Source organism: Bacillus rossius (genome assembly GCF_032445375.1).
Source record: "Bacillus rossius redtenbacheri isolate Brsri chromosome 4 unlocalized genomic scaffold, Brsri_v3 Brsri_v3_scf4_1, whole genome shotgun sequence".
In the NCBI taxonomy this organism is placed as follows: domain Eukaryota; kingdom Metazoa; phylum Arthropoda; class Insecta; order Phasmatodea; family Bacillidae; genus Bacillus; species Bacillus rossius.
Genome location: NW_026962010.1, coordinates 19,610,780 through 19,845,896, shown reverse-complemented (window position 1 = coordinate 19,845,896; position 235,117 = coordinate 19,610,780). Strand labels below are relative to the sequence as shown.

Here is a 235,117-nt window from a genome sequence, read left to right as displayed (position 1 = left end):
TCGTCTCATAAAAAAAAATTAGCCAAAAGTTTTAATGTTTAAGAATTTTACAATAAATTATAGCGGATTTAATAGTATCTACTAAATGAGTACTAATATGTTAGGCCTTCAACCCTTGTTATTTCCACCCCTTGAATTAATAGTTGGTCGTAACAAAATTTATTTTAGACAAAATATTGAAATAATATTTAAAATGTTTAAAATAAACAAGAAAGTATTTGATTATGTATATGGTACGGAAGGATTGAATTTTTTTTTATCTCAACCTTGTTTTTTTTCCCTTTCAAACCCTTGCAGTGAAATATTTGTATTATCAGAAATTGCTTCATACAAAAGATTTAGAAAATATTTACAATAAATTGAAATTTTTTTCACTTAATCCCTGTTTTTCCCAGTGGTTGGTTGAATCAAAAATGTTTCAGACAAAAGTTTTAGATATTAGTTGAAAGGTTTAAAAAAAAATTTAACGGATTTGATTTTGTAGTTACAAAAAAAATTAATTTTTTCTCGTCTTTCGACCCTGTTTTATTTCACCCTTGCAATAATGTGTGGTCGTACTAAAAGTTGTTTCAAACAAAATTTGTAGATAATATTTAAAAGCTTAAAATTAAATAAAAACGGATTAGAAGTGTACATAGTACGGAGAATATGATTGTTTTGGATTAACCCCGGGTTTATCAAACCCTTGTAGCAATGTTTAGTTAATAAAAAAATTGTTTGAGGTAAATGTTTTAGATAATACAAACAATTTTAACGTACTTGATGTGTGCCTTCTAAGGTACAGTGAACAGTGTAATTTGACCTACGAGCTAACCTAAACATCTACTGAAAACTAACACTATCTTTACTACAACTACACCCAAACTAGCTACAGTTCCTAACACTAGCTCCCTGATAATGTCAAACTTTGCAAATGATGTGGTCTTATGTTGTTGAGTACTAGGATCATTTCTTTTAAAATACACATTCGTAATCTCAAGTATATGTGTGTACTACTGCAATGTAGAGTCCGAGTAAATAGCTAGCTCTTGACGAAACAAGAATTCAAACAGAACTTCAGCGGACTGTATTAATTAATTAGACACACGTATAATACTATTAGAATGAAAAAAAATACTTTAGTGTTCCCTAAAAAACAATGACCAATCCTGATTATAAACTCCGTACGTAAAGTCACTCGTTCGAGGGTTATGGGAAGATAAATACGTTTACACTTCCTCTAGGGATTCGTCTTATGCAACCGGCACACCATTAAGAAACTTTCATAGGCAGACACCCAGGGGCATTCATCTACGCTTGCTTCGTCTTCAGATACAGACCGCTTTAAACTAGTCTCTGCAATATCGGGCGTAGTATCTTTGCGTTTTACAGAGTCCGCGTTCACAGCAGGCTTCATTATCTTGTCAATCCATATAGTTGTTGAATTAGCTTGGCTTCTGGGTTGTAGCCGTGTCCTTGGCGAATAATTCACCGACGTTTCGGTCGAAATTGTAGTCGCCATCATCAGGGAGCAGTTACCTACTGAGGTTCTTACAAGTTATCCTGCCTTGTAGGAACCTCAGTAGGTAACTGCTCCCTGATGATGGCGACTGCAATGTCGACCGAAATGCCGTTGAATTATTCGCCAAGGACACGGCTACAAACCAGAAGCCAAGCTACTTCAGAGAATGCCCATGAAAGCCTGCGAACATTATTCATATACGTAGTTATTGGTTTAAAAATTGCTTCATTTATCGAGTCTCGCTCCAAACGCATTTTTTTCGTGGGCAGGTAGTTGGCACGTGCATTGCCTTTTTCCTGCTTCAACCTAGCCGCCTCGAGAGACACAACTATACAATCAACGGTATGATGCAACCTTTTATAACTAAGGCCCACACCACGAGGTCGGGTTCGCGTCTCGAGAGGAACCATATTTCGGGGCCGCGGGTTTCATGCTAGGTCTAGCGCTCAACACGTTGGCGGGAATTAGTTCATCAACACCATTCTTAATGTCATCGACCGAGCGAGTCAACTGGGTAAACTGTTGAGCGATGTCTTTGTGCGTAGAAGTCATTCGATGGAAAGTCTCAACCAAGCTCGCATTAACTGCCATCTGCAGTTTGGCATACAGTATATCCCTAAACGAAGTCAGTTGATCCTCCATCAAGCTGGAATACATGTCTTTGAGTTTTGTGTTGAGTACAGAGAGCCACTCATTCAATGGAGCAATTAATCATTGTTTCTTGACTTCCAAATTATGCCAAAACTTGAGTATACCGATTTGCATGTCTCTAGTCGCAGAAAGCACCATGTTCAGTTCTGTAAACATGCACGACACATCGGTCAACGAATGCAAATCATTTCTAACAACACCGCTCACCACATCGGCGTATTTTTTATTAGCTGCATCACCATCTTTTTTTAGGAGTGCCAACTCTCTTTAATATCTTCCAACTTAAATCGCAATTTCCTTCACGACTCCTGAGGCCACAGACTTTGGCTATTACAATGAAGCCATGTTCGTTGCTGTTGTTCCAACAGTGATCGAAATTAGACTTGAATTTTTCAGAACTCATATCCGTGCTGACATGGTTGGAATAAACACGGCGTAAATTAAGATAGTCCATTTTAAACAAAACAATGCGATTACAATTATTCGTAACTAGCTGCTTTCACGTTTGAGGGTAGGTTTGCACCAAATAGAAACAGTCCATTTTGCGGTGGTGACCCATAGAGGAGTATTTTTGCACTATAGCCTGTTTATTGCATGTAACATTGTCAAAAATTAAAACAGATTTGGGGAGGGATTGTCTGGGATCTAAAACTTCTTTATTATCTCGAAACTTAAAGAATTTTACACATTCCACATTTTGTAGCAATAGAGATAATCGTTGATACTTTGGCTGCTCCCGCGAATTGCTTTACAAACACAAGTTTTTCGAAGTGCACGCCGTTGGGATGTTCTAAAAGCGTGAGAATCAAACACGTTTTGCCAGAGTTGGAAGGTCCAGCCCCTATGCACCTAATCGTTAAAGGCTTCTGTTTTACATAGAACATCATCTTGAATCAGAGAAACCAGTAAGCCCAGCTCTTGCTGAATGAGCTCCATGTTTAACACTAAACCCCAACACTATAAAACAAGCTTACTTACCTAAACACAGAGCATTCAGTATGTTGTTGTGCCTCCCACTAGAAGGAAGAGAGGAGCAGGCCTAACTAACTCTGTTAGTAATAAGCTACATTCGAAGCACACCTTCAGGGATAAAAGTTCTGGGGACCAGGGACCAAGCTCACAAAGAGGCTAGATCGAAGTGAGAAGGGCATTAACGCTCTAGATATAGCGTGTAAAGCACTCGACATTTTGTACGCTAATAGCAATAACATTTTAGCGACAAAAACAAATCAGATAAAATACTAGCCGAGGTGGCAGAAATAAATCCAGAAACAAAATTCGGGCAGAAGGTGGCAGCATGGACTGTTAATAAGATCATGAAAGCCAGATGCAGGCTAGGTGCAGGTTTTAGATTTAAAGCAAGCAAGAAAAAAAGAGGCAAAAATCCCCGAGAAAATAAGGGTGGTTTATTTCCATTTATCTTCCCCGCTCCGGCCACACTGGGAAGTTTAATCAGGGGCACTGCAGGGGTTGTAAAAGCGGTCTCCAATTCACGAAACCAATCGAAGCATATGCCAGCATGCAGGGACTCCAGAGAGCGGCAAAAAACAAGGGAGGGCTGTACCTCTGCCCTATCGCCCATCAGAAGACAGAAGGTTAGGAAGGGGAAAGAGAAAGAGGCGTGCGAACAGGAAGCGGTACTAAATAATTACTCCTCCAAGCGCTTATGAACACCAACATAAGGAAAGCAGTATAACAATAGAAAATAATGTATTTCAGACACGTATGCATGGGTGACTCGCTACCTGCGAAACCATCGCAGAATGAGTGTGGCATCTTAAACAGAGGAACGGTTCACACTGTGTGGCCTATGCCAAATCAGGGCATACTGCCAAATACTACGATAGCTTTCGAGACTAAGCCCCTCCACTCGAACTGATATAACGTTTAAAAAAGTGTAAAATAAAATTTTAATTACGAATGACAACGAAAATTACATGACTGGAACTGTCACCTATGTCTAAATTTTCTAGTAAGTTATTAATTTTTAAATAATCGTTTTGGGAAGAACTGGGTTCGTATAGGGATAGCCCAATTTATTTTTAATCGCACAGTTTTATTGACTGCTAGTATTTACAACACTAATACATAATCTTACTTAAAATGCCTACTAATCAATGAATCGCACTCAGTATCTCCAGTCCTTACACACCGCACACCTCGCTGGGCCGCACCCCTCGCGTAACTCTCACCGCAGCACCCCTCGTGGTCCTCCGTCGCCAAACTCTCGTCGTATTCCGTCGCCGCCGTCGCACTTCCCTTCGCCGAGCCACTACTACTCTCTCGTGGAGGCCGGCGTCCAGGCTTATATAGACCCTGGTGCCCTTCTAGAAGTGACGAGCACGGCTGGGGCCAGTCGCGTCATCCAGCGCCGAACTCGACGCCCGAAGCTTTGAGAAGGGCATCGGCAGCTCGCGCGATGGCCCGCGGTATTTTTACAGGCTGTCCGGCGCCGGCCAGGGCGTCGCGTGGGGAGCGGAGAGGAGGGGGGTTAGCGACGACCCTTGTAATCCGAGCAGGCACGCGTGGCATGTCTTACGTCAATGGATGGTGCATGACGTCAATGACCGTGCGGGGCCGCCAGCCAGCACCGAACCTGGCATCGTGATCTGGTCTCTCGTGTTCGTAGAAATATGTAAGAAGCATGAGTGTTTGCACTAGCCTCACATGTGCTACAGTGTTTACAGAATGCGCAATGCAATGTCGATAACTTTAATTTTAAAGGGGAAAAAAGCTATCACATTACAACTCATTTTCTGCCTTTGCATCTAGATGGAGAATGGGTCATGGCTCTAGTCGATATGACCACTTATAATTCCATCCCAAAAGTCCACGAGAAGAATCAAGTTTTTTGTTCCATTTCAAAAGAAGACAAGCAGGAACACGGAATTCAATTTTCAAAGGGCTCATATGAAATAAGTGATATGAAAGCGTACATAAAACAGGATTTGCCAGAGGAATTCCACTTCATGCTAAGTGGTAACCTGAATACATTACAATCTGCAATTTTCTGTGATGATGTGAATATCGATTTCAGGGGAAAATACACATTTGACAAAATGCTAGGTTTCAGCCCTGCGGTATACAAATTGCGTGGCGCTGCTGAAGTCTCATATGCCCCTGTAGGTATTGTGTGTCGTGATGCCAGAAGCAGAGCTTCCACTAATCGCTGGGTGTTGATTACAATTACCCTGACACAGTTTTGGATCATTAAATGCGATGGCGCAGGGTGATGGTATAGGTGTGGTAATTTAGTAGCTAATGGGCTGTGTATGAGATGTTGGGTTTGTTATTCTTTTCAGAAGTTGTGTGTGTCGGCAGGGAGTGAAGCTCCCAAGGAACCAGACTGGCAGGTGTGATGTACGTGTTGTGTTGATGTGATTTGTAGGCTTGTTCTGTGTATTGATAGTGAACTAGTTGAGTTCGTTGAAAATGTGTAATGTAAAGCTGTGCGAACTGCTGCAGCGAGTACCAGCTGACACATGCAAGCATGCCACTGGCCCACTCCGAACTGTAGAACGCACAGGTATAACATCGTGTCGAGTGTGGTCCGATGTGGGAGAAAAGGCATTGACTATTATCATAATTTTTTGACGTGACAACGTCTAATTAATCGATGAACGCCGGCTGCACGCACGAAAAAGTGTCCCATTACGCACATTCTTCCGTTACGCTGTCGGCGAGTGCAGTAATAATAGGTTATGTTACAATTGACTAAAAAATTATGGTGATTCATATAATTGATGATAGATATTTGATTACAGTTTATTTATATGAAAACTTGTTCATAATTATATTTAAACTTTATAGCTAAACTTTTTAAAATTAATTACAAGTCATCTACACGTGAACTGTTTCGTCGACTGTTTATAAAGTGAAGTGAAAAGTTAATGTGGTTTTCATTGATTATTACAACAACAATTTCGTCAATAAAGGTTAATTATTCTTGCATTTTAAAAAATCTGATTACTAGAATAATTTCAAGTATTTATTCTTTTAGTATTAAAATAAAAATGATTCAATTTTATTCATAAAAGTATGCAATAATTTCATCAATGTTTTGTTATGACGTTGTCACGTTAAACTATCGTCCGTAAACCGACTTTACAGACAGCCATTTTTTTTTGCTTAACAGTGTTAGTTACATCAGATCGCAAACAGAACTTTATATTTTAACATTTTCAGAGAACCAAAAACTGTTAAAAATTTGGACTTCGTTAGTTTCAAAAATTACAAAATTACACAGAGCAAAATTATTGGGGCCCCAGCCATCAAAACTATCGATTACATATAGAATATTAATTAAACCGGAAATACAAATCTAAAATTTTTCTTTGGCCAACTAAGACATCACATAACCCAGTTTTCACAAAGAAAAAGTTTAAATTTTACTTGGATAGTTTATGGTTAAAATACTGCATTAAAATGTTAGTTAGTCCAACCAATGCAGGACTTTGGTTATTACACACTAGTAGTAAAAGTTTTCATGAAAAATGTTAGAGCAATGTTTTATTGGAAGTTCATTTTTATAATCGTAAATGCCACTTGAAAATACAGTATTTTACTTATTTCATGGAAAGTACAACTTCGTAATACGAGAACAGTCCCTGATTACAAAACCAAATTTCGGCTCTAACGGAACTTCATTTTTCTATTACACATTTCCAGGTGACAAATATTTTACTACAGTTGTACTTCGAGAGGCTTAGTTTCGTATCATCAGATAAAATTAAATATCAACATATTCTAATCAAGCCTGTTGTTGAGACGAACAACAGACGAGGCAGGACATGAATGAAGAGTAGGGGGTAGTCGCCTGCTTTGAGCTGATTGGTGGAACCAGAGAGCAGGCTACCAATGCTCTAGGCCTAGGGCTTAAGGGAGGGAGCTGGATATCCCTCTGAAAATTTTCGAATGTAAATCCTGTTAGTGGTGTTTTTCAATGACATATTTAATTTAGAATATTGAGATACTTAGTAAGATCTGTGACTTAAATTCTAGAAATGGCAAAAACGGCCAGTGAAGACAAATAGGATATGTAGAGTAAATGTGAAATGATTAATGACGAAATTAAACTTTGTATAACACAAGTCCGTAAGTTATACATTATATTATTTATACATAGATGCTACCTAAAAGGTTCGCACCACTTATTTTAAAGAAAAACATACCTTTTTTTTTCTACAGGATTCATTGTATTTTCGAACATACTGTCTTTCATTAATTTTCTGATCTGCGGTCTCACAAATATCCCGTCTTTCAGTTTCGCATAGTATATTTTCAAAAATTTTGTTACCAAATACTGGAAGCAGTCACCTTCTTTTGGAAGTTCTTTAGTACACTGCTTCATTAATCCGAGTTTAATGTGAAGAGGAGGTAATAGTAACTTGCTTTGTTGAACAAGTGGTACATTTATTATGTTCTGTGAACCGGGTTGTAGGGTTTTACTTTTGGGCCAGTCTGTCTGCTTCCAGTGTTTGTCTTTGGCTCTGCTGTTCCATTCACAAATATCTGTGTAGCCAGATTGTAGACCAAGTAGTATACTTTTAAATCACCGCAAATTGTACAAAATATTTTTTCATTGTTTTCGCATTTTAGCAGAACTTTGAGATTTTCATATGTTTCAATGAGATGCACTGAATGCGCAATGGGTAATGAACCCAAAAAATTTTCATTATGTAAAATTACACCTTTGAGACTACTTTTGGACGAGTCTATTAATAACCTCCACTCAATTGGATTGTAAGTGACGTTAAAGAAATTAATTGAAACCTCAATATCACAACAATAAACCAGAGAGTCTTCTGCTTTAAAGAATTTTATTAATTCCTTCCCTCTAGTCCTATACTAAGATAACGAATCTCCAGGTAGTAGGATATTTTTTGCTTTCAATCTTGATCCAAGCAATTGAGCAGCATCCTTTGTCAGATTTAAGTCACGAGTTGAATCGTTAAGTTAATTTTGAGTGAATAATTTTGGCGCAGAATTTTCTCCGGACTTGTAATCATCAGCAATATCACATTCATTTTCTGAACTGCTTTCCTGAAGCACATTTTCGAGAACGGGAGGTGGAACTGGGATAAGAAGAGATTCACAACGTATAACTGGTCGTATGGCCGAAGGAATGTTCGGATATTGTATGTCCTTCTTAGTTTTTGCGTTATGACCTTGAACGTTAAAAATACAGAAATAACAGTCATTAATATGATTTTGTGAGTCTCTCAAAACAATTGTAATTGCAAAGGGCATTGATTATTTTTGCACCTTTTTTCCACAGTCTCAGTCCCCCGACACATGTACGACATACCTTGTGCGGTGCCCAGTTTTTGTCTTGATCACCAAGCTTTATGCCGAAGTAAGCATAATAGACATTTATCACGAAACTACTGATGTCTTGTCTTTGCTTAGCAGTTACATAACTACCACAAATAAAACAGAACACGTTTTGGTTAGATAAAAAATAGGAGAACTCATTTCCCAAATATAACCTCACACTACAGCATGTAAACAATGAATTACTGTTTCCCTCCTAAAGCCAGCTGGGTGTAACAAGTGTTGCCAATTATTCCCTCTTACCAAAATAAAATTTCCCCTTCGCAATGAAAATTCCCTTTGTAAAATTTACGTTTAAATATAAAATGAGTTTCCTCAATTGGCAAAAAAAATCTGTATGTGATACGAAAGAAACGGATTGCAGATCTGGAATCAGCGGAAAAAAAAAAAAAACTCCAGGAACACCTAAGATCAGAGAATCATAGAACATCACGTTGCATAGTGTTAGGGAGTAGATTAAAATCTGAACGTATTCCATTCCTACGCATGCCATTCCCGGGGTTCAAATCCAGAACGTACTGACGCTTCAGTCAACTGATGCGACCTATGTTTCTTCACAGCCCGGCTTCGCCTCGTCCTCGTGTACGCCTGTCGCCTTCTCGATGCTGACGGCTCGGCATCAGTGCAGCGCGGGTGGCTGTCATTCAGGCGCAGTCTTCCCGAGAAGTGGACTCGATGTCGTCTTCAATTTTTAAACTACTTTTTACAACGAACCCTTGTGCATTCTTGATTTATTATACAATACAGTGTGTCTGTAAAATAATGTCCCAGTTCCAATGGTATATTATAATAGTTTAATTTACGCCATTTACAACAAATCATACATCAAATTGAAGGTGGCCTAACCCAGTTTTTATTACAAATGTTAAATATGTGCACCTTCAGTTGTACGGACACATCCAAACTAAAGTTCAATTCTTCCCACACTTTAGTTAACACGTCCGGAGTCATGAAAATAATAGCCTCTTAAATTCTGTGTCTCAACTCTAACATTACGACCAATCCAACGGTCAGGGACTTCGACGTTCATCCACTCTTGTACAACGAGATTCAAATGGGGAGGGGCTCCATCCTGTTGCTGAATAAAGTTCACAGGTTCACCCTCTACTAATTTGGGAAAGAGTCATTCTTTCAATCGAGAAAATAACAGAGCAGTACTCACGCATGCGCTTATCTAAAACTGTTTGAGTTACTCTTTAATTGTGACCTCGAACCAAAACTCTACAACCCTTACAGTTGATGCTATTAAAACGTAAACCTGGGACATTCTTTTATGTACATACTGTATAAGTATTAGTTTTTTTGGCCATAGTTACTAGCTACTTCTTTGTTTCTGATTGGAGGCCACTTCTGTATAAATCAATGGGTGACCCATATTTCAGTGAGCCTTAGTGCAGCCAATTTCAAAGGAAATTTTGATCAATTTTTGAAGATTGCTGCAACAAAGCACACCGAAGCGTTGGGCAAGCCATTTAATCACAAAGTGGTCTCAACTCAGAAGCCAATAAGTAGCTATCTTAAAATAATTGTAGCAAACGAGTGGGTCTGTAGAAAATCCAAACTGAAAAAATTCCCACGTTTCAGCACTTACATACTTAGAATCCAAAAAGCAGTCGTGAGAATAATTGTAGAACTTTTGAACTCAATCATCAAACAATATTCATGACTGTGTACCAATGAATTCAAAATGGTCTGCAATGAAGCAGGCCTCTGAGAGTGGAATGTTTGGAGTGCGGAGACAAAAAAAAATACATATCTGGGTCCTTCCCCTCTACTGCATATACGTGTATATACGTATAAGTTTATATGCGTATGTATGTGTATATGGTTATATTTGTGTGTATGTATACGTGTATATTGTAAAAATGTGTATATGTTTATATGGTTATTATGTGTTATTGTGTATTTATGTGTGTATGTGTTTATATGTGTATATATGTTAAATTTTTGTCAGTATATATATGTTATATAAGTATATATTTTAAATTTATGTGTGTGTATATGTATGCTAATTCCTTTCAATGGTGTGACGAGCTTCAAATTTAACACAATAATGGTCCATTCCAGCTCCACAGCATTGATTCACTTGGGAAAATAGCTCTTCAACCACAACCAATACGTTCTTTTAATGGTACTTGCGATGGTAAAAGTGATTTAAAACAATTTCATGGACATACGCCAATGTTGGGTTACACCGGGTGACATAGGAAACCATCAATAACGGACAGCAAAGATGAATACATAATTACACGAAGAAAAAGCCAGAAACCAGCTGATTTAAAATTTTAAAATGCCTAGACAACCCAAAGAATTGACTTGGTGGGAAAAAAAAATTTAGTCAAAATAATATTTGAATAAATAAATTACCGCACAGAAAAGACAGTTGGCTGACAGCAACGAACCAGTAGCTGCAAGTACAGTTAATAGAGATAAACAACAACAACCTCGGACAACTCAGCGACAACACAGCAACGCACGATAAAACCAAACTTATATATTGGGAACCGTTGCAGAATATTATTGACATTATTAGTAAACTTTTACAAGTTAAAAATTACATACTACAAGTGCTAGAATTTGGTTTCTCAATAAAAATATTTTAAAAATAATATTAGTAGATTTCTACACGTTAATATTCCAAAGTAATGATATTTCCAACCATTCAGATGTTGTATTAATGTTTTGCCAGTTTTATTTTGAGTTTTTTTTTGATAGTTGTGTGTGGTGTGTTGTATTTTAGTTAATTGAGGAAGGGAAAGCGCAATGAACAGTAAAACCCCTGGTTTCGTACTAGTTTTGAAATTTAATTATTTTGTCTAGTTACTTCAGTATATTTTTTTGCACTTGTGGTTGAATTCTTATTCTTATTTACTTAGATTAGTATTTATGTTAACTTCATAATTTAATTTTTGTGAAAGCCGAACTTTTTGGAAACAAGACTAAAGGAAATATTCCCATAATCAAACTATCACCATGGAATGCGAGACCAAGGTTGCATGGTCTGCGGGGTTACGACAAGAGGATGGTGTCACCATGCATCCTTGGGGACACTTTAGTTTAGAACCACAATCCACCAGTGCCGATGGGTTACATGGGTTACCTGTCACCACCATCACCTCGGCCGTTGCTGATGAGTCGCTGCTATTGTCGCTGTGCCTGCTCCCCCTCCAGGGGTGTTGATGTCGGGTCCACCTAAGCATCATGCCTGAGGAGAGTGACCTTTCTGGTAAGCGATTTTTTTGTGAGAGAGTGGCATTCTCCCCCAACCTTCACTTACATCTGAAGTGAAAACAGGGCTTCATTTTCTTGAGTTATATGTTGCGCTCTCCCTATCATGATGCCTGTGCATTTATGGATTGCCGAATATCCCGGGGATGAAGACAATAACAACCTCATGAAGATGAGGTTCTCCCGAGGGGTGGTAGGTAACCACCAGCACTCCTCGGTCCTACACCCTTGGCCAGGACATGCTTCTTGTACACATGCCTCAAGAGATAACAATTATTAATATATAGTATGTGTGATATTGAAAGAATAGACTTCTTGTAAATACTTCAAGACAGTGCATATTTGGTGTGTAATATAGCAGTTATATAGATGGTGTGATATGTGACTAGAAAAAAATAGCATGTAAAAGAGTATTTACTCCAGTTATTAGAAATTTTTATTTCATAAAAAAACCTTCATTTTCAGGTTAAGAAAACCCTCCTAGTTGAGAAGAAAGTGTTAAGATACATTAAACACACTTAGATACCACACGAAAACACACGCTTTAACATAAAAATAACAACAGTGTTCGACAGTTGCTCCAATATGTACATTGTCCATGAGATGGCAGTTCGACAGATGCTCCAAGAATTTTTCAGTTATACAGCAGTCAAAATGGCCACCCACACATGCCATGCAGACTTCAATATTGGCCATGATACTGGCCATGATGGTTCCATTACATTTCATATCACAAGACATCGGCCAAGATGCCTTCTTCATGCATCGTGTATGCCTTGAGAGCCATTACTGTCGTCGAAAAAATAGTTATTTTCAGTTTTAATCAATATATATATGAAGACTGCCATGCCAAAACGTTGTAAGTGCCCAACCGGGCGAAATGTGTATTCCTGTAAAAATAGGTTGTAAGTGCCATGCTTTTTCATGTGTTAAAAATTGGTGACGATTGTGGCGCTGCAAGTGGCAAAATATGTTATGTGAATCTCAAAACGTTGTAAGTGCCATAGTGCGAGTGATGTTCTCATAGCAACAAGTCACAGTGATATTGCTGTGTGGTCGGATCCTGTCAATGTCCTGAAGCCCGGTGTTACATCAACAGATTTTCTAAACTTCCCATTGGTTGCATCCAGGACTAGATTTGGGCTGCCTGACAACAAGAAAAAAGACATCAGGAACATGCTGGACTATGTTGCTGGCAATGCAAAGCAGTTCTTATTAGATGCCCTTAATGAATGCCCTGAAGTTGTGTCCGAAAACCAGTGATAGTGTGCAAGAAAACTGTGAACTGATGAAAAAAACTGAAAAAGTTTAGGACCATTTTCATTATTGTTGTTTTCCTAAGTTGTCTCATTACTAAAACATACTATAAAAGTATGTTGCTGAATCATCTTAATATTTTGCAGACTAGTGCTTCCCATCGATTTATGTATTTTGCATTGTGTATTAATCTATTTTTTCTTTTCCCTGATCATAGAATATTTTGCATATGTGGCACTTACAACATCTTGCTTGGCACAAGAAACAATACATTAGTATTATACTTGACTATGGTAATGGCCATGAAATACAGAATACTCTTTATAAATGCCCTGAATTTATGCCAGAAACCCAGTGACAGTGTGCGATTGAACAGTGGACATACAACGTTTTGGAACATTTTTCATATTTCCATTTTATTATTACACATAAGTTTGTCAGATAGTGTAAGTATACTACCAGGTATTATTGATGCATCATATAAACATGTATATGAGTGTATCCCATTGTGTTATTTATATTTAAATATATATTAATCACATTTTTCCTTCTCCTGAACATTTTAGTCAATGGCACTTACAACGTTTTGGCATTGCAGTCTTCATATATATATGTAAGATGGGTGAAGCGACCATTTTAGCTGCCAGCTAAAATGGTCGCTTCACCCATGTTACATACACGTCTTCGACGTTCGCCAAGATGTTGACCCAAGATGGCTACCATCACACCTCCTTCATTACTGTTGTTGTATGCCTTGAGAGACATTACAAACTTTCTTGGCTAAGACGTCTGTCAAGATGTTGACCCACACACATCATGTACAGGCACCTTGTTTCACCATACCATCCTCAACCAGGACTGTGGTATTGCGAACAGCACGTCTGCCTCATTACCAAGAGTTCATTCTGCTCTCGTGGTTCGAATCCCCTCACTGTAAACACTTCAGTAAAAATATAAATGCCAATACAGTGCTGCGATGGTGGCGCTCTCCAACTGCTACGAGGAACTAACTGTGACATCACCAGTGCTACTAGTGCTGCCTGCCTGCTGAGTTCAGAGCCAACATGGATGCCGAAAGGAGGGATCATCCCTCCAGTCAATAACCAAGACACAAGCTCTGCCAATCTTAAGAAAATAATCAATACTTGTCATTGGGGGAGGAAGTGGGGTAGGGGGATGCGTGATGGCGAGTCATAGTGGGAACTAGGGTGTTATTGGGGATTATTAACATTAATGAGACTGTTTAATTAATATTAAGTGACAGCAGTGGAGGGTGGGTAGGGGATAGTATGGCATGTATGTTGAGTCATAGGGGCTGGGGTGGACATGTGCACATGTGCACACTGAATTGGTTTTAATGGGTTTTTTAATTGACAAGTGACAGATGGGAGTTGGAGGATCACTCATTATTATAAATGGGTTTTAATTGGTCTATTGCGCTTCACAGAATGCTCATTATCTCCCTACTTATAGTCAATTTCGATTGATTTCCATGCAAAAAATATTTGTATAACGACAATATTTATAAGCAACACCAATTATTTATAAGAATAGCTTCCAGACCTCTGTCAATATTTTTAGCCATTGGCCAATTTTTTGTATAATTATATATTTAAATTACTTTTAATTTATATTATTGATAGTGGGCTACAATATAATTAAGTGGAATGAAGGAGAGCGTTAAATTACTTATCAAACTGGTTTTAAGTTGCTTTTTAAAAGTATTTTTTTAATGTTTCGTATTGTTTATTTTTTGTATAATTATTTAAATATTTTCATTCTGGTGCATGCTCGAATTAAGTAGAATGGATGAGTACAATAAGTTACTGATTAAATTCATTTACAAATTATTTTATTTTCGAAATAATAATATTTTTTTGTAATATTTGTAAAATATTCGATGCTGTTCAATATATTAAAAAAAATTGCTAGTATTTTTATGTGATGTAGGAGCACAAGAAGTAACTTTATACATGCGTGCAAGGTGGAAGCCTAACGACTAACAGAAAATGCATATATGGAAGTGATTATATAATGTTCAGTTAGGAGAGAATTATTGCATAAGTTAAACGTACACAAGTAGTTCACTCTCACAAGTGGAAGATCTGATTGCCAGTGAGTCTGAAAATGTGTAAATCGTTGCGCAGTACTACATATTCTGTTTGTAATTTCATTTTGAATCGATTCCAGTACTGTTCCTTATATGTCAGATAAGTTAAGAACAAATATATGCTTTACAATCATATAAAAATATTTTTTAATGAAATCATATTTTTTTTTTCTTTCAGTTTCCAAATAAAGTATTAAGAATTTATCTGTACATTTTGAATTAGTTGTTTTTGAAATCTTTCATAAACAATAAAAAATGTCTTTCAGTACTCGTTAACGAGCAAATTAATCTGTTCTCATGTTGTAAATACATTTATAATAATACGAAACTGAAACATTAAATTTCATGTAAATTCTTTATAGTTGTGCCAAGAATGATAAATAGGTATACGCAATGTGTGTTTTCAACTAAATTTCTGGACGCGAATCACATGTAATTTCTGCACCCGACACTAGAACTCGCTGCTGGAGCAGTTACGTCAAATATCGAATCATTCCATTTGCAGATAAAATTTTCAAACTATATAATTATATATATAATATAGTGAAAAATACTAAATAAAAAGAACTGGCTTTGGGCCTGATTTTAGACAAGGAATTTAGTTAAAATACTGCCCATATTATTATAATTCATTAAACTGTAAATACTATAACGTTTTCCTTTGTCTTTGGGACGGGAATCACACGTAGTTTCCGCACGCGTCACTAGAATTCTCTGCCGTAGCAACTACTCCGAATATCGAATCAGTTGATTTGCAGAGCGAAATTTTAAACTATGTAATGAAACGGCCCCGATAAAAACAAATAAAAAATTTAAAAAACCCTAACACTACTGTAAAACACAAAATACGTGCATAGTCGAGCTCCTCACTACAGTACAGGCTATAAATGGTCTTTATTATGGGGTGTTAAGTCCTTAAGCTTGAAGCTTACAATGATCGTATGAACAAAGAACGTAACACTGTCAGAGGAAACTTGAACCTGCTGAGGAGTTAAACAATGGCATGTTGAACTGAGTGTTATACATTATAAGGCCGGTACGTCGTTTCGCTCCTTATGATAGGAGCACCAGATAAGCAGTGAATGTTTCTACCTAGATAAAGAATGAATTTATGAAGCACAACAATATAAATTTATTACATAAAATTTTTAACAACTTGGAAACCCATCATTCACAAAGATGATTACAATAATTTATATTCCCAATATAAATTGAACGAGGCTCGGTTAGCGTGCAGGCTAGCTCTTAATGTACGCACCATCAGTAATTTACCGTTACAAGTTAAGTCAAATACAAACATGACATGTAATTAATCTGAACGTGGGGCTATCATAAAGTGTTGACAAGATTTTATTGGGAGTGCCGCAGGGAAACCAAACAGGAAGACGATCATGGACGGATTCTTGAAATACATACATGCAAAAAAATACTTAAATGAAGCAGAATTTGGAACGTGGCGAAAGAAAGAAAATTTAGAAAAAAAGGAGAACAAGAAGAAAAATTAATCTACATGCCACTTAAAGACAAATAATACGTAAACTCCCCAAGTTCTCACTTGTCCATGATCATCTCTACAGCACTTCGGGTAGCTTATGTACTGTCAGCCTCAAAAACTAAACGCACAAGAACGATTTTTTTTCCTAACCTAAATTAAAACTAAGTGTGTTTGGGAGGGGTCTGGATTAGGGACAGACTCTAAGTGCGTCTCAGGCCGAAGCCTATACGCTCTAATCATGCAGGGGTAGCCATGCGGGAGAGGGTGCATGCTTCGTGTGCTAGGAGGGGATTGGCCAGCCATGGCAGCGATTGGCGCCATGACTAACTCCCCTCACTGACTATTCTAGACTAAAACTAGATAAGTTGGGCCCAGGTAAAACCTGCATAGACAGGGAAAACCCTGGGCACTTACATGCGGGATGCAAAAATTCATGCATTAATTACATGCGGGTTGGCTACGGGAGTAGAAGGATGGTTCAGGAAGAAGAGTTGGAAGAGTAGAAAATATCTACTAAGCAAGGGCGGGCGCTTGGACATTTCTGTCCGCATTTTGGTTTGGGCATGACTGGTTTTTAGGGGGCGACTTTCGTCGTTTCCCGCCAGGCTGCCAGCCAGCCAGGTTAGCTGAAAGAGAGAAATGCAAATTACAACTATAATTATAATTATATGGCCGCAGCACCCAGGTTGCCCCAGCTACCACGGCCATGTATGCCCGACACATTGTGCTGCCAGCCTGGGCATGTCAATCATTGGCTAGTCCAATGTTGCTTATTTGCACCGCAGGACGTGGTCAGACACATGGTCCAACACCTATAAACCATTGGTGAGTCTGCTCACTTATAAAATTAAACAAATACGCATTTCTAAAAAATAATGGGTAAATTTTGTAGTCGAAGCTACGCGGATACGCACTCCAATGTACTCGGCACAAAGCTTGGCTTACCGTGTCGTGCGTCTGTCTGTCGGGCCTCGCTGCTGGGTTACAGCTCAGCTAGTGTATTGGGAGTGGTGGGATCCGACGAGACCGAGTTAAAAACAGAGTATATAAGGTGTAAAGAAGAAATACATCCGCAGAAGGAAAATAGTTCCTAAAGGTTGGGGGGAGGGGAGCACACGCACTACCTGACAGAATCAAGGGGAATTTTTGAGGCACAAAAGAGGAGGGGAGTGTGAAAGGAGGGGAAGGGAAGTGACACTCGCTACCTTAGAATCAACCCGACGAGAACGGAAATAAAAACGTAGCTCATGCAGTATACTGCAAGCTGATAAATATAAATACTATCACACATAGATGTTCTATGTAAAACAAGCAATGTTTTTATTACACTATTGCTCTACCTATACATAACTCGATCATATCCCCAAACACCACCAAAGCCTTTTAAGTGTCCTTATATTAAAATATATTTTAGGAAAAAACTGAGAATTTTTTCTTTTTAAACCCAAACTATATTTCTGTTTAACAGGATGGCACCAATGGTTGTTAAAATAAGTACTTTATATCACTTTTGTACTTGTGTAATTAATTAATTTGTTGGTAGTCTTGAATTTACCTATACCATTTTATCATCTGGGTACACTTTAGAGAAAAGTTATTTTAAAATCTTAAAATGACTGTAACTTATAAGTATTCATTTGAGGTTAAAATTTTTTCCAATTTTTAAAACCCATTTATAACTCTGTTTTAAAAGTTAGCAGTATTGATTTCTCAAAATAAAATTGAATGGCGCGCGCTTCATCTTACTTCCTGCTACACGTTTCCGTTCCTTAACTTTGGTCGAATTCACAGAAACTACTCCCACCAAATACCGTATACCCAGAGAGTAGTATGTTCTGGTATGTCCTGCGCCAGGCGCCAGGCGCTGGTGCCGGGTGCCGGGTCAATGACCGATTGCTCTGAAGTCACGGTGGCCATCTTAGATGACCGTGACCTTGACGTTTGACCTTGACCTTGAACCTTGACATTGACCCCGGTGGCCTATTAGATCCACCATCTTGGATCCGCCATCTTTAAATCGTGCGCCACACTCACTTATGATGAAATTTTTGTCATGGCCGCCATATTGATTTTTTTCTGTTCTGCTGGAGGCCTTATCTTGGATACCGCCAAATTTGTTTCAGCTGTTTGTTCCTAGAGAGCACCAGCATCACTAAATCTCATCACATAAGGTCGATGTTCCATTACCTACCAGAGCTATTATGGTCCTTATCGATATATTAACTTTAATTTTTTATGCAAAATACATTGGAAGCGCTGTGATTCAAACCATTGCCACTCTGACCTCTAGGTTGAAAAACGTATGCCTTTAACCTCGCGACCATCGAGACAGTTACCAGACTGAGAATTAAATAAGGTTCTATATATAAAAATAACATTCCTTATCGGACTTGTAATTATTTTTAAATTTGAAGTAATAATATCATCACCTGTTCGAGACAGAACCGCCATCTTATATTAAGACGTAACTGTTACAAATATTGTTACGGCCACCATCTTGGAAATCTGTAATTTGTATGCTAGTAAATCCGAAAAAATTCCAAAAAAATATTTTAAAAATTGCCTACTTCAAATTTAGTTATATAATCGTTTCGGTCCTGGCTTCGATTTCCGGCGAGAGTAAACCAGTAATTTTATAATATATTTTAAAAAAATAAATAAAAAGTAATAAAAACATGTAACACCACACCCGACATACTTAATTATGTCACCAATGAATCAATTATCGTTATGGACGCCATCTTGAAAATATTTATTATCCGATATTAATGAAAAAAGGTTTAAAATTCATCAAAAATAACTATTAGGATAATGATGGATTAGAATGATTAGATCGATTCCCGTCCTTGGTTCAAAACCGGTAAGAGAAAATAAAAATCAACAGATCCTTCCTCCACGGAAGCCACCTACAGACTGACCTCCCTCCACCAGTACCAAGTTAAATATAGTCAGCTGGTATGACGTCATGTCCGTCATCTAGTCTTCGTCCACTGGAGACCACCATCTTGTTTTCGTCTGCTTATATGTGCTGACACCATGTTAGCATAATTTTTTGTTCACCATACCTTTGACCTCGATTGTTGACATTGATCTTTGACCTTGACCTTGAAATATGACCTTGAACTTCAACTTTGACCTGGACTTTGAATTTTGACTTTTGCCTTGAACTTTTATCTTGACCTTGAAATTTGTCCTGGACTATGAATTTTGACCTGGACCTTTAACTTTTACCTTTACCTTGAAATTTGACCTTGACCTTGACGACCAACTGAGATCCACCATTTTGTGCTTAGTACTCGCTACCAGGATCGATAGTTAACATATATCACCTGCTAGAGGACATTGCCACCATCATGTTTTCATATGCTGGAGGTCGCTATCTTGTGTGTGTACTCGTCTGATAGAGTGCATTACCATGTATTTGTTTAATTCTTACCCGCTAGAGTGCAGTAATAATTTATTATTCCCGACGCGCCCGCCATCTTGAAATTTGGGTGCCATCTTAGAATTGTGGAATTATTCAGCTAGAAATTCTGGAAAAATTCCAAAATTCATTAAATAAAATTGTAATTAATTTACTCATTGATTCGATTCGATTCCTGTCCTTGGTTCAATACTTGATCGAAGCAAAAACGTTTAATTTTATATAAAAATAATTTAAATAAATCATGTTCAAAATCCTAAAAAAAGGCTTAAAATCCTCTACTACCATCATCCTATAAGCCATTATGACCAGTATCTTTTGAAGTTTGTATTTATTGACCTATAAATTTGGGAAAATTCCAAAAGTTACCGAAAAAATCACTCATTTATTAATTTACATATTGAATCGATATATTCCTGTCGTAGGTTTGCTTCTTGACCAGTGACAAGTGTAACTAAATATTAAATAAATGTTATATTTTGGTTTCCATTACCTTTCATGGAGTTTATCAATTATTCAAGCTACGAAAAACAACTCAAGACAATATACGACAATGTTCGACGAATTAAATAGGTAGCCGATAAGCCTAACATGAAAGTCTAGTTTTTCGATACTTAGAATAACCTCTAAACCGTTCATGTACAAAGCCATGCATACATTTAGACTAAACGTCTTTGGACCAGGAGACCGACTCATAAAAAATGTCAGACGTATAGACCATTCATATCCGAACCTCACGATCTTCTTCATCGACAGCTAATTATATTAAATTAAACCAACGTAACATATTTTATGCTTACAAGAGAACCAAGAATCCCATCAAAAAGGAAGCACATTTTGGAAGCACCATCAACAAAAAGGCAGCACATTTTGGAAGCACAATCAAAAAGGCAGCACATTTTGGAAGAACAATCAAAAAGGCAGCACATTTTAGAAGCACCATCAAAAAGGCAACACATTTTGGAAGCACAATAAAAAATGAAGCACATTTTGGAAGCACCATCAACAAAAAGGCAGCACATTTTGGAAGCACCATCAAAAAGGCAACACATTTTGGAAGCACAATCAAAAAGGAAGCACATTTTGGAAGCACCATCAACAAAAAGGCAGCACATTTTGGAAGCACCATCAACAAAAAGGTAGCACCTTTTGGAAGCACTATCAACAAAAAGGAAGCACATATTGGAAGCACCATCAACAAAAAGTCAGCACATCTTGGAAGTACAATCAAAAAGGCAGCACATTTTGGAAGCACCATCAACAAAAAAAATCACATTTTGAAGCACAATCAAAAACGCAGCACATTTTGGAAGCACCATCACCAAAAATGCAGCTTATTTTTGGAAGCACAATCAAAAAAGCAGCACATTTTGGAAGCACCATCAACAAAAAGGCAGCACATTTTGGAAGCACCATCAACATAAGTCAGCACATCTTGGAAGCACAATCAAAAATGGAGCACTTTTAGGAAGCACCATCAACAAAAAGGAAGCACAATCGGAAGCACATTCAACAAACAGGAAGCACATTCAACAAACAGGAAGTAAACCTAACGAATCGGGCGCACATTTTCACGAACATTCAACTCAGTAGGTCGCGTTCGTTAATTTTACGTTAGGATACAATGCCTCCGTTAGTCATTAGCTGTAACAGTCATTGGCTACAAAAATCAATTACGTCAAAAGTATTTGACTTCAAATAGTCTTAGGCCTAGCACTATTTGACTACAAACATATGAGGCTACGAATTACGAGACTACAGGACTACATGTCTACATGAGTACTTGACTACGAAGCTACAAGATTAATGGCTCCAATCGCTGCATCTGTCTTCGGCTGAATTTTCTCTTTGGCTCCAACTGCTCCAGCAGCATTATATTATAACATTGCAAGGCTACTTTGTTACGTAGATAAAAGTCTATGAGGCTCCAAGGCTTCAAGACTACGCGACTACGACTCATAAGGTTACGAGACTACGAGTCTACAAGGTTACGCGACTACGAGCCATGAGGTTAAGAACCTACGCGATCACGCGTCTACAAGGTTACGAGACTGCGAGGCTACATGACTACGAAGCTTCCAGAATACAAGGTTACGTGATTGCGTGGCTACAGGACTACGAGGCATCTGGGACACAAGGTTACGTGGCTACGAGACTATTTGGCTCTAACTGATTACAATAGCAGCATTCAGTTGTTAGAGTTAATTTATCTCATGCATAATAACCTGTTGTAAGTAGTCCCGATTCTTGTCAACAGATGGCGTCATGTGCTGCTTGCAGGTAAATAATAATTAGTTCTTTTATGTGGGGTGCGGGATACTCACTATCGATCGCAAAAGAAGGATGGCTTCGCACACACCAAGGAGAAGGAAGTTCGTTCTTCCTGTTATTTTGTTTCAATTCCATCTGATAAAAATATTGCAAGTGCTGATCAAGTATCAGAAATTCATTAATTAAATGGAAGCACTTGGAGAAACCACGGCAATAATCGGGAGCACACGGAGAAAACCATCATAATATTGACAAGAATAATCAGGAGCACACGGAGAAAACCGTCACACATTTTCTTTGATGTTTGAAAAATTACAGGGGAAAAAATTTATTAAAAATTATAAAAAATTAAAAAAAAATTAAAAAAATTACAAAAAATTCTGGCCTTTACTATAACTCTATCCTTGTTCCACAAATGAGAAGTTCACAAGCTGACAGAAGTGGTTTTTGTAATTTTTTTTTTTTAATTTTATTTTAAACTAGCTGCAGTACCCGGCTTTGCCCGGGCTGAACACCGGGTGATATATTGTCCGCGAGTTACAGCAAAATGGATAGCGATATGTCCAGTGTGTTGGACATTAAGAAATGACACATAATTACTGTTTGTGTATCTGTGACCTATGATTTTCTGTTTACCCATGGCGATCGGTTGAAAGGTTTAGAAGTTGATGCGCTACAGCGCCATCTAGCGGCGAGTTACAAAAAAAATGGATGATAAAAACACTTCGATGTGCCAACTTTCATGGCGATCGGTCAAACGGTGTAAGAGTTTATCGACGTCATACATACCAAAATCCAATTATATATATTCTTATATTTCGAAATTTTGGGGCTTTCACTTTTGCGAAAAGTGGATGTTCAGGACCTCGAATGGTTTGGAACACTCCATCTCTTAAGAAATATTTGAAATTCCTGAAACTGTCAAAATTTTGGGGCTTTGTCCCCAGAGGGGGACGGGTTATTTTGAGGACCCTGAATGGCTGGGAAACAATAAAAATCGAAAGAATGATATTTGAAATTTTTTAAATTTTGGTGTTTTGACCCCTGAGGGGGGGGGGGGGGTGATGTTGAGGACCCCGAATGGCTTGTAAACACTCCAAATCGAAAAAGAATAGGTTTTTGGAAATTTTGGGAATATTTTATTTATTGGGTCTTTGAATCCCTGTAGGGGGAGGGTAGTTTGAGGACCCCAAATGGCTCGGAAACACTCCGAATAGTAAAAAAAGTATTCTTAAATTTAAGAAATTTTTCGAAATTTTGGGGTTTTGCATTCCCCCAATCCCCTTACCACAAATATGTTGGAGAACACGTATTTGGGTAAACGTTCCGCCATCCCCCGGACACTTTAGTTAGTAATGACTTAATTTTAATACAATTTCCTCCAATTTTTCGAAATTTTGTGGCTTTCACTTTTGAGAAAATGGAGGGGGGGGGGGGGGGGGAGGTTCAGGACCTCGAATGGTTCGGAACACTCCATCTCGAAAAAAATGATATTTGAAATTCCTGAAATTTTCGAGATTTTTAGGCTTTGTCCCCAGAGGGGGAGGGGTTATTTTGAGGACCCTGAATGGCAGGGAAACACTAAAAATCGAAAGAGAATGTTTATTGAAATTTTCTAAATTTTGGGGCTTTGACCCCTGAGAAGGGGGGGGGGGGGGGTTGACGTTGAAGACCCCGAATGGCTCGTAAACACTCCAAACCGAAAGAGAATAGGTTTTCGAAAGTTTGGGAAATTTTTTTATTATTGGGTCTTTGACTCCTTGTGGGGGGAGGGTAGTTTAAGGACCCCGAATGGCTCGGAAACACTCCAAATAGTAAAAAAGTATACTTAAATTTAAGAAATTTTTGAAATTTTTCGTAATTTTGAAGTTTTGCACTTCCCCCCCCCCCCCCAAAAAAAAAAATTGGGTGCGAAGTCGACTTTGGGTAAAAGTTCCACTATGCCCCGTAATGACTTAATTTTAATACAATTTTCTCCCATTTTTCGAAATTTTGTGGCTTTCACTTTTGAGAAAAGGGAGGGGGGTGGGGGTTGAGGTTCAAGACATCGAATGTTTCGGAACACTCCATCTCGAAAGAATATATATTTGAAATTTCTAAAATTATCGAAATTTTGGAGCTTTTTTCCAGAGGGGGGTGGGGGGTTCTAGGACCCTGAATGGCTCGAAAACGCTTAAAATCGAAAGAGAAAGATTTTTTAAAAATTTTAAACTTTCGAAATTTTGGGGCTTTAACCACCGGGGGGGGGGGGGGGGGGAGGGGGTGATGTTGAGGACCCCGAATGGCTCGGAAACACTCCAAATCGAAAGAGATATAAAGGAAAACTTATTACCTACCTATGAATAATTTTCTAAATAAATTAATAAATAACTCTATGTTTAAGAATTTACGTACACACATAATATTAATCTTCAAACTATACACACCAAAAAAAACTAAGGATGTTTGTGAAACTATTTTTTATTTGTCATAATGTTTAAAACATTTTTAGGATTTGTTGATATGTAAAACTGTAGTGGCCATATTCCGCTTATCCAAAGGAGTATAGAAATTAATAGAAATATCACTCCCTGTACACACCACAAATCTTTGAATTAAGTAAAAAAAAAAAAAAACATAGTCCAAAATGAAACAAAAAGTATAAATAACAACTAATTTGTCAAAAAAAATTATTCTACTGGAATGAAAATGTTAACATCCACCTGAAATTTAATAGAAGTAGGTAGGTAAGAATATGTATATATATATATATATATTTATATATATATAGGTATATAAGAAAATAAATGAAATTAAAACATACATAAATAAAATTATATCACACTCAACCAAACATAATGTTTAATATGAAATAAAGGAAGATTGCAATTACACGTAACTATTCTAAATAATAAAAAAAATCGACCTACATGAAATAGTAAAATTAAAATTTTTTAACAATATATTACATAATTGATAAATATAATATCTTGACGCTCAGCAGATAAATTATAAATACTAAACCAAACTCCTTGCAAATAAGTTATAAGTAGGTACTGGAAAAAAATAATTTAAATTGTAATATACAAAAACGGTATTGAAAACTGAAACAAATATGGCGACACTACAAACTGTCAAGATATTATTTTTTTTTCTTACTCTCTACTTAGTTCCTTACAATAGCAAAACGTAACGTAATGGTTTGAAAGCTATTGCCCGGCAGACATAGAGGAATGACACTAACAATTTGTATATCTATGACACACGTTACATAAAATTAAGATATATTTTTTTAACCCGTTTAAATTTATTTTTTTTAGACAAAAGATAGCCTATGTCCATCCCCAGGATATAATCTATCACCTTGCCAAATTTCATTACGATCCGTTCAGCCGTTCAGCCGGGAAAAGGTAACAAACAGACAGACAGACAGACAGACAGACAGACAGAGTTACTTTCGCATTTATAATATTAGTAAGGAAGTAAGGATTAATGAATGCAAATAAAAGTAAATTTATTAATTAAATTTTACATTTGATTTCACTCCTTTGTATCCATACAAAATAGTGATAATTCAATAAAAATGATTCAATTTTATTCATAAAAGTATGCAGAGGTAGATTTTATCATACAAAAGATACAAAAATTAAAAAAAAATTCTTCCTCAAAGAATGTAATATTTTTAATGCCTAAATGGTTTGGTTGCAAAAACCTATTACGGCTCAGTCTCAGGCCGAATGATATTTCCTTTTCTTCCTGATCAATCATTTCATCAATGTTTTGGTATGACGTTGTCACGTTAAACTATCGTTCGTAAACCGACTTTACAGACAACCATTTTTTTTTAATGGTTCTTGCAATTGGGGAGATTGATTATATATATAACTAGCTGCAGTACCCGGCTTTGCCCGGGCTGAACACTGGGTGATATATATTGCCGCGAGTTACAGCACAATGGATAGCGATATGTCCAGTGTGGTGGACATTAAGAAATGACACATAATTACTGTTTGTGTATCTGTGACCTATGGTTTTCTGTTTACCCATGGCGATCGGTTGAAAGGTCTAGAAGTTGATGCGCTACAGCGCCATCTAGCGGCGAGTTACAAAAAAAATGGTTAGCATAAAAACCTTCTCCATGATAAAAACACTTCGATGTGCCAACTTTCATGGCGATCGGTCAAACGGTGTAAGAGTTTATCGACGTCATACATGCTAACATCCAATTATATATATTCTTATATTTCGAAATTTTAGGGCTTTCACTTTTGCGGAAAGTGGATGTTCAGGATCACGAATGGTTTGGAACACTACATCTCGAAAGAATAGATATTTGAAATTCCTGAAATTGTCGAAATTTTGGGGCTTTGTTCCCAGAGGGGGGCGGGGGGTTCGAGGACCCTGAATGGCTCGAAAACACTTAAAATCGAAAGAGATAGATATTTAAAATGTTTTAAACTTTCGAAATTTTGGGGCTTTAAGCACCTGGGGGGGGGGGGGGGGGAGGGGGGTGTTGAGGACCCCGAATGGCTCGGAAACACTCCAAATCGAAAAAGAGATATAAAGGAATTTAAGAATGTAGGCATTTACTGTATACTCCTATCTACCAAAATAACAATATTGACAAATAGAAAGCTTATTACCTACCTATGAATAATTATCTAAATAAATTAATAAATAACTGTATGTTTAAGAATTTACGTATATACATAATATTAAACTTCAAACTATACACACCAAAAAAAAACTAAGGATGTTTGTGAAACTATTTTTTTTTTGTCATAATGTTTAAAACATTTGTAGGATTTGTTTATATGTAAAACTGTGGTGGCAATATTCCGCTTATCCAAAGGAGTATAGAAATTAATAGAGATATCACTCCCTGTACACACCACAAATCTTTGAATTAAGTAAATAAAAAAAAAAACATAGTCCAAAATGAAACAAAAAGTATAAATAGCAACAAATTTGACAAAAAAATTTATACAACTGGAATGACAATGTTAACATCCGCCTGAAATTTAATAGAAGTAGGTAGGTAAGAATATATATAAGAAATTAAACGAAATTAAAACATACATAAATAAAATTATCTCACACTCAACCAAACATAATGTTTAATATGAAATAAAGGAAGATGGCAATTACACGTAACTATTCTAATCAATAAAAAATATCAACTTTCCTGAAATAGTAAAATTCAAATTTTTCAACAATATATTACATAATTGATAAATATTTCTGGTCTTCGGTCTCGGCAGCCCTAAGACTCTTGACGCTTAGCAGATTAATTATAAACACTAAACCAAACTCCTTGCAAATAAGTAGGTACTGTAAAAAAAAAAATAACAATATTGACAAATAGAAAATATTAGTAGGCCCTAGCAACCTATGAATAAATTTCGAAGAAATTTAAAAGTTTAAGAATTTATGTAGGGTACCTACATAATATTAAACTTTAAACTATCCACACAATAAAAACCTAAGAATGTTAGTGAAACTATTTTTTTATTTGTCATAATACCTAAAATACGTGTGTTTCCAAAATGAAACAAAGTATAAATAATGACCAATTTGACAAAAATAAATTGTACAACTCGAATGACATTGAAAACATTGAAATTTAAAAGAATTATGGGTGCCCTAGGTAGGGATAAAAAAAAATATATAGAAGAAATTAAATAAAAAAAATGGTTGCGTGTACTTAGGTACGCGCATGAGAAGTTATACTTCTTTGGCATCATTAAAAAATAGTTTTTAATTGCATGCAAAAATATTGCGTGGAGTCCCTCCGCGTGGAAGAAGTGAAACTTCGTAATGTGGAAATGAAAATAGGAAGGGGTAGAAATTGATTTTTAGTGAAATCATATTGTATCAAATCAAACTAAAAAAAATAAAGGAAATAAATTTGTATCGATTCATAGATTGATCTTCAGAGAGAGAGAGAGAGAGAGAGAGAGAGGACACCTATTCAATGTCTATAAAACTAACTTTTTTATGAGAGCAGATTTTCATGAAATATATCATGAAATCATTCAACGATAAAAGCTGTTTATTTAATTAAGCGGACGGGTTCGCCCCAAGGAGAAAATTGACGCGGCGAGACCTCGTGGACATAGAGAAATGACACACACTCACTATTTATGTGTCTATGAAACATGATTTTTTTCTGCAATTTAAAAAACGGTACTGAAAATTGAAACAAATATGGCGACACTACAAACTGTCAAGATCTTTATTTTTTTCTTACTCTCTACTTAGTTCCTTACAATAGCAAAACGCCTTGAAAGCTATTGCTCGGCAGACATAGAGGAATGACACTAACAGCTTGTATATCTATGACACACATTACATAAAATTAAGATATATTTTTTTAACACGTTTAAAATTTATTTTTTTAGAAAAAATATAGCCTATGTCCATCCCCAGGATATAATATATCTCCTTGCCAAATTTCATTACGATCCGTTCAGCCGTTCAGCCGGGAAAAGGTAACAAACAGAGACAGACAGAGTTACTTTCGCATTTATAATATTAGTAAGGATAGTAAGGATTAGTAAGGATAAGGATAAGGATAATTTATTCCCTGTAATTTTTCTGACATCAAAGAAAATGTGTGACGGTTTTTTCCGTGTGCTCCTGATTATTCTTGTCAATATTATGATGGTTTTCTCCGTGTGCTCCCGATTATTGCCGTGGTTTCTCCAAGTGCTTCCATTTAACCACGGGATGTGCACTCATTAAGAGATGCTTGAACAACGTTTTGTTTGTGTGCACGGCCGTAAGAGCACTAGTGTGCTCACTGCTGAATGTTTGTTTACGATTCGTTTACGGCTCATTTGTAATGGCGGCAATTTTTCTTTCGTATTTTTGTTTAGGACTTTAGGTTATTTGCGTGCTACTTGCTTATTGCTTCGTAGGTGGAAACTGGAAAATATCTGGCGTTTATTTATTCAATTATTTAGTGGTCATATTTTCATTGAGGTAAGATTGTTAAATTGAGTATAAAATTACGTATTAAGTAAAATACAATGCCGCCACGTGTACGAAAATGTTGTGTGCCTGGTTGCGATGATAAATTTGCTGTTAGACACCGCTTCCCAGTTTACGAAGAAACGGTATACAATGAATGGATACAGAGAATAAACGTCGAGAAGCTGAAAACTCTCAACCCTCTTAATGCTGTAGATGTGATTGCAAACTTCAATAGTAATGCTAGCTTGTGACATTTGTGGTTTTAGCATAAATAGCTACTAAGGTCATTCTTCCACCAATGTTTATACGGTTAGTACTGTGCACGGCCACAACAGCACTGCAAATAGTGTTCTAGCTGTTATTCAGAGAGTGGCCTTTCTATCCCTCCCTCTCTTTTCTATGTATTTAACTGAAACTAAATCAGCACTTGCAATATTTTTATGAGATGGAATTGAAAAAAATAACAGTAAGGACGAACTTCCTTCTCCTTGGTGTGTAGCGAAGCCATCCTTTAGCCCTATTATACAAAGAACTAACGCGTTTTACAAAATAACACTAATTTATACTGACCCGCAGATTTTATAAACCATAGGTTACAAAGAACGGTAACAAAAACAAATTGTTCTGAGCCTTTTACAGTTTTTTAGTTCGTGTTAGAATAATCCCTAACCGACCTAAATGTCCGCCACTGTTACTGACTATTTTGTCGTTCCCACCTCAATATTGCTGTTTTCCGGGCGCCCGCGACGATGGGTTCGTTGCGGCCGAGTTGCTTCTGTTTACGATGTTCCTCTTCGGCGGCACGGCTGTGGCGGTGTGTTCTCGGCAGGTCTCTCCTTCCAGTGCTGCCCTGGACGAAGCTCCTCACGTGGATATGCAACAAGAAAATGATGGGTCAACAACCAGGATACCCATATGCTTGTTCTCCCGACGACACGACCCGCCGTCCTGTGGAACTGTATGGTTCCCGGGTCCCCGGTGTATGCTACACGATGTCAGTCCTGGTCTGCACGAGCCATGTCACAGCCATCCCCTGATGACAGTCCGTACATGCCGACCTTTGACCAGCACTCGTCAGCCCCACACCGCTATTCTGCCGGTGACCTCCCGATGTCGTCCCAACACCACTACGTCCTTCCGCCGTCGCTCCGCAACACCTTCTCTCTCCCTTGCCGCTACAATATGGCCCGGCCTCCGCCAGACTGCGCATGCGCCGTAGCCACCCGCCTGCGCGCATCTCTACTGACGTCACTGATCCCATGTGACAGTCAAAACGGAAGGTATCCATTTTATCCTTCTTTTGCGATCGATAGTGAGCATCCCGCATCCCACATAAAATAACTAATTATTATTTACCTGCAAGAAGCACGTGACATCATCTGTTGACAATAATCTAGACTACTTACTTACAACAGGTTATTTTGCATTAGAAAAACTAACTTTCACAACTGAATGGTACTATTGTAGTCAGTTAGAGCCAAGTAGTCTCGTAGCCACGTAACCTTGTGTCCTAGATGTCTCGTAGTCCTGTAGCCTCGCAGTCTCGAAACCTTGTAGACGCGTAATGGCGTAGGTTCGTAACCGCATGGCTCGTAGTCGCGTAACCTTGTAGATTCGTAGTCTTGTAACCTTATGAGTCGTAGTCACGTAGTCTTGAAGTCTTGGAGCTTCGTAGACTCGTAGCTACGTAACAAAGTAGCCTTGTAATGTTATAACATAATGGAGCTGGAGCAGTTAGAGCCAAAGAGAAAATTCAGCCGAAGACAAATGCATCAATTAGAGCCATTTAGACTTGTAGCTTCGTAGTAAGTACTCATGTAGTTAGGTATGTAGTTATGTAGTCCTGTAGTCTCGTATCTTCGTAGCCTCATCGTCTTGTAGTCAAATAGTGCTAGGCCTAAAATTATTTGAAGTCAAATACTTTTGACATAATTGATTTTTGGAGCCAATGACTGTAATAGCTAATGACTAATTAAGGCATTGTATACTAACGTAAAATTAACGAACGCGACCTACTGAGTTGAATGTTCGTGAAAAAGTGCGCCCTTTTTATTAGGTGTGCTTCCTGTTTGTTGAATATGTTTCCTGTTTGTTAAATGTGCTTCCGATTGTGCTGCCTTTTTGTTGATGGTGCTTCCAAATTTTGCTATTTTTTATTGTGCTTCCAAAATGTGGTGCCTTTTTGATTGTGCTTCCATGAATGTGCTGCCTTTTTGATGATGGTGCTTCCAATATGTACTGCATTTTTCATTGTGCTTCCAAATTTGCTTTCAAATGTGCTTCCTTTTTGTTGATGGTCCTTCCAAAATGTGCTACCTTTTTGTTCATTGTTCTTCCAAAACTTGCTGCCTTTTTGATTGAGCTTTCAAAATGTGCTGCCTTTTTTTTGATGGTGTTTTCTAAAATGTGCTTTCTTTTTGATGAGATTCTTGGTTCTCTTGTAAGCATAAAACATGTTATGTTGGTTTAATTGAATATAATTAGCTGTCGATGAAGAAGGTCGTGAGGTAGGCCTACTGGTCTATGCGTCTGACATTGTTTATGAGGCGGTCTCGTGGTACAAAGACATTTAGTCTATATGTATGTATGGCTTTGTACATGAACGGTTTAGAGGTTATTCTAAGCATCGAAAAACTAGACTTTCAAGTTAGGCTTATCGGCAACGTATTTAATTCGTCGAACATTGTCGTATATTGTCTTGAGTTGTTTTTCGTAGAGTGAATGATTGATAAACTCCGCGAAAGGTAATGGAAACCAAAATATAAAATTATTTAATATTTAGTTACACTTGTCACTGGTCAAAAATTTAACCGTGTACAGTAATCCATCGATTCAATATGTAAATTAATGAGTGATTTTTTGGGTAACTTATGGAATTTTTCCCGAATTCATAGGTAAATAAATACAAACTTCTAAAGATACCAGTCATAATGTCTTATACGATGATGGTAGTAGAGGATTGTAAGCCTTTTTTAGGATTTTGAACATGATTTATTGGAATTATTAATTTTTACATACAATTAAACATTATTACTTTGTTCAATTATTGAACCGAGGACCGGAATCGATTCGAATCAATGAGTAAATTCATTACAATTTTATTTAATGAATTTTGGAATTTTTCCAGAATTTCTAGCTGAATAAATACACAATTCTAAGATGGCACCCAAATTTCAAGATGGCGGGCGCCTTAGTAATAATACATGATTACTGCACTCTAGCAGGTAAGAATTAAACAAATATGATGGTAATGCACTCTATCAGACGAGTACACACACAAGATGGCGACCTCCAGCAGATGAAAACATGGTGGTGGCAATGTCTTCTAGCAGGTGATATATGTTAACTATCGTTCCTGGTTGCGAGTACTAAACTCAAAATGGTTGATCTCAGATGATCGTCAATGTCAAAGTCAAATTTCAAGGTCAAAGTCAAATTTCAAGGTCTAGATCAAAGTTCAAGGTCAAAATTCAATATCCATGTCTAAGTTCAAGGTCAAAGTTCAATCTCAAAAATCGAGGTCAAAGGTATGGTGATCAAAACATTATACTAACATGGTGTCAGAACACTCTAGCAGACGAAAACAAGTTGGTGGTCTCCAGCAGACGAAGACAAGATGAAGGTCATGACGTCATATCAGCTGACGATATATACCTTTGTACTGGTGGAAGGAGGTCAGTCTGTAGGTGGCTTCTGTGGAGGAAGGATCTGTTAATTATTACTTTATGCTCTTACCAGTTTCGAACCAAGAACGGGAATCGATCTAATCAATCAGTATTCTAATAAGTTATTTTTGATGAATTTTATAACTTTTTTTCATTAAAGTCGGATAATAAATAAAATTTTCAAGATGGCGTCCGTAACGATAGTTGATACAGTGGTGACATAATTCAAAATGTCGGGTGTGGTGTAACACGTTTTTATTACCTTTTATTGAGAATTTTTTAAAATATATTAATAAATTACTGGTTTACTCTCGTCGGAAATCAAACTGGGTACCGTCATCGATTAAATAACTAAACATTTGAAGTAGGCAATTTTTTTAATATTTTTTGGAATTTTTTTGGAATTTCTATCATAAAAATTACAGATTTTCAAGATGGTGGCCGTAATGATAATTGCAACAGTTATGTCTTAATACAAGATGGCGGTTCTGTCTCGAACAGGTGATGATATTATTGTTTCAAATTTTAAATAAATTTCAAGTCCGAATATGCATGTTATTTTTATATATACCTTATTTAATTCTCAGTCTGGTAACTGTCTCGATGGTCGTGAGGTTAAAGGCGTATGTTATTCAACCTAGAGGTCAGAGCAGCAATGGTTCGAATCACAGCGCTTCCAATGTATTTTGCATAAAAAATTAAAGTTATGTCGATAAGGACCATAATAGCTCTGGTAGGTAATGAAACATCGACCTTATGTGATGATACAGTGTGATGCATGCGATCTCTAGGAAGAAACAGCAGAAACAAAGTCGGCGGTATCCAATATGGCGGCCTCCAGCGGAACAGAAAAAAATAAATATGGCGGCCATGACGAAAATTTCATCATGAGTGAGTGGGGCGCTCGATTTAAATATGGCGGATCCAATATGGTGGATCCAAAATGGCCACCGGGGTCAATGTCAAAGTCAAAGTTCAAGTTCAAGGCCACAATCATCTAAGATTGCCGCCGTGACGTCAGAGATATCGGTCATTGACCCGGCACCCGGCACCAGCGCCTGGCGCCTGGCGCAGGACATACCAGAACATACTACTTCAGAGCTAATTTGTTTCACATTAAAACATTTGATCATTAGCCACAATAGTGTAACAATAGAATGAAAAAATAACTAATACGTTTTGTTTATTTTTTTAACATTTTTAACTTTAAAATAATCTGTTTATAATATAAGTAAAGCTAAGTTATACGTAAAACATTGTGAATTTTTAACACGGTGGTACCAATTCTCGCATGGAGTCATATTTCCCATGTGCCCAAAGCTCAGTTCAACAGATTTTCTTGTATCTAGAATTAGTATCGAACCCTTGAATAACTTTTCTGCAATGGCCATGGAACTCAGTTGATACGTAGATAATAATCAATGTTTTGATTTTACGCAAAATGTTTTGCGTAAATTTTTACTTCTCTAATGTGTTGGTTTTCGTGGGACTTGACAAAAGTAAAAGGTTTATTTTCCTGTCGCTGGCAGATTCGTCGCCCACATTATTTTTAGATCAATTTTATTGCCTGTACGAGTCTCGCTTTGAGCTCTGCGAGTGTTAAGACGCATCCAGTGTGTTCAGTGAATCCAAAAATATTAAAATAAATACCTTCATACTCCCATGAAACGATTCAAACATATTTTTAAATTTTTTGTAAGGTTGTATGTGATGATAACGTTTTTGCTGGGCTTTAATAAACTAAAGTACATTTAAAAAAACCTTTAATGCTGTATCTAATTTTGATTTCAAATCAATATAAATTTGATAGGTATTAGTGTCACTGATTCTACATTTGGCTTCCATCCGTCCGGAAGATCATGGAAGTATTGTACACGGTGGATACTGCCCTGAATATCAAATATTAAAATAAATTAAGAACATTTTTTACATTATAAAAATTTAAAAAAATGTTTTCTCAGTATTTACAATGATCCCTCTCTCAACAAAATTCCAATCTAAATACCCACATTGGTTTTCGAAACAGCTTATTTATCTTTTGAAACGCAAAGAACACTTCTTTAGGCAGTACAAAAAAACAAATAATGAAATTCAATACCATAAATTTTCACATTTAAGACGACTAGTAAAAATAAAAATTAAATCAGATAAAAACAAATGGATTGGAAATATAAATAACAAAATAAAATCATTACCATCTAAATTTTGGAACTATGTTAGAATTATGAAGGAAGGTTACAAACAGTCTCCTGAAGTTATTGAAAATAATGTACTATTAAGTGATCCAGCTGCTGTTGCCATTTCCTTTGGTAAACATTTTGCTGATGTTTATGATCAGCCACGTGATGTGCAGTTCCAACCACAAACGCATAAGTATGAAACTAACTTAATGCCACCTATCATTACAATCAGCCGCGTTCTTTGGGCTATTAAATGTCTAAAATCAAAGAAATCTGCAGGAGTTAATGGTATTCCCAACTTTATTATTAAGGGCTGCAAGGAGAAATTAGCACCTATTTTAGCTCACATTTTCAATAAAAGTCTGACTTCTGGAATCTATCCAAAATTATGGAAACAAGCTATTGTTGTCCCAGTATTCAAAAAAGGTGATAGACAATTTGTTAATAATTGTAGACCAATATCACTATTATGTGGCTTTTCTAAAGTTTTTAAAAAAATTATACATAAACATATTTCTTTTCATACATCAGTAGTGTGTAATAGCCGGTCCGGGCGCAGGGTTCAGGGTGTGGATTGTGATTGTCTGTCCGCCATATTGGATTGTGACGTCACGACGGCCATCTTGTATGAGCTTAACGGCACACAGCGTAATGGGACAAGTAGTACCGCGACTTTGACCTTGACCTTGACCCCGGAGGTCATCTTGGATCCGCCATCTTTAAATCAAGCGCCCCACTCACTCTTGATGAAATTTTCGTCACGGGCGCCATATTGATTTTTTTTCTGTTCTGCTAGAGGCAGCCATCTTGGATACCGTCGACTTTGTTTCTGTTGTTTGTTCCTAGAGAGCGCCAGCGTCGCTCATGTTTTTTCTGTTCCACTGGAGGCCGCCATCTTGGATGCCGTCGACTTTGTTTATGTTGTTTGTTCCTAGAGAGCACTAGCGTCGCTCTGTCTCATCACATAAGGTCGATGTTCCATTACCTACCATAGCTATTATGGTCCTTATCGAAATTTTAAATTTAATTTTTTATGAAAAATATATTGGGAGCACTGTGATTCGAACCATCGCAGCTCTGATCTCTAGGTTGGAAAACATACGCCTTTAACCGCTCGGCCATCGAGACATTTACCAGACTGAAAATTAAATAAGGTATAAATATAAAAATAACATGAATATTCGGACTTGTAATTTTTTTAATTTATAGTAATAATATCATCACCTGTTCGAGACAGAACCACCATATTGTATTAATATGTAACTGTTGCAATTATCGTTACGGTCGCCATCTTGAAAATCTGTAATTTTTATGTTATATCATCGGGAAAAATTTTAAAAATCTTTAAAAAAAATCACTCATTAATTTACATATTGATTCGATCGATTCCTGTTCCTGGTTCGATACCCGATCGATGCAATAATGTTTAATTTTATGTAAAAAAATAATAATTTCAATGAACCATGTTTAACATTCTTAAAGAGACTTTAAATCCTCTACTACCATCATCCTATCAGACAGCAAGACCACCATATTGGAAAATTCATAATAATTAACCTAGAAATTCGGGAAAAAGTTCAAAATTCACTAAATAAATTTTATAATCTATATACTGATTGATTAGATCGACTTAGGTCCTTGGCTCGATCCCTGGCCGATACAAAACAACTTTAATTTAAAAAACTACCACAAAAGCGAGTGGTTTGAGAAGTTAAAAAAACACCACAAGTTCTTTTAAAAAATTTTATTACATAAATTCTACACTACTACAAGTACAAAAAAATACACACATACAAATTACTAAAGTTTTGTGGATTTCTCGAGTCAAACAGTCGTCTTGTTGTGCGGACTAAGTCCTTTACATGTCCATAAATGCCTATTCAGTTTATCAGGTCGACATATTGGTACACCACAATTTTCACACAAAGACGAATTATCGACTTCATTAAAAGGACAGTGATATATTTCATGTCGTTGTGCACTTTGAATATTTGCTAATGTTTTGTTACAAAATATACAGCATGTTTCTGACGAATGTACAGCCAGTCTATCACAATTCCTGAAGTGTCGTTTTAATCTTCCATAGAGTATAAACTTGCCTAAACACCTGTTGCACTGATATTTAATGCGTTCAGAGTTATTATTACAATTGTGTATTACATAATCCCGTAATTTCAAGTTTTTGATCTTCTCACAGTACGTGCAGTTGGGCGATGGATCAATGTTGGATGCACCTTCCTTCATCAATGGCACTGGCACTGTTGACAACCATTCTAACATTGCCGAAATTTTAACTTCTGAAGCCTTCGAGTTATGCTCTGCGGAAGATGTTGCACGAGTCGAAATCTCCTGTTGTGCTGAGAGAGTAGGTGTAGCTGTAGACGACGTTGCCATCGGGCTCTGCACTGTTGATGGTAGACATTCGATCGAGGTTGGTGTTGATATTGGCAATGATGCCATCGAGTTCTCAAAGAATAGTTAGATACTGGTCTATTATGTTATACAAGTCTAACTATCCGATCCGCACGACAATGTGGTCAGAGGCGGACTGAAGTTCATATCACCAGGGTCTCACTGATATATTCTCATTAGCTGGTACAATGCATGAGTCAAAACAATAACCATGTTCATTATACTTGCACTTAACTTTCTCGGAGCAATTTTTATAATGACGATGTAAGCTATCGAGACGTGAAATTAATTTACCGCACTTGTCACATTGAAACTCTGTTCTTTTCAGTAAATTGTTCGGACAACTGCTTCTTTCATGTCTGCGCGCATTTGTAGGTTTAGTAAAAGATGAGCCACAGTATTTGCACTGATGCGATGTACACTCCTCATTAATTTAAGTCTGGAATGCAGATGGTGAAACTTCAGCTGATGGTGGAACAGCACGTATCGTTGTCTCCTCTGCAGTCGGTATCAGGATCTCCACAGCTGTCGACACCGCAGCCATTGAGCTCTCTGCTGTCGTGGTCTAGTCTGCATCAGGTATCGGAATCTCCGACTCCATCATCGTTGCTATCATCGAGGTCCCTGCTGCTGACGGTAAACAGTCTATCCCGGTAGACATTGGAGCAGTAACTAAAGCTCACGAAACCTACTGAAGAGAGCCGGTCCGTACTGCACCGCGACCAGAGGTGGACTGAGGGTCCAGTCGTCTGAACCTCGCTTATATACCCGCGGTCTACTGGAATACTACATAAGTCAAAATATTGTCTGTATCTAAAATTATTTTTTTATTAGGTACCTAAAAATTATAGAAAAATAAAACACACAAGTTCAAGTTTTATAGATTTATTTATAAAAATTACACAAATACATATTAGGTTAAGGAATCTAGCATTTTCGCAAGCAAAGTCTTTAGGGCCGCACGAACTGCCTCGTCGACTCCGGTTCCAACTGGTTCGCAGATCACGGGATCAGGAACACAGGTTTCCAGCTGGTCATCTTCTGCAACGTCGACAACTCCGACAAGACATGGTCGATGGCGTCTGTGACCACGTCTGCGCCTGGGCTTTGGCTCAGTGCTAGTTGGGACAGATTCACTGCCTGAACTGCGACGACGAGACGTACGCCGTTTGGACGTCTGCGTAGAAGCATCACAGGTCGCAACATGTTGCAACACGCTCATGTTTAGTGTTGCACGTGCAGACGAGGGGACTACCTCAGCGATGCTAGCAGGAAGGGTTGTGTGTGGTCTCATGTGATAGAGGGCACAGTTTCCAGGTTCGCAACAATCTAATAGCTGCTGAGTCGGTTCGTAGGACACAGGAAAGTGCGCAAACCGCCAATGCTGAGCGCCTCCATCACAGGTTTCTGTATATGTACGTAGATACCCGGTATCCCAGTAGCTGTACTCGACACTGCTGAAGCAAGGTCTTACGCTCACATACACGTTAGCAGGATGAAACGTAAACATCTTCTTGCAGGTGAGGCCTTACTTAAGGCGCTCGAGTTTGAAGTCGGAGATCGCAGAAGGGAGTACCAACCAAGGAGCATGTAAGAAGATCTGGAGTGGACATGTGTAGGGCGAGAGCGAAGCCAGCCGGTTGCGAAGAAGGGTTGAAAAGAAAGAGGAGGAGAGCGTATTTCTACTGCAAACGCAGCCCCAGCCCACTTGTCCTTGAGGTTTGAGTGGCGCTGGTGTGCGGCTACAATGGTGATTTCCTGTAGCGCATATGGCTGTACAAATCTATGGAATTCCAAGCCGGATGGCGTTGCTTTTCACATGTATTAAAGATTTTTTTTTTCATTTGTTAACTAAATTAATTCCCAAAACTTTTGAAGCATCAGAAAAAAGTGGCAAATGTTTTAAACAGAAGTAACTAATCTTCGAACTTTTCGAAAAACCTAAGAAAACTATTTAACAAAGAGAAGTAGTTTCAGTTGTATAATTCTTTACTTTTTTCATAGATTTCCAAAACGTGACGATCAACGACAGATCTGGGAAAAAGCGACAAAGCGGAAAAATTGGACTGCGTCTCCGAACAATGCATTGTGTACAGTGCATTTTGAAGACAAATGGGTCTTAAGAAGCGAAAATCTAACTCGATTAAAGGATGATATGGTGTTCGGTATATTAAGGTTTCCCTCAAAGGAACGGTTTAACAATGCTTTTAAGATATTAGATAAATCCCAACATAAGTTTAAAACATTTCTCTTAAGAGTGTGCGTCGTAGCATTAAAAGACGTGCCTTAATTATTTTGCAAATTTATCATTGTTATGGTGACGATGTCAGGGGTTTTCGTATTTTTTTTAGAAATATAGTACAGTATGTATTAGCAACTACGTTAAGAACTGTTATTTTATTCACACAGAGAAAAGAAATACAAAATGTTAAATTTGGCGTCTGTCTTTTTATATCCTTTATAGGCTTGTTATTATATTGTGTTGTAACATGTATAAAAATGTTAAATATATTCAACAATATTTGGTAATTATATATATTTAAAAACTTTTATGTACGCTACTTGAAACTACGTGAAAGGTTTTCAGTCTATAAATGCCTATTCTATGATTTTTTAAAATTATTAATTCTTATGCAAACAATTAATAAAATTGAAAGTTTCTTACATTGTCAGTATATGCATAGCATTACAGTTATTACAAACAATTCTCTACCAGTGTTAAGCTAAGGTTTGCATGTTACGTTGGTTGAGTAAGTAGACTGGAACATGAACATGATATTGAAAAGACTTCTAACTTCTACTAATACACGTATATTACAAGAGATTTGTAATAGATTAAATGAAGTAAGTAAGAATTCGTTTTTTATAAACGTTGTGTATGAAATTATAAAATTTGAGAAGTATAATAACAAAAAGAAGTGCGTTACGAAGACATATGTCGGTAGTGTTACCCACTGAAACATTATTCCCACTTCAACTCTCTGTAAAAATAAAAGTATTGGGTTGAATGCGTCTAGAGTGGTATATAAATAAAATTTGAAGCTTCTTCCTAATTTCATACGCAGGTGTCCCCCACCTATAGTTGCAAACAAAAATTTTTCCTCGATGTTGAAATTTACTCTGCGTATTCACAAAAAAATTTGGCAGTAAATAGGTATTTAATTTTTAAAAATGAAAGTATTCATGTTTCGAAAAAAATATTAAAGCGGTGTGGGGAAGAATGTTTACAGATAATCCAGTAAAATTTTCAGTTTGATTGTTTTGATAGTTTCGGAGCTGTTGCGAGTTTAGTTTGGAGGATTTTTCGACCGCGCGAGACAAGTTTGGCTCGTTTTCGTTTTCTTCCAGCGTAGGAAGCAGGGAACAAACGCCGATACCCGGCTTCACCTCGCATCCTTTGCTGGCCTTCCCTTGTCCTCTCCAGATGTATTACTGTATATTAGCTCCATGGTACCAACTAAATGCAGTGAGAAGTACGGTCCCTAGGCAAAAAAGAATGACCTGGATAATAATTGAAAACATCACTGCCTGTTTACTATTTAATTTTCCCGCTTGGCATTGGCTTGGTACATTGAATACAGAACCATTTACACAAATCTGCAGATCTAGATCTCGCATTAAAGAAAAGGACATCTAATGTAATCACTCATAACAAGCACCATATTACGGGTAATTTTACAAACATTAAGAAAGCATTAGTTTTCCCTAACAGGTCCGTTGATTACAATCCTGGATGACGTAATTGTCTATAAATGTTGTTTAGGCACATTCCCAATATTTTGGTCAAACCGGTCTCTCGTTATGACGTAATTATGCGAGTCTAACATCCCGCACCACAGCAACGTGTTAAGTCTGGCTTGCAGTTTACGTAGTTTCTCACGTAGCGTAAAAAAAAAGAAGAAGTAGAGTTTAATTCGCCACATTACGATTCAAGATGCTAGCAAGAAATGAATTAGAGTTTATGATCACTCAAGTCTCTCTGCTTATTGTTTCCTTAAAAAAACCAACCCGGTCTCTGGTTGTTAATAACGGTTGCGTCGAGGCTTACTTGTAGTCTCGCAGCATGGTGGACGATAACCCGGGCTGGGCACTGGTCGATGCGTAGGTGAATGGAACAGCCTTTCCATTTTTGCAGCGGCGCAACACGCCTGCACCCGCGAGGCGAAGTCGACTCCACCAGCCGCCAGCACCGTCTCCCCGCTCGCCAGCCGCAGACCGTCGCAGGTTAACGCCTCACCATGACGTCATAAGGCTCAGCGCGCAGCGCGGTGTTGGCTCGCGGAAACACACACACGCGCAGCGCCGCAAATGTCCGTAATGCTTTTGTTTTAATCAAGCTTGAGGGCGAGAACGAAACAAGTGCCAAACAATCTATAATAACATGTGATATAATTAATACCAAATCAAAAGGACGTTAAAACAAACAAATAATAAAAGTGAAGTTAATGGAGGCGTGGCAAACGCCTCACAGGTAGAACGCCAACTGAAGGCACGTACGGATGTACACAATTTATATATGCAGGCTCCTACGAACACTTTGTGTGCCATTTCTGCATTAGCTGCGAGTTTGTACAGGCACAGACACGTTCAAACTTGTCGTGTGGCTGTACATCATACATTGAACAAAGTTTGCGCAGGGAAGGACAGCCGTAGTCGGTCTGTATATCTACAATTTCAACAGGTGCATCACACAACTTGCTCAGCCATTTCTTCTGTTCAGGTCCGGCAACGTAAATTATTTCGTTTTGAACCAGTAAATCTTCAATAGTGTTTTTGACTTGGTACGGAATTTTTCCTTCGTCCCACTCTAGGCCGTGATAATATTTACATAGCCATTCGTTCGACTGTTTACTTTTTTCGTCTAGTAGTTTCCAAGGATACGGAGATCGGAAAGTACGAGTTCGAGTCTTGTCTCCAGAGGTGACGCTAATTTATTTGAGAACAAAGCCGTTTTGGCTCTGGAAACCTTGTAGGTTGCAGTACATCTTTTCGCTAGCAACGCTCGGTCGTAACTAAATTCTCATCGAAAATGAAACAGTATTTATGTCAGAATTTTCACAAGTTTGTCTCGACAATTGTACGATGCAAGCCGATCGTGAAGTATCAGACAAAAAGCATTGGTGTTTGGTGGAATATTTCCGCTATTCGTTATCTCGATCCTACAGTCGATGATGTTTGAATTTATTCCATCATCCTGTTTGGAAACGTCAAACACCATTAACGGAGCCTTGTTCTTGAAACTGTCGGGACTCAGTATCGGTGACTGTCTCCGCCCATACTGCTGAAACTTGGCATACATTTGATATGCGAGAAGAAATCTTCCACTTTCAAAGTCCATGTTCATGTCAACGTACGGATAGCTTACGCTGTTTAAAAATATTTTTACATTATGTAATTGACAGTTATCGAATACGGAACGACTTACTCCTGCATTGAGCTGTCTTCCGGTCTGAAGCCCGACGATGATGTATCTTGGTTTTTCCGTAGCGAAGCTGGACTTTACTATCCAATTGATACACTGACTATGAGGCAAGCCAGGATAAGTTTACAGGCTCCAGGATCAGAATGGCACATCGAATTTCTTACCATTTTCTATGCTCTTCAACATCTTGACTCGTTCAACGGTGCTCACTTGGATGTGGGGCAGCATCCACTCGATAGACTGTAGTGTTAGCGAGACATCTTGAGGGTTTTCTGCAGTGGCGACAATTGCATTAATGTGCGTGTTGGTGAGAAGCAGTACGAGCTCTTGTTTCGAATTAATGATTATATGCTTGTAGTCCTCAGCGAATCCAAGAAGCATGGACAGATGAACACAAACTTCGAACTTTCCTTCGGCATAAACCGGAAGCTTATATTCATCCTCGAGTGCCCAACTGGCCATCTTTGCAGCAGACAGTTCATTTGGCGTGAGCGAAAGGTAATTTTTCATAGCAGATGTTATGCCTACATCTCTCGTCTGGTCTACCTCGACGCCATTGAGTACATATGTAATGCGCTCGATTAGGTGAAGAATACCATTGCAGGATATTGACTTTTTGTCGGGTGCGTACCATCCGCTTTTGTCAGCGTGCCTCTTATACGTAGAAATGACTGCGAAGGTAAAGTACAAATATCTTGGTGCTGTACAGCAATGCGTACCTCCGATGGTAGTGCGTATGGTCCGAGCAGGAAAGGCTGGTACTCGTGTAATTCCATTTTCGTAATGCTGTCATCAAAATGACCGGATCTTCCACTTTGAGGATTTCGTCTTCCATATTTATTCGGCACTTGTCCAATACTGAGAAGATACTTTATGTTGTCAGGTGTTAACGCACCGATGTCTGGTAGGGAACTGTTCTTATTCACGCCAATGCGATTTCTTTTATAACTGTTCGGTGTTACGAACTTTATGCCCATCGCTTCACATGCAGACGTAATGTAATTTCTTCGTTTGAAAATTCACCAAACGTCCTCGCTGGTCAAAAATTTTCTGACCACGACTTCGTGTGCACACTTCACGACGACTGGAACGTAAACGATACTTTGCGGTACTTCGACCAGTTTATATCCTGGCGGGACCATCGGCGAAAACTCGTGCAGCATGTTGCTTAGTCTTCCGTTGAGGTACGTTCCACTTGCCAAATTACAGTTTATGCGTATTACATTCACAGGCAAAATGTTTACTGCGCGTGTAGATTCGTATGTTCTTCCTGTATCATACACCTTTGATTCGAATCCGAGTATCGTACATATGGTGCCGGGTTTCGTAAAGTCGACATTTTCACTGCATGTTAGAATGCTTTTTTGAGTGTTTGGATTTCCACGCAGTTGAAAGTCTACATCCTGTGGTAACATATCCCTGATGTAATTTGCAATGTCGTCAATTTCGTAAGAGCCAACAGGTAACTGTATTTCATGAGCGGTCCCATCGCTTTTCAGGAAGCAGATCTTGCAATTTTATTCGTCGATGTTCGGTATGGCATTATACGTTTGAAAATCTACGAGTCCGATACACCATTCTCCGTCTAAATCCAGAAGCGGAAAATGAACCGCCCGCAGCTCAGATGCATGACCTGTCAAGGTAAGTGTTATCGACATGACTTATAAATTATCATCACTGCACAGCCTTTAAGTATCAATTTTTATTTGTCAGCTAATTTTTGTTTGTTAAAAAGCGAAGACACAAGTGTCCGCAATTTGTTTGATATGGCTTCTGTTCGGTTTCGTAATTGTAAAACAATGTAGTGGTTCGACCCAGGTACCGCCTAAGTTCTGGCGGAGACCGTAAATTTCCAAAACTATCATAGTATTCGGCCATTTTTCCAGTCTTTACATAAGCCACCCAGTGCGTGCCACGACCCATCGATGTATCTAAATTAATTATGGCGCACTCACGTGTCTTTGGCTTGCTGGGCAAAGTGTCTCGCATAAACACGCCTCGGAAATTTGGTATTTTTAGTTTGCGTGCGTACTTTATTAAATCTATGTTGGTGAGCGGTCGTTTCGGTAGAGAACTTAGGATTTTTTCATTCCTTTCTTTTTCATGCCTCGGCCTGATTTGTGAGGTTGCAAGTACAGTCCTGCGCCGTTTTTTTTTTTTTTACCGATGGCAATGGCTTCCATGCTGGCATTGTGTCGCAGTGCTTCTTTAACTGCTTGCGTTCATTCTTCGAAGTGTTGACTGCCCGCACTATACCGCTCGTTGCACCGATGAGGCCACCGAGAGCACCCAATGCAGGCAAAAGCAAAGGAAGAAATCCTCCTATAATCTTCTTGTCGAGAGTCTGTAATTTTTGCTTGGCTTTTTGCACGCCTGCACCAGTCTTGCGTTTGGTCTTGCGTAAGTTAGTCTTTGACTTGATGGAGCTGGCTCGACGAGCACCCAGTCCTAATTTCGTCTTTGCCTTCATGATTTTAGATACACCCCACGCTGCGATTTTCTCTCCTAGTCCCGCGTTCGACGATTTACTTATATCTTCGGCTTCCTGTGCCAATATCTCGTCGGCCCGGTGCCTGGATTCCAGATCCTTGCTGAGCGAGTAGGCGATATCGTACTGCTTGAACTTTTCGTCCAGAGAATTAATGCCCACGTCACCGCGAGCTAACCTTTTCGCTAGTTTAGTGCCGGGGCCGCAGAATCTGTAGCCGGGAATGTGTAGCTCGAATGGCAGATTGTTCATCAGCGAGTTCACGATTCCTGCACCGATGTGTTTTTTGTTCTTACCTCTTCGAGTCATTGCGCGCAACTGACCAGAAAGTATAAATACGCTTCTTTTATACAATTTTTTGTCAGTACAATGCAAGTCGTCAAGCAAGAAGTGTGTTTGCCCGTGCGCATTACGCAGGACGATGAAACTAGTGGACGTGAATCACGACATGGATTACTGTTGCCTTCTGTCGTACGATGCATAATGGCTAGTCCGTCCAACTGCGGTAAAACGTGCGTTCTGCTGAGTTTATTAGAGGAACCAAACGGACTTAGGTTCGAAAACGTGTACCTCTATTCCAAATCCTTGCAACAGCCAAAGTACCAGCGCCTAGCTACGGTTCTACAATCGGTGGATGGTCTGGAGTATTTCCCGTTTAGCGATAATTCGGATGTGGTACCTCCAAACGAAACAAAAGCCAATTCCGTGTTTGTTTTGGACGATGTAATGTGCGAGAAGCAAGGCATAATACAAGAGTACTTTTCCATGGGCAGACATGCCAAGGTAGACTGTGTTTACCTGTGTCAGACGTACAGTCGTATTCCAAAACATCTCCTACGAGACAATGCGAATGTCCTAGTTTTCTTTCGAATGGACGAACTTAATTTACGTCACGCTTATGACGATCACGTAAACACCGACATGACGTTTCAGGAATTCAAAGACATGTGCTCCTTGTGTTGGAAAGACGAACACGGGTTCTTAGTTATTGTCAAGGACTGGCCTCTATATAAGGGCAGGTACAGACGAGGTTTCGATCAGTTTATCGTCAAACATTAGTCATAGCATTTCCAAATTTGGACGCAGCAGTCGTGACTTACGTACTGCTCTCAAGTCTCATGACGACGTTATCCGCAAATACATTTCGCTACTGGCTCAAAAAGTAGACAGTGTGAAAAACGAATTACTAGAGTATCTCGTTGCCATCGTCCAGCGCGTGGAAGCTTCGTATTCTCGAATTTGCGACATGATCGAAGTTTAGAATGCGCAAAGACGTGACGATTTGAGGACTTTTCAAAGTAGACTGGAAGCATCACTAACTCACTTGTCAACAAATTCATATTTGGTCAAACACAAGAAAGAAGTTTCTGTGAACGAAAAATATAGTTTAAAAAACTAAAGAAACATGCTTTTAAAGATTATTAAACTAAAAAGTAAAAAATAATTTTAAAATTTAATTTATGACAATAGTATATAAGCAATACTAGTATAAATGAGAAAAAAGCTTGAGGCGCTTTGTGCCATATTTTGTGTATATTAAGCGCCCCATGCTTTTTTCTCATTTATAATAGTATTGCTTATATACTATTGTCATAAATTAAATTTTAAAATTATTTTTTACTTTTTAGTTTGATAATCTTTAAAAGCATGTTTCTTTAGTTTTTTAAACTATATTTATTTTTAACTTTTTAGTTTGATATTCTTTAAAAGCATGTTTTTTTTAGTTTTTTAAACTATATTTATTTTTAACTTTTTAGTTTGATATTCTTTAAAAGCATGTTTTTTTAGTTTTTTAAACTATATTTATGTATAATTATCATAGGGAAATGAGTTACCAACACTACCTATTACCATCTGAGATAACTATTTGGAGTTGCAACGTCACAAAGAAATGGTAAAGTCTCTCCGAATCATTTACAGTTAGATGTATGGATATAATCTTAGAATTTACCGGAAAAAAAAAAATTTTTTTCGGCGTGGCCGGGAGCAGAACCCACGATCGCTGAATCCGAAAGCTGACGTTCTAGAAGTCGCGCGCCTTAGACCGCTCGGCTAACGAACGTAATGAAATTAGTGGGACATTTTACAGTGATGAGCCACTCACTCTTAGTCGAAAGAGTTACAGACGGACAGACAAACAAACATACAGGTGAAGCTAATATAAAGCATATAATAAAAAAGTATAAAAGGAGGTCTTGCAATATGTTTTCAGCCAGTACAATGTCGGACCTGGCCAATGACCTTCATCGAGCTATACAGTCTGTTCGGGAAAATATATATACTTGCTAAACGAACCAGACTTGCACGTGAGATGGAAAATGAGGAGATATTTAAACCAATCACTTGTCGCCTCGACGAACTTAAAAATAAGGAAGAACCAGCCATCGATGTGAAGACAGAAGTTGAAAATGAAATGCCAACTGTAAAGAAGAGAAATAATGAACCAGATCGAGAAGAAGAGGACTTGACGAGTACAGAGTCCATGCAAAGAAAAAAATACCGAAAAAGGGACACCAAGTTAATGCAATGGTTCGGCCATACCTGATATCGTTTACGAGCTGGAATAATGACACGACCTACGGTGTGTACAGAAAATATAACAAGTGGTTCCTCGGTGCTAAAGAAATAGACTTTCTACCAGGAAATATCGTGCGCGTTGAAGAGTTCAAAACGCGTGGGACTCCGGGTCTGTACGAATTGCTGTTTCGCAGGGAGCCTAAAGGATATTCTCACAAAGACTTACAAGAGTACAAAAAACTGCTAGAGCTAACCAATGCACATTTTCGCGATAACGATCCAGATAGTGGTGTATATAAAGACGAAGATCACGAAAAAAATCGACATTCTCGCTAATCTCTTCAGTGAACTAACAATACATGGTGAAGGTTTAAAAAAGCTATAAAGTGATCAGATATTTGACTATGTATATTGGGACGACCCCAATGAATTAGTTAATTGCCTTAGAATTCTACATGCTTCGCTTAGTGTAGGAAACTATTCGCACATCAACGAAATAGTCTCAATACTTGAACTGAGGGAAGCCGGCTACATACAATGAGTCGAACCGGAATCTCTCGCGAACTTCATGCTCCTGATAGACGAAAATACCTTCGTCGCAAAGTCATAGTTCGTGGAATTGATGATTTATTCCAGGCGGACCTTGTTGAGATGATACTGTATTCCCGATTGAATAAAGGTTTCAAGTACATGTTGACAGTCATCGATGTTTATAGCAAGTTCGCTTGGGCTAGACCTGTCAAATCAAAGACTGCAACTGAAGTAACCAAGGCCATGAACAATATTTTTCAGGGTGGACGTGTACCGTCGCACCTGTAAACGGACCTCGGGAAAGAATTCTACAATGCACAACCTTCAAGGCTTTGATGAAGAAGTATGGTATCAAACACTACTCTACATTTAGTAACGTCAAAGCCTCCGTTGTCGAAAGGTTTAACAGGACTTTGCGTTCCAAGATGTGGCTGCAGTTCACGGCTAACGGAAATTACAAGTGGCTTGACATCTTGCCGAAACTAATAAGCGAGTATAATTCCACGGTGCATTCTACCACGAAAATGAAGCCAAATGACGTAACGGATAATCGCCTGCTTCGAACGGTGTTTTCCAACACGAAGAAGAAAGATCCACGAAAGCGTAAAGCTAACGTCGGTGACATTGTGCGAATCTCCAAGCAGAAAGGTATCTTCAAGAAAGGTTTCACTGCGAACTGGAGTCCTGAACTTTTCCGTGTGACACATGTTCGTGAATCAGAGCCCAGGACCTACTACCTTGAAGATTTGGACCACAAACCTATCCATGGCGGCTTCTATGCCGAAGAGATTCAGCATACGTTGTATCCCGATACATACTTGGTGGAGAAGATTATAAAACGAAGAAATGGACGGTCATACGTCAAGTGGTGGGGCTTTCCACCTCGCTTTAATTCGTGGGTGGCAGATGCAGAAATAGAGAAATCCACAAAACTTTAGTAATTTGTCTGTGTGTATTTTTTTGAACTTGTAGTAGTGTAGAATTTATGTAATAAATTTTTTTAAAAGAACTTGTGGTGTTTTTTTTATTTTCTCAAACCACTCACTTTTGTGGTAGTTTTTTAAATTAAAGTTGTTTTGTATCGGCCAGGGATCGAACCAAGGACCTTAGTCGATCTAATCAATCAGTATATAGATTACAAAATTTATTTAGTGAATTTTGAACTTTTTCCCGAATTTATAGGTTAATTACGAATTTTCCAATATGGTGGTCTTGCTGTCTGATATGATGATGGTAGCAGAGGATTTAAAGTCTCTTTAAGAATGTTAAACATGGTTCATTGAAATTATTATTTTTTTACATAAAATTAAACATTATTGCATCGATCGGGTATCGAACCAGGAACAGGAATCGATCGAATCAATATGTAAATTAATGAGTGATGTTTTTAAAGATTTTTAAAATTTTTCCCGATGATCTAACATAAAAATTACGGATTTTCAAGATGGCGACCGTAACGATAATTGCAACAGTTACATCTTAATACAATATGGTGGTTCTGTCTCGAACAGGTGATGATATTATTACTATAAATTAAAAAAATTACAAGTCCGAATATTCATGTTATTTTTATATTTATACCTTATTTAATTTTCAGTCTGGTAAATGTCTCGATGGCCGAGCGGTTAAAGGCGTAGGTTTTCCAACCTAGAGATCAGAGCTGCGATGGTACGAATCACAGCGCTTCCAATATATTTTTCATAAAAAATTAAATTTAAAATTTCGATAAGGACCATAATAGCTATGGTAGGTAATGGAACATCGACCTTATGTGATGAGACAGAGCGACGCTAGTGCTCTCTAGGAACAAACAACATAAACAAAGTCGACGGCATCCAAGATGGCGGCCTCCAGTGGAACAGAAAAAACATGAGCGATGCTGGCGCTCTCTAGGAACAAACAACAGAAACAAAGTCGACGGTATCCAAGATGGCTGCCTCTAGCAGAACAGAAAAAAAATCAATATGGCGCCCGTGACGAAAATTTCATCAATAGTGAGTGGGGCGCTCGATTTAAAGATGGCGGATCCAAGATGACCTCCGGGGTCAAGGTCAAGGTCAAAGTCGCGGTACTACTTGTCCCGTTACGCTCATACAAGATGGCCGTCTTGACGTCACAATCCAATATGGCGGACAGACAATCACAATCCACACCCTGAACCCTGGGCCCGGACCGGCTATTACACACTACTTACATCCCATTTAATAGCAGATAGTTAACATGGTTTTGTACCTGGTAAAACTACGATCACAAATTTATTTGCATTTGTTAATTGTACGTACGGCGAAATTTTATCCCGCAAACAAGTGGATGCTATATATTTCAATTTATGTAAAGCATTTGATACATGCAAGCACTCTCTAATTGTAGATAAATTAATTAGTTTCGGTTTGAATGCCTCCTACACTAATTGGTTCTGTAACTATCTAAATGAAAGATCCTTTGTTGTTCGTATTCGTAGCACTTTATCTTCATCTTTTAATCCATCGTCAGGAATGCCTCAGGGTGGAACCTTATCACCTTACTTATTTGTAATTTTTATAAACGACATAGTTAATGTTATTCAGCATTCCAGAGCTCTGCTCTATGCGGATGATCTAAAAATATATAGTACCATTAGAACTCCTAGTTATTGTATATTGTTGCAAGAAGATATAAATAATGTAACTAAGTGGTGTCAAACTAACGGAATGACATTAAATTAATGTAAAGAATATTAAAATATTATCATATACTAGGAAAACATATACAGAAAAATTTAACTATGTAATAAACAACAACATGATACAGAGAACGTATTGTATGCGTGATCTAGGTATTCTCTTAGATTCTAAATTTTACTTTCATCACCGCGTGGATAATTTAATTGCACGTGCAAACAAAATAATAGGGCTTATTAAATATTTAACTTATTTGGCTAGCTCTCTTGATTCTGTAATTAGTCTTTATTTTACCTTAGTAAGAACGATATTAGAGTTTGGCTCTGTCATCTGGAACTCTATAACTACCACTGACTCAAATAGACTTGAAAATACATAAAAAAAAATTTGTATAGATACATTTTTAACAAACATTTAATAGATGATAATCCAGAGAATTTTAACTATGACTTAACCCTTGAAACACTGAACACGCATACACTGCAGTTTAGAAGGAAATTTTCTGATACTGTTTTAGTAATAAATTGTTTTATAAATGTTTACCACAGCACTGAAATATTAAACAAAATTGGTCTTCGAGTTCCTTCATTCAATCATAGAACAATGCAACCTTTTCGAACGTATCACATAAAAAATGAGCTATCAAAACGGTGTACTGATAATTGTAATGATATTTTGAAAGATTTAGACCCTTTCAAAAGGGTAAAAATCTCAATGAAAGAAATTTTTAATTCCTAATTTTCTTGCAGTAAAGATAATTTCTGACGTAAATAATGTATTATTGTTATTTCATTAATTTAAAATTGACAAATTTAGTTATATATTTTTAAGTGTCTTTTGTCATGTGTTTATGTTTGTGTTGTCCCATTTTATTGTTGTGTATTATTGTGTTTTGTGTATGTTATTGTTATTATTTTTGTAATATTTGTTAAATGCCCACCTGTTAAAGGCACTGTCAGTTGGTAGGCACTCAAATAATTATAATAAATTTATAATAAATAAAATAAATAAAATAAATTAGTTGAATTTCAGTAACGATTCTCCTTGTTCATAAACGCAATACGTCACGTCATGGGCTCAGTTCCAAATCATATTTAAGTCACCATAAACAACACTTTTGCACTCTTGGGCTTTACGAAAACCAGGAATCGTCGAAGTGATGGAAGTATTTGCACAAGGAGAACCGAGCGTGGATAATGTTATCAGATGCGTTATCTCAACAGTGAATATGTCTCGTTTCATAACGGTTCAATGACCTTTTCTTGAGTGACGACTGCTGCAGTGCAGGATGTAATATTTTATCAACATTTTTATAGCAGTTAGTATGATTAATTTTTTAAGTGTGAAAACGGTTAATATTAAAACGAGATTTTAAATAAAAAGTTTAAATTTAAAAAAAAATATGCGCTCATAAAAAATAAGAGTGATCATTTTTAATAAATTAATAGATTAACAGCGATTAATCTGCATGCGAATAATGTAAGCAGAGTTTTATTGTTTTACAGAAGCGAAATTCTATTGAAATTTCTATATTCTGCCTCAGAGCAACATAATTTATTATAATTAGTGCCACATTTAGTATTTTCTACGGAGTAAAAAAAATAGAACAAACATCCATAAATTTCGTGGTCATCAAATTCCATTAACTATATGAGTGATGCGATGAATTATTGCATAAAAATAACGAAATACAATTTATAAAATGCTTTTTCCTGAAATCGTTTTATTTTTACATTCATTGCAGCTGCATACTTGATTTCCGCTTGTAAGTGGTTTGTTTCAGTTTTTTAAGTAATGTTTTAGTCCAAATTTATGTATGTTTGTATATGTCTTATGATTAGATTTTGTTAAAGGTAGAGAAAACTTGTTTTATTGGTGGTGGCATGCCATTTGGTGTATTTTAATATCATGTTACAGCCTTAACCTAGTTTTAATAGAAAACATATTTTTTGTAAAATAGCATGATTTAAGTAACTCGTGAATTATTTATCTTTGTATACTACAACCTCTCCTGCGTCTCTGAGATGAAAAATGTTTAATATTTTTTCAACTAAACGCAAACTATTTTCAGTGTTTGGTAAATTTTTGCTGAATTTGTTTATTTATTTTACATTCATTGTTAAATTTCTGTTAAATATAACTTTGTTGGTTTTACATTTTAAAGTGTTACACGTGTATAGTATTCAGTGTTCTTAATGTTACGTTTGTACTAAAAATGTAGTTCCCTTCCGCATAAATGTTTGGAAACTTTAATATGAACATGATCTTGACGTAACCTTCAATTGCATCTCTCTGCGCACCTCACAGCGAAGTGACTCACAAATGTGGTCTGATATTTGTTAGCTTGGTTCACGTTCAAGTAACACCTTCTGTGCGTTTTGTTTGTAATTCTTCCTTCAAGTGTCGGTGGAATATCGATAATATCGTTGTGTCGGAGCAGCTGACGATGTGAATGGTGGAATGTATGTAGATTTTCCCTGCATCTATGCGATATTAAAAGTCACTGGAAGTGCCACGCTATCTATATGAAGGCTCAGCGGAAAAATACCGGCGCATTATTTACAATCGCTTCAACGGGCTGATATAGTGGTGAGGTAGCTAGCTATCAGTAATCAGGATGATCCGGTTTCGAATCCACATCCATCCATTCTGGATCGCTGCTCGCCTGGTTCCTCGGCATCGCTCCACACGAGTGCTGGGGCGGTGTCTCGCTGCTGGCGTGACCCGGTAAACATAGCGCGTGTCCCAGTCTGTATCGGGCGACACGAAGTAAACACGCATAACCACTTATGGCTAGGTCTTTACGCGCAGGTCGCTCACAACTTCATATTTCTGTACGTTTCAACAAAAAAAATGATCAAAGTCTATTTTAACTAATTGTCACCCTTTGCAGGGAGGGGTAGTCGTATAAAAAATGCCTGACAAATGTTTGAAATAAAATTTAGAAGGTTTTCAATAACCGTAAACGGATTTTATGCTGTGCCTATTAAGCAAGTTATGAATTTTTTAGTCCTTTGACTCCTATTTTTTTCATTCCTGGAGATAAAGGTTAGTGTTATCAGAAAAAAAATTTAAACAAATGTTTTATTAATACTACAGTTAAGAGATACTTAAAGTAATTTCAAATGGGTGCATTTTTTTTTCATATCAAGAGATTTTTTTATATATTTTTGCTTTGACAATTAACGAAATCGACCTAAATTTTAAAATTCTTCATTTCATGTATAATTATGGAAGTAATTTGTGCAAAAGTATGGCAGTTATAGTGCCCATAAAAATATGCATATACAGGGTGCGGCGCGGAAACTTGCTGGTTTGTATTTCGCGTCAAGAGGTGTGATGGGGTCGGCAGAGGGAGGGGAGGGTCACGTTCGAAAGGGCAGTCCATGACGTGTTGTCACCCGCCTGGTCAGTTGCAGCGACCAACGAGCAGCGCGCGTTTGCCGTCGAGGCTTACTTTTCTAATGACCGTTACATTATCGCCACTCAACGAGCGTTCCGTATTCGGTTCAATATTCGTCCTGCAGGTCCAGTTCCTGGTCGGAAATCGATTGTTACGTGGGTAGACACATTTAGGGCGAGTGGAAGTGTGATGATAAGTGGGACAGGAGGTCCACAGACTGTCACTACCCCCGAAAACATTGAGAGAGAGCGAGGCAGTCAATTTTTGCTCTCTCCACGGCGTTCAGCACGTAAAAACGCCGCTGCTCGTGGGATTTCGGATCGCACTGTGAGACGAATTATTCATAATGAACTGAACTTTCATCCCTACAAAATAGTTGTGTTACAAGTGCTTAGTGTAAGCGATTTTATTGCATGTGAAGTGTTCCGTGAAAACTTGCCTCATGACGCACTCGTGTTCTTCAGTAATGAGTAGAGACCGGAAAAATTCGCGGATTCATTTCACGACAGCTTAAAATTCATATAGTTATACCTCAGTGCTGCCTCTGCTATTGGCTCACACTCACCTGGACGACTCTGGGCCGGTGAGAAACAACCGACCGAAGCCGTATCGAATCACAGGCCGCTACACTGGGACACCTTCACAAGGCAGCAGCCAATGAGAGGGTGACATTTGACCGAGTGTACGTAGAACTATAGAGTTCATCCTAGAGGTCATTGAATTCGCGAATTTTTCCTGTCCCTAGTAATGAGGCTCACTTTCACATTTCGGGCAGTGTAAACAAGCAGAACATGCGTTATTGGAGTGATAACAATCCGCGTGAACTTCATCAGCGGCCAATTCACTGTGAACGAGTAACTATGTGGTGTGCAGTGTCAAGAGTGGGGATAATTGGTCCTTATTTTTTTGAGGAAAATGAACGCGCAGTCACGGTGACTGCGGCTCGTTACACACAAATGTTTGAAGGATATTGGTCTGCCTGCGCTCGCAGAATTGAATGTTGTGGATGTCTGGTTTCAACAGGATGGAGCCACGACACACACCGCGCGATGTTCAATGGATCTTTTGAACAAACATTTCGCAGAGCGCCTTATCTCAATGAGAGGCGACCTCGTTTGGCCCGCCCGTTCCCCCGATTTGGCTCTGTGTGACTTTTTTATGGGGTTATCTGAAATAAATTGTTTACAATGACAGTCCATGGACCATACCTCATCTGAAAAACAACATACGCCAAGCTATCGTCAACATACCCGTCGATATGCTTGAAAGAGTTGCACAGAACTTCAGAAATCGAGTAACCCAATGTTTTGACAATGGGGACCATCATTTGATGGATGTCATCTTTAAAACTATATTATGGAAATATCTTAGGTGATATATATAGCCTATATATTACAAGAAAAATTAAATTATGATATCCCTACTACTTTATTTTTATTGGCCTTTCAAATCAGCAAGTTTTCCGCACAGAAACTTGTGTATATATATATATATATATATATATATATATATATATATATATATATATATATATATATATTGGAGTAGAAGATGTTTTCTGGGTTTAGTGACCATGAAACGAAAAGCGAGGTGGCATGCCGCGACCAATAAAACAAGTTTGCTAGTACAAATATATATGTAGTTAATGAGCTGGTTTTTTTGCAATATTTCAGGTGGTTTTCTGCGTGTGCTCGTCGAACCAGGCCCCGCAAGACCAAGCGCAAACTGTCGGAGGCATGCAAAAAGCCATGCAAAAGAGACAGACTCTAAACAATAAGATTACTGGACGATTTCTACTTCTACTTTGAACTGCATTCATTGGGCGTCCTCGGCGGCCTCATCGGTGCTACGAGTGGTATAGTGTGTGCAGACAAGCAAGCAGTTGGAGGAAGCACGAAGACACATAGTCAGCATGGAAGCCATTGCCATCGGTAAAAAAAAAAAACGCGTCGCAGGACTCTACTTACGACCCCACAAAGCAGGTCGAGGCATAAGAAATAAACGAGTGAAAGAATCTTAAGTTCTATGTCTAAACATCCGCTCACCGATATAGATTAAATTAAGTACGCTCGCCAATATATTTTTGCACCAGTCGAGGATCGAACCAAGCACTTTAAACAATCACACTTTTAACATTTTTTTTTGTAATTTTTTTAGATTTTCTAGCTTACAAATTACAGATTTTCATGATGGCGGCCAAGATGGCTGACAAAATGGTGGATATCGGACAGTTTACTGTCTCTTAATTAATAAAAAATGAATTTAAAATTAAATGTAAAAATTAAAATTATATTGCAGCAGCACCCTTAAGCAGGCTAAAACAATATGTCGGATCAAATATAGCGGCCTCCATAAGACGAAAATAAGATGGCCTCCATGACGTCATACTGGCTGACATAATATCGCATACGAATTAGTGTTGGGAGGTCCGTCTGCCGGTGGCTTCTGTGGAGGAAGGATTCGTCGCTATTATTAGTTCTCACCGGGTTTCAACCGAGGACTCCATGCGTATGTACGTTTTTTTTTTTTGACGTGACAACGTCTAATAAATCGATGAACGCCGGCTGCACGCCCATTAAAGTGTCTAGTAACGTACATTGTCCCGTTACGCTGTGTCCCGTTACGCTCATTGTACGCTTGCGCCGCATCTATCTCTCTTCCACTCGATTGGAACAACCATCGATTTTACTTTTTCGAGGCACATTAAACTTGAAACACTCCCATTCGTTTCCTACTTTTCCTATCATCGTCCTATCCTTAACAGAATAACACAGATTGGAAGAAGTTAAATAGCAAACATGTATAAAAGTTATAGTTAAAATAATTTCTTCGTTAAAGTAATAAATATATTTGAATTAATGAGTGCAAATAAAAGTAAATTTATCAATTAAATTGTTGATTTCATTTCACTCCTTCTTTGTATCCATACAAAATAGTGATAATTCAATAAAAATGATTCAATTTTATTCATAAAAGTATGCAATCATTTCATAAATGTTTTGTTATGACGTTGTTACGTTAAACTATCGTCCGTAAACCGACTTTACAGACAACCAATTTGTTTTTTTAATGTTATTAATTTTTGACGTGACAACGTCTAATAAATCGATGAACGCCGGCTGCACGCACGAAAAAGTATCCCACTACGGATGTCCCACTACGGATGTGTCCTGTTTGCTCATTGTACGCATTCGTGGCATCTCTCTTCATGCTCATTGTTCGCATGCGTGGCATCTCTCTTCCACTCGATTTGAACAACCATCGATTTAACTTTTCAATCACATTTTCATCGTTTGAATTATTAATATTATGTAATTTAACAATCGTCCACCGATTTTCAGCACAATCGGTACGGTTATTTAAAAGTAATGTTGAATATTCAAATATGTTTTGAACCAACAATGGTGTTTTACAGTTACACATAACAATTCAAATTACACCCGGGATCTTTTGCACAATGTTTTAAAAAATATTGTAACACATTATAAATAAGTTTGGTGTATTTGGGATGCGTATTTGTTATAAAATCATGTTATAAAAACGAAATAATATTATTCCCTACCGTAAACAAAATTTTTATAATTATGTATATAACATCTGAAACTATTATTATTCAAGTATGGCCTCGGGGCCGTGCGGTGATCATCGGTTACTTCCAATCTAACGGTTGTCGGTTAGAATCCCGGAAACTGCGTACTTTATTTTTTTTACTTGTAAAAATAAATACGGCGCACGCAACATTTCAAAAGTAATAAATATATTTGAATTAATGAATAATGCAAATAAAAGTAAATTTATTAATTAAATTGTACATTTCAATTTACTCCTTTGTATCCATACAAAATAGTGATAATTCAATAAAAAATTATTCAATTTTATTCATAAAAGTATGCAGAGGTAGATTTTATCATACAAAGATAGAAAAAATTAAAAAAAAAATTTCTTCCTCAAAGAAAAATATTATTTTTAATGCCTAAATGGTTTGGTTGCAAAAACCTATTACGGCTCAGTCTCAGGCCGAATATGATATTTCCTTTTCTTCTGGATCAATCATTTCATCAATGTTTTTTTATGACGTTGTCACGTTAAACTATCGTCCGTAAACCGACTTTACAGACAATCAATTTTTTTTTTATGAATTTTCAAATTTTTCCCGAAATTATATTATAAATAATACAGATTTTCAATATTATGGACAGTATTCAAATCGGAGAAAGTTTTTCTTTTAGGTTAAAATTTTGTCAGATGAGTTTTTTTTTATGAATTTTTTAACATTTTAGCAATTTCTAGCTTTAAAAAATTGGTTTTTCCATATGGCGGACAAATTTCAAAACAGTGGAATGCTTTAACTAAAATTTTATCACACAAATGTTTTTTTTTATGAATTTTAAAATTTTAAAAATAAAGATTTTCAAGAAGGTGGCCATAACGAAAATTGCAACGATGATTTCATAATTCGAAATGGAAGAAATTTCTAGAAATCAAAATGGTGGAAAACGAAATGGCAAAAATTTTCTAGAAACCAAGATGGAGAATTCAAGATGGCTGCTGAGATCAATTTCAAGGTCAAATTACAAGTTCAATGTTATATAAGAAGGCCACCATGATGTCACAATCCAATATGGCGTCGACAATCCACAATCCACACCCTGGACCTTGTAGCAGGAAATAATTTAACATTCTACTACCGATTTTCATACTGACGGCTAAGATAGCCGACAAGAAAACGAACGCCATGGTTATAAATCCTACTGCACATTCTAGCAAATGAAGTGTGTATTATGTGACACTAGCGCTCCTGGTATCGAGTATTTAAAAAAAAAAAGATGGCGGCAATAACCTCTCGCTAGTGCTGCTATTATTCATTCAAATTATATATATATATATATATATATACTTATTACAAGCTCGAATATGAGTGTTATTTTTATATACCTTATGTAGTTCTCAGTCTAGTAGTAGTTAAGTCTCGATAACTGTGCTGTCAATGGCCCATGTGATCCAACCCAGCGGTCAGAGCTGTCATGGTTCAAATCACCTCGCTTTCAATGTATTTTGTATTAAAATTAAAGGTAATACGTTGATAGGGACCATAAAAACATTAGGTAGTGGACCACTTTATGTGCTTGATATAGAGCTATGATGGAGAACTGTAGGAGCAAACAGCAGAAACAAATATGGCTGTATCCAAGATGGTGACTTCCAGCAGAACAGAAGCAACCAGATGGCGGCCTCCAGCAGACGAAAACAAGATGGCGGATGTGTCGTAAGAATTCAAATTGGGGGAAGGTTTTCTGAAACGAAAACTGAAACTTTTGTGAGTAGGACACTCAATGGTGATGTCACCATAACGAAAAGTACAATGTTTGTGAGTGGGGCGCTCGATTTCAATATGGTGAAATTAAATATGGTGGGATATTATATTACCGTTGAGGTCAAGGTCAATGTTAAGATAAAAGGTCAAGTTCAAGTGCCAAGGTCAAATTAAAGGTAAATGTCCAGGTCAAAGTCATACAATATGGCCGCCAACGTCAGGCTGCAGTCGGTCATTCATTCCATCCACCATCCACGAGCCTGAACCTACGATCGGACGCCCATTTATGTACTACTCACATTAGGTACGAAAAGAAGGAATTAAATTGGATGGAGGGATTTAAATTGGTAATAAAATGCTGTTCTTTTATTTCTCAAGCGTTTTTTTTTTTAAATATTTTCTTGATCAAAATTTGTTGCGTCAACTAAAAATCAACGCCCGTCGCATTATTTGCAGCTTGCTGAAGGAGGCGAGCGTTAAGTGTGGTCAGGGATGAGCCTTCGAGCGGAAACCACAATAAGTGTTCTGCTTCCGGCGGGGTTCTTCAGGAGGGAAGGGAGGGGGTGGAGGTAGAGGGCGAAGATGAAAGAACGAGGAAGCAGCTGCCTCCCACCGACAGACAAATTGTTTTGTCGGCCCCAGAAAAAAAAATCCCGAACGATCTTTTTTTATATATATCCATTGTTCAACGTCGTTGTGAGGTTTTTTTTTGATAATATAACGAAGAACGCAAAAAAAAAGAAACCTTTCCCGCCACCTGATTTGTGGTTTGCACAGTGCTAGTCCCCTCCACGGCACCCTGGCCTGCCCCTACTTCCGGGAGACACGTGTGCTCGTGAGGCCATTGTGTCGCGGGGTCATCGCCTCGGGGCGGGCACCCAGGAGCAGGAGGAGGCAGTCCGACACCACAGGCCGTCCACTCGGGCAGGTCGCGAGGGCTCCGGGGGACCGCTCTGGACGCACTCAGCAACACCCGCAGACAAAGAACAACAGTTAGTGTCTACGAAGTATCTGTTACCAAAACGCCGTATACAAAAAAAAAAACGACAGAATGATCTGTATACTAAACGTCTACAAATCACTAGGGGCATGCACATTTCGCGAAAAGATTCCGAGACTAGCTGAAAGTTAAAACACTACAGCACCGTCTGCGTTTCGTGACTGGGTGAGATTCTGTCGGGTACGTGTACACTGTCAGAACACCAATCACAGTGATTCAGTGCGAAAGCAAACTTGTCCTGGGTGGCTCCGTGAAATAAGGCGCCGACTTCTCTCGCAGACGACCGCCAATCACAAGGAAGAAACAGCTGGTACGGGTATACCTTTTGCAGTCTATTAGGCGTTCAGATTTTTTTCCCGAAAAATGCCTGCCCCTACAAATCACCGTTTTTTAAAGTTCTAAGTGCGGCAGGAACAGTCTACCAACGATTCCTTTTTTCCATTAGCTGATTTCTAAGTGAGGAACTTTTTTTTTTTTTAATTTCTCTCTCTCATTATTCGCCATTTCCTGATTCGCTTACTTCTCTTCCTAGCTGGGCATCGTTGGTTCGCTGTCGTGGAGGGGCGTGTCCAAATAACTGCGCTCCAATCATGGACACAGTGCGAGAGTGTGAAGATTGGGATTCTAGCCCGCGACCAAATGAAACAGCGAATCTTCCGTACATCTAATTACGTGGCATGGTACTACAACTCATCAGATAACAGTTCCTAAGTATTAAGAATCCATGCGGACTGTGTGCTTCGAAATTTTCTCCATAAACCTTTTATATATTATTCTCAGTTCAAAAATTACGTCTTCCGAAGAAATAAAGTTCCCTTCCCCAGGACCCGCCGCTATTACAGACGAGGGTGGTGAAGCCAAAAGGGGAGGGGGATTTCAGCGTACGCTACGTACCAATATGGCAGCCCGTTTGTTTACAAATGTATCAGCTTTCCCTGCATTGGATGTTGAATTTGAGAAAGGTACCAACTCATATCATTACATTTGCATCATGAAGATTGGTTTTGGTCCCCGAGCCGGGGGCTGACGCGGGGTGCAGGGGGGTCCTGACGGGCGACCGACCTCACCTCCGAGGGCATGCCGGGAGTCGCCTGAACGTCCTCACGCGCCAGTAGCAGTCTCGGATCCCCCACGGCATACAACAATGCCAATAAATAGAGACTGGAAAAAATCGCGAGTTTAATGAACTGCAGGATGGACTCCATGATCCTCCGCCTACTTGGGAAACGGCGCATGTTCATTGGGTGCTGAATTTTGAGGCGTCTCAAGTGGTTAACTTGTGGTTGGATACTTCTTTGATTGATGGTCTCTAATTGGCCAAGAGTCCTACATATTAACAGCGAACCAATAGCATAAGCAGCGCAATTTTATCATATCACGAAATGAACCCGCGAAATTTTCCTGTCTCTACCAATAAATTACTAGAGACCGAAAAATTCGCGGGTTAAATGACCTCCAGGATAGACTCAAATATCCTCTACACACTCGGGCAAATGCCAACTGTTCATTGGCTGCTGACTTGTGAGTCGTCTCGACTGGGTGGCCTGTGTTTCGACACTTCAATGAGTGAGGGTCTCTAATTGGCCCTCAGTCCTCCAGATTAACAGTGGACCAATGGCAGAAGCAGCACTAAGGTATAATTATTTGAATTTTAGCATAACACGAAATGAACCCGCGAATTTTTCAGGTCTCTTTAAATTACTTTGGTCCATCTAGGCAAACGAATTAAAAATGTTTGGACACATGCCATTGCTATGCACATTTTCTGTGACGTATACCTTCAGAGATTTGTAATGGCGAAAGTGAAATTTTTTTTTCATCCATAATTTACTTGCAAACGCGTAGAAACCAGCTTGACACTATAACGTCTTCGATAATGGCTTGCACGGGTCGTGATTTTTTTTTTTTTTTTTTTTTTTGTGATTTGGGGAGGGAGGGTTGTTATTGTTGAATTTGGGAAGGGGGAAGACTGGAAAAAGAACCATCAATATTTATGTAATCTTTGTTCTGTTTACCTCATTCTCTTGGTACATTGTTTTCTTTCATCCTTTTCACTTACTTAAGGATTATTGTATCTACCTAACCACTTAGAACCTAGCTATACAATACACACCAGTCATAATGTTGCTCAAGTCATAACTTACAGTAATATTCGTACCTTCTTAATACAAATAGTAGTTTTGGCACTGCTTAAATAAGATTTCTGTAAATATTTATCCGAGTATTAAGTTCCTACACAATTTTTTTTTTTAATTTTGCTAGGAACGAACACTACACACGAAATTATTTTTTTTAGTAACTAGGCTTTATTTTCGAAATAAACGGTAAAAAAATCATTAATGCTTATATTCACTATATAACTATTTAGGTATCGTATTTTCAATTGTATACTCTTTTAACGATTTAAAATGCAAACTAGTATGGACATATGTTAAACGCTCCATCTCTGGGTTAAGAAATAAAACCAAAACATATTAAATAACAGGCATTCCTCCCTAGGAAAACATCCGTGATATAAGGTATGTTCATGCTCCAATATCCCCTCTCCCCTTTTTCCCAAGTTGATGGTTGAATACACTCTGGTTAACAAACAGCAATGCAAATTAAGGCTATTGCTAAATGTACGAGGTATAATAGCTAAAGCTATGAGTTTGCTTACATTGTTAAACAAAATGTTAAACTTTATTATAACAAAAAAAAAAAGAATTTGCCATCCAAATGGGAAATGAGGTTTGGAAATCGTACTCAATCGGACTTCCGTTATTAACATGGCAATGATTATACGGACCAACTCCATTTAACTTCTACCTCTATGCACGAATATGTGTTAGGAGTATTGTCCGTCTTAAATTAAGAACAGATCAAAAAGTCAAAGATTCCCTTTTTGTGTTCTATACACAATTAGAAATGTTTAAGAGTATTACAGTTATTGTTTCATTTTTCCTTTTTGACGTGACAACGTCTAATAAATAGATGAACGCCGGCTGCACGCACGAAAAAGTGTCCCGTTACGCACATTGTTCCGGTACGCTGTGTCCCGTCACGCTCATTGTTCCGTTACGCTGTGTTCCGTTACGCTGTCGGCGAGTGCAGTAATAATAGGTTATGTTACAATGTTTTGTTATGACGTTGTCACGTTAAAATATTGTCCGTAAACCGACTTTACAGACAACCAATTTTTTTTTACAAAAAACGCACTGACGTCCTTGGTTCAAACCCGATGAGGACAAAAAATGGCGACAGATCCTTCCTCCGCGGAAGCCACCAACATACTGACCTCCTCCCACTTAAGCCAAGGTACGCATACCACAAGCTAGTATGATATCATGTGCGCCATCTTTTTTCGTCTGCTAGAGGGCGCCATATTGTTTTCGTCTACTAGAGTGCACTGCAACCTTGGTAGTTTAATTTTAACCTGTTAGAATGCAGTAATCATTTTTTTTATTACTGTGGTGCTCACCATCTTAACTTTTGGACGCCATATTGGAAATACGTAATTATTTAGCTAAAATTCGGGAAATTTTTCAAAATTCATTAAAAAATATGTAATTAATATATACTGATTGAATCGATTAGTTCCTGTTATTGGTTCAATCTTTGGTCAATTATTATTTAATAAAATAATGTTGAAAGTCCTAAAAGCAGTTGTAATTCCTCTACTACCAGCCTCCCATAAGCCGATTAGGCCTCTATCTTGGAAATTATTTTTTGACCTAGCCTACAAATTCAGAAAAATTCCAAATTTCACCAAAAAATTCACTTATTAAAATAATGATTGGTGCGATAGATTTCCGTTCATCGTTTGATTCTCAGCCAGTGATAAGGATAACTTAAGCTTAAAATAAATTATATATTCTGTTTCCTATTAACTTTCGTAGAGTTTATTAATCATTACTCTAAGAAAAAAAACTCTAAACAAAATACCTATCCAACGAATTAAATACGTTGTCGTTATGCCTAACATGAAAGTCTTATTTTCCAATAGTAAGAACACATTCCGAACAGTTCATGTAAAATGCTATACGTATAGGCCAAGTGTCTTCGGACCGCGATACCAGGACATGAACAATGTCAGTCGTATAGACCAAACATTTCCAAACCTCATGACCATCTTAGTCGATGGCTAATATAACATATTCAGCCAGTAAAGACAAAGTCTTCGAACTGTCAGACCTAAAATATCGATAAAATCAATTACAAGCATTTTGACCAACGGATCATGTTTTACACTTACAAGAGGACCAAGAATCCCTGAAAAATGTTTGATCATGACAAAGAGGTTTTGAACTAGTAAATATTCGGAGCTACTACAGATTTGACTACGCACATTTAACGAAACAACACACATTCTACAAAAGAAAAGAACGCACTGGACACACAGTAAACACACTACACATAGTACACACAGTATACACAGTCTACTTTCGGCTTGAAATACGCCCCAACCACCTTTCAGGAAATGATAACTCGAGAACTGGAGGGTTATATTGGACAGTTTGCCATAGCCTATCTGGATGACGTCATTATCTTCTCCGAGATGTGGGAAGACCACTTCACCCACTTATCGCGCTTGTTAGAGCTGTTAGCTACCCGCCATCTCACGGCTGCAATACCAACATTCCATCTAGGAACAGCGGAGGTGGAATTCCTGAGACATGTGGTGAGTGCGGAAGGCAACCGCCCAAAGCCCGGCCAACTGCACAAGGTCGCTGAGGCTGAAGTGCCGCGGACACGCAAACAACTGCAGAGATTCGTAGGGCTTATCAACTGGCTGCGATGTCATGTCCCTGAATTATCACAAGTGATGGCACCCCTAACAGTACCGCTACAAGTGGGATGCCGCAGCCCAGACGGCCTTCGACCAGGTTAAGACCGCGTTCGACCCTGAGAGACGCCTATGTTCGCAGACAGATGCGGGCGCCCTCGGGGTGGGAGCAGTGTTGTATCATGTGGATTCCCAGGTGGATCGGCAGGTCACTGATTATGGCAGCGCGAAGTTTGGCCAGGCAGAGCGTCGTTATCACAGCAAATGTGCAAGAGTGCCTGGAAGTCGCGTGGGCGATGGAGAAGTACAGCCCACGCCTGGAAGGGAAAAGCTTCACGCTACGCACCGACAACTACAGGTGTCTGACATGACTACACACCATGCAAGGGCGAAAGGGCAAACTGATCCGGTGGGCATTTTTCTTGCAATCCTTTGACTCTGAGGTCGGAGAGGCCCCCGGCTTGTCACGTGAGCCTGACGAGCACAGCGAGCTAGTCGACAGCGAGGACTGGGAGGATATGCACGGAAAGACTAAATAACCTAGACCCAATCTGCCCACGAAGTACCACCGACGCGTGCTCGAGGCCCAGACGGCCTCCCCGAAAACCGACTGGCAGCACCAGCAGGAGGCCGCTGGACCTCAAGAGACCTTGTGCATACGAGACACAGCGATGATGAACCGTACACCCGGGGAAAACGCGGAGTGGAAGACGTGGAAGAAGTACGTTCCACCCGAGGCCCGCGAGGCAGTACTCAGGTTCTTTCACGACCACGACTTGGCCGGCCATCCCGGCACGGACCAAACCCGACGTGCCGTCTGTCAGCGCTATCACTGGCCCGGCGCCGCTCGTGACGTGCGAGAATACGTGCGCGAGTCTGAGTTATGTCAATCACGAAAAACCTTGGAAACGGAACGGGGAAGAACAAGGTCCCACGACGGCCCACCACAGCTTTCTAATTAATAGCCACGGACGTAATGGGCCCGTATCCACGGACACCCCGAGGGATAATGTTGATTCCTAGCAGTCAAGGACCTGTTCACGAGGTGGACAGAGGCGTATCCGCGATCATCAACATCCTGACGCGGGAGTTTCTGCCGCGCTGTGGCTCTCCACAGTACATCCTCTCGGACAATGACACTCAGTTCCTGGGGAGGCAATGGAGGGTGTGGTGCGATAGTCAACAAGTGGGGCACCATACGACCAACCAAGGGCGAATCCCACCTGAAGGACCTGAAGGAGCAACTGCGGATGTGCCTCGGAGCGGACCACGCCCAGTGGGACACACACGTCGCTGATGCACTGTTCTGCGCGCGCCTCCGGGTGTCCACAGCCACCAGAATGTTCACAGCCGAGATGGGCCCGGCGAGTGGACGACTCACGGCACTCCCCGCCCAGCGGAAGAAACGGAAGAGCGACTTCAGCGACGAAACGAGGACCACGAGAGGGTGCGATGATGCGCAGGAGAAAACGCCGGGGACCAGCCGTCCCCCGCCAGACGTGCGGGCAGGTGACCAGGTGTTCGCCCGAGTGCACCCGTGGTCAGCGGCGCCTCGGGGCTACTGTGCAGGCCTAGCGCCTCGCTGGGGAGGTCCCTATATACAGTTCAGCGGAATGGTGCTTGGGGCGATTTGGAGGGTCATGCCGATGAAAGCTTCAGCGTCCGAGTGGACGAACCCAGGGCAAGTCCAGGAGACAGCGTCAACGATGCTGTCACCCCCGTCCTGCCGACAGCAAGGGGGCAAGGAACCCAGAAGGGCACGCTGTGGGCAAGAGCCACCCACTGACGCCTCGCTGGGGGACCCGGACACACATCAGCACCCAGGAGTGGCAGCAGAGGAGGGGGTAACCACAGGGGTACCTGGCAGTGTACCACACAGGGAGCATCCAAGGGGCCGCGACTGGGTGCCCACCACGAGACCACTGGTCACCAGGACGCAGGCCACGAGCGCCGCGGGGGCGGAGGTGCTGCCCAACGCGAGGGTGCAATCACGCCACGAGGAACCTGGTCTCCACCCCGCCAGTAACAGTCCCCGCTGGCGGAACGCACCTTTGCATCACGTCCGCACGAGTCGAGTTAGTTATTGTGTCCGCACCTAAGTGCTCCGTGCCATGTGTTAGGCACCTGTATCAGTACCACTGTATTTAATTCCCGTAAGAATGTATGTAAAAACCATAATATTCACAGAAGAAAGTGCGACATTAAAACTATTGGTGTGACCACTTAATAGTACCTGGTTTGACAAACGCTTTAATATCGTTTGCGGCCCCAGACCAGATTTAATACGTAGTGATCACTGAGTGTATTTAATAATATATGAATAGTCTGGCTCCAGGTAATGGAGTAGCCCACATGAAACTAACGGTCTCTGATTTGACTGGTGTTTTTCAAAAATAAAACATTACCATATAGATAATACGCACGCATTTGGACCATCTATTAGTAGAGACCCGTGAATTTCGCGGATTCATTTCGTGTTATGCTAAAATTCAAATAATTATACCTTAGTGCTGCTTCTGTCATTGGTTCTCTGTTAATCTGGAGGACTGAGGGCCAATTAGGATCCTCACTCATATAAATGTCGAATCACAGGCCACCCAGTCGAGACGACTCACAAGTCAACAGCCAATGAACAGTTGGCATTTGCCCGAGTGTGTAGAGGTATTGGAGTATATCCTGGAGGTCATTGAATCCGCGAAATTCACGGGTCTCTATCTATCAGTCTTTTCCCACGTGGGGTATTTAACTAAGTAAATTGTAAGATGTTTAGATGTTAAATTTTACGTAAAGCGTTTATTGGTGTTTTATGGACGTAGCACGCGAGGGCGCTGTCCCTCCCTTCTTGCGACAGTCTTCAGGAGTTGGCGGTACGAGCCGGACGTGATCGTCACGTGTGGGAGACGCAACGCTTACACCACTGAGTTCTGCGTGCCGGTAAATCATATGAATCAAGCGAAACCTCCGGTACTTGAGTCACCACGAATACCTGGACCAGTTTGCAGTGCAGGATGTGATCCTCCCGCCGTAACTTCTCCTTAGCCGCGCGATTGCGCCGTGGAGAGTTAAAACGAGTTATGGGCCAATCTTTCTATAGCGGGACGGCCGCCAGAGGGCGTAGACGAGTAACGTGAAGTGCAACATGTGTTAATTGTAGTGTAATTTGTAAATACCGACTCAGTCTTAGTACCTGTCTATCGGCTCGTGTGACAGAAACCATGCCCGACAAAACGTTTGTTTCATTCAGTAGTTCGCCGCTCAACCTACTCAGGAATCAACTACCAATGTGGAGAATGGAGCGCTCAAGGGTGTTGTCAGTTAGTAGGGTCTTCACGATCAGGTGCAGCCACCGAGCTTAGTGAGCCACACTGGGACCGACCACCCACACCATCTCTTCTGCTAGACGCCCGGACTAACCTAGCTCCCTCCTGGACTGCGCTAATATTTAAGTGATTGTAAGTTAAACTCGGTTCTCAGTCACGGGAGCGCCGGCCGATGGTAATACGTCACAAGAGCGCACCGGCAAATGAGGGGAAATCACTGCAAATGGGGGGGGGAAGGGGTGATGACGTAGGAGGAATGTACCACGAAGAGTAAGGGGGGTTGGAAGTATGTATTCACGCGGCGGCGCGGCTGGCGCGAAAATCGGTGCAAAAAAAATTCTCGAGTTACTTTGAAATTGCTCTGAGAATCAGAGAACCAACACGATGCCAGTCACAGCCGTGTGCTCCTTGTTTTATGCCACGTATCTTGTCCTCGGAGTTTAAGAGGGTGGCCACGTCTGCATGATAGCAGTGTAAGTGTGAGCAGCCGTTTATTTTTCCTTCAGTTAATTACTCGCCATAAAGGTTAGATGTCCAAAACTTTGGATGAAGTGTAGTGTTTGCAGTGTAGAAACAGTTTTAATTTATTTTGACGTGACGTCTAATAAATCGATGAACGCTGGCTGCACGCACGAAAAAGTGTCCCGTTACGCACATTTTTCCGTTACGCGGTGTCCCGTTACGCTCATTGTTCCGGTACGCTGTGTCCCGTTACGCTCATTGTTCCGTTACGCTGTGTTCCGTTACGCTGTCGGCGAGTGCAGTAATAATAGGTTATGTTACAATTGACTACAAAATTATGGTGATTCATATAATTGATGATAGATATTTGATTACAGTTTATTAATATGAAAACTTGTCCATAATTATATTTAAACTTTATAGCTAAACGCCAGTTTTTTTAATTTATTACAAGTCATCTACACGTGAACTGTTTCGTCGACTCTTTATAAAGTGAAGTGAAAAGTTAATTTGGTTTTCATTGCTTATTACAACAACAATTTTGGCAATAAAGGTTAATTATTCTTGAATTTTAAAAATCTGATTACTAGTATAATTTCAAGTATTTATTCTTTTATTATTAAAATAAAAATGATTCAATTTTATTCATAAAAGTATGCAATCATTTCATCAATGTTTTGTAATGACGTTGTCACGTTAAACTATCGTCCGTAAACCGACTTTACAGACAACCAATTTTTTATGTAAGTGACTGTTTAAACGTGCGGAGATTCTAATTCATACTTGCTGGTAACCATCAGACGTGGTCAAGCACCATTTCCGCAATGTTTGGGACGGGACAATATAGCGACGGCGAGGTTATAAAGTTACTTCAACTGCGTCGCGGCATGTCGTCTCCTTACGATTCCTAACTGCATGGGTTTGATACTAAATAAGCATCGCAATTTTAAATCTTTGTTTAACGTTAGCTAGATTTGCAAAATGTCAGTCAATTCTTTCGAAACCAAAACATATATTTTGACTAATTGCTCTGCATTAATTTACTAGGAGTTATTATTTTATCATTATAATAGACCTAGTTGTTTTCAATAGTTGGGTACTATGTAATAAAATAATACTGTGGTTCCAATTTAGAAATATTTCCACACATGAATATGGAACGAGCAAAAATCTAAAAGTAAAACAGGGTGGGTGGAAGCGAGCTCTAAGTTGATAGCGAGTTTATGAATGTTTTTCCAAGCGTTAAATCCTCTATAAAAGTGTAACATTTATTTTTTGTGAACAATGGAAACAGTTTTTAAACAACATAGGTTAACAAATGGTATGGCGTACTATAGCAACAATTTCACAGTTTAATGTGCTCAATGAAGGATACTAGTCATATGTATAAGTTTAAAACTTTCATAAATCGATAATTTACACGGAAAGTGTTTATTTTTACACCAATGTTGATTTTTTTATATCAAACTACATTTGGTGTAAAATTACATTATTTTAAAGTAAATTTGCAAAAAGAATGTTGTCTGATAAGCACACATGAATAAAAGTGGGTAAATTTACACTTGATAATAGTGTTTTAAAATTAATAATGTTTGTGTGAAATTACTTAGGCCTGCACCCCGTTCGGGATTATTATCAAAACATAACGTGTTATTTTGTTTTATGAAAATGAAATTTTAGTAGGACATTGTGGGTGTAAATCTAACAGAAGTATCATTAATTTACATGGCAACTACATATTTTTAAACCAATGTTTTGTTTTTAGAATATTAACCTACATTTTGGTGTAAAATTAAACAATGTAGTAGTAATTTTGCACACTTATTGCGTAAAAATACACAAACTGTAAGTGTATTTTTCTAATGACAGTAAAAAATGTAAAAATACACTTACACTTAGAGATACGGAAATTTCGCGCATTTATTTGGTCGCAAGCCAGAATGAATACCTTCACACGCTCGCACTGTGCTCATGATTGGACCGCAGTTATTTGGACACGCCCCTCTACGACTCTGAGCCAACGATTCTTAGCTAGGAGAGAAGTAAGCGAATCAGTAGACATGAAAAATTCGCGAGTTCATTTCGCGATAGACTGACATCCAAAAACGTTTACCTTCGTACTGCTTCTGCGATTGGCCCACATTTTGTCTGGGGTACTTCGGGATAATGGAAAAACCTAAACCAAGAAAGTGCCGAATCATGGACAAATTGGTTAAGACTTCTCACGAATCAGCATCCAATGAACAGGTGTCATTTCCCCGAGTTTGTTAAGTACTGTGGAGTCTATCCTAGAGGTCAATAAACCCGCGAATTTTTCCGGTCCCTACGAATCAGGTAGTGGCAAGTAACGAGAGAAAAGAAACATGTTTCTCACTTAGAAATCAGCCAATCGAAAATCAAACGTTGGTAGAGCAAATACAAGGCTGTGAATTTCAGCTTGACCCCATGAGAATTCGCGAAATTTCCGGGTCTCTACTTACACTGATTGTGTAAATTTACAAAAAAAAAACTTTTACAGTGTACGGGCCTGTGATGTTCGCGTTGATGAACGCCCTTCGCACTTTTTCCGCGAGTATGTCGCCACGTCTTGCCTTCCGGCCTGATAACAAGTGATTGGGTCTTATAGCCATCTTGTTGTTAATGTCCTTAATGCTGTCTCGTCCTTCTGGGTGTGTCAGAACTACCTATGGTACAATCAGAACTCCATGCAAGTGTTTAGTGGGATGTTTTCCAGCCTATCTCCAAGTAGGGGCAGGGATTTTTCGCTACAGTCATTAGTAGAGACCTGCAAAATTCGCGGATTCATTCGGTGATAGGCTAGAATTCAAACACATATACCTCTTAGATAATTTTGCTATTGGCTTACTGTTCATCTGGACGAATCTCAACCAGTTATAAACCCTCAACCAAAGAAGGATCGAATCACAGACAAACCAGCTGAGATGACTTACAAGTCGGCAGCCAATGAACTTGCGTTATTTGGCCGAGTGTACAGGGGTATGTGCATTCTATCCTGAAGGCCATCGAAACCGCGAATTTTGCAGGTCTCTAGTCATTAGATTGCAATATCGTGGGCCCACTGTTTCTTCCTTGTAACTGGTATAGTCCGACTGCTGCATAGACTTCAACACAGTATTTTCGTGTTCATAACGTAAAAGCTTTTCGACTAAATATAATCGGCGAGGGCGGTCTTCTTTCGGCTGGTGACTGGGAGGGGAAAAGATGTTGCTGAGTTCCTTTAAGCCGTGACTTCCGTGACTTTGCCTGACTGGAGGTACGGAAACCCCGCGGATTCATTTGGTTGCAAGTTGGAATGCAAACCCCTACACTTTCGCACCGTGTTCAAGATTGGACGTCCCTCTGCAGCCGTGAGCCAATGCTCAGCTAGAAGATAAGTAGGTGAATCAGGTAGCGCCAATCAGGTAGCACTGAGATGTCAGCCAATCTGAAAGCGAACATTGGTAGAGCAAACATAAGGCTTTGAATTCTAGCCTGCCACCAAACGAATTCACGAAATTCTCGGGTCTCTAATAGCTAGAGACCTGCAAAAATCGCGGTTTCGATGGCCTTCAGGATAGACTGCACATACCCCTGTACACTCGGCCAAATAACGCAAGTTCACTGGCTGCCGACTTGTAAGTCGTCTCAGCTGGTTTGTCTGTGATTCGATCCTTCTTTGGTTGAGGGTTTATAACTGGTTGAGATTCGTCCAGATGAACAGTAAGCCAATAGCAAAATTATCTAAGAGGTATATGTGTTTGAATTCTAGCCTATCACCGAATGAATCCACGAATTTTGTAGGTCTCTACTAATAGTAACACACTGTTGAAAGTATTGTTACGTTCTAGGAAGCAGAGCCGCAAACCGTGCCACATACCTGAGCGGGCCCTCCAGCAGTAGTCTGGCCCTGGGCACATCACACGGCCTCTGACGTCATGCCCGCATTAGCGCGGCTCGACCTCACCACCCCTCCTTTCTTCCTCCGCGCCTTCCTTCCTCGGCGCTGTTATCTGTCGCTGAGCGCCCTTGGGAATTCTGTGGGCCTCCGCGCGGAGTGGCGAGAATAAACACCGCCTTTCTGTACTTTTCGGGGGTCGGGTCGGCCCGGGATGACTCGACATGTCGCAGTCGCTCCCGTCCACTCTGGAAAGACGACCCACTAGTGTTAAAGGGCGACGCCGGCTTATGCGGCGGTGCTGCGACAGTTCCGAGCGAGTTCCGCGAGTGAACGGAAGTGCGACATCGGGAGAAGAGGGTGAGAGACCCCCTGACGTGGAGTGACGGGATCGTGAGAGTGCGACCGAGTGGCGCGAGACTGTGTGTGTGTGGACAGGCGCGAGGTAAGGAGCGAACCACTGTCGAGCCTAGCTCCAGTGAGGAGTGCGGATTGTCTTGACAGACATTGAGTGACTTGCGGATAAACATTTTTAAGAGCCAGTGATTGGTGATAGGTAGGGACCGGAAAATTTCGCGGGTTAATGACCCGTAGGATGAACTCCATAGTTCTTCGTACACATGCAGATGTCACCCACTCATCGGCTGCTGTCTCGTGAGACGTCCCAACGTAGCAGCCTGTGATTCGATAAAGCTTTGGTTGGGTGTTTCTTATTGGCCCAGAGTCATCCAGGTGAGTTGTGAGCCAATAGCATAGGCAGCACTGAGGTATAACTATTTGTATTTTAGCCTATCGCGAAATGAATTCGCGATTTTTTCCGGTCTCTAGTGATCGGGCATTATTTTAAAGTACTATTATTAATTAGTACTGTAAATATTAGTAATTAATAACACTATAATAAAACTTTATCGGCATATCCTTTACGAACCCTGTTCTCCCGATATAGGCCCTAACAGTATTTTACTAACCAAAGAAGTACGAAGTAACTACAGTGTACTTACAGTGAATATTGGGAATATTCATCAAGATGCAAGTCTTCTGTAAGCGAAAGTATGATCGTGGACAACCTTGATAATTGCGAAATTGTTGACATTAAAACGTAGTCTATTTTTAGTAGAATATTTTGTATTTATTTACCCAGGAAAGGTTCCAGAATTGCCTCAAAACAAAATTTATTGCTGGTAGAAAATGGCCGCTCATCACAAAACTGCAAATATTACTTACATTTCTAGAAATCTGTCTGCAGGTGATTTCCCCGTAGACGCTAGACGCTTTGCTCGTGTCGGCTTTAGAATGTAAATGGCTCTGGTTAGAAATAGCTGTCTCCACCAAGACTCAAAACTTCCTTGAATTAATTTAAAATGGTTAAATGTTTGCTAGGGTGTTTCGTACCCATAAATAGTATACTCTTGAATTACCTGCACTATGATGACTGCTACAAAGAAGACAGGGCAAGAAAGAACAGACACATCACCAACCCGCTTAGTCACTGAGTGACGTTTCGATGTCTGGATCAATGAGTGCATATCAGACTGTGTACGTTAGTTCTACAGTGATAGTTCCCTTCCAATACACTTGAAGTTGCTTGATGTTTTTTAAGCATTTTTTTTGGTGGAATTTTGTGATAGCGTATTTTTATTTTGTCTTTTACAAAACACTTAAATTTGTTTTAATGCTTGCTAAAGTTCTACGAAAAGGTTTGTTTTAAATATTCAATGTATTTGTAAGAAACATTTCATGGTGTTAAAAATAAGGGAAGCTGTTCCGTTTTACTGTTACCAGAAAGATGTTACGTAGGTAACTAACTTGTCTGATATTTGGTGGATCCCAAAATAAATACCAGCGTTACCTTTTTCACAAAAGTCATAATGAAAGCAAAACATATGTTTTCTCACGAAAATCGACACTCACGTGAATTAATTTATAAACCTAGTTGTAGAAGGATCCGTAGAAAATTGGTACTACATTTGATAAATTTAAAATAGGAGAAAATTTAGATGACTAAGACGTTAAAAATTTTTTTGTGTGTGGTGTGTGTATTGTACTTGTTACTGTGATTAATTTTTCATTGTATACTGAGAACTAAATCACAACGGACTTGTAGTTGTGTGCAGGGGCGCAGATCTGTTGGATACGCAAGGAGGGCGCGCAGAAATTCATAATGCGATGGGAGGGGGGGAGGTTTTGACAGCGGAGAAGGTGGAGGGAAGAGAGTTATGCGCGTGGGTTTTAACGGACACGGGTCATCTCCGGATAGGATCCTCGTATTTTGTATACTGCCCATATTATGGCCTAAACGCATGCAATAAGCAGGAAACTTAAAAATATACAGAAGGTTTTCCACAAAACATTGTTTTGACTTTAACGTTTATCAGTTTTGTTTTGCAATCGCAAGCGTGCTCCCTCAGTGAGGGGCTTCTTAACTCCAGGGAGGAGGAATATTCCTAGCCCTCCCCCCTTTCATGCTTGTGTGTACCAGGCTCTAGAGGAGTTGGCTGGGAGTAAGACAGGGGGAAAAAAACCAATCAGGTTGAGAGCATAGCAACTCCCATCCCACTCCGCCCGCTACACAATAGTCAGGTGAGAAAGTGTAACACGTAATAATAGCCGCGGTGACCTTGGAGAGGGACTCATCCCCGGGGCGCGCGGACCAATGGGAGCCGGGCAGGGGGGTGCGGCCGGGCGAGCGGGACGCCTAGTTCCGCGTTCCGCCGCGCCGCGCGCTGCGGTCGAGGTCCGGAGACTCGGGCAGCGCCGCGCGCGCCGCTCAGTCGGGGCAGGACGGGCGCGCGACTGTCCGCTCTGCTGTCCTCCGCTGTCCTCAGCTGTCCACTCAGCTGTCCTCCGCGCACCGACACCTGGGCAGGTGAGTCGCACGCAGCTGTGCCTCTTCTACCTCTCTCCTGGCTGGGCCCTGGGCACCGTCGGTCCAGTGTCCTAGAGGGGCGTGTCCGAATCATCAGCACATCGCGAGAGTATGGACATGTTCATCCTAGCTTTGCGACCGAGTGAATCCCGCGCAATTTCCGTACTTCTAGCTTATCACCTATCTTTTTTCGAAATGTTCTCATTACAGGTCATTTTGTCGTTGGTACTCAGGTACCAATTTGTTAATTAATTACCATTGCATTGGCTATTCAAAATAACTCATTCAAAAATTTAAGTGAATAAGTTTTTCCCCAAAAAATCCTAAACAATCTAACATTTCGACCAAAAAGGAATATTAATAAATTGAAAGAGCAAACAGCCAGCCATGTGTAGCGCTGCAGGTTCTGCTGTCATTATTTGTATCAAGTGGTCGGTGTTATTGTATCTTTATAAAATTGCTTGCAAAACAAATGTTTTCAAAAGAAAATATTTCCGTTCCCACCATTATCTGTATTAAATATTTAGGTAGGAAAAATGCTTAAATATATTTAAATATTTTGTTTATTGAAGACCTCGGGCTTATTGGTAGGATTTGTAATGAAACTAACTAGATTTGATAGGGTACTTGATTTTAAATTCTATTTCCCCCTCTCCTCCCCCAAATGAAATCCTGCGTACGGCCTTGTGCAATATGTTGGAAAACATAACTCAAGCGCTAGTTAAAAGTTCAATAACGAGTTTAAAAGTAGTTTAATGCAAATAAAACTTATATATATATATATATATATATATATATATATATATATATATATATAGTACTTTAAATGAAGTTTAGCCATACTCATTGTTACATGTCATTTATCTGCTCATTTTCCTCGGTGCGCTGTGGTTCTTAGTTCTTTAGTAAGTTGTGTGCGCGTGCTTTTACTGAACGCTCTGCTCTCTCTGCTCTCTCTCGTCGAAACAGTTATCCATTTAGTCGCAATGATGATACATCTTACAACTATCCACAGTTGAGCGCTGTAGAACAATACACGAATGATACTCCGAGGGGATAATTTCCCAGTCCTGTGCGTGTAAACTCGAAGCTAAAAGATTTGCGGAAGATAAACTAAAAAAAAAACACCGTGTTGAATGCCTTGCTATTTGCTGCGTAATGATGAGAGGTAGACAAAAAATTACAATTGCGAACTTGGAAGCTTTTCTCTTTTTGCTTTGCTGGTGAAGCCAGATAGCGTCGGATGTGCTGCGGTAACGGCCGGGGTCATCAGCATCAGACGGCCATTCCTCATTCTACTGGATGATAAACGTTCAAGCCCAGCTATTTTCTTTCTCTTTATCTTATGATAGAGACCCGAAAATTTCGCGAATTCTCGTGGGGTCAAGCTGAAATTCATAGCCTTGTATTTGCTCTACCAACGTTTGATTTTAGATTGGCTGATTTCTAAGTGAGAAACCTGTTTTTTTTTTCTCTCTTTACTTGCCACTGCCTGATTCGCTTACTTCTATCTTAGCTAAGCATCGTTGGTTCACTGTCGTAGAGGGGCGTGTCCAAATAACTGTGGTCAAATCACGAACACATTGCATGAGTGTGAAGATTTGCATTCTAGCTTGCGACCGAATGAATGCGCGAAATTTCCGTATCTCTAATTATGAACGAGGACTTGGCCCTTATGGTGTATTAATTCAAGTTTCCACTACATGTCATCACAGCATCTTTGCGTAGAGGCAGAATTAATAACAGCCCGTCGCATCCGTCTGTCATCCGTCTGTGCGTCACCTTTTTCATCTGTCAACGCCACGCAGCTAGCCAAGTGATTTATTCACATTACTTCATCCATCAATTAAAATATTGTCCCAAGTAAGTGCTACCAACAATCAATGTTTTTTTTTCTCTCTCAAAGACTTTTTCGGTGTTGTTTACTATTTATTTCGTGTTTTTGTACGTATTGTATTAGCTTATCCTCGGATAAATTCAGTCTTGATTGAATTGTTTTGACATATGAGTTTTAAAAACCGCAATGTTATTATACAGAACATGTGAAGACCTAATACTAACTCCATAGGCCTGTATTCCAGTAACAATTGACTGCCGTAGCTAAAAACCATAGATATAATTAGAGACCGGAAAAATTCGCGCAATCATTTCGCGGTAGGCTCGAATCCAAACTCGTTCACATTCACGCTGCTTGAGTGATTGGATCAGTGTTCCCGAAGTTCTCTGAGCCAATGGAAAACCCTTAACAAAATATTATCAAATCACAAGCATCCTGATTATCAAGTGTAATGAGTTAGTAGCCAATGAACAGTTTGAATGTTCCAAAGTACTTATAGGATCGCGCAGTCTATCCTAGAGGTCATTGCAAACGCGAATTTTTCCAATCTCTGGATATAATCCATCCGTCCGTAAGTCGAAAGTATGAGTTTGCCTAACCTTTGACGGGTTCTCCTATTGGCTGCAGGTCACGTGACTGACGGACAGAGGCGACGGCTAGTGTAATTCCGCCTTGACGCTCAAGCTGGGATCACGACAGCCGTCCACCGATCACGTGACCTGCAGCCAATCAGAGAGCCCGAGAAATCTCACCCGCCAATCCGTTAAACGTTTGGCAAGCTCATGCCGCAGTCACAACAGCCCGTCACCTCCGCCTGCAGCTCACGTGACCTGCAGCCCACCGGGTGGTCGAAAAATTATATCCGTTCGTCTAAAAGCTGGCAAGCTTTATCTTTTGTCGACGTGATGCCACACACAGAATAAATAATAAATAAAAAATTGGTTGTCTGTAAAGTCGGTTTACGGACGATAGTTTAACGTGACAACGTCATAACAAAACATTGATGAAATGATTGCATACTTTTATGAATAAAATTGAATCATTTTTATTGAATTATCACTATTTTGTATGGATACAAAGAAGGAGTGAAATGAAATCTACAATTTAATTGATAAATTTACTTTTATTTGCACTCATTAATTCAAATATGTTTATTACTTTAACGAAGAGATTATTTTAACTATAACTTTTATACATGTTTGCTATTTAACTTCTTCCAATCTGTGTTATTCTGTTAAGGATAGGACGATGATAGGAAAAGTAGGAATCGAATAGGAGTGTTTCAAGTTTAATGTACCTCGAAAAAGTCAAATCGATGGTTGTTCCAATCGAGTGGAAGAGAGATAGATGCGGCGCAAGCGTACAATGAGCGTAACGGGACAATGTGCGTTTTGGGACACTTTTTCGTGATTACAGCCGGCGTTCATCGATTTATTAGACGTTGTCACGTCAATAAAATAAAATGTGGACATGAAATAATTATGATGTGACCGTGTAAGGGGGTGGCGAAACACACAATAACAAGTATTAAGTTGAAAAATAATTTCAAAATCTTTTACTTTTTGATATTTAAAAAATATTATTTATCAAAGACCAATACAATACTCTTTCGTGGAAATAAATTGATCAAGACAGATAAAAAAAATATGCAAATTAACTAAGTTCTCCAAATACGTTGGGCACAGTACATGACAAAAGTTTATATTTTTCACTTTAATAAATCGCACAGTTTATGGAAAATTAAGTATCTCAGGTTTCTATTTTAAAAGTTTAAGTTATCGCTAATTCAAAATCAGTAGTTCAAAAGACGTCACACTCAAGTCTTCTAGCTGTAGATGTTTGTGCTTGTTTATAAGAATGTACGTTATTAAATATAGGCTTCGGGACACAAAAACACAGTGTACAATTGTACTTCCGGCCGCACAATGAACCGGACATCACACTATCCCTGTGGTGCAATAGGGCCTACATCGCGGTGGCGTCACCAAAATTCGTGACTGACGAACCGATTCAGATATGGCCTACCGGACATGCTGTCTCTGGACCATTCACAAGTGTGTTCACAGCAAGCGATCGCGGATGAGCTGCGAATTTACATCACAAATTGTCCGTTGCGATTTCGTGGGCCGACACAGCAACACTGACGCGCCCCGCAAACGCAATTCATACAGCAAATTTAGCCGCCACCAGGACCTCCTGACGGGCAGCTACGCCAGGCCAGGCGGTCCGAAAACGTTCTTATTTCCCATCATTCATTGCGCCAGGCGCTTCGTTAGTGGCGCCGGCCAGCATCAGCCAAGCACGAACCACCGTCCAACAAATCAAAAGAAAACGTAATTTAACGAATAGAAATGTCAATAAAGTAAAAATTTTAACAAATATTTTTTTAGTGGCAATGTCTCTTAAATGTCATTAAATTACTTTTAAAATAAAAAAAAACAGTTTGTGAACAAACCTTCTACGACTGTCAACAAAGCACTTTGTGACTTTTGGTCGCCAGGCGGCGGTGAACTAACCAAAAACGCACAGTGTCAGCACTCTGTAATACTGTTATATTAAAACGGACGGATGGTTTATATCTGTGGTTTTTGGCCGCGGCAGGCAATTGTCACCATTAATTCAGGCCTGTGTGTTTTTCATAGATCGTTCAGATGCTTTGTATAATACCGTCGAGAGGTTCTTAAAATTCACGTCCAAACAACGAATTTTTTTTCCTGGGAAACGCAAATACAATGCGTACATAAAAACGACATAAATAGTAGACAACATCTGTAAAAAATCTCCGATGGAAAAACACGGATAGTTGGGGAAAATATCCCGGCGGACGGATGAAGTCAAGTTGTAAATCGCTTGTCTGGATGCGTGGCGTCGAAGGACGAATGACTGTCGGCTGTCGGTCGGAGGGGATGGTCTATTGTAATCCCGACTCTACCTGCAGGTTTCACTGGGTTCTGTCTGGACAAGGGCCCACGGCAGCACAAGTTGGACGCACGCTGGCCTTCGGTGAGAGGGTTCTGGGTTCGAGTCACGAGTGAGACATGGGTGTACATTTGAATGTTTGGATATGGTAACCAGCATGGCTTTTAGTGATATGTAACTATAGATACTGAGAGGGATAAAATAAATTTAAATTGCTTGCTTAGCGAATAAACATACACCGTGGTTGTTATTTACTTAAGCTGGACTTAATGATCCGTGCGTCACCCGTCTGTCCGTCAATCACGTGAACATGCGTCCATCCGTCAAATCCTTACCAAGCTCTAACTTTCGACGGACGGAAGGATAAAATTAAAACCTTTAAAAGAGTCGTAGGCAGTGCCTTTATTTTAAGTTTTTTTTTTTTTTTAGTTTGTTAGTTTTTGTTGTTGCTGCCGCATTGTGTTTTTAACTTGCCTTCAATCACACTTTAAGTTTGATAAACTGTTAAAAAATTTTAGCTTACATTTACGAAGAACGTTGGCTACAAATTATCCATACATGAACGGGTCCAAAGTTTACTCTGTTTGAACATAAATCCACCATAATAATCTTGATTGTAAAAAAAAAATTCAAGGACTGTTTAAAAATGATCATATCAAAACACTTATTTCTTCCACGTATGCATTACCCTGTTCATACCGAGAAACAGAATTCGGAAGTTGAAGTACGACGTAGATACTGCGATTTTCCAATCATTTTAAATTAAAAACAACTCTTCGTTTATTTCAGGTGCATTTATCTTTGAAAAGTTCTTAAATTTACTGTAATTTATAACAGTGCATTTGAACAAAAATTGACTGAGACACAAAAGTGTAATTTATAATGAAAAATACCCATCGAAAATTTCTATATAAATAAAAATGTAAAGGTTCGTTCGTTCAAAATTCTAAATCTTCAAAAGTTTTTCATGGATTGCTTTGAAATTTTGACACAATTTTGCATTCGCATACGTGCGTGTTTTTATGTACCTATGTCGCGCCTGATACAAAAGATAGATAAAAATATAGATATGTAGCATTATATTTTTATTATTTTCATTGTTATAGAGTTACGTTTATAGATATAGAGAGATGTATAGATATAGGTCTATGTAGGATTGAGTTAGAGATAAAGAGAGATAATGATATGCATATATAGAGAGATAGAGATGCATAGTGAAATAGAGAGAGTTCAAAAGAGATAAAGAGATGTATATATATGTAGGTAGATAGAGATTTCGAGAAATATAAAGATATAGAGATATGCATAGAGGGATAGATAATTAGAGAAAGTGATATATATATATATATGTATGTATATATGCTTTGTATATGTGTGTACATACTTAAAATTTTTTCAAAAAATTGATAGAGGCATTGCAATGCATGCTGGGCATTAACTACAATTCAAATAAATATTCTAGCTAGTTAATGATTATAAATAGTGATTGGCGTACATTATTGTCAAACTAGAAAACTTTGACGAGATGAATTTTCTTAAAAATTTAAACCCTATTGTTAGGGACAGGAACAATTCGCGGATTCATTCGGCGATAGGCTAGAATTAAAATACATATACCTTTATAATGATTTTGCTATTGGCTTACTGTTAAACAGGACAAATCTCAACCAATTATGAAATCTCAACCAAAGAAGTATCGAATCACAGACAAACCAGCTGAGACGACTTACAGGTCGGCAGCCAATGAACTTGCGTTATTTGCCCAAGTGTACAGGGGAATGTGCAGTCTATCCTGAAGGCCATCGAAACCGCGAATTTTTCCGGCCCCTACCTATAGTCCGTTGGCAGCATCCAAATAGAAAAAAAATGTTATGACAGACGTGCGGATCAGTGTGGATGCCCGACTTGATGGGTTGGACGGATGCGATGGATCACCGAGAGTGCAGCTCTGCCTGTGTGTGTCTGAGGCTTCGGGGTTGCTTGGACGGGGGATGCAGGGGCTTATTCGGCACTTGGGTCCTTCTTCCTTTTGGCCAAAAAATACGTATAATTGGTTGTGCGTTTGTGGGGAGCCAATTCCCCCGGATATCCTATGTTTTTCCTTGCCCTGAAAACCTGAAATGAAGAAAGAGCCAGTTATCGAGTTTTATTTTTTTTTTCCGGGCTAAACGACGTCTACCTGAGGTTATTACGATAATTGTTCGAGCAGAAGCGAGGAAGCAGCAGCTGCAGTGTTGTATAGTGCTGTCTGCAACTGTACGACTCGAGTGGGCACTATCATTTTTCTTTTTCACAGTAATTAACATGAAGGAATTAAGATGGTCGATATTAATTTTAAAAAACGTAAATTAGCCACAAAACTATCGACGGAAGGTAAAAGTGAAACAAGAAAATGAAACTAGTGCATTATCTCGAAGAATTTCTGATTTATAATTTAATCAGATATTTCGAAGCAAATTTTTCCTACTAAACATTTTTACTGGAAAAAAACAAAATTGTAAATGGAATTTACGAGCATAGGCCTCTCACGACCATTTTAACTTAACTTTCAAGTGGAATTATTTTCCTTCCTGTTATTACATATACATTCTTATTTTAAAGTCATACGAAATAAATAACATAAATGACCACTGTGATTCCCATTCGTGCCAAAGGTTCGTGCCATACGTAGAACTGTTGCTTGTTATTTACCAATCATAGCAGTAAAATCTGCAAAAATTGGTACTTAATTAATATGTGGTTTTATTTTATGGATATAAAAAAATTATAATCAGGATTTCCTTAAGAAGCTGTAAACAACAACCTGTATGGAATGGGAATGTCTGAGATTGAATAATGGTTTAATGTCTCATTGACTTAAAGTCGCGAGAGACCACTAGCGATGGAATACAATGGTGGGGTACAAGGGAGTAGGTACTCCGAGATAATACATCGGCTCCACGTTAACGCCCGCCACGTTTCCCATTAGCAAAAACTCAGGTGTTGACTTGATCGTCTCGTTAGGAGGTGAGTGATGTGGTCCTTAATCACAGTGGTCTCCCGACCTTTATTAATTCAGCTACAAAATTAACGTTTCCGACGGCTATTTTTACATGTATGGAGTCTCTAATTATACAATATTCGATAACATTTAGCACAATTTCCGTTTTTAGATCAGAGTAGTTCATAAGGCTTATGGTTTTAAAATTATTTTTTATTCCTTTGAATGAGATATAATTGGTCGTGACAGACCGACTGATAAAGTGATAACAGGTTCTATCGCACATGAGGTACGAAAAAAAGTTTTTTAATATTTGACTTTTATTCGTGTGTCGTGTTATTTGAAACGTAAGTAATACATGATATATTACTAGTATAGTTATTTTTTACTTTACATCATTTACATCTATGTAGTGTTTGATCACACGCAGAATTTTCGAGTTATTTTCCTGAAGTGGCATGAATGCGTTTACGAACTGTCACTTAGTCCATTTACGAACAACTGAGGACAGGCAAGAGCACAAACGATTGCAAACGTTCAAGATCTTGAATATGCTTGACATGGCATGTTGGAACGTTAGATCTCTGACCTGTGACGTCAGAGTATCATGCGCACAAATCAGGTTCAGCATTCATTGCATGGAAACAAGTCTTATTTGTTCGGCATTTGTAGTTGTTCCTATGAACCTATTATTTAGGGTCGTTGGTGACCGTGATTATTGAAGGCTGTGGGTTAGATTATAGCCCCTGGAATAACTAAATGTACAAGGACATAGTTGGTGGACATAGTGGCTCATTAAAATCGTGGAATTTTCGGATGACGGCCAAATATCTTCACTTAATAATTTTGAACAACACTGGTTACAAACTATCCAGGTAAATTTACGGATACTGACTTTACATTTTTGGAATTTGAACTAAATACAACTAATTTTACCCACATTAAAAAGGAACTCAGAACTCGGAAGTTGCAGTTCTGTGTCTGTGTAGTCTACTCGAAGACCCGGTTTTTCTGGAATAGCAATTAACCCTCTAATTACCTGGTGTTTTTCCCCAAGAAATTCCCTTCATTAAATGTAACTTCTCACAGTTAACTTTAATCCTCTGCACATAATTTTGTGATGAGAATAATTCCCGTCGAATATAGACTGGGGACGAGTAATTTGTATGAAACCTCAACTCAAGAAACATTGGGAAGAAATTATTTATCTCTCTATATCTCCCTCTCTCTATCACTCTATCTCATTTTATCTCTCTATCTCTGTATATCTATCTCCCTCTAATTCTCTATCTCTTTATCCATCTCACTATGTATCCCTATCTTTATATATACGTATCTTTATCTCCCTTTGTCTATCTCTCTCCTTCATAGACCTATATCTATACATCCATCTGTATCTCTATATGTCACTCTATCGCAATAAAAATACTAAAAAATCTTAATGTTTTTACAATTATATATTTTTTATCTATCTTTTACCTGTCTCACGTGCGACATGGGTATTTAAAAACACGTGCGTGTGCGAATGCAACGTCGTGTCAAATTGTCAAAGCGATCCATGAAAAAAGTTTGAAGATTTAGGATTTTGAACGAAAGAACCTTTGCATTTTTATTCATATAGATATTTTAGATGATATTTTGCGTTGGTTATTAATTACACTTCTGTGCGTAAGTCAATTTCTGTTTCAAATACACTGTTATAAATTACAGTACATTTACGAACTTTTTAACTAAGAATGTACCTGAAATAAACGAAGAGTTTCTCGTAATTTAAAATTATTGGATAATCGCAGTATCTACATACACCGTACTTCAACTTTCTCACTCTTTTTCTCGGAATGAACAGGGTAAATGCATACGTGGAAGAAATAATAAGTGTTTTTGTATCATCATTCTTAAACAATTCTTGAATTTTTTTTATAAACCAAGATTATTATGTATAATTTCTGTTCAAATGAAGTAAATCTTGTACTCGTTAATGTACGAAGATTACGACATATTTGTAAATATCCCTGGATATTTTCTAGCTAGCGTTCTTTTTTACAATTTAAGTTGACAATTTTTTAAGGTGTATCAAACTTAAAGCATGTTCGAAGGCAAGTTATAAACACAACAGCTAAATTTTGCGGTCGTTGCTTAATATCCCATAGTTGCTCGCAGTGTGACGAAAAGACAGAAAATACAAATTGTTTGACTACAAAGTGGTACATTCGTGATATTCAGAATTTTTCCGTCACAAATAATTTTTTTTTGTTGAAAATACAAAATTAATTTGCTGTTATCACAAACTATCTAGTAGAGTCCATACAGGCAAAAAATATTTTTGCCGTGCTATAATTATTTTTTATTGCAGTTATAAAATAAGATTTTTTTTTTACCAGTTACTCGTATCATGATGTTCATTCTGTTATTTTACAAACAAACATTGTTCAGATGTATTGTGTAGATATTGAAAGGAAACAATTTTGCCTCGCTGCGGTGATTTTTTTTTTTCCCCAGCTATAATAAACTAGGACACTGCGCAGTTCTCGTATTCTTATTCCGAGAGACGCCGGAGAAAATGTTTTGTGTCGCTCATTTCAACAGTTATCGTTACGAAAACTGTGGTTCGTTCACCCAGAAACCTTTCTAAAACACAATCCTTTGAACCCAACAAAAAAAAAAAAAAACATTGCGTTTGGCCAGCGACCAGAAAGCTCGCAAATGCACGCCCTTCAGATTTTTTTTTCCTTCTTCGCAGTAGGCTGGCTACAGGCACCAATGCCACTAGAGTTACTGAGTGTGCAGTATGCCAAACACGCCGCAGCGCTGCTCGTGCGCTACTAAATCCCCAAAAAGTTTTTGTTTGCACAATTCATGAATATAGTGGTGAATTACCTTCGCCGTTTCTGTTGAAACAAGTCCATTCTATGTGCTCGGAACACTGGACCTATACGTAATAACACTGGTTGACTGACATACAACGCACAGCCTAAACTGATGGACCTAGAGATTTGAAATCTGAAAGAAAATTTCCTTGCGTACTCTAAGGGTGCATTAAGAATGCATTTTAAGAGATTCAGCTACTAAGGGATGTTGCAGGGGCGTTTACGATCAGAATTTCCCGTTTTTTAAATATATCTACTACAGAATCGAAACTCAGAAGTGATGTTCCTTATAATACGTAATCATCAACTGAGAACGAGGTTTTCCGTAAATTAGCTCCCAAGGGGGGGAGGGGGGGTTATTCCGGGCAACGCCGGGTACTTAAGCTGGTAATTGCACTGCGCCTGGTATGCTGCACGTATGTTTTTACTTATTATGTCTGCCTCTGCTTGGAATAAAATTAGCTCACGAGTATTCGTTGTATTTAGTTTCCACCATACATTACCCAGTGGACTTATAGAAAACAAACAAATGGCAGTTTGCATAGTGATTATGCAACTACGCGGGCATGGTGGCCGGGGCGGCGAGCACAGAAAAGACACGACACTCGCCCTACACCGTGGCGACCCGGGTTCGAGTCCTCGGGTGTTCCAACCAGCACCTTGGTTTTGTGAGATACTTGGCAGGCTCTTCGGTTGGCGATGGCGAATTTTCTTGACAGGGCAGTTCCGTTTTTAAGCTTTCGAAACCCATTTTCATAACGGGCTTGGCTATATTTTTATGGGATACAAAAAACATTTTGACAGAAAGCTACAGCTGAAAATCTCACGTCACCTACCTGCTTAAAATATATTTCAAAAGGACGCTATTTTGCTATGAAGAAAATACGTTACGTAAGCGCATATTTCAGGCGACCTTATCTGTAGTTCATTCGTGCTTGCCCAACACTCATTCCTACGAAACTGTGCACCAATTATAACTGAGACTTAGCCAGGTTAACATTAGTTTAAAAATTTAAAATGCATTGGAACAATCAGTCTCATAAATAGTGGTCTAATTGGTTGAATTTTAAAAAAAAACTTAAAACATGGATTTAAAAGTGTTTATTTAGCAGCGCACTGGTTAAAGCCGGTTATAGGCTTGTTTCGCGCCACGTCTCGAACAGACTTTGTTTCCGCCGCTCGGAAGAGCGCGGTAAGCTGTTTGCTCTTACAGCTGGATGATTACGTAACTGAGGCGCTTCGTTATCTTGTTTACCAACGTTTGAGCGTGTTGTGCGATCTCGGTGCGTGTCATTCCCGAACTAAGAATAGCAGACTAAGGCCGAGGTAGACTAATTATTAGGGACCGGAAAAATTCACGGGTTCAATGACCTGTAGGATGAACTCCATAGTTCTACGTACACTCGGTCAAATGCCACCCACTCATTGGCTGCTGTCTTGTGAGACGTTCCAGCGTAGCAGCCTGTGATTCGATAAAGCTTTGGTCGGGTGTTTCTCATTGGCCCAGAGTCATCCAGGTGAGTTGTGAACCAATAGCAGAGGCAGCACTGAGGTATAACTATTTGTATTTTAGCCTATCGCGAAATGAATTCGCGAATTTTTCCGGTCTCTACTAATTATCCACCTCTTGCGAATATTCCCAACATCGAAACACGATTTGCCCATACAACTGTCGTACTTCTGCTAATTATAGCTTGAGTTTCTGTGCTTTTGTGTATTAATCTATCTTGTCCCTTCTTGTGGTTTCTCTGTGACATTCAGTGACCATAAAGAACGGGTTAAAACCATCTTCCCAATTGCAAGAATTATTTAAAATACGTATTTTCGTTTTACATTCATTAAACCTCTGATTTTATACAAATAAAAAAATTTTTTTCTAAACTCCAATATGTGCCTTGTTAACATAGTAAGTGTTTTAAATTGCTATACTGGCAATACACAATCGAGTATTTATTTTTAAAACTGGGTTAAAATGATTCAATTTTTTTGCATGCAATGTACCTTTCAATGACCATCGATCACGTTTACATTAAAACTCAAGTCTGTTAAAGGGCTGTAATCAAAACCTAAACACGCGCCAAAGTTATATTTAGACCATTAAAAGTATATTCCCCGTTCCAGGTCATTATTATAACAATTAACATTGTTAAAATTGTAGAATTTTAAATGGCCAAACTTTAATAAATTACTAGTATTTATATAGTACATGTTTTGCATGATTAGCTGTCAAAATTTCATTCTTAAAATATTTGTGCAGCATGGTGAAGGAGAACTAAACTGAGTAAATAACGGAACATTTTTGGTATGGTTTAAAATTATTTTAGAAAAAAAATATCCTATATAATTTAGCCTTTTAAAATCATAACAATTCTGATAATTTTAAAAGGTCAGGTAAAAATTAAATAATTTTGTTCTGAAAGAAATTGAACCATGTCTGATAGCTCCAGTAAAATTGACTGTAAACCTAAATGTTTCCAGTTTTATATTCCATTTAATTCTCATTATAATGCTCGATTTCGTTAAAAATTCAAATTTCCACCTAAATATGTAACAAGCATGCGATTTATAATTGATTTATTTTGTGAAAGAAAGTTCAGTGACTCAAAACGCCGGCAAGTTTAACAGCGTGGAACGTAGATTACAAAATAATGAAATGAAATGGGACATACACCCTTAAATGGGCAAATGTTTCTTTTAGCTAAGAACCCAGAGGTTTGTGTCCGAGAGTGTAGCATCCTCCTCCCGTGATTGAGATACTACTTTCACGCCGCAGAACAGTCATGCAAGTGCTGGTTGTCTACGAACCGCAAGGAACACGTGGTTGGAACAGGGCGTACGTACTTTCTGATTACTATTGAAACCATTCGGTTTGTATGTAATTTTATGTCATTTTATTACAGTCACAATCACTGTTGGTTGTTATTGAGGATAAAGGACAGAAAAAACAACTATATGCAAATTATCACGGCGATAAGTTGAGCGGAATAGAAGTTGATGCGCTGCAGTGCTATATATTGGTGAGTTATAGCAAAATGGATAGCATTAAAACTCCATGAAAAAACATTCAGATGTGCCAACTTCCATGGCGATTGGCGTCCCGGTTTTTCTGATGCGTAGCCTTGATGCACCGAGACTGTGCAATCAGTGGGACTTTAAAAATAAAAATATCACGTTTTTCAAGCGTATGTATTACAGACTTGAAACTCGGCAGTGAGGTTCCATCTAAATATGCAAAAAGTATGCGATGTATATATTTTTCATTTTGTGCAAGTTCATCCACTCAAAAGGTCGGAAAGTTTAATAATTTGGAACGTAAATATAAAATAACTAGCTAAGGCCCGGCATGCGTTGCAATGCCTCAATCATTTGTTTTTTTAAATTTAAAGTAGGTACACATATACAAAGCATCACTCCAACTCTCAAATTCTCTATCTCTATTTATCTCTCTGTGTATATCTCTATATATAACTCTGTATTTCTATCTACAAGCATATAAACCACACTATCCCTCTTTAGTTCTCTGTAGATCTCTCTGTATCTGTATATCTGTATCTCCCTCTACACATATATATATATATATATATATATATATATATTTCTATAAATGCCACTCTATAGAAATGAAAATATAAGAAATCTTTGTTTTATCTATCTATATTTTATCTATCTTTTTAACATCACAGGTGTGACATGGGTAAACAAAACCACGAACGTATTCTACTGTAGCTTTGTGTCAAAAATTCCAAAGAAATCGTTTGAGAACACTCTGAGATATAAGATTTCAAACGAACAAACATTTAAATTTCCATTAATATATAATTGGTCTGTTACCTAGTCTGTTACCTAGTACGTTAGCTAGTCTGTTACCTAGTATGTTAGCTAGTCTGTTACCTAGTATGTTACCTAGTCTGTTACCTAGTATGTTAGCTAGTCTGTTACCTAGTATGTTACCTAGTCTGTAGTCTGTTACCTAGTATGTTAGCTAGTCTGTTACCTAGTATGTTACCTAGTCTGTTACCTAGTATGTTATCTAGTCTGTTACCTAGTCAGGTGGTCGCGCGCTAGTCCGAGCTGGGCCCCAGAGGGCCATCTGCCGCGAGGTCTCACCTGGCGAGCGGGGCCCAGCCAGCTCACAAGTTGCTGTTCCTCGACTTCTGCGCCCGCCTACCTGCCCCACGCGTTGCTACCCTCGTTAATTGGACTCAGGCCTTTCCCACTAATTAAATTACTGTTTTTTACGCAAAATACGTTAGCTTAATCACACCATCATTTAAAGAAATTTGTCTTCAGTGGACACACTCAGCCAATTCGAAAACACAGCACCACTGGGCGCATTAATGGACTCAAGTCTTACCAAACAGACAAAACTTACGATATATCTGCGTGCTGTTCAAACTCCAGTGACTAATCAGGCATGAGAACTATCCCAACCATGTCTTAAGACATGGAAAGGCTCTAACGGCAAATTGGTTAAAATCATACGTTCGTGCTCGTGGCACAGGAAAAAAAAATTCTCGAAACCATTTGCCAAGAAATAGCTTGTAACACTAAAAAGAAATATATTGTAACTTTGTACAACACATGGCTATAGTTATTTTGGCATGTATGAAATACGGTTTTCAAGATAATAATGGTTCATATTTGTATATTTTAATTAAACTTTAACATATTTTTCGAATCCATGGGAAAGATAATCAAATATTCAAATATTTTAGTTTATTTGTTTTATCATGATTATTATTGTGCGTAGTTAATACTGGAAAGCTATTCAGGGAACGATTTACAAATAACTTTAACTATTTTACGTACTGGAACACAGCATAAATACCCGGGTAAGAATCTGAACCCAGTATTACCATTTATTCAATGGCATTACTGCAGATAATATTTTGTATTGATGCAGTTGTGTTCATATAAATGTACAAAAATACAAATTTTACAAGGATATTTCTGTAACATTTACAAAAAAATACAGGATACCAGTCACGCAGTAAACTATTCAACACAAAGTGAGTATAGTCATCGCGTGTTTGCAATTCTGTTTTTATATTTATATTTTTTTATTGGTGGCGAAGTCCCGCCTGTTCTAGTGGTCAGAGCCATTTTTTTGGCGAGATAGATTACCGATCCGGACGGGGATATTTCCCTTGAGGTAAATTTCCTCGCCGGGTTCAGGACTGGTTGTGTTGCCCCTTCACGTCTACACTGCTGAAGGCAACGAGATCATCTCACTTAGTGCAACGTGGACACCTCCCCGTGGCGATGGCGGAGGGGGGGGGGGGGGGTTAGTACTAGTGGTCTCCGGGCTGAACAACCCATCATCATCTCACTGGTTGTAATGATACCGACATTTCATTTCCATAGATTTTATGTTTGAAAGTCCGTTGCAAATAAGCCAATCTATTTAAATAAAAATGTAAATGTTCGTTGTGCAAAATCTTAAATCGCCGAAAATTCTTCACCGATCGCTATGAAATTTTTGCATTTGTATACACGCGTGTTCTTGATATGACCGTCACACCTGTGACAGGTAAGAAAGATAGATTAAAGTATAGATAGGTACAAATTTATTATAAATTAATGTTTGTAGATAGGTAAAAATATATAAATGAATGTTTGTGTGTTCGTCTGCTGTTTTGTAAAGATAAAGATATCGATAGGAAGATATAGACACATTGAGATAGAGGTACAATAATATAGAGGGAGATATATTGATTTATAGATAGAAACATAGATACCTATAGAGATAGAGTTATATTGAGGGAGACGGATAGAGGTATTGAGATATATGGAGACAGATAAATATAGTGAGATTTATAGATGGACATATATAAAGATATGTAAAGAGATGCTTTGTACCTACTTCAAACAAATTACAAAAAAAAATTGTGTGCTATATTTTTTTATTTTCCATTTAACCATACTTAGCTACAGCAGCACTTGGTACAGCTAGTAGAAAATAAAATATGACCATTTGACTAATAAAATTAATCACACTATAATATTATAAATGCGAAAGTTATTGTGTTTGTTGGTTACTCAATATCGCCGGAACTGCTGAACGGATTTGCATGAGATTTGACATACAGCTAGCTCATAATCTGGATTAACACATACGCCACATATAACATACAAACCTCCTCCATAATGGAGTGAAAAAGGGGTAAATTCATTTTTATAACAGAAAATAATAGGGTATATACATACAAACAGTGTGTGTGATTGTCATTTCTCTATGTCCGCCACACGATCATACATATACCTAGTAAGGTCAGGCAACTTCTTATCCTTCAGGTAACAACCTTTCCTCTTAGTGGATCTCGCGTCGGCTAGCGAACTAACGGTGCTAATAATAGTTCAGTTCTGAACTTCGTCAATATATGGCGTTGCCTTGAATTTTAAACACGTGTGAGTGTGTATATTTGTTACTTCTTCACGCTCTATGAACACACAGGCTACTTTTTATCCAGGAAAAAGTTGTCTGTTCCTGTGGGATGATCAACGTCACTAAAATTTCATTAAAATGTGACTGTCTAACATTTGATGTAGAGTTTCGTTCTTACCTGTTTTTTTACGAACTGAATACCTTCAGTAAAGAAAAAAAAAGAAGGTTCCTGCAGGATAGCATTATCAATAAACTCTGTAACAACATAGACCAAGAAGATAACCCATAAAAAAAATTGCAGTTAATATAATCCACGAGTCAATCTGAGGTGCTGTAAGTTTCTTTCGAGTGCCGCAGTTGCGCAGAGACAGAAATGACGCGTTAGCTGTCGCCTCCTCCGGGATAGCTGCAACCTCGCTCAGAGGCCGGAAGCGCCGCTCATCTCGGTGTTCGAACTCCCACTGAACCTAGCGAGCGGGGAGACTCCTGCATGCAGCACTAGCGAGAGCGGTGGTCGTGGCGCTCTTGATCGCAGCTTGCAAGACATCCGCGGCGACCGTGGTCGTCTGCCGGTCATCCAGCGAGGAACAGCGGCGGATCAGATCAACGCATGTCTTAAGGCTTCGGCGTTGTCGGCTCGAGTGGCGAGGTTGCACCTCGCAACCAAACACGAGGGTCCAGCTCTACAACCACCAAGAGTCTGGATTCTTCGCTCAAAAAAAAAAACTTCTCGAGATCGGCGACGTCGCAGAAGGCATGATTGATTTTGAAGACAATTTTCCTGCAATGTTGTAGTCTCAGAAGACAACCTAATTGCCAAGTTTTTCCGAGCTTACAACAAAACATAAGCAATGAGGACTGGTTGTGTGAAAGAGCGATCATGGCGACTAGGAATGAATCGGTGGGATGAATCAATAAAAAAATTAATTTATAAAGTACCTGGTGAGGAGACCATACATATACACGTCTATGAACACAGTGATGATAAATGATGTCGCAACTACATGCCCTGTTGAGTTTTTAAACTCATTATAGTTATCAGGGTGGCCGTCCCATAAGTTGTAGCTGAAGGTCGGTGTGCCTGTCATACTGATGCGTAACCTGCATGCACCAAGGTTGCGCAATGGCTTAGGTCACGCATCACAGGGATTAAAAGGCATATGGTGCAGCCCACCATTATCACCGTAGGAGCCAAAGGAGAAATGATGTTGATAACACGCATTCCCGTTATTCCTAAAAAATTACCTTTCCAATTCAAACGATTACATTTGTCCTTGAAAGTGGCATTTTCAATTACTGCTGACAAAAGTCAAGGGAAAAAAAACACACTAAAAGTGGCAGAAATGCATCTTGGCACCCCATGTTTATCGCACGAACAGCTCTATGTTGGCTGATCGCGTGTATCGAGAGCCAAAAATCTCTACACATAGCAGAGACGCATTGCAGTAAATGTTTGGCCATAAAAACATCCTGAAACTATAACAGTCATTTTACCCCGTGTTAAGATCCCTTGTCTCACCCAGTAAGATTAATATATCTTGATAATATATGAATGTTTTGATGACTTAATTTTTTTCATCTTTATTTTGTTTTAGTTCTACCGTAAAAACGGTAATACATGCAATAGTCATTCAGTGCCATTATAGTCCCAACTCTAAAGTATAACAACAAATAACATGATTTGGCCAAGTGCGAGTCGGACTCGAGCTAAGCGTTGCGGTGGTACGGAACCCTTGGCGCGCGAGTCCGAGAAGCACTTGAGTTAAATTTAACTGTTAAACCGCGGGACGTAGCAAGTGCTAAATGAAATACTGATGGGAATACCTTTGTTAGTCTTAAGTATTATATAATTAGTCAAAACTTATTTACACGCCGATACTCGGACATCGCTGGTCACACATCAAGCTACAGCAAGTTTGCTGGAGGCGAAACACAGCGTACTGTCGAGATGCGACGTGGAAAAGGGATGGCAACACCAATTGCGCGTTGATATGATAGCTTCTCTGCGATATGTCCTCTAGTCAGTTAGACGTTTTGAAAAGAGTGCCATGCGCTTAAGCCGAAAAAAAGAAATCCTACACCGCAGTTGCATAATTTGATCATGACTGTAAGAAAGTAAACCCAAGCATGGAGCGGTGAGAGGCCCCGCTCTTGGCAGAGTGTAGCCGCGATGGGCTTCCGGTTCTAGTTCACAAGTGTTGCACTATTATCATTACCGGTAAAGTACTACTACTGGTATAAGTACCCTTCCGCTACTGTTGTTCTGCCAACAGTGCTTGGAAACAACTCCAAGTGATCGTAACTGTTCGTGAACAAACATGAGTTGCTTTTCAGTTGACAGTTGGTACTCCTTTTGAGATCTGTCAATTAGAGAGAAGTTACATGAAACAATCTTAGATTTAATATTTTATTTTTTGTTCATTCACTTCACATCTCTTATCAGTCCAAACTAAACAGTCCGAACTGCCACGTGTGCGCAATGACGGTCCACAACGGTGGACTGAGCAGGTAAAGCTGAGGGGTAACAAACTGATGGCTAGAGACCCGGGAATTTTGCTAATTCGTCTGGCGTCAAGCTAAAATTCAAAGTCTTATATTCGCTCTACGAACTTTTGCTTTTCCTTTGGCTGATTTATAAATGAGAATCAATTTTGCTCTCATTAATCGGCACTACCTGATTTGCTTACTTCTCTCCTAGCTGGGCATCGTTGGTTCGCTGTCGTAGAGGGGCGTGTCCAAATAACTGCAGTCCAATCATGAATACGTAGCAATAGTATGAAAATTCGAATCCTAGGTTGCTACTGCCAAATGATTCCGCGAATTTTCCGAACCTCCGCTTATGGCGTTCCATAAAATCGGACTGTTGGCTCGAGAAGCCTCGGTCCGAACTACCGTGTGTGGCAGCAGCGTATCTCCAGTCCAAACAGTCAGTCCAACCAATCACTCCAGCTGAGTGTTGTGGCAGAAATCTCGGTTTATACACATTGATTGATTTTCTATTATTTTTTGACGTGACAACGTCTAATAAATCGATGAACGCTGGCTGCACGCACGAAAATGTGTCCCGTTACGCTGTGTCCCGTTACGCTCATTGTACGCTTGCGCCGCATCTATCTCTCTTCCACTCGATTGGAACAACCATCGATTTGACTTTTTCGAGGCACATTAAACTTGAAACACTCCCATTCGTTTCCTACTTTTCCTATCATCGTACTATCCTTAACAGAATAACACAGATTGGAAGAAGTTAAATAGCAAACATGTATAAAAGTTATCGTTAAAATAATCTCTTCGTTAAAGTAACAAACATATTTGAATTAATGAGTGCAAATAAAAGTAAATTTATCAATTAAATTGTAGATTTCATTTCACTCCTTCTTTGTATCCATACAAAATAGTGATAATTCAATAAAAATGATTCAATTTTATTCATAAAAGTATGCAATCATTTCATCAAAAGTTTTGTTATGACGTCACGTTAAACTATCGCCCGTAAACCGACTTTACAGACAACCTATTTTTTTACATTTTATTACTAAAAGTGCAACTGCAACATCCTAAGTTTCTTTCACATCCTACGATGAAACGATTCATCCGACAGCAACAGCGACAGCAAGACTGATCGTGTGAGGGGAAGGCTTCAGTTTAGTCCAAGCTGTCAGTTCGGGCTGGGCAGTCCGAGCTGGGAGCTGTACTGATGGTGTGTGTGTGTGTGTGGGGGGGGGGGGGGGGAGGTGCTAGGCTGTTAGTCTGATCGTCTGCTCGTCTGCTCGTGTGGCCATAGGGGGACGAGGTGAAGTGGAAAGACACCGGAGACTCGTATTCCAGGGGACCCGAGCTCGAAAACCAATGCTATCTTCTTGAGTTTCACGAGCCACTACATATTAAACGAGCATGGCTCGTCCGTGTGCTTGCAGACGAGTGTCGCAGTCTCTAACGACCTCTGTGGACGAGAACATTGAGACCGAACCGAAAAATAAATAACCCCGAGGGTGTGTTAGGAGAGCGATTTACTAAGTACGTAAGTTAAACCAATAATAGTTGTGAAAACCCAGTGTACAATGACACGTGCTAACTACATATTACCCATGGTATGTTTTTGTACCATTCCAGAAACAGCTATGCACTAGCAGAATTTTTTTAAAAATTATAAGTGGTAATTAAGTGCAAGTTTACACGAATTTTAACCCCACATTTAATTTGTACTTAATAATTTAAGAAATAAAATTATCACCATAGTACCACCTTTCCTGGGAAAATAGTTTGTACCGTCTGGGAACACCAGGTCAGGAAAGGGAAAACGGGTCGATAAATTCAGAAGTATTATTATGGCTCTAAGCAGGAATTTCATCAAGTTTCAGTTGCGAACCCCCAAACTCGCTGTCCCTGAGTCCAATAAGAATACGTGTAACGAAAGAGAAGTCCAGTTGCAAATTTACTAGTGCTTTAATCAATCACTCTTGTGTAAGATTACACTCGCGGAACTAATTATGCTTGAAATCAGTGACTCAGCAATGCTTAGCGGCAAAAGCATAACCCGCCCTTTCGAAGTGGATACCAATATTAAACAGAAAATACTTTTATACAAACAACAAATTACTGAAAATTTTATTAACAGGTCTTTTGATTGTATCCCAGCAATTTCAAAGAAAATTATAAAAAATATACACACACTGCTTAGTTTCTGAGACGTCATAACGTCTTAAACCTTAAAATTTCTCATACAATTTTTTTTTAATAAATGTTGTTCTTCCTTTGGTTATTGTTTAAAATTGAGCTGGGTACGCCCTTGCTAGGCGGGTTTATTATTTATCTTTATGATTTTTTTTTATTTTAAACCGTTAAGTTTAATATTATTTTATATTCCAGTGTTGCATATATCACTTAGCCATTTTCATTCGGGAAAGCCAGGAAATTTAACCCTAAAACTTGTTCCCTAGCCTATTCGCCCAGCGCTTCCATCAACTGCCTAAGACCTTAGCTTGTGGCTGACAAAGGAAAAAAAAAAAAAAAAAAAAAGATAGCAGCGTGAGACCGAGTGGCAGTTGTTTAATTTGAACGCAATTTTTTTCTCAGTGTAAGATTAGAAAATAACGTGTGCATCTGGCGACTCAGTGAATTATTACTATCCATCGCGGGATAAGCGCAGGAAATGTGCTCGAATAACTTAGACATTGCAAACGTCTTGGTCATGTTTCTTCTGGAGCTTACTGTCATTTACTTTTTTTTTTTTTCCCCTAGTTTATCTTTCCGAGCGGTCATTATTCCCGCGCTTATTCGCTGGTAGGGACTGCAAAATTCGTGGCCAATCACTAGAGACCGGACAAATTCTCGGGTTCAATGACCTCCAGGATAGACTCCAATATCCTCTACACACTCGCACAAATGCCAACTGTTCATTGGCTGCTGACTTGTGAGTCGTCTCGACTGGGTGGCCTGTGATTCGACACTTCAATGAGTGAGGGTCTATAATTGGCTCTCAGTCCTCCAGATTAACAGTGGACCAATGGCAGAAGCAGCACCAAGGTGTAATTATTTGAATTTTAGCATAACACGAAATGAACCCGCGAATTTTTCAGGTCTCTACCAATCACGTAATGTGAGGAAATTGTTAAAAATGCGGTAAAGAGATACCGTTATTCTCACTCAGCTCTCTCAGATCACAAGACGCCAGGGTCGTGTGCTAGTCCCGTGTTACCCGATGATAGCTACAGGAGCGGTGGAATAGGTATAGTCTGTCTCACGTTGGGATAGTAGTACAAAGAAAATGGCGCCCACTGTTGCCATATTGATACCTCCCGGCCTGTTAACATTAATAGTATCTTTTTTTACCATTAATAGTTGTGATAAGTTTTAGTATTTTTGAAGTTATACTTCTTTAGGGAGCGTTCAAGTATTACGTAACGAATTTGGGGGGAGGGGGGTCTTGTAAAACGTTACGATGCGTTACAGGGTTGGGAGGGGGGGGTTTTACCTACGCGTTACGTCACATTGTTTTTTTTAACCCTTCAGAACGGTCGCGTAGAGACAGATTCTTTCACGCATTTTTTAAAACTTTTTTTCCTCAAAATTTGAAATAGCATGATAACTTATTTTTTTTTTTACCTTCACAAAATTGCTTCTGCTTGCTTTACAGGATTAGTGAATAATGTTTGTTTAACTCCAAACGTAAAGCTATATATATATATATATATATATATATATATATATATATATATATATATATATATTTTTAACAACTGCTGTGATAGTTTTTCTCGTCACTTCAGTAAAGTAGTTAAAACAAACAAGCTCGTGGTACCTAGTCAGATAGACAAAGGATCATGCAAGTTTTCGCCACTTCTTGTGAGGTTGTCTGTTGATCTGTCGCCTCCTCTAGAAGGGTTTAAGCAGATGCTTTACAATTTATTTTGCCCATCAGTACAATCCGACCTACAGAACCGAGTATGTTGAACCTGTGGATTTATTTTACACCCCACAAGAGTGTGCAAATGCACAATCGTTACATGCATGGCAAGACTGCCCAAGACCTTCGTGAAAGTCGAGTACGGCCACAGCGACATGCTGCAAGAAGGGCAAATGAGCTTCTCTGCATTGTGCGTCGCTGTGAAACATCGTCTGAGGATGCCGATTGGCTCGATGAAGACGAAGTTGATGCAAGCGGGTTAACAATTCCGGAACCTTCTTCGTCTGGTCTCCGGATGCCAGTAATGAAAGAATCTGAGTGGCTGGCAAACCCATGGACAGAGGAGCAGTAAAACTCAAATTGAATCGTTTTTTTTACAATCTACTTATTTTAATTAGGCTAATTTTATTTTAAATGTTTTCGTTTTCGTTCGATCGTATTCTTAAATACGATTATATTTTGACAAACATATATTTTTTCAGTTAGTTTTATGTTTGTAATTGCATTACCAAAGGTAAAAATAAATTATTAGAAATACAATTTGTTATTTGATTTTAATAGCTTTATTAGTAAAACGCTAAAATAGGAGAATCCATGAGAAGAACAATGGCGGATAAAGCAAAAAGTGTGTAAGGACAGGGCCAAGTCAGGAAAACGAAGTAATTAAATGTATGATTGCTAAATGTATGATTGAGTAGTAAAAATTTATTAGGACAGAAAAAACATTAGAAAGATCTTGCTTTTAAAAACAAGACATTTCAAATGTTAATAAATAACATTAACGCAATTAAAACAATAACAAAGGTATTTTAGTGACTTATTCCGGTACGTTACGCCACATAATTGTAACTTTTAGGTAAAAATAGTCACTTGGGGTTACGTAACGTTTTACTAAGGGGGAGGGGGGTACAGAAAAACGTTACGGCGCGTTACATAGTGGGGAGGGGGGTCAAAAATATCAAAAAATTGCGTTACGTAATACTCCCTAAGGCGCGTTATGAAAAAAATGATGAGAGTGAAATTTTAAGATGCGCGCGCATCACTGTAACACAAAATGAACAGGTTGAAGCTTCCCGCTAAACCAATCATTAAGTCTCGAAAAAAAAACTACCAACAAAATAGAAATAGATCCTCTATTAGTCGCGCATGTTGGCACGCTCGTCGCTTCTGATCACTGTTTTCATATTTATAATATTTATCCACATGTTACTAGTTTCTACATTCACAACACGTGTTTTAGTTTCATACAAGTGCGAATTTTACATGTGCTAATAAATTATATTCAGTAGTGATTTAAATGGAATATTTTGATTAATATTATTTACTATTCGTAAATATAAGTAAAAAAAAATTGTGCTTATATACTTTTTCAAGTGCTCCAATATAATTGAGGTTAACTATCCGTATGTATTATTTATTGATAGTAATTAAAATAATATTATTTAATATAATTAATACTAAATATTATTAAAGTATTAATGTTAAATATTTATTATTGGTTATTTAATATTATAAAAAAGAAATAAATTAAATACAACAATAAAAAAAACTTGTGATAAAAATTAAACATCAAATTAAAATATTAATTTTCAATATTTATTATTAAATTGAATAAATAATAAATATTTATAAAAATAAATGAATAAATTTAATGAAAAGTTTTTGATAAAAATGAAAAGTGTATATTAAATTTAAAAATAATAAATATTTAAAAAAATGATTAAACTTAAATTAAATTTTTTAATTTATTATTAAATTTATTTAGTTTTAAATATTAAATAATGAATACTAAATATTTAAAATTTAGAATTTTTTAATATTTAGTACAAATTATGTGATATTTATTATTCTCTAAGATTGATTTATTTAAATTTTCAAATTTAAACTGAACTTTATTGATTGTGTTGACTATCTTTTTCCAGCCCTTTTATTATTTTATTGTAATTAATTGTTTGCATGCAATTAATAACTATTTTTAATGATGCCAAAGAAATATAACTTCTCACGCGCGTACATTAGTACACGCACCCATTTTTTTAAATTTAACCATAAAATAGTGTCTTTTGACAGTATTATTACAGCTGTGGTCATTCTGTCAAAACATAATTAAATAATAAACACTAATTATTATTTCACGGGAGAAACTATTTGCTAAACGTTGGTAACTATAAAAACAAATCATCTCAGTAGGTGTATTTGGTAGGTATAAGGGGACCGAGTCCCGGGTCGGGATTGGATTGCGTCCACCATCTTGGATGAGTGTGACCTTTACCTTGACACTGGCGGCCATTTTGAATCCGCCATCTTGGATCCACCATATTGGATTCGCCATCTTTAAATCGAGCGCCCCACTCACTCTTGATGAAATTTACGTCTGGCCGCCATATTGATTTTTTCTGTTCCTCTGGAGGACGCCATCTTGGATGCCGTCGACTTTTGTTTATGCTGTTTGTTCCTAAAGAGCGCCAGCATCGCTCTGTCTCATCACATAAGGTCGATGTACCATTACCTACCATAGCTATTATCGTCCTTATCGACATATTAAATTTAATTATTTATGGAAAATACATTGAAAGCACTGTGATTCGAACCATCGCAGATATGATCTCTAGGTTGGAAAACATACGCCTTTAACCGCACGGCCATCGAGATATTTACCAGACAGAAAATGAAATAAGATATATATAAACATAATATGCATATTCGGACTTGTAATTTTTTTAATTTGAAGTAATAATATCATCACCTGTTCGAGACAGTACCACCATCTTGTATTAAGATGTAACTGTTACAATTATCGTTACGGCCGCCGTCTTGAAAATCCGTAATTTTTATGTTAGAAAATATGGAAAAGTTCCAAAAAATTATTTAAAAAGTGCCTACTTCAAATGTTTAGTTATTTAAACGATTTCGGTTATCAGTTCGATTTCCGGCAAGAGCAAACTAGTAATTTATTAATATATTTAAAAAATTCTCAATAAAAAGTAATAAAAATGTCTTATGTCACACGCGACATTTTGGATTGTCACCACTGTATGAATTTCCGTTACGGCCGCCATCTTGAAAATCTTTATTTATTATCCGATTTTAATGAAAAAAACTTTAAAATTCATCAAAAATAACTTATTAGAATACTGATTGATTAGATCGATTCCCGTCCTTGGTTCGAACATGGTTAGAGCAAAAAATAAAAATCAACAGATCCTCATCCACGGAAGCCACCTACAGACTGACCTCCCTCCAACAGTACCAAGGTATATATCGTCTGCTGGTATGACGTCATGACCGCCATCTTGTCTTCGTCCGCTGGAGACCACTACCTTGTTTTCGTCTGCTAGAGTGTGCTGACACCATGTTAGTATAATTTTTTGTTCACCATACCTTTGACCTCGATTGTTGACATTGAACTTTGACCTTAATCTTGAACTTTGGCCTTGACATTGAACTTCTGGTTTGTACTAGAACTCTATCTTTGCTCAACAATGATAAGTTCACAAGCTAGCAGATTATATATTTTTGTAAATTTATTTTCATTTGAAATTTTTTATTAATTTATTTTTATTTATTAATTTTTTCTGTATTTATATGATATCAAAGAGAAGTGTCATAATTTTCTCTGTGTGCTCCCGATTATTATTGTCAATACGTTTGCTCCTGAATATTCTTTTCAATATGTTTATGGTTTTCTCCGTGTGCTCCTGATTATTCCTGTGGTTTTTTCAAGTGTTTCTGTCTATTCTGAGAAACAGCTCTCTGCATGAAGGAATTTTTACCTGATATGACATGACTTTGTATTTGAATTTACATTTAATTCGTTAATTTCTGCTACTAAATCTGCACTTGCAATTTTTTTTTTTACCTTGTGGAATTTAAAAAAAAAAAACATTACTCAGTCAAATAATATACCATAAGACCTCTGTGAAGATTTAACGTACAAGACGAACTTTCTTCTCCTTGGTGTCTAGCGAAGCCACCCTTCTTTTGCGATCGTTAGTTAGCATCCCGCATCCCACATAAAATAACTAAATAAATTATGACTCAATAAAACACATGGCGACATCTCGTGCTAATAATCGGAACTACTTGTAACAAGTTCTTTTGTATGAGGTTACTTAATTCTCGCTGATGAAATATGAAAAGCATATTCTATTTAAGTAATGGATCTAACTTAAAACACTCAGTTTTGCATCTGGCATTAGTCTCAGTAACTAATATGAATCCTGATTCGGTGTCTGTCGTATCGAAAGGACACAGGTGTAAGTTTTGCAGCCAAGAATTTATCTTGAGAAAGAATGGAAGACAACACGAGAATAATGACTGTGTTAAAAATCCACTACGCAATATGATAAGATATGTTCGATGTAGCAAGTCGTTTACGCGGAGAGAGAGCTTAAAAAGACATGACAGAACTTGTAACGTCAAGTCTGCGTACAAGCTAGAGGACAACGATGGATCTACTAGACTAAGGAAGAGTGATCTGCATTACGACAATATTTTTCCTTGTCTCGACAAAAAACTTCAATTGAAGTCCGAATATGCATATTATGTTCATATATATATCTTATTTCATTTTCTATCTGGTAAATGTCTCGATGGCCGTGCGGTTAAAGGCGTATATTTTCCAACCTAGAGATCAGAGCTTCGATGGTTCGAATCACAGCACTTTCATTGTATTTTCCATAAAAAATTAAATTTAATATGTCGATAAGGACGATAATAGCTATGGTAGGTAATGGTACATCGACCTTATGTGATGGGACAGAGCGATGCTGGCGCTCTCTAGGAACAAACAGCAGAAACAAAGTCGATGGTATCCAAGATGGCGGTCTCCAGTGGAACAGAAAAAAAAATCAAGAGCGACTGGCGCTATCTAGGAACAAACAGCATAAACAAAAGTTGACGGCATCCAAGATGGCGTCCTCCAGCGGAACAGAAAAAAATCAATATGGCGGCCAGATGTAAATTTCATCAAGAGTGAGTGGGGCGCTCGATTTAAAGATGGCGGATCCAATATGGTGGATACAAGATGGCGGATCCAAAATGGCCGCCAGGGTCAAGGTCAAGGTCACACTCATCCAAGATGGTGGACGCAATCCAATCCCGACCCGGGACACGGTGCCCTCATACCTACCAAATACACCTACTCATCTCATTATTTATGTGCTTCTGCAAAGTCAAACAGACCCAAAATTTCTAATGAAATTATATAATAATATTTGATGGCAAAAACGTTTTAAGCCAGATGGCGTCTTTTATTTACGTTTACTTATAAGTAATAACTGAATATTAGTTCATGAAATACGTCAAAAAAATGTATTTCCAAATGTCTCATTCCAATTAAGTATGTTAAATTTCAACACTGTATAAAGGTTTCTATGAATTTTGTGGTCTTTTGCGTACACGTGGCAACATAACATACCGAAAGGACTGCGCTAGAAAGAGCGCCCACTGAAATGCGTAGTACTGTGAATTAAGGACGAGACACGCTATGGTCGGGCTGCTTGCGTGGCGAAGATACTTGACTAGGCAGCGCAACTGTGGAGACTATCTCATTTCTGTTTTCCACTGTTTCCCTACATCGCTCCAGGTAAATCCTGGAATTGTTCCTTACGCTAGGACATGGCCGATACTTTCCTTTATTTTTCTGACTTTTATCATATGTCTCCTTCTCTGATAGCCTTGTTCTCGACCTGACGTTAGACCAGCCGTCCGTGATCTCTCGTTCCGAGAATTTTGGTTTTTAAAGAATGCTTCTTCGATAGTTGACTGAGTCTTGGACAGTCGTGATCAATAAGCATAACACTATAGAGAAGCCGAAATAAAGAATATAAAAACAAGGACGTGAACGTGAGAAATACGAAGTCTACAGAAAAAAACACGCTCTCATTGCTTCTGCGCCTCGAACATAAAAAATAGCTAAATCGAATCCTAAAAATCAACTTTTGAAAACTCTTTAGAACAAAGGTAATCGGATTAAATATAAATCAAAGACGCAATCTTGGATTCAACCGTTTTTAAGGTACTTAAAACTCACATTTATTTAACCAGTACTGGTTCAGTATTATTCCAAAGGTACAAACAGATTTCTTTGTCTCTCTCCCTCTTCTCCTCCTCCTACTCTCCCTCTCCCTTTTCTTTTTACTCTTGAGTATCAACGTAGTTCATTTCATGTCTCTAGTCGTTACGTCTCCGCGCTACCGAATTACAGATAAGCAGATAAAAAACCTCTCTTTTATTAATATACATATATTGTTCCTAAAGGGCAACAAAGCACAATGCCAAAAGTCATCTTTACGTTAGTTTTTTTTTTTTCAAGGTTGAAACCTAATTTAACTGACGCACAAAAGCACACGCATTTGTGAGTGATCATCGCTCGCTTTGGTTCGTGGGTGATGTCTCTCAGCATCGCTCTAGCGCTCGCCAGTCTGACCACGGTTCAAACTGTGGGTTCCTACATAGTTACATTATGCGTGTAAAGCTTGCCTTGGCTTCAAACTCGTGGTAGATACCATTACCTTTGGTTTTAAATAATTTAAGACCGCTATGAAAAATAATTTGGGAAATGGGACAACGGAAACACAGAAATAGAACCTTCAGTTTGTGACAATGAAGCATTTGGTCAGCTTATAGCTGGCGACCAAATGAATCCGCGAAATTTCCGAACTTCTAGAAATGCTAAATCCCCAAATTCAGAGTAGGTACATATATATATATATATATTCCTGAAATTTAAGCGAAACATACATAGCTGTGTACGTTTCAGTATACAGCTTTACTATTACTATGTATACTGTGAAATGAATATTGTGGTTCAGGCAATTTAAAAAATGATCAGTTATTAGAATATAATAATCAGTTCGCTTTTTATTTTGGAAATAGAACTGAGCATGGCCCCCACATTCGATTATGGGCCCTGGACCTATTATATGAACCTCCCCCCCCCCCCCCCCCACCAGTTTACTGTCACGTGCTACATTATAATTGCATGGTTATTTCTTACCTACTCTCCTTTTAGAATTTTATTTAACCTGAAAATACAGGTTATATTAATTATGGTTACTATTTTATAAGTCCAAACTAAGCTTTATTTTTAAAATATTCAATATGTTTTTCTAGTTTGTAAAAAAAATTATAATAAACATTTAAAAATAAACAGGGCTGGACACAGGTGTCCACCCAGCCCCACCCACTGAAACATACTTTTGAAGACAGTACCTTACCGCACACCTCTCCCTCCGCTCTGACAGGCACACCCGCCGACTCGCGGTCCGCAGTTAGTCCACACGTCGCTAGCAGGCCAGACGTGGACAGGAGGGTCTCGCTGGTCCGGGGGTCCGACGGCTGGCCAATCAGACAGGCCTCAGTCCCCTCCCACTTTTATGGCTTCGTAACCTTATATTTTTCTTTAACCTAAATAAAAACTAGAGACCTGAAAAATTCGCGGGTTCATTTCGTGTTATGCTAAAATTCAAATAATTATACCTTGGTGCTGCTTCTGCCATTGATCCACTGTTAATCTGGAGGACTGAGGGCCAATTAGAGACCCTCACTCATTGAAGTGTCGAATCACAGACACTCAGTCAAACGACTCACAAGTCAGCAGCCAATGAACAGTTGGCATTTGTCCGAGTGTGTAGAGGATATTGGAGTCTATCCTGGAGGTCATTGAACCCGCGACATTTTCCGGTCTCTACTAAAAACTAATAGTCCAGGAAACACAGACTAAAAGAGGCCCAGACCTCGAAAAACATTTGTCCAAAGCTTTATTTCTGTACAGTGATAGAGTTGATCATGCATAATAACTAGAGTCCCGAAAATTTCGCGGATTCATTTAGTCGCAAGCTAGAATGCAAACCTCCACACTCTCGCACTGTGTTCATGATTGGCCCGCAGTTGTTTGGACACGCCCCTCTACGACCGTGAGCCAATGATGTCCAGCTAGGAGAGAAGTAAGCGAATCAGGTAGTGCCAAATAAGAAGGATAAAAATGTTCTCGCTAAGAAATCAACCAATGGGAAAGTAAACATGGGTCGAGCACACCTATAACTTTGAATTATATCCTGAGGCCAGAGGAATCCGCGAAATTTCCGGGACTCTAATAATAACATACCAAAAGTTAACCGCCGAAAAACATGCACTAAAGTCCTTTATAACAGAATCTTACAGCCAGTCAATAAAATGTTTCCCATTAACGCAGTTTCTGCCGTAGAGTTTCGATAAGGCCATCAAAACCATGTAAACATAATTTCAAAATTGAATACTCAAGAGGAAATATAAATCGTTAAAATTAATAATGGTGTTTTTTTTAACAGTACTGAAAATAAATTTATTTACTTGCAAATGAAGGGCCCAACGTGATAATCGTCTTGGTAAAGGTTTTTGCATATTCCTTAAGCTTTAAGGCGGTAAATTATAAAGAGTCTAGCGCAATTAGTTAAACAGTTAGAATGGCCTAAGGAGCGGAGTGTGCAGTACTGTGGCGGTGCTCCAATCGCAGCAAGCCTGCGCGACGTGCGTTACTCGCGACCTTGATGAAAAAGTTAACAAGTTAGCGAATTAATTTTGTGTAGAAAATGCTGCAAATAATTGGGTTTAATCAATTTATAGGGACAGGAAAAATTCGCGGATTCATTCGGTGATAGGCTAGAATTCAAATACATATACCTTTATAATGATTGTGCTATTGGCTTACTGTTCAACAGGACGAATCTCAACCAATGATAAAACCTCAACCAAAGAAGGATCGAATCACAGACAAACCAGCTGAGACGACTCACAGGTCGGCAGCCGATGAACTTGCGTTATTTGCCCGAGTGTACAGGGGAATGTGCAGTCTATCCTGAAGGCCATATAAACCGCGAATTTTTCCGGCCCCTATCAATTTAGTATATTTGAGTTGAATTAACGAATGTAAAATAACATTTTAAAAAATTTTCTCTTGTGAAAGTTTTTTTAATATGGCTCAATAAAGTTACATTGAACTTCATTTTTAAAACTTGTCAACAGGAACAGCCTAAAATCCAACTTAAATAATTATATATGTAAATATATCAGGTCAGGTTTTCTTTCTCATAAAGCACGATTCAAGTGTTAATATTTATTTTGACTGGCATCTGTTTGTTTGGAATGGGAGAACGGAATCACTTATAATTAGAGACAGGAAAAATTCGCGGGTTCAATGACCTGCAGGATGAACTCCATAGTTCTACGTACACTCGGTCAAATGTCACCCACTCATTGGCTGCTGTGTTTTGAGACGTTACAACGTAGCAGCCTGTGATTCGATAAAGCTTTGGTTGGGTGTTTCCCATTGGCCCAGAGTCATCCAGGTGAGTTGTGAGCCAATAGCAGAGGCAGCACTGAGAGTAGTATATGAATGGGCGTCCGACGGCAGGCTTCAGGCTGTGGATTGAGGATTGTCAGTCCGCCATCTTGGATTGTGACGTCACGGCGGCCATTTTTGACTCAAAATTCCTCAAAATTCCTCAAAATTGACTCAAAATGACTCAAAAATTCCCGTTTTAAGAAAAAATTTCCCGTTTTTGAGGGAAAAATTCCCGTTTCGAGGGAAAATTTCCCGTTTTATTCCGTAAAAATCCCAGCAGCTAGAAATTCCTGATAGAGGCTTAAGCATCCTTAACTCAATCCTCAGTTAAGCCTCTTTTAGGATTATGACGTCACCGTTGCAATTTTCGTTACGCCCGCCATCTTGAAAATCCGCAATTTTTATGTTAGAAAATCGGGAAAAAATTTAAAAATCATTAAAAAAATCATTTGATCGAACTAAAAAAAAATATTAAAAACCACTGTTGCAGTTATCGTTACGGTAGCCATCTTGGATTATATAAATGTTGCATATTTCTTTACACCCGCCATCTTGGTTGAGTACCATGACATTCTTACACTTTACGTTACGACCACCATATTGGATCCTATTAATGTTGCAATTATCGTTATGGTCGCCATCTTGAAATTTAGTCGCCATCTTGTAATTTAGACGCCATCTTGTAATTTAGACGCCATCTTGGAAATCCGTAATTTTTATGTTAGAAAATCGGGAAAAATTCCAAAATTCATCAAAAAAATTAACTTTTTAGAATTCTGATTGATTATATCGATTCCCGTCCTTGGTTCGAAACTGGTGAGGGCAAAAAAAATATCACATCAGATCCTTCCTCCACAGAAGCCACCTACAGACTGACCTACCACCACCAATAACAAGGTATTTACCATCAGCTGGTATGACGTCATGTCCGCCATCTTGTCTTTGTCTGCTGGAGGCCGCCATCTTGGTTTCGTCTGCTAGAGTGTGCTGACGACATGTTAGTATAATGTTCTGTTCACCATAACTTTGACCTCTTATATTGACATTGTACTTTGTCATTGACCTTGAACTTTGACCTTGACCTTAAACTTTGACCTTGAACTTTGACCTTGACCTTGAAATTTGACCTTGACCTTGAAATTTGACCTTGACCTTGAAATTTGACCTTGACCTTTAAATTTGACCTTGACCTTGAAATTCGACTTTGTCCTTGTAATTTGTCTTTGTCCTTGTCGTCCATCATGGATCCGTCATTTTATGTTTAGTACATGCTAGCGGTCATTGCCCTTCATCATGTTTTCGTCTGCTGCTGGACACCATCTTGTGTGTACTTGTATTATAGAGTACATTTCCATCATGGTAGTTTTATTCTAACCTGTTACAGTGCAGTAATCATTTATTATTACCGAGGTGCCCGCCATCTTGAAATTTGGCCGCCATCTTGAAATCATGTAATTATTTAGCTAGAAATGCGGGGAAAATACCAAAAGTCTCCGAGGAAATCAATTATTAATTTTCATATTGAATCGATGGATCCCTGTCCACGGTTCGATTCTTGACCAGTGACAGTTGTAACTAATTATGAAATAAATTTTAGATTCTGTTTTCCATTACCTTTCACGGAGTTTATTAATCATTCACTCTACGAAAAACAACTCAAGTCAATATACCTGACCAACGAATTAATACAGTGCCGATTAGCCTATTATGAAAGTCTAATTTTTCAATAATCTGAAAAACATATAAGCTGTTCATGTACAAAGCCATACATATAGATCAATTGTCTTCAGTCCATGAGACCGAGTCACGTCATTATCAGACGTATAGGCTAGTCATTTCAGGTCCGCATGAACTTCGTCGTTAGCTAATTATATTCAATTAATCCCTCGTGACATTTTTTATACTTACTAAAGGAACAAGTGACCTTGAAAAATAATTTAGTAACACCAAGAGGTTTTTAAACTAGTAAATATTCAATCACTACATATTGTACTACGCACAATCAAAAAAAAACAGGAAGCACCATCATCGAAAAGGCAGCACCATCAATGAAAAGCCAGCACATTTGGAAGCACCGACAACGAAAAGGAAGCACCATCAACGAAAAGGCAGCACCGCCAACGAAAAGGAAGCACATTTGGAAGCACCGACAACGAAAAGGCAGCACCGGCATCGAAAAGGAAGCACATTTGGAAGCACCGACAACGAAAAGGCAGCACCGGCAACGAAAAGGAAGCACATTTGGAAGCACCGACAACGAAAAGGCAGCACCGGCATCGAAAAGGAAGCACATTTGGAAGCACCGACAACGAAAAGACAGCACCGGCATCGAAAAGTAAGCACATTTGGAAGCACCGACAACGAAAAGGCAGCACCGACAACGAAAAGGCAGCACCGGCAACGAAAAGGAAGCACATTTGGAAGCACCGACAACGAAAAGGCAGCACCGGCATCGAAAAGGAAGCACATTTGGAAGCACCGACAACGAAAAGGCAGCACCGGCATCGAAAAGTAAGCACATTTGGAAGCACCGAAAACGAAAAGGCAGCACCGGCATCGAAAAGGAAGCACATTTGGAAGCACCGACAACGAAAAGGCAGCACCGGCATCGAAAAGGAAGCACATTTGGAAGCACCGACAACGAAAAGGCAGCACCGGCATCGAAAAGGAAGCACATTTGGAAGCACCGACAACGAAAAGGCAGCACCGGCATCAAAAAGGAAGCACATTTGGAAGCACCGACAACGAAAAGGCAGCACCGGCATCAAAAAGGAAGCACATTTGGAAGCACCGACAACGAAAAGGAAGCACCGGCAACGAAAAGGAAGCACATTTGGAAGCACCGACAACGAAAAGGCAGCACCGGCATCGAAAAGGAAGCACATTTGGAAGCACCGACAACGAAAAGGCAGCACCGGCATCGAAAAGGAAGCACATTTGGAAGCACCGACAACGAAAAGGCAGCACCGGCATCGAAAAGGAAGCACATTTGGAAGCACCGACAACGAAAAGGCAGCACCGGCATCGAAAAGGAAGCACATTTGGAAGCATTGACAACTAAAAGGCAGCACTGCCAACGAAAAGGCAGCACCGGCATCGAAAAGACAGCACATTTGGAAGCACCGACAACGAAAAGGCAGCACCGCCAACGAAAAGGAAGCACATTTGGATGCACCAACAACGAAAAGGCAGCACCGCCAACGAAAAGGCAGCACCGCCATCGAAAAAGCAGCTCATTTGGAAGCACCGACAACTATAAGGCAGCACCGCCAACGAAAAAGCAGCACATTTGGAAGCACCGACAACGAAAAGGCAGCACCATCGACGAAAAGGAAGCACATTTGGAAGCACAAGTTACGAGAACTTAGTCTTAGTTAGAAATCTGAATACAAGAAATAAAAACATTAAATTTTTATAATTCAAATTTTTTTTTTCTGTACATTATACAAATACAAGTAAAACAAGCCATTATTGTATGTAGCCAGCTTTCCTCAGTTCTTTGAGTATGAAGGATATTTCTTTGATGCACGAATAGTTTCCTGCACAAAGCGAGCCATGTAGAAGTCTTAGCCGGTCAACCAATATGTTTGGATCTTTCCATGATGTGTAATCAATCTCTTCTACCACAATTTTACTTGCTTGTTTATTATAAATATTATGATCTCTGGTGTATTCCGTTTTAACACCAACCTCAGGGTAACTTTCATTATCGAGATAGTGAACATCACATGCTTGATCAGATTTATTTAATATATCTCGACGTTTCCATCGTTTCGGTCTCAGGACACCGACACAGTCTTCGATCTTGCCTGCTTTAGCTGCTTCATCAGAGTCTATGTCTTTGTCAACAGCCTCAGAGTCGCTGTAGCAATTACCGTAGAAGGCATCATCTTCACCCAGATTACCGTAAGAATTCGATGCCGATGATGTCGAAGTGTCTTCATCGTCTTCATGCTTCCTTTTTAGGAGTCCATCATTTTTACAGAGTAGGAAAGATCTACTTGAATTCGGCTGGAATGTATTCTCACTTTTCACGTTAAGGATTCTTCCATTGTCTTCATTCTTCCATAAATCATCATCATCCGTCAATTTAAGTTTTTTGTCGAGATTGGAAGAGCCGCGAACATAATCTCTCCCAAGACAAGGAAAATTATTGTCGTAATGCAAATCGCTCTTCCTTAGCCTAGTAGAGCCATCGTTGTCCTCTAGCTTGTACGCAGGCTTGGCGTTACAAGTTCTGTCATGTCTTTTTAAGCTCTCTCTCCGCGTAAACGACTTGCTACATCTAACACAACTTATCATATTACGTAGTGGATTTTTAACACAGTCATTCTTCTCGTGTTGTCTTCCATTCTTTCTCAAGATAAATTCTTTGCTGCAAAACTTACACCTGTGTCCTTTCAATACAGCAACAGTCACCGAATCAGGATTCATATTAGTTACTGAGACTATTGTCAGATGCAAACTGAGTGAATTAAATTAGATACATTACTTAAATAGAATTTTCTAAATATTTCACCAGCAAGAATTAAGTTACCTCATACAAATGAAATTGTTTCATGTGGTTTCGATTATTAGCATGAGATGTTGCCACGTGTTGTGTTGAGTCATAATTTATCTAGTTCTTTTATGTGGTATGCGGGATGCTCACTAACGTTCGCAAAACAAGGATGGCTTCGCAAGCTAGCAGAATCTGTTTATGTATTTTTGTATTTTATTTTTTTAAATTTTTTATTAATTTATTTTTATGTTATTTATTAAATTTTTTTTTCTGTATTTTTATGATATCAAAGAAAACTTGTGGTGGTTTTCTCCGTGTGCTTCCGATTATTCTTGTCAATATTATGGTGGTTTTATCCGTGTGCTCCTGATTATTATTGTTAATATTATGGTGGTTTTATCCGTGTGCTCCTGATTATTCTTGACAATATTATGGTGGTATTCTCCGTGAGCTTCCGATTATTCTTGACAATATTATGGCGGTTTACTCCGTGTGCTTCTGATTATACCTAACTAGACATCTGATGGATTTCTCCGAGTGCTTCTGATTAATCTTGATATTATATTGATGGCTTTCTCCAAGTGTTTCTGATTATTCCTGGCTAGACATCTGATGGTTTTCACCGAGTGCTCCTGATTATTTGTGAGAGATCTATCTCTGCATGAAGAATTTTTTACTTACTGAGTCATGACATTTTTATTCAGAGTTACATTTAATCAGTGAAATTCTGTCAATAAAACAGAACATACAATATTTTTATCAGGTGGATTTAAAAAATAATAACTTTACTCAGACAAATAATATGCTTTGAGACAGCTGAGAAGCATTAACATGAAAGATAAACTTCCTTCTCCTTGATGTCTAGCGAAGCCATCCTTGTTTTGCGAACGTTAGTGAGCATCCCGCATACCACATAAAAGAACTAGATAAATTATGACTCAACACAACACGTGGCAACATCTCATGCTAATAATCGAAACCCCATGAAAAAATTTCATTTGTATGAGGTAACTTAATTCTTGCTGGTGAAATATTTAGAAAATTCTATTTAAGTAATGTATCTAATTTAATTCACTCAGTTTGCATCTGACAATAGTCTCAGTAACTAATATGAATCCTGATTCGGTGACTGTTGCTGTATTGAAAGGACACAGGTGTAAGTTTTGCAGCAAAGAATTTATCTTGAGAAAGAATGGAAGACAACACGAGAAGAATGACTGTGTTAAAAATCCACTACGTAATATGATAAGTTGTGTTAGATGTAGCAAGTCGTTTACGCGGAGAGAGAGCTTAAAAAGACATGACAGAACTTGTAACGCCAAGCCTGCGTACAAGCTAGAGGACAACGATGGCTCTACTAGGCTAAGGAAGAGCGATTTGCATTACGACAATAATTTTCCTTGTCTTGGGAGAGATTATGTTCGCGGCTCTTCCAATCTCGACAAAAAACTTAAATTGACGGATGATGATGATTTATGGAAGAATGAAGACAATGGAAGAATCCTTAACGTGAAAAGTGAGAATACATTCCAGCCGAATTCAAGTAGATCTTTCCTACTCTGTAAAAATGATGGACTCCTAAAAAGGAAGCATGAAGACGATGAAGACACTTCGACATCATCGGCATCGAATTCTTACGGTAATCTGGGTGAAGATGATGCCTTCTACGGTAATTGCTACAGCGACTCTGAGGCTGTTGACAAAGACATAGACTCTGATGAAGCAGCTAAAGCAGGCAAGATCGAAGACTGTGTCGGTGTCCTGAGACCGAAACGATGGAAACGTCGAGATATATTAAATAAATCTGATCAAGCATGTGATGTTCACTATCTCGATAATGAAAGTTACCCTGAGGTTGGTGTTAAAACGGAATACACCAGAGATCATAATATTTATAATAAACAAGCAAGTAAAATTGTGGTAGAAGAGATTGATTACACATCATGGAAAGATCCAAACATATTGGTTGACCGGCTAAGACTTCTACATGGCTCGCTTTGTGCAGGAAACTATTCGTGCATCAAAGAAATATCCTTCATACTCAAAGAACTGAGGAAAGCTGGCTACATACAATAATGGCTTGTTTTACTTGTATTTGTATAATGTACAGAAAAAAAAAATTTGAATTAAAAAAATTTAATGTTTTTATTTCTTGTATTCAGATTTCTAACTAAGACTAAGTTCTCGTAACTTGTGCTTCCAAATGTGCTTCCTTTTCGTCGATGGTGCTGCCTTTTCGTTGTCGGTGCTTCCAAATGTGCTGCTTTTTCGTTGGCGGTGCTGCCTTATAGTTGTCGGTGCTTCCAAATGAGCTGCTTTTTCGATGGCGGTGCTGCCTTTTCGTTGGCGGTGCTGCCTTTTCGTTGTTGGTGCATCCAAATGTGCTTCCTTTTCGTTGGCGGTGCTGCCTTTTCGTTGTCGGTGCTTCCAAATGTGCTGTCTTTTCGATGCCGGTGCTGCCTTTTCGTTGGCAGTGCTGCCTTTTAGTTGTCAATGCTTCCAAATGTGCTTCCTTTTCGATGCCGGTGCTGCCTTTTCGTTGTCGGTGCTTCCAAATGTGCTTCCTTTTCGATGCCGGTGCTGCCTTTTCGTTGTCGGTGCTTCCAAATGTGCTTCCTTTTCGATGCCGGTGCTGCCTTTTCGTTGTCGGTGCTTCCAAATGTGCTTCCTTTTCGTTGCCGGTGCTTCCTTTTCGTTGTCGGTGCTTCCAAATGTGCTTCCTTTTTGATGCCGGTGCTGCCTTTTCGTTGTCGGTGCTTCCAAATGTGCTTCCTTTTTGATGCCGGTGCTGCCTTTTCGTTGTCGGTGCTTCCAAATGTGCTTCCTTTTCGATGCCGGTGCTGCCTTTTCGTTGTCGGTGCTTCCTAATGTGCTTCCTTTTCGATGCCGGTGCTGCCTTTTCGTTGTCGGTGCTTCCAAATGTGCTTCCTTTTCGATGCCGGTGCTGCCTTTTCGTTTTCGGTGCTTCCAAATGTGCTTACTTTTCGATGCCGGTGCTGCCTTTTCGTTGTCGGTGCTTCCAAATGTGCTTCCTTTTCGATGCCGGTGCTGCCTTTTCGTTGTCGGTGCTTCCAAATGTGCTTCCTTTTCGTTGCCGGTGCTGCCTTTTCGTTGTCGGTGCTGCCTTTTCGTTGTCGGTGCTTCCAAATGTGCTTACTTTTCGATGCCGGTGCTGCCTTTTCGTTGTCGGTGCTTCCAAATGTGCTTCCTTTTCGTTGGCGGTGCTGCCTTTTCGTTGATGGTGCTTCCTTTTCGTTGTCGGTGCTTCCAAATGTGCTGGCTTTTCATTGATGGTGCTGCCTTTTCGATGATGGTGCTTCCTGTTTTTTTTTGATTGTGCGTAGTACAATATGTAGTGATTGAATATTTACTAGTTTAAAAACCTCTTGGTGTTACTAAAATATTTTTCAAGGTCACTTGTTCCTTTAGTAAGTATAAAAAATGTCACGAGGGATTAATTGAATATAATTAGCTAACGACGAAGTTCATGCGGACCTGAAATGACTAGCCTATACGTCTGATAATGACGTGACTCGGTCTCATGGACTGAAGACAATTGATCTATATGTATGGCTTTGTACATGAACAGCTTATATGTTTTTCAGATTATTGAAAAATTAGACTTTCATAATAGGCTAATCGGCACTGTATTAATTCGTTGGTCATGTATATTGACTTGAGTTGTTTTTCGTAGAGTGAATGATTAATAAACTCCGTGAAAGGTAATGGAAAACAGAATCTAAAATTTATTTCATAATTAGTTACAACTGTCACTGGTCAAGAATCGAACCGTGGACAGGGATCCATCGATTCAATATGAAAATTAATAATTGATTTCCTCGGAGACTTTTGGTATTTTCCCCGCATTTCTAGCTAAATAATTACATGATTTCAAGATGGCGGCCAAATTTCAAGATGGCGGGCACCTCGGTAATAATAAATGATTACTGCACTGTAACAGGTTAGAATAAAACTACCATGATGGAAATGTACTCTATAATACAAGTACACACAAGATGGTGTCCAGCAGCAGACGAAAACATGATGAAGGGCAATGACCGCTAGCATGTACTAAACATAAAATGACGGATCCATGATGGACGACAAGGACAAAGACAAATTACAAGGACAAAGTCGAATTTCAAGGTCAAGGTCAAATTTAAAGGTCAAGGTCAAATTTCAAGGTCAAGGTCAAATTTCAAGGTCAAGGTCAAATTTCAAGGTCAAGGTCAAAGTTCAAGGTCAAAGTTTAAGGTCAAGGTCAAAGTTCAAGGTCAATGACAAAGTACAATGTCAATATAAGAGGTCAAAGTTATGGTGAACAGAACATTATACTAACATGTCGTCAGCACACTCTAGCAGACGAAACCAAGATGGCGGCCTCCAGCAGACAAAGACAAGATGGCGGACATGACGTCATACCAGCTGATGGTAAATACCTTGTTATTGGTGGTGGTAGGTCAGTCTGTAGGTGGCTTCTGTGGAGGAAGGATCTGATGTGATATTTTTTTTGCCCTCACCGGTTTCGAACCAAGGACGGGAATCGATATAATCAATCAGAATTCTAAAAAGTTAATTTTTTTGATGAATTTTGGAATTTTTCCCGATTTTCTAACATAAAAATTACGGATTTCCAAGATGGCGTCTAAATTACAAGATGGCGTCTAAATTACAAGATGGCGACTAAATTTCAAGATGGCGACCATAACGATAATTGCAACATTAATAGGATCCAATATGGTGGTCGTAACGTAAAGTGTAAGAATGTCATGGTACTCAACCAAGATGGCGGGTGTAAAGAAATATGCAACATTTATATAATCCAAGATGGCTACCGTAACGATAACTGCAACAGTGGTTTTTAATATTTTTTTTTAGTTCGATCAAATGATTTTTTTAATGATTTTTAAATTTTTTCCCGATTTTCTAACATAAAAATTGCGGATTTTCAAGATGGCGGGCGTAACGAAAATTGCAACGGTGACGTCATAATCCTAAAAGAGGCTTAACTGAGGCTTGAGTTAAGGATGCTTAAGCCTCTATCAGGAATTTCTAGCTGCTGGGATTTTTACGGAATAAAACGGGAAATTTTCCCTCGAAACGGGAATTTTTCCCTCGAAAACGGGAAATTTTTTCTTAAAACGGGAATTTTTGAGTCATTTTGAGTCAATTTTGAGGAATTTTGAGGAATTTTGAGTCAAAAATGGCCGCCGTGACGTCACAATCCAAGATGGCGGACTGACAATCCTCAATCCACAGCCTGAAGCCTGCCGTCGGACGCCCATTCATATACTACTACTGAGGTATAACTATTTGTATTTTAGCCTATCGCGAAATGAATTCGCGAATTTTTCCGGTCTCTACTTATAATGTTTAAAGTCATATACTCTAGGGAACGAAAATGACGTCACATTTAGAATGAAGCATGATATCATGAGTATGTAAATTATCACGAAAAAATAGCTCTATTTGAGATTACAATCATGATTTAAAAACCGAACTACTTAAATTAATTTACATACTAATTAAAAAAAAGGTATCATCTGAAAGTAACTGACTTATACTATCACTTTCGTAACGTAGGCAGTCGATTTGTAATATACCCAGGCCACATGGTCAATTAGAAAATAAAAACAAACTGTTCTCATGAATGTATATTATTTATATTTACAAGAAAATATTTTTATTCTGGTGTACTTCAGCTAGTAGTATATAATTTGATAGAAATACTAGTGACTGGTTGCCAATTGGCGTTTGGTTTTGAATTATTTTTGGAATTGACTACAACTGTAATAATTCTGTCAGTATAAACAATGTTACAACCTTTATAAATCTCGCAATGTGTGATGTATGTCCAAACGAAGGCAATTTTTCAATTGCAAAAAAAAAAAAATTCATGGCATAAAAATTGTTGCAAAAAAAATGGCATCAATCGGTGACTACTTCTCCCCCTTATGTGATCACATCCAGATTGTAAAGGTTTTGTTCACGTCCAGTTTATTATTCTTGTGGCAAAAACATTGTTTTATAATACCATATTTGTTTTTATGTGTTGTGCGAACAGGTATATCGTACCACCAACCCTTCACATATTCTAACAATCATGTGCAGTGTAAGCTCTTTTTTTCTCATGGTGGTTTGGAAAAAAGGGAACTGAAGTGGTGTAGGCCACGGCAACAGATCTCTATGGGGATCCTTGCTTTTTATCTTATTTTTTACTAATTTTTCACTCACGTATTTATGTAGAAGTCAATGCACACACACTTTGCTTGTACTTAACCGTTGCTAGCAGTGGCGTATAGCTGCGGGAGGGAATACGGGTGACATTCCTCTCTTAGATACGCAAGAAAAATTTTTTTAACTGCCCAAAATCAGTGAAATTACCAGGTAATTAAGAGCTTCATTTACCAGACCAGTCATCTGGAAACAAAACATTATTTTATCGGGCGAAGTTGGCAAGAAGGGACCGACATTATAATTATTCGCTAACTATATTACCGCAGTGGTACCATTCTCTACAGTTACACATGCAAAAAACATTAAGTTTATTACTTAGAGAATATAATAAAGTCTTAGGTATAATTTATTGAAATAAAATATTTCTTGTGATGATAGTTAAGCTTCGAGAGGTTAGTTCTTTAAATGATTAAATAATTTTTTTTTGGACATACGCCATTGCAGTTTTGCACTGTTTTTCATGGGAAAAATTCATAAATACAAAATAAGAAATAAAAAATTTATGAAAAAAAAAACCTCAGAAAACCAGCCTGAATCAGCTCGTGTCAAACAGATGAACCCAACGATGAACCTGAACAGGTACTATGGACAACACAACGCTGACAGCTCGGACGAACACGGCAGGTACAGAGGTGAGAGGTTAGTGTTGACTTGCCCAAGCAAGTCCCCTACCCACGGATACCACGTGTACGCCACTGATTGCCACACAGCCGGGGCGACACGACCTGGGCGACCCTGAGCCAGTAATGAACAGGAGCATGACCACTACACCTGTCAGTGGGACCAGATTAGAGGCTCGGGTGTGAACATGCAGCACGGAGTGTGAACAGTCCTCACGTCTCCAGGCCTTGCGATACAAACAATTTTTTATAAATCAGCCTTGTTGAGGAGAATCACCACGAGCTAGTGCTCCAGTTACAGTGGAGGCGATTATATCACCTTCAGTTTTGTAATTAAAAATATGAATAGTATTTATTTTAAAATGTTTTAGCTCATTGTAGAGATAGACCTCCGAGCAGATGTAAATTTTCTCTACCCTAACAAGGCAAATCAACTTCGAGGTTGGACTTAGATGTGGTACACCCGTTCCTGAGTTACTCATTCCAAGATCAATGTTTGTATAAGTGTACACCTTAATTTTTAAAATGCCTCTGAATTGTACTTTGACACAAGTAATATCTTCAATGATGACTTACAAAATAATGCCTGACGGAATTGTCAGCACATCGTTTTGAATAACTCTCTCACTAACTAGAGTATATTTCCATTTTTAAATTTTGCTTCAATTTCACAAACATTTTCGAAAGAAAAACACTCGTGATCTTGGGGTTTTTTACACTAGCATTGTGTTCCGAATCTAAATGATCGATACATGTTGTTTGTGTATTAGGTCTGAGTTCGTGCAATGAGCACTTAAAAATGATTTGATAGGTGCATACAGGTGACATGTCATTAAAAATGTAAACATTTTCGTTAATGGTACTGCACGTCATTCCATGCCACTGACGTTAGCAGCCTCTGCTATAACTTGGTCGGTATACATGTTTCATAAGCTCTTGTAAGTTATTATCATCCTTAGAGAGAATTCGGGGTATGTTTTGCCTGATGACCTCTTAGAACTTTACACTTTCTCATTATTGCGAAAAGAATGTACTTCAATTTTGTTAGCCCACCAATGAGTAACAGTGCTAGGAGAAATACTGAAAGACACTACTGCTACCTGGGTGGCTTTGATAAGGTGTAATTTATTGAAGAATGTGGGTTAATTCAGTTATACATCAATAAATATAGTTTAAAAAACTAAAGAAACATGCTTTTAAAGATTATCAAACTAAAAAGTAAAAAATAATTTTAAAATTAAATTTATGACAATAGTATATAAGCAATACTAGTATAAATGAGAAAAAAGCTTGAGGCGCTTTGTGCCATATTTTTTGAATATTAAGCGCCCCATGCTTTTTTCTCATTTATACTAGTATTGCTTATATACTATTGTCATAAATTTAATTTTAAAATTATTTTTTACTTTTTAGTTTGATAATCTTTAAAAGCATGTTTCTTTAGTTTTTTAAACTATATTTATTTTTAACTTTTTAGTTTGATATTCTTTAAAAGCATGTTTTTTTTAGTTTTTTAAACTATATTTATGTATAATTATCATAGGGAAATGAGTTACCGACACTACCTATTACCATCTGAGATAACTATTTGGAGTTGCAACGTCACAAAGAAATGGTAAAGTCTCTACGAATCATTTGCAGTTAGATGTATGGATATAATATTAGAATTTACCGGGAAAAAAAAAAAACATTTTTTTTTTCGGCGTGGCCGGGAGTAGAACCCACGATCGCTGAATCCGAAAGCTGACGTCACAGAAGTCGCGCGGCTAACGAACGTAATGAAATGGGTGGGACATTTTACAGTGATGAGTCACTCACTCTTAGTCGAAAGAGTTACAGACGGACAGACAGAGTTACAGACGGACAGACAAACATACAGGTGAAGCTAATTTAAAGCATGTAAAAAAAAAAAAAACATTTTTTTTTCGGCGTGGTTAAGCAAGCTGAAAGGCTAGCACAGAGGAAGGAACAATTGAAACTGGTAAAAGTATGTGCTTTGCAAGAAAAGAAAACTTAGTCGAAAGAGTTACAGACGGACAGACAAACATACAGGTGAAGCTAATATAAAGCATGTAAAAATAATATTCAACCATTAAAATATGTAAGTGAAGAACAGTCCTATAGTAAAGAAATTGTAAGAAAATAATTGATGGAATGATAGTGTTAGTGACGGGTTTTTCACTCTCTATCTGTACCAATTATAAAAATAAAAATTACATATTTTATGATTTAAAATTAAAAAATACATTTCAAAATAGTAATAAATAACATATTGTAAACATACTGAATGGTTATGCTTGTCACGCCATGGCCTTCAGCCTGTTACCGTGGCTGGAGAAGTCAGTTCAACTTCTGGACACATAAACATTGTTCATCATTGTCATCGGTAATGTCGATACTTGGAGGGACTCTGTATTATACTACGTACATACTTTCAATGCGAGTTTCGTAACCGAATCACACAAATATTATAAACGCGAACGTTTGTGAGTGTGTGTGTATGTTACGCCATCACGCCCGAATCGCTGAACGGAATTGGATGAGATCTGGCATACAGCTAGCTCGTAACCTGGATTAACAAATAGGCCACGTATTAATATGAAATTACTTCTTTAATAGAGTGAAAAAAGGAGTACAAATTCATTTTTATAACAGAAAATCATAGGTCATAGACATACTAACAGTGAGTGCCACGAGTAAATCTAAGGTGCTTTAAGATTTCTTCGAGTGCCAAAAGATTGCGCATGGCTACCTTTCTAGAATATCGATATTTTCTTTTCAGATAAGTTTGTGTATCTCTTTCTCTAAAAATAGACTTTGTATTTGTTTTGGATTAAGCTGAATTACTGAAAATTATTTTCAGCGTTTATTGTTTTAGCCCTACATAAAAAGGGTAATACATTCAATAGTGTGATTATAGTCGAAACTCTAAAGTATAACAACAAATAATAACATTTGGCTAAATGCCAGTCGGACTCGAGCTAAGTGTGGCATAGTGTGGTGGTGCGGAACCCTTGAGGGCGAGTTCGACTCGCACTTGACCGTTTTGTTTTTAGATGTATTTAACGGTTAAATGACGGGTGAAAACACGGGGTGCAGCTAGTTTACTTTAAAACTATTGAAGATATTCGACCGCATTGTGGAGGGTTATTTGAGGAAACAACGGTGTGTGGACACTGGATCGGCAGGACCGAGATTCAAACCCAAGGTTCCTTGATCGCCAGTCCAGTTGTCCCCTGGCAGAGGGAGCTCCCAAGGCGCATGCGCTGTTCGGGGTATGCTGAGCTATATTTAACGCGTGGAACGGAGGGACTCGGCAGGACGTCGACTTCGTAATGGGGAAGTGGGCCAAGGTCACGGGTCGCCGGTCGCGACCTATCTGCCCTCCCCCCTCCCTGAACCATAATCGCATGTTGGCGACGCAGGTCGCAGCTCTGCCGCCGCACCGTCACATCGCAGACACGGGCACACTTGTATGTATGTACTTACATACATACATACATACATACATACATACATACATACGGGAAGCCTTCTTTTCACAGACGAGAGAGCCAAACGCCCGATCGTGCATCTTCGGTTTGTTTTGTTCATTGTAAAAGGTTAGGTTACCTACATTATAAATACTTTAAAACATTGTGGATGGTTGATTTGGTTAGGATAGCTAAATTAAAGATACTTTGAAATCATGTAAACGGTTTCCTAGCTCTGGATAGCTACATATTAAAAAGTTATTTGCTAAGCAACCATAAAATGATTTTACAGTATTTTTAATGTAGCTATACTTACCTAATATAACCAACCATCCGCAATGTTTTAAAGTATTTATAATGTAGCTAACCTATCCTAATCGACCGCAAAATTTAATGCCACACCAGTTTATACAATGAGATAGAACGGGGGAAAAAAAAGCGAGCATGAACTTCGGGGAACTTCGGGTGTGGCTCTCTCGTCTGTGAAATAAAGGCTTCCCACATACATACATAGGTCTGGTAACTAAGGCAACAGGGCAACAAGGTTTGACCGTCATGTTTTCGAACCTGCTGATTCACAACAGCATACAGGGCGGCCGTGTGCATGGGAGTCAACGTCGTGCGGATAGAAGGGAAATTAAGATATTGTTACGACCTCTGTGGGGAGAACTGGGTTAGTAAGGGATAGTCCAATTAAGTTTTAATACAGTTTTATTAATTACTAAAATTTACATCACTATTAAATAATTGTACTTAAAAATGTCCGGTCACAAATCATTGACACTTGAAAATGTTTATTCTCAAGTCACTCTCAATGTCTGTCAAGTTCCGCAGTACGCACTCCTCACTGGAGCCGGGCTCGACAGTGGTTCGTCCCTTCTTACCCAGCGCCTGTCCACACACACGGTCTCGCGCCACTCAGTCGCCGCACTCTCGCGATCCAGTCGAACTCAGCGTCGCGCCTCTCTCGCGAAGCCTAAGATGTCCATCAAGTTATGTCCCTGCCCGAACACGCCCGAATATTCACCTTCGGCCAACCTCGGCTTTATTGATATTATATTTATATTACAAGAACCCTATGTATTACGTGGGCAAGTTGCAGGAATCCATGGTTTAATATATGCAATAGGAGATAATCCGAAATCGGCAATTTGGATTAGAAATGAAACTCTAACTACGATGTTACTCTCCGGCATTTCTAATGAACATCATGTTTGCATGATCATGCAGATGAGGATGATGAAAATATACGTTATCTCATCCTATTTTCAATTCTCAGATCCTATTGAAGTACATATTGATAAGCTTAATTCAATATTGGATACAATTGGACATGAAAATATAATAATTGGTGCAGACACAAATGCAAAATCTTCTTTTTGGAATTCACCAGTGAATGACGAAAAAGGTGAGATCATGAACGATTTTATCATGGAAAGAGATCTATATGTTATTAATGATGATCCATTAACAGGAACATATCTATCACCAGCAACTAATACTGAGACTTTCATTGATGTGACATTGACTGATAACAACATGAAAGAAAGAGTCAATGAATGGAAGATTCATCTGGACAGTTCAAGTGACCACAGATTGATGACTTATGAAATCCAATTGCAAAGAACTGAGATGCCTCCCATAATAATAAGTCCACGGTACATACATAAGAACGCGGATTGGAAGAAGTTTGATGAATTAATAACAAGCAAAATAAATGAATTATCACATGAAGAAGATGTATATAACTCCGCAGAAGCACTCGCCATGAGATTAACAATTATATTACAGAATATCTGTGAGAAATGCTTTAGGAAACAAACGAAAATTATTCCTGGAAATCCCTGGTGGGATGTTGAATTAGAAGAAACTAGAAGAGATCTGGAAAGACTAAGAAGAATCATGAAGAGAGCGGCAAATGGATTTTATAAACTTTTAATTTTACAACAGTACAGAATAAGGAGAAAGAAATATAAGAAAGATATTTTATTAAAGAAGAAGGTATACTGGGAAAAACTTGTCCTTAACAAGGGGAATATGGACCCTTGGGGATATGTGTACAAGGTGATGGCTGGCAAAGTACGAAGTTCTTTTGAAATCCCTGGGATGATGATGGCAAATAGACAAATTACTGACATTACAGAAAATTTGGAAACTATTCTACATGATTTACTACCTAATGACAACCCAGATGAAGATACGAATATTCAAAAGATGAAGAGAGAAGCGATGAAAGAACTGCCTGATACAGAAGACACAGTTTCTTTCACCATCCAAGAGCTTGACAAGATCATTAAAGAGTTAAAACCACGAAAAGCACCAGGTAAAGATAATATAACAACTGAGTTAATTTGGCGAGCTTACCCTCGAATCAAGGAAGTACTGTTACATCTGTATAATTTATGCTTATCTTCAGGAACATTTCCAAAAATATGGAAGGAAGGAGTTCTCAAAATCATATACAAGGGAAATGCTAAGGACCCGAAATTAACTAAGTCATACCGGCCTTTAACTATGCTGCCTAACATGGGAAAAATTTATGAGCGGCTCATTAATGCAAGACTAACAGCTTATTTGGAAGTAATACAGGGAATAGATAAACAGCAGTATGGCTTCAGAAGAGGATATAGTACAGAAAAAGCGCTATACGATGTAAATCAATATATTAAAAACCTACAAGAAAAATATGTGCTTGGAGTGACGATAGATATAGCAGGAGCATTCGACCACGCTTGGTGGCCTCAAGTATTATGGCGCTTAAAGAATCTTAACACACCTAAGAACCTGTATGCCGCCATAAGGGGCTTTCTGCAAGATAGAAAGTGTGAATGTCGATTGGGCCACATAGTTGTGGAAAAGAAGCTCTCCATGGGCTGTCCTCAGGGTTCAGTCCTTGGTCCGCTACTATGGAATATAATATTTGATGAGCTTCTGAAAATTGAGTTACCAGTAAATAACATTATATATGGCTATGCAGATGATGGCTTGCTCATTATACCCGCTACTTCACGCTACGAATTAGAGCAGACAGCAGAAATTATTCTACGCTCTATCAACACCTGGGCAAGCAGTGTCCGACTTCTTATATCATCTGAAAAAACTGAAGGCGTATTACTAAAGGGAAAATTACATAAAGACAGACCACCTTTAATAAGATTTCAAGAACGAATAGTGAAGATAAAACAAAAAGTTAAGTATCTAGGGGTACAAATCACAACGGGAACAGGATACCAAGAACACATACAAGAAGCATCACAAAAGGCCCTACTGTTAATGCAAAAAATAAGGAGTCATAAACCTACAAATGTAGGATTGAGCACTAATACTATGACAACACTGTACAATGGAGTATACCTGGGCATACTTACCTATGCTTGCTCAGTCTGGTATGAACTACTACGCAATTCACATGTAAGAAGAAGGTTAAACTCATCCCAACGAACAGCTCTAATTGCTGTAACAAAAAGCTACAGAACTACGTCTTTAGAAGCACTGCAGGTTATCGCTGGAGCCTTACCTATAGACCTACTAATACAAGAAAGAGCAAAAATTGTGATATTAAAGATGAACAAGGAATACACTGCTTCAAAATATCGCAGAATCCACATAGAAAATATTGAAATCTGGCAAGAAAGGTGGCGAAACTCTGACAAGGGAAGGCATACACACAATATATTCCCTTCAATAGAAGAACGGATGAAATTTTCATGGATAAGTACTGACCACTACACTTCACAATTCCTAACAGGTCACGGGAATTTTAAACACAAATTAAACTCTTTTAACTTAGTGGAAAGCCCTATGTGCCCTGTGTGCATGGAAGAAGACACAGTAGAGCATGTTCTAAATGATTGCGTTAAAATAGAAGACATACGAAACAAGTACACAAGGAAGATGGCTATGGAGGATGTTGATATTAAGGATATTAATCAAATTGTGAGAGATAAGAAGACTTATGACATATGGAGAAATTACACCTTTGAAGTATCCAAGAGACTGGAGCGTTTCGATAGTTGGATGCACGAACAATCTCTGATGGAAGATCTGCTTTCCGATACGGAATAACTTACTACAGAAAAATAAAATAACTCTTTGAATCTCCTACACAAGTTTCTTTGGCTGTTCTTCTTGTGTATAGTGTAATCGAACAGCCGGAATATTATATCAAATTAGATAAATGAACTGAAAAGAATTAATTAAGAATAAGAGAATTAAAAATATACACCAGATCTCTCTTTGAAAATAAGAATAAGAATTATGACAGAATAACGCCCTGGAAACCTGTATAAGCAAGCTAAAAGGATATGAATTATTATATAATATAAACTGTATTATATTATATAATATATATATATGTGTGTTAAAAATATAATCATGTGTGCAATAAATATAAATAAACTACTCTTGCAAACCTTATAAAAAGGATTATATCCAGAGTAGTCTTTAAGTAAACATACATAATCTATAATATGATTATTTTCTATAAAGCTATATTTATATTTCTCTGTTTATTTTAATGTAGCTATACTAACCTTACTAACCGTACATAGTGTTTTAAAGTGTTTTAATGTAGCTAACCTAACCGACCACTTTTAATATTTGAATTAATTTTTCCTGCGCAAAAATCAAACAAATCCCGAAGTTGGCCGAAGGTGAATTGTTCGGGTGTAATCGGGAATGGCAGAACTTTATGTGCATCTTAGGTCTCCCGCCTCTCTCCGGAGGAGGGGTGGGGGGGGGGGGGGGGTTTCTCACGCTCTTCGCAGATGTTGCACTTCCCCTCGCTGGAACTCTCGGAACAGAATGGCCCCAAGTCCTGTTCTCCAATCACGGTGGCATCCTCTGTAGACCCGCGGAATTCCCAGGCAGCTAGAAGCGTCAGTTGCGATAGTCCGAGAAGTGATGTTGAGCGGGGAGTGGCTGGGGGGGGGGGGGGGGGGGGGTTTATCCAGGCCCTTGTAGTCAGGCCAGGCACGCGTGGCATGCGTGACGTCAGAGCCGGCGCAATGCCGCTGTCCAGACAGACTCGCTGGAAGGTCCGCTCAGGTGCCTGGCGCGTGTTCCTATCACGCATGTAACACTATTGTGGCAAGAAATTGTCGAGATGTTACAATGTTCAGTCTTAATTCCTGCTTTAAAAGTTAATTAATGCTATTACTTATAATTCGTTAGCATAAATTGTAAATAAGAAAACGCGTCGTGGTTAAAATGGTTGACTAAATATTTTATATTAAACCCTTATTTATTTATATGTTAAAAAACTGTGCTCACATATTGCTGGTAAGACGTCACGGGGTAATCATTTGGTAGTTAATAGATGTACTTACTAAAACTGCCAAACGATGCCGCATACATCGCGAAATGACATTGGCTGAAATTAACAGAAAGATACCAACTGTCAACCGACTTCGCACAGATCGTGTGTAGTCGTGCACTCGCTTGTGTTTTTTTTAATCGTGAACCCAGCCTTAGCTTCTTTCTCCGTCCGCTTAGTGAAGCTCGCGGCGGCCTGCGAACTAACGGCGCTAGTAGTAGTTCAGCCCAGTTTTAACATAGTGTTTAATGGGAGTTTCGAACAAAGAAGGGCATATAAAAAAAACTGTTTAGTTTCAAACGTCGGTTACAGTTTAGGGTTTTTAAGTTATTTTTGAGCTTTGTATTGGTTCAATGCATAGCAGTGACAATAGTATGATTTGGGAGCTTCTGCGCCTGGCTCCTGACGGAAGTGCCATAGGTGCCGACCGCCATCTTGAATTGTGACGTCACTGTGGCCATATTGGATGTCCTTGACCTTAACCCCGGCGGCAGCTTGGATCCACCTTCATATCCATCGCCCCGCTCACTAATGCTACAGTTTTCGTTACGCCCGCCATCTTGGATGCAATTAGACCAACGGAACATATTTTACGCTTATCAAAAGACCAAGAATCCCTGGAAATTTTTTTATCAAGACCAAGAGGATTTGAACAAGTAAATATTCAGAGCTACTACAAATTTACTACGCACATTTAACGAAACGACATACTATCAACATTAGTAAAGAACACACAATAAACACAATATACACACTGGACACACAGTACATACATTGGACACTAAGTACACACACAGTACACACACTGGACACAAAGTACACACACAGTACACACACAGTACACATAGTACACACACAATACACACACTAGACATACATTTGACACACAACACAAACACAGCACACACATTGGACACACAGTACAAACACAGCACACACATTGGACACACAGTACAAACACAGCACACACATTGGACTCACAGTACATACACAGCACACACATTGGACACACAGTACAAACACAGCACACACATTGGACACACAGTACAAACACAGCACACACATTGGACACACAGTACAAACACAGCACACACATTAGACTCACAGTACATACACAGGACATGCAATGGACATGTGATACAGACATTGGACATGCAGTAGCGAGAACTCAGGCTTAGTTAGCAATCACATTTTTATCTAATAATAATAATAATCACTTTTAAAATCCAAAATATAATTTATTATTCTTATTTATACAAATTCAAGTAAAACAAGTCATTATTGTATGTAGCCAGCTACCCTCAGTTCTTTAAGTATGGAGGATAGTTTTTTTATGTGCGAATAGTTTTCTGCACAAAGATAAGCATGTCAACCTATATTTAGTATCTTCCCTTAATGCGTAATCAATCTCTTCTGCTGCTATTATCTTCCTTGCATGATTAATATAAATATTTTCAATATTCATAATCGTAATCTTTATCAGAGTAATTAATTTTATTAAGACGTTTCCAATGTTGTGGTCTCAGGGAGTGATCTTGCCTGCTTAAAGTGCTTCAGCACAGTCTTCGTTTGCGTCACCATCTTCAGAGTTACTGCCGCCATCACCATAGAAGTCATCGCCTTTACCTGGATTACTGTAAGAACTTGAAATTGTTGACGTTTAAGCTTCTTCATCGTCTAAAATCTTCCTTTTTAAGTGTCCACCATTATTCCAAATTATGGAGAATCTACTTGATATGGGTTTGAATGTATTCTCACTTTTCAAGGTGATGATACTTCCATTAGTTTCAGTCTTCCTTAAACCCTTAGGAAATTTCAATTTAAGTTCTTTGTCACGATCAGGAGAGTTATGAACATAATCACCCTCAAAACAAGGAAAATTATTTACATTAAGCAGCACACTCTTCCTTAGTGTAGTGTCTTTATCGATGTCCTCTATCCCGTAAGTGGGCTTCTGTAGTGTCTTTTTAAGCTTTCAGTTCGTGTTAACAACCTGTTACACCGATTACAGCATAACATTTTGCGTAGTGGGTTTTTAACACAATCATTCTTCTCGTGACGTCTACCATTTCTTCTCAGGACAAAATCATTGCTGCAGTATCTAAAGCGGTGTCTTTCCGATTCAGCTGCAGACAACAAACCAGGATCCATGTTAGCTTCTGTGACTAACGATAAATGCAAATTTATATTTTTATTTAGTAACAGATATCTAAATACAAATTGGAATAATCCGTCAGCGAGAGTGAATTTTCAATTTTGAAAGACTCGGGGCCAAATATTTCTGCTTATCAACAACAGATGTCACCATATGTTGCTTGGAGGTACCTATATATTGTTTTTTATGTGGGGTGCGGAATGCTCACTCTTGATAGCAAGAGAAGGAGGGCTTCACTAGACCTCAAGAAGAAGGAAATTAGTTTTGCATGATTGTGATTATCAACCGTCTTAAGACACATTATTGGACTGAGTAATGATAGTTTTGTTTGAATTCCACCTGATAAAATTATTTCAAGTGCTGATTTAGTAACAGTAATTCACTAATTAAATGTAACTCTGAATAAAATTGCATGTCTAGTAAAGTAAAAAAAAAAATTTTCATGCAGAGATCGATTTCTCAGAAATAACCAGGAGCACTCGGAGGACATCAGCAGAATAATAAGGAGCACACGAAGAATACCACTAAAATATTGACAGGAATAATCAGGAGCACACGGAGAAAACTAACGCACGTTTTTCTAAATCTATACCATTAAAAATATTTTTTTTAAAAAAATTCTGAAAGTAAAAAATAAAATAAAAAAGCAAAAAATCAAAAATTACAAAAAACAGCTTCTGCCAGTTTGTGAACTTCTCCTTTGTTGAGTTCTAGTACAAGCCAGAATAAACTTTTTTGAAACTAAATGATAACAAATGTCAAAAAAAAAATTGTTAAGTTGAGCCACGAAGAGGCTTCAATATAGTCTGTATTTTGTGAATTGGTCGGTCGAGACGACAGAGATCTTTTTCGCTGGCCTCCACGTTCACCTGACATAACTCCATGCGATGTTTTCCTTTGGGACTTTATAAAAGTTCGTGTCTACGTTCCGCCGCTACCTAATGATTTGCCAGAGTTGAGAGATAGAATTGAAGAGACTATTGCTTCCATTACTCCGGACTTGTTAACAAAAGTGTAGGAAGAATTGTACTTTAAGTTGGATATGTGCCTTAACTAAAGGTATGCATATTGGACATTTGAAAGGAAAAAACTAGGTTAGTTTACTTTCAACTTGATATACAAATGTTTTGTTGTAAATAGATAAATTAAACTGTTATAATATTCCATTGGAACGGATACATTGTTTTATGGACACTCTGTATTATGAAGCTACAAAGTGTGACACAGGGTTATTGACAGTTCCTGTGAAGTAGAGGTAGGCGCGGTGGCTGTGACGTCAACAGGCGGTGTGGGAAGCGGTGACGTCACCTGGACCTCCTCACACGTGCCTCCAGGGCCAAACAACCGCCCACGGCCCGGTAGCTGGGTCAAGGTTCTGTAGCGCCCACCCTCCCCCGTCTTATCCTCCCCCCTACCCCTCCGTGTTGTTTACGAAGTGTCTCACAAACCCGCAAGTCCACAGGCAGGAGTGAGCATTTTCTCCAGGCGCTACAGGCTGAATAGAAACTTTAGAAGCTTGTCAATTACCATTTCTATTAATAACTAAATATACTATTTTTTTAATATTTGTATTTTTGGTCATTATTTGCACTTTTGACGTGACAACGTCTAATAAAACGATGAACGCCGGCTGCACGCACGAAAAAGTGTCCCGTTGCGCACATTGTCCCGTTACGCTCATTGTACGCTTGCGCCGCATCTATCCCTCTTCCACTCGATTGGAACAACCATCGATTTTACTTTTTCGAGGCACATCAAAATTTAAACACTCCCATTCGTTTCCTACTTTTCCTATCATCGTCCTATCCTTAACAAAATAACACAAATTGGATGAAGTTAAATAGCAAACAAGTATAAAAGTCATAGTTAAAATAATCTCTTCGTTAAAGAAATAAACATATTTGAATTAATGAGTGCAAATAAAAGTAAATTTATAAATTAAATTGTAGCTTTCATTTCACTCCTTCTTTGTATAAAAGTTATAGTTAAAATAATCTGTTCGTTAAAGTAGTAAACATATTTGAATTAATGAGTGCAAATAAAAGTAAATTTATCAATTAAATTGTAGATTTCATTTCACTACTTTGTATCCATACAAAATAGTGATAATGCAATAAAAATTATTCAATTTAATTCATAAAAGTATGCAATAATTTCATTAATGTTTTTTATGACGTTGTCACATTAAACTTTCGTCCGTAAACCGACTTTACAGACAACCATTTTTTTATATAATATTTCTTATTCATAATATTGTTACGAAAGGGGAAAAACAGGTACGAAAAGGATAGCCCAATTAATTAAATAGTTTTATTATTTGATTACTACTTATGCTATTAATTAAATTACAGCAGTGAACATGTCCGCCCACAAATTAATAATTGTTTGATATTTAGTTGACAGTTCGCTCTCCCCGCTGGAGCGTCTTGCCTCGCGCCTCTTTACAAGCTCCTGTGTAATAGTTTTATTTGGCAATAAGTATTTTGATTTACTTGTTTTATACTTTGTGAACCTATCCAATAGCTATTACTTTAACATATGAGAAACACAATTTTATTATTTATTGGCAAAACGAAGGAATCACAGGCTTGGCTGCTGCAAGAAATCTGTTTAAGAAACCAGGATTCTAGTGAAAAAAGCACGAATGTGATATTTATCAAATGCAATGCCTTATGGAAAGAACTGTGGTAGTAATAAAGGAGTTTGTGTGACTGTAAATTGGTGCCGAATTGAATAGGTGTGTTTGCGGTCGTGGCTGGGTGAGGAGATAATACACGAATGAATAGAGACCCGGAAAATTCGATCATTTGTTTTGCATCAGGCTAAAATTCAAATCCTTATGTTTGCCCTACCAACGTTTGCTTTTCCATTGGCTGATTCCTAAGTGAGAAATATCAGGTCGATTGGCATCGTTGTTCGGAGACATCTGGTCCATAGCCTAACATTGTACATGGCCTGGCCTCGCAGTCCGAAGAACTTGGCCTGTGCGTCTATAATTGTACAAAACCTATTTGGAATGTATTCCAAGTATAGAAAAATTAGACTTCTAAGGTAGGCACAGCGACAACGTATTTATTTCATCGGACAATTATCTTATTTAGAGTAGCTTTTCGTAGAGATGATTATTAATAATTTCCTCATAAGGTGAAAAATAATTTAAACAGTTTTACACTCTCTCTTCGCTGAAAGAGAATCCAACCCAGGACGGGAATAGATTGTGTCAATGCTTATTTTAATGATTATTCTTTTATGATTTTTCGGAATTTTTTCTGAATTTATTATTACAGGATTACGAATTTCCAAGATTGTAGTTAATATGTCATTCTCGGCTTACTGGAGGCTCATAGACGAGGAATTTAAGCCTATTTTAGGACTTTCCACCATGTTGATTGAAATTATTTTTTACGTAAAATTCATTTTTTTGCATCGTTCAAGTATCTTACCAAAGACAGGAATCGATCATATTAATTTGTATATTAATTACAGATTTTTAAAAATTAACTTTGGAATTTTTTTCTAAAATTCTAACTAAATAATTACATATATTGCCGCCATTTTTATGTTTGCCCTCACTGGATTTGAACTGAAGACTCCATGACGTAAATTCGTTTTTGAATGATAATTATATTAGAAATTGATTAATTATTGTTTTATAAATTTTTAATATTTTCCAAATAGTTTTGATAATATTTACGTATTTTAAAATGGCTGCCATGACGTCATAATCCAAGATGGCTGAATGTTTTAAGCAAATTGTTAATACTATTTTTTTATAAATTTTAATAACTCCCGATTTTCTAGAATAAAAAATACGGATTTTTAAGATGGCGACCGTAACGTTAGTTGCGACGGTTACGTAACAAATCAAAATGGTGGCTTTAACATCCTAGTGGTCGAGGTCGTAAACTCGGCGGCTTAGTGCGGCTTGCTCATGAGGAATTTAAGCTGCTTTGGGGAAATTTCAAACCGTTGAAATTTTTGAGGACAAAAAACAGTTAATTTTCCATCAAAACGGGAATTTTCCCCACGAAATAGGGACATTTTTCTTTTCTTACGTTTTTGAGATTTTTTTGGCGGTGTTCCTTAAAACATGCAATTTTGGCAAATTTGGATTCTTGTTTGGCAATTTTTAAACGGTTAAGGTCATATGAGATAGTTGAAGTCATACGAGATGGACGCCGTGTCGTCACAATCCCAAATGGCGGTCGAAACCATAGCCTACACCCTTACTCCTTGCGCCGGACGTCCATTTACACACTACTTATATTAATTACCAAATGTATATCCCGTGACATCTAACTAGTTATTGTCGTACACAGTTTTTCAACATATTAATTAATTGGGGTTTTGTAATTATTTTAGTTAACCATTCTAACCACGAAACATTAATATTTTTACTTACATTGATTGTTAGTGACTTTTTATAAGCTAAAGCATTAATTAATTTGTAAAGCAGCAATTGCACCTAAGCATTGTAATATCTCGACAACTTCTTGCCACAATACGATTGATAAATATAAACAGTTCTCTAGTTCCGTCAAAATGGCTTCCTACTCTACTCTCATTGGCTGTTGCACCATTGCGTTCGTAACAGAAGTAAAGTCCATTCATTTCCCTCTTATGCGCACGGCTGTCCTATTCGCAGGGCCATGAAATTTTCGCGAAAAGATTTTCCGACCAGCTGTGTGTTAAAACTCTGTAGCATTGTCTGTGTTTCGTGGATGGCTGGGTTTATTCCAGGTGCATGTCTACTGTCGGCGCTCCAATCACAGCCCTCCAGTGTGGAAGCAAACATGTTCTGAATGGCCCGGCCAGACAGGGCGTTGTCTTCTCTCGCAGACGGGAGCGAATCACAAGGGAGCAATCGCTAGAGAGGGCATACCTTGTTGCAGTCTAACGAGCGAGCAGATTATTTCGCGAAAAATGCATGCCCCTACCTATGCGCTGTTGTGAATCAGAAGGTTGGAAAACACGTCGGTAAATTCTTGTGCGCATGCTGTTATTGTTACTGTTACTGTTACAGCACACAGCTTTACAACGAGTCCTGTAAATCCCGCAAGTGAAGTATCCCCGACCCAGCCAGTGGTTTTACATAGTAGTCATTGTCATTTAACTGTTCTCATATTTGACGGTAGTTCTTTCAACTATGTAAAAAAACTTAATTTGGTTGTCAGTGTTTTTTTTTTAAAAAAAAATCACTCGTTACTTTGCAATTAAACTTCGGTAAACTATATAGAGAACCGTAAAATGTGTTAAAGGACACAGGCTCTGAAAGAAACTCAGAAAATGATACTTTTAAAACAAATTGCTAAGAATTCTACATAAATGCCCGATGCAAAAATATTTTTCTACAGTTGAACAGTTTCCAGCTGTGAGGTTGACGATGTGTTGGGGCCATGGCCCCCACAAGGGTGGGGCTGTGAGGACCCCTGGGTGCAGGGCCCGTTTATTTTTATCTCAGCGTGTGAAATAAATATACGTACTCGCTGTGGTTATTTTAAAGTAAAATAATTATATAAATAAAGCTTGGTTTGGATTTATAAAATAGTAACACATAATTTTACCCTGTATTTTCAGGTTAAATAACATTCTAAAAAGAATGTAAGTAAGAAATAACCATGCAATTATAATGTAGCGCGTTACTGTAAAATCGAGGGGAGGGGGGAGGGGGGAGAGGGCCGTCTCTTATCCTGGGTCCAGGTAATCGAATGTGGGGGCCATGGTTGTGGCTTGACGTGTTTTATAAACTACAGTATTATTCTGGCGGTGTTTCCCTCGCGGTGTATCCACGCGAGGCTACAAACCCAGCCTGGTGCTCACACCTCCGTGCTGACGCTAGTGCGGCGACTGTCGCTTGTTTGCGCGCGGCCGGGCCGTCGCACGTGGTCCGCGGTGACGTCACAGGCTCGCGGCGGTGATGCTCGTGTTGTGACGTCACCAGCGGCACATCCTGTTGTCAAGTGGGAGAACCTGCTGCTGTCAGACAGTTCCTTTTTTTTTACCATGTTTTTATCAACGCGCCGCTAGATACCACTACTGCACTTGGTTTGACGCACTTACCTACACTCCACGCCGCCAGGTTCGTTGCAGTCACTTGTTATTTCTTACCGGTTTCCCATATTATCCCTATTACGATGTCGGGTGTCTGATGGAATACGTCGCATGCATTTTTATTCCATTTCAACGTAAGGGGAAAGGAAGGATATGAAACAAAAGAGGCCATACGACAGTGATCCAACAATGCCAGGCCAGGAGAGAAGTAAGCGAATCAGGCAGTGCCGATTAATGAGAGCATGAAGGTTTCTCACTTAGAAATCAGCCAATGGAAAAGCAAACGTTGGCAGAGAAAATATAAGGCTTGGAGTTTTAAGCCTACCGCCAAACGAATTCGCTAAATTTCCTGTTTTCTACTGATGACCAACACTAGATGTAAAGAAGCAATTTGTATTAAGTGATCTAACAATAGCTGAGCATTCTGTTAGAGCGATGTCAGTGACCAGTGAATCAGGGGAATTCACTGGGAGTCAGTGGTACAGAATGCACTGCAAAGTCAATGGCGATCAGAGTCAATTAGCGAGCGCTGGTATCTGTAACGACCTGGAGGAAACATGTTTAAGTGGAGCAGTTGAACAAATCTGCAATCATTCTGAACTGATTTGAAGCAGTATTAACTTCTCCAAATGTATGAGTGTTGTTGGTACTCTTTTATTTCATTGCTTTAGATGATAGTATGTAAAGAAATGTGGAAAATGGGTGGATGTTTGAATTACGAAATTTCATGTTCTCTAAGGGAAAATTTGAAAAGGAAACTCTGGGTCCAGTGAACTTTGAGCTATAGCTGTAAAAAAAAAAGTGTAATTTTACACAAACGTATGTGGCAGCAGAGTATCCACTGATTGATGTTAGTGTAATTTTACACCTGAATGTGTTGATATATTTGTCCCCTTTTGCTGAAGGAAAAATACTGACAAAATTGTAAAAGTACGACTGTTGTGGTCTGGTAAATATGTCAAAGTTGTTAGTGTAATTTTACACAACTGCGCTAGTTTTTCAAAATATCACGCAAAAAATGTCAAATTAGAAACCTTTGTATATGTAATTTTACGGATTTTTGTTACAGTGTCTACGCTATATCCTTCAATACACAATCTGAAATATTTTTTTTTTATTGTGGGTTGATATTTTGAGAGGCATTAAGTAAGTTGCACATGATTTGAGTCATTTTTTAAAGTTTTACTTCTTTAGGCGCATTATAAAAAATGATGAAAGTAAATGTTTACGATACGTGTGCACCACAGAAAGAATTTTTTTCAGGATGAAAAAAAATTTACATACAATAAAATAAAAATTATACTTGCTTTTAAATCGTATACGTCAGGGATTTATATTGAATATTGATCCAAATCATTAATATAATTTATTTATTGTGAACATTAGTGATAGAAATTGTGATTAAAAACTCTTTCAAATGTATTTTCAAGTGGGTTTATATGAGTGACGTTATGTTACCATATGTATAATTGGTTTGATTTATTAAATTATAAATTATAATATTATTATTTAATAGATCGTTGAAATTAATAAACATTCTGCATATTTAAAGAGTTTCGTGATTAATTAAATTTATCTCAGTTATTTTACTAAATGAAATAATTCTATATTTTATACACGTATTTATGATAATATTGAACACTGATATTTATTCAAATACTTATATAAATTTCTTAATTTGATTGAATTTATACTTTATCAATCGTATTTATATCTTCACTCCAGACATTTTATTATTAAATTTCTATTAATTTATTTATATTATTTCATGCAAAATTAAAGTTACTTTTTTATTACGCCAAGTAAGTTAACGCGTGTAGGTAATTAAACAAACTCATTTTATTGTCCTGGTTCGCCATTTGATAAATGCACATCAGATAACAGAGAATACTTAAGCACCCTTCTTAGATCAAATGGCTGAACCAAATATATCTTAAGACGACTTGGCGACTCCACCAGGGACTACGAGGCAATGTACCAGTGACTTTGACATTGGTAGGTTTTACACGTGTCAGAGTTCCTAGAGTGCAGCGATAGAGCTGCGAGGCTCAGAAACACTCCCCAAATACCTACATTTTTAAATGTCGCCAAAGATTTCAGAACCACAACCAACATTATAAAACTTTATTTTTATCTATGTATTATTGACATTTGTTTATATTATACTTAAGTCTTCTGAAAATGTATTTTAATTGTTCAGTTATTGGGTTGGATAAATCGTGCCTAGCTTCGCCATTATTTTATGCACCATCTTTTTTATCGACCAAATTGTAAATGTAAGTAAAAGATAAAAGCTTTAACTTTGCCGTACAGTCAGTAATATATAAATATTCAACAGATAGCTTGCGCTTTTTCTGATACATTTTCGATCTAGTTTTATGATGTTCTGTGATGCACACGTTGGTACCGTGTGCACGACAGTGAGTCAACTGCACACTGCAATACACGTGCTGGACAGTTCTGTCGGTGGAAAAGCTTCTCGAAGATGGACTCGAAAACCCCACTCTCGCGTGCAGACTCCACCAAACAGCGGTGTGTTCGATGAGCAGGCTTGCCCTCCACGCCATTCCGTCTGGAGGGATGGTTGAAGAGTCCGTTGGCTGCCGCTAGTGCTAGGCGCCAACTCACCGCCGATAGCAGAAACATTGCCGTTGGCTAGAGTTCTAGCGCGGACCAGGTTGTACAATCGCACACGATGTTAAAACCTACATACGCATGCAGGCGAGCGTGGTGTTAGAGTATACCGCCAAGTGGTAGAGTATCTACGGGGAGATAAATTTATGCAAGAATATCGAAACACGTGAAACATTTAAATTGAAAGAAAAAAAATTGGTTGTCTGTAAAGTCGGTTTACGGACGATAGTTTATCGTGACAACGTCATAACAAAACATTGATGAAACGATGCATAATTTTATGAATAAAATTGAATAATTTTGATTGAATTTTCACTATTTTGTATTGATACAAAGGAGTGAAATGAAATCTACAATTTAATTGATAAATTTACTTTTATTTGCATTCATTAATTCAAATATGTTTATTACTTTAACGAACAGATTATTTAAACTATAACTTTTATACATGTTTGCTATTCAACTTCTTCCAATCTGTGTTATTCTGTTAAGGATAGGACGATGATAGGAAAAGTAGGAAACGAATGGAAGTGTTTCAAGTTTAAAGTGCCTCGAAAAAGTCAAATCGATGGTTGTTCCAATCGAGTGGAAGAGAGATAGATGCGGCGCAAGCGTGCAGCCGGCGTTCATCGATTTATCAGACGCTGTCACGTCATAAATTTTTCTAGATTTCATGTATTGGTGAAATTATTCTCTATGTTTACACCGAAAAAAATTATCGGCAAAACGTTCCTATAAGAGAAGAAGTACCTACTCTTCGTTGCTAGAAAAGCTCTACATAGCAACTGATGCATTGCTGGAATTTATTTTACCGTTGGATACCTAGCCTGGAAATATGTATATTAATAAAAAAAAACTAAGTTAGTAATGCGAGCATTGAAAACAAGCACTGTTATTAAAGCAACGGTCGATATCCCGGCAGGCATCATCGACTGTGTTCAGGTTACGTCAGAGGGGAGCATCTGACAGGCGGAATATGGCCACTAAAAAAAAATTCTTACATCCAAAATTAAGTTTTATATGTAAATAAAACATTGAAATTTTATAAAAATAATGCCTTAAATAAAACAAAGGTTATTTTACGAACATTCTTAGTTCAGAATTTAACGAATGGTATATTGAGTATGGTTGCAAAATATTGTTGGACAAAATTTTTGACAATTTTGAATTATCTTGGTGGCAACGAAATAAGCATGGCTGCCATGTGCACATGTACAGACGTGTGTGTGTATTTTTTTTTTTTTGCAATTGAACCTGAAGTCATGATTTATGACAAAATATGAAGCAATTTAACATAGTGTTTTGGTTGTTCCGTTTTGTAAAATGGTCAATCTGAAACATTTATGGTGAATATTCCCAGCAACGATCGACAAAAAATAATAATAAATAAACAAGGTAGCCAACATTTTCTTTCGAAAATTTATCGACTTTTAGGTTGTTAGATTGCCAATAAATAGAGACCAGAAAAATTCGCGGGTACAATGACCTCCAGGATAGACTCCAATATCCTCTACACACTCGGGCAAATGCCAACTGTTCATTGGCTGCTGACTTGTGAGTCGTCTCGACTGGGTGGCCTGTGATTCGACACTTCAATGAGTGAGGGTCTCTAATAGGCCCTCAGTCCTCCAGATTAACAGTGGACCAATGGTAGAAGCAGCACTAAGGTATAATTATTTGAATTTTAGCATAATACGAAATTAATCCGCGAATTTTTCTGGTCTCTACCAATAGATACCGCACGGTTTGCAGATTCACAAAGGAAATTGAGCTGCGATCCTGCATGTTGCGTGTGACGGGCTGTAGTAGACGCGGGGAAGTGAGTCAGTAGTGTTGTTTGTCTCGGCGGGGCCGGCAGCTGTGTGTAGGGTGGGTGAGGGTGAGGGGGAGGGGGAGGGGGCGGTGTTGACGAGCCGGCACGTGCCGCGTGCAGCTGCCCCGCAGCCCAGGTGGCGGACTGGCTCCTCGCGCAACGCCGCGCAACCCCCCAGGTGGGGGTCCCGTGTCCGCCCCCCACCCCCACTCCTCACCCCCTCCTCCCAGCTGGCGGGCTCCCGGTCCCGGCAGAAGACGGCCGGTCCCCGAGGCGCGCGCAGTGCAGTCTCCAGTCCCGAGCCAGGCGTCTCCCCGGCACCCAGGTGAGGCCCGTCAGTCACGTCGATGGCCCGTATCGACGGACGCACGGGTTCAATTTATTATAACTAGAGACCTGAAAAATTCGCGGGTTCATTTCGTGTTATGCTAAAATTCAAATAACTACACCTTAGTGCGGCTTCTGCCATTGGTCCACTGTTAATCTGGAGGACTGAGAGCCAATTAGAGACCCTCACTCATAGAAGTGTCGAATCACAGGCCACCCAGTCGCGACGACTCACAAGTCAGCAGCCAATGAACAGTTGGCATTTGCCCGAGTGTGTAGAGGATATTGGAGTCTATCCTGGAGATCATTGAACCCGCGAATTTTTCCGGTCTCTAATTATAACCTCAAAATGTAACCTAAGTGTCCACGTATTGTATTAGGAGATGTTAAATTTTTGTTTATAATTGTTCAGCTGCTTCCAAAATTATTTCTCAACTTACGTTTGAACACATTTCAAAAACTGTTTTATGAAACAAAACAAAAACGGTCCGAGTCATAGAAGTGTATTAATTACGCATGGTAACTCTGGAAACGTGACAATAAATACCAGAGTGAAAAACAAAATTGAGTTTAATGAGATATTTGTGATTAGTTTACACGATTTTTTTTGACTAATATAATTACGTAAGTCGATCCCCCCCCCCCCCCCCCCTTGCGAAATTTAAGTTTCTCAACAGTTGTCAAGATTGAAGTGGAAAACATATTATGGAGGACGAGCGTAGTGTTGTGAATCGCCCGGCGGATGACGGATGAATGTGACGGGCTGTTGTAACTCTGGCTTGAAGCCGGACTCATCCGTCTCGCCCATCACCCGTCCGTCCGTCAACGAGCCGAGCGCTTCACGATAATCCACACGGCCGTCAAATACTTTTCCATTTTAATGCTGCCAACTGACTATAACTATTAAATACTGGTAAATATTTATATTGTATAGATATATTATATTAACGATATTGACAGTTAAGCACTTAATAAATCATTAAATTCGCCTTAAGGAATGGTCTAGTCCGGCGTTTGGTTATTTCATTTTCTTTTGTCGCCTCTATTATTAGAGAACTATTCATATTAAGTTATCATGACAGATGTACATATTGAATTTCCAGTCTGATCACAAATTTTGTCTTCAGATATTTTCCAAGCGTTATCTAATAGCCGTTAAATGTCACTCAACTGTTCCAAGTTACGATTGTTTGCGTGACATTCCACAGTTAGCAAATAAAGTAATCTGAATTATTGTTGAGAAAATTTGTGATGTGTTATTAAAAGCGAATGAAAAAAAAAATTGCGTATTCCATGACCTTCAGGATAAACTGAAAATTCCTCTGTATACACGGAAAATAAGGCTAGTTCATGGGCTTCTGAATTGTGAGTCGTCTAGGTTGGTTTGCCTGTCATTAGATATTTATTTGGCTGAGGGTCTCATTGGCCCACAGTTGTCCAGATGAACAGAGAGCCAATAGCGAAAGTAGCTTAAATGTTTATGTTTTTGAATTTTAACCTATCATGAAATGATTTTGCGAATTTTCTGGTCTCTGGTTATTAAATGGAAAAAGGGCTATATGAATAAAGTTAAGGAATGGCCCTTAAAACAATAAAATGTTACAATAATAACATGTTTAACATGGCGTGTGAGACCTAGCAATAAATTGTCCCCTTACGTGATCTTATTAGACCGGAAAAATTCACGGATTCATTTCGCGATAGGCAAAAATTGAAACACACAAACCTTTAAGCTGCTTTTGCTATTGGGTCACTATTTGCATGACTCTGGGCCAACCATAAATCCTCAAACAGAGAATTATCGAGTTACAGACATGTCAGTTGAGACGACTCACAAGTCCACAGCCAATATAAAATGACGTTATTTTCCCGAGTATACAAATAGTTGTGTAGTCTATTCTGAAGGTAAGCCAAACCGCCAAATTTTACAGTCTGTAAACGTTATTATTATATATATATTTAAAAAAATTTGTAATGAAACAAGTTACCGCTAAGATGGACACTGGCGTGCAAGGCAGTGAGCGAGCCTGCAGCCTGTTAGTCGTGCTGCATGTGCATAGTGCAAATGCGACTTCAGGCGGAGATACTATTAATTAATCGTTGGGAAAATCGTAGCTATGTTTAGTGCATCGATAGAGGTACGCAGATTTTGCGAATTATTTGTTCGTAAGTTAGAATGAAAATCTTCATACCTTTGCAATGTATCCATGATTGAACCCGCAGTTATTTGGAACGCCCCTCTACGACAGTGAACCAACAATGCTTAGCTAGGTTAGAAGTGAATCAGGTAGTGCAGGACAGCAAAATATTTCTCACTTAGGAATCAACCAATTGTAGTATATATTGGTAGGTCCTGCGCCAGGGTTCAGGGTGTGGATTGTGATTTGCGGCCATCTTAGTGCCAAAATTCTTAGAAAAATACCTATATTTCGAAGGAAAATTTTCTGTTTTTAAGGAAAATTTCCCATTTCCCCCCTCAAAAATTCCAAAATTTGAAGTTCGAAATGACTAAAAAAAAATTTCTAAAAGCAACTTAAGACTCCTAAAAGCAAGCCGCCCTAATCCGCTTCGGTCATAACCGTAACCTTAACTGTAAACATGAAATTCTTTAATTTTTTGCCGAAATTTCAGAAAATATTCTTAAAAATATATTTAAAAAAATTACTTAAAATTTTTAGTTATTCAATTCATTCTGGTCCTCAGTTAATTTACCGGCGAGAGTAAATATAATTTTTAAATAAAAATGTAAAACATATAATTAAAATTTAATAGAATTTTAATAAAAATATTGCTTATGTAAAACCCGCCATCTTGTCGGCCATTATGGCCACCATATTGAAATTCATAATTTTTAAGCAAGAAAATCGGGAAAAATTTAAATATTAATAAAAAAAATATCAAATTACAATTTTAATAAAAAAATCCTTCTTATGTCGTGGAGTATTCTATTCGAACCCGATGAGGTCATTCAATTATAAATGACGATGGATCTTTCCGCCACAGAAGTCACTGGCAGACTGACCTCCCACCACTAATACGAACAGATATTACGTCAGTCAGTATGACGTCATGGCAACCATCTTGATAAGACTGCTGGTCGCCGCTATTTTGGACCCGACATATTGTGTCCATCTGCTAGTGGCACTGCCGCCGATATTAGTTTAATTTTTACTTGCTAGAATGCTGTGATTATTTAATGCCGGGACCTTCGCGATCTTGTCGGCCGTCTTGGTCACCATCTTGGAAATATATAATTCTTAAACTAAAAATTTATGTCCAGGCATCATCTCAATCGTTTGCAACCCATTGGCTTCTGTGCTTGTACGCATACGAGTCTACAAAATAAACCGAGAAGTTGAAATGTTTGCAGGTAGTTCCACAGTAGGCACGTGGACTTCATCTTTACATTTTTCCGCGTGTCGTCTCAAACTATCAATATGTGTGAACCAAACGTGACACTTATCACAGCAAAACTTCATACGACATAGATTCGTCGTACATTTACTCCTCTCATGTCTACGTGCATCATGGGAAAATGCGAATTACATATCGCAGTAGCCACGAGAATGTCTAGTCGACAAAGACGAACCTTTCAGGCCCGAACTCCTCTCACAATTCCCCACCACATACCTAACTATTCCTCTCCTCTCACAGTTCCCCCACCACATACCTAACTATTCCTCTCCTCTCCCGATTCCCCCACCACATACCTAACTATTCCCCTCCTCTCCTGGTTCCCCCACCACATACCTAACTATTCCCCTCCTCTAACAGTTCCCCCACCACATACCTAACTATTCCCTTCCTCTAAAGGTTCCACCACCTCGTACCTATTCCCCTCATACGATCGGAATTTTCGTAACGCTCGAAAATTGTAGCCCCCTAAGCAAAAAAGTTTTACTTCAAAAACATTTTTATGAGAAATTTATTTTTTACCATCGAATTTTTGTCCACATAACGATATATTTTGTTATTTTGGTATAATATCTATGGTGCTTTCTTCCAGCGGCGTCACCGTCCCGTGTGTTGCGCGTGAAGGTCAAGACGTAACCGACATGTGAAGAGTGAACCATTGTTCCTCTGGCGCCACAGCTGCGCCCTCTGCCCTCCGGACATCTGTGATTGAAGTGCCGTACGTGCTCCGCAAGTGCACTCACGTCGACTGGCACACTCACCTTCTTCCGAGTTTACAAACCCCGCCCGTGAGCGCAACTCGTCCACAGAAACAAAATTATCGCCATCGGTGGACAAACATCCTGCAGAAAGTTTTCAAATACCGCGGCGTGGGGAAACGAGAGGACGTTGTAGGCGTGGGCCAAGGAATGTTGACATTCGTTGTTTTAAGTTTACTTTTGCATTTCCGCAAGACTTTCTAAGTTTTTCCTGAACCAGCCGCTGCAGATTCTTTCGCAATGAAGCACACTCATTACTAGGACGTGTAAGATTTTTAAAATCATTTTTCGTGTCTTTCTTTACAAAAAAAAAAGGTTGGAAACGTTGCGCAAAGATAAGTGAAATTAAGGGGCCGTGTTTTTATTTGAAGATTATGATGACAAAATGGTTACGTGACATTATGCATGTCAAAATCATTGAAAATTTTATAACCTTGTATCTAATAATACTTACAAAAGACTTAATCCTTATTTAACATTATAAACACGTAAGTTTGTTTTTACCTTCAAAATAAACATGTTTGTGTTTTTGACTTATTTTATACTACAATTTAGATATCGTTATCAAAATAATTATTGTGTGTTAGTTTAAAATAAGTCCAGTATTATTTAAGTGATAACTTGTAGGAATGGAATAAAATATGTTTATATAGTTAAATTTGTTGCAATTGAACTGTACTAAAAATATATTTCATAATTATAACCGGAAAATTAAAACTTCAAACTCTATATATCCATACGAAATAATTTAACGAAACCACAACTATAAAACAGGTGAATGCTAAAAGCACCCCACTCGAAACCTATCAGGTGCAAATCACAAACTACAAAATAACAAAATGTCCGTTTTCGAACATAGGTTTAATATTTTTGTGCATTAACAATAATTTTGTAAAAACATTTGAGTAGTTTATTTGCATTGTAAATAGTTACGTGAACCTATGTTGCCAGTTATATTTCAGTTTTCAGAGCGTTGTAAATTATAATAAAACATCCTATGTGTCCACAGTCTCATGAAAGCCAAATTAACGCAGACAAACAAGAAACATTCTAACAATACGTGAAATACGTCCAATTAATTATATACGTATATTGACGCATTACAATATTCTAAGTACGTAGTCTATAACTCATCTTAAAATCAGCAGAAATATTTGTTAAATTTGGATTAATGAAGCATGTTGTCAAATGTAAGATACTGTATTCGCATGACGATTAGGCTAACCTGGTTTCGAATGCCGGTTCGCCCTTTATGAGTTTAACTTACCAAAGTTTCGAGAACTATATTCACTTTAAATGGCAGGCCGGTTCACTACTATATAGGTCAGGAACGATTTGTCAGCCAATATCTATGTATTCTGGCACCTGGGTGAACTGCAATCTCTGTGTACAATCAGAACAAATCTGCTGACTTCTGCGGCGCTGTACCTTCTCTGTGATGATTAACAAGGAACGAGTCACACGGGTTTTTCCAGTTAGTTGAGCCTTCAGGAAGCCTCCAATAAGTCGCGTTACAATGATTGAGGCCATTTAAATGAAAAATCTGTTCGAGACAGTGCAGTGCACCACCTTTGTGGAAAGTGCTGGTGTAGCAAGTAACATGCATGCTTTGCCAACTGATTATTCTTATAAAATAACGGGGAAAAAATAATGATTCACGATAAGCAAGTCTGGTGTTACGTAAATGTGTTTTTTTTTAGGTTGTGGTGTTGCTGTTAGTTTATTGTGGTTGGTGCTGTCAAAATCTGTCAACAAGGTTACATCTTATCTTGAACATAGTGTACCACGGAGACCTAGCTGACCGTTGACTGAAATGTATGAGCACCTATGTAGTCAGTATCCAAGTTGAGAGTCCCGTCAAGGGATTGGAAAAATTTGAGGTGGCTTGAGGTTACCTGAACTTAATAAATGTGTGACGTGGGTGAGAATAGAGCATGCCCGGTGCGGAATGTGAATGCAAGGCCATGAAACATGGCGGGAAGGCAGGTTGCTTACGCATCCATCCGACTGTTGCCGTTTGAGGAAAACCCCGTGACACTCCCTCTGGAGTGCCACATTTGGTTTGGTTGTGCCTCGTTACTGCGTAGGGATTCCGGCTCGTGCGGGAGTCATTTAGTGTCTTCTGGGAGCGTCCCTGGCACGCAAGTGGCGGCGGAGAGTTTTCGGGCCGTGCGCCGCGCCACTAGCTGGGCGTGTGTGGGTTCAGACCGCCTACCTGGACACACATACGGTGCGCAGAGCTTCAGGAAAAACAACGCGATTTCAAAACTACACAATATATCCAAGAGTTCGCTGAGGGCCGATAAGTACTTTTGATTTCGGTTTAAGTTTTTAAACTGTATTTATAGAAGAGTTAAAATGGCTCAAACGCGTGTTTTCAGAGTAATTTTTAGTCGTAAAAAAACCGGTACAGATTCTTGAAAGCACTTAAGGGACTTGAATTACACCTTTATCTTCGTTTTTCGGCCATATAATGTTACGGCCACCGCTCAAATTTCACAGTTAGCCTGTGACGACGAGAAGACTGCGCGTCAGTTCAGAGCCTTGCACTTAGAGGCGATACCGCGCTAGAAATACCATCGAGCGTCGCGCATATCATCCCGCCTCACCAACGCACATACACCCTTGACGAGGCGGGCCCCTTAAGAGGACCAACATTAGCTGGGCATGCGCGTGTGTGTGTTGCGTGTCCTAGCGGAGTTGTTATTCGGAACGCGACATACCCTCTGTGACATCGGCCAACCGAGCAGGGATTTTCGGTTTGTGATAGTGGTAGTTGTGTCCAGGCTAAAGTGACGAGTGTTGTGAGTTGTAAGAGAGGAATGGTATTGTCTGTTATGTTGCGCTAATCGTTCATCATTATGTGACGCAAAGTAGTTAGTAGTGTTTCGCCTGATTTGTTTCCTTACTTTAAGTTTGTTTTAAATCTTACCTTTAATTATATTACATATTTTCCAAAGAATAAATAATTACTTCAAAAATAATTACTCAACAAGTAGGTAACTGCTCCCTGATGATGGCGACTGCAATGTCGACCGCAACGTCGGTGAATTATTCGCCAAGGACGCGGCTACAACCCAGAAGCCAAGCTACTTCAAACAAGTAATGACGTAGGGGCATGCATATTTCGCGGAAAGATTCGGAGACTAGCTGGAAGTTGAAACAATGTATCATCGTTTGCAGGGGCGCAACAACTAAATTTCAAAAGGGGGAGCAATATACCTTTCTATAAAGAATCATCGATCCCCCCTATTGAAGCGGGGGTCCGGGGGTCCTCCCCCGGGAAAATTTGTATTTCAAGGTGGGAAATGGTGCTATTTAAGCGGTTTTATTATCTAAAAATTGATTACACAGCACTTTCTTTGCCCCCGTTTGCCCCCACTTCAAGGTTTTAGGGGGGGGGGGGCAAGATACCCTTCCCCCCCTGCTGTTGCGCCCCTGATCGTTTGAGTGTCGTGATTGGATGAGTTTCTTTCAGGTACATACCGATTGTTAAACCACCAATCACAGCAGCAACTCAGTGCGGAAGCAAACGCGTCCTGAGTGGTTCGGCCAAAATGAGGGAAACGACTTCTCTCGCCGACGGCCGCCAATCACAAGGAACAAACCGTTGGTGCGGGTATACCTTGTTGAAGTCTGACAGGCGTTCTGGTTTATTCGCGAAAAGTGCCTGTCCCTAGCTAATGAGTCAGATGGACGGCAGGCTGCCTCTAGCGCGCTCTGGCACTGACCCGCGCTCCGCCGGACACGCCGGGAGGAAGCAGGCGCGACGAGCGACCTCGAGGAGGGGGGGAGCAGCCAGCCGAGGTCACACCCGCCATCCTGTCTCGTCTGCCCCGGCACTTACTGTTGCACGCCAGACTGGTGATGTCCAGGGAACACCCGTCAACAGAATTCCTCGAGAGAGAGAGAGAGAGGGACTGGAATGCCTTGAAAACACTTGAACTGGGATTTCACGGCACTCGTTAGTAATGTCTCTCATCCTCCCCCCCCACCCCCCCCCCACCCCCGGTAGGACAAGAAACCATTAACATCATTAGAGAATACAGCTGACCGAACCACATGCGATCCAGTCGTGGTAAGATGAGGCAGCAGCCAATGTAGTTGCTCGTGTACAAATAGTGCGACGTATATATATTTAGCTCCCCGGCTGGATTCCAAAGTTCTGGACACACTCCGGAAATGATAAACTGCCTTTCGGTTGCAATCGGATGGCAAATACATGGATCAGTTATGAAGTTCGTTGACGAGGGAGGAGGTGGATGATGTACCTATAATAAAATGGTCGAAGTGTGTTTGATTCAAACCTACAAAGCCTGTCTCTCCGACTCGTATCGCAAGAGTGTCGCGAAGCCGGGTGCCAATTGCTTGCCGCTGGCTCGAGTTCTTCTAACGCCTGTCAAAATAACAACGGCGCAATCACACCAGGTTTATGGAGCCCAGCCGAACTTACAACGATGTCGTAGGGTTTCTACTAAGTCCTCGGAAGACTTAGGTAGATAGTCGACCGAAAACCCCCACGTATCGACACTGTTAGACAATGCAGGAAATTGAATGGACTGTTCAACACAGAATGCACCTCAAGTAAGAGAAGCTTACGAACTTCGTATTTTCAGACATCTGTATCTTCGTGGTTAGTTACTACACTAGGCATGGCTGCCATGACGTCATATTGACTGACATAATATTAGTATCTGCCTTGGCATTAGTGGTGGGAGGTTAGTCTGCCAGTGGCTTCTGTGGAGGAAGGATCCATCGCCATTTTTAATCGAATGGCCGGGTTGAATCAAATACTGCTTGACATTAGCATGATTTTTTATAAAAATTGTAATAAATTTTTTATTAATTTTTAAATTTTTGCTGATTTTCCTGCTTACAATTTATGGATTTTCAAGATGTTGGCCAAGAAGGCCGGCAAGATGGTGGATGGTACTATAATCCAAAATGGCGGGTGTGATGTAAGCAAGATTTCTAATATTTATTTAATTTAAATGGCGATTAAGAATTTTTAAAATTTTTATTGATAAATAACTAGTTTACTCTCGCCGGGTATCGAACCGTAGACCAGGATGGGTTGAATAACTAAACATTTAAAGTAATTTTTTTAATGTTTCTGGTCAAGGTCTACGACCTCGGTGGCTTGGGGCAGCTTGCTTTTATGAGTCTTAAGCCAGTTTTAGGAATATTATTTTTTTCTTAGGCAGATGTATTTTCAGGCATTTTTAACTTCGAATATTTGAATTTTAAGGGAAAAATGGGAACTTTTCCGTTAAAAAGGGAAATTTTTTCTTAATAAAAGGGAAATTTCTAGGATTTTGCGGAATTTTGAAACCAAGAAGGCCGTCGTGACTTCAGAATCCAAGATGGAGGCTGGCAATTACAATCCAATTCCTGAACCCTGGCGCAGGACCTACCAATATATACTACTAACATTTACCCTTAACACGTATTTTTGAAAATTAAATGTTACCGTACCTAAAAAAACTCAGTTTTCTTGTCCCTCAAGTCTTATGCCTTTTTTTTTTTTCGCTCCTCGAATACTCCCGCCCCTCAAAAACTGACGCTCTGTGCAAATTTCCGGTTGGCCCGTTTGTAAATCGGGACTTGATGTGAGCAACATTAGAGTCTGTGCCATGCAACTTGTCTCTAATTTCAAAGGCCTCAAAGGAAGTACAATAGGTATACATATCATTCTGCCACAGTTGTTCTTTTGCGATGTGTTTGAGAACACTTCATGTGATTGTCACTGTTCTAATACAAACATCATGAGTTGCCTTGCAAGTAACGTTCGAGAACGGTCGAATCTCAGACATATTGTCGACACCATAGAGCATGGAAGGAGATAGAAGTGCGACTCTTACAGCGGAAACTGAAACCATGTTCTGCGCGACACGTGACGTTATCTGTCGGGTAGGCCCCATAACTACTAGAAAATACTTGAATGCGTGGTTCATATACAAAGTCTTAGACTTATAATAGTAATCTAAATACTTGAAGACTAATTGCTTAGTAACAGACATTTAAACTGTGCGAGAAACACTTATTTTTTTTTTGCAATAAGACAGCATGTTCTATATAAATTAGTACGATATGCATAATTTCTGGTATATCACACCAGAAAATTCTTGGCTTCCAAAATAAAATGAGTTATTTTTTACAGGTTTATTTGTGTGATAATAGCTTATGCATTATTTCCCCAAATCAATATAGCTATGTTAGGAGTATGTTATAAATGCTACCATCTAGCGGAAGGATTCAAAACTACTTAAAAAAAAAGAGTCTCAGGTTTGTCAGATTTCTCCAATAAATAATAAAGGCATTATTTCTATTGCTTCATTCCTATATGTAATCCCTGTTAGGGTATAATAGGAGATTTATCAATCTAGTAATATTTTATCTTCAAATCATATAATCTTTATATTGACTTATTTTCAAAAGGTTTATCGGGGTTAGTGAGAGATTATATTGACTTGTCCCCATAGTTAATGTTATATGCATATTATATATCTTCATGTAAGATTAATTTCCTCTATCCAAATAAATGTTAAAGTAAACATAATAAATAATATTAAACAAAAAATTTTCTTCTTTCTTCAGAATCTTCTGAATATATACCATCACCAAAAATTATAATAAATATTTTCTTCACCTAAAATAGGTTTTAGACTATTATATTTATCACATCTTGAAAGTGAACAAATTTTCCTTCTTGCTTCAAACCTTAATTATATTCCATAACCAGAACTAAATTTTCTTCATCTATATTTAGAGTTTATCTTCATAATGTTTATCACATAAATCAACTGGAGAGAAATTCCTCTAAAATTTTCTTACAGTCAATCTTCATCGCTGTCCGTTTCCACAGATGCATACCACCGGTCAAAATCTTCTAACCGTTTCCCCATTTCTGTTACTAGGTTTCTCCAAATTTCAAAAGAATTCTTATTATGGATAAGACTTCGAAGATCTTGAAAGTCATATCCTAGTGTCAGTAATTCTTGAGTATAGTTTTCTCTGATATCTTCTGTCTTCTTACATTGATTTAAAACATGCAGTACTGTATCTTCTACTTCACAAATCTGACAAAGAGGTGACTGTACTAATCCAAGTGAATAGAGTTTTGATTTAAAATTTCCGTGGCCACTGAGAAATTGCGATACATAATAGTCCGGTGTGATCCACCGACATTTAAGTCTTGCGTTAATGTCAGGTATAATATTGTACGTATGTCTTCCTGTTGTTGAGGAGTCCCAAGCTTCCTGCCATCTTGATATAACATTCCGCCGAAGTTCCTTCTTCTCTGCCACAGAGATCTTCCTATCCCTATTTAACTGGGATACTTGCCCACGTTCATATATAACTAGGTCAATGGGTATAAGTCCGGCTATAACTAGGAGTGCATCTGTTGAAATTGTTCTATAAGATTTAGTTATAGCAATAAGTACAGTTCGTTGGCTGGATAATAAAGTTCTTCGAGGATGAACTTGACAAGCAATGCGACTCCAAGCACCAGCTGCATATGTTAAAATACTCACATAAACTCCTTTATAAATAATCTCTAGGGTCTTATAGTTTAAGCCCCAATTAACAGGTGTAGTAGATCGTAATCGGTGGAATAATATTGCAGATTTCTTCGTTATGTACTTGATATGCTCGTGGAATCGGAATCCAGTCCCAATCTGTACTCCCAAATATTTAACAAGTTGTTTAATTCTTACAACACGTCCCTCGTAGCGAACTGTGGGAGGTCTATTAACACTAAGTTTACCCTTGAGTAAAATACCTTCCATTTTTTCTGGAGCAATCTTTAGTTTAGAAGCAGTTGCCCATTGGTGAACAATACCTAAAGCCTCTTCAGACTTCTTTTCTAGCATGAATCTTGAATTAGCAGGGATTAATAAAAATCCATCATCGGCGTAGCCGTATATGACACAATCTTCTGGTAACTCTTCTCTAAGAAGTGGATCAAATAGCACATTCCAAAGAAGTGGACCAAGGACTGAGCCTTGAGGACAGCCTTTGGTTAATGTCTTATTATATACTATGTGTCCCTGTTGACATGTACATTCTCTATCACATAAGAAATCAAGTATCACTTTATAAATGTTTGAGGGACACCTCAGTTGCTTCAATCGAAACATAATCTGGGGCCACCAAGCATTGTCGAAGGCCCCAGATATGTCGATTGTTATTCCCATTATATATTCATAAGAACTTGATCCAACTGTAGAAAGCACATCCATCAGAGCCAGCTCTGTACTTTTGCCTCTGCGAAATCCATATTGGCGATTATGTAAACCATGAACTTTCTCCAAGTAAGCATGTAGTCTTTTACTTATTAGGCGCTCATATATTTTACCCAAAATGGGTAACATAGTAAGAGGCCTGTAAGATTTAACCAGTGAAGGGTCCTTCCCATATCCTTTGTATATAACTTTCAATAAACCCTTTTTCCAGGCACTGGGGAAAACTTCTTGGAGCAAGGCCCTATTATACATTTTCAACAATACATCTTCCATTCTAGTATATACTCTCCAGAGCATTTCTACAGTTACATTATCCAGTCCAGGTGCTTTCTTCGGCTTAAGCTCCTTTATAATTTTCCTTAACTCCTGTATTGTAAACTCAGGTATGGGAAGAGTAGCAGGAACTTGATTCATTTCTTCCCTCTTCTGTTTGCATAATTCATCCTCGTCTGCAGAACAATCATCCGGTAGAAGTCCATCCAGAATAATTTTTAAATTCTTTGATATAGAGCATATCTGTAATCCATCAACAACAAGGCCTGGCATTTCTGTAGGAAGCTTATTCTTCTCAGCACATAGTCGATATATTACACCCCAAGGATCTTCATTTCCTTTCTTGGTTGCTAAATTAAACCAAGATGATCTTCTTTTTTCTCTAATTAACATCTTGTATTTTTTCTTCGTATCTTTATAATTTTCTTTAAGTGTGTGCATTACTTCATAAGTCCACATCTGTTTCAATTTTCTTCTTAAATTTTTAAGTTTGATCCTTAGTTTCTCAAGTTCATCATCCCACCAGGGATGTTCAAGGCTTTTGGGGTGCAAAACTTTAGAATATTTTTCAAATAGTTCAATTATTAATGCAGTTACATTATGAACAAATAATTCTATATCGTCAGGAGTATCTTCCAGTAATATTTGCGATCTTCTGCATAAATCCTTATCAAATAACCGCCAGTTAATAGCTCTATGAGAGTATCTTTTCCTATAGGCTTGATATATTACATCTTCAGCATCCAGGTTTATTTGAAATAGAATTAATCGATGATCACTACTACTCTCCTGGCATACAGTCCACTCCGAAATCTTAGGATAAGTCCTTCTGTCGCAAATAGTTACATCAATATAAGTCTCAGTATCCCATGCCGGTGAAACATATGTAGGGAGTGTGCCAACTCTATTTAATACTTCTAGTTCATTTGCAATAAGTAGATTGTTAACTTCTTCTCCCTTATCATCTGTAATAGGAGAGTTCCATAATGCAGATTTGGCATTTAAATCAGCAGAGAATAATACTCTAGATTTCTTAAGTACATCCATTATCTTCTGCCAATGTTCCAGATGTACTGATATATCATCTGAAAAGGTTTGTCAATTAGAGTTTCTCCTCCATGGTCGACACAGACTCTACCTGCCGGCGAGAGGTGGGACTGGACATTGAGACGCCACACGTACTCCGCTGGTCAAAACAAGTGTTGTTTGTTTTGTAAACACGGCTCGCCACCAGACAGCACGTGCCAGTCCAAGGCGACTCTTGCCGGCAGATAGCTGCTGCCGCGAGATTAGATTAGACAGGCTAGATTTATGTATTCTCACAGCGCGATTCATTTCAAAACAACACCCCTTAAATAAATGTTCTCGTAAGCGGTTGAAACGTTTTTGTGAGTTGGTAGTACGTATTGGCCGGAGCTGGGACAGGTTCCAGGTTGTGGATTGTGGATGGGGTCAATGACCGACCGCCTTGACTTAACGGCGGCCATCTTGGATGACCTTGACCTTCAAAATTCCTCGAAAATGACTCAAAATTCCTATAAATTTCTCTATTTCGAGAAAAAATTTCCTTTTTTTTTAAAGAAAAGGTCCCATTTTTTTCTTGCAAAAAATTCAGAAGGGACAAATTTCCATCGAGAAAGCCTCTATTCCATCGAGATGGACAATATTTCCACGAGAGGGGCAATTTACCACGAAAGCCCCACCAGATGTCTTGACCTTGTCCTTGACTTTGAACCTTAACCTGTACCATGAACCTTGACCTTTGAGTTCAGTCACCATCTTGGATTCCGCTATCTTGAAATCGGGCGCTCCGATTCCCGAACATTGCAAGTTTTGTTAAAGTCCCCAATTTAATTCTAATAACATGTCCGCCATCTTGGATCTGATGTAACAGCCACTATTTTTTAGATTTTGACGACACAACTGCCAGTTTCGAATTGAACTACCCACTCCCTAATGTTGCAATTTTCGTAAAAAACCACCATATTGAAAATATGTGATAATTAACTAATTTTAATGGGAACATTTTTAATATTAATAAAAAATAAATTAATAAATATTAATTAAAAACTCACATCATGTTGTTAGAAGTCCTTGGTTCAAATCCGTCGAGGTCATTCGATTAAAAATGGAATGTCAGAGCCAACCGCTGACGAGGTAACGTAAGGGCGAGAGCTGAAACAGAACGACACACACTAGTGTTGTAGCCAGCAAGTCCACTGCCCGGGAACATCAGACGAGACGTCGCGTTTGTTGTCTGGAGGCTCGACCATGAGTTCTCAGGACTGAGAGACCTGTGTTGTGCCTCTTGATGATGTTTAACATCTTAGCGTTTGGAGCGGAAAATCGCGTGAACGTAACGGAAATATGTAACAACCACGGTGCTGCCATCTGCGGCGGATGGCACGAACCAAAGTTCACAAAGCCAAAAGTAAAACTTTATGGTATTAACTGAATAATGAATTTTAACAAGATGGGCAGTATTTTCATAAAATTTCTTGTAGAAAATCCGGTACAAATCTGGGGGTTCACTTTTTTTTCGAGTCTTTTTGTTTTTATCGGAGCCGTTTCATTGTATAGTTTAATTTCAGTCAGCGAATCTAATTATAGCGGCAGGTGCGGAAACTACGTGTGATTCGCGTTCAGAAATTTAGTTGAAAACATAATTTTCGTATATTTATTACTCTCGGCATTATTTTAAATAATTCTACGTTAAATTTTGGTGTCCGAAGTTTTGTATTTATAAGTGTATTTGCAACATGACAACACATAAATTTGATCGTTACCTCGTTTAGATGTTACATATCTCTGGCGAGAACTGAAAGACTTGCTTATGGTGTTGTGCCCTATTCAGACGATGCATCTAGCCTTACCCGGGACTCGAACCCGGTACTTCTCACGCACAGAGCTGGCGTCCTACTGCGTCACGGAGGTCGGCTATCTTGCTCCATGTGTCGGATACTTAGAATAATAACAGGAATTGGCCTTTTTAACAATAATCACGCAGGAGAAATTGTTTATGTCTCTGCATTTCCGGTTACTGTCTTTACTTTTAATAAATATATCCTCCTGAAGTTTATTCCGTTAGTTGGATTGCATTTTTTTTTGGCTCAACACAAAATTTTTAAACAGATAATCACTAGACGTTGTTTTCGAGGTGCAAAATGCCACGCAAGGGATCTTTTTATGTACACTTGACTGCATTTTTACTGTTATTAGGTAACACGTAGTATCTATGCGTTGAAACGGAATATACACGTGAGAGAGCTATCGTGATAAAGGTGTTAGTTAATAGCAATGACAACAAAATGAAACAATCAAGTTGACTCGTGATATGGACTATGACTGCCTGAGAAGAAAATTGGAATGAACTTACTTAAAGGATCCGCATAGTCAGAGCTGTACCTGTGTTAGTGATGCGGGATGATAAGTGCGACGCTCGCTGGAGCTTCTAGCGTGATATCGCCTCTAAGAGCAAGGCTCTTAACTGGCGAGCAGTCTTCTCGTCGTGCATAGAACAAGTGTGGAATTTGAGCGGTGTCCGTAACATAACATGGCGGATAAATGAAGATAAAGGTGTACTGTAAGTCCCTTACGTGCTTTAAAGAATCCCTACCAATTGTTTCATACCTAAAATTTACTCTGAAAAAAGCCTTTTAGTGATTTTAAATCTTCTAAAAAATACAGTTTAAAAACTTAATCCGGGAACAAAACCACTTATCCGCCCTCAGCGATTTCTTGAATGCCTTTCGCAAACAGACGACACTCTGGTGGCGGGAGTAGTTTTCAAATGGCGTTGTTCTTCCTGAAGCTCTGCAGGCCGCATGTGTGCCCGGGTAGGCGGCATGAGTCCACGTGTGCACTTCCCGGCACTGCTGTTGGTCCACAGAGCTGGCTAAGGAGCCTGGGTCCCCACGGGGAAGGATTGCTGACCTGTGACATAGTCGGAGCCGTAGCCGTCTCTTAGTAACCGAGAGATACTCTCGCCAGGACTCCATTAAGGGCGTGTGATGCGAATACATAGCCTCTCCCGCTTACGGCAACCCATAGCCTTCTCGTGGCGCCAGTGTTGACAGATATGAGTAATGTTCACTCCTCTGACTTCCTCGGTGTGTTGGAACGAGTATTCTGGTAGGCTAGTAGGATGTGGACGCGTGACTACACCCCTGGACTATCCGGAAACCTGCCCGGAGGGTTGGGACCCCCAAACCCTAGGCGGTGTCTCAAGGCATCGGGCTCACAGTGAAGAACCCAGGATGCGCATGTAATAGCGAAGGCCGGTTGTGTGGCTGTTCGGCTGTTAATAACCATACCGCGACTGGAAAACTGTGTATCCGTTTCTCGGCTCTCAGAGCCATGGCCTTGATTGGAATTCATTCCAATTTTTGGCCATGTAAAAGATCCATCCTTCACTCCTTCTCGGTTTTGCCCTCTGGGAATAGTTACCGGGGGAGCGGATGTGTACGGATTTGTAAACCGCGAGAGACTAGACTTGTTGGTCCAGAGACCAGACATGCACAGAACGTCATTCCCCGACTGCTAAGTTAGTTGAAATGAAGCAGAACAACACGTTCCTGTCATGTTCCAAACATATTAAATCATATGTATATTTTTGAAGTGAAACTTATTTACAACTTGCAGGGTAAGTCGAAGCCATGACTCATCAATGTATAACGAAGAGTGCAATGTTTAGGAGTGGGGCGCCGATGACGGAAAATTGGTAAGAGGGGAGGAGATAAAACCACGAAAAAAAAAAAAAAATCCTCAGACAACTGTAAGTCATTGCCATTTTTCCGTCGCCATGTTCGTTACAATTATGAACCTCCAGTGTGAATCCGTAAAGATTTAGGAAAGGTCTTAAGGCGCACTTTTACGGAAACATAACTACTTCAGGTGAAGAGGTTAAAAAAAAAACATGTTTACAAACATGAAAGTGAACGGTTACACGGCAGCTGGTGTAAATAGGTTTAACTCCGAAACAGATTGTCTACTGTCATCGAAAGAATGTGTTGTGGATCCTATTTATTCGAGCAAGTGTACCTCTGTTAAATAATTTCCATCAGCATAAATTTAAAAACAAACAAAAAATGCTTACATGTTGATCTTTATTTGTTGCTAACTAACCAGAAAACATTCTCTCCATCTTGCGTTTTACGCAAAGCACTGTTTATAGTTCTCAACACTCAACAGCCAGTCAAGAGGCTTACGTAGAAGAGATGTCTTTCTGAACTACTTATAGCCAACCTGTTTAGGTTGCATGAGAAATGGCGTCGAGCGAAACGTGTTCAGACTTTGCGTGTAACCGTACGGAGTAAAGTTGAACATGTCTAGGTGAAGTAGTGCACAGTCTGGCCGTCTATTCCCCAGGCGTGGCGATGAAGCCAGCCGGGCGAGCATGGTTCTCTTTTTCGCCCGTCATAGGGATGACGCGTCATCGGTATGACGCTTCGCTACTAAAAGCGAGCATGGATCTTTTTTCGCCTTCCGGAAGACGCCTTAGCTACGACATGCCCGTCATACGTAAGGCGCAATGGCTGGTCAGTCGTAACCCCGTCATACAGCCGACTACGTGTGTAACTTTCATTTAATACTGGGAAATAATTCTTTCAAATGAGTTAAATAATATATTTTCGTGAAATTTAAGGTTTTGCCTTAATTACATTTACTCAGAAATTACGTATGTGAGTTATACGATGTATCTAAAAAAGGGTTATGTTTTTCTCTGTCCGAACAAACTTCGAAACAACTTGTTTCCGATAATAATCACGCCGCATAATAAATACTTAGTTTCTATGTTTCGTGTGAATAAGACACATTGATTCTTTTTTCTCGTTATTTTTAACTGCACAATACTCAGTTAACCAAAATATATCATACTAAGAAAACTACCAATCTGCCTACTTTTGTCATAGGTATCACTTAATAAAAAAATAAAGGTCAGGACAAAATAACGTAATATTTCAACTAGATGGAAGATAACATCACATTAGTTAATTATTCTGTGTAAAAGTTAAGTGTAAAACACCTATACGCGTGTGGCTTATTAAATTTCTAAAAACAACTCATTTCCCCTTCAGCTTCCATACGTGTAATAAAAAAAAATCACTTGTAAAAATAAAATACATGCATTGATAAGGTTGAAAATACACAAGAATGCCGCTGATAAATACACAGTCTGATGGTTATTTTAAACCTTCTTTTTATCGCATTTTAAACACAAAGCATTTCCTCCAAACATTTAGTGACTTTTAAGGCCCCCACACACGTCAGTCCAAATCATCAGTTCGGACTGTTCAGTCGGAACTTACAGTTTGGAATGAACTGAGGCTCTCTGCACACACGATCAGTCCAAGTGCTCAGTTCGGACTGAACAGTCCGAACTGACAGTTTGGACAAAACTGAAGCTTTCCCCACACACGATCAATATTGTGGTTAGATATTCTTTTTAATGTTGTTGTGGTAATCTTTACTTTTGATGTTCCACAAACATTCATGTTCATGCCATAACTCTATAAAATTATCAAGAAAATCTTTCGACCAGGAAGCCATTTCAGAGGAATAAATCTATTTCACAATAAACACAGACTATATCTCTCCCTTTTCTATGACGCAAACCTAGAACTAAAGGAAACAAATATTATATAAACAAATACGTCTGCTACGAAGCTCAGCTGTTGATTAAATGGACTGACAGTTTGGACTGACGGAATGTCTATACCCCCACACGGCAGTTCTAACTGTGGGCTTTTGAGCACACAGTCCGATTTGATGGAAAGTTATCAGTCCGTCAGTCCATCAGTTCAAACTGTTCAGTCCAACGTCCTTGCACACACACGGCAGTTCTGGCTGTTCAGTTCCGACTGTAAAGTCTAAACTGTCAGTTTGGACTGATCGTGTGTGGCACCCTTTAGGTTAGGCCTACTCCCCACCCTCGTTGGTGGCTAGGTTTGATCCTGCTGTATCGCATATTGAAACGTATTTTATTCACCTAAGATTCGCTCAAATACTTTCAGTATGATAAAATGGTAACAATGTAGGAATAATAGTGTTTCACGTAGAGTTGATAGGTTTCGTGTTTATAGTTCATACGAAAATTGTAATTTGTGAGAGGAGCGGCTTATGTGAAAAGAAAGTAATTAATTCCGTTAAAGGGTATGTTTAGTTCCTATACTCTTCTGGTAGTTATAAAATGCAGACACAATATTGTCAACTACAGTTTACGTAATAAATTATATTCAGGCATTTAATTAACAACACCGACTTCGTGTTATATTGTTTCAAGCTTGCAAGATGCTAAATAAATATTATCAGCGTATTCACCCAATACATATGCTACGGTACAAAATAGTGTAAATAAAACTTGTAGTGCACTAGAAAATATGCTATAAACAAGTCTAAGGATAATGTAATTAAATATAACAGTAGTATTTTTTGAACAGTGGGACGTATAGCACACCGAGTTGTTTCGGCACCTTCAAATCGGCAAATTAACTTCAACGGTGACGAAAATTACCAAATAATGATTAAATCAGATCTAGTATTGTAATGTTTCACGTCGAATCACAAAAGTGTTTTGAAATTCTTTTTTCATCATAGGTATGATTTAAAGTAATAATAACTGACCATTGAAAACAAAATTAATAATAACGGGCAACACATTTCACAAGATCGCTAAATAATATTTTCATATTAAAAACTACAAACTTTCGCAGTTTCTAATGCACTCCTTAACCTTCTTATATACTATTTAATAATTATAACCGACTTTGCTATGTAAAATGATTTTATTATATTTTGAGACTGAGACGTGGCGGGTGTTTTACTGAGCAAAAAATAGTCTGTAAAACTTATATTTACGGAACGCCAACAGGCGTACAATGAAAAATGATATAAATATTGTATATAGTTGTGGAAAATATATAATTCGATAGTCACATTATGCCTAAGTTTTACGAATGTCCACAATCTTGTTTTCGTGTAGGTAGTTTTCTATTGGCTGTAAATTGATAGCAGCTACACCAACTGCCAAATAAAACACATCCTTTCTGTAAATTCACTGCCAACCTCTGCATATTATCGATTGCCAAGCCGTCGTAAGTAAGGCGCCTTAGCGATGACGGGAGAGATATGACGATGGGATCCGTGCTCGCATTTTCACGCGGCCGTCATAACTCCGCCGTCATACCGGCGACGCGTCGTCGCTATGACGGTGGCGAGGAAAAGAACCATGCTCGACCCACAGGTGACTGCCTGCAGCTTGTCACGCCCACAGCCAGGCGGGGCGACACCAGGCTCGCTGGTCGACGACCCTCGCCCGGACACGCCAGGCGGCGGGATCAAAGGCACGGAGAGATACGGTTCCATTGTGACGTCCAGACACCTGCGGGGTCCGCGCGCACCGCGGAACGAACGCGACTGGAGTGCTGCGTCCCTCGCCGGACAAGCACGGACAGCGCCCTCTTTGTCACGCGCGCCCACCAACAGGAAGCGAAAATATTTTGCGCGTCGATTTCCACGGACCAGCGGTTGTACCTGTTGGGACTGAGCAGTCTCCCGCTGCGAGGGTTGGCGCCCCTGACGGCTGCCTGACAGCCCCTTCGCCCCCCCCCCCCCCCCCCCGGGGTCCACCGCGGGGTGGTTCCTTGAGAGAGTGCCGCGTGCACTGGCGAGACACGTCCCCCTCCCCTTCTGCCAACACCTCAGTCCTCGCCCGGTTGTTTTGTTTCATAGCGACACAGCGTCAGGCGATGGCTCGTTATCGACAGAGACCGGAAAAATTCGCGATTTCAATGACCTATAGAATGGACTCCATGATCTGCTCATTGGTTACTGACTCGCAGCACCTGTTAACTGGGATGCTCGTGATTCGCTACTTCTTTTGTTTACATTTTTTTTCATTGGCCCAAAGTCCTTCAGATATAGTACTGTGGCCCAATCACCGAAGCAGCAAAAATGCAAACTTTTTGGATTCTAGCATATCGTGAAATGAATGCGCGAATTTTTCAGGTCTCTAGTTATTGATCATTTAAAAAAAGGTGTGTCCAATCCATTACTTATTTCGGAATGGTTACATGTCTTTACAGTGTTGAGTGAGAACGCACGCCAGGCATATAGATGGCGTAGTGTTTGAGACACCATCTTCACAATCTGGAAAGCATTTACTAACTTCTTTATTTTCATCTCCGTGAATGGAGAAGAGAGGTCAATCTTTGCGACCTTTTTTTATATGACCTGGGTACCGTTCAAATATTATTTATTTCGCGGGATCTTCGGGTGAAAAAGTAGTCTATGCACATGTAAATCTGCTTCACTTGTGTGACAAGTTTACAGCTCAGAAATAAAGTAGCGACGTGATTTGCGTGCAAGTAATGATTGCAAAAGAGATATCGCGTTAGATTTACTTGAATAACCCTTAATGTCAATTACAAACAAAAATAGCCGGCATGGTGTGTGAGACCCAGCCTTAAGAGTTAAGCTGGGTAAACAACATAAATTTTGCGCGCCACTTACTTGGAAGGATAAATCAACTAGTTCACTCTCGGCTGCCGCTGATTGAAAGTTTCCTTTTTCATAATACGCTTAAACAAATAATAACTTTGAAATAACTATGGACTAAAATTAAAATTCAACTTCAAAATAGTATATTATTTGAGTTTATTTTTTTTTTATGATACATGTCCGACGCTTTAAATAAGCTCAAAAATATTCTTTCAACACACATTTTTGAAAAAAACATTTGAACAACAATCGTTCCAGTAAAATGCTCCATTTTTTTTTTACTTAAGGCCATGGACCTAAGATGTTTTCAGGTATGAGAAAAATATTTATTTAAACCTAAAATTGTATTTTTTTTATTATCGTGTATTTCCATCCAGTTTAGTTTTTACTCTGTGGAGTATTTAATTTTCAAAATGATGAACAACGATGTTGCTGCATGATTTCATTAAAAAAAACTGTTCGCGTTGCAGTTATTGTGGCACTTAGACGACCATAGATATTGTTTACTGCCTTCGCGTATGCGGCGACTAGTGATTCTTGTAGTATTATTATTCGTGTTTTAGTTGCACACTTCACTGACTTTTTCACTGTTTTTGACCAAGAAAATAAGTATATGAAATTCACAATCTCTCCCCCCCAATATTTACGAATTATTAATTTAATTACAAAAAAAAATATTATCCTAATTATAGCACGGGCAGAATTTACATATGTAATAAATAAATGACAAAGTAATAATAGAATACTAGATATTCTTGTACTTGAAACAATTTTAAACATATTGGTTGATTATAAACAAATGTGGTCCTATTGCAGCCAAATACAGGTCTTCTATTGGTCGCACGAGCAACTAAACGGAAGAGCTCAGCATTACCGAGCTAATCCATGCGCGTCCGGCTCCGTCTGCTTGCTGTTGCAGAAACTCTGTTCCATGAGATCCGTCTCCGTTTACGTGATCATTGTAGAACGAGCCTTTAGCCAGCTGGTAGAGGATCTAGATCCGCAGCTAGCAAGCGAAGGTGTGTTTGAAGGAGATCTAGTCTCATCAAAGGTCTCATTCACCCCGAGTCATACTTCCCGAAAAATGACTTTTTTCGTGTAGGCATATTTTAGTTTTTTTTTTTTAAACTTTTGTAAAAGTTCAAGAGTGGTGAGTTTAGATTTTCTACACAAATAAGATCATCGTAAATATTAGTTCTTTTTGTATTGTTATCTCAGGAGATCAAGTTTTCGCACGTCTGGGTTATAGTACTAAAAATTAAATGTTGGTTAGGTTAGACGAGCCATATAGAAGAAAAAAATTGAGCTTGTCTTTCAGTCCTCGCCAGTGATGTGTAAACATCTACCGTCGGTGTCAATCAAATTCACGTGTTCTCATGCTGCAAATAAAATTATTAGCAAATACCCCATATTGAACTAAGAACTCTTTAAAATAACGTCGAGCGTAATAAATTCATTTTAGAACAGTATTTTTTCTTTTATTTTTTAAAACGCATAAATAATTTTGTTTAACAAGTTAGTAGTGTTTATTTCTCATGTGTAGTCGAACAACAGGAGTACCAAACGCTTTGCATGTAAATGCGTCAACGCTGAACATGTGACATTTCCCCCTAATACGTAATTGTCTTCGCTTGCGTTTTTGAGATTACACTTCTTTAGGGTGAAATTTTAATTTGCACCAGAAATGCAATGAAATAAGCGCGCATCACACAATGGGAATTCGACAGGTTGGAAGTCCAACGTGCATGCATGCAGGAACTGCTATAGACACGAGCCGAAGTCTTCAAGATGGCGGACCCAGGTGCGGCAACATGCACCCGTGCATGTATCGCGAATATCGCGGGATGTACTAAGCGCATTGGTGTGCCAAAGTAAACGTTACGGTAGTGAAACTATCCTGGAATTAATTTTATGAACTTGGATAGTCATAAGAAAAATAAAATAGCAACTTTAAAAATCTATAATTTAGTAGTAAGTAAATGTTTTTGGCAAGAACATGGCGACAAAGATATTTAACATTTAGTTGGTTTCCTAAAGCATCACGAACATGGCGCTATCTTTCAGGTATTTTTTAAACTAAAAGTTGCAAGCCAATTCATCTCGGCTTTGAACATGATTTTCGACTTGGAATTTTGTTATTAAATGTCCATCTTGTTAAAATTCATTTAACAGTAATACTAAAATGTTTATGGACACGTTAGAATTTATACTTCTATTGCAGTACTAAAATATTAACCTGAAACATATAACATATTATATTACTAAATATATATTACTTAAACGACTGAACTTAGTATGTAAAGACTTCCTACAAACAAAACTTAACCGTATTGAGCTGATTCAACATTATTATATAATATGACTACATTAATACGTTTTTGAAAAATAAGTTTAAAAAAAAATTCCCAGTGGCGAGATATGAACCCCGTCCCTTTAGGAAATAAGCGCGCGTTCTATCACAATTTCCAGACATTTTGAGCTTAGGGATGATGCTTTGTATTATAAACAGTGTAATGTGCTTTTCCTAACGTATTTTAAAACTTGGGACTATTTTTCTTTTAACTATGGCTATTTTAGTCCACCAAATATATTCCACGGTAGTTTCGCTATCATGAAGTTTCATTTGGCATACCAACATGTTTGGTATTTATCTTTATTTTACGAAATTGTCTTAACACGTTTATGTTGCTACGCGTGAGCCCGCCATCTTTGTCACACATTTCCATTCATCGACTTTCGTCCCATTTTCACCAATATGTTCGCACATAGAAAAGCTGTAAACTCGCGAAAATATATGAGGTCTAGCAACGTTATTATTTTTATTAGGATCTTGAAGTGGCACAAGCGAGTTCCAAACTTCTGATTTATCTAGAGATTGATCGGAGACAGCGAATCGTGTGCTTCCCATTGGCAGGAAATGGCAGGAAATGGCAGGAAATGGCAGGCAGGTTCAATCGCCAGGGTGATTGTTTTGGAAGGAGGAGGAAGGGTGATGATAGTCAAATGAAACCTTTTGTTTGAGGATCCTTGGTTCTTTTTTTTTTTTTTTGCACCTTTGCGTATGCGGGCAACAAACAGCAACCTTTTTTTCACCGCCTGTACGCATAGGCCTAGCGCAGAACACGCGTGTACTGCGGTTCACGCAGTTCCCCACACGTAGGGGAAAAAAAAAGAGAATTTTACGTACTACTCACTTGTCAGTCTCATTAGAAACGTACCCCAAGTCAAGTGAATACGAACGCGACAGCGTAGGAGGGACTGAGTGTATATGTTTACAAATAATTACGTGAATATTTAAATAAATAAATCTATGTGAAATTTTTACGAAACCATATCCTGTAACGTGACTCACACAATTTTTTTTATTAATGAATAAGCATGTTTTAGTGACTTGGATTTTAAAATGATAATTTAAATTTTATCTGCTACCATGTGTTGATATAAAAAAAATTGATGATATCTTGCGTATGGATACTAAATTATATAAATAGTTTCTAATAATAAAAAGCATTCACACCCCAAAAAACAAGAAACATTTATTGTATATTTTAAAGGTGGGAATGCGTAAATATATTTTAAGAGTTTTTAGCATGCCAATAAATTGCTGTAAAATCATCTCATTTTCTCAAAAAATCTAAGTTATCTAATTTGTAGAGACCTGCAAAATTCGCGGATTCATTAGGTGATAGGCTAGAATTCAAACACATATACCTCTTAGATAATATTGCTATTGGCTTACTGTTCATTTGGACGAATCTCAACCAGTTACAAACCCTCAACCAAAGAAGGATCGAATCACAGACAAGCCAGCTGAGACGACTTACAAGTCGGCAGCCAATGAACTTGCGTTATTTGCCCGAGTGTACAGGGGTATGTGCAGTCTATCCTGAAGGCCATCGAAACCGCGAATTTTGCAGGTCTCTACTAATTTGGCCTTATTATAAATAGAGCCCACTAGGTATCTACGTGCTACCACCGCATAGATGCTGTGCACATGTATATTTATTGTTAACTGTGTACTTATTTTATTTTAAGGCAATACAAAATATTTTGTGATTGCAACGAAAACCTTTCTTCAGCCAGTACACTGTTAAAAATGTTTGTCGCGGGGCTGAACAAAAATACTTTTCTATAACTCCATAGCTTTTCTCTTTGTGGACTGTAAACAAAATAATTTTTCTGTGTGTTCTTTATGAATACGGATGATTGAAATCGCTTTATTGTTACCTCTAGCAGGTCTCATTTCCAGAAAACATGATGCCTAAATGTTATGTTTTATCTTAAATGCATTTCTGTAAATATGAAGTAAACCCTTTAAAATTAATACTTTTAGATATTGTGAGGTGTTTATTAATGGTAACGATTGGTTACTCATTTGGTATGAGGAACCACCACAGAACGCTTCCACATGAAGTATAGAATCATTCTGCATATATAAAAAAAGAGCGCGTGTAACTCAGTACAGGAGAAAGAAGTGAAACTTCTTTAGCAATTCAAACCTCGACTCGTAAGTACATCGTAAGGGGTAAAACGGCAGAGAGAGAGAGAGAGAGAGAAACAATGACGATTTCATAAATAAACATGAATGAACCAAATTATTACTCACTTCAAAATAATTGCTTGGGCGTTAAATAATTATTGATCAAACAAAAGTGATAAAATAACAATACATATAACTCACTGTTGAAATACACGATAATGAAAAACAGTGCTTGTTACTCTTTCTTCAAACAATTCTGCCATTTGTAACGGGACTGTCTCAACAGCGCTCTGAACGCTGATGGTTAAACAAGGGCGAACGCGAAAGCGCTGGTAGCAAATATAGAATCAAAGCCATTCACAGCTGACTGTATAGAATACCTATATCTATTTTCTGAAACAATTGCATGCGCACACTGTCTTATTCTTTCATACATTTGTCTTGGTGCTATAGTTATTTTTTTTGGGGGGGGGGGGGGGGGGGGCTGTTACGCTTCTTCGCACAAAGAAGAGAATGAAAACGAGCTATGCAACATAATGTTTTCTTTTATGTTTCATTAGCCAAGTACATATTCTCTGTCCTTTTCAGAAACGTTTCACCACAAAGTTTCACGAAAAATCTTGCAATAAGATACGGCCTGAAAAAAAAAAAATGTTACTTTCATCGCGCCCGATAAGTTCCATTTAAAACGTAACGTAAGTTGAACTGAATGATAGTCCCGGGTCGGGGAATGGCGTGCTTGCAAGTTCGAGCCGGCGACAGGCGGCCACAGCCCCCTGAAGCAGGGCGGACACTCGATGCCGATCTGGGCGAATCGGCGCGGAACACTTTCATTGCGCGCGGCGCGGCGAGAGAGCGGCCCCGTTCGACTCGGCGGACCCGCCTTGCTTTCATTTCCCCGGCGATGAGCGTCGAACAGAGAGAGTGCAGCCCCGGCAGCGCGGGGCTCGGGGCTCTGGGAGAGAGAGAGAGAGAGAGTTCTGTTTCCTGTTTAGCGCCGACTGCAAGACTGCACATCTGCAGAAATAAACATGTAAATGTTCGTTCATTCAAGTTCCTTAAATCTGAGAAAGTTTTTTTTAAACCTATTCCTTTAAAATTTTGACACAGTGTTGCATTCGAATACGCGCGTGATTTATATACCAATTTCACACCTGTGGCAGTTAAAAGGAATGGTTATATATATATATATATATATATATATATATATATATATATATATATATGTGTGTATATATTCGCTCGGCACTGGCCTTTCTAGGCTTATTGGATTCCCTTTCGTGGCGAGCTTTCCCCTGACTTGCATTTTTATAATTCCGAGCACATTTACGAGTCATATGATACGGCATCTTTAATTATTTTGTAGGATTAAATTTAATACCGATTTTCACTTATGTAGATTCCGACTAATATTTTCATTGTCTCACTTCAAGTTCGAATACTGTTTTACATGCTCTTCACAAAAACACCAGCATCAATGTCCTGGGTAAATCCGTTTCCACAAATTTATGACTTTACACAAAGCTAATTCGTTACAATCAGGCGCATGCGCCTACACTGGTGCGATGACGTGACAGGCAAAATAAATAATGCGCGACGAACACGTACATGATTGATCTAACCACTGTGGGCTCAACCATTGTTTACGCACTATTAGTCTCGAAGATTTAGCAATTCAAATCTGACGGTATTTTGTCACAAGAAAGTTCAACCAACTATCACTGTAACGAGCGAAAGGACGTTTTTACACACCTCTCTCTCTCTCTCTCTCTCTCTCTCTCTCTATATATATATATATATAGATGTTATGATTAAATCAATCGTGTTAGCAGTTTGTATATATATATACATATATATATATATATTACGTTCTGTCACTATTGCGCCTTAGAGAAAGTTAAACTGAGTATATCCAAAGTCAAAGAATGTAAGTGTGATCCTCGTCGGTGAATTAATTATTCAATTGATCTCAAAGTGATCTTATCTCAGTTGCCTTGGCGTATGAACATGTCATAATATCGGGCGATTTAAACATCAACCTTCTTAATGAAACGAGCCGTACGCGCTACTTGAGAACTATGTTCGCAGCTTTTAACCTTAGTATTTGCCAACTTTTGCCTGCACATTTTATTTAAACTGCTAACACGATTGATTTAATCATAACATCTAACACAAAGACGATTCTAAACCACAGACAACTTCCAACGCCTGATCACACACTACGAATGTTTTCAACTGCATAGTTTCCAGATCGGGCCCTGCATCACCTCTTCTTCCAGCTGAGCTTACTGAACTACAGCCTGGCCCTTCTTCGCTCTTTCCGAACAACCAGCCAGAACAGGGGAGTCTATCGGTTCTCACACCGACCATTCAGATTGAACCGCAACTGGAATATTCTACAGTTCTCACTCCAGCTAATCTCACTGAACCCCAACCAGGACCTTCATCATCGGCTCCCGATTCAATCTCACTTATTAATGTTTTACTACCTTGTTCTTCGTCTTCTTCAGAAACTGTTGATCTCAACAATATAACTGAAAATATATCTCCTTCCAACAAACCTTCAGAGGTTAAGATGAAAAAAAAAAGTTCAACGAACACAATGATCCTTACTTTAACACCTTATAAAGATCAGCTGGTGGAGAAAAAAAAATTGACTGGCAAGATAAGGATAAGAGCAGAGAAGAGAAGGTCTGAAATAAATGAAAAGAGCGTAGAAAAAATCAAGAAAATAAGAAATTTCGGGGCAACTGGAGAATTAAAAAGGAAGAAAGACGAGAGGATCAGTAGAAAAAAAAAGATACTAGACTTTTGTGAAAATTCTATCAGGAAAAACCCTACATAAGACAAAACAAGAGTGTATCATTTGTCGTGAATCATTTGAAGAAGACTGGGTGGAGTGTGTCGAAAGTTTAGGTTGAGCACATGTTGAAAGTACATATCAAAAAGGCATATTATAGGCTAGTGAATTGAAGTTTTGTCATGTTATAATGTTTTTGTTATGAAAAATTATATTATAATTACTGTACGAACTTCGTTGGAGAAATATTAAAGTCAAATAACTGTTTTGCTTAATTTATTAAATAATTTTTTATCATTAAAATATTAGTCGTTAGACCTTAAAACTTCTAAAATAATGGCTGGTCGGTTCTGGACCACAGTTTTTTGCACTCTACAAAATAAAGCCTTTTTATATTTAGAAATAAAAAAATATTTGTAATATAATTTAATAAACACACACATACACACACACACCTATATATATAAAATGAAGAACTAGTTAAGGTAACAGATTAATGTATTAAAATGCGAAATATATACATTACCTTCATTAGCGTTAAAAAAACTTAAGGTTGTCAGCACTGTATGACTTTCTCCGACCTGTAAATAAGCTTTTTGGTTAATTTGTGTAATTGTTAACTCTTATCTTTGAACATTTAGTTAAAGCTTTGTTATGCTTTCTATCTAATTACCTACTTTGATATCTATTATGTATAGTAATGCCGTTTTTTAAATATCAATGCAAGATGTTATAGCAGACAATGTGGTTAAGTGTAAAAAATTGCGTACCGCATTAACTTCATAGCAATAAAGATAGTAAATAAATAAATAAACTTGTGTCAGTATTCGTCAGAGATGAATAATATCTAACCTTGGTAACGACAAAAAAAATTCATGTTTTCTCATGTTGCAAATACACTTATAATACGAAACTCTGATGTGTAATTTCAAGTATAATTCTTTTAAATAATGCCGATCGTGATAAGTATACGCAAATGATGTTTTCAACTACATTTATTGACGTGAATCACGTGTACTTTCCGGAACTGCCTCTAGAATTCACTGCCGGAGCAGCTACGTTGACTAACAAATCAATCGATTTGCTGACCGTTATTTTAAGTTATATAATGATAGCTCCGATTAAAGCGATAAAGACTTTAAACATACTAAACCTCGGATTTCGACCTGATTTGCGACAAGTAATATTATCAAAATACTGCCCAACTTGTTAAAATTCATTAAACAGTTACTACTACAAAGTTTATCTTTGGCTTTGTGAACTTTGGTTCGCTCCACCCGCCATAGATGGCAGTACCGTGTTTGCGTGGTTACATATTTTCGTTCCATTCTCACAATTACTCCCACCAAATTCTGTACACACAGAGCTAAAATGTTACACACCAATAAATACCCCATCTACTTATCATAGTGCAAACGTTTTCACGTTACACAAAAATACAATTTCAACAAGTACAATCACTTCTATAGAGTCATAAGGATAGATAGTAAATAACCGATACTACTAGCAAATATAAAGGTAAAATTTTAGTCAGTATTACTAATCAATAATTGTGTGTTACACTGCTCCCCTATGACATGGAAGAAACTGGAAAGGTGAGCCTTATAGATGTGGGTGGGGCATTATTGGGTTTTAAAGTGAACAACCAGTATCTATAAAAAAATCTGTGAATTTTACCTACATCTGGCGATTTAGGAACATTTCCATACACATCAAAGCTAGGGGCCGTCTACACAAACTATGGAGGAGCCCTACCTCTAGCACAGTTCCTGGATGTTCCAGGTGAGGCCCGTGCCTAACTGTACCGGGGACAATGGCTGAGGGTTGTTTTGTCCACCTGGAAGGGTGGGGGGATGACGCCGCTGTGTTTAGTCACGACCCGCCGACTTCCTGTTCCCGCGCGCTGCCTGTAATTTACGACCGCCGAGGGCACGCGGGTAGCGACAGGTTGTCAGCGAGTAGCGCGGCCAACAACCCTCACCCCCTGTTAGGGGCAGGTACAGTTCCTCCGCGGGGGCCAGAGACGGCTCAGTTTTATTTCTAGTGCGTGGAGGCTGTGCCTTGTCTAATCAATTTTCAGTATTGTAATTTGATGACGTGACACAATTAAAACAACGTTTTTTGAAGAAAAATTCTTTGCTGAGGAGCCTAGAATTTTTTGGCGTTACGAAAATTGCGATCGTATGAGGGAAAATAGCTTAGAAAGTCATAGCGGGGTAGATACTATTACACACACCTTCACACACACTTCCATACACTTTTGCACAACTTGCATACAATTTTGCACACACTGAAACACACTTGAACACACCTGGACACACTTAAATACACCTGAAAACACTTGAACACACCTGAACACACTTAAACACATCTGAATGCACCCTAAAAACACACTTGAACAAACACCTAAACACACGGGAACATGCTTGAACACACTTTAACACTTCAGCATACTATAACACACTTCAACACACTTCAAAACATTTGGACACACTCGAACGCACTTGAAGTAATTGAACACACGTAAACAAAATTTTGACCACACTTGAACACATTGGAACTCACCTGGACACACTTGAACATACCTGAACGCACTTGAATACACACTTGATAACATACATGAACACACATATGAATACACTTTACACACACTTGGAAAAAAATTGAACACACTTTAACACACTTGGACATAATTGAACACACCCTTGAACACACTTGAACGCACACTTAAACGCACACTTGAAGACACTTGGATACCATTAGACATACTTATGAACACACACATGAATACACACATGAACACACTTGAACCTACGTGAACACAAACTTTAACATATACTGAACACAAATTTTAACACATACTTGAACACACGTTTGCACACTTTCACACATGCTCACTTTTGCACACCTGTACACTTTTACAAACTTTTACACTTTTGTACAATTTTGCAAACTCCCACACTTTTGTACACTTTTGCGACACCGACTTGGGCAGAGGACAACCCAACAGGGTTTGAGGTTATTGTTGTGCACCGTGCCACTCTGGCCATATTCACATGAAAATAGGGCAATAAATTCCGAGCATTGAAAAAATTCTGATCGCATGAGGGTAATAGTTAAATACAGGGTGGGGGAACAGGTAGAGGAGGAGAGTGCGTCAGCGGCGACGCCACTCCAACGCATGCACTAGCAGTCGAATGGGAAGACGGCAGGGGAGATGTAGAAGTGATGCAGCAGTGATGCTACGGAATTCGCGTAACGCTGCTGGTTTTTGTCTACTACACAGTTTTTGTAACGGCAGACGTTTAATGCTGCCATATTTCTTTTATTTAATTTAAACAATCTACAATATATTATTCGTGTGGAAAAGAGTTATTGATTTGTGCGGTTGAGTTTATAGTTATAATACTTTGTAATGTGGATAGTTTGATCGAAAATGAAAATAATTTATCACTATCTATACCTAAAAAAGCAATAAGTATCATTTCTTCCGGCGTGGATTCCACGTTCACAATTATATATATATATATATATATATATATATATATATATATATAATCAAATGTGTTTTCATTGGCTCTTGAACACTTTCTTATTGCTATAAATACTGTCCGTAAAATAAAACGTACACACTTAAACACTGGTTAAGTGCATGTGTTTAACACAATTAAACTTGCACATATAATGTACACGTATGCAAAACAAATTATACCTGAAACATTTACTGCTGTGGTGGGGAAAACTTTATTTTTTTTGGGGGAGGGGGAAGTGAGCCGCTTATCAAAATTTTTTCCCCGGGCGAAGGAAAGTCTAGTTCTGTCCCTCGAGTCCACTAAGCTGTGTGTAGTTGCAGCAGGGTGTATTCCTACACTTAATGTAAAACAACTATGTAATTTGTTTTAAGAGCTTGTAATGGTTAACTATTTGATGAACATTTCATTCACATCTGTTTACCACATGAAAAAATGTTCCCAGTCATGCTAGATTTTAAGTATTGATAAAGATTTAAAACAATGTAAACAGTTATCGAACAGAAATACAAACATTAAAAAGAATTATACATAATTATTTTATGAGTCCAATTGATCCATCGGTAAATCTGCGCAACGCTGTGAGTATTAGACTCTCTATCTATCTAGGAACCCTTAGAATTAAAAAAAAATGTATAATTCATTATTTAAAATCACCTTCAATTTTCTATGTTAGTCAAGCGTGAGATTTTTGTTTTGTTGAAATTTCCATAACCTTTTGTTTCCACTTTTCTCAACTTGTAGTATTAAGCATATGTGTATCCATGTAAAATACCATGTATGCGATCTCTCCTCCCCCCTTCCTTGTCCAACTGAGTGTCGGCGTCTTATATCTGTCATATAACTTGACATTTTCCCAACTGGAACTTCCAGCAGCATCACACGGTGTTGATGAACACGGGCAACCACAAACACCCTTGACAGAACAACAGTGGCGCGGACCACGCATCCGAACACTAACACGCGTGTCGGCTTGCAGGATGCTGTCGTTGCTGAAGTTCACGCTGGGTCCGCTGGACATCGCGACGCTAGTGGTGTTCGCGCTGCTGCTGCTGTGCACAGACTACACCCCCTCGTGGTGGGGAAAGCACATCCAAGGTGAGTGCTAGTGCGTCTCTTGTTAGCCGCGTCCAGGTCGGGCGAGGTCACCTGCGGGTAGAGACCGGAAAAATTCGCGAATTCATTTCGCGATAGGCTAAAACACAAATAGTTATAACTCAGTGCTGCCTCTGCTATTGGCTCACAATTCACCTGGATGACTCTGGGCCAATGAGAAACACCCAACCAAATCTGTATCGAATCACAGGCTGCTACGTTGGGACGTCTCACAAGACAGCAGCCAATGAGTGGGTGGCATTTGACCGAGTGTACGTAGAACTATGGAGTTCATTCTACAGGTCATTGAACCCGCGAATTTTTCCGGACCCTACCTGTAGGATGAACTCCATAGTTCTACGTACACTCGGTCAAATGCCACCCACTCATTGGTTGCTGTCTTGTGAGACGTTCCAGCGTAGCAGCCTGCGATTCGATAAAGCTTTGGTTGGGTGTTTCTCATTGGCCTGGAGTCATCCAGGTGAGTTGTGAGCCAATAGCAGAGGCAGCACTGGGGTATAACGATTTGTATTTTAGCCAATCGCGAAATGAATTCGCGAATTTTTCCGGTCTCTACCTGTGGGTGAAAGCTTCTCATTTCATTGATTTCATTATTATTACTAGCTGTGGCACGCGGCGTTGCCCGGGCTAAATACATCATAATATAAGGAACATCACCGCCGAGTTTCAAGTCTGTAGGGCATACACTTGATAAACGGTAAATTTTGATGCACAATCTCGGCGCATCAAGGCTACGCATCAGCAAAACCGGGACGCCAATCTTCAGCTTTATTTTGTGGGGAGGCAGGTAACCCCTAGGCAAGACATGACGGACGCAACAAACTATAGCGCGTTAAAAATGCAAGGCAACGCCATCTATTGACGAAATTATTAACTAAACTGTTATTAGAGCCTTTATTTCGCTAGCAGCCACGCGCTTCACTAAGCGAATGGATTTCGCCAAGGAGAAGGATAGGAAGTTGCCAGACCTTACTATAATACTGTACACTATAATACTATGATATGTTGTTAGTTGTAACTTAAATGGGCAGACGGTGAATTATAGCGGGCATCATCTCTCTCGCAGTACAGTTCTCTCTCGCAAATAACCTCTTGACGTCTACCGTTGATTTTAGGAACTCGAAGCAACTATTATTCAGACATTTTGTTGCCATTTTGAACTTATTTACACACATTGTGACATTTAGGTGCACTGTGTTTTTCTGCAAAAAATATTTTTATTAAGTATATATATACACACATAAACACACACCTGAAACGCATTTAATGCATGCCACATGAAATACCTGGGTTCCCCATGCATCCATGCACAGGTTTCTCCTGGGCCCAGTTAAGACAGGGGAATTAGCGATTATGTTTCGTGACTTTACACATGGTTTTTAATATAGTATTCATAGTATAACCAGATTTAAATGTTTCTAAAATATTTTTTAAACTAGGGAATCCTTTATTTAATAGTTTCAATGAACTCAAATAAATTATTATGTCAGTCACAGAATTAACTGAAAGCATATAATCATGTGTTTTATAGTTTTGGATTAACCGTTTTTTATGTAGCCTTAATCTTTAAATTATTTATTTTAAGAATATAATTCATAAACCAATAAAAAATTAGGTTTTCCTAAAACCCTGAAAAATTCAAATTTCTATTTTTTTATGTAAAAAAAATAATTTTCATCGATTTACTGAATTTTATACTTAAATAAAAAGAGTTTCAAGGCAAAAGCTAAATTCTAACGGTTATTTAAAAACGGTTTACTATATGTTTTCAGTACATCCTACGTTTGACACAAATATTTGCCTTTAAGTTAATAAATACCATTGCACAAGGACTAGATTATTAAAAAAAATTATAAATAATTACACATGGTAATACTATGAATTTATTTAAACTTAGCTATTCCTGGCATGCGTTAGTATGCCTCTTTAAAATTTATTGTAATTTGTTTGAAGTTGGTACACATATACAAAGCATCTATCTCTATATATGTCACACTATAAATCTCACTATAGTTTTCTATATATTTAAAAATCTATATATATATATATATCTGTTTATCTATATAATTATATTCCATAACTCTCCATATCGCGCTCCATATCTTTCTATGTATCCATGTTTTTAGCTATATCTCATTCTATCTCCTTATCTCTATCTCTCTATGTTTATATCTTCCTATCTATATCTTTACAAAACCAGACGAACACACAAACATTCATTTATATATATATACCTATATACTTATATATTTTCATTATTTTTTTACCTGTCACACTTGTGACATAGGTATATAAAACACGTGCGTATTCGAATTTAAAAAAAAAAGGTGAAGAACATTCCGCAGATTTAAGATTTTGAACGAAAGAAAATTATTATTTTTTATTTACATAGATCACGTGTATAATATTGAAAGCCAAATAATTTCGGATACTACTTACTGCCCTAATGCACGTGATCCCTCCCCCCCCCCAACACAGCGCGGGTAGGATGAGCCGGGTCGACTACCGCCGCGGGAGTCAGGGGTCGGCGACCGCGCCGCGTCTACCGTTACCTGGTCGCGCGGTCAGCTGCAGGAGCAACTGGTCCAGGGGGCGTGGTCTCCCGCCTCCCGCGGCGCCTGCGGCCGAGCGACTAGGCAACCCGCTCGCCGCCTGCCTCCGCAACTGTTCTCTGGCGGTAGTCACATGTTATACCTAGAGACCGGAAAAATTCGCGAATTCATTTCGCGATAGGCTAAAATACAAATAGTTATACCTCAGTGCTGCCTCTGCTATTGGCTCACTACTCACCTGGATGACTCTGGGCCAATGAGAAACACCCGACCAAAGCTTTATCGAATCTCAGGCTGCTACGTTGGGACGTCTCACAAGACAGCAGCCAATGAGTGGGTGGCATTTGACCGAGTGTACGCAGAACTATGGAGTTCATCCTACAGGTCATTGAACCCGCGAATTTTTCCTGTCCCTAGTTATACCTGAACGCAAAACAGTAAATTTCACACAGAACACATTTAAATGCGCTTGTGATGAAATATAAAAACACCCACTGTATAGAAACTCAAACATACAAAGTGATAGCAGACTTAATAACTTCAGGAAACGCTCCCAAGTGCCGTTTGCCAAGACATTGTTTTACAAGTCCATCGGCAAATAATACGTTCAATCATGAACCCTAAATATTTCTACTGCACAGCTAGTGCGTTTGGTCTATATACGCATTCAGTTTACACGCAACCAACTACTGTATTTGATAATTCATGTCAGGTAAGACGGAGCGTATGGGTGGCAATACTAAAATAGAATGAAAACCACAGACAAATTGAAAGACTGAACGACGAGGCATTGTGTTCCGAGAGATGATTGTACATGATGGGAAATGACATTTCCCATGCACGTAATACTTTTAGGTAGATTTCAAAGAAATACTACCGTTTTGTAGCCATTACCATGGGACGACTTTCAGAAATTTTTTTATACAGTTTTTCGTTTCATGGTCTATAGACCACAAAACAATCGTCAACTCAAAAGTGTGTATATCCAATAAAAGGGATAAAAATGGGAAAGGTTTTACGAAAAAACTGAAAAATCACTGTAACTCCAGTAATAGGTATAGTAAATATCACATCTGTTTGAACGTATTATAACTTGTAAGAATAATACCAAAATCTTTTGTCTGAAAAACTTTTTGATACGACCAACGCGATCTCTGGGTGATCACGTGACGAGAGCGTCGAATAGGGGAGGGGATTAGTAACGCAGCCTCTCATTGGCTGATAACACCGATCGCGCTCGGCTGTCTGGCTGTCCTAATTACATGAACCGATCTACGCTATAGCTTCTACGTCGGGATTCAAATCGCGTATTAAATCTGACACGCTACTGCGGGGACAAGCTCGGGAGATGTCTACAACGGTTCAACAAATTTCAGCGAACAAAAAAAAAAAACTTGTTTAAATTGACGTGCAATGTCCCTGGAACAACAAGTGCTGGAACAGGTTTCTCAATATCAACAGTTAAACGAATTCTAGCGGAGGATAAGGCAAAGAGTAACGCCAGTTTTACTTCTTCGACACTGACGGGTAAGAAATTAGAGCGCAGGAAAATAATTGAAGTAGACGATTTTACATGTGGTGCTGTGCGGCGAAACTTTCACTGTAAAAAAATCGGTTCCCACATTAAGTAAGTTTAATAAGGCTTTACAAGAAGACGGATTTTTGAAGTTTAACAGGGAATACCTGCCAAACTCGTTGAAGAAGCTAGGATTCCGCTGTAAAAAGTGTCCATCAAAAAGAAAGATTTTGATTGAAAAATCCAGAAATATCTGCTTGGTGAAAGCGCTATCTTGAACATGTATGTGAGTTTCGTAAGGCTGGAAGAACCGTAGTTTATGTTGTTATGCTACACACAGGAAAAGTTCTTGTTGGCAGTCAGATACGGAAATATGCGTCACAGAATCCATTGGGAAAGGTCCATGATTAATTATTGTGCATGCAGATGGGGGAGAAGTCTTTGTTTCGAATACTTTACTTGTTTTTAGGTCAAAACAGAAATCTGGAGACTAACACAACGATATGAAATCTGAAAACTTTTCAATTTTAGTGAAAAGTAAGTAACTGCCAAATTTACCTGAAAAAAATGTGTTACAGTACTGGACAACGCCAGTTATCATAATGTACAGCTGAACAAAAATCCTACAGCATCATTACTAAAACCATACATCCAAAACTGGCTGACAGACAACAATATTTCATTCTCTTCAACTATGACGATAGCGAGTCCTGTTTTTAGTAAAAAGTGCGCCAATAAAAAACAATTTAAAATATATGCGTCAATCACAGAATGTGACCATGATGTATTTAGCCTGCCTCATTACCAGTTGAATTGAACCCGATTCAGCTGGTATGGACAGAAATCAAAAACAAAATCCGGGAAGGAATCTCTTCATCGCTAGAAGATAATATAAAATCGTGCGAGGAGTTGTTCAGCAGCTATTTCGTGGAAAAATGGAAATAATTTTGCAAGCACGTGAAAAATATCGAAGGGAACTTTGTAAAAGGTGACGGGAAAATTGTCATTGAAATTGATAAAATAATAATAATAAATTTCGGATATTCAGGTGACAGGGACACTGCAAGTGACAGTGGGGAAAGCATTATTTTTTGTTTTGTTTCGGAATAGGCGAATATTTTAATTATTATTTGTTAGCTTTTTTCCCCCCTTGTTTACGTACAGTGGTAATTCTCAATGTCTGTTTCAATGTTTTGAAGCGGGACATTCATGTATAACGGATTCTAAACCATTTCGGTATAATCTCGACGCAAATATAATTTTTTAGCTATCTATGCCACAAATTAGACTCGGTGCATCTAAGTTTCTTCAGCCATGCATTTGAATGAGCCTTTAAATTTAGATATATATTTAATTTTTCAAACTATTGTGGTTTAAACAACGAATCTATCCATAAATTTTCAATGGAAACACAATCGTAATATTAAACAAAAAAAATAAATTAAAAAAGAACACTATGCCATGAAGGCCGTAGATTGTTTCGACTGACTCCATCTAGAAAACAAGTTTCTATATTCTGGGATAGGAATAAGTGGCCAAGAGTGTGGTCGAATGATGAAACGAAACGCATGAGTTACGCCGTTGCTAATCGTGTAACACCCCTCCTTCCCCGCCGTATAGTAGGGGAAGGCAGTTGACGCTCAACAGGGACGTCGGGAAAAAGGATCTTCCGTTTCTTGTCGCATTGTACTGAATGTACGTCAAGTCACGGTGCACTTTCGACCGTGAACAGGAAAGCACCGAAACAAGACAGATTGTGACATCCTCGCCAAATAAAGGGTAAACTATCCAAGTCTGTATACCAGGACGTCGCTTCTCCCAACTACGCCAACATTGTGTCTGGATACAACATTCCCCAGCGGCGGACTGCAGGGGTGCTGTCGAGACATGGTCACCATGATCTCCGGACCTAGCGCCATTAGACTTTCATCTGTGGGGTTATGTGAAGCTACATGTGTACAGTGAAACGTATCAGCGACATTAATCACTAAACACGGAGAATCACAGACGTTATTCACTCTGTTGCACCAGACGTCCCTAACCGTGTGTAGGAAGAACCAACCAGAATATCGTTTCGATGTGCGTAGGGCAAGAAATGGAGGCCACGTCCGAACTGCACTGAACAGGCGTGCCAACTTGGAAGAGTTTACCTTTTATTTTGCGAATATTTCACGTTACTATCTTGTTTCGTTGCTTTCCTGTGACCGGTCGAAAGTGCACTATGACTTCACGGGAAGTCTGTTTATGGTTTTAACGAGAGTGCATACTATATGAGATGGATTAACAAACGCTCAGAAGTTTAATTTTATAAGCCAAATATGAGAAATCTATATATTTTTCACGAGTGTGCATACTATATGAGATGGATATACAAACGCTTAGAAGTTTTATTTTATAAGCCAAATATGTGAAATCTATATATTTTTCACGAGTGTGCATACTATATGAGGTGGATGTACAAAAGCTCAAAAGTTTTATTTTATATGCCAATTATGTGAAAGCTATTGGTTGTATCGGTTCGTATTTTTGGCCTCACGTAGTTCGTATAAATTTCCTCTGGTTATTTAGTCTAGTTACCTTGGTGCTTTTCTACATGATTTATACTGTTGTTTAACTAGTTGTCAGTAACCCCACGACAGCGAGAAAGGCGCGCCGAGATACTTTCGCTTCCGCGAGGGAGTCAGAGAGCTTGCTTCACCATCTGTTACAACAGAGAAATATTCTGTGGACCTGAAAACTCATACAGTTCTGCAACGCCTGGTGAACAGCTAGGAACTAGTGCAGCCTGTCATTGTCTGTTGGTACAGTATGAAGTGAGGCAGAAAGAAGAATTTCACCAACCATTAACGTACTGCAAGTTTCGGCTTTTATTTTTATGCATCTCTGACTGCAAGCTGGCCTTAAAGTCTGGAAAAAAAAGTAAATCAATATTTGGAGTTCAGAATATTCGTGCAGTTATTTCCGCACGCCGAACCGGACGATTTTTTGATTCCAAAGTAATCCACGTAATTTTCGGTAAAAGTTAATTGTTCTTTTAGTTCCCAGATTTCACTCGAGGAGGTGGTAGTTGTGTTGGCAGGCCTGATGTAGAGAAGGAAGCGTGGAGACGAATGTAGCTGCACTAGAGCGTGGCTGAGGCAGTGGTTGTGTTGGCAGGCCTGATGTAGAGAAGGAAGCGTGGACACGAATGTAGCTGCACTAGAGCGTGGCTGAGGCAGTGTTTGTGTTGGCAGGCCTGATGTAGAGAAGGAAGCGTGGACACGAATGTAGCTGCACTAGAGCGTGGCTGAGGCAGTGGTTGTGTTGGCAGGCCTGAAGTAGAGAAGGAAGCGTGGACACGAATGTAGCTGCACTAGAGCGTGGCTGAGGCAGTGGTTGTGTTGGCAGGCCTGATGTAGAGAAGGAAGCGTGGAGACGAATGTAGCTGCACTAGAGCGTGGCTGAGGCAGTGGTTGTGTTGGCAGGCCTGATGTAGAGAAGGAAGCGTGGATACGAATGTAGCTGCACTAGAGCGTGGCTGAGGCAGTGGTTGTGTTGGCAGGCCTGAAGTAGAGAAGGAAGCGTGGACACGAATGTAGCTGCACTAAAGCGTGGCTGAGGCAGATGTTGTGTTGGCAGGCCTGATGTAGAGAAGGAAGCGTGGAGACGAATGTAGCTGCACTAGAGCGTGGCTGAGGCAGTGGTTGTGTTGGCAGGCCTGATGTAGAGAAGGAAGCGTGGAGACGAATGTAGCTGCAGTAGAGCGTGGCTGAGGCAGTGGTTGTGTTGGCAGGCCTGATGTAGAGAAGGAAGCGTGGACACGAATGTAGCTGCACTAGAGCGTGGCTGAGGCAGTGGTAGTGTTGGCAGGCCTGATGTAGAGAAGGAAGCGTGGACACGAATGTAGCTGCACTAGAGCGTGGCTGAGGCAGTGGTTGTGTTGGCAGGCCTGATGTAGAGAAGGAAGCGTGGACACAAATGTAGCTGCAGTAGAGCGTGACTGAGGCAGTGGTTGTGTTGGCAGGCCTGAAGTAGAGAAGGAAGCGTGGACACGAATGTAGCTGCACTAGAGCGTGGCTGAGGCAGTGGTTGTGTTGGCAGGCCTGATGTAGAGAAGGAAGCGTGGACACGAATGTAGCTGCACTAGAGCGTGGCTGAGGCAGTGGTTGTGTTGGCAGGCCTGATGTAGAGAAGGAAGCGTGGAGACGAATGTAGCTGCACTAGAGCGTGGCTGAGGCAGTGGTTGTGTTGGCAGGCCTGATGTAGAGAAGGAAGCGTGGAGACGAATGTAGCTGCAGTAGAGCGTGGCTGAGGCAGTGGTTGTGTTGGCAGGCCTGATGTAGAGAAGGAAGCGTGGAGACGAATGTAGCTGCAGTAGAGCGTGGCTGAGGCAGTGGTAGTGTTGGCAGGCCTGATGTAGAGAAGGAAGCGTGGACACGAATGTAGCTGCACTAGAGCGTGGCTGAGGCAGTGGTTGTGTTGGCAGGCCTGATGTAGAGAAGGAAGCGTGGACACGAATGTAGCTGCACTAGAGCGTGGCTGAGGCAGTGGTTGTGTTGGCAGGCCTGATGTAGAGAAGGAAGCGTGGACACGAATGTAGCTGCACTAGAGCGTGGCTGAGGCAGTGGTTGTGTTGGCAGGCCTGATGTAGAGAAGGAAGCGTGGACACGAATGTAGCTGCACTAGAGCGTGGCTGAGGCAGTGGTTGTGTTGGCAGGCCTGATGTAGAGAAGGAAGCGTGGACACGAATGTAGCTGCACTAGAGCGTGGCTGAGGCAGATGTTGTGTTGGCAGGCCTGAAGTAGAGAAGGAAGCGTGGACACGAATGTAGCTGCACTAGAGCGTGGCTGAGGCAGTGGTTGTGTTGGCAGGCCTGATGTAGAGAAGGAAGCGTGGACACGAATGTAGCTGCACTAGAGCGTGGCTGAGGCAGTGGTTGTGTTGGCAGGCCTGATGTAGAGAAGGAAGCGTGGACACGAATGTAGCTGCACTAGAGCGTGGCTGAGGCAGTGGTTGTGTTGGCAGGCCTGATGTAGAGAAGGAAGCGTGGACACGAATGTAGCTGCAGTAGAGCGTGGCTGAGGCAGTGGTTGTGTTGGCAGGCCTGATGTAGAGAAGGAAGCGTGGACACGAATGTAGCTGCACTAGAGCGTGGCTGAGGCAGTGGTTGTGTTGGCAGGCCTGAAGTAGAGAAGGAAGCGTGGACACGAATGTAGCTGCACTAGAGCGTGGCTGAGGCAGTGGTTGTGTTGGCAGGCCTGATGTAGAGAAGGAAGCGTGGACACGAATGTAGCTGCACTAGAGCGTGGCTGAGGCAGTGGTTGTGTTGGCAGGCCTGATGTAGAGAAGGAAGCGTGGAGACGAATGTAGCTGCAGTAGAGCGTGGCTGAGGCAGTGGTTGTGTTGGCAGGCCTGATGTGGAGAAGGAAGCGTGGAGACGAATGTAGCTGCAGTAGAGCGTGGCTGAGGCAGTGGTTGTGTTGGCAGGCCTGATGTAGAGAAGGAAGCGTGGAGACGAATGTAGCTGCAGTAGAGCTTGGCTGAGGCAGTGGTTGTGTTGGCAGGCATGATGCAGCGTAAGCCACGTGGTGCTGGCGGCGTGCCTGGTCCGCTGGCCCTGCCTCTACTCGGCACCAGCTGGCTCTACTGGCGCTGGGGCCGCTACAGTCTGTCACGCTTGCACCTAGCCTATCGTGGTAAGTTGGGCCTTTTTGTCCACGCCTTGCACGGAAGCCTTACCACGGTTTTTTTTTAATTCTCTATTTTTGTTATTCGTATTTTTAACGGAACACAACTTTCTAAGTTATGACTTTACCAAAAATTATTATTTTAACCATAACATGATGCTATTCTGACTCACAATACATTTATTTCATGCTAAGTATTCCTATTTTAAAAGAAATTCTATCCTATTTCATGCTTTGCTATTTTTTTATTTTAGCTGCATTATTTATTGATTTAAAAGGGTAAACAAAAATTACTAAATCCAACTAAAATTTAATTTTGGTTTGGCCCAGTTCCACATTTGAAGCAATATTTAAAAATCCCAGAATATAAAGCTTATCGCTGTATGTACATTCAATAAGAAAGTTTTTTTATCGATATAAAAAAGAAGAAAACAAATTTAATCAAATTGGTAATATTTGTTTTTGAATACACATTTATAATAAAATAATGTTTTTTTTTTCATGGTTTATAAGGTGATAGGTTGCAGTTTTTCATAATTTTATTTATTTGTGCATGCTCGTAGAGATGTTGCTGATAAAAAAAGTATGCCTTAAAATCAGTTTATGTTTAAAAAACTTTAAAAAAAAAATATTTTATAAACTTTTAAATATATTGTTACGAGTATAATGTGGGGGATCTGGGTTCGTAAGGGATAGACCCATAATGTTTTATTATAGTTTCATTAATTACTAATGTGCACATTACTTATAAATAATTGTACTTAAAAATTTCTGATTATCAATTACTTGCACTCAATGTCTGTCAAGATCCGCAGTTCGCACTCCTCACTGGAGCTAGGCTTGACAGTGGTTCTCCCCTTACCACACACACAGTCTCGCGCCACTCGATCACACTCGCACGGTCCTGTCGCCCCTCGTTCTCATTATCTTCACCGATGTCGCATTTCCCTTCACTCGCGTAACTCTCCGAACTCTCCGAACTCCCGCGGAGGGCGGCGTACGCGCTTATATACCCGTGGCGTCCTTCTCGAAGGGATGAAAGAGGCTGAAACGTGTCGCGTCGTCCCGGGCCGACCCGACGCCCGAAACACCCAGAACAGCGACGCTCATTCACGCCACTCCTCGCGGTGGCCTCTGTAAGCCCGGAATTCCCAGGCCGCTGAAGGTGACAATAGTCCGCGGCGGATCCGAGTGCATCGAATGTTTGGCCCGGGGGGGGGGGGGGGGGGTAGGCGAGGACAACTTGTGATCCGGCCAATCACGCATGACATGCCTTACGTCAGTGGACGCCACGTGACGTCAGCGGCCTGGCGGGGCCGCCAGCCAGTTCCGAACCTGGCACGCGTCGCGGTCCTGTCTGCGCTCGTAACAGTATTTTAAGCACAAGCGTGTTGTCAAACAAGTAGGCCTACTAAAAAAAACACATGAAATAATTATTAAATATAAAATTCTTAATTATATTGAATCATTGTTGGAGAGCTGGACTATTTTTATGTTAAGAGTCGGTTCGAATGTGCAGTAAAATTATTATTCTGTTTGGGGAACGAAGCCCTTTGTGAACGTGCGGAGTGGTACCATTGAGGGCTGCCCGCTGTCAGTTACATCCACGTACCAACTTCTCAGCGAAGGAGGTGAATTTGCAGTTTCAGAGAACTGGATCTCCTCAGATATTGCGTCGGTTTCAGACTTCCGAGTTTTGGTGTTGTTTTGCCACCAGGGTAAACAGGTGCGCCGAAGGAGGAAGAGTAATTATTGCTACAGCCTTGATAAGTTAATGATGGTTTGGTTAATGGGTCCTCATAGTCAGGATTGTATTTGTGTAAGTGAGGCAATATGTTAAATGCGACGCGTGTTGGTGCTTCTAGTGTGGTATTGTCTCTATGCGTAAGGTTCTAAACTGTCACGCAGTCTTCTTGTCGTGCGTAGGACAACTATGAAATTTGTGTGGCAACCATAACATTAGATGCCGTTGAAACGAAGAAACAGTTGTATTACAAATCTCTTGTGGGCTTTCAAGAATCTGTACCGGGCGTTTCATGTCTAAAGTTTACTCTAAAAAACACGCGTCGTAGCCATTTTCCCTCTCCTAAAAATAGAGTTGTAAAACGAAACACGGAAACAGTACTACCTATCCACTCTCACCGTTTTCTTGAATGCTTTTCGTAAACAGGCTTCACTCTGGTATCTTTAGAAATTTTCAAATCGTGTAGTTTTCTTTAAGCTCTTTACATCGTGTGTGTATCCAGGTAGGTGGGGCCCTTAATCGCCATATTTTTTTTCGTAAGCCTTATTTTTTGGGACTGCATTATGTAATTATTGTTATCGTTTAAAACTTCTAAGTGTTTCACAGATATTTCGGGGATTGCCTGAACCTCTATAAACTACCCCACCCCCACCCTTGTGACGGGCCTGAGTACAGCACAACTCTAGTACGTACACACTCAAAATAGAAGTTAGTACTTCTACGAACGATATATTTTTCCCAATTCACGAAGATACTTAGGCTGGTATTTATAGTCGCATCTTGAGCAATGTCTTGAGACCGTCTTGACGAAGATTGTCATGTTTCTCAAGGCAGCGATTTCAATCTCCATGTTTCATAGTCCGCGAACAAGACGAGCTTCATGAAGACTGCATGCTCAAGCAAGAGCTTGTTTGCCGTACTTACGGCTTGACTAAGCACTTACTTGAGACAGCCGAAAAGACACGAGCATTCACGAACTTTGCCGATTGAACTTTTTTCGTTAAATATTCTGGTACTATTCACACCAAGCACTGAAACCCCAGAATTTGAGGCTATTTATAGTAACAATATTTTGTGAGTATATATCACCACTACATTCGAAGTGCGTTTTACGTTGATGTGAGGAATTCGTTTATTGTTTTAATACTCTTGAATCACACATGGAAAAATTTATGTTTTGCGACCACAAATATGCACACCTTCTAGTACATCTCAACTTGTGTCACTTGAGATGAATGAAATTAAGAACTTTATAGACGTTTGTCTTTCCTGTGCAAGTTTAACATTAAGAAATTATGTATGCAACGATTTAATAATACCCTTTTAAAAAATAATAAAATTAAGTTAGCATCTTCAGAACTGTTAATACTGAATTGCTACTTGTTTAAAAGCTACTTGTCTTTACGGAATCATCAAAAAATATTTTTAGGTAGTGAAAAACTTTTTTATTGAGAAAATGTCACACTGCTTCAGCTTCAGGATAAGGTACAGTAAATGTTAGTTTAATAAAAATATCATATTTAACTACACAGTAAAAGAAAATCTTTAATTTAAGTAAGAAAAATGTATGTTTAGAATTATAACAATAAGTTTGAACGAATCTGATAAGGGTACATAGTAAGAAACTTAAAGTTTTGTAAAACCCTTAATAAAGTGTTTGTTCATCAATAATATAAGACATTAATTTCCTCATATAATAGGATAATTTTTCTTGTTCAAGTTACTTGTGATTCTATAATTTAATTGTATTATAAGTAAAATATATAGACTACAGTATGTCTCAAAGCCTACTGCGTATGAAATAACCAAATCAATAAACTGAGCTATGTATTTAAATATATTCTAACAATTAGATTTTAAAAAATTAATCTAATAAAATTTTTCTTAAAGCTATATTTGCATTTTTCATTAACTGTAACTATAAAAAATATTATTGACAGCGCCAGGATTTGAACCACATTCGTTTTATTTCCTCCATACAAGGATTTGAATTCCAACTCCCTAACCATTACACTACAAGGCCTCTAACGAATATTTGTGGAAAATTATTTTATATCCACAGTATAATACCACTTTTTCATAAATTATTTTTAATGTATTCTGGGTGTCACGAATGTAGAATTAAATTTTCACATTGTGATATGTACCATCAACCATCATTAAACGCATCGTTTTCCACATCCATTGTACTCGTTCTGTGATCGATATGTAAATAAACGTGTCTGTTTAGCACTTGAAAATGTAACCACTGGTCACAAACAAACACTAAACTCATTTAAAATACATATAAAATTGTTTCAGCACTTCATACAGGATTTATTTAAGTTTAAAAATACGAGGTTCACGAGAATCCGCCATTTTCTACAATGCGATCAGAACAAGCAATTGTTTGAGACATGCCTGCAGTGGTCTTGGCAAAGACGATCTTATTCGTGTTCATAAGCACGGTCTCAGCGACTATGAAACATGCTTCTACGATGGTGTTCTCAAGCAACGACTATGAGACAGGAGAATGCCCTCTCATAAATAAGAAATATGGGACTACCATAAGATGGTCTTCATCAATATTGTCTTGTTTGCGATCACTTGAGATCATCTCAAGCAACCTATATGGCACACAAATGTTAAATAAGAATGCATATAAGAATTTCTTGACGAAAGAATTGCTCAAGACGTGAATATAAATACCACCCTTAGTCGTTCTATACTGCTTAGAAAAATATTACTCGTTACAAAATAGCTAAAATGGGAATAAGTCAACTGTGTGCAAAACAGGAACAGCCTTGATCAAGTGAACTTCCTAGTAAAATTCTGTAATAAACAGTCTGTAATAACTAAATAACATTGGTTTTTAATACAAGAACTTATAAATATCCTAATGTTTTAAGGAAAAAGACGTACAACTGAAAAAGTGACTTTTACTCTTATAGTCTCATTTATTTCATTATCTCGTTGTAAATATTAAACAAGGAATATTCAGTAAATTGATTCAGATAGCTTTATTCTGTGTTATGTTTCGTCACAAGTTTTCTTACCATATATTTAATTCACGTTACTAGTGACTTCTGAAAGGTCACGCAAATATAATAAATATGAGGTTTTGCTGCTGTTAGATCATATTTGGTAAATTCTGCTGAGAAAATTTCAGCCGAAACAAAATGGAAACGAGCTATTGCGTTGGGAGAGGCCGTCACCTGGTGTCTCACCAAGGTGGAAGGTAAGAAGTTGGGAAGGTGCGTGGCAAGCGCGGTGCAGCTGAGCGCCTGCTCGCAGACATGTTCCGGCGCTACGGGCCCATCGTGAAGGAGGAGGCGCTGTGGAACTACCCGGTGGTCAGCCTGCTGGACCTGGGGGACATCAGCAAGGTGTTGCGCCACCCCAGCAGGTGCCCGCTGCGGCCGCCCACGGAGGCCATCGCCCAATACCGCCGCTCGCGGCCCGACCGCTACGCCAGCGCGGGGCTGCCGCACGAGTGAGTGCCACCTCTCGTCAACTGGTCTCCTCTCGCCACCTGGCCTCCTCTCGTCACCTTGCCTCCTCTCGCCACCTGGCCTCCTCTCGTCACCTGGCCTCCTCTCGCCACCTTGCCTCCTCTCGTCACCTTGCCTCCTCTCGTCACCTTGCCTCCTCTCGTCACCTGGCCTCCTCTCGTCACCTGGCCTCCTCTCGTCACCTGGCCTCCTCTCGTCACCTGGCCTCCTCTCGCCACCTTGCCTCCTCTCGTCACCTTGCCTCCTCTCGTCACCTTGCGTCCTCTCGTCACCTGGCCTCCTCAAGTCACCTTACATCCTCGCCACCTGGCCTCCTCTCGTCACCTTCCCTCCTGTCGTCACCTTGCCACCTATCGCCACCTGGCCTCCTCTCGTCACCTTGCCTCCTCTCGTCACCTTGCCTCCTCTCTTCACCTTGCCTCCTCTCGTCACCTGGCCTCCTCTCGTCACCTTGCCTCCTCTCGTCACCTTGCCTCCTCTCGTCACCTTGCCTCCTCTCGCCACCTGGCCTCCTCTCGTCACATGGCCTCCTCGTCACCTGGCCTCCTCTCGTCACCTTGCCTCCTCTCGCCACCTGGCCTCCTCTCGTCACCTTGCCTCCTCTCGTCACCTTGCCTCCTCTCGTCACCTTGCCTCCTCTCGCCACCTTGCCTCTCGCCACCTGGCCTCCTCTCGCCACCTTGCCTCCTCTCGTCACCTTGCCTCCTCTCGTCACCTGGCCTCCTCTCGCCACCTGGCCTCCTCTCGTCACCTTGCCTCCTCTCGTGACCTGGCCTCCTCTCGTCACCTTGCCTCCTCTCGTCACCTTGCCTCCTCTCGTCAACTGGCCTCCTCTCGTCACCTTGCCTCCTCTCGTCACCTTGCCTCCTCTCGTCACCTTGCCTCCTCTCGCCAACTGGCCTCCTCTCGTCACCTTGCCTCCTCTCGTCACCTTGCCTCCTCTCGTCACCTTGCCTCCTCTCGTCACCTTGCCTCCTCTCGCCACCTGGCCTCCTCTCGCCACTTTGCCTCCTCTCGTCACCTTGCCTCCTCTCGCCACCTGGCCTCCTCTCGCCACCTTGCCTCCTCTCGTCACCTTGCCTCCTCTCGTCACTTTGCGTCCTCTCGTCACCTGGCCTCCTCAAGTCACCTTACATCCTCGCCACCTGGCCTCCTCTCGTCACCTTCCCTCCTGTCGTCACCTTGCCACCTATCGCCACCTGGCCTCCTCTCGTCACCTTGCCTCCTCTCGTCACCTTGCCTCCTCTCTTCACCTTGCCTCCTCTCGTCACCTGGCCTCCTCTCGTCACCTTGCCTCCTCTCGTCACCTTGCCTCCTCTCGTCACCTTGCCTCCTCTCGCCACCTTGCCTCTCGCCACCTGGCCTCCTCTCGCCACCTTGCCTCCTCTCGTCACCTTGCCTCCTCTCGTCACCTGGCCTCCTCTCGCCACCTTGCCTCCTCTCGTCACCTTGCCTCCTCTCGTCACCTTGCGTCCTCTCGTCACCTGGCCTCCTCAAGTCACCTTACATCCTCGCCACCTGGCCTCCTCTCGTCACCTTCCCTCCTGTCGTCACCTTGCCACCTATCGCCACCTGGCCTCCTCTCGTCACCTTGCCTCCTCTCGTCACCTTGCCTCCTCTCTTCACCTTGCCTCCTCTCGTCAGCTGGCCTCCTCTCGTCACCTTGCCTCCTCTCGTCACCTTGCCTCCTCTCGTCACCTTGCCTCCTCTCGCCACCTGGCCTCCTCTCGTCACATGGCCTCCTCGTCACCTGGCCTCCTCTCGTCACCTTGCCTCCTCTCGCCACCTGGCCTCCTCTCGTCACCTTGCCTCCTCTCGTCACCTTGCCTCCTCTCGTCACCTTGCCTCCTCTCGCCACCTTGCCTCTCGCCACCTGGCCTCCTCTCGCCACCTTGCCTCCTCTCGTCACCTTGCCTCCTCTCGTCACCTGGCCTCCTCTCGCCACCTGGCCTCCTCTCGTCACCTTGCCTCCTCTCGTGACCTGGCCTCCTCTCGTCACCTTGCCTCCTCTCGTCACCTTGCCTCCTCTCGTCAACTGGCCTCCTCTCGTCACCTTGCCTCCTCTCGTCACCTTGCCTCCTCTCGCCAACTGGCCTCCTCTCGTCACCTTGCCTCCTCTCGTCACCTTGCCTCCTCTCGTCACCTTGCCTCTTCTCGTCACCTTGCCTCCTCTCGCCACCTGGCCTCCTCTCGCCACTTTGCCTCCTCTCGTCACCTTGCCTCCTCTCGCCACCTGGCCTCCTCTCGCCACCTGGCCTCCTCTCGTCACCTGGCCTCCTCTCGTCACCTGGCCTCCTCTCGCCACCTTGCCTCCTCTCGTCACCTTGCCTCCTCTCGTCACCTGGCCTCCTCTCGTCACCTTGCCTCCTCTCGTCACCTTGCCTCCTCTCGTCACCTTGCCTCCTCGCCACCTGGCCTCCTCTCGTCACCTTGCCTCCTCTCGTCACCTGGCCTCTCGTCACCTTGCCTCCTCTCGTCACCTGGCCTCCTCTCGTCACCTTGCCTCCTCTCGTCACCTTGCCTCCTCTCGTCACCTGGCCCCCTTTCGTCACCTGGCCTCCTCTCGTCACCTGGCCTCCTCTCGTCACCTGGCCTCCTCTCGTCACCTGGCCTCCTCTCGTCACCTGGCATCCTCTCGCCACCTTGCCTCCTCTCGTCACCTGGCCTCCTCTCGCCACCTTGCCTCCTCTCGCCACCTTGCCTCCTCGCCACCTTGCCTCCTCTCGCCACCTTGCCTCCTCTCGTCACCTGGCCTCCTCTCGCCACCTTGCCTCCTCTCACCACCTTGCCTCCTCGCCACCTTGCCTCCTCTCGTCACCTGGCCTCCTCTCGCCACCTTGCCTCCTCTCGCCACCTTGCCTCCTCGCCACCTTGCCTCCTCTCGCCACCTGGCCTCGTCTCGCCACCTTGCCTCCTCTCGCCACCTTGCCTCCTCGCCACCTTGCCTTCTCTCGCCACCTGGCCTCGTCTCGCCACCTTGCCTCCTCTCGCCACCTTGCCTCCTCTCGCCAACTTGCCTCCTCTCGTCACCTGGCCTCCTCTCGCCACCTTGCCTCCTCTCGCCACCTTGCCTCCTCGCCACCTTGCCTCCTCTCGTCATCTGGCCTCCTCTCGCCACCTTGCCTCCTCTCGCCACATTGCCTCCTCGCCACCTTGCCTCCTCTCGCCACCTGGCCTCGTCTCGCCACCTTGCCTCCTCTCGCCACCTTGCCTCCTCTCGCCACCTTGCCTCCTCGCCACCTTGCCTCCTCGCCACCTGGCCTCCTCTCGTCACCTGGCCTCCTCTCGTCACCTGGCCTCCTCTCGTCACCTGGCCTCCTCTCGTCACCTGGCCTCCTCTCGTCACCTGGCCTTCTCTCGTCACCTTGCCTCCTCTCGCCACCTTGCCTCCTCTCGTCACCTGGCCTCCTCTCGTCACCTGGCCTCCTCTCGCCACCTGGCCTCCTCTCGTCACCTTTCCTCCTCTCGCCACCTTGCCTCCTCTCGTCACCTGGCCTCCTCTCGTCACCTTGCCTCCTCTCGCCACCTGGCCTCCTCTCGCCACCTTGCCTCCTCTCGCCACCTTGCCTCCTCGCCACCTTGCCTCCTCTCGCCACCTGGCCTCGTCTCGCCACCTTGCCTCCTCTCGCCACCTTGCCTCCTCTCGCCACCTTGCCTCCTCGCCACCATGCCTCCTCGCCACCTGGCCTCCTCTCGTCACCTGGCCTCCTCTCGTCACCTGGCCTCCTCTCGTCACCTGGCCTCCTTTCGTCACCTGGCCTCCTCTCGTCACCTGGCCTCCTCTCGTCACCTTGCCTCCTCTCGCCACCTTGCCTCCTCTCGTCACCCGGCCTTCTCTCGTCACCTGGCCTCCTCTCGTCACCTTGCTTCCTCTCGTCACCTGGCCTCCTCTCGCCACCTTGCCTCCTCTCGCCACCTTGCCTCCTCTCGTCACCTTGCCTCCTCTCGTCACCTGGCCTCCTCTCGTCACCTTGCCTCCTCTCGCCACCTTGCCTCCTCTCGTCACCTGGCCTCTTCTCGTCACCTGGCCTCCCCTCGCCACCTTGCCTCCTCTCGGCACCTTGCCTCCTCGCCACCTTGCCTCCTCTCGCCACCTGGCCTCGTCTCGCCACCTTGCCTCCTCTCGCCACCTTGCCTCCTCGTCACCTGGCCTCCTCTCGTCACCTGGCCTCCTCTCGTCACCTGGCCTCCTCTCGTCACCTTGCCTCCTCTCGCCACCTTGCCTCCTCTCGCCACCTGGCCTCCTCTCGTCACCTGGCCTCCTCTCGTCACCTTGCCTCCTCTCGCCACCTTGCCTCCTCTCGTCACCTGGCCTCCTCTCGTCACCTGGCCTCCTCTCGTCACCTTGCCTCCTCTCGTCACCTGGCCTCCTCTCGCCACCTTGCCTCCTCTCGTCACCTTGCCACCTCTCGTCACCTGGCCTCCTCTCGTCCTCTGACCTCCTCTCGTCACCTGGCCTCCTCTCGTCACCTTGCCTCCTCTCGCCACCTTGCCTCCTCTCGTCACCTTGCCTCCTCTCGTCACCTGGCCTCCTCTCGTTACCTGGCCTCCTCTCGTCACCTTGCCTCCTCGTCACCTGGCCTCCTCTCGTCACCTGGCCTCCTCTCGTCACCTTGCCTCCTCTCGCCACCTGGCCTCCTCTCGTCACCTTGCCTCCTCTCGTCACCTGGCCTCCTCTCGTCACCTTGCCTCCTCTCGCCACCTTGCCTCCTCGTCACCTGGCCTCCTCTCGCCACCTGGCCTCCTCTCGTCACCTGGCCTCCTCTCGTTACTTATTAATATAGTACATGGTTTTTTACAACAGTATTAGGTGTTTTTTTTGCGAAGCCTAAATTTCTTAAACTAGGCAATTTGTCATCAAGTATAATAATATAACTACTTGGCGACTAATTATAATAATGACAAAACTAACACACCCGCCCGAGTTTTTTTGTTAGGTTATAGGTCCACCCAACATATGGCGTCACATTTCGCGCGAAGCATTGTCTCAGTTTCCACCCTGAGTCGCACATCTGTATCTCTTCAGGGTGTGGGTTTTCCTGTTTATAGGTCAATTAGACATCAAATTTTAAATGTTGCTTAGTTTATACGAAGAGTCGGTTATCTTTAATTTAAAAAAAAACAACCTTTATTTACAATAGAAAAATTCTTCGTTGAAACGTCTTTAAATGTGCTTAAATTTCTAAAAGTGTGTCGCCAAATAAATACTTTTTCGGCAGTCATTATTAGCGTTTTAAAATTTTTTTACCAAATATTTTCGGGAAATTTTAAATTTCTTAATTTTTGAGTTAGTAATTTGACTATGCGAGATAAAATTTAAATGGTTGTAGACAGCAATTAGCTGGCTAAGAAAACAGAATTCCGTTACATTGTTTACTGAAATGTAGCGCCACAAACGCCTTGAAGGCTGCGGCGGCGATGCTTTAAGAATGCTTGCAACTGTCCTGAAGGGCAAGAAAATTGGCTGACATCATTTAAGATGCAATTTTCAAAACATACTCCGGTTATAAGGGTATTTAAGCGGGTATTAGGAAGCAGCAATATGTAGTTTGTGGTATAACAATTTATTACTATAAATGTTGCATCTAAAATGTTTAATATAGTTAAAATTAACATCTAAGTAGTGTTGTCGCCTAAACGATGACCATATTGCGATGTATCACCAGTATGGAGCAAGTAAACTCACATCTGTCCGTCCATGAACAGGCCGAGCGATTCGCGATGATTCGCACGTCTGTCATATTTTTCTACTTGGATGCTGCCAGCGACTATTAAGGCTTATATATCTGAGGAAATTTATGTCGTAAAGGTTTACCAGTTGGACGATCATCCACGCATAAATAACTGAACCAGCACTAGAATATTTATTTAAATATATTTTCAAGTTACCGTGCATTATCTATTAACTACTTTTGTGTCTCTAATAATTTTTGTTTCATAAAAATATAAAACCTAAAAACTTATTCGTAGAAAATTTATTAAAAAAGGCCGAAGCAGCTCAACCAATTAAAAAAAAACTTTTAAAATAAAGACAATTTAAAATAAAGACAATTCATTTCAGACATTTTTGAGGTTATAATGTCATTCGTCGGGCCGCCGAAAGTCAAAGCTTGGCAAGGTTTTGACGAACGGACGGATGGAATTTTTGGGTTTATCTGATTGGCTGAATGTCACATGATCGACGGACGGACAGGTGACGGACGGATGAGACGGATCATTGAGAGCCTAGCTTAAATGACTCGGGTTGGAATCCCGGGCCAGCAATTCGGATTTCCGTTTTTCTTGGCAAATGTTCCTTAGTGTAGGCCTTGAACTATGAATGTTGAGTGTGCATGTACATATGTATAATATATTATTTATATATGATGTTGGTATGTATGTATGAAATTGGTTAACTCTTGTCACCGTTTGACCGCTCGCCATGAAAGTTGTCAAATTGAATTTTTTTTTTTTTCGTGGATATATTTGTGCTATCCATTTTTTTGTAACTCACCGCTAGATCATGCTAGTAGGTATGTTTTGTTCGTCCTGGGGCACCGGCTCATGGTCAGGGTGCCAGGGAGCCATGGCGGCCATTTTGGATTACGTCACTTCCAGCCGCCATTTTGGATTATGTCCACCAGTTTGTTTTATAGAACATTCCGCCACTTTTAATTCAACGTCTTGTCCGCTATCTTGAAAATTTCGTAATTATTAATTAGAAAATTGGAAAATTTTTATAATCTATAAAATATTTAAAAAAATTATATTTAAAAACCAGATTACATCACCATCAAGCGCTCCACTACTGTGCATTGCACTTTTTGTTACGATGACATATTCATCGAGCACCACACTTCTGTATGTTGCAATTTTAGTTACAATGACATCCTTGAGTACCCCAATCTTGTTCGTTGCAGTTTTCTTTATACTGGCACCACCAAAATCTGCTGGAGGCAGCCGTCTTGTTTTTCCATAGTGGAGACCGCAATATTGATTTCTTCTTATGGAAGTCGCCATCATTATTTATGGTGTTTCCTAAAGTCAGTCTAACTCTTCCTCATGCATGTAAGGTCGAGTTTTCTATTTCCTACTAGTGTTGTTATGAACTTTAAATACTTAAAAAACGCTAAATATGTTTTTTGCAAACATTTTAATTATTCTTAAAATCCTTATATTTCAAACACAAATCCACATTTTTCAGACTGTTATCTCTCCTGTAGCAGCTCTTCAAGAGATGCCAAAGGAGAAATGGGTTAGGTTTACTTGCGAACAAACTTAAACAGTTTGGTGTAATACACTTTTTTATTAGAACAAACTTTACAGATGACAAATGTAAACTTGGCACTTTAGGTAGCCGTGAACGTCCGTCGCAAACTATCGCTTAACAGGATACGGCTTGCACGACTCTGTAAACAGAAAGAGTATTTAGAAATACTAAACAAAATATAAATACACAAACCCTCTTCCTGATTATATTCTGAAGTTTGACCTATAATTAATATACACCTGTCCTTACTCAAAACACACAACATAAACACGCAGTTTAAATTAATTTAAATTTGGCTGGTGGTATTAATTTGTCCAGTCGACATTTACACACACTTACAATTAATTTTCAAGTTGGGATTAGACCACAGCTGTAACAAATTATTTTCGCACTCAGACAATATACCTACGTTCCTAGTGGCGAAACGCCTACAATCTACGAAGTGCGTCTTTACAACTCCGTTTAACAGAACAAGCACAACAGCCTTTGTTATTTGAAGTTACATCTCTACCTCCTTCATACTCTAGGTTCTTAGTCTCGTCCGGTGTTTGTTGCCCTCGCTGCCACTATACCTATGTTACCTTCGGTGACGACGTTTAACTCTACGGGCGCTCCTTGCGCGCCGACTCGCTCGCTTGTCACTCGCTGAGCGAGTGACCCAAAAACGAAAGTATGCCCTCAGCCCTCACAACCTCCAGGGGGTATTTGCCTTCACCCGAGGACTCTAAATTTGAAGACCAGCTTTCCACAATTTACTCGCTCGCTCACGGCGAGTACAGTTAGCGAAATTGTACGTCTTTGCGTCTGCGGCTAAGTCCGTCTCTTCCTTATCGTTGCCAGCGGCTAAGTCCCAAACCACAAAAGTACGTTGAAGTTCGACTTACAGTGATAGATATTTTCTAGTCCCACCTCGACCTCGGGCGTCACTACAGTCTCGGGAGGCGTGGTTGAAGCAGCCGGGAAGACGTCCGCGAGACGTCCCTGGTGTAGAGTTGCTGGATCTCGGCTCTCCTTCATAGTTGGTCTTGTTTCGTGGCGGTCCCGGAATATTCTAAGTCCCGACTCGTCCTCGGGCGTCGTTGTGTTGTCGTGAGACGTTCTGTTGATATCTTCGGAGCGGTGGTGTAAGCTTTCGCCTCTGGCCGCCCGCCAGGCACCTTCTGCTTGAATCTTATCAGGAGACCCCTACTTATACTCGGGGAAATGAAAATGAAATCATTCGTATCCAATCGCGGACGGATGCCCGCATCAGCGACCAATTGCCGTTCGCCTAGCTGTTACTAAGCACGTGGCCACCAGCGATTCTCTTGTAGCTATAGGAGTTGTCAATACCTGAGTGTTATACAACCCTCTTGACTTGAACGTTTCGCAGATGTCCTGCCGTTTAGGGGCAAAATCGTTAGGTAGGGGTAACTTACCATAACAAGACAATAATCCTTATATTTAAAACACAAACCCTAATTATCCTTAGAAATCCTGATTTCAAACACAAATCCACAAATATTTTAATGTTTTTTTTATGATGGTCGTTGTGACCACAATTTTTACTTAAATACATAATAAAATATAATATTTAGATGTATATTCTAAGTCATTTGTTATCATACATCAAATTAACCGTCCCATTATTGTGGATTCGATGGTTACTTTTATAAAAATTCCTATTTGAAATACTTCAAAAAATTAATAATTTTCTTCCATCAAAGTGCAATTTTTTTAAATTTATGCCACCATCTTAAACCATTCAGGACCAGAAATATTTCACAGTCCTCACCCACAAATAATATTTAATTAATGTATCTTCTAAGCATGATTGTGTTTGCGTATTCGTGTTAAAAAAAAGCCGCATAGAAGTAGATTTTTCAAATGTTTGCGGATATAATTACATTTCAGTCTCCGCCGCTGTAACATGTTCGCGTATTCCTATTTATAATGCTGAATGGAAGAAGACATTGAAAATGTTTGTGTATATAGGTACATTTTTTTTTCTTTTAGTAAGCTACATTTTATTTTTCTTTAGCGTGAAAATACCTTTAAAAAGTAGTTTGGTGTCTGAAAAGATAAATATAAAAAAATTTGATTAAAAAATTGTCATTATACAAAAAAAATTATATACAATACACCCTCAAACTATATACAAACATAAATCACTGCCGAAACATCTACACAAGAACAGGTTTAGGAGGCTAAGTATACGAGACTATTACATCTCGCATTAAGAGCTTCTCCCACTAGGTCCAGCCTCTCCCCGGGTCCAGAACACCCGCACATCCGCACTTGCCTGTAGCCAGCGTCTGACGGCGATGAGTCCCACCCACACTGCCACAGCGCGGCAGGGGAGGCGACCCAACTGGGGGATCGGGCGGTGTTGACCTCAGTCGACACGTCACTCGGTGTCAGTGACCCCATCAAGGGGCGCGAACATCGCGGGAGCGACTCAGGCACTCCAGAATGAGACGTAGCGGGCTGCCGTAATGAGGGGCGGCGGTGGTCACCACACCGGCCTCTAGATTCTCCAACTGGTGGAAGGTCACCTCCCCCTACCCCCCAAACCAAAAAAAAAAAAAACTGGTGGGCTGACCTCACTGGTGAACGGTCTCGCTCAGGAATTCTCCCCCGTGGCTCCATCCGCGTCCAGCGACGGCTCTGCCGTCAGCAGCGTCTGATGGCTGCCCTCATCACTCGACATGTCAACTGTAGTTACGGGAGTAGAGGCCCCACCAACATCCACACTCGACACACTGTGGTCGAGATCACTCTCCTCGACGTCACCCTCCTTGATAAAAGCTATGTTGTGTTGGCGAAATCGCTCCCCTGCACGATCAGCCAAACACCAAACTGAAGCTTGCTCTCAAACGTCAGTGGTATATATATATATATATGGTATATTACGCACCTCTCCACCCCCCCCCCTTCCTTGTAAGTCCTGTCCATGCGTCCCCAGCGCACGCACCTGTGACGCACATCCTTTGACACCAGCATGCTTACCCCTTCCCCTAACAGTTCCTCAGGACCAATAGCTGAGTGATTTAGTCTTGTTTCCACACACACCCGGACTTCAAATATAAGTACCTTCGACGAGCATCCTGACCCCGTAGCTAGTGAGACGTTTCAATCAGAACAGGAATAAATAAAAAAATATTTATTTATTTAAGACTTACATTTAACAACATAAAAATATACAACACATCTCGCTACATTATCCCACTAATATCATAAATGTGAAAGTTTGGATGGATGGATGGATGGATGGATGGATGGATGGATGGATGTTACTCAATAACGCAAAAACGGCTGAACGGATTTGAATGAAATTTGGCACACATGTAGTTTATAACCTGGATTAACACATAGGCTACATATTCATTTGAAATTCCCGCCATATTGGATTGAAAGTGTGATAAATTGATTTTTATAACAGAAAAAAATGATAGGTCATAGACATACAAATAGTGAGTGTGGGTCTTTTAGCTATGTCTGCCGTATGATCATATAGTGAAGTCTAGCAACTTCCTATCCTTCTTCTTGGTGAGACCCGTCCGGTTAGTGAAGCTCGCGGCTTCTAGCGAACTAACAACACTAATAACAGTTCAGTTTTGAACTTCGTCAATAGATAGCTCTGCCTTGACTTTATTACGCGCTATCGTTTGGGGCGTCTGTCACGTCTTGAATTTTCGTTAGTTTGTCCCGTATGCGTTCCTATACCATTTACAATAGGCGGCGCGCGAATAGTTCCAATAAATGTGTGTATTTCATATAGTTTAGTGGTAGTTCGTGTGTTTTCGGTGTATGAGTGTACACTCTTTGCAGAATTTAAATGAATTAAATAGAAACAGCGATAATTCACAAAATTGAATTTAATAAAATTCTAACAGCGAAAATTCGATTCGTGTGTGATATAAACAATAGGTAGCCAGAGAGTCATTACAACAAAATTTGACGTCACCGTTGCAAATTCCGTTACAGCCGCCATCTTAAAAATCTTTATTTATCACCCGATTTTAATGAAAAATTTTTAAAATTTATAAAAAAATTCAATTAATAAAATCTAAATCTAAATTTAAAAAAAACATATATCACAAATCTTTTTTATTAAATTTTAATTAATACATTTTTATTTATTTTTAATTTTTTTTCGATCTTATAGAATTAAAATGATGGATTTTCAAGATGGCGGACATGACGTCATACTAGGTGACGATATATATACTTTGACATAAGTGGTGGGGGGTATTCTGCCAGCGGCTTCCTTGGAGGAAGGATCGGTAGCCATTTTTTTGCCCTCACCGGGTTCGAACTTAGGACTCCAAGCTCTATGTCGTAATCGTATGTTTTTTTTTATATTTGTTATCAAAATGTTATTAATTGAACTATTTTATAAATTTTAAAATTTTTTCATTAAAATCGGATACTAAATAAAGATTTTCAAGATGGCGGCTGTAACGGAATTTGCAATGGTGACGTCATATTCCACGATGACATATTCCATGATGATTTCAGAGGCTTATCGGAGGCTGTAGACATGGATGCTTAAGCCTCCACATGGACATTTCTAGCCGCTGGGATTTTTAAGGACTAAAAACGGTAAATTTTCCCTCGAAAAAGGAATTTTTCGCACGAAAAGAAAAATTTTTAATTTTTCAGAATTTTTGAAATTTGTGGATGGAATTTTTTTTTAAAAAAAATTGGAATTCATGGTGAATTTGGAGGAATTTTGGGCAAATTTTGAAGGTCAAAGGTCAAGGTTACGGTCATCCAAGATGGCCGTTGTGACGTCACAATCCATGATGGCGGGCGTACACACGGCTCCAGCGCCTGGCGCCTGTCCCAGAAGGAACCAAAACATACTACATAGATCATAGACATACAAACAGTAAATGTGTGTTATTCCTCTATGTCCGCCACACTGTCATATAGCGCTATATATTTTCCTTTAACTCACGGACAATATATCACCCTGTGTTCAGCCCGGACAACGCCGGTACTGCAGCAAGTATATTATAAATCAGTATAAAATTATTTCCCTTGGCGGAACATGAAGGTGTATCAAAATGTTGCGAGTTAAAGTGGACAAATTTTAGTTTTGCTCAATAGAAAATCCACAACGTGATAAACAAACAAACACAAAGCAGAAATAATTTTAACTAGCAGTAAAATTGTGTTTTTTCAGTAATAGATAAGGTGTTTAAATAAGTAGAAATTCAAAAACTCTACTTCTGTACTGTAAAGACAGTGCTGCCTTATAAAGTATTTTTACTCTAATGTAAACTGTTTTGAAATTACATAGTTTTCTTTCCATTTATGGTATACTGACTGACTGAAATGCATACTGGTCATGGTGGTAACTTGACTCCAATTTAAAAAGAACGGGTTCCTGTCTAAATACTTCACTGTGACAGCAACTGAAGGAACACTTAATTTATTTAACAAGTGTAGAAATTGGCCCATTATTTTTCTAAAGTAATTGCACAGTTCAGTGTAGGCTATATACCAGGAACTGTGTAAAACAAGCCAGCTCCTTCCAATGTTATGTTTGAACGTCCTGGAAGAAAACACGGGTGGATCCATTAATTTGTAAGGATTGGAAAGGACAAGTTCTATGTCACAAGGGTGCATATTATTATAAATCTATTTTGCCATATTTAATTCGTGTCTATTGCCTTAGATAAACTATTTAATAATGTTCTACGAATATTGTAGTTTTTTATTTGATTAAAATATTGCCATATTCACGAATATCGAATATTTAACTAATCGAATTTTAACGCACAGTAAATTTTTTCTTCACACTTCACAGGAGTCCAAAAAATATTGATCCAAAATACAGTAAAATAAAAAGAAGTATTATACGTGGAGCTATTGAAAATAGTTGTAAAATAAAAGAAATTAAAGATAAAACCTCTTCACAATGAATTTTCTTAAACCAGTCAATTTTAAGTTTGTAAGATTTTTTTTGATCTGGTACATACATAAAATATAATATTATTAATAATTGTAAATCATATTAATTGATTATTCGTTAAATATAATTTGTGAATAATATTGCAGTACAAATCTAAATTTTTAAATAAATCACGTTAGCCTCATACATGTTACATTTTTTTCAATAATGTTTTTTTTTATTGGTCCGACAAGATGACAAATAATTTGAAAGAAAATATATTCAATTTGGAATTGAACATTTAATTACTCAGTTTTCCCATAAATGGAAATAAAACCAACAGTGCTATCTCAAAACGGTTCATATTAGAGAAAACATACCTACTTTATAAGGCAGCATTGCCTATATAGTAAGCAGGGTCTTTAAATTTCGCATTGTTTAATCTCCTCATCTGTTACTGAAAACACCATGGGACTGCTAGTTTGATATTTTTTTCCTGCTGTGTTTTGATTGCTTACCCACGTCGTGGATTGTACATTGAGCGGAACTAAATGAACATCGAATGCGTGTCAAATTATTCTCAGATATGTAATATTTGTGTGGTATTGGCATGTCCGTACCGACGCCGGAGTCGACGAGGACACGGCGAGGGGTGCGAGTGGTGCGAGGTGGTGGGGTGCGGCTGCCCGCAGGCAGGGCGACAAGGACCGGCCCTGGGAGAGTGGTGCGAGCTGGTGCGAGAAGGAGTGCGAGGTGGTGGGGTGCGGCTGCCCGCAGGCAGGGCGACAAGTGGCACGAGCTGCGCGCGCTGCTGACGCCGGAGCTGGTGAGCAGGCGCACCATGGACCAGTTCCTGCCCGAGCTGCAGCTCGTGGCGGAGGACCTGGCGGCGCTGCTGCGGGCCCGCAGGGACGCCGCCGGCCGCGTGGCCGGGGTCCTGGAGCTCGCCAACACGCTCGGCCTCGAGAGTGAGTACACCCCTCTCCCCTCCCCTTCACGGACATGCGCCATTACTAGAGACCCGGAACATTCGCGGGTTCATTTCGCGATAGGCTAGCATCAAAACAACTATACCTTCGTACCGCTTCTGCGATTGGCCCACATTTTATCCGGTGAACTGTGAGCCAATGGGAAACACTAAACCAAGAAAGTGCCAAATTACGGACAGCCTAGTTGAGACGTCTCACGCGTCAGTAGCCAATGAACAGGTGTCATTTCCGCGAGTATTTGAAGGACTGTGGAGTCTATCCTAGTGGTCAATGAATCCGCGAATTTTGCAGGTATCTAGCCATTACCAAGCGCGGCTCCAGAAGGGGGGCGGTGGGGGCGACAGCCCCTCCCGAGACCAATTTCATTGATAAGTGTATATTTATGTTTACTTAAATATTTAATTTCATATGATAAACTTTTATCTCATCGAAAGTTGCATGGAGCTACTAAGGTTCTGTATTTGAAACCTGTAATTTGTAAATAATATTCCAAGGCCAATATCTTGACCTCTTTCATTTTTTTTGCAACCACGACATTTTTTTTGTGCGATAGCCCCTCCCGAAAAGTCATCCTGAAGCCGCCATTGGCCCATTACAGTAGTTGTCCACAAACATTTGTCATCGCAAACCTAACTGTGGTCGTGGTACCGTCCGTAATACATTTTTGTCTTCGTCGTCGTGTATTTAATGCATTACCCAGGTTTTTGTCTCGACGTTACAAGCCCGCTGTGTTTGTCTGTGCTGTTATCATTTCTTCCATGACTAAATTCCTTCCACGGGATTATTGTGCTGTCTGATATTTAAGTTTGAATGTGTTCGTCTGTGATGTTCAGGTTCATCTTTGGGTTTATCTGTTTGACATTAGTTGATTTAGGCTTGTTTTCCGAAGAGTTTGTGTTTTCATTTATGTTTTATTTCTTATTTTGCATTTATAACTTATTTCCAAGACAAACAGTGCAAAACTGCAAAGGCGTATGTCCAAGAATTGTATTAAATCAATTGCATTAATCATTTAAAGAACGCAAGTTGTGTCTTAAAATCGCGTGATATCAGTATTTCTTTGATTATTCTTTAATTACAATATCAAATATGCATGTGTTATAAACCATATCAGTTACAGCAAGGAATTATTTTTTTTAAAGTTGTTATTTGATTTTTAATTGAGTCTTATCAGATCACTGGATTGGATTTGGATACTTTACAACCATATGTGGACTCCAAATGGTGGCTTTTGCAGTCTTATCAATGGGCGTAAAAGCATTTCCCTAATTAAAATACTAGATTTGACAGCGCAAACTGTGAAAGTAACCTATGTCATCATCAGTAATGTCAAAACTGTGCGTGCGAACTATGTCATAAAATTAGTGTATCTTTGCTGTGCGTTTGGCATGTGATCATGATGCGGTTTTACTTCCTAGAAGAACGGGTACGTGCACATTTGTGCAATTTTATACTTTGCAATGTAACATGAGAGGGTAAATATGATTTGTTAACTAGCTAATGCCCTGCATGCGTTGCTATGCCTCTTTCTATATATATATATATATGTATGTATATATATATATATATATATATATATATATATAATTTAATTTCTTTGAAGTAGGTACACATTATCAAAGCATCTCAATTTCTCAATTTCCCTCTATAAATCTCACTATTTTTATTTGTATATATAAATCTCTATACCTCTATCTTTATATATCCATCTATATTTCTCCATATCACTCTATAAATCTATGTTTCTATCTATATCTCAATCTCTCTCTATATCTCTATATATTTAACCTTCGCTCTATCTCTATACATTTCTCTATACCTCTATCTCTCTATTTATATATCTTCTTAAATATATTTTTATCCTTAAAAACAAAAAAAGAACACACAATCATTCATTTATATATTATATTTAACTATCTATCTTTTTACCCGTCCCAGGAATGACACAGGTAGGCCTATATAAAACACGCGCGTGTTCGAATGCAACGTTGTACCAAAGCAATCAGCGAACACCTGCACCGTGTTGTAAGGGCAGCCTTCTTTTCACAGACGTGAGAGCCAAAACCCGAAGTTCCCCGAAGTTCAGGTTTTTTTTTCCCGTATCTTTAATGTAGCTATCCTAACCAAATCAACCGTCCACGATGTTTTAAAGTATTTATAATGTAGCTAACCTAATTGACCATTAGTATGTTTTTATCAACACCGCCATATTTATTTACAATTAACAAAAAAAAAAAAAACCGAAGATGCACGATCGCTCGTTTGGCTCTCTCGCCCGTGAAAAGAAGGCGGCTCGCAGCAGTGGCGGCTCCCGTGTCGCAGGCATCTGCGTGCTGGTGCTGGGCCGCCGGCTGGGCTTCTTCAACAAGGACCTGGGCGCGCTGGCGTCGCGCCTGGGCGCAGTCATCAAGGAGCACTTCTTGGCGTGCCGCGACACCTACTTCGGCCTGCCGCTCTGGAAGCTGTTCCCCACGCGCGCCTACCGCCAGATGGTGCGCAGCGAGGAGGCCTACTACGAGTGAGTGCGCGCGGCGCTGTCTGTCGGCCGCGCCCGCAACTACCAGCATCAGCAGTGTGACACTTGAGAAGCCTGACTGTCCCTGCCCGAACACGCCCGAATGTTCACCTTCGACCAACCTCGGCATTTGTCTTATTTTTGCGCAGGAAAAATGAATTCAAATATTTAAAGTAGTCAGTTAGGTTAGCTACATTAAAAACACTTTAAAAAAACCATGGACGGTTAGTTAGGTTAGTATAGCTACATTAAAATAAACAGAGACATATAAATTAATATAAATAAACCCGAGGTTGGCCGAAGGTGAATATTCGGGCGTGTTCGGGCGGGGACAGAACTTGATATACATCCTATCAGGCTTCCCGTAACACTTGACGGCTAATTGCTACGTAACTGGGCGAAAAACACTCAATGCTGTTTGGTAAAGAGAAAAAGAGACTATATACAAAGAAATAATCATATTTTATTTCCCCCTTTTTTACACTTTGTTAATAATATTAACTTAATTAACCAGGGAATTTTAGCAATCACGAAAGCAAGCTTGCATGTGAGTGCATATATGGCCGACAGCGATACCTACTTTGGCGGGAGTGGGTATGGTTTCAGAATTTTGTTCGTGAACTTGAACTTTCTGCTGCTTAAAAAAGAGATGAAATAAAAAATATTTTATTCACAAATTCAACGCGAGGTCTTAAAAAAATTGAAGGCTACTTAGGGGGGGGGGGGGGAGGTGGTGTGTGTGAACGTGTAGGTGTAAAATAAATATGGTAATCATTGGTAGAGTTGTGCTGATAAAACAAATTATTGTAATGACTTGATTATTGAGGTATGACAAAGTCAGCTGGGTGAGTGCGGCGGTAGATAGGGTGGTGATGGAGCCATGTCGGCGCAGCCGTGAAGGGAAGGGGGGGAGCCGGAGCGGCCGTGGACCAGGCGGGATCACGCGTGTCGCAGGATCATCTCGGAGCTGGTGGAGGCGGCGCTGAGCGAGGAGCGCAGCACGTGTCCCGTGGACGGGATCCGCAGCGTGTTCGCCAGCGTGTTGCGCGTGCCGCAGCTGGACGTGCGCGAGAAGAAGGCGGCCATCATCGACTTCATCGCCGCCGGCATCCAGGGCGTGAGTGGCTCCGTGCTTCCGCACTTCCCGGGTCCCGCAGTATCACCACAGCCTTTCTTATTGTTTTATCAACTAAACTTTAACAAATTGGTTGTCTGTAAAGTCGGTTTACTGGCGATAGCTTAACGTGACAACGTCATAACAAAACTTCGATGAAATGATTGCATACTTTTATGAATAAAATTGAATAATTTTTATTGAATTATGACTATTTTGTATGGATACAATGAAGGAGTGAAATGAAATCTAAAATTTAATTGATAAATTTACTTTTATTTGCGCTCATTAATTCAAATATGTTTATTACTTTAACGAAGACATTATTTTAACTATAACTTTTATACATGTTTGCTATTTAACTTATTCCAAACTGTGTTATTCTGTTAAGGATAGGACGATGATAGGAAAAGTAGGAAAGGAATGTGAGTGTTTCAAGTTTAATGTGCCTCGAAAAAGTCAAATCGATGGTTGTTCCAATCGAGTGGAAGAGAGATAGATGAGGCGCAAGCGTACAATGAGCGTAACGGGATACAGCGTAACGGGATACAGCGTAACGGGATAATGTGCGTAACGGGACATTTTTTCGTGCGTACAGCCCGCGTTCATCGATTTATTAGACGTCACGTCAAAAAAATTAAATTTTGTGATTTATTCAACAGCTATAGATTGAACTGGTATTCTGTATAACATATTTTTTTTTATCAAGCTTAAATTAAGAATCAAGTAATAAACAAAACCAATCATTTTAATGAAGGAAAAAAAAAAGGTGTTGGGTTCTTGATATCAAATGTCTTAAATTTTCTATCACTAATGACTGTTCGTTAGGATAGAAACATTATGAAAATGAAAGAAGAGAGCACCTAAAACTTCGGGGGTGAATTGACCCCCTTCCCCCACCCGTGGCATCACCCGAAGGGGTCCGATGGTGCCCGAAGACCTCGGGAGCACGTGAGAATCAACTTACTTAAATTTTCCTGACTTTCGAAAAATCGGTGGCAAATGACCTCTCGAAGGGGAAGCGGGGGGCATTCGAACCCTGGGCGTGTTTTACACCTTGCCCCGGCCTCATGGCTACACAAAACCCATGGACCCATGGTTATTGCACGTAGCTCGAAAGTAATGTTTTTTTTTGCCAATAGCTAGAAAATATTGTTTTTTTGTCCCTATGACCTTCCCCCTTCTCTCTTTGGATAATAATAATGAAATTATTGTATTGTCATCCGGATTATTTATACTTGCAATGTTTAAAATTGATACGATGATTAGAAGTAGGTTAAAATCGACTTCCAATATTTGTGTATATAGTTACGAGTGAAGCTAATAAAAGCATATTAAAAATGTATATTTGCCATGCATCTTGCAAAACTAGGCGTAAGAACGCTCACTAGAAAAAGTATTTAATATAAATTTAAATAAAATATTACAAATTCTAAACAAATTAAATTTTTTACTAGATAGTACAGTTCCTTCTGCTCAAACAGCGTGACAACATGTTCTACAATAGCGTTACTATGTATACCTATATGTATATATATGCACAAATTAATCTTGTTTTATCATCAAAACATAATTAAGTACCTAGAAGAATCACAAAATATTTTTTGTAAGTTCGCTATAGTGCAAATTGTGGGTAACAACGAATAACTTTTAATACTGATTCCAGCAGTCTGACCCTCTTACACGAATGTACGGTAGGCACAGCAACAACATATTTATTTATTTCGACGGACAGTTATCTTGTATAGAGTCATTTTTCGTTGAGAGAATGATTAACAAACTCCACGAAAGTTAATTTAAAACAGTATTTATAATTTATTTTAAGCTTTCGTTTCTCTTACCACTGGCCGATAATCAAACCAAGGACGGAAATCCACCGAGTCTATCATTAGTTTTATAAGTGAAGTTTTTCAATGAATTTTGGAAATTTCCCCGAATTTATAGCTAAATAAATACAGATTTCCAAGATGGCAACCAAATGTCAAGATGGCGGGCATTCTAGTTATAAATTATTACAGCTCTATAGCAGGTAAAAAAAAACTAATATGGTGGCAGCATCCTATTGCAGATGAAAACAATATTTTGGATCCAAAATTACAGCCTCCAGCAGACGAAAACAAGATGGTAATCTGACGTCATACTAGCTGGCGATACACACACACACACACATACACACACATATACTCAGTCTGCCGGTGGCTTCCGTGATGGAAGGAACTGTTAGAATTTTTTTTTCCCCGCACCGGGTTCGAACCGAGGACACCATGATGAGTGTTTTTAAATTTAAAAAAAAAATATTAAATTTTGATTACTTGAATTTTTTATAAATTTTAATTTTTTCCAGATTTTATATTTAAATAATTACGGTTTTAAATATGACGGATATAACATAATTGAAAAAAGGCGGAATATTTAATTAAAAATTTTATCATATAAATTCTTTTAATAATTTCACACTTTTCCCTATCTTAAAAAAAAAAATACGGATTTTCAAGATGGTGGCCGTAACGAAACTTACAACAGTTATGTAGTAATTCAAATTGGTTTAGGTCAAATATCCTCAGAGGTTATTGGAGGCTTTTAGATGAGGAATCTAAGCCTCTTTGAGGACATTTCAATTCGTTGAGATATTTTGAAACAAAAAAATGGAAACTTTTTCCTCAAAACGAAGAGTTTTTCCCCTCAAAATGGTGATATTTTGGTTTTTCTGATTTTTTGTGATTTTTTGGCGGATTATTTTCCTAAAAACTGTACATTTTGGCGTATTTTGGTGACTTTTTTTGTAAATTTTTAGGAATTTTGAGTCATTTGTGCAAATTTTAAAGTTCAAATGTCAAAGTTCAAGGTCATACAAGATGGCCGCCGTCACAATCCAAGATGGCGGACACCAACACTACACTCCGACTCAAGGTGCCAGACATACATTTGTACTCTACTTATGTACTCTGACAAAGGCAGATGGAACACATCTGACAATGATGACAATATCAAGTAAAATATTATTCTTCACCTAATCGAGTGCATTACATATGTACTCAATGGCATCGAGATAGACCAGAGGAGAGATGTAGGTATAACATCCGCTATGACAATTCGCTGACACCGAACGAACTGTCTGCTGGAAAGTTGGCAGGCTGGGGTCTCGAGGATAAATACAAGCTGCCTGTTTATACTGAAGGAAAATGAGAAGTTTGTGTTCCTCTGTCCATTATTCTTGGATTGGCTGAATACTACAAACATATAATCATTAATTCTAAACAAGAGCCTGTACTGGTTCTAGCCAACATGTACATTTTTGCAATTGTTGCTGCTATAGAAAACCCACAGGAAGTCTCGCTAAATTTACGTCTATTGATTGGATGCTGCCTCACGTCCAAGTCAGCACGATAGAACATACAAAGAAGTAGAAAATTGCAAAAACATTGACGCAGCATTCCTATCCTGGAGCCTGGGAACGTATACAGGCTTGCCTCAAAGTCAGCGTATAGTAAAGTCCAGCTTCGCTACGGAAAAATCAAGATACATTATCGTCGGACTTCAGACTGGAAGACATCTCAATGTGATCGATAAAAGCTAAATATGTAATGAAAATATATTTTATAACAGCGAAAGCTACCCATACGTGGACATGAACATGAACTTTGAAAACAGAATATTTCTTCTTTCCTATCAAATGTATGCCAAGTTTCAGCAAGCATACTATGGCCCGGACAGTCACCGATACTGAGTACCCATAGTTTAAAAACATGGTCCCGACAGTTAATTGTGTTTGACGTTTCCAAATAGAATGATCGAATAAATTCAAACATCATAGACTTGCAACTTGCAACTGCCGAGACAAGCTTTTGAAAATTCTCTCATAAATAACTATGCATTTTGTGAGATTAATTTAGTTACGGCCGAGTATTGTTATCATCAAGATTTACTGCAATACAACCTGCAAGGTTTCCGGAGCCAAAATAGATTCGTGTTCAAGGAGATTGCCGTCACTTACGAGGATGACGGCAGGACTCGAACCCGCACATTCCGACCCCCATATCCCTGAAAACTACCTATTGGATGAAAAAAACAAATGCTCACATGAATGGCTATGCAAATATTACCATGGCCTGGAGTGGGACAAAGGTGAAATTCCGTACCACAAAGTGAAACTCACTCTAGATGATGTGCTACTGCAGAATCAGCTTGGCATAATTTATGTCAACGGACCTGAGCACAAGAAATGGCACAGCAAGTTTTGAGATGGAGCCACCGAAATTTTAGACCTGCAGACCGTCTATGGCTGTCCCCTGCACATGTTTTGTGCAATGTATGGCGTACAGCCACAGGACATGTTTGATAGAGTATGTGCATGTAACAACTCGCAGCTAATGCGGAAATGGTACTCGCAATGTGAGTAGAGCCTGCATATATAAAAGGCGTGCAACGGGTTGTGCCTTCATTTGTGGTCTGACCTGCAATATGAGTTTTTTTTTTCGTTTCATTCTGCCAACGTGTACGTGAGTGTAAGACCTAGCTTCAGCAGTGTCGAGTAAAGCTACTGGGATGCCAGATATCTGCGCACGTATATGGAAGCCTGTGATGGAGGCGCTCAACACTGGCGGTATTAGCACTTTCCTGTGTCCTACGAACCGACTAAGCAGCTGCTAGATTGCTGCGAACCTGGAAACTGTGCCGTCTATCACATGAGACCGCACCCAATCCTTCCAGCCAGCATCGAAAAAGTAGTGCTTCGTCTACACGTGCTACACCAAACTTGGCCGTGTTGTAACTTATTGCGACGTGCGATGCGTCTACGCAGACGCCAAAACGACGTGTGTCAGTCAGTGTACTTGTCTCAACAAGCACTGCCGTGGTCGCAGACGTCGTCATCCATGCTTCACTGCAGCATTCGTCACTGAAGATGACCAGTCGGATACCTGTGTTCCTGCGCCCGAGACCAGCGAACCAGTTGGATCCGGAATATATGAGCTAGTACCTAGAGTCGACGAGGTAGTCCGTGCAGTATTGAGGACTTTGCTTACAAGAATGCTTAATGCCTTAACCTAATATGTAGCCATGCATTTACTAAATAATTTTGTAAAATTTGAACTTGTGTTTTTATTTCTAGAGTTTTAAGATACTCGCATTTCAATTTAGTAAAAAATTAAAAAAAAATCCTTGTTTTGACTCATGTAGTATACCAGCAACCACGGGTATATAAGTGAGGTCCAGACGGAAGCGATGTCGATGGCGTCAGAGATCCCGATGACATCTGTGATACCAGCTGCATCGGCTGAAGGTTTGCCAGCAACTTCGGAGAATTCAACGGACGATGGATTTTAATCGCGCCAGTGCAAATACTGTGGTACGTCACTCACTACAATAGCAAACACTCGCAGACATGAATTAAGTGGATGCCGGAATAATGCACAAAAATAATTTTTCAGTCCATCAAATGTAAGAAACTATTTTCACGGCTAGATAGCTTAATCGACATTGCAAAACCTGTACAATCAGTTAAGTGCAAGCAAGAACCTTTTTGTAAAAATTAAACTAAATGTTTTTTTTTTTTTGATTCGTGTATCGTACCTGTCGCTGCAAGTATATAGGCGAGGCCCAGGCGATGAGACTTATCAGTCCACCCCTTTAAGTGGGGCAGTGCGGATCGACTAGCTTGACTCGTTTGATACATAAGTTCAGTATCTGGCTATTCTTGAGAACTCGTTGGCATCTGTATCATATTTGACGACGTGCCATCGACATGGAAGACCGTGATGACAGTGACGAAGACGACGACGACGCAGATCCCGATGGTGACGGTGTCGACAGTTGCACCTACTCTTCCGGCACTGCAGGAGATGTCGACGCATGCAACATCGACAGCAGAGCAGACCTCGATGACTTCCGTGGCTGATGTTTCACCGGTGTTACATCGGTATTTAACTATGCCAGCGACAACGATGGAGGAAACGGCAACTGGCGGTGTTCCATCACCTGACTGTACGTACTGCGACAAATAAAAAACTTGAAAATTCGTGATTTCGTAATACACAATTGTAATAAGAACTCTGAACGCATTAGATATCAGTGCAACAGTTGTTGTAGTCAGTTTATACACTACGGAAACGTGAAAAAGCACATGTGGTTTTGCAAAGGACTGATTGAACATTCATCGGAATCAAACTGTATATTATGTGACAAAGCATTACCAAATATTCCAAGTGTAAAACGGCATTAAATGTACCACTGTCCTTTTAATGAAATCGAAAAATCTTCTCTGTATAAAAAAATGTGGTGTACTAATTAGTCGACCTGATAAACTGAAAGGACTTGTTTCGTACTCTAAGATTACTGTATATCGAGTTAAGCTAGTAATTTGCTTGTTTTTTTTTTTGTACTTGCAGAAATTATGTAATACATTTTTTATTAGTAATTTTGTGGTGTTTTCATTTCTTGAAATCTGATTTCTAACTAATACTGAGTTCTCGTGACTGCATGTACTGCAGTTCTGTGTTTGTATTGCGTGTTCATTGTGTGTCATTTGTGTGTGTATTTTACGTGTCCAGTGTGTATTGCGTGCTATTTTCTTTTATTGAATCTGTATAGTTTAGTTTAATGTGCTTAGTCAAGACTGTAGTCAGATCATGATTGGTCTCGTTGTTCGGAGATGCCTGGTCTGTATTTCTGACATTGAACATGAGCTGTTTAAAATGTTCGTTGATAATCGTCGCAAAATACCTTATGGGAGTCGATAGAATTAATAATTATTTTAACAAGCGAATTTTTTTGATGATTTTTGAAATTTTTTCCCCGAATTTCTAGCTTAAAAATTACAGAGTTCCAATATAGCGGCCAAGACATCCAACAATATGACAGGCGCCCTGGCAGTAAATGACTCCTGAACTCCTGTGGGTAAAAATTAAACTCATGTGGCGGAAGTGCCATCTAGCAGATAAAAACAATAAGTCGGATCCAAAATGTGGCCTCCAGCAGACGAAAACGAAATAGCTACCTTGACTTCATACTGGCTTACGTAATATCTGTCTTGGCATTAGTGGTGGGAGGTCAGTCTGCCGGTGGCTTCTGTGGAGGAAGGATATGACCTAACCGGGTTTGAAACGAAGATGCTATGATGCAAATATGTTTTTAATTTAATTAAATTTTTTAGTAATTTTAAAATATTTCCTATTAAATTCTGGTAATAATTACGGATTTTCAAGATGGCGGCTGCAATAGAAAAGTTCAATGCTGGGGAGTGGGGAGTTAGATACCAAAATGGCGGAAAACAAAATGGTGAAATCGAAAATGACCACCAGGGTTAAAGTCAAGGTCAAAGGTCAAGGTCATCCAAGCTAACCACCGTGATGTCACAATCCAATATGGCGGACACACAAGCCTAATCCTCACTCGACTCCATCGCCAGAAGCCTCTTTTATTTAATACTCTTGACCACTGTCATAAAATGTAATGTAAAATGTGATGGGAGGGTTGTGCATACAAAGATTTAAAATTTCAGGAACCTTAAGAGCATATCGGGTTGCTAACCTTTTAGAAACCAACTCAAAGCTAAAATAATAATAATAATAATAATAATAATAATAAATAGTAATTACAGTCACTGGGAACAAATTCTTGCAAGGTCAGAGTTTGTCATACAAGACTTTTGTCCTTGGCTGTGTGGTAAGATCAGTAACTACGGGCATGGATCCGGAAATATTCACAAATAACCACAAAATTTGTATGTTTTTGGTACGTCTAATGTTATTGGTGTGAGCGCTTAAGGTAGTCTAAAACAATAGCAAACCCACAGCAACTGATTGCAGTCAGGCTGGGTTGTCGAGTGTCACGGGGCCACACGGGAGGAGCTACCACGAGCGCGGGCGCCTGTTGCAGATGTGCAACAGCCTGGTGTTCCTGCTGTACCTGATGGCGAAGCACCCGGACTGCCAGCGGCGGCTGTTCCTCGAGCTGCAGGCACTAGGGCCGCTGACCGCGGAGAGCCTCAGAACTGCGCCCTACCTACGCGCCTGCATCCACGAGTCCTACAGGTACTGCAGCGCTGCCTCTTCCCCTCCGCCCCCGGCCAGATGTTGCAGCCTCGTCGGGATACTTACAGGGGCGTAGCCAGGGGGGGGGGGGGGGGTTAGGGGTTCAACACCCCCCCCCCCTAGCACCAAATCTTTAATTTATTTCTTAATCATCACTCAAACAAATTTCATATTAAAATTAATAAAATTTTTACCATTACAATATTTAAATTTAAGAACCAAAAACTGCTAAAATAGCACTATTTTACACCTTAAAATCCAAATTTTCCTGGGGGCCATGCTTCTTAACACCCCCCATACACAAATCCTGGCTACGCCACTGGATACATAGGCACTGTTAAATCACGACCCAAAACACACTTCCCACTTGCAAAAAATCTGCAGTTAATGGAACCCTTATCTACGCCATCTTATTTTGAAATTAGTGAACAAAAATGGCCATGGCCTTTCAGACTCAGTGGTTAGAGATTGGCTTGTGAATCATGGTGAGTCTGTGGATTCCGGGTTACCATGTGGTTATCCAGTGATGAACACTCATCCGCGAAATGATATTCTGTGTACGCTCCTGGGTTATCAATTGTTAGATCATTTTTAAATCCTGTATCATTATATCTTCTTCACCTGACCTGGCACTAAATATCTATTTTTTTTTAAATCCATACTTACTGACTCAACATTAAGGCACTTATTACTGTCATTGACTACACCACTATATAAATATGTTATTGATGAGTGAAAAAGCATACCTACTTTCAGTTTTAGTCAAACATTTAAATAACTATTATTGGGTGTGGAGTGGCCCTACATAACTTTCCGAGTGACCATTTCACAGTTCTATGGACTATGGTGAACTATATCTTAATTAGTATCACAGGCTCCTATCCCTGCTGCTCTGGGGAGGCTGGATAAAATATGTTTAGAGGTGCAGACTAAAGGGATATTTATTATTGTGACTGTACCATACATATAATGATGTGTTTGAGAACTTCTCAGCTTCTGGATTGCTTATTCTCGTCAAATATAATCTCATTCTTCTGTTATTGTTTTAACTTTTTAAGGAATTATGTTTCTAACCATGTCATATCTCTAATTTTGGAGACATGTTATGTACGCTAAATCACAAGACTTTCCGCATGTGTATTTCATTCTCTAGGGATCAGTGTATTTGAGAGTCCATATAATTATTTCTCTATTACTCTCGATAGTTTAAGAGTTTAAACACTGGATGCAGCAAAAGTTTTAAAGTCCTTTAGACTTGCTGCTAAGAGTACTTGTTGACATTTGCAACAGACTCAGTAAGTCTGTAGGGCAGAAAGTGGTCATGAAGATTATGTTTTTCACACAAAACGATTTGGTTTTTTTTAAAATTTTTTTGACCTTTTAATCTTAATACTTCTCGTAAATATTTCTCTAATATCTGTTAAAGGCATTACAACAAATCATGACATGTCTAAAATTAAGCAAACCTTTTTGAACATATGCTATTACAGGGATATCAAATACTGGATGAAATATCAGGGAACACAGTAGGCTTCCAGTGATGTAAACAATAATCCACAGTAGCCTAACCTGTAGGCCCTCGCATATTTTACCCAGCTCTTCTGATGAGGCAAGAGCGATGCAACCCATGAACAGTTCCTTTCAGCTGATGAGATGTATTCCTATCAGGGGACGTGTGTGTTCCTGATACAAGTCGCGGTGGTGACGTGTGCTGTGGTGTTGCAGACTTCTGCCGGCAGCCATCTCCATCGCCAGGATACTGGAGACAGACATGGAACTGAGCGGCCATCTGTTACCAGCTGGGGTGAGTATCCCCTCCCCCCTTCCTTCTGTTGTCGCTCACTGCATGGCGGTGGGCGTGACTCCCCTCCATAACCGTGCAAGAAGCCGTGACCCCAGAGGAATAAACCACTTACGAGAAATATTGATTTGACAGAATAGTAGTTAAAATAATCATCAAAAAATTATTTGAAATGAAACCTCCATAATATCAGCACCCATTTTATTGAAGGCGAAAAAAAAAATGTGTGTTAGTCTTTCAGTACTCACCAGTAATATGTAAGCATCTTATCTTGTTAATGAGCAAATTCACGAGGTTTCATCTTGTGAATAAACTTATAATACAAATCTTTGACACAAAATTTAATGGTGAATTCTTAAAAATAATGCCAAGTGTGATAAATGTACAAAAATTCTAGTACACACCAGAAATGCAAAGAAATAAGGGTGCGTTACACAGCAGAAATTTAACACGTTGAAAGTCCAATGCTCATGCATACATAAACTTCTATAGGCATGAGCCGAAGTTGTCAAGTTGGCGGACCCATGTGTAGCAATATGCATCTGAATATATTAAATTTTCACAAACATGGGGAGAGTACTATGCGTATTGGTGAGCCAATGGGAACTTTATGGTAGGGAAGAATACATTTTGTAATTTTGAGTAGTACCTAATAAGAAGATATAATCACAACTTTAAAAATACATATCATTTATTAGCCGGGAAAATTGTGTTGGAACCAACATGGTCTCAAAGAAATGGAACCTTTTATTGGTTCTCTGTAGCATTTAGAAGGTGCCACTAATTTTTAAGTATTTTTCAAACTAAAATTTGCAGTCCAGTAGATAGATCAAAACAAAATTAACCTGAAAAATTTAAAAACACATATTATAACACTAAGTATATGATTCTGTATAAGTTGACCACAGTGGCGGATCTAGGATTTTGGTTTGGGAGGGGCTTGACCCAGCTGAGTCTAGGCTTTATCAAGGCAAACACTAAAACGATAGTGGACCCAGATGCTTTTGGAGGGGGCTTGAGCCCCTTAGCCCCCCCCTCTGGATCCGCTACTGGTTGACCGCATTACCTGCATCCGTTATCAGGGACGAGCAAGTCGTGGGCTAGCAAGTGGAAAACCTGGCCAATCACTTCCAAATAGTTCACCTAAAGACAAGGTGTTTTCTCCAACGTGAAGTGAGCGGTTAGTTTTGGATACACGGAGAAGCGACATGTCTTCTTATAGCTGGCTCTAGTCTGAAGATTATGCTAGATTCTGAGAGAAATTAAACTTACTTATTTGTAACAAAGTAGCCAGAAGCAATATGTATTAAATAACCTAGAAAGTTAGTTCTGTACACTATCCTATGGGTAGAACAACAAAATGTTAATAATGTGATTTTCAAAGCTTAAAGGCAAAAATTTATTCATTTTTTGTTTTTGTTTTATGACAATGACATCATTTCATAAGTTTACAACTAAAACAGTTTTCAATGAAAAATATTTAATAACTAGCAGAAAGGCACAGAGCAGGTTCAACTAACATGACAATGGAAAGTGTAACACAATATGTGTACGATTGCCAAAAGTCCTTTTTTTTACTGCCTTTGTTTACTATCTGGGCAGCCACTCTGAGAATCTAGTTGCGGCCCTGGTGTTACCTACTATTTACAAGCTCAATCAGATGCCTGAATAATCCACAATTGTGCATCTTTTCGGATTTTTTTATTTTACGCATGTAAAATTAAAATGTTGTTTAAGTTATGTTAACTACATAAATATTTAAGAAGTACAATTGTGATTTGAGCATAAAAACTGTTGCATAACTTCCTCGTGTATGCATATTTTTTTTTTTTTGGGATTGCATTGGGCAGATTTATTTGTTTCTATTCTAGTATTATTTATTATGTTGTTGTTTTTGGTTTTATTAGGTTCCTCGTGTGCTCAGGGGCGTACGTAGAGGGGAGGAGATGGAGTGGAAGGGAGGTGTCATATAGCCTCCCTCACCAAACTCCTAAAATATCCATAATTTCCCCCCCTCCCCTCCTTTACGACCACAATGAAATGAAATTCTGCATTTCTTCCACGTGATACACGTATCACTCTAGCATGGAACCATGTAAGCCCAGTGACGTAGCTAAGGTGACTGGCGCCCCTGGCCAGACTTGAAAATGGCGGCCCCTCTTGGATTAAATGAGAGGGGGAGGGTTCAGTAACCGCGAAACAGTCGTGGCTGCAAAACCTCCACACATTTATATATATATATACAATATATATGACGATATATATGTACCTTTATATTGGTGGCGGTAGGTCATTCTGTAGGTGGCTTCTGTGGAGGAAGGATCTAATGTTTTTTTTTTGCTCTTAACTGTTTTGAACTAATCAATCAGTATTCTAATAAGTAAATTTTTTTGATGAATTTTGGAATTTTTCTCGAATCTCTAGTATAAAAATTACGGATTTCCAAGATGGCGACTAAATTGAACCCCCCCCCTTCCCTGCGCCGGCGCCCCTGGCGGGGGCCGCTGTGGTAAGACTGCGAGCGACGTGGCGTGCCCGCAGACGGTGGTGCTGTGCCACACGTGGCTGGCGGGGCAGGAGGAGCGCCACTTCGCGGCGCCGGAGCAGTTCCGGCCCGAGCGCTGGCTGTCCCCGGACGGCAGGTTCGCGGCGGCGGGGAGCATCCCCGTGGTGCCGTTCGGCTACGGCAAGCGCATGTGCCCGGGCAAGGGCTTCGTGGACCAGGAGCTGAGGCTGCTGCTGGCCAAGGTGAGCCCCGCTCCTGCACGCACATGTTGAGAGTCTGTTATCAACAGGTAGTGCTCAGCAGGGGCGCAACAACTAAATTTACAAAAGGGGAGGGAAATATACCTTTTTATTAAGAATCATCGTGATCCCCCCTATTGAAGCGGGTGGTCCGGGGGTCCTCCCCCGGGAAAATTTGTATTTTCAAGGTGGAAAATGGTGCTATTTAAGCAGTTTTATTATATAATAATTGGTTACACAGCACTTTCTTTGCCCCCTGTTTGCCCCCACTTCAAGGTTTCAGGGGGGGGGGGGGGGGAAATACCCTTGCCCCCCCCCCCCCTGTTGTTGCGCCCCTGGTGTTCAGAAATCTAATAACTCTGAAAAGAAAATATAAAACATTATATAACTATATAAATAAAAATGTAAATGTTTGTTCGTTCAAAATCTTAAATCTCAGAAAGTTCTTCACAGATAGCTTTGAAATTTTTGATACAACGTTGCATTTGAATACGTGCATGTTTTTATATACCTATGACACATCTGTGACAGGTAAAAAGATAGATAAAAATAGAGATACTTAGGTAAAAAATAAATTTTTAATATATTTTTTTAATTTTCTATAGAGTGACATTTATACAGCTGTATAGAGATATGTGTATTGAAATAGGTGTGTAGAGGAGGCAGAGAGATAAAAAGAGTGTGGGGTATATATATATATATAAAGATATAGAGAGATAGAGTTATAAATAGTAGATAACAAGACTGGGGCGAAGCCAGGGGGGGGGGGTTTCAGGGGTTAAACCCCCCCCCCCCCCCTCCTAGAAACAAAACCTTGAATAATTTCTTATTCATCACTCAAACATATTTCATATTAAAATTAATAAAATTTTTACTATTAGAATATTTAAATTTAAGTACCAAAAACTGCTAAATTAGCACTATTTTACACCTTAAAATCCAAATTTTCCCGGGGGAGGACACCCAGCCCCCCGCTTTAATACGGGGGGCCATGCTTCTTAACACCCCCCCATACACAAATCCTGGCTACACCACTGTAACAAGATAAAGCGATAGAAATATAGAGATATACATAAAGAGCTAGGAATTAGATAGAGTTAGAGACAGAGAGATGCTTTGAATGTGTGTCCTGCTTCAAGAAAATAAAAAAAAAATATAAAAAAATAGGCATTTCAGCACATTCTGGGCATTAGCTAGTATAATTATAAGAATAATTAGCTTGGAACTATGTATATACATACGTAGAAAATACTATTTTAAAAGAATTATTTTTCTTTACTTCATCTTATGGCATATATTATATTTACTGGTCACACTGCAGATTAAAAAAAAAGAAATTAAGAAAAAGGTGTAATAAATTAAAAATTAATTCTGGCTCCCAAATAAATTTCAAAAATAATTCTGGCTCTCGAAAAAATTGACCATGACCGACGTAGACAAAACCACAAGACCTAGAGCAGTCATACTAAATGTATATTCGGCTATCATCTTGGCTACAAACTGATATTAGACCACCAAAATGAATACAGTCAAACAATGGGCTGCCGCCTAGTTGGCTCCAGATAGTGATTCTGCTACACTGACACATGGCTACCCGCACAAGCATTTAACTGCACAGCGCTACACATGACTACACACTTGGCAGTAGATGTAGGCATTCCATCATTTCACATGGCTACACATTTCGGTACTACACAAGTTCTAAACCTGGCAGTGGCGAGGCGTGAGGTTTACATGAGGGGAAGCAATAACTCCGTTCACACCAAAACATGATGAGGTTGGGGGGGGGGGGGGGGGGGGGGTCTGGGTGCCCTCCGCCGGGAAAATATGGATTTCAAGGTACAAAATGGTGCTATTTAAGTAGTTTTCTTAACTGAACATTGACTATTCCACAGGTAGAAAAATTGACATTTTTTTTAAATACATTATTTTTGAAAAATAATGATTGACTTACATTATTCTGATAGAAAAATACCTACTCTACATTACTTATATACTAAGTGGGAGTGTAGTATCATCGTACGCCCACAAATCCCCCACGCACTGCCAGCCAACAGCCCGCGGGAGAGATGCGCGCGCCCCGAGAGACGACCACCGACTGAAACGCGACATCGCCACCTGCCGTGCCGAACTGTACCGGACATAGCCGAAGCAGTCGGCGGAAAAATTCCACCGTCTGCTTCGGCCATGTTCGCTCCAGTTCGGCAAGAAAGCGTTACCTTCGTAGCTTCTACCGCGTATTTTTCCAGCCAATCCCCTCCCTGAACCTTTGTACCATGCCACCCCCCTTCCGAAAGGAAACTACTGCGGCAGCCTTCTTGCTGAAAGCGATCCTACCAGCGCTTCTAAACCTAGCAACGCTTCTAAAACAACATGTTTTTGTGTCAACGAGTTCTTTTTTTATAGCGCACAGCGCACAGTATTGGGTCCCAAGAATATAGTGTAAAAAATACATACACCTAACTGCACGAGCCAAAGTAAAATACTATTCTGAATAAAATATTTATTTAAAAAATACAATGTCTGGAAACTGCCTGGGCAAGCACTGCTTGCCTTGCTTGCCCTGACGAGACGCCACTGAAACCTGGCTGTACACACACTAGCAGGGGCGGACTTATGATTAACTTGCGGGGGAGGGGGGTGCTCCGGTAGTCTGGACCTATAATAATACCTGCTTATTACTTCAGAAGGCGTATTATCCAGTGCAGATTTTACCCTTTTGGAAAAGGAGGAGGGGGGGGGGCACAGCCCCCCATGCCACCCCTCTAAACTCTAAATCCGCCACTGCGCACTAGTAATGAAAATTTTTCCTTACTATCCACTCCAGTATCCTAGTCTCCCAGCCAGGGCTTCATTTCCTCTTGAAGTACTGCATTTACCTAAATACGAGGCACCATCCGTTATAAAATCTGTTCCTCAGAACCAAACAAGCCTATGTCATGATTGGGCAACATTAAAGGATAGTAAAAAAAAAACCTGCTCTCTCAATGATACTCTGTTTTCCATCAACCACTATTATAATACGGCCATAAAGATACACTTATAATTAATTTTATTCTGAATAGGGGATTTTTCCAGCAGCCACAGGTAATAACAGGGTAACTGGACTAATATTTGTCAGTCTCAACTTAAACGTTGGACTTAAACTTTTACAACTTTCGCTAAATGCTTTAGGAAATTTTTGAATAGGTGATGCAGGGGCGAATATTCCATGGAACCAAGGGAACCATTGGTTCCCTACTGCTGACAAATAAATAAAATAAATATATTACTACTTGTCTACTGTCGGAAATAATTCAACTCGTATTTTTTGAACAGCTCGCCCTCACACTTTGTGTGGGCGCGTTCGCGCGTTGAACTTCAGCTATCGCTTCATCTCTCTCACGCCTCTCTTTCTCTCTCTGCCTTCCCTGCTCCCACATCCCCCCCCCCCCCCAGGGATACAATTGCTTTCTGCGCCTTCATTGGTGGCCGACTCCTCTCCGCCTTCGCCTTCGGGTGTTTCCGTGAGCACTCGGCTTCGGCTTCCGACCTGGGGAACCAAGCCAGACGGCTGGTTCCATCGCGTGACGCATGGCGTATTCTCTAGAGAAATTGTGTGCTTCGCGTTGCGTAAAATAACTCGCCTGACAGCCTGAAAGCAGATTTACTACATTAAGAATACGTACTTTATAATACTTAATTACGTCACAAGTTTTTGGTGAAGAGTTTCGTCAAATTCAAAAGTGGCCACATAGCTACAGCATTGTTGAACTCGCTCATTGCGGTAGGCTTGGCCAAGGGAACCAACAGTCTATTCTGCGGGCCTTGGCCATGGAGGGGATTTTAAGGGGAGTGCGGTGGGACGAGGCTGTCGCAGTAGGGGAGGGAGCGGCAGGAAACAGACGCGCTTGTGACTGCGTGGTAGAAAATTTTAGAGGTGTAAAAGTAACGAAAAAAGCGTATCCGTATGTATTCGTTACTATATCAATTAGTACTCGTTACTATCGTATCGTTGCGTTACTCGTTACTTCTGATACCGCATAACATGCTATGTTATGTTGCAGCAACGAATCGAGTCGTATTGCGTACGCGTACAGGATGACGTCGCGTAAATAATAATAAATAGATTATATACAATTAACAATATTTGATAATTAACAGTTTTTGTTAGCCAAGAAACAATTAAATCTCATTAGAGCGGCTTTATTATATTATCTCTTTTAAGATAAGAACAAAAAAAACGTGAAAATACGCGATACTAAAAAACAAAAACATACATATTTCTCATTTGTAAAAAATACTTTCTTATGTTGTTTTTGTTCCAATCTCAAACTTTGTCTACACACACAATACCTTTAATAAACAGTAAAAAAACTTGAACGACGAATTTCCAAATTATACTTTACTTAATAAACAAACGTCGTTCTTTGTAACGTAAATTCATCGAATATGCGCGCGCATGCGTAAAACATACGAAAACTGCGAGTAACGAGATGCAGTCGTGTGTAATGTTTCGTTACTCGGTACTAGATGGCGCACCCGTTACTCAGTACCGAGTACATACGGTTTGCTACAGCTCTAGAAAATTTACTTGTTTCATCTTTTGGTGCTAAAAGTTTCGAACAAAAACGAGTTTTAATTTTGCAAGGTAGACCCACAGACATATCGTGTATGGTAACAAATGCTAAATCAAGCGGTGTGCATTGCAAAAGACACTTCAAATCTAATAAGCGAAATAGCCTAATAAAATGACCATACATGCTCATGCTTGAAAGTGACTACCAAAATCATAATTTCGTGAATTTTGATATAGGTATGCTGGTGATGTGTTTCCGAGCGTATCTTTCACTGTTTCACTGATTAAAATATCTTGCTTCGTGTAACGACGATTGCTCAAGTTTTAGTCATACCAGCTTTTTAATTTTATTATAATATAGGAAATGTTGACTTAACATTTTGAAGAGAAACTCTTAGGCCTAGCTTTCATCGACACTTAAAATTGTTTTGCTGCGAAAGCCGCCTTATTAGTCGAGGCAACAAAAGAAAAATAGATGAAAACATACTAATAGACCCATTGGTCGGTGGTGAACGAGAGGTGGGATGGCTTTTTAAAGGTACAATTCATAGCTTTTGCTTAAGTATTTTCCAAACTATGGGTTTTAACAAAAAAAAACATTTTGATACAAAATTAAAGAGCATAAAATTTCCTACAAAAGAGATACGTTAAACCGCTTAAATAGCACCAATTTGCACCTTAAAATCAAATTTTTCCGGGGGAGGACCCCCGGACCCCCCCACCATAATAGGGGGTGACAGTGAACATACTTGGTTCCCCCACTTTGAAATTCACCCTTTGCCACTGAGGTGATGTCATGGTTCAAAAGAAAAGAAAGTTTCAAATAAGTAATCTCTAATAAAACAAAACTCACCATATTTTGATTTAGGCTTGTTTAGCTATTACTGCTATTAATTAGGTACTGATGTATACAATCACCACATTTAGGCTCCTTTAACTGCGAGGTATATACCCTAATCAAGTCCTTAACTTCTCTTGAAAAAATTTAACCTACAAAAGAGACCCAAAATTTAAGTAAGAGATAACTAAGAATTGCCAAGCTAGCATATTGAGCACAGCAAGAAATGAATTTGTTTTGAATCTCTCCAGATAAATAATGACATTGTAGCCTTTTGCCAGATTTCTGAGACTCTCGAACTACATCACCTTGAATTGCTAGTAAAGGATCGTAATGACTCAACAGTTAAATAAATCCTAAACAATTTCCATATTTTGGATCCCCTCTCAATGGCAGGCCATGTTCACTGAGAAATAAGGTTGCATAAAGTTAAATGCTGCAAAACCTGTTTCCAAAACTTGATTCATTTGCTATTTGTTTCTCCAAGTTTTGAAATATGTGTTTTAAGTGACCAAGATGAATTTCTAAATTCTCTCACTTTAAGTAACATTCTTTGTGGCTTTTGCTGTTTTGGTGTTCAGGGATTTCATTGTACAACTTTTTCCATTTAAAATCTTTGGAATGGCCGATAAAGATGCAAATCGAGACCGAACTGATTATGGTTGATCTGAAAATAATCTGCAAGGAAAACAAAAAATGCTTGTCTGCTATCACCCCAAACCAGCCAGTCTCTTGGTACAGTTTCGTTGTCTGGCAGTTCGCACTTAAGCTGAGACAAAGGAAATGCACGTGAAGTAGCGTCGGGGGGTACCTACCTAATGAGTTTGGATGCAACTGGGGTCCTCTTAAAATAGCTTGCTCCATTTATTTATTGATCATTGTCACAGATGTAAGAAATCCAACGTCAAAATTGTCAGTTTCCACACCTTCAACTTGATTAACACTATTACTATTATGAGAGTTACCTGCTTCGATTATGTAGTTTTGTTTCAGTGGTAGAGATAACTTATCTGGCAAGTCTATAACAGTCATAGCTATCTCAGCACTTGACATAGTTTGAACATCAGTAGGCCTACATAACAATGAGTTCAAATCTTGAGACAATGGGGAATTTTGAATGAATTATTTATCTCCTTACTTTGTTTTTCATCTGCGATAGATGGCAAAAACCAAATATTAAATCAGTTTGTCTTACCTTTGTTAACATTTTCTTCTTTTTGATGCTTTTCTTTCAACTTTTGAGCACCTGATTTATGTCTGTATTCCATGATTCCCTGGAAAAATTCAGCACATTTTATTTTACGTGACTTGCATTTTTAAATAAAAATATAAATTAAAAAAGTGGCATGTATTGATGAGCTTAACTAATCTGTTCTCATATTTCTAGATCTGAACAAAATTAGAATCAATGTATATCGTATATGTAATATGTCATGTAACAAATTTTTTTTTAAGTTATCCTATTCATTATCTACATGTTCAGAGATACACACCACCGTTTCTTGCGTGATATTTCGGGATCTGCGTACTTACAGGTCATTTAATTCATATTCCAAGCAAACTGGAGAAAACTGGATCGAAAATAAATTCACACATTATATATACATATATTTAACACAATTATTCTTTGCCAGCTGTATGTGTGCGTTGTGCCCACTGTAACACGCTTAAACTGAATGAAAAAGGTAGACAAATCAAGTAGTGTACATAAGTCTGCGTTACTGGCTGCAACTGAAGCTGTCCTGCTCATTATCTTGAAATAACATCTTACTCGCACAACATCCACCGGCCGTGGCCGGCAGATTTTTCATTGCCTTATCAAATTGTTAGCATTCAGCCGCCAAACGATGTACAAGCTTCCTCTTCATTTAAGATGAAACAAAATACTTTATATTCTTGTGGTCTGTTATCATAACTTTCTTCCAAGCTGATATGCTTATACAAAGTTACTGCGGCCATGACCAGTGACGGATCCAGAGGTTCACATCGGAGGGGGCACTCTAGGATTTCAGAATAGCCAGAGAAAAAATGTCTTAAAATTACTAAATTTGTATTTAATCTACTCACACTACACATAACTTCCAACCACCAGATTTTATGTTTCTACAAGAAATTCATTAAATATATTAAAAATTTTTTTATTGCTTTCAGAAACAATCATTTTTGTCGGCAATATTAATGTAGCAGACAACTGGTTTTTAAGGGGGGGGGGGGGGTCACTTGCCCCTGGTGCCCCCTCCCCTCTTGTATCCATGGCCATGACTGTAAATATGATGTCTTAGTTTCTATATTGTAATTTTTGTCCTGCTATCAGGGTGGGTCAACGCATAAAAAAGTCTTGAAATGTAACTGGGCACTTCCGGGTGACCGAGCCCCGGAAACATGCCCACCTCCCGCCCCTCCCCCTTCCTTCCTGATGGTCATAGTTACAGGCAGTTAGCAACAAGGTGAGTAGAATCAGTTAAGAGGCAATGGCATGAGTTAGTTATATACTTATAGGAAATAAGTGATAAGTAGGGACATGATTACATGGTGAATTGCGATAAAACTGAAATAACAGCATAAAGAATGTCAATGCACCATTAAACACTTAAATGCAAGTTAATACACCATAATGTATTGAAATTCAATCAAAATCATGAATTTAATCAGCATTTTTAGCAAAACTCAACTTAAAAAACAAAAATTTTAATTTTAATTTATTAAATTCAACAAACTTAAATTTGTCAGCTTGAACCATGTTGCATCTAAATATATTGTAAAAAAATTTTTTTTTACTTTATTTGAGGTTGAATCTGTGATCAGTAACTCATTTTTACATTTGTGACATCTGCTGTATGCATTTTCCGAACACAAAATCACTTGCAGATTTATATTTATTTCAAATAGTTCTGTCCATGAAATACATATTACAAGTTTTATTATTGTTAAAGTACCTACACCACATATCAGATAAAATGCCACTATTTTGGTGAAATTGGCGTTAAGAAATATTGTAGTAAATTACTTGTTGAAAACAAACTATTTTTAAGAATAAAATGAATTTATAAAAATTAAGCTATAAAATCTTGTCCCTAGTGATAAAGAAACAAAGAAATTTTTTGTACATTTTATAATTCCAAACATGTTTGTTTTTAAATCTTTCATGCATCATATATTCAGAACAATGCAGTGTCTCTTCCAACACGAATGCGTCGTGCCCTCAGCTGATTCAAGAGTTCCACATCGGCTTCGAGGGGGAGCTGGAGCTGCAGTTCGAGTTCTTCCTGTCGCCCGCGGGGCCGGTGAGCTTCTCCTTCACGGACCGCCAGTGACGCGCCGCCTGGCTCCCCCAACCCACCGCCCGTCACTTGCCGGCGTGCTTCGCGACCTTCAGGCCTTGCTGGTTCAGCAGTGGTCCCGACAGTGGTGTACCGATTCATGCATCGTACACCTACTGACCATCAGCCTCAAGTAATAATTATACGCAAGTACAGTACACTCCAGATTATCCGCGAAAGTAAGTGGCAGGGCCACCGCGGATAGTGAATATCGCGGATAATCCGCTAAAGAGCCTAAAATGAAAAACAAAAAAGGAAACATTAATTTTAACTTAAAGATCTAAAAATTTATGCACAGTAAAAGTTACAATTAATAGTAAAAAATTTTTAAATGATGATAAAATGTTAGTATTTTACTGAATAATTAACATACAATACATTTCAGTAATGTAAATATAAAAGTGCTCAACCATACGACTAGAAACAAAGTGCGACAGAGACAAAAATTGCAACGCATGCCAGCCTACTGCGTGAGTTCCGAGAGGGCCTGTGGCGTTTTACTGTATACTGCACACAATACACTTGTCGGAAGAGTTCAAATTTGCTCACTTGTAATAAAATACAGATTTACATATGTGCTGTATTTTTTCGTAGCATGCGCGGATAATAGGGAGTTTACTGTATCGTAACCTTTTTCAGGCCCAAAGCACCCAGCAGTTCAACAATTTACACACATTGACATAGTTTAAAAGCTTATTACTTCGTTCAAAATATAAAAGTGAGTTTACTATTTGTAATGGCTATCTTACGTAAACTTAATTTGATAAAGAACTACTAGGTATTATAATTTTTCATGTGGCACGTGTAATATTATTAACATTGCCATGTGAGTGAGTTTGTTGAGAGAACTACAATGAAGGTAAAAATAACATTAAAAAGTGCCAACTCATTTCCAAAGGTCTTGAAGATCAAGCTCTTTTGTTTGTTTTGACTGATTAGTATTTATAATATGATATATATGTTAGTGATTAGGTTCATAAGCCAAGATGTAAGATGATGGAATGACTGTAAAATATATTTTTCTAAAGTTTATAATTAAAGTGTTTGCTAATACATAGAATAATATAGTGCTTGAAGGTGTTAAGCATATATAGGCCTAGTCAATATCAGGTGATTGTTGGTAACTGAGGACTGTACATGGTTTATAAGTTCTGATATGTACATGTAGTATTAATCTTATCTAACATAGAATATGTTGTTTTTTTTTTGCGTAGAATATAAGAAAGTATAATGTAAGGAACGTATTTATTCCGGTTTGTGTGAATCATGATTTACCATACTATTTACTTGTTAATTACTGTGTCAGTGCCACACGTCTGGGCAGATTCATGTAACTCAGGTTAATAATATAATTTGTAGATGATAAGTAGGTAAATTGTAATGAATGCTATTATTACCAAGAACATTTTTAATTTTGATTCACACTATATATGAATATAAATATATAATATGAATAGCTTATTTTAGGAACAACATAAGTGACTGAACCATCATTTTATTAGGGAGTACAAAAAATATCAGTACATTTCTAATTGTTGCATTAAATGTTTTATACATTTTGTATGTATTTTTGATGATACTTTAAATTTATCTTTAAGCTTTTGTTAGGGAAAAATAACAGTTCTAAGTTGAGTTTTGAAATAAATTAATGCTACCTATTAACTTTTTTTTGTTTCTAAATTAAAGCCTTTTCCTTTAATAACTTCAACTATATTTATTTACAATGAAATTAAAATACATAAAACAGTTAATGCTATGTAACTTGCATAAATCAAGAAATTGCACACAAAATATTTTTAATACTTAAATTACACACTATATCAAAAAAAATTTTACATTTATTACAGAGTTCCTTTAGTGTATTGTTCCCCACTTGTTCTGGCCAGTTTTACAAAGCTTAATAAAAAGTTGAACATGTAAAACACACCAATTACACATTAGAGCAAATTGTCTGAGGTCGCTCTGTGTTATCCATTTTGTTTATAATCAAATTCCTTTCTTATTATTTGCATCCTGTTTATTTTATTATCAAGCAGAAGCATAACTTTATTTTCGGTTTATAAACTTACTCAAACGATGTCAAACTAATCGCAAATAATTCAACCTAATACTCCAGGCTTGACCATTACGTTTTGAAACACAAAAAACTTTAAATCATTGCTCAGGTGTTGCTATCTTAGACAGAAGCTATAGTAGATATAGGTAATTTTGTATGAACCGTTAAGTGCAGAAACAACATCCGCAATAATGAAGTTTTTCACAACATTCTTAAGCTCAGAGAAATGGGCTCATTGAAGTTTCAAACTAGTGACTTACGTTGTTTCTGAAAGAAACTATTCATATGGTGTGACTAATTCAGTGAGAATGCAGATGTGCTACGAAACGTTTGTGATTCGTCTTAAAAATTACCAAGCAATTATAAATTATGGGTAGGGGCTGGCATTTTTTGTGAAATAATCTACCAGCTCTCTGGCCTGCGAGAGAGGGAGAAGAGATGCTATCAAAGTTTCTTTCGTGCTATCAGATGTCTCACAAGCAGTGAAAGATTTTACGCACTTCTCCTTATAAATGTTTTTTGACGTGACAACGTCTAATAAATCGATGAAAGCCGGCTGCAAGCACGAAAAAGGATGACTCATTGTCCCGTTACGCTCATTGTACCGTTACGCTCATTGTATGCTTGCGCCGCATCTATCTCTCTTCCACTCGATTGGAACAACCATCAATTTGACTTTTTTGAGGCACATTAAACTTGAAACACTCCCATTCGTTTCCTCCTTTTCCTATCATCGTCCTATCCTTAACAGAATAACACGGATTGGAAGAAGTTAAATAGCAAACATGTATAAAAGTTAAAGTTAAAATAATCTCTTCGTTAAAGTTATAAACATATTTCAATTAATGAGTGCAAATAAAAGTAAATTTATCAATTAAATTGTAGATTTCATTTCACTCCATCTTTGTATCCATACAAAATAATGATAATTCAATAAAAATAATTCAATTTTATTCATAAAAGTATGCAATCATTTCATCAATGTTTTGTTATGACGTTGTCACGTTAAACTATCATCCGTAAACCGACTTTACAGACAACCAATTTCTTTGAACTGTAGTCTGGAGCCACGTTTGCGTAAGCACCAAGAAGCTTGCGTACCCAGACGTCTGTAGGTTACAGTAGTTTGCACCGATACCCTGCACTGAACTAAAGAGCAAGCAACACAACCTAAACTTCAGGTTTGAGGAAATAGCCAATCCTGTTGGTTACAAAATCTGTTGAGCTTCAGCAGTACGTGCAGGATACGTATTCAAAAGCTGTGATCATGTTATTAGTTCGCACAAAGTGATGGCGTCCTACCTCCATACTTATGGAAAAAAAAACTGGCTGAAAGTTTTCTTGTTCTGCTGTGTTGTTCTGTTAAAATCCCAGAATCCTATGTTCTCACATTGAAATCAATCTAACCTGATTTCCTCCCTCCCCAACCCTTGTAAAACATGTCTTAAATTGTTGTCTCGCAACATGAAGTCACCTGAGTGGTGGTTGATGGTTCTGGAAAAAGAGGGAGGGGGGAGGAAAGGTGGTGATGTCACTGCAACTGTTGCCAAATCAGAGGCTGTACAGTGTTGCCAGTTAACACGCATTAGCACTCTCGTAGCTCTTGGCCATGTTCACTTCTTTGCTACACAATATTTTATCTGTACAGCAAGTGCACGATAAAATCCTTTCACTAAACTGCAAGTAATTATGGTGTTAATTGGATACAATTTATAATTGTAAATTTTATTGTCTGTGATCACATATAGAAACATCACATCAGGTATACTATTTTTTTTGCTATAAACTGATTTTTTTTATCAATGGTTAATAAAGAAAATTTTCCTTAAAAAAAGCTGTAATATGTTTCTGTATAAAGTTTTATGATAACTGAAAATATTTTTGTATATTATTTATTTTGCAATTATGTATTTGTAAAATACAATGTAACAAAATGTTTAAACTTAAAATAAACAAATATCTTAGCAATTTTGTTTTTGTGACTACATATTTATAAACTTTAAAAAACAAAATAAAAAATAAATAACTCTGTGGTATTTCCACATAATTATTCAGAATGTTAAATGCTATTTGGTAAAGCAATTAATTGCTAACATGATTTCCAAAGTTTATATTTTTAAATACCGGCATAGTTTAATATTTATTTTTCATTACAATTACTGTTTCATTATTCTGTTTGTTTCTCATAGTATTATTTCAATCTTTCATTTTTGTTCCTTAAAGTTGGATGTTTGTATTTGTTTTGCTGCCTGTAAGACACTTCATTCAGAAGAGTAAAGCAATATTTAATGCACCACGTAGGCCTATAGATAACAGCCCTGACATCTTATAAAGCTCAGTCTCAATTGATGTAGTTGTTTTAGTGCCCATTCAGGGTAAGGGCAGACATATAATAATATCACATACACTGCTTCTATTCTATTTATTATCTGTTACCACTCCGTGTTTATCCTAGCTCCATGACACCATCATCACAACTGTCTTACAGTGGCACCAACTTCATGACTACACTACAACATCTCCCCTTTCAAAGTTGTTTGTCAAATACACTGTACATACATTACATGTTCAACCTCTTGGGAGGATTTATAACTCTCCCTGATCTTGTTACTGTTGTTCTGTTAACACCAGCTGGTTTGATAGAAGTATCTTGCATTCTAGTGCACCCTACACTCCTGTCAGCTTCCATTAAACTAAATTTATATGATTGTCTATTTGCACTACCATTTTCATCATTCACTACATGGTCTTTATAAGTATTCACTTCGAAGCCTGCAAAACCATTTGTTACACCGTCTGATGTTTCCTGAGCTCTCCTGTGATGTTCTTTACTTCTTCCTTCCTTTTCTTCGCTGTTTATTGGCAATATGACTTCTTGATGTCTTTCACTTTCTTCTGTTTTTGAAGACGCTTTTATGTGTGTTTCATTTCTTCTCACTTCTCTTCCATTCTGGTTCCTTACAACGTAG

At 39.3% G+C, this 235,117-nt stretch overlaps 1 protein-coding gene across 2 annotated transcripts; it reads left to right on the top strand.

The window, feature by feature from the left end:
- Positions 1-76,017: 76,017 nt before the first annotated feature.
- LOC134541660 (ecdysone 20-monooxygenase) lies at positions 76,018-234,116 on the top strand. 2 transcript variants are annotated; one of them, XM_063385261.1, is made up of 11 exons: positions 76,018-76,124; positions 175,947-176,065; positions 185,695-185,826; positions 190,835-191,033; positions 204,960-205,150; positions 207,494-207,689; positions 208,641-208,803; positions 216,676-216,830; positions 218,556-218,634; positions 221,173-221,379; positions 229,979-234,116. In XM_063385261.1, the coding sequence occupies exons 2-11, from the start codon at positions 175,948-175,950 to the stop codon at positions 230,084-230,086; spliced, it is 1,548 nt and encodes a 515-aa protein (XP_063241331.1). In that variant the 5' UTR covers positions 76,018-76,124; position 175,947; the 3' UTR covers positions 230,087-234,116. The 2 variants fall into 2 exon arrangements, with proteins under 2 accessions (XP_063241331.1, XP_063241332.1); XM_063385262.1 differs by lacking the exon at positions 76,018-76,124 and adding an exon at positions 141,878-141,966.
- The last annotated feature ends 1,001 nt before the right edge of the window (positions 234,117-235,117 follow it).

Coding starts and splice junctions, on each gene's coding strand:
- LOC134541660 (XM_063385261.1), top strand. CDS start 175,948: ATGCTGTCGTTGCTGAAGTTCACGCTGGGTCCGCTGGACATCGCGACG. Junction 191,034..204,959: donor AGCGCGGGGCTGCCGCACGA/GTGAGTGCCACC, acceptor GGCTGCCCGCAG/GCAGGGCGACAAGTGGCACG. Junction 216,831..218,555: donor TGCATCCACGAGTCCTACAG/GTACTGCAGCGC, acceptor GTGGTGTTGCAG/ACTTCTGCCGGCAGCCATCT.